This window comes from Natrix helvetica (genome assembly GCF_964273705.1).
Source record: "Natrix helvetica genome assembly, chromosome: 1".
Taxonomy (NCBI): domain Eukaryota; kingdom Metazoa; phylum Chordata; class Lepidosauria; order Squamata; family Natricidae; genus Natrix; species Natrix helvetica.
The window spans coordinates 241,140,962-241,429,319 of NC_138548.1; the positions used below are offsets into that span (position 1 = coordinate 241,140,962).

General features: G+C 41.3%; 7 protein-coding genes across 14 annotated transcripts; 3 read left to right on the plus strand and 4 right to left on the minus strand.

Annotated features, from left to right (window-relative positions):
* Nucleotides 1–323: 323 nt before the first annotated feature.
* SLC26A11 (solute carrier family 26 member 11) lies at nt 324–28,354 on the minus strand. Of its 4 annotated transcripts, none has more exons than XM_081935745.1 (17): nt 28,214–28,354; nt 27,482–27,825; nt 25,590–25,782; nt 24,473–24,558; nt 22,749–22,828; nt 20,195–20,337; nt 19,883–20,058; nt 18,065–18,137; nt 17,156–17,206; nt 16,736–16,796; nt 15,966–16,021; nt 14,725–14,865; nt 13,209–13,336; nt 12,056–12,155; nt 4,606–4,739; nt 1,716–1,788; nt 324–647 (listed from the first exon to the last, which is right to left on the minus strand). In XM_081935745.1, the coding sequence occupies exons 2-17, from the start codon at nt 27,671–27,673 to the stop codon at nt 559–561; spliced, it is 1,776 nt and encodes a 591-aa protein (XP_081791871.1). In that variant the 5' UTR covers nt 27,674–27,825; nt 28,214–28,354; the 3' UTR covers nt 324–558. The 4 variants fall into 4 exon arrangements, with proteins under 4 accessions (XP_081791871.1, XP_081791872.1, XP_081791873.1 ...); XM_081935746.1 differs by lacking the exon at nt 28,214–28,354 and adding an exon at nt 28,023–28,168; XM_081935747.1 differs by lacking the exon at nt 1,716–1,788.
* Nucleotides 28,355–28,549: 195 nt separating this feature from the next.
* Nucleotides 28,550–39,247, plus strand: SGSH (N-sulfoglucosamine sulfohydrolase). Its single transcript, XM_081935749.1, has 8 exons — nt 28,550–28,688; nt 30,241–30,401; nt 30,527–30,632; nt 32,809–32,959; nt 33,299–33,455; nt 33,602–33,683; nt 36,477–36,680; nt 37,989–39,247. Exons 1-8 carry the CDS (start codon nt 28,583–28,585, stop codon nt 38,546–38,548), a joined length of 1,527 nt encoding a protein of 508 aa, XP_081791875.1. The 5' UTR covers nt 28,550–28,582; the 3' UTR covers nt 38,549–39,247.
* Nucleotides 39,248–39,780: 533 nt separating this feature from the next.
* On the minus strand, nt 39,781–74,617 carry CARD14 (caspase recruitment domain family member 14). 2 transcript variants are annotated; one of them, XM_081935743.1, is made up of 22 exons: nt 74,583–74,617; nt 73,415–73,779; nt 71,233–71,467; nt 70,100–70,237; nt 68,826–69,151; nt 67,239–67,409; nt 66,400–66,519; nt 64,654–64,779; nt 63,687–63,830; nt 61,880–62,011; nt 61,548–61,657; nt 58,931–59,022; nt 57,836–57,881; nt 54,118–54,307; nt 46,129–46,255; nt 44,863–45,100; nt 44,683–44,746; nt 42,470–42,578; nt 41,859–42,014; nt 41,342–41,433; nt 41,080–41,195; nt 39,781–40,457 (listed from the first exon to the last, which is right to left on the minus strand). In XM_081935743.1, exons 2-22 carry the CDS (start codon nt 73,454–73,456, stop codon nt 40,232–40,234), a joined length of 3,000 nt encoding a protein of 999 aa, XP_081791869.1. In that variant the 5' UTR covers nt 73,457–73,779; nt 74,583–74,617; the 3' UTR covers nt 39,781–40,231. The 2 variants fall into 2 exon arrangements, with proteins under 2 accessions (XP_081791869.1, XP_081791870.1); XM_081935744.1 differs by lacking the exon at nt 74,583–74,617 and having other exon boundaries at nt 73,415–73,813.
* A 3,694-nt stretch (nt 74,618–78,311) lies between these two features.
* Nucleotides 78,312–108,901, minus strand: GAA (alpha glucosidase). The gene is made up of 21 exons (XM_081936343.1): nt 108,795–108,901; nt 106,779–107,352; nt 104,681–104,826; nt 103,361–103,526; nt 102,476–102,572; nt 101,398–101,517; nt 99,500–99,618; nt 98,437–98,568; nt 95,791–95,901; nt 94,059–94,172; nt 93,820–93,904; nt 92,145–92,262; nt 91,003–91,136; nt 90,619–90,770; nt 88,471–88,619; nt 87,931–88,072; nt 86,621–86,719; nt 86,236–86,400; nt 83,541–83,693; nt 78,470–81,752; nt 78,312–78,418 (listed from the first exon to the last, which is right to left on the minus strand). Exons 2-20 carry the CDS (start codon nt 107,241–107,243, stop codon nt 81,693–81,695), a joined length of 2,727 nt encoding a protein of 908 aa, XP_081792469.1. The 5' UTR covers nt 107,244–107,352; nt 108,795–108,901; the 3' UTR covers nt 78,312–78,418; nt 78,470–81,692.
* Nucleotides 108,902–111,219: 2,318 nt separating this feature from the next.
* Nucleotides 111,220–141,618, minus strand: CCDC40 (coiled-coil domain 40 molecular ruler complex subunit). 2 transcript variants are annotated; one of them, XM_081934249.1, is made up of 20 exons: nt 141,482–141,618; nt 138,964–139,039; nt 136,833–137,147; nt 135,175–135,304; nt 133,818–133,993; nt 132,878–132,961; nt 132,576–132,795; nt 131,878–132,035; nt 130,021–130,143; nt 129,304–129,425; nt 127,710–127,953; nt 126,551–126,733; nt 123,555–123,800; nt 120,468–120,681; nt 119,413–119,582; nt 117,349–117,440; nt 116,103–116,223; nt 114,042–114,230; nt 112,279–112,437; nt 111,220–111,677 (listed from the first exon to the last, which is right to left on the minus strand). In XM_081934249.1, exons 3-20 carry the CDS (start codon nt 137,031–137,033, stop codon nt 111,411–111,413), a joined length of 3,099 nt encoding a protein of 1,032 aa, XP_081790375.1. In that variant the 5' UTR covers nt 137,034–137,147; nt 138,964–139,039; nt 141,482–141,618; the 3' UTR covers nt 111,220–111,410. The 2 variants fall into 2 exon arrangements, with proteins under 2 accessions (XP_081790375.1, XP_081790374.1); XM_081934248.1 differs by lacking the exon at nt 141,482–141,618 and adding an exon at nt 140,864–141,331.
* Nucleotides 141,338–142,397, plus strand: RMI2 (RecQ mediated genome instability 2). The gene has a single exon (XM_081934250.1). It carries the CDS (start codon nt 141,460–141,462, stop codon nt 141,877–141,879), a length of 420 nt encoding a protein of 139 aa, XP_081790376.1. The 5' UTR covers nt 141,338–141,459; the 3' UTR covers nt 141,880–142,397.
* Nucleotides 142,398–146,090: 3,693 nt separating this feature from the next.
* Nucleotides 146,091–235,043, plus strand: TBC1D16 (TBC1 domain family member 16). Of its 3 annotated transcripts, none has more exons than XM_081940010.1 (12): nt 146,091–146,126; nt 165,885–166,128; nt 171,912–172,536; nt 205,455–205,652; nt 214,860–215,007; nt 219,416–219,583; nt 220,255–220,403; nt 222,710–222,844; nt 223,489–223,675; nt 224,130–224,309; nt 226,721–226,867; nt 232,086–235,043. In XM_081940010.1, the coding sequence occupies exons 2-12, from the start codon at nt 165,948–165,950 to the stop codon at nt 232,329–232,331; spliced, it is 2,364 nt and encodes a 787-aa protein (XP_081796136.1). In that variant the 5' UTR covers nt 146,091–146,126; nt 165,885–165,947; the 3' UTR covers nt 232,332–235,043. The 3 variants fall into 3 exon arrangements, with proteins under 3 accessions (XP_081796136.1, XP_081796138.1, XP_081796137.1); XM_081940012.1 differs by having other exon boundaries at nt 234,474–235,043; XM_081940011.1 differs by having other exon boundaries at nt 219,419–219,583.
* The last annotated feature ends 53,315 nt before the right edge of the window (nt 235,044–288,358 follow it).

Here is a 288,358-nt window from a genome sequence, read left to right on the forward strand (position 1 = left end):
ATGGGATGGCAAGTGGCAAAGTGGTTCAAATATATCAGACACCTAGATCTGTACATGGGCAAGTAACCTGGCTTAATAAAAACTTCATAAAAGAAAGGCATCTAACATTTCCGTTTTTACTGAAATGAATATTAGAGATTACAGCATATAGCTGGAAACCATGTGCCATAGACAGTGCAATTCTGAAGAATAGTGTTCCATTAATAATATCATTAATTTCAGAAATGTTAAAAGCACCCATGTGATAAGTTACAGTCATAGAAGTATTTAATCCACACTGATTTCACAAGTTTTTCCTAGATCCCTGAAATGATTTTCAACTCTTTATTTGAATCTTTATTTGTTCAGTTGAAGTTCCTCATTTTTCCTATTTAAAAAATTCCAAAGTGCCCATGAATTCTGAATCCTGACTTGAGATGTGTATTAATGCCCGTAAATCATAGAGTGGCTGCAGACTCTGCTAAGGGTCTATTAAACCATTCTATGGAACCAAAGCTTCATCCTCCAGTCTGAGGTTCTCCTACTGGACAGACACAGTCATAATTGAGCTCACTTCCTTCACTGGATGATCCCAGTTGTAGTTAGTACGCTGCTGTTGTCACTCAGCATGTCTTCAGTGGCAACGTACAACTCTCCAAGACTTCTTTCTACAACAGAAAATATACATTATGCTATGAATCTGATACACTGTAATTTCCATAACTTAACTCTTGCTTGTTTTAGACAATCTAAGGATTAAAAGCCAAAAGAACACGTAAATAATATATAAAAATAGAATTCATTTGTACCGTGTTTATAAGAGATCTGTTATGTCCAAGCCACATGCACAAAAATTAAAATCAGATGACTTAAAAACCATTAAATCAACCGATAATATAGGACATTTAATCAAGCTTCTTGTTGCTTTTGGATCTGAATTATCTTAAGTGTAAGTAAGAAATTCCTCAAAACGCGGAGTTCCCTGCTGGGATCATCACATTTATCTCTTAATTGCCTCTGTTAATTCAAACATTGTTATCCTTTCATTTAATGTAGATCTTATTTCTTCTCCTATAAGAAAATACTTCTATTCTGATCTTCCTTTATCTTAAGAACTGCAGGAGCAAGGAAAAAATAATGCTGGACTCTGGCATAGCAAGTTATTTAAGAGGCTCTAGGTAGCTGAATCACTCCTGCCCAGCAAGAAAGCAGTAAACTGGCCCCAACTAACAATCTGCTTATAATTTACTTCTGGTTGCATTCTGCTCCCCTCATGTTTCTTTTTGTTCTGTTCCATTGTTGAGGCTGAGGGTTAGACTACACCTCACAGTATGCATCTTCTTCCGAGAGTTTATATAGATAGTCTTCAATTTAACAACTACCCTGTTTAGCACTCATTCAAAATTAGGACCATACTGAAAAAGTAACTTTCAACCCATCCTAGTCATCACAAATGCTATTTGCATACTTTCCAGCCAGCTTCCGACAAGCTGAGTCAATGGAGAAGCTGCGGTAAAATTGTAAGTTGCCATCACCTGATGTCTTGCTCAACAACTACAAGGCTTAATCACAGAATTGTTGGTCCCAACTGTAGTTGTTAAACAAGGACTATCTATACTGCCTTTTCAATTGGTAAGAGTACAGTTTGGGAAATAATTTTTTTTTCTGAAAATGAGAATGTCAGATTATATGGCAAAGGACCACAATCCTGAATACTCAATATCTAAAGAAACTACCTGCATCATTTAGGGTGGAAAAATTACGGAAGCCCTTCAAGTCAGCAGCCTGGAAGATTTCAAGCACGTGAGCCTGTGGGCATGAAGGACAATGGGAGAATTATTATCAGCTGTTGTTTTTTCGTAAGAGCTTTTCGAAGTGGGAGGGAGGAAGGGTGGATGGGTTCAAGGGCAAAACAGATCCCTTGCTTATCTAAATTTTCAAGTTGCACCCTTTGTTTCTCTGGCTAAAAGAGAGGATTAGACAAATTTCTGGGTCAAAGGAAATAATACAGTGCTAGTTAACTCAGTGGGCTGAGTTACAAAACAGCTTATATAACTTGAACATGCAGACTATATTCTAGAGAGACACTGAGAATTTTGTTTCAGAAACTTCACTGTTGGTGTATGTTTATGAATATATGTGGCTATTCTATATCAGACTATATAGGAAACAACACTACAACTAAATCCGTCATTCCGCTGTGTAGATACATTACGGTTGCACATATCAATATTCCTAGCCAGCAGGATGTCACTTAGTAAAAGCTAGAGGGGATGCTAATTGAGAGCACAAGCAGTCCTCGATTTACAACAATTCATTTAGTGACTGTTGGAAGTTACAACAGCACTGGAAAAAGAGTTATGACCATTTTTCACACTTAAGAAAAAAGGCAGCATCCCCATGTTCACATGCTCAAAATTCAGATGCTTGGCAACTGACTCATATTTATTACAGATGCAGTGTCCTAGGGTCATATGATGCGACCATCTGACAAGCAAAATCAAGAGGGAAGCTAAATTCACTTAACATCTGTGTTAATAAGTTATTAACTGTAGTGATTCACTTAACTGTGGCAAGGAAGGTTGTAAAATATTTCATTTAGCAACAGAAATTTGGGGCTCAATTGTGGTTGTAAGTCAAGGACTATCTGTATTCATTCTCCTTATCCCCAAGGGTTAAAATCTTCTACATGAAAACTATATACTTTGTCCAGTGGTGGGTTTCTACCGGATCGCACCAGATTGCGCGATCCGGTTGAAGAATGAACCCGGAAGTAATTTCCTGCCCCGCCCCCTTGGCGTTTTTTGCATCGGGGCTGACTCCCCGCTGCCACTGCTGTTCCTTGTCTTCTGGCCGCGGCCCCACGCTGTGGAAAACATAGGCGCAATTACAGCCCGGAGCAGGAGCAAAGCCCCTTTCCCAACTGGCCTTTCTTCCCTCAGAACGCTTCGGAGGGAAGCATCTGCAAAAGCCCGGGTGAGTGACAACAAGTTCCCGCCGTTACGAAGTCTCGGAGGCTGTAATTTTCTGAGCTGTGCGCGCGCGCCTGTTTTCCACGGCGTGGAACAGCAGCGAGGCTCTGCGAGGCGAGCGATGATTGCGGAGGCCGTCAACGGTCCCCCCTCGCGTTCCTCGTCTTCCCGGATGGCATTTGGAGTGATTGCCGGCCACACAAACCTCGCTGCTGCTCCACGCCGTGGAAAACAGGCGCCCGCGCACAGCTCAGAAAATTACAGCCTCGGAGACTTCGTAACGGTGGGAACTTGTTGTCACTTGGCCGGGCTTATGCAGAAGCTTCCCTCCGAAGCCCTCCAAGCGAGGAAAGGCCAGTTGGAAAAGGGGCTTTGCTCCTGCTCCGGGCTGGAGGCTTCCCTCCGAAGTCTTGGGATGTTCTGAGGAGCCCCCCAAGGAAAAACGCCGCTGCCAGGTAGTTAAAAGTACCTCTCTGATTCTGTCAGACTCTGTCAGTCTCTCTCTGATTCCCTCTCTCACTCCCTCTCTCTGTTCCTCTCTCTCTCTGTCTGTCTGTCTCACTCACACACACACACACACTGTGGTCACTTTGTTGAGTGTTCCAATCACATTTGAAACACTCAACAACTGGCCTGCATTTATGGTATTTTGCAGCATTCTGCAGTCATAGGACCAAAATATATGGTTAAAAGCATATATTTTGGTCCTATGACTGCAGAATGCTGCAAAATACCATAAATGCAAGCCAGTTGTTGAGTGTTTCAAATGTGATTGGAACACTCAACAAGGTGACCACAGTGTGTGTGTGTGTGAGTGAGACAGACAGACAGACAGAGAGAGGAACAGAGAGAGGGAGTGAGGGAGGGAATCAGAGAGACTGACAGACACACACACACACACACACACACACACACAGAGACAGAGAGGGGGAGGGAGGGAGAGAAAGATAGAGAGACACACACAGAGTGAGTGATTAAGTGAATGAATGAGAGACAGACACACCCACATACACAGAGTGACAGAGAGAGAGGAAGGGAGGGGAGAGAGACAGAGGGAGAGACAGAGACAGACAGACACACACACACACACACAGAGTGAGTGAGAGACAGACACACACACACAGAGTGACAGAGATGGGGGAAGGAGGAGAGAGAGACAGAGATACAGAGAGAGAGACAGACAGATAGACACCCAGAGAAAATGACAGAGGGAGACAGAGAGGGAGAGAGGGAGAGAGAGACAAAGAGCCAGAGAGAGAGAGAAAAAGAAAAAAAGAAAGTGGGAGAGAGAGATGAAAGAAAGAAAGAAAAAGAACTTATGACCACAATTGAGCCCAAAATTTTGGTTGCTAAGCAAGAGCATCGTTAAGTGAGTTTCACCACATTTTCCAAGTTAGCCATGCCCACCTGGTCACATGACTGCCAAGCCACTCCCACCAGGTCACATGGCCAACAAGCCACTCCCACAAAGGAGGCCACACCCACAGAGTAGGTTCCCAAAAAATTTGAAACCCACCACTGACTTTGTCACTAAACAATATTGTCTTTTTACAAAATAAAAATTGTCTAAGCCTTTTTAAAGTTAAATTATCCAGCTGCAATTTACATTTGCTCCCACACCCCCACCCTCCCCAACTCCCAGACACACTCCCACCTGCAAGCCAATGAAGATCAAGCAAAGTTCCCGGAGCTGGAATTCCTGCAGAAGTTCCGACAGACCCAGTACTACAGTATAGTCAATGTGGCTGATGTGGCTGCAGTCCAGGATGACATTGCGTCGCTGTGGTTCTGAAGGAAGATAATATTATGTGTGCAAAAAGAATGAAAGCCTTATGCCAGGGGTGTCCAAACTTGGGAACTTTAAGACTTGTGGACTTCAACTCCCAGAATTCCCCAGCCGGCTGGCTGGGGAATTCTGGGAGTTGAAGTCCACAAGTCTTAAAGTTCCCAAGTTTGGACACCCCTGCCTTATGCAGACCGACTCTTAGCTGAATTAACAGATTGATATTTTGATCGTCCAGATTTGAAAAAATAAAACAATGGAAGAACATTTTATAAATCTTCTAGGTTCACAATTTTTGGAAGTTTTGCATCCATCTCCCCCAAATTACATAATTTTTAATGTAAATTAAAGAACCTTTCAAAATTCAAATCATCCAGTTTTTATTATTTAATATAAAATTAGCTATCTTTAGCAGAGTTTTTCCCAATATAAGCTTGATCTGACATAGATGGTAAAAGGTAAAGGATCCCCTCACACATATGTGCTAGTTGTTCCCAACTCTAGGGGGCGGTGCTCATTTCTGTTTCAAAGCCGAAGAGCCCGCGCCGTCCGAAGACATATCCATGGTCATGTGGCCGGCATGACTAAATGTCGAAGGCGCATGGAACGCTGTTACCTTCCCACCAAAGGTGGTCCCCATTTTTCTACTTGCATTTTTACGTGCTTTCGAACTGCTAGGTCAGTGGTCGGCAAGCCGCGGCTCGCGAGCCACATGCGGCTCTTTACACCCTTTAATGCGGCTCTTCTGTGTGCCGGGCGCCCGCTCCCCTCCCTCCTCTCGGGCTTCGGAGGGAAGCTTCTGCAAAAGCCCGGGCGAGTGACAACAAGTTCCCGCCGTTACGAAGTCTCCGAGGCTGTAATTTTCTGAGCTGTGCGCGCGCGCCTGTTTTCCACGGCATGGAGCAGCGGCGAGCGATGATTCCGGAGGCCATCAGTGGGGGGGCAGGGTCCCCCCTCGCGTTCCTCATCTTCCCGGATGGCCCCCGGAATCATCGCTCGCCGTGCAGAATCTCGCCGCTGCTCTACGCCGTGGAAAACAGGCGCGCGCGCACAGCTCAGAAAATTACAGCCTCGGAGACTTCGTAACGGCGGGAACTTGTTGTCACTCGCCCGGGCTTTTGCAGAAGCTTCCCTCCGAAGCGTTCCGAGGGACGAAGGGCCAGTTGGGAAAGGGGCTTTGCTCCTGCTCCGGGCTGTAAGCTTCCCTCCGAAGTCTTGGGATGTTCTGAGGAGCCCCCCAAGGCAAAACGCCGCTGCCAGGTAGTTAAAAGTACCTCTCTGATTCTGTCAGACTCTGTCAGTCTCTCTCTGATTCCCTCCCTCACTCCCTCTCTCTGTTCCTCTCTCTGTCTGTCTGTCTGTCTGTCTCACTCACACACACACACACACTGTGGTCACCTTGTTGAGTGTTCCAATCACATTTGAAACACTCAACAACTGGCCTGCATTTATGGTATTTTGCAGCATTCTGCAGTCATAGGACCAAAATTGGTCCTATGACTGCAGAATGCTGCAAAATACCATAAATGCAGGCCAGTTGTTGAGTGTTTCAAATATGATTGGAACACTCAACAAGGTGACCACAGTGTGTGTGTGTGTGTGAGTGAGACAGACAGACAGAGAGAGGAACAGAGAGAGGGAGTGAGGGAGGGAATCAGAGAGAGACTGACAGACACACACACACACAGACAGACAGAGAGAGACAGAGAGGGGGAGGGAGGGAGAGAAAGATAGACAGACAGACAGAGAGACACACACAGAGTGAGTGATTAAGTGAATGAGTGAGAGACAGACACACCCACATACACAGAGTGACAGAGAGAGAGGAAGGGAGGGGAGAGAGACAGAGGGAGAGACAGAGACAGACACACACACACACAGAGTGAGTGAGAGACAGACACACACACACACACACAGAGTGACAGAGATGGGGGAAGGAGGAGAGAGAGACAGAGATACAGAGAGAGAGACAGACAGATAGACACCCAGAGAAAATGACAGAGGGAGACAGAGAGGGAGGGAGGGAGAGAGAGACGAAGAGCCAGAGAGAGAGAGAGAAAGAAAAAGAAAAAAAGAAAGAAAGTGGGAGAGAGAGATGAAATTAAAAACAACAACATACAAACCTGACTTACTCAAACTATCCAAGGAAATGCAAGGCCAATGTTCACATTAGTGGTTGTGACTTTGTCAGTCATTGTCAGGATGTAATTTTCTCTACATTGTAAGGCAAATTTTACGGAATTTAACGTTATCGATAAATAATATCGTTCTAAAGTTTTTGTTTTATTAGTTGTGTTATTTGTATCCTCCCGACCTATGTGGATACTTGCATGCAGAATATTCTCAATAAAAACTTATTGAAACTAAAAACAGTGTACCATCCTATGTATTTTCGGTTTTAAAAATGTGGCTCTCAAAATAAATTTCAATCGTGGTTTTGGCGAGATTTGGCTCAGTTGAAAAAAAAGGTTGCCCACCACTGTGCTAGGCTGGCAGAAGCTGGGACAAGTAACGGAACTCACTCCGTTATGCAGCGCTAGGGATTCGAACCGCCTAACTGCCGACCTTTGTGATCAACAAGCTCAGCATCTTAGCCACTGAGCCACCGCATCCCTGATGCCATAGAAGGAAGTTATAACAATTAAAACTGGAAATGAAAAGAAAAAAATACATTCAAAGACTCAAGTAATATAATTTATTGAACTAATATCAATAAATGTATAGAAATGTAAGTTGACCAATATGGACTAAATTATAAAATCACATAGGCTCATCTTTGCCTCCACAATGCGCTAGATTCCAACTCTCAGGAGTCATACCACCAATTCAAGCTGCTTAGCAATCCAAAAAGTAGAAGTATGATTCTTTGAGGGCATGAAGCTGTGAAAACTTACAATTTGGATCTGTATAGAGACACAGATTCAATTCCCTCCACAGCCATCACTGGTATAGAGCAGGCCACACATCTTAGTCTAATCTACTCACATTGCAGTTCCAAGAAAAATTGGAAAGAGCAAAAGACTAAGAACCTTGTATATTATTATAGAAATATCAGTCTCCGTGCTTCGTGTTTGTTGGGTTGTGTTTTTGACAAGAACCTTGAGCGAACCAAGTGCCAAGGGACAAAAGCAATTAGCTACTGAAAACCAAGAGCTAAGCACAATAACATCCATACATAAACAGGACACTGTACACAGCTTACAAATCTTCTGTAAATCACCATGAGGTCCTGATTTATCGTTATCAGAATTTGGTGTGTTTCTGGAAAAAATGATAAAACAAAATTGCAAGAGAGAGTGTGCTGGTCTCTTCCTAAATAGAAAAGGAGGGAGGAGAAAACTCAAAATCATCCAGTTTTCTCTTTTGGTAATCAGGTTGATAGTTGGGGGAGCTACATAGGTTCCTGGATCAGGCTGCCACCACATGTATTATGGCTTTCCCCGCCTTTCCTGGTACTTTGGAACTATAATCCTCCTTAATGGCAGCATACTTGGTTGAACTGACTGTCTACGACCTGTGGGAGGTCCAAGACATTTCAGAGTGCACTTTGGGAGAAGACAGACTGTTTCATAAAAGGCCATGATGGGGAAGAGGACATCCTCCCACAGCATTCCTCGCAGGCCATATATCCTACTTTTTCTAGCACTTGGACATTTAGGAAGACCATTGAAAGAGGCAGGAATAAGTTGCTGCAACTTTCTTCCTCAGGCCACTTCCATCTCTTGGTAAATGTGGGGCAGATGAGCGTTCTCACATTGCCCAGCACCACCACCACCAACACATCATCCTGTCCTTCAAAGAAAAGAAATCAGAAAACAAGAACGCAAGAAAGAGATCAGTCAAGGAGCTAGCATACATACAAGGTCTTTGCAAGAGAATCTGGCCAGGCGATGTGCTTTTCTCACCAATGAAGGACGTGGTTCATTTTATTAGTTATGGGGGATTTTAACCTGCCATCGATGGGAGAAGCATCAGAGGGGGTTCGGGAGTTCATGGCTTCCACGACAGCCATGGACCTGACTCAATTGATTCAGGGCCCGACACACGAGGGAGGTCACACCCTGGACCTCGTTTTTGTCTCTGGCCAGTGGTTGAGTGATCTGGGAGGAGGGGATTTAACCATCACTCCCCTGTCATGGTCAGATCACTCACTCCTTCGTCTTGACTTCCCTGGTGCTACCTCCCGCTGCGGGGAGGCGGAACCGGAAAGCATTAGATGGTTCCGCCCCAGGCGCCTGATGGAACCGGATAGGTTCCAGATGGAGCTTGGGCCACCACCTGTAACCCTGACCCGCCCCCGGGTAGAGGACCTGGTGGTCGTGTGGAATACTGCGACTACCGGGGCCTTGAACTGGGTGGCGCCTTTGCGGCCTCTCCGGCGGCAACGATCCACCCTGGCCCCTTGGTTTACCGAGGAGCTAAGGGTGATGAAATGCCGCAAGAGACGCCTAGAGAGTCGTTGGAGATCCTCCCGTTCCGAATTTGATCGAACACAGGCACGAGCCCACTTAAGGACGTACCTTGTGGCATTGAGAGTGGCCAAACGCCAATACTGTGCCACTCTCATTGCATCCGCAGAGAACCGCCCTGCTGCCCTGTTTCGGGTGTCCCGCTCCCTCTTGTTTCAGAGGCCGCGGGAGGCCCCTCTACAGGGCAGAGCAGAGGAATTTGGGAAATATCTGCAGGATAAAATCTCTCAAATCCGGAGGGATTGGGTCCCTGTCAGTGGTTCTACGGAGACGTCCGTGGCGAGTCTTGAGGATTCGACCTGGGAGGAGTTTGACTTGGTTGCCATCGAGGATTTGGACAGAATGCGTGGACGACTGCGACCCACCACATGTTTATTGGACCCGTGCCCCTCCTGGCTTGTACTGGCATCCTGGGAGGTTACACGAGACTGGCTCCTGGGCCTAGTGAACGCTTCGTTGAGCGAGGGGTCTCTCCCGGCCGCCTTGAAAGAGGCGGTGGTGAGACCCTTGCTCAAGAAGCCTTCCCTGGACCCTTTGGAGCTGGCCAATTATCGTCCTGTCTCCAACCTTCCCTTTCTGGCGAAGGTTGTAGAGAGTGTGGTGGCTTACCAGTTTCCACGACATCTGGAGGAAAATGATTATCTAGACCCGCGCCAGTCCGGCTTCCGCCCCAGTCACAGCACGGAGACGGCCTTGGTCGCGTTGGTGGATGATCTCTGGAGGGCCAGAGATAGAGGTTGCTCCTCTATCCTGGTCCTATTAGACCTCTCGGCGGCTTTTGATACCATCGACCATGGTATCCTGCTGCGCCGGCTGGAGGGGTTAGGGGTCCGGGGCACCATTCTGCGGTGGTTCGGCTCCTACCTTTCTGGCCGGACACAGCGTGTGTTGGCAGGGGAGGAGAGGTCGACCCTACGCCCCCTTACTTGTGGGGTGCCACAGGGGTCGGTCCTCTCGCCACTCCTGTTCAACACATATATGAAGCCGCTGGGTGAGATCATCCGTAGTTTCGGGGTGGGATATCATCTGTACGCTGATGATACTCAGCTGTACTTTTCCACCCCGAACCACCCCAACGAGGCCGTCGAAGTGATGTCCCGGTGTGTGGAAGCCGTACGGGTCTGAATGGATGACAACCGACTCAAACTCAACCCCTCCAAGACTGAGTGGCTGTGGGTACCGGCTCCCCGGTTCAGCCAATTAATTCCATCATTGGCCATCGGGGGCATTCAACTCGCCCCCATGGAGCGGGCGCGCAATTTGGGCGTCCTCCTGGATGCCCGGCTGTCCATGGATGACCATGTGACAGCCGTGGCAAGGGGGGCGTTCCACCAGGTTCGCCTGGTGCGCCAATTGCGCCCCCTACTGGACCGGGACGCCTTATGCATGGTCACTCATGCGCTGGTGACGTCTCGCTTGGACTACTGTAACGCTCTCTACATGGGGCTTCCCTTGAAATGCACCCGGAGGCTACAGTTGGTCCAGAACGCAGCCGCGCGGGTAATTATGGGGAGTACTAGGTACTCCCATGTGACACCGTTCCTGCGCGAGCTGCACTGGCTTCCTGTGGTCTATCGGGTGCGTTTCAAGGTTTTGATAACGATCTTCAAAGCGCTCCATGGCTCAGGACCTAGTTACCTGCGGGATCGTATTCTGCCCCATACATCCCTGCGACCAATCCGCTCGCACAGAGAGGGTCTCCTCCAGGTGCCGTCCACCAGGCAGTGCCGGGGGGCGGCGCCTAGGAGTAGAGCCTTCTCTGTGGCGGGCCCAGCCCTGTGGAATGACCTCCCCCAGATATTAGGAATACCTCTGACCTCCGCTCCTTTCGTGTAAAGCTCAAGACCCACCTATTTCAAGTTGCTGGCCTGGCTCAACTCTGATCCAATCATATCGCTCCTGACGGGTTTTTTATTTATTAATTTACTTAGGGGTTTTTAAACATTGTGTTTTTACTTGTTTTTATTTACCAGTTCGCCTCCTCCTAGTATATGTTTTGTATATGTCTTGGTATATGTTTTTGGTATATGTATGTTTGTCTATATATTTATTTCCTATGTTTTGTTGTACGCCGCCCCGAGTCCTTCGGGAGAGGGTGCGGCTAAGAAATAAATATTTTTTTATTATTATTATTATTATTATTAAGATTAAAATCTTTATTCTACTATGTATGTTTGTTCAAATATCTATTCTGAAGTTCCATCTGTTCAGCTCAAGAACTGTTAACTGGAAACCCTTCTCATTTGGTCCTAATATCTATAACTAGCCTGTAGTTATGTTCTTTTTAGGATCTTTGGCCTGCCACACTTTCTTATAATTTTCTATGTGTTTCATTAGTGTAGTAGTTGGGAGGGGGGAATAGAAAGAAGTAGGATTTGTGGAATGTATTGTTGACATTCTTTTATAGAAGCCAAGGTCATCTTTTGTCTCTGCACCTCGACACCTGACTGGAAGCAGAGGGGTGTAGATGCCAGCATGGAAGATGATGATTGGAACATGTGTTGGATTATGGGGTGTGGGGATAGATCATGAACTTTCAACTGTGTGGAATTCCAGGAAGAACATTAGAGTTGGAATTCCATAAATGTACTAACTTGCCTGCATGAATAAATTGGACCTTTAAGGATAACTTTGCCTTGGACAATGATTTAATTCTGCATGGTATTTAGAACGCCTGACATACGTATTATGGTCATTTCCTCAAAAGGCATACTGATATACTGAAACATTCTTGAAATCTTATGTACTCTCTGTTGAAAGAAATGGAGGTAACCTCATAGAGCAATTATTTTTTCCAGAAGCACTCAAGAAGCACTCAACTTCATTTCAGGAAGTTTGCACACACAATTTACCTGATAGAGCTTGCTTGTGTACAGTATCCCGGAGGAAATCAATTGCAGGGAATTGAAGGCCATTCTCGGGCTTTACGATTATTGTCTTGTCCCTCACAACCTGGAGAAAAAGGTGGAAGAAGATATCATGACAAGGAATCCAAAGGGAGTTGAGTAAGTTCAGAGTCATCACAATGTTACTTGATGTACCAGTACTTATGAAATCATTTATTGTCTCAATGGTTAAATAGTATCTCTTAGAGAAAAAGTCTCAGTAGAATTGAAAATTGAACAGGAATAAAGAGATACAAATTTATACATATTCCTGTTATATATAAATGCTGACATTATTATCTAATAACATTGCCTAAGTCAGTGATGGCGAACCTTTTTTGGCTCGCGTGCCACAAGTGGGGGGAGTGCAGGGGGGTCGTGTGCAGGCGTGCCGCACCCATAATGCGATGCGCGATCCCCCCCAGTACGCATGCGCGCACAACGCGCGACACCCCCCCCATTTTTACAGGCTTTTTTCGCCCTCCCCAGGCTCCAGAGGCTTTATAGGAGCCTGGGGTGGGTGAAAAGAGCTTCCCCACCTCCCAGAGGCCCTCCAGAGGCTTCAGGGACCGTCCGGAGGCTTCCCTGAAGTCTTCGGAACGCTTAAAACCACCCTCCGAGCAAACCGGAAGTCACTTCCGGTTTGCTCGGAGGGTCGTTTTAAGTGCTCCGAAGGCGTCAGAGAAGTCACTTCCAGTTTGCTGGGAGGCTTGTTTTAAGCATTCCAAAGGCTTCAGGGAAGCCTCCAGACGGTCCCTGAAGCCTCCGGAGGGTGGGGGAGGCTCTTTTCACCCTCCCCAGGCTCCTATAAAGCCTCTGGAGCCTGGGGAGGGCGAAAAATGGCTTTTAAAAAGGTGAACTCAGCTGACAGGGCAGCACCTCGCGTGTCCTGACAAATGGCTCCGCGTGCCACTTGTGGCACGTGTGCCATAGGTTCGCCATCACTGGCCTAAGTGAATCATTACCTGTTTCCCCCTAAGTAGATCCCAATCAATCAGAGCAGATAGAAACAAAACAGAATTTTTTTACAATCAGTTATGTATGGCTACCAATATTGTTTTCTGGCCCAAGGAAATAGCCTTCTCCAGACTCTGTGTGACTCAGTGAATTAAAAATTAACCTTTATCCGAGGCCTGGCGAGGGGGTAGAGCAGGAGGATTCCGGAAACCATCACCCCTGCTATGATTCCATATTGCACTTCCCAGAAACAAACAAAGAACGTAACACAAAGAGGCACCAGATCTAGCCCTGTGAAAAAAGAACAGAGAATTAAATCAAGGACATGTCCACCCCATCAGCAAAAGTGGACAAAACAAGCATGCAATTCCAAAGAAAACTAGCTCTAGGCTTATGTACCGATGTTTAAAGAGTGTAGACATAAGTTGTGCAAGAAAGTGATTTTAACTAAAGCTCAAAAGACAACTTGTACATAACTCACTGGTTCCCACTTTATCTTTTCTAAGCTCAACATTAGACAAGGAAATGTAAATTAGCAGGAAGACTGCACAGCCCACAACTGCTGGCAGAGGTAGGAAATTAATGTTGACAAAGTGACCAAAAATGATCTGATGTTGTCTTTGCAATGGTCTGGGGACAGGATAAGGATATTTTTAAAAAAGAATATCATGCTTTCCTGTTTTTAAGAAACAGTGTGCTGTCCCTTGCATCAGGACAAACAAGAAGTTTACAATTCAAACCAGTTCTAGATCTAACTTAAATACTCTAGGTCACTGGCTATAACCCAAAGCTGCAAGGTCTTATGACCCATCAGATCCTTCACCCCCATCTAATATATGTGCTCTTAGAAAAGACTGGACTCCATGGCCTTCCACGATGCAGTTCCAAGAGCCTCAGTCTGCATCCTAAAATGTTTAAGTGTCTGTATTGCCAAAGCCCTAAGTCAACTCCTTCTTTCCTCTTTGGACTATACAACACACCTTTTTCCCACAAAAAAAGAGGGTGAAAATCTGGGTGCGTCTTATAAACTGAATACAGCATTTTTGGCCTCCCCAAACCCCGCCTCCTTTACAAAAATGGACGTGCAGAGGGTTTGGGAGGCCTGCAAAGTACTCCTGGGGGTTGGGGAGGGCAAACATGAGTGGAAAATGGGCTGTTTTTTGCTCGCTTTTGCTCCCCCACTTCAGCCACCAGGAGCACTCTACAAGCCTCCTAAAAGCTATGCATGCCCTGTGTTTTGGCAAAGAACGGGCCATTTTTTGCTCGTTCTTCCCCCCCCCCCCCCCCGCAACAGCACTCTACAAGCCTCCTAAAAGCTAGGCATGCCCTGTTTTTGACAAAAAATGATGTGTGTAGAGGGTTTGGGAGGCCAGCAGAGGCCAGCAAAAACTTTTTTAAAAAAGTACCTCTTCAAAATCTTGGTGCGTTTTATACTCTGGTGTGTCTTATACTCCGAAAAATACGGTAATCCAATTCAGAAAGTCAATACCAAGTCAGCACTAAGAAGAGCCACAGAGAAGGAGGAAGTTTCCATTCTGCTTCTCCCACTCCTTTTCCCAAATCACTTTGGGAATATCCTTCAGGTTTGAATTCTAACCATCTTCAGTGTCTATAGGGAAGTATTAAATATTTTCTAACTGACCATATTTGGGAAGAACAAAAGATATCCATGCTCATACTTTTAACCTGCCATAATGTGCAGAAGATCCTGGCATCGAACATTGGAGCCACAGCACAGATGATGACTGCTGCCAGTGCTGCCTTGGGAATGTAGTAAAAAAGAGACGTAAGGTACGCTAGGGATAAGAGTACTAAGGCCCCTATAAAAGAAAAGAGACATCCATATTATGAGATAAAATGCAAAGTTCACAATAAGCTCCAACTAAGTTGGGTGGCAGAGCAGGGTCGGACGCATTACTATGCCACAGGCTTTCCATGAAGTGAAGTGATAAGAACAACTAAGAGTCAGAAGTGAACTTGTGGCAGCCATCCAGAAACTGGTGAAAAACCATACTATTCCAAGTGACTTGGGAGATGAACATCACTGCCATATTAACAATCTTGGTTTATTTAATTTAGTTTGCCTGCTGTTACTGCTTTGGGTGGGTTACTTTGGGGCTTACCGCAGGTGTTTGAATTCTTACTGTGTGCTTTCTATACTCGTAAACTGCTGAGAAACTTGAAACATTTGGTGGCATATAAATTCAATCAGTGAATCCCAAATGCTTGCAACTTATTATGAGACTTGACATTATGTTCCATAAACTAAAATAGCTACATGTGTTCACGGGCTCACCAATGCAAGACTATATCTATTAAGTCCCAGCAACAGTGTGAACGTGTTAAGAACATCCAGCATAAATGAGTAACTATCACCGTAATTACTTGTACTTAGATTTCTTTTTCTGTTGAATTATTATCCATTCGCTTGAAAACCGTGTGTGTGTGTTTGCTTTTTCCTCCAGGCATCTAATGAAGCAGACCATGAACCAGGAAAATCTTGCCTTAATGAATATATTAGCCTTTAAGATGTTTCCCTGTTGTGTATCAAGGATCTATATTTGTACATAACATTTGATGTCCCAAAGGTGCTTTTTCAAGAGGCAACTAGACTTTCTGGGTTTTTCTTTGAAGAACTTTCATTTCTCATCCAAGAAAATTCAAAGAAAAACCAGAAAGTCCAGTTGCCTCTTGAAAAAGCACCTTTGGGACAACCATGACTTGGTGATGGAGACTCTCCATAGACATAACATTTGATGCATTTTAGCTGGAGTATTTACGTGTCTTCAGGGGCTCTTTGGACAGGCTTACTAAAAGAAGGAGAGCTACAGAAGTAACATTTCTCTTGGCACATTTGCCATTTATAATCTTCTGCTTCCAATTTATTCTCCTCCAACAAAGGCATTATTCTTTTTCCTACCTGTGATTAGTCCTCCAGCAGGAGTGCATACACCAGTCTGAGCATTCACTGCCGTCCTGCAAAGTGAACAATGCCATTATAAGCAAAAGGATTAACCTTGTTTTAAGCCTAGAAATATCAAAGGCATGAAACCTATTGCCCTTTCCACAAGGTTGGCTATGTTTCCCATATTTTTCTCCTCACATTCTTCAATGATCAGTTTGGATGTTATGATTAAGACTAAATTAAGTGGAAGAGGCTAAAGAAAAAAAAAGCAACTTTTTAAAAATCAAAAATGAAGAGGTTCTAATTAAAACGTGCCTTTCATTTTGCTGTGTCCACAACCACATTCCTCCACTGCTTCACGTATATATTTCTCCTTTATATTACACAAGGTTGTGATTTTTGGCCAAAAAACAAAAAATCCTCAGTGTCAATAATCAGCCAAACAGAGTAAGATCACACCCCCAGACTGTGAACAGGTATGGAAAAATGTTTTCAGTCCAAAGTGCAACTCCAAGACAAGACAATTTTTGCGTGGTAAATCATCCTTCCTCTTGTTCCTTAAAAAAAAAAAAGATATAGGAAGCTTCCCAAATTGGCCTCAAGCACCACCTTTTTCTCACCTTGTTAATTAACTCACAACCATTTTTTAACATTAAAATGTATACCCAGCTTCAGCTGGGTTCCTCGAATGGATATGCCTATCTGAATAATAAGGAAAAAATAACTTTATAATAAAATGCAGCAGATGGGGGGGGGGGGTGGAGAAAAGGAAGTGTTTTCCTCACCGGCCAAAACTTCCTGTGACTGGATAGGATGAGACAAAAGATCCCAGCAGGTTGGTAAACCCTAGAGTGTATCAGGAAAGAAAAGCAGGAACAGAATCAGGGAGATTGCAAGACGCTGTCTTCTCTCCTGGGCTCTTAGAGGGCTTAGGATCACTCTCCCCAATTCCCCCAGATTTCCTACATTGAGCATGGATTAGTCCACAACATGCCTTCTAACTCTGTGGACCCAAAATTCTAAAGCTGTGGTTTTACCAATGAAGTTCCAAAGATTCTTTCTGCTTACCCCCTAATTAGAATAACTGCAACTGAGAACTACATTTCCCAGAATCCCCCCCCCACTCCTTCCTGCTTCATTCCCACTTGGCTTAGCTTCTCCTCATCCAGTCAAATGCAACCAAGCCATTTGTGCAAAATCCTTACCCATGGCTAGCAGCTCCTGGTTGGAATCAATCTGGTAGTTATTTTGAGAGGCTAGTAAGAAAAAAAAAGAGGCAACGTTACATACAGATCTGACAGAGAATAATTTATTACAACATTTTCCACAGAAAAGAAGTTTGCAAGGTACTATAGGCAAGGATAAGTGAAGCTAATACAAATACCATAATGCGGAGTAGATGATCCTAGAAAACTTCCCTAAAGCAGTATAACTGATATAACTACCCATCATCCTAACTAAGCTAGTTAGGGACTTTGAAATTTACACTGCAGAGTAATATGGACTAAAAAAAATCACTCACAGTTCCAGGTATTCAGTTTCTTTACCTAATCCTTCCACTGACAGTTTCTATCCCTTCAAAGCAGGAAGAGACAAGAAAACAGCTACCTCTTACACTGAATTACTATTAGTCTAAGAAATTTTTCATGTTTTAGTCCAAGGGTATATTGTCAGTTTCCTTCTGATGTTGCTGACATGTCCAAGCTATGTCATCTCAGTCTATGCTAGCAGGGATTGGAAGCTATCATTCCCCAATATAAGGAGAGCCACAAATGCACCATTTCTGCTCTTAACTATAGTTTCAACACACACACACACATCCCTGTGATTTTGTTATATTGTGACATTACTTATTTATTTACATTATTTAAAACATTTATATAGCCATCCATCTTATAACCAAGTCTGAGTAGGGCCCGTCAACCATATTCCATTTCCAGCTAATGTGATTTATTCAATAATCCACTGTGAAACAGACTATGCCTTACTGTGATTTGTGATCTTCAAATAGCAGTAAAACTTCATTTCAGGTGTCAGGTGTGCATGGAAGTATAGTCCTGCCTTCCTTCCCTCCCTCCCTGCACCTCAAGGCGCAAACAAGATAATGATCTTACCAAATGCTTTGGCAATAGCAACTGTCTCCAGCAGTCCCATGAGAGGCACCACCGCCAAGCCAGGTCCAATGGCCTGCAGGGATGCAAGAGGGAAGCTGTATTTCACTGCAATTTTGATCAAGAAGAGGGAACTACGGCCACAAAAGGAATGTCCAATACCAATGGAGGAAATGTAACAGAGATAGAGTAAATCCTAGAGCTGTGCAGAGATATGGATTCAAAAGACATTATGTGATTGGGAAAGAATATCTTAAATCAAACATGTCTTTTTTCAAGATGGTGCATCAAATGTGGAGGGCAACCACCCTAGACCAGGAGAAAGCGTGGTTTTTAAGGTGCTCCTAAGAGGTCCTATCTGTGCACTCCCCATACAAGCTGGATACATTTTGGGCTTTGAACCCAGTTCTTTCCACAACCCTAAGAAGAAATCCATTTCAGTATCTTATCATTAATCAAATTACACAAATACAATGGAAGAGAATATATGAAGTTCAGGGTTGAATTGTGGAGTCCCTGCTGCTCTCTAATTGTTTCCTTGCAGACATTTCATAACCCAATGAGGTAACATCATCAATGCTATTAAGTATGGGGCTTGTTCTCTTTTTATACACAGTAGCTTACCCTGCTGGTGTTCTGGAAACGTTATCACTAAACCAAACTGGCTCTCAGATTAACCAATAATTTGTGCTTTAAGCAAACTAGCATAAGTAGCACATCACATACACATAAACTGCAGAAAATATGTACCTTATTGAAAATATTTCTATGCATCCTTCAAATAAATTCTTCCATATTATACCTTATATAAGTCTGGAGTTCTACTGAAGAGTAGAAACCTTACTTTTCCTGTAAAATTATGACATTCTCCATTCTAACAAGTTCCATCAGTACAAAAGTACTAAGATGCAAACCTTACCTGAAAAATAATTCTATGTGGATTACAGCTCACAGTGCTAACAACACTTTATTTCAGTATATATTAAAAAATGAGACCAATTTAATGAGAACTATTTTTTTTAAAAAAAGGAAAGACTTTTGTAACAGGTATTGATGAATATTGATGAATATGTTTAAACTCTACAGCTTCATTTTTGAGAGTGGCTAAAACCAAATCTGCTGTAAGTTTAACTGTATTTATTTGTGAAGTTGTGATCAAACTATATAATGCATAAGGAATGGCCTTGAAGGACAGGAGGCAGTGTTGCTTCCAAAGCAGTGGTCAGATAAAAGGGGTCTGAAGCCCAGGCTAAGAAAATAAACCGAGGAAACTTCTCAAACAAGACCTTCCTTAGTTTACACAGAGATAAAGAGGTAGGGAGAGTGCATTCAGATGTACAAGATTCTGTTACAATAAAAGTAGTCCTGAACTACATGGCACTGGTTTCTTAAGTCTGATCTATCTAGAAGGGCTGACATAAATAGAGAGGCAGACATTGAACCAATAAAAAAGAAATACGCTAACAGAGAGGAAACAGAGTACTACAAGACATGGGATAGGTGGTATAATTGGCTTGAAAAGAGATGTAAAATCAATGCATAATGAACACATAGAAAATATAATAAAAGGAGATGGTATATATTTAGAAAGTAATAGAGATGTAAATATTGTATATACACGTATATATTGTACAAATGAGAAATTATGAAACAAAGAGGAATACGTATAAGATAACATTGTAAAATGTTATCTTGTAAAATGGAAAACCCGAAATTAGAAAAAAGATATACCGATAACGGAAGGCTGTAAAAGTGTAATTGCGATTTTAATATTTGGAAAATGCAGAACAAAAACATAAAAAAAAGAAAAGAAATACGCACCTCCACCATTTCCTTAAAATCAACAGTCTGATTGGGTGTGATGATGGAGAATGGGGGTGGCTGGAACAGAGGGAGTCCCTGGGGAATCGTTCCTGTCAGGCTGAAAGGCTGGGAGCCAGTCACTTGGAAAGAATAGGCCACAAGACCAGCCGAGAGAACCACAAGAGCATTACGGGCTGTAAGGAAAAGAGTCTTAAATAAAGTTCTGCATAGTCAAACGATAGGCATGGATTCCATAATTGTGACACGACCTTACAAAAATACTTCCAAGAAGAAAATTAAACACTTGCTTAGAGGACAAGACAGACAAACCTGTAGCTGTTGTCCAAATTATATATCGACTGATTCTGACAGGCGAGGTTTCCATCAGATGGGCCCCGGGGATGCTTTTTTTCATTTGTTGCAGGACCAAAAGGACTATTAGGCAGCAGACCCCAAGGATGGCATCTCCAGCCCTGCAGAGAATCGTGACATTGGTCTACAACAACTCTATACAGATAAAATACCTCCATCCTATTTGCTTTTTAAAGCATGGACCCTTCTCCAATTTGTGCATCGCTCTATTCATCCAGCAAGATACCTGTATTTTTTTATATTGAAGTAACATACATGCTTTCCTGCTGGTGAATTAGATTTTTAATAAACTAAAGGAAATATGAAGTGTGAGATTTAAAAATCTGAAAAACCTAAGCCCAGATTTCATTCATTGTTCATTCAACGTATCCTGTAAGCATATATAGTTTAAGTTTTGTAAGAACAATAATGTTAACCTCAAAGTAAACATAATCCACTCAAAAATGGCCCAGTTAACCATAAAAGATCAGATGAGTGGAGGAGCGTTGCGACGGTACAGACGTGCGGTCTCAATGTTCCGAGACCACCGCCGATACTTTTGCCGCTGGGTGGTCCAATCGGACCTAGAACATCCCGAAGAGACGGTGAACAGGAAGACTGCGTCTTGCTGATCTCAGGGACTCCGCAAAGTCCCTGATTGATCCAAGAGAAGGTTTTCAAGCTGACGACAAAAGGCAGCTAGGCTGATGAAGTTGAGACGGCTCAGGAATGGAAAGAAATGGAAAGAGAAAGTGTGTCCATCTGGTAAGGAATCCTTTCTGTTTTGAAAAAGACTGCCCCAAAAAACCTTTTTTATGCTAAATTAAATCCTTAAGCAGAAGAAGTAAGTGGCGAAATTGACCTGCATTGGATTGTTTTGGATAGTATGCTTTTTTTCCTTTTGTAATTACACTTTGTGGATTGAAGTGCTTGCAACTTTTATCATGAAATGATAAGAGATATAGTTAATTTTATAGATAGATAGATAGATAGATAGATAGATAGATAGATATAGATATAGATATAGATAGATAGATTTAACATAAGGAATTTGGATATAAATTGCAAACAGTGACTTGGAAAAAAAGGCTTAGAAATTTTGTTAATTAATCCCTATTTTGAATATGTTATAAAGGTGTAATCTTATTGGATATATGAAAGTTGATAACAAAAAAATAACAAAATCTTATAATTAGTAAGTAATAATTTAGTAACTTTTAGATAAATAATCGATAATGACAATAAGGTACAAATATGTGTTGGCTTGATGAGAAGAAAGTGGATATAAACAGTAAAGGAATTTCGTAAATGATTTTGTTAACAAATATTAATGACAACAATAATAATGAAATGATAAGAGATATAGTTAATTATATATGTATGTATGTATGTATGTATGTATGTACAGGTTTAACATAAGGAATTTGGATATAAATTGCAAACAGTGACGGGAAAAAAGGCTTAGAAATTTTGTTAATTAATCCTTATTTTGAATATGTTATAAAGGTGTAATGTTATTGGATATATGAAAGTTGATAACAAAAAATTAACTAAGCTTTATAATTAGTAAGTAGTAATTTAGTAACTTTTAGATTGTTATGTTAAATAAATAATCAATAATGGCAATAAGGTACACATATGTCAGTTTGATGAGAAGAAAATGGATATAAACAGTAAAGGATCTTCTGTTAACCAATATTAACTATAACAACTAATAACGGAATGATAATGATAAGGGATACAGTTAATGATATATATATGTACTACCATAACAAAAGGAACCTGGACACAAATTGTAAATAGTGACTTGGGGGGAAAAAAGGCTTAGAAACTTTATCAACTAATCTCTATTTAGAATATGTTATAAAGGCTTAAGGTTATTGGATGATTTTTGTAATAACTAATGAAATGCCATCAGGTGGTTGTGTTTTTAACTATGGATTATTTTAGGCAAAAGGACACTACAACAACTTCAGTCAAATGAGAACTAAACTATGTTGATAGTAAGACTCATTAAGAATCTTTGACATCTGATATGAATATAAGTAATGACTGTGGAAGAGATGCACGAAAGCTAATTGTAACCAATTGACACACTTTCTACAAGATGTAATGTAAGATGATGATTTTTTGTGTGTGTTGTTTGCTTAATAAAAATAATTTTTTCTTGCAAAAAAAAAAGATCAGATGGGTGTTTGTCAGGCTATTTTCCGATTTCTACAGTTTTAAGTTCATGTATTCTTTGCCCTCATTGAAAAAAAATATTTGGCCCTGAGGTGTGATGAAAAAAACAGATATGCCCCAAACTCGTCAGCATTCCAGGTTTTAGCTCCATTCTAAGATTCCCTATGCAATATTTGAGCTCGCACAATTTCCGGGTTTACGAATGCTTAAAGATCTTGAAATGTAACACTCTAAAATGTTTATAATTTCCAGATTCCAATTCTACATACTATTTTTGCACTAATTTCCATTTTTTGTAAACAGGAAGAGGAGAAATAAAAAAAAAAGAGATAAACACTTTTTTTTTTACCTTGTCTCACTAATTCTGTAAAAGGTATAATACACTTGTAAGATGAATTGCTTTGGAATATGCTGCAGACCCAGAAGTGTCTATGGAAAATTAAACACAGACAAGAAATTAACTGATAAAACAAACACACAGACGCACAGACAGACACACACATACACACACACACACATTATGGAGGGTATACTACATGAATGAAATGAATCCAGAAGCCATTTGAAACAAGTTAGTCTTTGATACTGTATCAGAGAACAACTTAGGTAGCTTCTCAAGAAACATGGGTTTGTGATACACATTAGTAAATCTTTCAACTTAATTACAAACCATTTTTAGCATATATACTAAAGTTCGTGCAAGTACAAAGATGGTATTTTTATACATGTGAAATGTTTGACTTTTTTTGGCATAAAAATATAATATATAGTCATAACAGCCAATCTGTAAATTTTAAAACATTATGCTGTTCTAATTGGTTCTTTTATTCCCCACTTTTTGATTTTGATATTCTTAAAAATTGTGCTAGGGTCTAATAACCATGATGAATCTAAAGGGACGGCCTAGACAGCTTCCACCAATATTTTGGTAATGTAATAAGCCAGAAAATGTTTTTAGTGAACTGAAGCAAAACCTTCTATACAAAAAGGCTTCTTTTTGGATGCTCACAAGCAGAAGAACTGTATCTGTGATTGCTATCATCTCAGCCTCTTGCAAATAGTTGACTGTGGTCAACCACAGAGGAAATATTGATGTTATAAGAGACCTAGAATTCAATGGTGCACAATCTTCGGCAATGCTTAGAGAAAATGGGTGTGAGGGAAAGGAAGCTGTAGAGCTCTGCAATTATATAAATTTAAGAATGTTGGAAAGCTCAAGAGATCAAGCTCTTTGCTTTTCAAACGAAGAAGTAGGAAATGAAAACAGAACAAAGTTAAGGGCAGTTTTCAATAGTTTTAAAGAAGTAGTTGCAGAAATGTTGGAGTGTCACACACACACACACACACACACACACACACACACCTTCTCTCTCTTTCTCTCATGATTAAAATCTCCTATAAACTTTCCAACCATCAGAGGTCAGTGTGACTGTCAGGTCCCAAACTAAGAATGACATATGGCAATTCTTCCAAGCTGATTTCGTTATTGTTTCACGTCTATAGACAAAATCTTGCTAGACTGAGCAAGATTCTACTCTACCATATCCATCTACAATATACTCTGTGAACTATTAGGGAGGGGTTGTTTTCACCCTCTTTCTCTCACACATATGGTCAAATTGGTCTTACTCCTCTGGAACACACAAACACATGTATGCGCACACACACATCTACCTCCTCACTACATTCCCTCACAAGCACCTTTACTTAATATGCTGGTCTGGCCTCTATCCTATTCCTACAGAACAGTGGTGGGTTCCGGATCCCATCGTGACCGGTACGCTGCAACAGAGCCCACCCACTGCCCTGCAATGCTCCAGCTGCTCGGTGGAGGTCGCACAGGCGCCGTACGGTGCACATGTGCACAAATGGCCCGTTTGGCTTAAATACAGGTAAGGAACGTGAGCGGGCTGGCGGGTCCTCCAAAACACCATTCCGGTACAGTGACCGCTGCTCCCAGCAGCCACCAGTACACCCGTACCAGGGCGTACCGCCCGGAACCCACCACTGCTACAGAAGCTCCTTCACCTAAAATTGTAATGTAATGGCCAAGGGCAGACAGAGATAGCTTACCTTAACTTGGTTGAAGCCAATGGTGACTGCAGCAGCTGAAGTAAACCCTTTAATGACAGGATACGAAATAAAGTCCAAAATGAAACCTGCCAGGAATAAAGAAAAAAATTCCTTAGTCTTTTATTTCAACCTGGGAGTTAAACCAGCTGGATTTCTTATCCATTCCTCAGACACTTTCCTCTTCTCTTTTCTTTATAGGATCTCTAGCCTTTCTTTCTAAAGCAGAAAACCACCTGACAACTACCCTGTTTCCCTGAAAATAAGACCTCCCTGGATAATAAGCCCAATCGGGCTTTTGAGCACATGCACTAAGCCCTCCCCCAAAAATAAGACCTCCCCGAAAATATTGCAACACACCAGCAGCCATGAGGTGACCACACTCACCTCCTCCTGCACCTCAAAAATAATAAGACCTCCCCGAAAATAAGACCAAGTGCTTATTTCAGGGGTCAAAAGAAAGTAAGACCCTGTCTTATTTTTGGGGAAACACGGTAGCTAGATAAAGCTGGGGTCTAGAGAGAGAGAGATTATTTCCAGCTATTACTTAAAATAAGGATTCTTGTATGCATCAAGTCCTATTTTAGGAGGAAACCTGTCCATTTAGCTGTAAATGCAAAACTAAGTTAGGAAGAACAAGATGATTTGAATGCATAATCTATGGAGTTGTTCTTTTACTATGGAGTTCATCTCATTAAGCATTGCCATCCCAAAGTACTTTAAACAGAGTACACCTGGCATTTAATTGAAGCATCTGTGAATCTCTCTTCATAATTACACATGGACAGCCAGTTCAATATATATATATAAGCAGACAATATCAGAGTCTACCAGAAGGTGAAGAATAATTCATAAATCACCTTAATAAAAGAGAGTTTGAATGAGCCTGTAAATCCTGTACTAACTTATCTGGCAGATACCCCAATGAACTCAAGGATTCATATCTTTTGCACAGATATTTGGAAAAATGCCCTGCAATTTATAGAAAGTGAAGGATACAAAAGCAGGGGAACTCATTTCTACTTTTTGGTCACATTTGACTCCCAATTATCTTCTTTGGCCAATAATAGTAACAGGGCAGTGGACTAAGAAAACCAATATAAAAGCAACCAAGTCTTACCAAGATGGAGGAGTCCCATTGCTAACTGGATGCAACCTGAAAGAAAGGTGAGGAGAACGGCCAAGGCGGGATCATGGAATGCGTAGGAAGAAACCAAGAGGGACATGATGGCTGTTGGGCCAATTGTTATATCTTTGGAGGTCCCCAAAAAGCAGTAGATGAAACAACCCATGAAGGAAGAATAGAGACCATACTGCAAAGGAGAGGGGAAAGCAACATCAGAGACTAGTCATAGTACTTGAAGGACTGTAAGCCAATAAGACCACAAAGGTTATGAAAGGCCTACAAAATACAAATTGCGTTTAACGGAAAATTTGCTGAATTATTTTTAAAAGGAGTACAGGCAGTTGTCGGTTAGCAACTGTCTTATTTAGGGAACAGTCACAATGTAAAAGGCAATGAGAAAATAACACATCTACACATTTATTACCTTCACAGGTTTGCAAAGCAAAAGAAAGCTGAAGTCAAATTATAAACATAGTTGCAGTTTCACTTTAGAAAATGAACTCTGAAAACAAATATCTGCCAGAGGATAACTAGGGCAAGCAATCTTTTTCGGGCTGGTAGATGTATGTAGGGCTTTGTCTGTGAGAAAAAGTCATCATCTCAAAATAACTTCCCATGGAATGTGGGCATCCACAAAATGGCTGCCACAATGGACTTGGCCAGAGACAAAATACTCATTTACCGGAAGGGAAAACTATAGAAGTTGTTACTTTTATAGCTCTAGAAATCTACTAATATCGCTTAGGTTTATCTTTCTCTTTCTGAGTAAGCACTGCCTTTCCAGAGAAACAACTGTACATATACAAGGGCATAAAGGTATTGTAGAAAATAAAGGAGGAGTGTACCAGCTTCTCAATTAATATTTTTAAATACAGGTAGTCCTTGACTTACAACAGTTCATTTAGTGACCATTTGAAGTTACAAAAGCACTGAAAAAATGACTTATGACAATTTTTCATACGTATGACCATTGCAGCATCCCCGTGGTCATGTGATCAAAATTCAGATGCTTGGCAATGACTCATATTTATGACAGTTGCAGTGTCCTGGGGTCACGTGATCACCTTTTGCGACCTTCTGGCAAGCAACATCAATGAGGAAGCCCGATTCATTTAACAACCATGTTACTAACTTAACAACTGCAGTGATTCACTTAAAAACTCTGGCCAAAAAGGTCATAAAGTAGGGCAAAACTCACTTAATGAATGTTCCGCTTAGCAACCGAAATTTTGGGCTCAATTGTGGCCATGTCGAGAATTACCTGTAATCCTTTAAAAAAAAAAGGGATAACCAGGCAGATGGCAATGGGCAGCACATTGCCCACATCTGGAATAATATTTTGACTTTGATATTTTATACAGCAACTTCTCTATCACCTTTTGCCATGTCCCTGTTACAGCCCACTTGCAATTTCTCATTTGGCTAGGATAGGTGAGAAAATAAACACATCTGGATATAACACATGTGGATTTTCCCTCTGTAAGAGTACTAAATATGAAGCATCATACACTTGTATGAATAAATGAAGACGCTACCTAATTAATGATCAGCTCCCAGGCTAAAGCTTAAAACACAAAAGATAGCCATTCTTTCACAAACATCCATTCCTCCAGCCACCTGACCTTGCCCTCGGTGGCATCCAGTAAAACTAGTCTAATCTTTCCTGCAACCATCAAATGGTATTGTCAGACCAAGCATTCCTTTAAAAAAAGGAAGTGAGTTTGAACTCAGTTTCGATCCTTTTCCTCTTCACTTAGATGAGGCACCTTTTCTGCAATAAGGCCAGTCCCACTGCTAATGGGAATGCTGACTTAGGAGGTGTACTTTGGAGTTGTACAAATACAATGGTATGTTAAGTATAGCCACAGTTGCATGAATAACCTCACCTGCACGGGGAGACCAGCCACCACAGCATAAGCAAAAGCTTGTGGCACGACTGTCATCCCCACAGTCAGCCCGGCCATAAGATCCAGCTGTAGCCATTGCAGAGAATACTTGGGAAGCCAAGTTAGCACCGGCAATCTCTTTGCAGTTGCTCTGCAACATTGCTCCCAACGCTCCTGGTTTCTTTCTGACATGGCTGGATGCTTTGTGGTTCAGACTGATTCACTTGGGATCTACCATCTCAAAGTCCTCCTCCTCAAAGCACTATCAGGCAAAGTCACAGGCAAACCCAGCTGTCATAGCAAATGGTTTTGCTGGAGTAAGTAGCAAACTAGCAGTACACGTCCTGGAAAAGGAATAGGATAGCAATTAGGCGACACTACCAATTCTCCATTTTGTATAGGAACAAAGGATCCCGCCTTAACATAATATTGTCCCTCCCTTAACAGTAAACAATTGCAACATCTTCTTCTAATTTCCGTAGAGGACACGGACCTAAGCATATTTTGTATTTAAATATTTGCGACCCAGCTGTTGCTGTACCGTTGTTTGTTGTGCACTCCTGCACTTGGCAGAGCTGGAATGAAAAACAGGGCAAGGACCGCTCAAATCGGGCAATCGAGTTAAAATTAGGAGATCTTTAACAAAAAGTAATTTAGGAGAGTCCCAAGTGGAGGAGCAAGGCTAGGCGGGGAAGGAGGAGTTAGTAGTCATCAAGACCAGAGAAAACTTACATTAAGAGGTCCTGCTGGGTCGCGATGAAAGATGGTTGTGGAATATTATCAGGCACCATCTGATCAGCTCTCCAAAGATACCGAGCGGCCCCTTCCGGAGGGCGCCTGCATGTTGGCCGGTCGATGTCTAATTCCTCGAATTCCTCAATTCAAGCTGATCGAACGGCAAACAAAACCCAAATTAACCCCAGATTCCGAGCGGCCGAGTCCCGACTCTTCTCGGCTCACGTGATCCGGGCTTTCCGTGGAAGCGGAAGCGGAGCCGGGCAGTGATTAAGCTCCTTCCTAGTCTCCAGCTGCGGTGAATGCGAGAGTTGCTCGGTTCGGGGACCGTCTGCCCGGGGCAGGCCCGGGCGAGGCGAGTTTGCCATGCAGCCGCCCGTACAGAGGTGCGTGGTGGCTCTCCTCCTTCTGGGGCTCTGTAACGCTAGGAAGGGCGGCCCCACCAGGCCCCGCAACGTCCTGCTGATTGTAGGTGAGCAAACCAATCCGGGGGGGGGGCACTTCAGACCCTTCTGCGTTGGGATCCCTGGCGCGATGTGCTTGGCCCACTTTTGGCTTTCGTTGGGAGCTGCTTTAAGAAGGTGGGATCACCTAAGCCAGGGAGGTCCAAACTTGGGAACTTTTAAGACTTGTGGAGTTGAAGTCCACAAGTCTTAAAGTTCCCAAGTTTGGACACCCCTGGCCGAAGCAAACTTCGGGTGGTTCTGAAGCAAGGTAAAAGTCGGGCTTGAATATTTGGATGGAATATTTGGATGGAAGGCAATCGGGAAACCCCAGAGCTATAGGGAAATCGAAAAGGGAGAAGGGAAGAAGAAGCCATGGACAAAACGTTCTAGTATTGTTGTGTGACAGCTTCATGATTGTGTTGATGAGATAAACTCAACTGAATAGAGAACCTCTGCCTTTTCAGAAGATGGGACGGCCAGTGTTCGCCTCTGTGTTCTACAGGAGAGTAATATACACTCTTCTGTGTCACAGTCACACCCCTCTTGGTTTGGGTTGGCAGGAAGAGAGGTTCCAAATATGGACTCTTGTTTTCCACATATTATCCAGACTGAGCTCCTTGTGGTTAGTAAATTTCCATAGGACAGGCAAATATTCAACAGGTGCAGACTTTGAGCTATGGTGGGAAGTCTGCCACAAATTCTGCCAGAAATAAGAATAGCTTACATATGAACCCTAAATGACACAATAATGGGCATTTGAGCAATTTGGTTATGGTGCCAGGTCGCAGCTATTGCTTGTGAAAGAATGAAGAACCAAATATTGTTGAAATATAAGAAAATTTTGAAAACGTGTGACAGAATGAACAGGGCTGTGGGATGTATTTCCACATAATTTTGTAGCTTGTGCTGTGTGCATTTAGCTAAATTAGTGGGACCTATGTTTTTGCAGAACCATAACATGGCTCAGGAGCCAAAAGTTTCCCTTTTCAGCTGTGATTGATTGCAGGCTGTGATTGATTGCAGGCTTCCTGGGTTGAAATGCAATATAGGGCTCTTGTTCCTTTTTTGCTCACTGCTCGCTGAGTTTTGCACACGTTATATTCTATTTTCACAGAGTTACACTCTTTCCCGTCAATGGTTCAGGGTTGTGGTTTTCAATCAGTGGTTGCCGGTTACCCCTCAAATTTATGTATCCACACGGGAATCACAAAGATATTGCATCAATCATATCCATGGTGGGCAAAAGCTTTTTAAACATTAGATGTTAACATTAACGGGAGACAAAAATGCTCTGTGTTCAAAATAGCATTGGTTGGATAAATGACTTGAGTCTGTCCTGGAGCACAACACTTTTGAATTTCAGAGGCTGAAATCTCCTTAAGTCTGTGTTACAAAACTTCACTCTGCCCCAGCCAAGACAATGGTTTTACACGTTCCAGCAACCTCCAGATGTTTTCCACCCACAAATACAATAGCTTTGTGGATGACTATCCCAGAAGATTGTAGCAAATGTTCATAGGGAACAGGAATAGAATACAGATCTCACCCCTTGACTTGTGCTCTTCCTTCCCCTGGCAGCGGACGATGGTGGTTTTGAGAGTGGTGTGTATAACAATACAGTCATAAAGACCCCAAACCTAGATGCTTTGGCCCAGCGGAGCTTGATCTTCCAGAATGCCTTCACTTCTGTCAGCAGCTGCTCCCCCAGCAGGGCCAGCCTCTTGACGGGCCTGCCTCAGGTAACACACATCAGATGGGAGCAGAGGGCATGCCATGGCTTGATTCTGTCCTTTCCTTTGAAAGTTACAATTGCCACCAAACTGTGGATCCCACCTTATTGCAAATGATTTCTGTCCAACCACAGCACCAAAATGGGATGTACGGATTGCATCAAGATGTGCACCACTTCAACTCCTTTGATAGTGTCCGGAGCCTCCCCTTGTTGCTTAACCAGGCTGGGATACGGACAGGTAAGCAGAGGAGAGCACAGCTCCTTCTTTCACTTCCTCAGATCAGCTGGAACTCTTTCTGTTTGGGGTTTGGTTGAGACAGCCTGCAAGTTTAAGAAAGACTTAGTCTCTCCCTCTCCCACTCCCTCCCTCCCTCCCTCCCTCCCTCCCTCCCTCTCTCTCTCTCTCTCTCTCTCTCTCTCTCTCTCTCTCTCTCCTTTGCAGCCCAATAAGAAAATGCTAGCAATGATAAATGTTATTTTAAAAAGAGATGCTGCATATATTAATTCTGAGGCAGCTGGTTGTTGCTGTCGAAAGCAGAATAGACACTTGATTTAACTGCTCAATTAAAATCAACAGAACGTTACATTACTCTTATTTAATGCTTTATTTCCAATTTTTTTTTGTCAGTGCTGATAAGGCCATTAGAAAAAAGGTTGTCTTAATAAAGGGTGACAGGACTAAAGCTAGAATAAGTGATAGAAATAAGGGGGAATATTAGTGTATACATTTTTACATAATAAAATAAAAGTAAAAACAAGAGAAAACATGGAATAATTGAATAACGATAGATTGTAACCTAATATAAAGTATATTATTATTAGATAAACATAAGTTGATTGAATGTAATAATTATGATTAACTTTATCAGGTTTACTTGTATCAGAATGTATGACACCCACTACAGGTACCACATTGTTCACACATAGATTTGATATATTTGTAAAAAATAAAAAACTTGGTGGGGGGAAGGTTGTCTTTTGAATTGCCTCCCTCAATTATGCTTTTGCCTCATTTAGTCCAACTCCAACGGAGAAAAATATTTCTGAGAATCAGTTTGGTCTAGTAGTTAAGGCACCAGGCTAGAAACTAGGAGAGTTTGAGTTCAAATTTCATGGCCACCTTAGCCATGAAAATCAACTGAGTGACCTTGGGCCAATCACTCTGTCTCTGTCCAACCCCCCTCACAGGGTTATTGTAGTAGACAAAATAGGAGGAGGAAGGAGTATTACTGTATTTTTCGGAGTATAAGGTGCACCAGAGTATAAGACGCACCCAGGTTTTGAAGAGGCATTTTTTTTAAAAAGTAGGTAGGTAGATAGAGGGATAGAGAGGGAGAGAAAGAGAGACAAATACAGGAGGGAGGGAGAGAAAGTAGTTAGTAGGTAGGTAGATAAAAGGATATATATATATAGAGAGAGAGAGAAATAGAGAGAGAGAAATACAGTAGGGAGGGAGGGAGAGAAAGAGTGTAGATAGGTAGAGGGATAGAGAGAGAGAAATATATATAGAGAGAAATACAGTAGATAGGGAGGGGGAGAGAGAGAGTGAGTAGATTGGTTGGTAGGTAGAGGGATAGAGAGAGAAAAATAGAGAAATACAGTAGATAGGTAGGGAGAGAGAGAGGGGGTAGGTAGGTATATAGGTATATAGAGGGGGAGAGAGAGAAATACAGTAGGTAGGGAGAGAGAGAGAGAAAAATAGAGAGAGAAATACAGTAGATAGGGAGAGACAGAGAGAGTAGGTAGGTAGGTAGGTAGGTAGGTAGGTAGGTAGGTAGGTAGGTAGGTAGATGTTTCCAGGTGTATTTCTCCATGTGCTGGAGAAGGAAATAGCTGACAACCTGTAGCACCTAAAACTTTGTTTCTGCTGGGGCAGCACTTGATCAATGTAATTCTCATCAACCACTCTAACTAAACAGCTTTCCGAAAGGGGTAAAAAAAAGTTTTTGTACTCTGCAAACCTCCCCAAGACAGCCCGTTTTTCGCGAAAACGGGCCCATTTTTTTTAAAAAAAGGCATGAAAAACCTTGGGGGGGGGCTTGCAGGGTGCTCCTGGGGGGGGGGAGAGCAAAAACGATACATCTTATACTCCGAAAAATACAGTAGATATATTTGTTGCCTTGAGTTGTTTGTAAAAATAATAAAGGAGGGATACAAATAAATAAATTTCATAGCACATTATAAATTGCACCACTTTAGTTTCTGAAGCTAGATTGTCATTTTTTTTTACATGCCCATCATTCTGTTAAGCTTCATGAAAGAACGTAAGTAGCGTAGAATCCTTCCATCCCTCTTTGCCCCTGTAAATACCAAGGTTATGTCTATTTTGTACATGTAATGTGGGCACTATCCTAACTCACAGGTTAATATTACTATCCTTTTTTTGACTGACTCTGGCTCCTCGTCCCTTTCAGGAATCATTGGCAAGAAGCACGTTGGGCCAGAGGCTGTATATCCCTTTGACTTTGCCTACACTGAGGAAAACAGTTCTGTCCTGCAAGTGGGCAGAAATATCACCCGAATCAAATTGCTTGTTCGGAAATTCCTCCAGAGTGTGGATGAAAAGTAAGATCCAGTACTGGAATGATCCCTTCCTTAAGTCTCCATGGAATATCCAGATCCAGGACCAGGCCTTTCGGACCCGTCTTTCACTCATATTCGGCAGACCCAGCAGAGACCCCAAGAGAATGTTTTGGGAAATAAAATGGTTCTGTATATCAAGATAAAGGATTAAAATCAAGGAGAATCCAAACTTGGGTGGGGGGGTATGGAGAAGGTGAAAATGGAACTTAGCAAAGCTAGAAGCATCCAAAGTTTTGCTTTAAATAGTGCAGAGGAAGCACTGCTACGGCATTATCAAGAACCCTTAACTGTGTTTTTGCCCTTTTTTTTTTCAACCTGTAGGCCTTTTTTCCTTTACGTGGCTTTCCATGATCCCCATCGTTGTGGTCATTCCCAGCCGCAGTATGGAGTCTTCTGTGAGAAATTTGGCAATGGGGAGCCTGGAATGGGCTGGATCCCAGATTGGAAACCTGAGTTCTACCATCCAGATCAAGTGCAGGTGAGGTCTAGGATTTTCTTTTCCACCTGGGTTCCAGCAATACCTGCAAGTGGCAATACTTGTCATAATAATTCACCTTTGTTACCTAAAGGTCTTTCCTAGGGTAGCTTCTAGCTTCATCTCCTGTATCTCCTTTTGGCCTTCAGGTCCCTTATTTTGTACAAGACACCCCAGCTGCTCGTGAGGATTTGGCAGCTCAATACACAACTGTTGGGCGCATGGACCAAGGTACATGATTACTGAACCAGGTAGTTCTGCCTACAGGAGTGGGAGAAAGGGCTTGGTACTTCTGAAAGGGATCAAGACCTTTAATTAATGATTAATGATGGTTCATTTTTATATACTTAAGAATCAGTCTGATTTTGCTTTGTGCACATAAAGGCATACGTATTACTGTAGTTCTGAGAGAGCAGATGGTAAATCATCATCTGTTTATTAAAAAAAAAGAATACAACTCTAGTTTTTAGAAACCTGTGCATTTCACTGTGTGGACTCTTAAGAAGTCTTTCTAAGAAGTCTTTCTAGCTCTTACATGTAGTAGCCTTGCAACTACTATCTAGTAGCTTTTATTTGCATCTTTTATACAACTCAAGGTAGCATACCTAATGCTCCCATTTTCTATGTTCTCCACAACAACAACTCCATGAGGTAACTTGGGCTGAGAGAGAATGACTGGCCCAAAGTCACTCGGCCAGTTTTCATGCTGGAGATAGGCCTATGATTCAGTCTTCTAATTACTAGGCCCATGATGGCAAACCTATGGCTCGCATGCTGGAAGTGGCATGCATAGCCATCTGTCCGGGCATATGAGCCATCACCTGTTGCTCTTCTGGGATCTGGCATGCCGGCCAGCTGATCTTCATGTGCACGGAAACATCAGAAAATGGAAGGGCAGCCGCATGCGCGTGCCGGGAAGATTATTTTCCGGTTTATGGCAAGCGCACCGGCCAACTGGTCTTCCGGTTTCGGGCATCCATGCGCATGCAAAGACCAAATGGCCAGTGCACATGTGTGGGCTGGAAACTGGAAGATCATCTTCCCATCGCATGTGCACCGGGCGATTGATCCTCCAGGTTCTGGCACATGCATGTGCACTGGCCAGCTTGTCTTTGTGTGCATGCATGCATGCCAGAAACCAGAAGACCAGGTGGATGACATGCATGTGCGCACCAGAAACCAGAAGACCAGTTGGCCGGGCACGCATGCGCATCAGGCGACTGCTCTTCTCGTTTCCGGCATGCAGGTGCGCCTGCGCTTCCATTTGTGTTGCAATTGTGCTGATAAATAAATAAAGGGAGACTAGTATAGATATATATATGTATATGTATGCCCAAATATGGGAGGGAGCTCACTCCTCCCTCTTTCTGTCCTTTCGGCTCATCACAGAAAACCATCCAGGCAGAAACCCATATTTTTATTTTTAATGTTGCCTTTTTTATATTTGTGTTGTATTTGTGCTGATAAAATGTAACACAAACACATACTTATTTCCCTGGCTCAGCTGATAAAGGAGGAGAAGCCTGTGGCATAGTGGCTAAGACTCTTGCCTAGAGTATAATACAGCCCAGGTTCGAATCCCAGTAAGGGTATGGCTAGCTGATGAGACCTAATAGCTCGAAATGGATCTATACTAGTCTCCCTTTATTTTATCAGCACAAATACAACACAAATATAAAAAAGGCAACATTAAAAATAAAAATATGGGTTTCTGCCTGGATGGTTTTCTGTGATGAGCCGAAAGGACAGAAAGAGGGAGGAGTGAGCTCCCTCCCATATTTGGGCATACCAGGGGTTGTAACACAAACACACACACACACACACCACACACACACACACACACACACACACACACACACACACACACATATATATTTGTGTTACAACCCCTGGTATGCCCAAATAGAGAAGAGAACCCGTGGCTTAGTGGTTAAGACTCCTGCCTAAGATATATACAGCCTGGGTTCTAATCCCAGTATGGGTATGGCTAGCTGATGAGAGCTAATTAGCTCGAAATAGATCTATCCTAGTCTCCCTTTATTTATTTATCAGTACAAAGACAACACACACACACATTTTTATATATATATATATATATATATATATATATATATATATATATATATATATATATATATATATATATATATATATATATATATATATATATATATATATATATATATATATACATACATACATACATACATACATACATACATACATACATACATACATACATACATGCTGGTCTTGTTGTATTCAGGTCTTTTACCATGTAAGATTGAGATTGTCTTGGCAACGTTTCAGCGAGGTCTCACTCGCCATCTTCAGGCTGGTGTTTTTGGCTTAAAGCGTGATCGGAGCTGCCGTCCCTCTACAAACCTTGGTGGGGGGTGGGGAGTGCTGGCCCCGTTTCAGCAAGTGGATTGATTGGCTGTGTGGTTGTATCATGATTGGTAGATTGGTGCTGATTGGTGCAGGCTGTGTGTGCATTGTTGTTTTGTATTGTAACGGCTTGGGTGGTGGGTGATGTTCGTTTGTTGGCTAGGGCTGGTTTCCAGATGTCTGGCAGGCAGGAGGCATCGTCACGTTTATTCATGTTGTGGGGATGTTTCTTTATTTCGATAGCTTCCATAATTATTCTCTTGTTGAGGTGTTCAGTTTTGGAGATTTATTTGGTTCCTTCAAAATTAATTTCATGTCCTGTAGCTTTAAGGTGCTAGAAAAGGGAGGAAGTTTTTTCTTTTTTTCCTACTGCGTTTTTGGGTTCTGCGATGCATTTATTCTCCTGTTTATTTGTCCTATGTATGTTGCTAGGCAAATTTTGCATGGTATTTCGTAGACTCCTTGGTTTTCTAGCTGGATTTTGTCTTTAGAGTTTCTTAAGATGTTGACTATTTTTTGGTCAGTGTTGAAGGCTGTCTTGATATTGTGTTTTTGGAGAATTTTGCTGATTTTATCTATCTATCTATCTATAATATGTATGTATGTAAAAATATTTATTGTATATTATTTCTGCAGGCCTTGGCCTTATCCTAGAGGAGCTCCGCCATGCAGGCTTCCAAAACAGCACTCTTGTGATCTATACTTCAGACAACGGCATCCCCTTTCCCAGTGGCAGAACCAACCTGTACTGGCCAGGCATAGCTGAGCCCCTCCTGGTCTCATCTCCTGAGCATCCTTCGCGTTGGGGCCAAGTCAGCAGAGCCTACATCAGCCTCCTGGGTAAGAGCAGCTGAGAGATGAACTGGTGGGTTTGTCCCATGGAAGAGGCTGGGATGTGCTAAAGGAAACTATAACACACTTTCCACTTTGCATTAGCCTTTTCTGAAGATCTTCCTCTTTGGAGAGAGAAGGGGAAATTATGGTTGCAGCTGACATGTCTGGCAGTTTCGTCTATGTGGATGTCCTTCTCGGCTCTTTCCCAAGTATATTTTCAGGAATAGCTATGTTTTACAATCCCTTCCAAACAGTTCCTTATGCAGAACTTGTACTTATTTAATACTTATTTAAAGGATTGGAATAAATAAATCCCTTAAATGTCTTACATGCTGGCTTTACACATAGGGTTTATTCAACAAGCCGTGGTTAAGTAAGTCGTGGCAAATGTGGGAACCCACCTACTAGGTGATTAGATGCACATGTGGTTGGCAGAAGGCAGCCTCGGTCATATTTCCCTTTTCTTGTTCCCTCATTCAAACGGCAAAAAAGGGAAACAAAGTGGAAGAATGGGAAGCCAGTGTAGTGTAAGGGCTGAAGGAGGGAACCACAATGCTGAGACCAGATAGAACGGTTGTGTAAACCTTAGGCAAGCGCTTCTCAATCTCATGGATCAGCAAGAAGAACCAAAAGTTTCCTGACTTTAAAAGGGAGAAAAAAGTGGCTTAAGATTTAAACCCTGGGTTGAGAGAGAGAAATTTCTGTGGGATGCTTAGTTATGGCTTCTTTCTTGTCTGCATTAAAGCAACTCCTTTAGCCATTGTATCGGAGAAGCTTCTGCTGTTGGGTTGAATTTACCCCTGAGTAGAGATACACCCCTAAATATATATGATGTTTGACCCATTGGTCCCTACCTTACCATCTTTACTGAGCCTAAATTCTATTGAGTAGATGCCTGTAGAAAGTATAGAACTGGAGCTAACTGGTGTAACCTAGAAAATCTTAGGAAGAGACAGCTGTTTTTTATAGGACTTAGAAATATTGTTCCATACTAGGTAACACCTGCAGCCTAAAGTTCCTTCTGGTCTCTTCCCTCTGCATCAGATAGCAATAGCATTTAGACTTATATACCGCTTCACAGTGCTTTTACAGCGCTCTTTAAGCGGTTTTACAGAGTCAGCCTATTGCCCCCAACAATCTGGGTCCTCGCTTTACCCACCTTGGAAGGATGGAAGGCTGAGTCCACTTTTGAGCCAGGTGAGATTCAATCTGCCAAATTGCCGGCAGCCGGCAGTCAGCAGAAGTAGCCCGCAGTACTGCACTCTAACCATTGATGCATGTTTTCTGCTTCAGCTTTCCCTTCTCTCTCTGCAGATATCACTCCCACCATTCTGGACTGGTTTTCTGTGCCCTATCCCAGGTACAGTCTGTTTGGGAAGCAGATAGTGCAGCTCACTGGGAAGTCTCTGCTGCCGGCATTATCACTGGAGCCAAAATGGAGAACTGTGTTTGCCAGTCAGAGCCTGCATGAGGTGACCATGCACTATCCCATGCGAGCTGTGCAGCATGGCACCCTGCATTACATTCACAATCTACAGAACCGAACCGCCTTTCCCATTGATCAAGATTTCTACGTTTCACCCACGTTCCAGGACCTGCTGAACAGAACTCAGGCAGGGCAACCAACTCATTGGAATAAGACTTTGCGTAGCTACTATTATCGGGATCGCTGGGAACTCTACGATCACAGCACTGATCCTACCGAAAGCCACAATGTGGCTTCTGATCCACGCTATGCACATGCTCTTGAAGAGCTGCAGGGGCTGCTGTTGAAGTGGCAGTGGGAGACCAATGACCCCTGGGTATGTGCTCCTGATGGTGTCTTGGAGGATAAGCCTGTCCCCAGGTGTTGCCCACTCCATAATGAGCTGTGATTTTCTTGTTGCCTTCCTGTTTTTGTGGCAGTTACTCAGCCGTCTGCAACAGGAAAAGATTTGCAACTCAAGCTGGTGCTGATGCAACTTTGCAGAATTAAATAATATTGAAGTTGCACCTGAGAGAAGAATTGGAGTAAAAACGCAAGGAAGTGTTTGCCCTCCACACAAGAACGAAATGCCATATGTTTTGAACATTTGCTGCCATAAGAACGCCACAAGCATCTTCCAGATGGATGGCCACAATTGCCATCCTTCCCTGTAAGAATGGATAATGGCCAGACACTGTGAAAATGATGAAAAGTTGTAGTCCAGATTAAAATAACTGGAGAAACCCAGTTTAAGAGATGAGTTGATCACTACTATAAGTGTCCTCGGCCAAATTGTGGTATCACAAAAATACAGTTGGGCTGGTCCCATATCAGTTGTTACACATAGGGCAGGGATAGAAACTGGCCAAGTTTAAAAACAGTTGAAAGAGGAGAAATGAATATTTATCTAGATTCTGTAGCCTGCACATTTCATCATTATTCTACCACAGAATACTGAGATGACTAGAAACAGCTTTTGGTTTGCCTGCAGGGGTGGTATAGATCTGCAAAGCAATTGCTCCAATTTAAAACTAGTTCTCCAGAATATGCGTAATACGGCTGAAGCCTACTTTTATACAATAAAGAAATGAAATGTTGTTCTTAACTAGTTTTTTTGTTTGTGAGTGGTTTTATTCCTTCATTAAAACAAGGGTAGGCTTGTTTTAGACTACACCTGGCTTCTTCCCCATCTTCATGTTATACTTACAAAGCCCTGTTAGCCTAAGTGACAGTCACAAAGTCAGCTAGTGAACTATATGCCAAATGAGAATTTGACCCTGATCTAATACTAAACCTGCTAGCTAAATCTCTGTATTATATGTCAAGGAATAAGACAGACATAATTAAATTTGGAGTTTCAGTGTGACAGAAGTGTAGGCAAAGTTCTATTAGTCCAATTTCGGATTTTAATACACCAATACACGGGTGTCAAACTGGAAGGCCACAGACCGGAGGTGTTATGCGCAGGCCCTGCCCACCCCAGCTCCACAAAGGCAAGGAACATGGCAATATGTCGCGTCACGCAATCGAGTTTGACACCTGTGCACTAATACAATGCAGGGAATGTTAATTTGCTTAAAATATGCTCAGTTTGCTAAATAATGTGTGTGATAACTTTTTAAAAACAATGCAAGGGTAGTCTTCTGTGAGAAATTCTTTTATTTAAAAAAAATGAAATGCATCCATTATTTTCATGCTCAACGTTCCATATACTGTATGCTCATGTGGAACTGTGTGCCCCATATGGTTCAGTCTAGTCTCCGTGCATTTCTATTTGAGTACCAACTCCACCTCAAGAGTTTTAAAAATTCATTAGAGCAAACCTCTGCTTATACATCCCACCTAAAACAGCTTGTGTGGCACTCTCCACATTTAGCCAGCATAGGATGTGTTGCCAGGAATTCAAAGGGATGGTGAGGGAAGATAAAATCAGTTTGAAAGAGGTTGGATGAGGAAGGATGGAGACCATGAGAAAAGAAATAGTAACTCTCTAAATGGAGAGTATGCAGCTGATAGGCTTGGAATATGTTCTATTTCCTGCTAAAGCAAACAGTAGCACATTTTTCCCCTAGGCACAGGTGAAACAATTGCCTTAAGTCCCGTCTAAAGGTTGGTGAGGCACTTGTTCCACCCACACTACCTTCTTCTGCTCATCAGCGACAGCCACACGGACACAGCTGTTGAGAGCATCAAGGTCACTCCAGGCATCTGGAGCAATGGTGTGATAAAGGCAGGACACTGTCTCCAGCTGGGCCTCATCTTTCCGGACACTCTCCAAAAGTTGGTCCTCAGTTGCTCCAAGGCGCTGAAGAGCTTTCCTAAAATTCAAGCAATTTAGGTATTGGAACCAGAATTTGAAAGCTTACTCACAAAGTATGTTTGTGTGAGTGCAAAGGAAAGGCTGAAGAATGATGGCCACAGAAGAAAGAATTGCTAAGATCAAGATACAGTAGATAAACACAAAATTGTGTGCTGGATGAAATGATTTTAGAACAGAACAGAATAACAGAGTTGGAAGGGACCTTCGAGGTCTTTTAGTCCAACCCCCTGCCTAAGCAGGAAACACTACAGCACTTCAGACAAATGGTTATCCAACATCATCTTTAAAACGTCCAGTGTTGGAGCATTCACAACTTCTGGAGGCAAGTTGTTCCACTGATTAATTGTTCTGTCAGGAAATTTCTCCTTAGTTCTAAGTTGCTTCTCTTCTTGATTAGTTTCCACCCATTGCTTCTTGTCCTACCCTCAGGTGCTTTGGAGAATAGCTTGACTGCCTCTTCTTTGTGGCAACCCCTGAGATATTGGAAAACTGCTATCATGTCACCCCTAGTCCTTCTTTTCATTAAATCTTTTCATTTTAGGTGCATCTTTGGTGATTAAAATAATTAGGTAACAATTCTGCCAGAGAGAACTGTAAGTCATCAAAGTGACAGTACTCACTTGATTTTCTTGGCATTTTTCTCACTGATGGTGATGAGAATAATGATGGGATACATGTCCATTGCCAGAAGTTCTTGCACACTCTCCAGGCCCAGATCCAGCCAGGCATGCACATCCTAGAGACAGTGAGATGTATAAGTGCATGGATAGCACTGAACAATATTTGCAGTACTAGTCCTAAGGGAATACGCATCCTAACCCCTCACCCAATAGAACTGCATCTGTACCCAAGTACAACATCTGTTCTTCCAGCCTCTAATACCTTTTGCATTAACTGTTCCAGATCCCATCGAGGAATACAAGAGCTGCCATTCAACTCTTTGTTTTCATGGAAGGATTCTGTGTTCTGAGTATCTGCAGGAGCAGGAAGGAGGGGAAAAATGAGAGGGCACAGTTCTGAATCCAAACTAAATCTCTTTTTCTTATGTTTTGTTAGAAGTAATGTTTGGATACATGAGAGAAATGAGAAAATCCAGTACCAAGAAATATTCTATGTTCTAGGAACAAGGCAATCATTTGAACAGGAATTGTGAACTCAAAACATGCTCTTTCAAAAGGCAACTGGCCTATGTTAGTCCAATTGCCTTTTGAAAAATAACCTTTGAGACAAACATGGCCTGGACTGAGAATCTCCATAGACATGAATTTGTGAAGTTTACTGTGAGGCAATGCACTCTCTTCTAGTTCAGCTAGACATTTCCCTAACTTTGTCTCAAGTTCAGATGCTGAGGTTTCCAGGACTTAAAACAACATTTCCCTGCAAAAAGATTCTTGTATACCTGATGGACATTTTTCAAATTCCCTGGAAAGGCATAGCTTGTCAGCCATGATCTTCCTCAAAAGTGCTGGCACCACAAGTACTGGACGTGGCTGCCCGGGTCTGTAATGCCTGACAAAAGTGTATGGCATCAGACTGACACAATTCCTGGGACTCACTAGAAAGGAAAGAGTAAAGCAATCAGAGAAATAAATGCTTGTAGACTTCAGCCACTGTTTGTTTGTTTGTTTTATTCCTACCTATGTTTTAAGAAAGCATATTTGAAGACATTCATTAAATGGCCCCAATTAAAGAGTCTTAGTTTAGAGTTACTGTCAGAAATATAAAAAGCCAGAAATATAATAGCTACAGTGGGGCCTACGATAAGTAATTTGGTTACTACAGAAATATGTTTTTTCTAGAAAATAGCCAAACTTCTAAAAAGTCTCAGAGACGTTTTTAATTTGCAAATTAATTAGTTATCCTCAGTAGATGCTTTATGGAACAGTTCTGTATGCTTTTAAAAAAAGAAAGAAAAGCTCCGCCTAGGCTTAAATTTGCCTAGATAAATATTTGTAGGCTGTAATCATAACTTCCAGCAAAAATAAACAACATTCCAATAGTTGAACTTACCTTTTGGCTTGTTTGAATCTGAGAAACTATTTTGCATAGTGGACCAAAGTGGATTGATCCTGTTACTTGTACTCACAATACGGACCAACTTGCGTTGAAAACTGGAATTCTACGGGCAAAAGGGAAGGCGTTATATTAAAGCCAAAAGGTATAGAGCAGCGATGGCGAACCTTTTTTGGCTCACATGCCATAAGTGGGGGGAGCGCAGGGCGGATGTGTACAGGCGTGCCGCACCCATAATGCAATGCGCGACCTCCCCAGTGAGCATGCGCGCACTACAGGCGCGACCCCATTTTTGCATGCTTTTTTCACCCTCCCCAGGCTCCAGAGGCTTTATAGGAGCATGGGGAGGGCGAAAACAGCCTCCCCCGTCCCCCGGAAGCCCTCCGGAGGCTTCAGGGACCTTCAGGAGGCTTCCCTGAAGCCTTCGGAGCGCTCAAAATGACCCTCCGAGCAAACCGGAAGTCACTTCCGGTTTGCTCGGAGGGTCGTTTTAAGCTCTCCGAAGGCTTCAGGGATCTTCAAGAGGCTTCCCTGAAGCCTTCGGAGCGCTCAAAATGACCCTCTGAGCAAACCAGAAGTCCGTTCCTGAACTTCCGGTTTGCCCTTAGGGCCATTTTTTTGCGCTCCGGAGGATTCAGGGAAGCTCATGAAGCCTCTGGAGGGCCTGGGGGGGGGGGCAGGGGAGTCTCTTTTTGTCCTTCCCAGGCTCTTATAAAGCCTCTGAAGCCTGCGGAGGGCGAAAAATGGCTTTAAAAAAGGGTGAACTCAGCTAGCCAGCACACGGATGCGTGCTGGCCAGCTGACAGGGTAGCGCCTCGCGTGCCCTGACAAATGGCTCCGCGTGCCATCACTGGTATAGAGCTAACCCAGGAGTTATGGCAGTAGTTATCTGGGCAATTATAGGAGCTAAGCTTAGGATCACCACCTTGGGGAAGTTGCCTTAGAACAGGGGTGCGAACTCATGTTGTCATGGCGTCATCACGTGACGTATCACTTTTCCCCCCTTCACTAAGCCAGGTGTGGGCGTGGCCAGCAAGTGACGCATCCAGCCTGCGGGCCATGAGTTTGACACCCCTGCCTTAGAACAATGTCCCCAAAGGACTTTCATGCCAAGCCTTTGACTCAAGCAATTCTCACCCAGATGCCTCCCACATGTTAGTAGGAAAACAAGTCCTTTGATAGTGCAGTATGTCTGGTACCTGGGGTTGACCTATTGTTAAGAGTTCTCTGGGCTGCAATTTTCAATTACCACTGTGATATCATCAGTGCAGAAGATGTGGGGGATGTGAGGTTGTGCAGTATACAACTTTCCACTATGTCAGTTACTGTTTAGACATAATGCAATACTGCACAGGCTGCCAATTAATTTGTGTGTGACTGAAGTCTTTAACTGCATTTCTTTTATAAGGTTAAGTCTACATCTGTTGATTGCCCCTTGGTTGGAGTGCCTTGATTCAAAGAATTCTTTTGGACTTTTTGATAATTCTAAAATTGCTATTCCCATCTATTTCCTAGGTTGTTTGTGTGGAGGGAGATCAGTGATGTAAGCAGAACTATGCCACCTACAGCCTGACCTAAGTGTAGTACACAAAATTATCTGCTACAATATCCTATGTCAATTACTACTTCAGCTTCAACCACAATAATACACGAGGAAATAATAGATACAAACTCAAGGTAAACCACTTCAAATTTGATTGCAGAAAATACAACTTCAGCAACAGAGTGGTCAACGCCTGGAATGCTCTACCTGACTCTGTTGTTACATCCCCAAGCCCTCATAATTTTAATCTAAGACTGTCTACTGTCGACCTCACCCCATTCCTAAGAGGTCTGTAAGGGACATGCCTAAGCGCACCAGCATGCCTAACATCCCTGTCCTACTGTCCTCATTTATTCGTACCCATTTACTGTGTTCATATTTATGTTTATACTTATATGTTATCTTTTACATGTTTGACAAATTTAAATAAATAAATAAATAAATAAATAAATAAATAAATAAATAAATAAATAAATAAATAAATAAATAAATAAATAAATAAATAAATAAATAAATAAATAAATAAATGTAATGCAGCATGGAATTCCTCTTCCTTATGTCCATCTTGATCCAGCTTGGTGGAAATGCATTTTTGTAATGTAGTTTGCAGTCCAAATCAACTTGCAAATTTAGCTTCCTAAAGCAGAGTGAAAGGTTGTCTCATTACCTTCCGGGAAACCATATTCTTTTGGGACAATTCTTGAATGAGGGCAATGAGTTGCTGTTGTGCCCTACATCAAAGAAATGGGGACAGAAATGCGTAAGGCAGAAGAAAACAGCTATGCATCTCTGCATTAGATAGACAAGAACATACTCCCTTCAAACCTATTGGGATGATCATACTCACTGGAAGTAGTTGGGGATGGTACCAGCATCCATGTCTTTCATGGTATAAGGATTCACCTGGCAAGCACTCCACTGAGTTTGGCCTTGATAGACAGTGTCAGTGACATGAAGAATGTTATGGCATCCAACTGAGAGTTCCCCAGGATTTTGTTTCTCAAGGCATAGGTTGGATCGGATGTAGAAGGAGTCACCAGATGTTACCAGATTGGAGTTCAGGTCAGTCAATAGTTTCTTGTAACCTAGTAAGATAAAGTTTGTTGGAAACTGTGAATCAAAGTACAGCAATAGCGTGGGTCAAGTGGGACTGAAGATAAATATGTGAGAGCACAATTACGGTACTTCCCAAACAGATCCTTGGCATTCCATATTCATGTCCAGTGAGATACCTAAATCAGGGGAATACATTTTGATGCCCAATCACTGTATGTCCAACTTCCAATTCACATTTAGGGATGGGAAAATGGAAATCCCAGGAATGTTCAGGAATTTTCATAATATGTGACCAGAAGGCACTGTTCACTCTCAAAGCCATTCAATTGTTACCAAAGCTAAGGACCTCTTAAATTGGCTCTGGTTAACTCCCTGCATACACTGGATCTGTCAATGGCATCTGTTGTACCCACTTACGGTAGGTGCTGGAAGCCCCAAGCAAAAAGTTTCTCAGAACTTCATTTATTAAGACCTATCAGAAAGCCACACCACCTTCCAAAAGCCACAACCAGAATGGAAGAGGGCACCTTCTGGCTAGCATTGTCAGTGCTTACCCTGGGTAATACTTTTTCCCATTTTCTTGATTTCTCAACTGATTTTTCTTAGGATTTGGAAAAAAAACATAAATGCTGGGAAGGAATTCCTGCATGGAAACACCAAGTTGATTCTCCTTCATACTAATTACAATGGAACACAATCCACTCCCCCATCCCAATTATGATTAAATCTTAAATTGAGTGGTACAGTACAGGAAAGTTTCTTCATGTTTTCTAGTATGCCACTCTTAGGGGTACTCACAAATCTACTATTTGCCTTTCTTCATTGTAGGATCCCACTAAGAGGGAGAAATAGCTGATCACCAGCATTCTTGGATCCTACATTATGACTTTTGCACTTCGAAGCTATCATGTACACCAGGGATAGAAGATGTGAGTTGTCAACAAAGCCCAATTTCTATTAACTGTCTGGCTTATCATGAGGTCTAATGGAAGTCATAGCTCAGCAGCCTTTAGAGAGACAGACGTAGCCCATCTCCAAGGCAAACAAATATCCTTACCCTCCATGTTGTGCTTCACAGACAAGCAACAAAATCCATTCACTTTTTCCAGGACCCAAAGAGCCTCTTCAAGAGTTGCATCTTCTAGGAGAGCTTTGAAACCTGGTTCCATGACTCCATAATCCACCTGTACATTCAAAGAACTTGAAATGTTGATCAAAGAGACACTGTTTGAGGAGGTCAAACAATTGCAACCTAGCACAGCTCCACGACAGGAAAGACCTTTCCCATATTAATGATACTTTTACAGAAATAGTAGCAACTTGACATTGAAGGGGGTGTTATAATGAAACTGGCAGCTGAACTACATACTGTGTTTCCCGAAAATAAGACAGGGTCTTATTTTTCTTTTGACTCCTGAAATAAATGCTTGGCCTTATTTTTGGGAAGGTCTTATTATTTTTGAGGTGCAGGAGGCGGCGAGTATGGTCACCTCATGGCTGTTGCTGTGTTGCAATATTTTGAGGGAGGGCTTATTTTAGCACATGCACTCAAAAGCCCAATTGGGCGTATTATCCGGGGAGGTCTTGTTTTTGGGGAAACAGGGTAGCTTAGAGAGGAGTTTCAGTCATTTTATGGGACATAAAATGAGACGTGGGACACAAAATTATGGGACATGATTCACTGTTCAGTAAAATCTTATTCTGATAATTGCTTAACTACTGCCTTGAAATTAGACCAGTTTAGATGTGTGAATAAATCTAAATCCTTCATAATTTGTGAGCAATTATATTATTTATTAAATATAAATACACAATACACACTTACATGTATACATATGCTGTATGCGCACACACACACACACACACACACACACACACACACGAGAATTAACAAGGTTGATACTATATGGTACAAAGCTACTACAGCTAATCTTTCTGCCTTCTATTTTTCCCTAAACAACAACCTTGTGAGGTGAGTTGGGCTAAGAGAGAGTAACTGGGCCAAAGCCATCCAGCCAGCTTTCCTGCCTAAGGGAGGCCTAGAATTCAGTTGTAGCACCTTCACCACTGCACCAAACTGGCTCTCTTCTTCTAGCACACGTTAGTGCATCCTGCCCAGTCATTCCCATTTGATCATCATATAAGCAAAAATTGCAAAGCAAGACTATGGATTTTCGCCTTTAGTTTGCTTAGTATGATATCTGAACTGGGATTTGTGGCCTATGTGCTCCTGGATTTAATAGAAAAGCAACAGTCAACCATTACATTTCAGATATTAACCAATGGAACAGCTTGCTCTCAGAAGTTGTGGGTACTTCATCACTGGAGGTTTTTAAGAAGACTGGAAAGTCACTTGCCTGAAATAGTATAGGGCCGTGATGGCGAACCTATGGCACGCGTGCCACAAGTGGCACGCGGAGCCATTTGTCAGGGCACGCGAGGCGCTGCCCTGTCAACTAGCCAGCGCGCATGCGCGCGCTGGCCAGCTGACTTCACCTTTTTAAAAGCTATTTTTCGCCTTCCCCAGGCTCCAGAGGCTTTATTAGGAGCCTGGGGAGGGCGAAAAGAGCCTCCCCCACCCCCCCGGAGGCTTCAGGGACCGTCCCTGAAGCCTTCGGAACGCTTAAAACCACCCTCCGAGCAAACCGGAAGTGACTTCCGGGTTGCTCGGAGGGTGGTTTTAAGCGCTCCGAAGGCTTCAGGGACCGTCCGAGTCTTCCCTGATGCCTTCGGAGCACTTAAAACCACCCTCCGAGCAACCGGGAAGTCACTTCCGGTTTGCTCGGAGGGTGGTTTTAAGCACTCCGAAGGCTTCAGGGAAGTCTCTGGACAGTCCCTGAAGCCTCTGGAGGGCCTCTGGGGGGTCGGGGGAGGCTCTTTTCACCCTCCCCAGGCTCCTATAAAGCCCCTGGAGCATGGGGAGGGCAAAAAAAAACATGTAAAAATGGGGGGGTCGCGCGTTTTGCGCGCATGCGCACTGGGGGGGTCGCGCGTTGCATTATGGGTGCGGCACGCCTGCACTCGACCCCCCTGCACTCCCCCCACTTGTGGCACGCGAGCCAAAAAAGGTTCGCCATCACTGGTATAGGGTCTCTTGCTTGAGCAGGGGGCTGGACTAGAAGACCTCCAAGGTCCCTTCCAGTTCTATTCTGATTGAGTACATTGAGATATAAAAGCTAAACAAACTATGGGAGGTGATTTCCTGGGTTGTTTAACCACTCACATGGTAGAAAAAAAACTATGCAAAAGCAGTTAAGCAGTAAACTTCTGTTTAATAATAAACTGGCTTATTCTGGCTTACTTTATTTTCAAATTAATTAATTGGTTCCAAGCTAGTTGTAAAAAATTTACCCTGAAGTATTCCGGTGTTGTGCCATCCTGAACAATTCGCCATCACTGCTCTGACTGGCTGAGTAGATTCTGAGCTTTTCAGACGTTGTGATTGTAGTTCAATGAATGACAGCAAAATTATCTTTCCTTGCCTCAGAAATGGCCAGATTGGCAGGGGAATTCAGGGAACTAAAGTCTATGCAGCTGAAAGATATCCAGTCTGGAAAAGACCAACAAGACTTTCCAGTAGATAGATCACATTTTCCCAGCCCTAAAACGGCTAATGAATCGCTGGAGAACTATTATGGAATTTTTATAGCAGTCTCATGATCATTCTAGGTGCTCAGGCTGCAGACTTGCTGGAAGTACCTTCAGCACCACTTAGAATGCCTGATTTTCCCATTTTGTTTTCTTTCTCAGGGACTGATGCAGGGGTGGGATTGAAAAATGTTAGCAACCTCTGCCTGGTTGTTGGGTGGGCATGGCCTCCTACACCATGGGGGGGGACATTTTTGCCTTTCCCAGACTCCGGAGGCTTTCCTTGAGCCTCCGGGGGGGTGAAAACGACCTCCTCTGGGCTCCGGAGGCCGGAAACGGACCTGTTTTCAAACTTCTAGTACTTCTGGTAGGCCCATTATTTCCCCTCCCCAGGCTCTGGAGGCTTTCCCTGAGCCTCCAGGAGGGTGAAAACACTCTCCCCTGGGTTCCGGAGGCCCTCCGGAGGGTGGAAACAAGTCCATTTTCAGACTTCCAGGAGGCCTGTTTTCCTGGAGCCTCTGTGCAGGCCCTGTACTAATCTGGCATGATGAACAGGCTGTGTGGAGACTCCTGGGAGCAGGGGTGAAATTCAACAGGTTCTGACAGGTTCTGGAGAACCGGTAGCAGAAATTTTGAGTAGTTCAGAGAACCGGCAAATACCTCCTCTGGCTAGCCCCAGAGTGAGGTGGGAATGGGGATTTTGCAGTATCTTTCCCCTGCCATGCACATCAAGCCACACCCACCGAACCAGTAGTTAAAACAACTGAATTTCACCACTGCCTGGGAGGGTGGGGTGAGGTGGGCGGGGCCAACCAGTCCTTGCAATAACCGGATGCAAAATTAACATCCGGTTCACCCGAACCGGTGTGAACCAGCTGAATCCCACCCCTAGACTGATGGCATGTCAGTCAATATAAAATCTTGAGCATTTCCTTTTAAATAGGGAGAGGGACAGAGATGGCGTTAGAATGAGAAACTTATCCGGAGAGAAATATCTAATCTTTTACACAAATGTACACACTGTGGAGCATTTTTTTTCAGATGGGCAGCTTTTCTGTTTCCCTACTCTTCTTGATCTAGTTTAAAACACACTTGAGATTGTTCCTGGCTGTTAGGGTGATTCACACATCTTTTCAGCCAACCAAACAACTGTAAGCACTGTCCCCTTTCTGACTCAGGACAAAGCACAGAGAACTACCACAATCAGTGTTTGTTAGCTGCCCTTTCAAACTGCCCCATAATTGGATGCCTTGTCCCTGCCTCCTTCAATTCCATTAAGGCAACAGCTTACACAAATCCTTTCCCTTTTTTCTCAGCTGGAAAATAAAATAATTACCATGCAACCTCTTCTAATTCTATGTGTTTCTTGATGTATACTGAACTTTTTTTTTCTAATGAATGTTTATCCATTGTTTGGAGGAAATCCTAGGGGTAATTTGAAGGGAAGCAGCACAAACACAAGAAGATTACAAATATAACCAAATATAACCTTCAAAAACTTACTATCAGTGACTATAGTGGCCAACCTACATTATTGTCAATGCCTGTGACCTCTAATGTTATCCTATTAGCAATTCTGCATTTGAACCAGGGTGGATAAAAATCAATGACTTAAAAAAAATCAGATTTTTTAAAAAAATTGGATTTTTAAAAAAATCAAATTTATTTTAATAAAATGCTTTTGGAGTAAAAATCTATCTAAAGATAGTTTTCTGTTTAAGATACATTAATAATTTCGTTTATTCAGCATGAAATGGAGCTTAGTTATGTAGCATGAGGCTGTATATTCTGCAATATTGGGACTGTCAGTGAGTGAACAGAAGGTCAGAGAAGGAGCCGCTGCGGGACAGAGATGACAGTTGCTCTTTTATAATTATGATTTAAACCGAGTTGATTTAAACCAAGCCTTTTTTACTAGTGATATAAATCGTGATTTAAATCAGGATTTAAAATCGTGATTTAAATCGTGATTTAAATCATTATTTAAATCATTATTTAAATTGTCTTGATTTAAATCAAATCCACCCTGATTTGAACCCCCTTTCTGAACTTTGATAGAATCTATAAGGGAAGCCAACAACATGCGATGTGGGGTGAAAAAAATCCCCTCCAGACTATTCCTTAAAGCAGTGTTTTTCAACCTTTTTTGGGCAAAGGCACACTTGTTTCATGAAAAAAATCACGAGGCACACCACCATTAGAAAATGTTAAAAAATTTAACTCTGTGCCTATATTGACTATATATAAAGTAATTCTCTTGAATAGGAATCAAATAAACACAAAGAAAGTATTTTATAATTACTTTATTATGAAATAGTAAGTAAACAGAAATATGAAAAATTATAAAATACTATTCAGTGCGCACGCAAGTCTTAAAGCTGTCAAGTTACAAGATCCTTGCATCCCTAACCCTTTAGGAAAAAAACCCCAAGGGGTCTTCAAACCTGACAGCTTGAAGACTTGTGGACTTCAACTCCCAGAATTCTGAGAATTGAAGTCCACCAAGGGCATCAATCATATTAGCCCAGGCAGGGATCTGCAAAATTGGCTCTTAAGACTTGTGGACTTCAACTCCCAGAATTCTGAGAGTTGAAGTCCACCAAGGGCATCAATCATATTAGCCCAGGCAGGGATCTGCAAAATTGGCTCTTAAGACTGGTGGACTTATGGATTCAGAAGGTGGCGGGGTTCGCCGAAATGGCAAAAATTTCAGCTTTCTTAAAAGCTCAGAAACAGGAGGATTATACACAGGAATGGGTAAAATGGATTGATTATATACAGAATAAATACCAGACTAGGAGTTATTATGTAGCCTTTAGGTAAGAATGTTTAGACTGATAGATGATTCGAGTAAATAATACATGGGTTGCTTGGAAATGTTAGAGTGTATAGTGGAAGCCAGGGGGGGGGGCTTGAGTGGGAGGTGGGGGGGGGGTTGGGTGGAGGGTGGGTTAATATGCATAATTAAACTAGAAGATGGGATTAATGAAATATTGTTATTTTAAGAGAAATTTATATTATGATTTATATATGTTCAACTAACTTAGAAGATGGGATCAATGGGCTATTGTTACTTTAAGAGAAACTTATATTATGTTTGTTGGGAGGTGAGGGGGTATAATATGTGAATGAGTAATCTATTTTAAGATGGGGGAGGGGAGGGGGTAAAGTGTATAGTATAATATTTGAATGAGAAAATTTTTTGGGGGGGTTGGGGGGGCATAGCATCTGTATGAGATGTATATTGTATGGCGGGGGGGTGAAAAGGGGGGAATTTTGTTTCTATAAAACTCTTTTAATAAAATTAAAAAAAAATAAAGAAAAAAAAGACTGGTGGACTTCAACTCCCAGAATTCTGAGAGGTGAAGTCCACCAAGGGCATCAATCATATTAGCCCAGGCAGGGATCTGCAAAATTGGCTCGAAGACCTCCAAGGTCCCTTCCAACTCTGTTATTCTATAAGGTCGTTGCAAATTTGATGCAGGAGAAGTTTCTGACAAGTGGAGCCCCAAGAAGCGAGGAGGGAGAAAAAGAGACGGAGGCAAGGAGCTTCTCCCCCCCCCCCGCAAAAATCTTATCAGGGAGCCGGAGGGCAGTAGCAAATTAGCTGATCACGCGGCGTGATCGGCTAATTTGCTACTGCCCGCCCGGCTCCCCGGTTAGATTTTTGCTGGGAGGAGGCGGGGGGGAAGCTCCTTAGCCTCCGTTTCTTTTTCTGCCTCCTCGCTTCTCGTCCCCACCAGGCGGATCTGATCGGAACGCCCGTGTGCAAGAGGCGAGCCCTTACTTTTATTATTACTTTTATATTTACTCCGTCTCCTTCTGCTCCGGTCCTCCTGGTGACTCGAGTCGCGACGTCGCACACTGTGCTAGGGCGGGAAGGAAGTCGGAAGATGATGTCCTACTGTGATAGGTCCAGGCTGGAGTCTGGACCAATTACAGCCCGGACATCAGAAAAGTGGAATTTTTCAATTTTTCCCACGGCACACCAGGCAACATCTCGCGGCACACTAGTGTGCCGCGGAACAGTGGTTGAAAAACACTGCCTTAAAGCACAAGGTAGCAACATGTTGAAATTTAAACTGTTGAAACTGCACTAACGGCAAGATACTCCCAAACTGCAAAGCCCTGCTCAGGTGTGATCAGAAGCTGGCCATGTTGCTCTAGTGCAATGGTTCTCAATTATTTTCTGTCATGCCCCCCCTAGGAAGAAGAAAACATTTCCCCCCCCCCGCGCGACTGTAAATAGTATCATTTGTCTATAAAATTGTTATAAGTACACCTCTGCATAACACTGTATCCTTATTAAACACCTCTTATTTTATACAATAAACATTTATCCATAAGTAATTCATCGCAATTCTGTGAGAAAATGATGAGAAATGCAGTAAATATCTTATTTTAAAATTGGTAACAAGGGCCCTACAGAATGAAATTCAAGGTTTATCTAGAGCAGTGATTCTCAAAGTATGGTTTACCGTACTCTTTCAGGGGGATGGCGGAGTATTTTATAAATAAATATTTTTAACATTTCTCGGTTTTAATTTCTAACATACTACACATCAGTGATATAACCCACACACATCAAAGCTTTTTGGTGTCCTCAATCACTTTTTAAAAATCAAAGAGACCCCCAGGCTAAAACCTTTGAGAACCGATCCAGTCCTATAATATGTAGAGACCCCAGTGGAAAAGCTGCCTCGTATTTCTGTTTCCCAGAAGCAAAGCCTTCCTCTGGGAGAGAGGATGTGCCTTCGGCCAGAGGAAAAGCGAGGGTCGGGCCAGGCAGAAGCCAAACTGGGCACAGAGGCTGAGCAGGCAGGAGCCACGCTGCCTCTACCTCTTCTTGCAGGCTATCGAGATCTGTCTGGGTCCGGCTCAATTCGGCGGGGCTCGTCCCCGAAGCGCCAGGGTTGCTCCAGCAGCGCGGTCGTTTTAAGCGCTCCGAAGGCATCAGGGAAGCCTCGGACGGTCCCTGAAGCCTTCGGAACGCAGCTCCTCCCTCAGCCAGGAGCCAGCGGGGGCTGGTCGGACAGGCAACCTTGGCGGGAAACTCCAGTCCGCCGCCGTTGCACCCAGATGGAAAGGGAGCCTTCGCGCCCCCCTTTATGGAGCCTCGCGCCCCCCCTGGGGGGTGCGCCCCACTATTTGAGAACCACTGCTCTAGTGCCAGCACTGCATCATTTGGTAGAGTCTATTGTCCTTTAGAAAAGGGGGTCCCCAACCCCGATCTGTGGACCAGCATGGGCTGCGCCATGTCAGAAACCGGGCCATGCAAACAAGCAAAGCCCCATTCGCAGGATGCAGGCAGCACACAAAACTACGCCCCCTCTGGTCCGTGGAAAACCCTCTCTCCACAGAACCAGTCCCTGGTGCCCCAAAGGTTGGGGGCCGCTGCTTCAGAGAGTTTGCAGGAAGGTAGAACACACCATGCAACAAAGATGAAGGAATATCTTACCAGCACAATCTGCTGGCCTGGTGACAAAGACATCTCATCAGGAATGGATCCAGGAGTGACTCGATGAATGAAGATGCCAGTCTGGTTGCCCCCAATGATGCTGATCTGCTCCAACAAGGCATTGGCTTGGAAGGCAATAGTTGTAATACGGCTTGGGAAGCGCTGTGCAAGTCGGCGGCGCATGGGTACACTAAGAGGAGAACAAAGCAGACAGGATAAAGTGCATACAGGTTCTGGCTCCACCCGCTGATGCATCTCTCCAATTTTAGACTGGCTTCTATGCTGGCCTTAACTGAGCAGAAACACTTATCTGTGGCTACTCCAATTGAAGATTAAAACAAATTTAGATCAAGCAAAGCCATTATGGGCTTGAAATCAGTGGGAGGGAATATTTTAGGATTGATGTATATATTTGAATTTTTATAATATGTTATGGATATTTGCATGAAATGGCTATAATAGGGAGGGTTGCCTATAATAAAATAGTAAGTATGGCCGATTGCAAATATCCATTTACCGATGACAAAGGGGTAGATGGTTGCTCTCTGCTCTGTAGGCTCTATCACTCCAGTTTATTCTTGCTATTTTATTCTTGTCTTTTTTGCTGGCCCTCTTTGCAGCATTTGACTTTTTTATTTTTATTTTTTTAGACTGCTGAAAGAGCCAGAGACAACATTTAACCTAAAAGTAGTGCTCCACTCTATTCTGCAGGATGTCATCTTCCTATTAAAAATATTTGAATAGCTTTTAAAAATATGGGGCAGAGGGGAAAAAAAACTAAGCAAGGTGTTTGGCAATTGTAAATATAAAATTTTTAACATTTTCCTGCCATCTAGTGTCTACCAGATTTTACCAGCATTTTAGTTTTAAGTAATGTTACAGTGCAGTTGTTGGCAGCTGTTCTACATAAATCAAGCAAATAACACACCTCTAATTTCTACTTGGACATGAACAGGCAACAATCAAGAGAGCAGTGCAATGACCTGTAGGCAGGTTTTTATTTAAACCAGGCTTATTCATTTGCAGAAAGTAGCCACAAAGGGAAAGGGTATGTCGGAGACTTGGAATAAATTTGCCACACATTAATAGATATAAAAGCAGAGGTGGTATTCAGCCGATTCGGACCGGCTTGGGTGAACTGGTAGCAGAAATTTTGAGTAGTTTGGAGAACCGGCAAATACCGCCTCTGGTTGGGCCCTCCCTCCTGCCCCTGTCGTTCCCTGTCCTATATTCCCTTGATTTTTAGCTCAGCTGATTCGCGCAGCAAAGTGAATTGCCGCGCCTCAGCTGACCTAAAAAACAGCTCAGCTCACCAGCGCTGACACTGAGGGCGGTCTTTGAGTGCTGCACGTATGCGCAAAGTCTGTGTGTGCACACGCAAAGCGCTGTCTTGTAGAACCGGTAGGAAAAGATTTGGAATCCCACCACTGCAGAAAAGGACACCAATAATGCAATAGTGCCTCAAAAATCAGAGGAAATAACCAGAATATAAAATCATTTCCGAGGCCTCACACTTTACCCCTTAAAGAGATCTTCTGCGAGCATATATAGGTAATCTTACACTTACAACCAAAATTTCTGTTGCTAAGCAAGACAGTTGTTAAGTGAATTTTGTCCCATTTTACAATCTTTCTTGTTTCTTTTGTTAGGTCACAGCTGTTAATTGAATCACTGCAGTTATTAAGTTAGTAACATGGTCGTTAAGTGAATCTGTCTTCCCCATTGACTTTGCTTGTTGGAAGTAGCCTCCCACCGTCCAGTACGATCCCACAGAGTTGGCCTCCTCAGGGTGCCGTCGGCCAGACAGTGTCGGCTGGTGACCTCCAGGGGGAGAGGCTTCTCTGTGGGAGCGCCTTCCCTCTGGAATGAGCTGCCCCCAGAGCTTCGCATAATCCCTGACCTCCAGTCCTTCCGACGCACCCTAAAAAGTTGGCTTTTCCAGCAAGCCGGCCTGGCCTGTTAATTTTAACTCATTTTTTAAATGTTTTTTAAATTGTCCTATGAATTGGGTTTATTTTGGGGGGATATGTATTTAATTTCTTTTTAACTTTTGAGATGTGTTTTTTTTAATGTACGCCGCCCTGAGTCCTTTGGGAGAAGGGCGGCATATAAATCAATAAAATAAACAAACAAACAAGGTTACAAAAAGTGATCACATGACCCTGGGAAATTGTGACCATCATAAATACATACCAGTTGCCAAGTGTCTAAATTTTGATCACATGACCACAGGTATGCTGTAACCATTGTAGGTGTAAAAAATGGTCATAAGTCATTTTTTTCAGTGCATTGAAATGGTCACTAAATGAATGGTTGTAAGTTGAGGACTACCTGTACATATGTATACAGACCCATGATTCTGAATTACTCTTAAATACAAGTAATTATGTCCATAGAATCACATATTTTCTTTTTTGCCTGAATAAAAGTTTATTTTATACCTCTCTCTAATATTTGCTTTCTGTAGATTCCTTGGCTGACAATCACAGTTTGTCCTTGAGTTACTCCTCACACTGATGGATGTGATACAGAGGTGGTATTCAGCAGGTTCTGACCAGTTCTGGAGAACCAGTAGCAGAAATTTTAAGTACTTCGGAGAACCAGTAAGTACCACTTCTGATTGGCCCCGCCCCATCTATTCTCTGCCTCCCAAGGCCTAATTGATCGGGAGGAAATGGGGATTTTACAGTATCTTTCCCCTGCCACGCCATGCCATGCCCACAGAACTGGTAGTAAAAAAAATTTGAATCCCACCACTGATGTAATAGTTATCAAAACAGTAACAGATACAGATTGCCACCCTTCATTAAAAAGAAAAAAAGCAAGCTTCTGGCTTCCTATATGAAAAAAAAACTTGGGACACACGTTTTGCCTCTCTGAATTGGCTATACATTGATGTCTCATTTGAAAGTACTGTAAGATACTTCTTGGAATCTTTGTGTTGTGTCTTCCAGTCAGTTCTATTCATCAGAGCTCTTAGATTCTTGATTCTTTCCCAGCTAGATTGCCAAGTGGGAGGTTTGGCACGTAAACTCTTCTTTCCATTATTCATTTATTTATTTTTATTTATTAAATGTATTGGCCATCCATCTTACCACAAAGTAACTCTGGGCAGCTTACAATATCAAAAGGATAAAACTATATCCTTTTATTAACAATATTAATAATATCCCTTTATTTACAATATTAAATGGATAAAGCTATACAAAACCTATCCACAATACAAATAGGTAAAGATTCCCCTTGCACATATGTGCTAGTCGTTCCCGACTCTAGGGGGCGGTGCTCATCTCCATTTCAAAGCCGAAGAGCCAGTGCTGTCCAAAGACGTCTCCGTGGTCATGTGGCCGGCATGACTAAACACTGAAGGAGCACGGAACGCTGTTACCTTCCCACCAAAGGTGGCTCCTATTTTTCTACTTGCATTTCTACCTGCTTTCGAACTGCTAGGTTGGCAGAAGCTGGGACAAGTAACGGGAGCTCACTCTGTTACATGGCACTAGGTATCCGAACCGCCGACTGCCGACCTTTCTGACCGACAAGCTCAGCGTCTTAGCCGCTGAGCCACCACGTCCCGAATACAATATAAATGAATACAAATAAAATACTATAAAAATATAACTATAAATTATTTCACTTTATATTCCTTGTTTTTGGATTTGTCAATACCATAAAGCATTATAAAATAAAACCATTTTGCTGGGGACTGTGCATTTACCTCTCAGAGATGCAAGGGTCTACGTGGAGCCAGAGTGAAGAGCCATCTGTAAGAAAGATATATTCGAACACATGAGAGCAAAGCAATCAGTGGTTGGTTTCTAGTCTAGGCCTCCCTGAAATCGAGCAAAATTGCCTTTATGGCTAGTAAATAACCTTTAACACATTCTCATTGTATTTTCCCTGCCTTGCTAGATATGAGTTCCCTATTTTTTTGCTCCTTAAGGAGGAATAATAAGGGGAGGAAAATTCAAAATTGGTTTTCAAGAGCAAAATTGGAAATAACTTTTCCTTATTGTAGTGGATTATGATAGGAGAAAAAGGGAAGCAAACAGGTATAGGATATCCAGGCTATTTCCAGATTTCTAATTTTGGCTAAGTATCCAGACATCCAAAAGCTCTGGAAAGAACCAAGCTGATTTGTACCTTCCCTTTTTTTTCCTCTTTAATCCAGATTTAAAATTTAACAATATCTTTAAAATTAATTTAATGCCTTGCTGTTATTTATGTTATGGATTTGCCTTAACATTATATGGGCTTTAGCAAATAGATCTTTCCAAGTGGCACTGCTCGGATCATTCTTGAACTAAAAAAAAAGCAAGCAGGTTCACAAATACATTAATGAGGGAATATTTTCCTTCCTCTTCCACAGGCTAGAACTGTGATGGCAAACCTATGGCGCGTGTGCCCAAAGTGGCAGGTGGAGCCATGCCACCTGGAATGAGCGGCATCGCCCATTCCTTTTCCGGGTTTCTGGAGCTCATGCGCACACTCTGAGCAACTGGCCTTTGTGCATGCGGCAGTGTTAGAAACTGGAAGAGTTGGTCTTCTGTTTTCTGGCATCCACCAGCCAGCTGATTGGCACGTGTGCATACATGACAGTAACCGGAAGACTTGCTGGCTGGCGCACATGTGCATGCCGGAAACCGGAAGTACATTTTCTGGCGTGTGCATGCCCCCTGGGCAGCTCCTTTTCCTGGTCACGGCCCAGACAAGTGTGCGAAGTGCTCCCTTTTCGGCACTCACTGCCAAAAAGGTTCACCATCACTGGGCTAGAAAATATGAAGAAAATGTTTCCCCTGGGGGGAACTCTTACCATCTCTCCCCATGTCGTATTCAAAAGAGGGATCCCTCCCTTTCTCTTCAGTTGAGATGACAGAAAATTCCTCGTCCAGGAACTCCTGAGAACTGTTTCAAGAGGAGACATAAAAGAGAGGGAAACTACAATGTGTGAATGGGAAAAAAAATAAAAGCCACCTGTTCTTTTTGGAGGCTGCAAGGCCAGTCAAGAGCATTTTCTGAAGTTACTTCCAGAGTGAAGGCCTGGTGTGACTCGGAGCTGCCTTGGATGGGCATTTTATTCTGAGAGTTACCTGGGCCTGCGGCAAAACCTTTTATTTGACAATCTATTGTATAGGTAGTCCTCAACTTACAACCATTAGTTTAGTGACTGTTTGAAGTTATAATTACAATGGTACTGAAAAAATGTGATTTATCAATGTTTTTCACAGCATTGCAGCATTCCTATGGTCACATGATCAAACTTTGGATGCTAGGCAACTGGCATGTATTAGTGACAGTTGTAGTGTCCCAGGGTCATGTGATCACTTTTTGAGACCCTCTGACCAGCGAAGTCAATAGGGAAACCAGGTTCACTTAACAACCATGTTATTAACTTAAAACTGCAGTGATTCATTTAACAGCTGTGGCAAGAAAGGTCATAAAATGGGGCAAAAATCACTTAACAACTGTCTTGCTTAGCAACAGAATGTGGGAGTCATTTATGCTCGTAAGTTGGGGACTACCTGTATTGAATACTTCAGAAGGGTGGACCTTCAGAAGGACTTGCTCTCCTTTCCCCTTTTCCAAGCTCTTAGCAAACCATTGTCTTTCAAAATGTTGAATTGAAAGTGAAGTCCACCATAGCTAAATGACTGACACTCCTCTAAATCAGGTAGAATGATGGGAGAGGCATTCAGGCCCTTTCAGCTGGCCTTTCCTTCCAGCCATATCCTATCACAATTACTGTACTTCTAGAAAAATGATGAATCTGTCTTTTTCATTATTATTATTTTATAGATGTCTGAATTTCTTTTACTTGTATTTCAGTTTTGTAATTATTGAACATTTGTTTATGTAATATGTAACACCGTACATGACTGGACTGTATTTTTTTTAAAAAATGAATGAATATGTCAAGAATTGTTTCTCTTTTGTGCATGTGTGTATGTGTGTGGGTGACACTCCAGCAGAGTCAAGTTAGGCATTTTCTGAATTTTTAAAATACCAGGACTAAAAGGTTTTCCTCACTGATCTAGTTCAAAGGATAAAGCTTGTGGTTTGGCCTCTTGAGACATATTTTAAAGTTCAAAAGATCATCATAGCTGTTTCAGACATGAGCCAGGGGAATTCTTAGTCAAATCTCTGTATCATTTATTTGATTGAATATATATTATTTTATGTTACATATTATTTTGTATTATAGAAATAAAAGCTTTAGAAATGGAACAGACTGACAAAGAATTGTTACCATTTATATTGTTTGTAAGAAATAGCAATTCAATTTGCATGATTACTTTCAACGTTCTCTTATTTATGGGCATCCTAAATTTTAAGTGTTGCATGCAATATTTGGGACCCTCCACCTCTCATAAAGGGACGTGGTGGCTCAGTGACTAAGACATCCCTAGCACCGAGTAACGGAGTGAGCTCCTGTTACTTGTCCCAGCTTCTGCCAATCTAGCAGTTCTAAAGCATATAAAACTGCAAGTAAAAAAAATAGGGACCACCTTTGGTGGGAAGATAACAGCGTTTCGTGCGCCTTTGCCATTTAGTCATGCTGGCTATATGACCATGAAGACGTCTTCAGACAGTGCTGGCTCTTCGACTTTGAAACAGAGATGAGCACCACCCCCTAGAGTCGGGAACAACTAGCACATATATGCTAGGGGAACCTTTACTTTTACCTCTCATAAGCCTGTGATGTAAACCTTTGTTTACATTGCAGTGAAATGGACTGTTAAGAAACATAGCATCATTTTTTGAGCTTTAGGATATTTTTAACCTGTTAAACCCTTCCAAGATGAGGGGAAAATAGCAATGGTAATACCACTTAGACTTACAGTATATCCTGCTCTACAGTAATTTACAACACTCTGCGTGGTTTACAGAGTCAGCATATTGCCCACAACAAACTGGGTTCTCATTTTACTGATCTGAGAAGGATGGAAGGCTGAGTCAACCTTGAGCCAGTCAGGATTGAACTCCTAGCTGTGGGCAGAGCTAGCTTGCAATGCTGCATTCTAACCACTGTTCCACCACGGCTCCTCCAGAAACAAAACTGGAAATCGTACAAGTAGGATTCATCATGCACAAGTACAAGGTTTCCCACCGTGTTCTTAACCTGTCATTAATAACAGTTAACAGAATAACGGAGTTGGAAGGGATCTAGGAGGTCTTAGAACAGGTCCATTTAACTCTGGTAGAACTAAACATTTGCATGATTGGAGAGTAGATTTCATTTTACAGAATCCAATGGAACATAAAGACCTTAAAGGAGTCAGTTTTTACCTCTCAGCATTGTGTGAGACACTTCATGTGAAACACTTGATCCCAGCACTTGAAAAAAACCTAGAAGTGTTCTTTGTCACATCTGCCAATTCAATCTAGCACAGAATGTGAGATATCTCCCCACAAAACCCCAAAATAGTTACCTCCAAGAAAGCGAGCTGTCTTGCATGGCTCTTCTCTGTAGAGAAAGTTTACAAGGTGGGATTGGGCTGCATGATCGGAAACTGTCCATTTGATCATGACTTGACCAAGACTACAAAATAAAAGGACAGTCAGGCCATAAGTATCTTCCAGTGTGACTGAACTCAAATGCCCCCATTCAGAGCTATTCCCAACTTTTCTGGTGAAGCTTTGCATTAACAGAACTTTGGTCAACTTCACGAGCAGGACAGGCCTATTCCATATCTCACCATCCCTCCTTACCCAGGATCTTGAACTTAAAGAAGATACAAAGGTGGAGGATTGAAATTCACACCTCTGATGTGCTCATCAAACTGTCCTGGCTGTCCTCCCGAGGACAGATGGCATGCATTCGTACTAGAGGCTGCTTTTTCTTTGGACAATGGTCCTTGGGTTCAATGATGGGAGGCCCACTCCTTGGTACCTGCTAAGGAAATAGAAGAATATCTTGGTTTACAAGACAGTGAAGAGTCTGTGGAGCTTATGTGCCAAACCGCCGTCTTTCGTAATCCATGGTTGCCAACAGATGACCCATAGATACTGGTTTTCACTTCTCAAAATAGTTTCGATCAACTGAGGGTTTCAAGCAAAGCTTTTTAAAAATTTTAAATAAACTGCTGTAGATTAAGTCACTGGCCTTAGTTGGATCCTTGCCATATGAAGTATTTCCTGCTAATGATAAAGATAGTATCAGTTTTAACACATATTGGGCAGTATGTCACAGGTGCGTGCAAAGCCCAGTTTCATCCCAAGCATGTTCATGCTATTCTGTCCTAGTTAGAATATATAATCTAGTCCAAATGTTGCAAGTCAGTCAGTGGTGGGTTTCAAATTTTTTTAGAACTTCTTCTGTAGAAGTGGCCTGCTTTGTGGGAGTGGCTTGCCGGCCATGTGACCAGGTGGGAGTGGCTTACCAGCCATGTGACTGGGTGGGCGTGGCCAACTTGTAAAATGTGGTGAAACTCACTTAACAATGCTCTTGCTTAGCAACCAAAATGTTGGCTCAGAAACTCTGGCATTTGAAGCACGCAAGCCTTAAAGCTGTCAAGTTACAAGACCCTTGCACCCCTAACCCTTTAGGGAAAAAAACCCCAGGGGTGTTCAAACTTGACAGTTTTAAGACTGTGGACTTCAACTCCCAGAACTCCTCCTCTCGCTCTTCATCTTAATGATGTGCAGATGGGCGGGGGAAGGGAGCTGGAACCAGTTCTAAACGGCACTGTAGATTTGTGGAACCTCTTCTATAGAAGAGGTTAGAACTTGTAGGAACCCACCCCTGAAGTCAGTGTACCTTGCAAATCAACTAGGAGATACAAATAGTGCATTCATATCCCGCCTGATAAAAGTGTAATTCAGTGAGTCACACAAAGATAGAAAGAGAATAGTGTGGAGATGGGAATAACCTTAGGAGAGAGGAGGAAGAGCTGCAGGCAAGACAACCATCATACAAATGATATATTACTGCCTACAGAAGCAGAAAAGACTCTCCCTAGTTTCCTGGGAAGTAAAAGAGGGGAGAAATACATTCAGACTTGTAAGATTCTTTTACTGTTATCTAGCACTAAAGGCAGTGGTGAAATTCAATTTTTTTAATACTAGTTCTGTGGGTGTGGCTTAGTGGGCGTGGCGTGGCTTGATGGGCGTGGCTTGGCTTGATGGGCGTGGCTTGTTAGGCATGGCAGGGGAAGGATACTGCAAAATCTTCATTCCCACCCCATTCCAGAGGAAGGATAGTGCAAAATCCCCATTCCCTCCCTACTCTGGGGCCAGCCAGAGGTGGCATTTGCCGGTTCTCCGAACTACTCAAAATTTCCGCTATCGGTTCTCTAGAACCTCTCAGAACCTGCTGGATTTCACCCCTGACTAAAGGTAATGTTAATACGCATAGTTTGTGGTCTTCCTTGTCTTGAAGGAAATAGCTACTTAAAAAGGAATCAGATGGGGAAATTGAGAACACAAAATAAAATTCCATTTATTCTACAATAACTGCATTTTGGATTTTAGGAAGCAGGCTTTTAAATATTAGGATAGTGCTAGAGGCATTTTGGGAAAGCATAGATTTATCCCTTTCTCCCCTAAGCCCAACCACAATCATAACTTACAGTAAGCACCGAATCTCCCATGCTGGCTTTTTTCCTGACTTCACAAATTTCATTTGTGAGCTCAAAGACTTTACGGCGAAGAGAATCTTTCTCCAGGAGGCTTTGGGAAATCCCCAACTGAGCAGAGTCTCTGGCATTATAGGCCTACAAGAATTAGATAGAGACCACTACGTATGAAGGTTTTGAGATTTTAAAAAATGACAGAAATAAGGTATAGGCAACAATAAGCACATTTCATGTAGCAATTTAAATGGTTTTAGTGATCAACTTAGAAATGCTGAGAATCAATCCAAAGAAAGGGGCATACTATAGTAACCAATAATACTATAGTAATTTTAAAAACACAGGTAGTCCTCGACTTACAACAATTTGTTTAGTGATCATTTTAAAGTTACAATGGCACTGAAAAAAGTGTCTTTTTGGCAAGTAGTTCATGTTTATGACGGTTGCAATGTTCTGGGTGATCCCCTTTTGCGACCTTCTGACAAGCAAAGTCAATGGGAAAATCAGATTCACTTAACGACCGTGTTAATAACTTAACAACTACAATGATTCCCTTAACAACTGTGGCAAGAATGGTCATAAAATGGGACAAAATTCACTTAATAAATGTCTCACTTAGCAACAGAACTTTTGGGCTCAATTGTGGTCATTAAGCTGAGGACTACCTGTATTGACGGTAGCATTGGACATAGTGAACAACTGGAAAGCTGCATGAAGCCTAGATTGCAAAGTACAAAATCAAATAAAAAACTTTTTAGGGGTCCAAAGGTACTGCGTTCTACCAGTGGTGATCATTTTAAAGTTACATGACTTTACGTGAATCCAGGTATTTAACTTGGCAATCACTGCAAGGTTCAAATCATGTTAAGATGTCTGCCAGCAAGACAGTCTCTCATCTTTTGACAACCTTTTTGTCACTTTGAGTGAAAAGCCCTCATTCCATGCTAACCACATTGTCTCATACCTGATCTCTTTCTTTCTGTAGATCAGCTATTTGAGCCTGAAGGGCACTGATTTGCTCCTTGTAGATCTCACAGTCCACCTTCATCTTTTGACATTCAATTAAAGTATTTTCCTTTTCTTCCCAACACTGCACGAAGACACAAATACAGCAAGATGAAAGAATGTAGTCTTGGTATCATTTTTTTTTTCCTATTTAGGGCCCGTTGCTCGTAGGACATGTAATATTGGAAAGTCTTACAAAACCAGTAGTCTAATGTGGCCTAAATTCTCCTTAACCTCCTATTAGGAACTGATGTCTGAGAACCAAGATGAAAACTTTGTATAATTTGTAAGCCACCCAGAGTCATCTTATAGGGGAAATGGGTGACATTGAAATTTAATAAATAAATAAATAAAAACGGTTTGCCTATAACCACCTTGCAAGCACAAGGCAACAGTGCTGTTGAAGACTTTGGGATTAGTAGCTCAAGATTATTGGCTACTGTATTAGGGTCAGTGGTGGGATTCAGCCAGTTTGCACCACTTCGCGGGAATCGGTTGTTAACTTTCTGAGCAGTTTGGTGAACCGGTTGTTGGAAGAAATCATTAGGGCAGAGAACCAGTTGTTAAATTATTTGAATCCCACCACTGATTAGGTCTATAATGCATATAATTCTGTATGTAAAACCAACGTTACAAAATATCTACTCTTCTTTAATCCTGTTAGATCAGATCAAATTAAGTCATTGTTCTTAAACAGGGTTGTCCTTGAGCACTGAAGGGGGACTGGTCTTACTGCAATTAATATACCATATTTTTCGTAGTATCAGACACACCTTTTTTCCTCTAAAAAGAGGCTGAAAATCTGGGTGTGTTTTATACACTGAATACAGCAGAGATGTAGAACCCGGAGAACTCTGCAAGCCCCCCCCCCCCCAAGGCTATTCATGCCTTTTTTGGGGGGGGAATGGGCTGTTTTTGGGAGGTTTGCAGAGTGCAAAAACTTTTTTTTCCCTTTTGGAAAGCTCTTTAACTGATTGATGAGAATTACATTGATCAAGTACTGTCCCAGCAGAAACAAAGTCTTAGGTGCTGCAGATTGTCAGCGATTTCCTTCTCCAGCACATGGATAAATACACCTGGAAACATCTACCTACCTACCTACTCTCTCTCTCTCTCCCTACCTACCTACTGTATTTCTCTCTCTCTCTCTCTCTCCCTCTATCTACCTACCTACCTACTCTCTCTCTCTCTCCCTACCTATCTACTGTATCTCTCTCTCTCTCTCTCTCTTTCTCCCTCCATCCCTCCCTCCCTCTCTCTACCTACCAATCTACCTACCCTCTCTCTCTCCCTACCTATCTACTGTATTTCTCTCTCTCTCTTTCTATTTCTCTCTCTATCCCTCTACCTACCTACCTACACACACACTCTCTCTCCCTACTATATTTCTTTCTCTTTCTCTCCCTCTCTATCCTTCTATCTACCTACCTACTTTTTTAAAAATTTGCCTCTTCAAAACCTTGGTGTGTCTTATACTCTGGTGCGTCTTATACTCCGAAAAATACAGTACTTTTAATTTTCACATGGCTGCTGCCATATACATAAGAGACGAACTACTTCCTGATCCCCAGTGTGGTAGGATAGGCACATGGGAGAGTGGCAATTCCTGAAAGTATATAAAAGGTGCCTCTCCTAGGCACAGAAAGAGACTTTCTCCCTCCTCTTGCATAGAGGCAGGTAATTTCAGGTACCACGGCATTCTCACCTGTTTTCGCTGATTCTCAGCAAGTGCTGCTTGCTCTCTCAGTGAGTGAAGTCGATTCAGCAATTCCTGTTTGCCCTCCAGAGCATCATCCAAGTTTTGCTCTAGAATATCTTTCTGCACCTGGGCAGGTAAGGCAGGCTCATTAGAGAAGATTTTTCAACCCAACCCCTGTCCCACGCCACACCTAGAGACGGATAGGGGTACCCCTATGGAAGAGGCTCTCAAGCTGTGCTACCGCCACCTAACCAGTGGTGGGTTCCTATCAGTTCAGACTGGTTCGGCCAAACTGGTAGTGGTTTGGCGGCCAGGGTCACTGGAACCGGCAGTGACCCAGGCCTGCCACACCCCCAAACTGGTTTCCTGGGTGGTGCCGTAGGTGCTGCCATCTTGTTTTTTGCTTCTGCGCATGCACAGAACAATTATTATTGCACTGTGCATGCACGCACAGCGCACATCAAGCACGCGCACAAAACACCCACGAGCGAACCCGCAGTAGTGACTGCCGGAACCCGCCACTGCATCTAACTGCAGCCTGAAAAAGAACATTGTGCAGTTGTAGGAGACTTATACAAAGGCATGCTAAATCTTGATTAAGCCCCCATCGTGCAAACGTCTTTGGCTTCCCTTTGCAAGAAGCTGCCCTTGGACAAGCAAGCTTTGGATGTTCTACCTCCTGCAAACTTGTATGGTTTTCTTCACAAGGTATCTCCCCTCGTTTGCCCCAAAGAAGCCTGAAATTGAATTCTGGTGAAATTACTAATAATTATGTGTTATGGATCTCTTATCCTCGCTATTATCCCTAGGATCATTAGGAAAGCACAGCTGACAACTTCTTTTACCACACTGAAGGTTTCCAGCTCCAAGAGTGACTTGAGATGCTCGTTCTCTTCTGTCAGCTTTAAGAGCTCCTCTGTCTGCATCTGCGTATCCCCAGAAGTTCTTGAGGGACTTTCCCTTTGATGGCACAGTGACACTTGGGCTCTCTGCAGTTCTTGCTTCATCAGGTAGAGCTACCATGGACAGGTACACAGAAAGAAAGAAAGAAAGAAGCTGTGAACAAGGCAAGCAGAACTGGAAAAAAAAATTAACAGGTAATCCTCAACGTACGACTGCAATTGAGCTCAAAACTTCTGTTGCTAAGTGAGATATTTGTTAAATGACTTTTGTCCCATTTTACCACTTTTCTTGCCACTGTTGTTAAGTGAATCACTGTAGTTGTTAAGTTGGTAAGACAGTCGTTAAGTGAATCTCATTTTCCTATTGATTCTGCTTGTCAGAAGGTTGCAAAAAGTGATTATATGACCCCAAGACACTGTAACCGTCATAAACATGAACCAGTTGCCAGTATCCAAATTTTGATCACGTGACTGTGGGGGTGCTACAACAGTCATCATAAGTACAAAAAGTGGTCATAAGTCACTTCTTTCTGTGCCGTCGTAACTTTGAACAGTCACTAAATGAACTGCTGTAAATTGAGGACTACCTGTATTATTTGTGCAGTTCCCGCCACATCAGTCCTGAGCTTCTTTCTTTAAGAATGTATTTATTAGCTTTTATCCCGCTTTATTATTTTATAGGTAACTCAAAGCAGCAAACATACCTAATAATTCTACTTCCTCCTGTTTTCCACAGCCTCAATTTGTGGCAGATCCCATTACTAAGTGCTAAATGGAAGCTGTCTTACAGCCCAAGGATATGGATAGCCCCCCGAACACAGTTAAATTGCACTAAAGATCTGATTGATTGCAGCACAAGAGGAAAAGGGGGAGAAAAAGCAAATGCTAGAGAAATCATAACAGCTAATTATTCTTCTATTTTCTTGAACTTATCTCACCACCCCAATAATACCCCAAGACTCAGTTGCAAGGAACAGCCCTCCCCACTCCTGATTTTTAGGCATCAGATTGATTTTTTTAATAAAAAAAAACTCTGTATTATTTTTCAGTTTGGAAGGATTTCTACCTTAAATCTGCATAATTTGGGATCCTGCAATATCATCCCCAATTGGTATATAACTAAAAGTCCATCAATTCTACTATGGTCTGCTAGACATGCAAGATTAAGCTAGGTTATCTCTGTTGGTTTTCCATTTGTTGGTTGAGCTGCATCGTTCATCTTCAGCAGCAGCAGCAGGAGTATCCATGGAAACAGGATACTGAGATAGATGGCCCATGTGAGCGAACATCTCTCATATTCTATTGCACTTCCAAACAAAAGTGGACAGCTACAGATGACTGCAGGTTACAAGCAGAACCATTCTGGTGCTCTAGCAAGTATTTTGCCTACAGTTATCCTCCTCTTAACCAGCAAAATGCCAAGGTACGTTCGGCAGGTCAGACCATCTGCAATCACTCTACCATGGTACCCAGGACCTGCTAATATGATGTCACAAACCCTAAAAAGTTTCATGCACCCTCCTTTCACACCTCTTCCTGCATGCTTCGGCAGCGGGTAATAGCCAGGTCCTTCTCTTGAAGGGCACTGCTGTAGCGCAAAGAGAGCCCATAAAGTTCATCTTTAAGTTTGAGCGCCTCATGGAAGTGAGCACTGAGTTCCCTCTTCATCCGGTTACACTCAGTTTCAATGCCCCTCAGGCTTTCGGCCTCAGCTTCCAGTCGGGCATTGTTTTCCTTGAGTCTGCGGCAGTGTTGAAGCAGGGACACCTTCTGGCGTTTCTCCTGGTTTAGCTCCTCTTGCAGGCTGCTAACTGCTTTGGCCAAGCATTCTGTCAGCTGGGAACTTTCAATCAGATCTAGAGAAAAGAAGAAAAAGCTTAGGCGGGTCTCAAGTGCTTTTTCAAGAGGCAAATGGACTTTGTTTTTTTCCTCGAAGTTTCGCTTTCCATCCGAGAAGCTTCTTCCGTTCTGACATCAGAATTGAGGTCAGTTCTAAAGTCAGAACGGAAGAAGCTTCTTGGATGAGAAGCAAAACATATTCAAGGAAAAAGAAAAATCCAATTGCCTTTTGAAAAAGCACCTTTGGGACAAAAATGCTTAGAGTTCCCTCAACACCCAGACCTGAACACCATAAAGCTTCCACTTCAATCAGCAGAATGATAACACTAAGGTATCAAAGGCTCAGCTATGTATTATTATTATTATTTACTGCACACTAAGAATATATTGTGCATAGGTAAAGTTAAAGGTTCCCCACGCACTTATGTGCTAGTTGTTCCCAACTCTAGGGGGCGGTGCTCATCTCCGTTTCAAAGCTGAAGAGCCAGCGCTGTCCGAAGACGTCTCCGTGGTTATGTGGCCGGCATGACTAAACGCTAAAGCTGCACGGAACGCTGTTACCTTCCCACCTAAGGTGGTTTCTATTTTTCTACATGCTTTCGAACAGCTAGGTTGGCAGAAGCTGGGACAAGTAACAGGAGCTCACTCCGTTACGGAGCACTAGGGATTCGAAATGCTAAACTGCCAACCTTTCTGATCGACAAGCTCAGCGTCTTAGCCACTGAGCCACTGCGTCCCTAAATATTGTGCATATACAGAGGGAAAACTGATAGGTGAGGAAGAGATGTCATTCTGAATTATCTCCCCTGGAGAATCAAATACTGACACTCAAACCAGACCCAGCTTGGTGAATCAACTTTCAAATTGCCACAAAGTGATTAGGAGAGCTTACAGTTTCATCTGTTTTGCCTAGAAAAACAATCCAGGTAAGAATGGGTGAGGTAGGAAGGATGGAAAAAGCTCACCGCTAAAATTGTTGTGGTCTATGGAAGGCTCCAGGCCAGTAATGAGCACATAAATATCAGGATTGTGAAGTTTCAAGCTTTCCAGAAAAGCGAGAGCCCCGTTTTTCCCACGGGATTTCAAGAGATCCAGCATATGGCCTAAAAGAGATCAGGAAGATCAGTAATGTAAAATGATGGGAACTAAAAAGTCCAATAACCTATAGTTACCCAGGCAGAGTAAGATGAAGGACATGTGCCATATAGTTATTCCTTTCTCCAGGAATAACACTGTAATTTAATAGTATTTGAGCAAGCTTACTTGCAAATCTCCTTTGGTTTCACTAAAAGCAGTATCTTTTAAATGCAGTGTTGCCCTGTATGTCTTAACCTGTAAATCAGTGGTTCTCAACCTGTTGGTCGGGACCCCTTTGGGGGTCGAACGACCCTTTCACAGGGATCGCCTAAGACCATCGGAAAACACATATTTTTGGAAAAATACGGAAAACATAAAACAATTTTATGGTTGGGGATCACCACAACATGAGGAACTGTATTAAAGGGTTGCGGCATTGGGAAGGTTGAGATCCACTGCTGTAAATAAAGAACCAGCCTGCCACTTAAACTGGAACACTTCTTCATTTACCTGTGATAGAACTGTAACATTATACATTTTGTATGTTGTGTAATCTAGTTTATAGAATGGACTACAGATTCCATAGGGTTCTACTATACCTATCCAAGGAAATAATCTCTCCCTCTTTCTCCCTCTTTCTCCCTCTTTCTCTCTCTCTCCCTCCCTCCCAGATAGAACCAATGCTACTTTAGATAGAACGAGGTGGCTCTTTCAGTAACCAGATTTTGGATAGCAGCAAAACATTTAATTTGTGATATTTATATTGTGAAGAATAGGAAGGGCAAGGAATTTATTGCTCCATTTATGTCCCAAAGTAATTTGGCTAGCTTTGGCTACTATGCATCAGCTTCTTGGTGCCCTTTGACAGAGTAGTGCTGGAGCCAAGATATAATCCCACTGGACATCACAAGTTTTTATAACTGTTTCTCCATCATCTAAAGCTTTCCTGTGCTCTGCATATGCTACAGTACCATACACCACACTGCTATAAACTTTCCAATAGAGTATCTTGGGTGCTTACCGACTCTCATGGCTCTATTTGTGAACTGGGGGCTGTGCAGGATTTCTTCCTCATCCAATTGACCCAGCACCTTGGCCTGCCGTAAGTAGGGGGTAAGACGACTGGGGGAGACGCCCCTCACAATTCTGTAACGATGGCCCTCCACCATCTCCCATAAGCGATCTTCATCCATATCCCGAAGTTCTTGATCAACGAGGCTGGGATCATCTACTCCTGTCTCCCCCATAATGGAAACCTAAAAGGATAACAGATGTCGATAGTTTTTGGAAGCCAGTAATGAAAGAGTAACTGTACTTCATAAAATCTATCTCCGATTATACACAGATATGAAGCACGGCAGAAATTAAATCCTAGAGGAAATGGGCAAAACCCTTTGGCTTTGAAAATATTCTATAATCTTGCTGTTTTATCCAAATTACATTATTTCAGCTCCTTTTTACATCTGGTCTGACTGTCATTACTGATTTTTGCTACATTAGATTGAGTTGTATTACTATTGCTTTGGTTTTAAATTGTATTGTTCTATTTTTAAATAATCATACAATGCCTATAGAAACCTTTTAACCAGTAATTTAATTGATTGATCACTTTAAGGCTAAAAATGAACGGTTGAGATCTAGATTAGGTTCTCTCTGTTTGAAATGTTACTGTTACTTATTGCTCAAAATAGCATAGTCTATAGTCAGAGCTATAAATAAAATAAAATAACAAAGTGAATCTTGGTGCAAAAGTCTATATTCCAAAATTTATTTATTTATTGTCTTCAGCATCAAGAGTTCAGTTAACATAAATGGCCAGAATATGATAATTTGATGAGTTGCCTCCCAAGGCTATTGAAACCCTTTTATTCCAAACAGCATTTGGCTTGGCTGCCTTTCCCAGATTTTATTTTAAAAATATTAAATAAAAAAATGCTTTTATTTAAAAATCAATACATTTCAATTTCACAGTGATGTTCCAATGTATGCTACCGGTAGTTTGTTTTTAATGAGGGAGGGTTGGAAAGGCCAAACGCACCTCTTAGGGAAGAAAATGTTTAACCAGGATTAAAGACATCAACTGAACATCACATAGACCAGGGGTGTCAAACTCAAAGCCCGCAGGCTGGATCCAGCCCGCAAGGTGCTTAGTTCTGGCCCATGGGGCTGCCCTGAAAACAGTGACGGACCAGCCCGCAGTTCCTCTGCCAGTGAAAATGGAGCTTGGGAGGCAGCCCTCTCAAGCTCCGTTTTCACTGGCAGAGGGTTGCAGGAGGTCATTGCAGCTGAAAACAGTGCTCGGGAGCCCGTTTTCATTGGCAGAGTACTTGGTCCATCACAGGCGCCCCCGACACAAGTGAATTTGAGCTGGCCATGCCCACCCTGCCTCCCAAGATCAAACCCAACCCTGATGTGGCCCTCAATGAATTTGAGTTTAACACCCCCGACATAGACAAATGTCTCGCTACAGATCTACATGACTGAACATGTTTATAACATGAGAATTAGGCCTTCAGACAGTCAATCCCTCAACTTGGAATTCGAGCTCTAAATTACTGAATTTGTTCCGGGGTCATGTGATCACTTTTTGCAACCTTCTGGCAAGCAAAATCAACGGGGAAGCCAGGTTCACTTAGTAACCATATTACTAATTTAACAACTACAATGATTCACTTAACAACTGAGACAAGGAAGGTCATAAAAGAGGGCAAAACACACTGAATGTCTTTTAAACCTGTTAAAACACTGAATAAATGTCTTACTTCGCAACAGAAATATTAGGCTCAATTATGGTCATAAATTGAGGATTACCTGTAATCCTCAATTTATGTAAGCAACTCTGTGAAGTATGATAGCCAAAAAGACAAACTTTTGTATAAGTAGAGATTTAAACTAGGATTATTCAGTCCTAATTCAACATTGTACAAACGAAAAGCCAGGTTTTCTAGACACCCCTATTAAAGTCTAGTTTCTGGTCAGTTATCTGAATGGAATCAGAGGAGACCATTGTTCTAGCTCAGTACTTCGAAACCCTGAACAAGCTATTTCATCCTCACTTTGCCCTTGGGCTCAATTTCCAACAACTGAGTTACAAATCCTCTCACTTAAGATCTAGGAGCCCTTTCCTCCTCCTTCAGGCCAGTCTTCCCGCTGGCCGGTCAAGCTGAAAGCAAAAGAAGAGACCCCCCCCTCACTCGTCTTACCTGTTCCTGTTGATCAACAGAGTTAAACGTTGTTGTGGGCATGTTATCACAGCATGTCTTAGAGGGAAACTGATTTTTAAGCAGGAGCTGACAAACTGGTTTTTCGGGAGGGTAGTTCTGCGTGGCTGGGATATTTTCTTTATCCAATTCAAGTTCTTCCCTTTGGCTCAGGGCCAAGCCAAAAGTGCAGCAGACGTATACACCTTTATTGTAACATTCAAAGATCTCTTTAGCTTGGGAGATAACCAGTCCCCTCTCCGCTTGGTTTTAGCCGAAGAAAAAAATAATACCACAAAGTTCAAAGATTAACGCCATGGTGACTCAGTTCTCGTAGCAACACCTAAAGATAGACACTGCTTTCTTATCTGTGAATGGAATAGTAAGCACAGTGATTTCTAATTAACAATGATCACAATGGCCAAAATCTCTTGAGTAGGGATACTTCCGTGAAAACAACATGTTGAAATCCATGGTCACACATTCCTGTAAATTTATTTGCAATGTGCATTTTCTGCTTCTTAGCTCAGCATGGAGCTTAGTTTGATTAAATATTAAAATCAGAATGTCCTGATAGTTATCTTGAGGGTTGGGAAGGGGAGGGAGTAATTATAATCTCATTCTTATAGAAATACGGCAAGCACAACAGCAAATATTGTGGATAATAAGCCCCATATTTAAATCAATAGAAATAGAATGGCAAAGTCTTCTAATGTTAACAGATTAAATATACTGCTAAACAAGTGGTACAGAAATATGCATTTCAGGAACATCTCCAAATCAAAAATAAGTTATTTATTTAGACTTGGATGAAATTAAGAAATTGTTAGTTCTACTCAGACATCAAATTGTATATCTATAGCGTTCTGCTGTAGCTTACAGCAATACTTCCCAAACTGTGTCTTCCTCTTGAATTAAATTACAACTCCTATCATCTCCAGGTTTCAATACTCAGGAGTATTGTCATCTGAAGCACCTTGAGGACACCAGTTTGATAATTTTTATCTTAAGAGTGTGGAAATAATTGACTGTACATAGTAATATAAAAATCCCACTTATTTAAGGCATTCTTACTAGCCATTGAGTTCAGTGACTGGACATGAAAAGTATTGTGCTGTAAATCTTACTTAAACTTTTGAAGAAAAGAGTAATAGAAAACTAAATTTCCTACCTTGGTGTGAAAATGTACACCACAGAGGGTTGCTTTATGATATGAGGCTGTAGTCAAAAAGGAAGTATTTCTTCATATAGTTTTATGCAATGGTAATGATCATAGTTAATTATTTAAAATACTTATATAGCCACCCATCTTATAACCAACTGGGCGGCTCCCAATCAAAAGTTACTTCAGCCTAAAAATATGCTGATGTATAAACATATTAAAAATATTTAGAAGTTGGGAATCTATCTGGTTAGTTAGGCTTGCAAAGGTTTAGAGCTGTTCATGGATTACTGGCTGTTAAATAGTTCAAGAGTCAGTTTCAAAAACTGAAACTGAAGTTTCATACATCTCAGTGTCAGATGAAAAACAATTAAATAAATGAACCCACTACTTGTCTGTTTGTTAAAATGTCTCCCTCAAAGGAAATAATTATAAGTTCCCCTAGCATAGAGAATATAGAGAGATCAGTTTTCCTTAAATGTATTGGATTTTGCAGACGTTTAGGATATCTAGAGAAAGGCCTGCAATCACCCTAAATGTTGTTTAATCTTTCTAATCTGTTAGGAAGGCGGTGAATAATAATTATTTTTTGCTTATCAATGGAAAAATATGCTGGAAACCTTCTAATGGCAGTTTAAGGAAGAAAGATGGGATGGTTAATTCTTACTTCCTCTGAAATTTCATCCTCATCTACAGAGATGTTGAGTTTTCATTAATTAGTTTAATACTTCTGGCCAGCCAAATTTTGGAGAAAGTCTATGCCTAGTACCACCTCTGATTCTTATTCTTACTTTTGAAACTCTTCCTAGTAATGTCAGCTTAATTTCATAACCAACACCGACACTTGCAAAATAACCTTAACTGCAACTATTGCAGATAACTTACAGTAACTGCAACAGCACGTGGAACAGTGTTGAATTTCTAAGAGTTGACGTCCAGGTTGGGGAAGTTAGACTTGACTTCAGACTTGACCTTAGCAGCTCGTTGCTATGTGCAGGACAGCCAGAAGAGAGTATAAATGCAACACATCCTCTGGGTAAGCATTTAAAATCTTTGCATCTTAGCATACCTGGAAAATACAAGTCTCTGCAGCAGGAAGAACAGAAGAAAACTAAAGGAGATTTTAATATAAAGTATAATATTAAGTGACATCTTAAATTATAAGGATTGTGGATGTTTTTATACTTTTTAATAAGCAGAGAAATATCCACCATAAGCCTTAAGTTGATGCATTCATTCATATCCTGTGAAAGACATGTGGTACTTCATCCAACATCAAATGAATCAAAAAAAAAAATCTGAAGGAACTTACTGTCTACATTCTGATGACTTTCAAGGATGAATTTGAACTTTATGGGAGAGACCATAATGCTGAAAAATGCTCCCTTTGTGGGAGGACCAAGGGTATGGTTCAAATGAAAACACGGGTCCCTCGATCTGCTTTCACAAGCCTACCATAAAGCAACCCGTTCAAGCTCCTGAGTTGAACAGCAGGGTCCTCCAACAGCAAAGTTGCAGGATGCCTGTGTCAGAAATGCCTGAGATGTTAGAATTCTAATGGCAGTTTAGAATTAGGTCTTCTGATTTAGTACGGGCAGTCCTTGACTGATAACCTTTCATTTAGTGAGCATTCAAAGTTACGACGGTGCTGAAAAAAGTGATGGATGAGAATTTTTCATATGACCTGTTGCAGCATCCCCCTGGTCACGTGATCAGAATTTGGATGCTTGGCAACTGGCGTGTATCTAGGACAGTTGCAATCTCCCAGGGTCATGGGATTGGCTTTGGCGATCTTCTGACAAGCAAAGACGATGGGGAAGCCAGATTCACTTAACAATCATGTTACTAACTTAACAACTGCAGTGATTCACTTAACAACTGTGGCAAGGAAGGTTGTAAAATGGGGCAATGCTCACTTAACAACTGACTCACTTAGCAATAGAAATTTTGGGCCCCATTGTGGTTGTAAATCAAGGTACTTTTTTTGGTCTTTATGACCCATTATTTGACAGATAGAATTCATCACTGTGGCCCTCTGTCAGTAACAGACTCCAATTTTGTGTGACAAAATGTTACTTGCTTTGATGACAGCTACTCCAGTTATTCAAGCGAAAGAAGCTGCTCATGAGACTTGCAGAGCCAGTCAGAGAGGCCTCACCTGGGTTGGTCGGAAAAGGCGGATCAAGTTACATTACTGGAAAACCCATGATTGCAGACAGGCAAGGGGGAAAAAAAACTAAGAGGTGAGCAATTCCAAAGCTTGGCAGAGGAAATGACAGAACAGCTCTGGGCTTTTTTTTTTTTTTTACAATGCACTAAAAATAGTCTTAAAGAATCCAAGGTCCATGGTTAACGATGATCTTTCCCTGAACATTGAAGTACCATTGGTGTTCTATGATGCCTGGTTCTGAAATGCTTGTCTTCAATTCCAGATCAGAAAAAAGAATGTCTAGCAATCCAGATTTCATGAATCCTGGAATTAAAAAGAGGTTCTATGGCCAAGTCCTCTTAATTTATTCCATGCAAGGAGGTAGCATATAATGTAATAGGTAAATTGTACGATTCAGCAATAATGTAATAGGTAAATTGTATGATTTTTCTATTTGCTAGGGGACAGGATAACATATTTTATAATAACCACTTTGGAACAAAACTGGTGGTTGAAACATCGTCCATAGAACTCCTCTTGTCATTTTCAATCCTGAGATTTGCTGCATAAAATTAAACCTATGTTTCTTAAATTTGGCAACTTTTAAGATGTGTGAATTTCAACCTCTAGATGTCCCAAAAGTGCTTTTTCAAGAGGCAACTGGACTTTATCTTTTTTCTTTGAAGATGTTTTGCTTCTCATCCAAGCAGTTTCTTCACCTTTAAAGCTTCTTGGATGAGAAGTGAAATGTCTTCAAAGAAAAATCAGAAAGTCCAGTTGCCTCTTGAAAAAGTCCTTTTGGGACAACCATGACCTGGATGACTGAGAATCTCCATAGACATTCAACTCCTAGAATTCCCCAGCCAGCATGCTGAGTTAAGCAATTGGGAGGAGAAATTGTATGTTGACTCACTCCCTTTGCTATTCTGAATCATTCCCTTTCTTCAGGCTCAATTCTTAAGAGATTCTTCAATTCAGGTCCTTCAGAATGCCAGTCTTCTCCACCTCTAGCACACAACTTCATTCTGTATTTATAAACACAGACCTTTAAGTAGTGCTGCCTGTGCTTTGAATTAATTAAACTTAGTCCATCTCTTACAGTAGCCACAACTCTTTTCAGATTTCAGTAGAAGCCTGAAAAACAACAGGCTGTTTTGTTGAATGGCTAAGACATGCTAGGGCCTATGAAACATTTTCTCTAAATACTGTTTCCCTGAAAATAAGACCTCCACAGGCAATAAGCCCAATCAGGGTTTTGAGTCCACGTGCTAAAATAAGCCCTCCCCCGAAAATAAGCCCTCCCTGAAAATATTGCAACACAGCAGCAGCCATGAGGTGACCCCGCTCGCCGCCTCCTGCACCTCAAAAATAATAAGACCTCCCCAAAAATAAAGCCAAGTGTTTATTTCGGGTGTCAAAACAAAATAAGACCCTGTCTTATTTTCGGAGAAACAGTATTTTCAAAGTGCACCTAGTCTTGTCTTTGATGCTTTGACTTCTCCTGATGTTATAAGAAATGCAATAGGCAATTCATCAGGTTTTTTTTTACTGAACAGCTGATTTCTTGTCCGAGATGTCAATTTTTAGAGCAAGTCCCTGAATCTCTTTATAAATGTTTCCATCATCCTTTAATCCAGTTTGTAAAAATCTTTTTACTCAGTATTCTTTGTACCATTTAAGCTCTTTCATGATTACCCTTAAGAATTTCCACTTCAGTTGTAATATTTTTTATTTATTCATTTAAAACTTTTGCATAGCTTGCTATCTGGGCATCTTCCAGTCAAGAATAAAGCAACATATACTGGTACATAATAAAAACAAGAAACAATAAAACCAGTAACTCCAAAACACATAAACCTGGCACCCCCCCCCCCACCCACCCCAATGCCACCAACATAGTCTGTTCCATTGGGGAAGAGTCTGTTCCATTAGGGAAGAGCTACATCTTAAGTACTCTTTTTACATTTTCTTTTTATATTTATTCCTCTGTTGACATTCTTGAGAAAAATACCTTTAATTCTTTCTTGCTTGACTTTGGAAGCCTGTCTTCAGTCACTATTACATTATTCTAGCTGCCCAACTTTCACCCTTTGTTTTTTGCCTGGCTATAACAATTGATTGTTCTGAAAGCTACTTGAATTGTTTTTTTTTCCCCTTTGAAATGTTGGGAATTTTTTTTTTGGTTCAGTTATTCAATATCTATTCAGTTATTGACTTTTGACTCTTCTGATAGCAATTCATATTCTTTTTTGTACAAATTAAACACATGGAATCTTACAGTCAGACTATAAGACCAATGTATATTCTCCATAGCCTATTTTTGACATACCTTTCTCTTTACTGTTCTGCGTTTTACCTGAATATTTGAAACCAGCAATTCATGGTATGTTCTACAATACAAATCTGGAAACTCATAGCCACTTGGATTGTGCTTCTCCATCTTCTGTTTCCTGTTTTGTAATCTATTTGATTCCACTTGCTGCCCATCATTGATATTTACTTGATAGCCACTAATTTTGATATGATTTTGTCACTTATTTGATTGTAGCCGAGCAGGTACTTAAATGTCCTTTTTAGGTATCACAGTGGATCCATTTTGTGGACTGAGCCACAAACCACCTAATTGTCTGAATTAAATTGGCCCATTCTGGTTCATAAACATTCCCTTATTCTTAGGACATCCAAAATAGCATCTATCATATTTATTTCAACAATTTCAACTTTTCCTCGATTTTCCTATTCCATGTTCCAACTGAAAGAAGAAATTAGGAACTGTTCCTGAAGTATACAAACTCTTTTAATCAGTGCCAAAAAACATTGCTTGCTTTAAAACAAATATATAAATCATACCAAATTGTCAAACCAATGAACTCTTTTTCTTAATATAACCATCTGACAAAAATGCTGTACTGTAAATCTTTGTAACACTATATGGCATCCCATGTTATATCATTTCAACACAATTCTATAGAACATTTTGTCTAACTCCTGCATTAGATACAATACAATACAATATAATAGCAGAGTTGGAAGGGACCTTGGAGGTCTTCTAGTCCAACCCCCTGCCTAGGCAGGAGACCCTATACCAGTGATGGCGAACCTATGGCACGCGTGCCACAGGTGGCATGCGGAACCATTTGCCAGGGCACGCGAGTGACTTCCAGTTTGCTCGGAGGGTCGTTTTGAGCTCTCCAAAGGCTTCAGGGAACGTCTGGAGGCTTCTCTGACGTCTCCGGGGGGGCGGGGGAGGCTGTTTTTACCCTCCCCAGGCTCCTATAAAGCCTCTGGAGCCTGGGGAAGGCAAAAAAAGCATGTAAAAATGGGGGGGAGCACTTGTAGTGCGCGCATGCGCACTGGGGGGGTCGCGCATTGCATTATGGGTATGGCACGCTCGCACACGACCCCCCCGCGCTCCCCCTACTTATGACACATGAGCCAAAAAAGATTCGCCATCGCTGCCCTATACCGTTTCAGACAAATGTCTATCCAACACCTTCTTAAAGACTTCCAGATATCCTTGTATGATTTCAAACAGGAAGCAACTCTCAATTATGCAGATGAATATAGCATGGGGAGAACACCAACTTCATTTGGAATAAGCCTCATTTCCAGGAAATGAATATTTCTAGACTCAGTGCTTACAAATGTATAGAAAGTAAGAAGGAAGGCCTTTAGAAGTGAAGGAGAAGGATGGGCCATCAAGAAATCAAGCAAATACAAAAAGTGGAAGCTATTCTATTCCTGGATTTCTCTATTCAGGCAAGTCACAAATTCATCTAATTTGAATAGAGAAGAGGCTTCAAAGAGGCCTGGTCTTGGAACAACTCATTTTTCTGATGGGAGAACTAAGCTATTCCCTCAGTAAAAGATTGCAACTGGGAAGCAATCTATAGTCAAGAGAAAGAACTGCTTAAGCATTCTCCCCTGAGACTACCATGAGAACATCTGTCCGATACTGAGGAAAACTTTTGTCAAAAAGTCTGGATCAAGGAACTATTACAAATGGTTTTATATAAGCGTATAAAGCATTAGCATATAGACATGTTTGTCAAATTATTGTATTAATCCCGCAGCATGTGGTCAGTACATTGATTAGGACATTTGGTACTTTCATTTTTTCTACCCATCCCTAATTTCATTCACTTTCATTTTCCCCCCATCCCTAATTTTATAAAATTACAGAATATAATCAATGTCACTTGAAGATCAGCTACTCTACTCCAACTCCTTGTGCAATTCTGGGAAATATTACAACATTCTTAACAGAAATTATTTATTTTTCTCTAGGAGGGGGAGAAGGTGACATTTGAAAAACACAATCATTCAAACCATTAGGAATCTTGTCATGAAAGCTGGTAGCATCCAACCCGACCCAAATCTTGTTACATATCCAGCTTGGATGAAGAGCATAGCACCTGTGGCACATGGAGGGCAGGTGAGGTGTTGCTCTATGTCAGCTCCAGTGTGCACGCGCGCGCTGGCCAGCTGATTTTTGGCCTTCCATTTTGCCCTCCCCAGGCTTCAGGAGGCTTTCCTAAAGCATGAGGAGGGCAAAAAATGGCCCAATGGGCCTACCAGAAGTTCTTTTCCAAACTTCCAGTAGGCCCGTTGGCCCTATTTTTCACCATCCACAGGCTCTGGAGGCTTTCCTGAAACCTGGGGAGGGCGAAAAATAGGCACAATGGGCCTACCAAAAATCTGGAGATTTCAGTGAGGCCTGCGCGTATGCAACGGGGGGAGGGGGGAGGGGGGGCATTGCATTATGGGTGTGAGCACACATGCACTTGCACCCTTTTGGCATCCGAACAGAAAAACATTCACCATCACTGGCATGGGAGATCTCCTGCAGGCCTTAATGATCCTACTAGAACACCAGAGTAAAGGAAAAAAAGAAACTTTTTCCCCCCATTTACATTTCAGGCATGTTTTATCTTTCATTCAGATTGTTGTCTGACTGTCTTTTTTTCTTCTCAGGACCAAGTGATGACAAATTCTTCCCCCATCAGCAAAGAAAGTGGAATGGTAAGGACCTGAAAAAATGACAAAGGAAGTTAGATACAATTGCTCAGAACAAGTATCCTGTCATCAATGTGAGAAACATTATGCAGTAATGTAACTTATGTGGCTATGAATGGCCCTATGAAGCAGAGGAGAGAATGGAGCTTTAGAAGGTGCACTGGTGCTTCTTCAAAACACAAATGCACTTATCTGCTCTGAACTACAAAGTTAATTGGGGTATCACAAACCACACATAAGCTCCTCCCATGTGAATTCTGCAAAGCTTCTGCATTAAATGTGTCCTTAGCAATTAATGGAAGTTACTGCTTATCACTTGAGAAAAATCATCTATTATTACAGTAATTACCTTACAAAACTAAGCAAAAATACGTATCCAAATTGATGGGGGGGAAAAAAGGATGTGTGCAAAGTCTCTTCATCCACACTTTATATCATTTGAAACACAGGCAGTCCTCGACTAACAATCACAAATGAGACCAAAAGTTTATGTTATTAAGCAAGACAATTGTGAAGTGAGTTTTGATCCATCTTATGGCCTTCCTCGCCACAGTTGTTAAATGACTTTACTTAGAAAGTTGCAAACGGTGATCACATGACTCCGGGACCCTGCAACTGTCATAAAAACGAGTCCGTTGTCAAGGGTACGAATTATGATCATGTGACCATGGGGAAGCTGCAACTGTTGTGTGAAAAAGTCATAAGTCACTTTTTTCCGTGCCGTTGTATCTTTAAATGGTCACTAAATGAATGCTCGTAAATTGAGAACTATCTGTATTCACCTGTTGTCACCTGGGTGGGAGGTATAGAAAATGATGCTGCGTTAATGCCAGACAGGGCAGCCATTTCTGGGGCTGAGGGCCGTATTCGGCTTTAAGCAGCAAGAAAGAAAGGGGGGGGGAGCAATATTTAAAAAGTAATGGAAAATAAATATATGCATTCTGGCTGTAGCAATGTAGCAGTGTTTTCTAGGGAAGCGGTGCCCAATCTCTTGGGCACCAGGGACCACTTTTTCCGTGGATCAGAGGGGGTGTGGTTTTGCATGCTGCCTGCATCCCACAGATGGGTATGTTTGCGCGGCCCGGTTCCTGCTATGCTGCAGGCTTGGGACTGGTCCACAGACCCTGTGTTGGGGACTTCTGTTCTAGGGGACTTGGAAGGAGAATATTTTCCTTTATTTTCAATTGCTCCAAACCACTTTTCTCCTATGTATGCTTCAAGCACACTCCATCTAATTTATTACTGAGTAGAACGTTTTAATAGAAGAAAAAGCGTTGAAAAAAACCCAATTCAAGACATGTCAAGTTTAACTTCATATGAATTTTCCCAACAGGTTTTGAAAGATAACCAGAATATTTGCCAACCTTTGTTTCTTAACTTTGAAATACACTCAGTTTCCAAGCAGATGGTCACCGATAAATAGCCAAGTGGTTTGTTACTTCATTGTCACAGAAGAAAGAAGTTTTGGGAATTTCACTAAAGCTAGAGGAGGCTGAGCTTTCAGTGGGTGAGCTTCTTGTTTCAATAGTGGAACTAGTTTTGAGAATCCTTCATTCATAACTATCGTCTCAGAATCCATTTTTGTCTCTAAAATCTTTATCAAAACACCACTACAAGATGTTATTTATTTATTTATGTACTCAATTTCTACAGCTCAGTCAATGACTCTGGGTTACAATTCCAAAACCATAAAAACAATAAAGAACTTTTTGAAAACAATACATTATATTGATGAAAGAATCCATAATTGTTAGACTAGTTCCCCATGCAGAAACCTTCTGCAGTGCAAGAAACATACTTACCTTGGTGTCGGTGCGGTAAGAAAAATCCAAGACGGGGGTATCATTGGCCAGGACCCGCTGGGGAGGGCTGGGGACACCTAACACGAGCACCTGTATCAGAAGGAGTCCATCTATGTGGCCATTGAGTCGCACAATCTCATTCACTAGCACACCCTGCAACAGGAAGAAAAGGAGAAGTCAATGCAAATAGTACAGCAATAGGCAACCTTCAGAGGTCAGGGGTCAAACTTCTGGAGAGGGCAAGGGACACGGCGGGTGGAACCACGATGCAAATTTGATGGAGTCATGCTACTTAGATGCCTATTAAATAATATCTAGATTTTTCTGAACATTATCTGTTTTTGGAAGTATTGCTGCATGATTTTTCCCCCCTGCCTTGTCATAGTAAAGTATGTTGTCCTGCTGTAGTGTAGCCGAATCCAACTTCCAGATTTGATGTAACATGGCATGGTAGTGAGATCCCACAAGGTCTTTCTCTTGGTTTTTCTTTTTTTTTTTCTATATAATTGGCGGTGCAAGTAAAACCCTTATAAACAGCAAGCAGCTAGATCCATGATGGCGAACCACAGGTGGCACGTGGAGCCCTCTCTATGGGCACGCGAGCCGTTGCCCAACTGAGCTCCACCACGCATGTGTGCAGGCCTCCCGCTGACCAGCTGATTTTGGGGTCTCTGCTGCGCATGCGGGATAGGCAGCATCCCAGGAGGCTTCAGGGAGGCCTGTTAGGCCCAAAATGGATCAGAACAAGAGGAGAAGAATTTAAAAAAACTGACAGGTCTGAAATATAAGAATAAGAAAAGGTTTGATTATTAACACCCAGTAGTATGTACTTCAAGTGCTTTGGAGGGTGAAAAAGTGGGCAAGTAGCACTTGTCTACAACCTCATATACCTGTCCATTTTCCTAGAACTACACAGCAGCTGCAGAGACAGCTCTTACTAGACAGTCACTGGAGATACAGCACTGCATGTTTAGAGAGTGCCAGGTTAAGAGTGATCTTTAGAAAGGAACATCTAGCTAAGAAATTATGTGTGAGGATTTACACCACTCTCAACTTTATTTTCATGTTTTGGATAACATTGCTACAAGAACGTACATTTAGTAAAGTTAAAGTGCTGTCTATGTGCCAATCAGTCTATCCTTGAAGACAACTGATTCTGCCCACTGCCTTCCTATCCAATCTCACCGTAACTGATCAGTCTGCCCTTTGAAGTACAACCTGCAATCCCCCACCCCTGTGGAACATCATCCTTGCATCGTTAAGATTGCCCCCCCCCTTTGACACTCTTCCATAAGATCCTGAAGACAGGGCCCTGCCAGTGGGCCTGGGGATCTCAGAGTGATATGGACCTCCTCAAGTGGCTCATATGTTTGTTGTTGCCAGGGGATGTTATTAATTTTTTATTATTATCGGGGTTTGTCAGAGTTTGTTGCAGCAATCAAATCCAGAAAGCACACACAGGTAACTGATGCAGCAGGATTCTTTAACTTCTCTTTATATATAACACATGAGACCAAGAGTGATTCTTCCAATGTAGTAGTAGAGTACAAGCAAACACAGGCAGAGGAGAGAACAGTTAAGAGCAAACTAATTTTACTTTTAGCACAGACTCAAAGCTACAGAGCTAAGCCATGCCCAGGCTCCAAAGTGTTTCAGCTTCCATTGGCTGACCTTGTTACAAAGCCCTATTCCAGTTCATGAATATACTCTGACAGGGCTTACCTGTCTAAGGCATCTGGAGTCACCGAGAGTGAGCTGGGCGGCAATATAAATTTACTTAAACAAATAAATAAACCCATGAAAGTCCTAAGAGCCTTTTCTGAAGTGAACATCAGCTACTGGAAATCTTATCACTTGCACTTAATATACAGTATTTAATACCCAAAGCTCTGTCCTACTTTTTGCAGTGCAACCAAGAGTACACCTGCCAAAATTCAAGTGTGGACCTTGGCCACAAAAAAATGACAGACCCCTGCTAATATTGGGGTCATAACTCAGCTGTAGAAGGGGACAAATGTAAAGCAACTTGGCCAGTGGGAAAGCAACTCTTGCATTCAAATGGACTTAGAACATCTACGGGGGTTTCCAGCATACTGTGCCTGGCAATCTCATCTACTGCCCTGCTATGACACTATTACGCAGATATAATAGGAAGGGAAACAAGATACTTATGATCACAATTGAGACCAAAATTTCTATTGCTAAGCAAGACAGTTGTTAAGTGAGCTTCTCCCCCATTTTATGACTTTCCTTGTCACAGTTAAATGAATCACTGTAGCCATTATGTACATAAGTAACAGGGCTGTTAAGTGACATCTGGCTTCTCTGTTGACTTTGCTTGTCAGAAGATTGTAAAAGGTGATCACATCACCCAGGAACGCTACAACCGTCATAAATGCACACCAGTTGTCAGGTGTCCAAGATTTTGATCACATGGGGATGCTGCAACAATTGTGTGAAAAACAGTCATTAATCACTTTTTTCAGGGCCATTATAACTTTGATCACTAAACAAATGGTTGTAAGTTGAGAACTATCTGTACTTGAAGTAATCCAAAATAGGGAAAAACTGGTTAAAATTTAATATGCTCTGGCTAGCGTAATTTAGCTGTTAATAATAATAATACGTTATTGTCGGTGCACAACATATTTACAATGAGATTTGTTGAGAGCAAATGTGTTACTTCCAGACTCACACTTCTTGCCAGAAAGAAGATCTCTGTGTAATCACCCTTCTCAAAGGTCAGCAGCCCTTCACCATCGTCCCAGAACAAATCCCCTCTGGCCACCCCTTCCAGCGTCAAAGCCACAACGAGAGTCATTCCATTCGAGCGGGACTCTGTGGTTGTGAGAGCAGGTTCCTGGAGAGATTTGCAGTAGAGAAAGAAGCTCTATCAAAGCAGAAAGGCCTAACAGCCTTCTTTACTTTAATACATTCCCTCCCTTCCTCCTCCCATCCCAAGCAAATCTTTTTAAAACAACAACAACAAAATATTCTATCCACAGAATCTTGCAGCAATATTGGGCTGCCATTTTATTTTCTGAAAAGTGGCAGGAGAAGAACTGGCCTATTAGACTCACCTGCAAAGGAAGAATGTGACCTCCACGGATATGGACATTGATCGTGTCAAGTGGAGCTGGTAGGAGAATCCACTGTCCCTTGCTGTGGATGACAGATCCCTGAAGGCCCACAGATATAAAAGTCATATAAGACAAGGCTTGTGCTACCAAAGCGAGAATCAGACAAGGGGGGCTTGCGTTCATTCCAAAAAACTAACTTGACAGAAATCTCAGGCAGTGAGCACATTCAGATTTGCAAAATTTTGTTACTGTAGCGAAGTAGTTTTTATCAGGACAACCTGGTCTACCCAAATATGGGACGGAGCACACTACTTCCGCTTTCGCCTTTCAGCCCAGCTCTGTCCCATATTTGGGTAGACCAGCTTGCCCTGATAAAAAAATCACTTAATCTCTCCCTATAGCTGGCAAAGCAAGGAGAGTCCGTGGCTTAGAGGTTAATACATCTACATAACATGTAAGTAGCCCAGGTTCAAATCCCAGAATTTGGCTAGCTGACAAGAGCTAAATAGCTTGAAATAGATCTACATTTATTACTGTAGCTGTTCTAATTAAAGAAGTTTTAGACCTATATGGCATTTGTTTCTTAGTCTTGCCTAACCATAGGGCTGACACTATAGAAAAGTGTTGTGGCCCAGCAGGATCCATTTGAGCTGCTGATGGACTCAGATAGCGAGGGATCATTTCAGTCTGCCCTGGATGATGTGGAAGACCCTGTGCAGGTTGCAGATTCAGAGCAGGGATCAGAGGGGCTGGTTGGCCACCAGGAGACACCTGAGGCATGAAGCAGTGGGGAGGATCAAAGGCAGTCAGTCCCTGATGCTAGAGTGAGAAGGGCTGAGAAATGAAAGCAGCAGCTTTGTAGGCAGGCTCACAGACGATAATTAGCACAGGTGGTTGTAGATTGGCCCCTCCCAAGAGAACTTATAGGTGAGGCGTTGGGAGGGGACATTTGCAGGAAACAACCATTCGAAATTAGCAGTGAAGAAAGTCGATGTCTTAGAGCCTTGTTTTAATATCTGGTTTGTTGTTCTTGTATTTTGAGTTATCTGGGCCCTTGGCTAAAGGGTTTGTTATCTTGGCAAACAGCCAAGCCTGTGCTTTGGCATGTTCACATGCATGGAGAGAGGGGGGGTGGTCAGAACAGAAAAGTATCTAGAACAATTTCTCTTAGCAGAAGAGCAGGCAGAAGGCGATGGAACAGGAATAAATGGGCCAATTGCAGCCATGTATGTAAAGTTTAATGGCTGCTTGAGGCGAAGAGTCAGAGACATTCCATCTGAGCCGCTGTGAATGTGAAAAGCCGCACTCACCGTGATGACATCATACCATGTCCCCGAAGGAAAATAGCCAGCCATTTTTCTTATCCCTTCTTCTAACACAGGAGTAATGAGGAGCCCAGCTCCCCACATGAACTGTCTATCAATGGTCCATGTATACGTGTCTTGTGGGAACCTGTAAGAATGATAAAAGAACATGACCACAGGACTTCAAAGAACCTCTGGCAATCAAGGGGGTGGGTGGGAGGAAAGTCATTACAAAAGATCTTTCTCCCACGTGTAGATCTATTTCCACCAGCCAGAACTGAGCAAGAGTACCACCACCACATCCTTATTTGAGGACAGGTAAAAAGGTTTCGAAATTGTCTTTCGGCCTTGCATCCCACACATCCTCCAAGCCTTACCTGACACCGAATTCCCACCATGATGGCAGTTCATCATCGCTGGGAGATCATCGCTGAAGGCTATTTTATAATAATTCAGAAGCTTTGGCTCCAGAGCATTTCAAGCAACTGCTAGCTGAGATCCGCCAGGCCATATCCTCCCTCACAACACAGCCATCCCCTGACTTACTCAAAATAAAGAGGACGGGCTACTGTCTCGCCTGTAGAGTGGGCCTTGTGGAACAGGGTGTAAAGATAGGGCAACAGGGAGTAGCGCAGGGAGAAGGCTTTCTTCATGGCTTGTTGGGCTTCTGGGCTGAAGGCATATGGCTCTTGAGGCTGCAAAACAGGAAAGCGAAAAATGAGAGCAATCATGTCACCAGGCTCCTGAGGCATAAATGGCATTTCTTCTATTTGCTAAGATGGGATTCAGGAAGTTCTTTTCCATACTGAATCTTTTTGTCTTCCTGCTTCTAGCACAGTGATGGCTAACCTTTAGTCGCCACGTGCCGAAAGCGTCCATAATCAGGGTGCCATTGGCCAGACAGTGTCGGCTAGTGACCCCCAGGGGGAAAGCCTTCTCTGTGGGAGCGTCTTCCCTCTGGAATGAGCTGCCCCCGGAGCTTCACATTATCCCTGACCTCCGGTCCTTCCGACGCACCCTAAAAAGTTGGCTTTTCCAGCAAGCCGGCCTGGCCTGTTAATTTTAACTCATTTTTAAATTTATTGTCTTTTAAATTCGGTTTGTTTTTTGGATATGGATTTAATTTTTTTTTAACTTTTGGGATGTGTGTTTTTTAATGTTGTACGCTGCCCTGAGTCCTTTTGGAGAAGGGCGGCATATAAATCCAAACAAACAAACAAACAAACATAATGCAATGCCTGCGCAACACCCACCCCATATCATATCAACGGGAACAGGATCAATTTAGACACTATATACTAATTCAACCATTGATGGTGGGATTTTCATTATAAATAAATCCTAGGTTTTTTTGTGGTTAGTTAATGAAGGATTGACTAAAATAAAGCTATGATGCCCTGCAATTAAGAAAGTATGTGGAAGGAGAGATTATTTTTTTCACCCACAAGAAGTACAAAGGCTATCTTTATGGCTTCCTATGGCAATTTGTATTTCTTTGATTTTTCGATACTACCCTGTCTTAGAGCTTCTTAGCCAATGTCCTTGGACCACTAAATTAGCTTTTGGAGCCTCGATTGGATGCATGCACATTGCATACATTATTTTAAAAACTTTTCCTATGATAAAGCTAGATTTGATAGTATGCTCCAAATGCAAAGAAGATTGTGATTTATTTTTAGTTTTAAGAAAGAAGAGGGAAAAACCCAAACACATAAACATCATTTATTACATGCTTGTTTGCGGTGATTTCAATCTAAAAGCGACATAATCATTGATTTACAACGAAAGTAAGAATGCTAGCCTTGGCTACAAGCTTGACAGGAAAAATCCTAACAAAGTGAAGCCTGTTTCAATTTTGGACTTGTTGAAAAGTTCACGGATTTCCCTTAACAATCTGCCTTTGTACCTGATAGAGAAACTAATCAAATTCTAAGAAACGGTTCACTACCACCTGATTTCCCATATATCCTATTTAAACTTTCTAAATCAATTCCTTAAACCTGGTGCCTCTAAATGTAGTGAGATGATCCATCCCCAGAATTGCATACCAGCCTGCTGCTTTCTTTCATTTTATCCCAGCCTGTTGTGACCCGCTGGCAGCCAGCAGAGCTGGCAGCAGATTCAGACAGTGAGGAGGTTGGGGAGGAACATGGGCCAGTCCTGGGGGTTGAGGAAAGCTCGGACAAGGACTCTACGTCGGAGGCAGAGAGGGAGTTAGACAGTAGTAAAGCAGAAGAACAACTATAGCCTGTTCCCAGTGTGCTCATGCACAGAACTGCAAGAAGACAAGAATAACTAAGAAAGCAGGGTTGACTTGAAGGTGATTGGCCCCTCCCATAGGAAACAAAAGAGGAGCGAACGGGGAGGGGACTTTTGCAGTGAACAATAAGTTCATTCAGTTGTTTCAAGAGAGAAAAGTTCTGTTTGTAACTATAAGAGGCTCTGTGCCAAGTTTTTCCTTGCCCTGCATTGGGAAGTAGTTATTTGCCGAATTCGTATTTGATAAACATTCCTCTGAAAGACTGTTTGTTAAGGCTTGCTGACTGTGAATGAAAGGAATTCACAGTCGTGTAAATAAAAGGGGTTTTGCCAGGACCAAGAGTTTGCTTCTTGCTTGTTAAGGAAGCCTGGGTCAGAACACAGCCCTTTCCAATGGAATCAATGGCCAGGCAGACGCAGAGACATCATGCTTACTTTGCTTCCCCGGTCATTGTGGTTTCGCATGAAAGGGTAGAATGCGCCCAGTTGGGTCCAGCGCACACACAGCTCCTCCGTCGTGCTGTTCAGAAATCCACAGATGTCAGTCCCGACCAATGGCACTCCATAGAGATTGAAGAGCAGCATTGCTTTTAAAGAAGACAGATAGTGTGGATTAGGAAAGACCTTGAATGGTAAGCTCTGGAAAGCAGTAGGAGAAATGCTGAGAAAGCTGGAGGACCCACAGTAATGTATCTTTCCAGATATTATCTTCGTCTGGTATATTTTTCTTTCCAAAGGAGATATGAAAAAAAAAAATCCACGGTAGACAAAGTACCAACTTGGAGAAGTTCACAAAGTGGTTTCTAAAAATACTTGTACCTGGTATACTGTAGTATAGATGCTCCCAAACGCTTATGACATCCCCGGTCCAATGGCCAGCATAGCGTCCGTGGCTGGAAAAGGTGGAACGGGAGATCACAAACGGACGCTTCCCTCGCACTTTCACCAAAGCACTGAGGACAGAAAAGAAGCATTCAAATAACCTGCGGTGGCCTAAAAGTGGAGATGTTGCCTTACAATCAAGAGGTTGTGAGTTCGATCCTCGGTAGAGGCAGGTGTAGGATCTCCTGCTTGGGCAGGGGGCTGAACTAGATGACCTGCAAGGTCCCTTCCAACTCTGTTAATCTGTTACCTCAATGGATCTGGAACCTGGAACTTTCACACTCCTAACAGAGCCCTGGTGGCACAGTGGTTAGAATGCAGTATTGCAGGCTAATTCAACTCACGGCCAAGAGTTCGATCCTGACTGGCTCAAGGCTGACTCAGCTTTCCATCCTTCCGAAGTTGGTAAAATGAGGACAGAGATTGTTGGAAGCAATATGCCACACCAAAATGCATTAGAGGGAATCCTCGACACGATTACAAAGGAGACCAACATTTCTGTTGTTAAGTGAGGTGCTTGTTAAGTGAGTCACGTCCAATTTTAAAACCTTTTTTTGCCATGTAAAAGGTAAAGGTTCCCCTCGCACATATGTGCTAGTTGTTCCCGACTCTAGGGGGCGGTGCTCATCTCTGTTTCAAAGCCAAAGAGGCAGCACTGTCTCCATGGTCCTGTGGCCGGTATGACTAAATGCCGAAGGCGCATGGATGGCTGTCAAGCAAATCACTGTTAAGTGAATCATGCGGTCATTAAGTGAATCCAGCTTAAAAAAACCCATTGATTTTGCTTGCTGATAACCAGCTGGGAAGATTGCAAATGCCAATCACATGACTCCAGGGAACTACAACTGTTGTAAATGCATGTTGATTGCCAAGCACCCAAATTTTGATTGTGTCAATGATTGTGTTGGTTGTAAGTGTCAGGACCAGTACATCACTTTTTTCAATGTCACTGCAACTTTGAACCATCACTCAACAGGCTACCCGTATTATCCTTAATTTGTATTAAAAAAGACACTCTATTTTTTGGGCAGGATCAGAGGAACAATTATCTATCTGGCAGAATTCCCTTTCATACTCACTCATGTGTTGCAATGGTTTCAGTCAACCCGTAAAGGCTGTGCAAGTTATAATGGGAAGACAGGTACTGCTTACTGGAGGCACAGAGGGTTTTTGCCTTTAAGGTTCCACCCAGCATACCTGCAAGTGTAGGAGGAGAAATACTATATAACCAATGAAATTGTGGAGGCCGCAAGGCAAAGGATGCGCGAGATGTGAAAAACTGAGTTTTTTTACATATCACGGGGAGCTCTGGATTCCTGGTTCCCAACATAAAGACATCCCCATTTGATTGCTTGCATCTTGGATCTTATAGGGAGGAGGCTCTAGAACAGGGGTGTCAAACTCATGTCGTCACGGCAGTGTCATGTGACGTATAGTGACTTTTTCTCCCTTCGCTAAACCAGGTGTGGATGTGGCCAGCGCATAACACACCTGGCCCGTGGGCTGCGAGTTTGATAGCCCTACTCTAGGAGATTCATAGAGAGCTCACTAAGAAATTATTCACATCCAGTCTCAGAGTTTACGTTACATTAAAAAAAACATCCAGGTAGACTTGAGTCAGCTCTTGACTGGGTGCCCCCAAAACTAAAAACACTAAAAAATAGGCAACAGGTCTTCTTAAATATCCAGATTCAAATGTTTGCAAAGGTAGCCCAAAGAACTGTTGAATATTCAGAATCCATGTTTGCATTTTTCAAAACCCCTCACATGCATCCAGTGCTTATGTATCACTTGTAGCACAGTTGTATTTTAAGTTTATATGTCTGCAATGTATTTCAGTCAACAATATATTTATTTTCCGTACTGAACTAAAATCAGTAGGGATTATGCTATTAAGTATATTATTTCAATTTTATTTTAAATTGTACTCCAAATCTTCTTTACTATAGCTTATTTAGCAAATATTGATTGTTCAATGATCTGGCAGATATTTGCAAGAATTTTTGCCATGTTCGGTTTTATTGGAAGCAATTAGTTGTCTGTCTATTTACTTTGGTACTGTGCTCAAATAGAAAAAAAAATACTAAAAGCCCAACACACATTGGATCACAGTTCCATCAAATGACTTAAAAAGCCTCTAAAATCCGCAGTGGCTGGTTCATACAGTATCCTAAATCAAATAGGCAATCTGTTTCATTTGATCATGATAAGATGTGTTAATTGAGTCACTGCAGTTTGTAAAATATGGTTCAGGTTTAATATTATACATAGACCAGAACACTCTGATTTGTTCAATTATAATTAAAACAAACTATGGTTTAAGGCAATATAAAAAGCCAGACATAAATGCGCATGCACGCACACACCAAGAGCCACTCAGTGGGAAGACAGATTTCCATCTCATTTATCATTTATTTATCAAGATGACTGTTAAATAAACTGAAATAATGTTTTAACAAATTTAAATTTCAAAAAAATGGAATACAGGAAGTATTTTGTGTGTGGACTTTATCCCACTGTTTGTCTTTCTCTATTCCACAAATTTGATTTCACTTTTATTCTTAGTTGTCCAACTAGACCAGGAGTGTCAAACTGGCGACCTCATGCACAGGCCACGCCCACCCCAGCTCCGCGAAGGGGAAAAACATCAGGAAACATCACATGACGGCAACATGACGCTGTGAGTTTGACATCCGTGAACTAGACCATGTTTGCCAGAAGCATCCCCTCCAAACAAGCTGTTCCCCTTTTTACCTGGTACATATGGGGGGTTCTCAAGCTTGTTGTTTGGACAATCTTCCAAGGAACCATCCACAAAATTTGACGGCTCATTCATATCCTAGAAAAAGGAAGAGAAGGAGATTCATGTGTCCCATTTTTCTGAATTAGAGCTTCCAAGATAGGAAAGTCATTTGAAAGAACCAAAAGCATCATCAACCAAAATGAAAGTCTACCAACTGCTCAACATTCAAGCCCCAGGATTGGAAACTCACTATCCACATGCCATCAAAGGGAACTTTGTCATGGAAATCCTTGACCATGTCATACCACCACAGGTGAGTCTCTGGGTTGGTGAAATCTGGGAAGGCAGTGGGCCCTGGCCAAACCTGGAAGATAAAAACCAGAGCTATGCATTTAAATCCCTAAACTTTCTGCATAGGCTACAGTGATGCATTTTAGTGTATCTTTGGAGATGGAGCAATAAAAAGGTTAACAGGCTAATTGTCAGAATAAAAATACATTGCCCTTTCATCACGTGGCAAAATAGTGAAACTACAAATGCAGCTGCATTCAACATGTGTATCTTCATATCTGAATTTCAATGGTACAAGATCAAGATGGTTTAAGACATGAAATATGTGAGAAATGCTCATAAGGGAAGCAAACAATATATTCCCTGCCTCCCTTTGCTCTATTCTTCATATTGACATTTCACCATATGGCATCTCCCTCACCAAAACTTTATCAGCCACCCAGCAAACCCCCTTTCCAGGGCCAGCTGCCAGCAGAGTGTACAACCATAGAGCGTACACCCAGAGCAGCCACTGCCAGCAGACTTGGTTTGGAAGCCACAGAAAAAGCCATGCGGCGGGGGCGACGGAGGTGTCCTGGCTCTGCGGAGAGAGCTGGGCCAGGGCATCATGAGGCTGGCAGGCACGTGAGCGAGAGCGGAACAGCCGCTCGCACAATCCCCCCTCGAAGCCGCCAAGCCATGGGAGCCGCCAAGCCAGGGGAGCCGGGCTGCAGCGAACAGGCGCTCACGCGGCTTGCCGATGCCCCTAGGTCAGTGAATGGCACTCTGCACGGCTGGAAAGGGGGTTTGCCAGGTGGCTGCTCATGAGTGTGGTTGCTTCATGGCTGCTGTGCTGTGCTGCTGCGACAGTGCAACACAGCCATTCGCCCATGAGGCTGTGCCCGGCTCTTTGGGAGCCTGCTCGCAAGAGAGCAGCCGCCCGGTAACCCCCCTCTTCAGCTGGGCACAGAGCCGCTCACCAACCTAGTGGTATCCCAAAGGCGCTAAGGAACGTGATCACCTTTGCCTCCCCCTCCAGTTCCTGCGGCTTGGCACCTTTGGGATACCGCTAGGTTGGTGAGCGGCGCTCTGCCTGGCCGGAGGTGGTGGGTTGTCCAGGGGGCTTATTTGCAGGGGAGGGCTTATATTTTTGCCCACCAGAAAAATGTGGCATGGCCTTATTATCAGGACATGTCGCAATTTCGGGGAAACATGGTACTCACCTGAACCGGTAGTAAAAAAATGCTTTAAAAAGTAAAAAAAAAAAAGGTTCCCACGATCGCAGGGCACAGCTGAACATTCCCCCCCCCCCTTCATAAAGCATTTTTTACTTCTGGTTCGGGCAAATAGGTAGTAAAAAATGCTTTACAAATTAAAGTTTGGCCACGCCCACCCACTCACATGACCCCACCACCACCAAGCCATGCCCACCAAGCCATACCCAGAGACCCTTTGGCAAAAATTCTTTTACATTTTACCACTGAGCTTTATCCTTTCTCTACCAAGGCACAGGCAGGAGTGTCCATAGAACTGGTCACTAGCTTCAAGATGGCAGGGTGGACTGTGCAAATGAAGCCCCCTACTTTGAAGTGTGTTTCATTGCATACGTGTAAACAGGAACAGGGCTTTGACTGCCCAGTCGCTCCCGCCAATTTGAACCCAGCGACTGCTTCTGCACAGGGCCCTGTTCATGGGATAATCCCAAGTCTCACCCTTCCAATCAAAGGTTGTCCTGTTGCATTTACGATGAAGACTCCCCGTTTCAGGCCTTCATCATAGGGCCGATAACTGCCAGGGGCGCTGGCGCTGCTGATCCCTGGATCCTACAACGAAGCAGAGGGAGAGACATCTGTTTAGCCATAATGGATCTGAGGGGAGTATGAAAATGTGAAGGGCACAGGACACAGTTGTCTCAAGCAAGGGAACAAACCACACGCTCTTCCAAACCTTGGCAGTACTTCAGAGTTGGGAGACAGATTGTCAAAAAAGCACAAGGCATAGGAAATGAACATGCCTCCTTTGATACGTGGAGAGTCCAGATTATGACATTTTCACAGCGTGAAAAAACAGAAGCAAACTTGACATTTTGGGAGGAAGAAGAAGAACAGCCATGACTGAAGTTGGGCAACAGCACACAGATTGTGGATTATCACGTTCTAAATGCAAAACATAGATGGAACATTAAAAGGTCATAAAGAGAGCAACCCGTTACGGGAGTATGGAAAGTCATTCATGCCACTGTTGCTTTTCTAAAAGTCTAAATATATGAACATGTGAAGTCCTCTGGGCTTTCTAAGTCCGTATAATTTTCCTTTCTACTCTAAAAAAGCAGAGATGGGCAATCCGAGGCCTCAGGGCCGAATGCAGATTCCCAAGCCTTTATTCCATTATTGTTAAAAATCTACAATGTTGGTTACTGCCATTGGAAACAGAAACATTCACAATTTAACAAGAACTCCAAAATCCCTTGGGGGAGGAAAAAATATCATATCATCCCAATCTTACCGAAACATATAACAAAGCCACATTGATATTGTACTATCACCTGTCTGTCTCCCTTCCAAATTTTGACAAAGTTACTTTCTTCGTTGTCCCGAATAACAAATAATTCTTCCATTCACATGACCCCACCTATTAAAAGATTACAAATGTGACAGAACACAGGTCTTATTTTCTTTTGACCCCCGAAATGAGCGCTTGGCCTTATTTTCAGGGAGGTCTTATTATTTTTGAGGTGCAGGAAGCGGTGAGCGTGGTCACCTCATGGCTGCTGCAGTGTTGCAATATTTTGGGGGAGGGGTTATTTTAGTGCATGCGCTCAAAAGCCCGACTGGGCTTATTATCCAGGGAGGTCTTATTTTCAGGGAAACAGGGTAGTCCTTGACTTACAACCATAATTGAGCCCAAGATTTCTGTTGCTAAGCGAGACATTTGCTAAGAGAATTTTGTCCAATTTTACAACCTTTCTTGCCACAGTTGTTAAGTGAATCACTGCATTTGTTAAATTAGTAACACAATTGTTAAGTGAATCTGGTTTGCTCCCTGACTTTGCTTGTCAGAAGGTCATAGAAGAGGATCACATGACCCCGGGACACTGTAACAGTCATAAATAGCAGTCAGTTACCAAGCTTCTGAATTTGATCACATGACCATAGGGATGCTACAATGGTTGTAAGTGTGAAAAATGGTAGTATATAACTTTTTTCAGTCCTCTTGTAACTTTGAGCAGTCACTAAACGAACTGTTGTAAGTTGAGGATCACATGTATTAGTCTGACTCAGAGAAGGGGAAGAATACTGAGAAAATATATTTGAGTCCTGGAAACGTAGAAAGCTGGAAAAGCAGCTCAAAAGAACGTTGCCTTGATTGTGTTAGGTATAAGTTGAAATGCTGACAAGCTTTCAAGATTTTATCAAATTACCCTAAATGCATTAAATTACATTCCAATACTTCTAGCAACTGATCGGGCTTTCTCAAATATAGGCTGACATATGACAAGGAACTCTGCCTTAGAGCAGGGGTCTCCAACCTTGGCAACTTTAAGGCTTGTGGACTTCAACTCCCAGAGTTCCTCAGCCAGCTGGCAGAAGAACTCTGGGAGTTGAAGTCCACAAGCCTTAAAGTTGCCAAGTTGGAGACCCCTGCCTTAGAGAATCTCCAACCAAACTAGGAATCCTTCCTAAACTGGAAGACCCAAGATTGCATTTTCCTTCCAAAAGACTAGTTACTGCACTAGGGAGGGCTGGACATAGAACTGCATCAGGGGTGGGTCCTGCCAGTTCTAAGCTCTTCTATAGAAGAGGTTCCACCAATCTACAGTGCCATTTAGAACCGGTTCCAGCTCCCTCCCGTCCGTCCGTCCGCACATCATCAAGATGAAGAACGAGAGGAGGAATTCTGGGAGTTGAAGTCCATAAGTCTTAAAGCTGTCAAGTTTGAACACCCCTGGGTTTTTTTTTCTAAAGGGTTAGGGGTGCAAAGGTCTTGTAGCTTGACAGCTTTAAGACTTGCGTGCTTCAAATGCCAGAGTTCCTAAGCCAACATTTTGGTTGCTAAGCAAGAGAGTTGTTAAGTGAGTTCCACCACATTTTACAAGTTGGCCACGCCCACTCAGTCACATGACTGGTAAGCCACTCCCACCCAGTCACATGGCTGGCAAGCCACTCCCACCCAGTCACATGGCCGGCAAGCCACATCCATAAAGCAGGCCACATCTACAGAAGAGGTTCTAAAAAAAATTGAAATCCACCACTGAACTGCATCATCTACATCTGATCTAGGTCAACTTCAATACAGCAAATATTTTGAACCACTGCAGGGCAGCCCCTCAAAGGAGAATTCAGGATTCATTAACTTACCACAATCATGACATACCTCCGACCATCACGATGGAAATCATTCACCATGTCTGGCATGTCCCTGAAACCATCCTTGTTGAAGGTGAAGTCTCGCTTAGCATCCATATAATCCAGATCATTCCATTGTACGTCCTATGAGCCCAGGAATGAGATTCTGATGAGAGCAAGTTTGTGCCCCACCTCACTTTTCTCTATGAACAAATATTATCTTTGAGTGTTGCATTGAAATTGAAGCTGTACTATTTCACACAGGTTGGGTATCCATACCACATTAGCCCATGATCTGTTTTATAATGGCTTGTTAAGTGAATTACAATTAGCTGAGTTGATACAATTCATTAATCCTCATTCAACCTTGACACAATCCATTAACCCTCATTTACAAAAAATGATGTCTGAATTCACAAAAGACACCAAGCTAAAATCAACTCAGAAGTTTTGGTAGAATCCCTTTTTATTTTACTGTAATATGTAGGCTTTATTTTACCTACTTATTTATACTCTGCCTTTACTACTACTACTACTACTACTAGTAGTAGTAGTAGTACTACTATTATTATTATTATTATTATTATTATTATTATTATTATTATTATTATTATTATTATTATTATTATTATTACAAATAAGTCAAGGTGGCAAACATATCCAACACACCTTCCTTCTCCTATTTTCCCAATAACAACCATCCTGTGATGTGGGTTTCATGGCTAAGGCAGGACTAGAACTCACGGCCTCCCGCTTTCTAGCCTGATGCCTTAACCATTAGACCAAACTGGCTCTCTTTCGTATAGAAATATTTGCTGAACTGTATCGTTTAACTTCCCTTCTCCTTTATGTATTCATTAATTTGAACTTGGGCCTATCGCCATTCATTTATAATAATTTTGCTTGTTTCATCAATTACGTTTCTTAATCTCTGATTGCAGGAGATTGCCTGAGCATCGGAAAAGAACCTCTGAACTTAACAAAATAAACCACATTAGGGCTCAGGGAAATATATGAACCTGTCCAAGGGTCAGAGAGAAGCAATAGTCAGATAGAATTCAGAGCGGGCACCTACCAGGGGAAAAAGAGCTGCGGTCATGTTTTTCACCACTTCCCGAGTAACAGCAGTGGAAGTGTATCCCCAACGACACAGATGGAATCCGAGAGCCCAATAAGGAGGCATGAATGGGTAGCCTGGAGGAATTTTAAGAGAGAGAGAGGAATCAACATTCAAAGCCTCTCAAAACCATCAGGACTCCCAAATCTATCATAGAAAAAGAATTTCAATAAAATACTCACAATATGTCTGAACTTTTCAACACCAGACCCAACCAAGCATAGCTATTTTAAAGGTTATATCTAAGACCCCGTTTTGGATTGCAGCTTAGGTGTATAAAGGGCTGCTTCTAATACCTAAACTAAGTTGGCGTATGGAGTAGAAAGATGCAGGCCCTGTGACTTAGACTCTTCATAGATAAAGTTACTTTTTTTTTAAATGTACAAAGGACAGATAAAATAGACTTAGTACATCATTATCAAACTGTGGATTATCATTTCTTCAGAGAAGCCTTTCTTGAGCTGATGCCTTGCTTATGTTTCGTACAGGGTATCGGCTGGGAATTTCTGGGAACTAAAGATGCTAAGCATTTTAAAAAGCAAACTTCAAAAAGGCAGTTCAAAGGCTCTTCTCAATCTCGTCTGCCTGCCTTTGGGAGTTCAAAAAAAAAAAAAAAAAAAGACATCCTATCTACCCCAAACTATTCTACCATGGTAACTGTTGAGGGGGGAGGGGGAGTTCTTCATGAATGATAAATTTTCAACTATTCCAATGTTTCTTAACCTTGGCAGTTGAAGTCCATACATCTTAAAGGTGCCAAGGTTGAGAAACACTGATGTATTCTTTCCTGAGCACCATCCAGATATGTGGACTTCAAATCCCAGAATTCTGCAGCCACTGCTAAGAACCCTGGAACTTTAAGTCCTTATTACCGCCCAGATTGTTGGGGCCAATACGCAGATAAGGCTTCTACATTGTAAACCTCCCAGAGAGTGCTGTAAAGCGCTTGGGGAAGTATATAAGCCTAAATGCTTTTATGGGAGAACATCCAGATTGGGTAAGACTTCTAATTAGTGCAACAGAAACCTGATGCAGGATCTTGTTATTTCTCCCATCTCTCAAACTTATAAGAGCTGCAGCACCAACACACCACACCCTGATAAAAGTTCAGAAGATTAGAAGAGCCAGTTTAAACTATTTCTATTAGGGATTACAAAAGAAAAATATGGCAAAGGGATTATATCTAATGTTGCATATTTTAATGGCGGCAAGACTGGGTTTTGCACAAAAATGGAAAAATAAAGAGACTCCCCCTGAACAAGAAATAATATACTGACGTGCACAGAAATGGACAGACTGACTCTAGAGCTCAAAGACAAGGATGAGACAGAATATCATGAAATCTGGGACAAATGATATTGATGTTAGAAAGGAGGGACAAAAGTGGGGACAGAAAAACGCAGACAAGTTAAGAATTGGAAAATACGGTATTAAGATTGTGTGATATGTATCGGATATGTATTTGTAAGGAATTGGATATGTATTTGTATGGTTAGTAACCAGTTTAAAAAAGGGATTAATGGACAGGTAATCTGACTGACTACACATACCTATGTAATGGATATAAAATGTAATTGTTGTAGAATCCAAAAACTATATGGAAATGTTTATGCCAGAAATGTTGCACTATGTCCTATGTTTTTAATGTTTATCTAATAAAAAACTTTTTTTAAAAGAAGAGCCAGTTTAAGCAAGAAGGGATCAGCTGGCAGAGGACCTCAGTATCAATGACAAAAGTGGCCAGTGCCTTCAGAAGTGTTTAGTAATCACAAGGAACTACTAAAGAACTTTCTTGAAAGGAACCTAGTCCTCAAAACGCTGCCTAACTTCATGCATGGAAAGGTGCAAATGCTTACCAATAACATCCATGTACTGGCGCACCACGCTGCTTGGATCTGGGCCCAAGAAGACATAGAAATCCAAGATGCCCCCTGTAGTTCTCCATGTCAGAGCTGGACTGGGCTGTAGTAACACATCTACAAGACAAACAATGGCTTTGAAATACTACTAGAACAGTGGTTCTCAACCTTCCCAATGCCGCAACCCTTTAATACAGTTCCTCATGTTGTGGTGACCCCCAACCATAAAATTAGTGTCTCGGTTTCTAAGACCATTGAAAATATGTGTTTTCCGACAGTCTTAGGCGACCCCCGTGAAAGGGTCGTTCGACCCCCCCAAAGGGCTCCCGACCCACAGGTTGAGAACCGCTGTACTAGAAGGACACAGCATACCATCCATACATTGCAGAAATACTGGCAGGATTTTACTTCCACAGCCTCCATACAGCCATTGTATTCCATTGTCATAAACTCAGCCTTCGTTTGCTGCTTAATGGCTACTCCTGCCTCTATGCTGACAATGAGACTGCTGCCCACATTATAGCTAGTTCCCTTTAATAGACACACAAATATTGTCCTTTTACATTCAGCCCATGCTTAACTATTGAGGAAAGAAAAGGAAACTTAAATAGCATTTGTCAGATTAGAGTTTTAGTGCAATTAGCATCATGAACGGCCTTAATTCTCAACATAAATAGCCAAGGTTACGCTATTATACAGTGTAAGTAATCACAAAATAGCAGTTAATAGAACAAGCTAAATTGCTGAGGCTAAAAAGCAATTACATGATCCAAACGTTAATTAGTAGACCAGTCTGATTAGTAGACTAGTTTGATTTATTGGTTAAGGGACCAGACTAGAAGCCAGGAGGGTGTGAGTTCAAATCCTGCCTTAGCCATGAAGACCAGCTGGGCGACGTTGGGCCAGTCACACTCTCTCAGCCCAACTCACCTCATAAATAAAAATTAAAAAGTCTCCAAATCATAAAATGGTTCCTTCAGATACACAAGGCTTTGACACATGCAAATCATGGTTAGGTTATTTTGATCATATCTAAGCTTGGCCTATTAGGAATGTGATCCGATACAATACCTACCCATTGCATTGCTGTTCAGTAAGAAGACTCCGTGGGCCAAGCCTCCCTTTTCTAAAGCCACATAGAAGGGGTGTGAACCATACAAATTGGCAGAGGGCTAAAAACACAGAAATAATACTGCATAGGGTCAAGGCTGTATTGGACAAAAGGAACACTTCAGCAATGCCTTGAGCTTTAGCACCTCTTTGGTAGTCTCAAACAAGCAAATACTTTTTCCATGATGGCCCCTTTTCACTATTTTTTTTAAAAATTCAAGTGCCAATTAAATGACAACTTAAAAAGTCTATCAAGCAAGCTTTTGACTCTGTTTCCCAGACTTCCACAGTGACAGGGCCAAGCTCCAGTGCGGGATTATATCTGCCATGGTTCTTGCCGAGAATGTGGGTTTCACAGGCAAATGAGATGCTGAGAATTCTCTCCAGAGCTCCCAAAAGCTTTGCCAAGAACTATGGTTCTCATAAGAAGGAGAAATTGCAGACTAAAGCCGATTATAAACAGTAGAATGCCCAGGTGAGATCTGTCACCTAATCTTGCAATGTGACACTATTCAGAATTCCAGCCAAAATACACAACTTAATTCTATTTTTCATTATTTCTTCTTCAAAAGACCCCACTATCATATGGCCATTGAATATAACTCACATTTCACCAGGTAACTGTATGCTTGTGGGTTTTTTTTTTTACCCCTCATTATTTCTGTTTTTGCCAACTTTGCACAAAATACTGGAATTATTCCTATGAAATGTGTGCATCAATGCATGCTAAATCTGATCCTTAGCACTGAGTGCACGAGCTTAAGATGAAATGATGATTGCATAGCATCCTCATCAAATTCTTAAGAGATCCTGTCCTTTCAGGAAACCTTGCCACCCTCCTGTCATTTACCGCAGGTGATATGTCCCGATTCCACAAAGTAATTTTGGTCCAATTGACATTCAGAGTAAGAGGGGTCAGATGTTCACCCAGTCCAGAGATGAAACTTGATGGCAGAGCAGTGGAGATTTGAAGGAACTGGTCAGCATAGAATAGAGGAGCCACAGTAGTATTCAGCCTATTGGGAGAAAGTGGACACTTCCACCAGCAGTTTACAAATAAGGTCTCCTTTTTCTTTTACTTACCTCAATCTATCTTGGAGGCTGGTTCCAAAGTTGTAATCTAATCTAATCTAATCTAATCTGATCATCACTGGTTGCATGATGAACTAGGTAGATGACCCCATCCAAGAGGATGCTACTGCATGCTTGAATTCAATTTACAAAAATCAATTATGAAACACGAGGTTCCCAGAGAAGCTCCTATCTCCTGTTGTTCAGGATTGGCCAATAAAACTATTTTATTTCAACAAACCTTACGGATGATTGTGGACATTCATCTATTTATGATTATTTCTGGAACGGTTTCTAAATTGTTTGTGAAAGGTTTTATTTGCGGTTTTCTATTTTTGGTACACGGCCCAAAATTGGCCTGATTGAGGAATCTGAGGCAAAGACCGGAAGAAGGAAATCTGGAGTTATAGATACTTAATTAATTAATTAATAATTTAAATTTATTAGCCGCTCCCTTTCCGAATAGGACTCGGGGCGGCGTACAATGGAGTAAAAACATATAACATTTACATAAATCCATGACATACATAAGTACATAGACACACATGTTTGGAGGAGGTTAACAGATACAATACATAGACAATTAAAAACCATTAAAATACCCTAATTATAAAACCCCATGTACAATCCAAATTCAAAATGATACTGCATGTCAGAAAAGATAAAACTCAACTCAGTGCCTCAATAATGCTGGTTAGAGATGTAGTCATTAAAGGCTATGTCACATATTCTATATTAGATGCATTGCTTTATATGCAAAATATAAATTTACTAATGATACAAATACCTATTTGTCTTTTAGGTGTAGGCATACTCTGGAGTATAATATGAAAATAGTCCTTCAACATCTAGAACAGAAGCACTGGTTAGTGCTCTCTCTCCCCCCTCCCTTCTCGCACTCATTCACACACACACACACACACACACACACACACACACACACACACACACTCTCTCTCATTCACTCACTCATTAATTCATTCAAGTTTCCCTATATTATTGCCATACAGCTATTCAACCTTCATTAGGATGATTTTCTGCTAGTTAAATACACTGAACTAGAGGAACACTTGGAGGAGCAAAATCCAGAGCTACTTACAGAACTTGGCCATTGGACTGTCGAAAAACGATGAGGCCAAAGGGATCAGCAGAGAATTGCACAGAATAGAGAGTTGAGGATTCCCGACTGGTGGTCTCGGGGGTTTCTAAAGGAACTTCATAGCGTTTCCTAGCTGGATCTTTAAGCTGCAGTGGAAGAGACACAAAAACTGTGTGATGCCACTCCAAAACTTGGTGGTCAGAAAAATCCCACCAAGTTTCAAAGGGATTTGGCTTCTACTTCGAAATCATTTGTGAGATGAAAGGAAGGAGGTCGGTATGAAGTTTGAAGTTACAATGAAATCCAAGTTCAAGAGGGTTTTTTTATTGTCTGGTTAATCAATTTCTCACCCTTCAATTGATCTAATATGACATTAGATATTCCTGCAACCAGACTGTTATTTTTAAAACAGACGTCTATAAGCCAGAACCATTTATAAACTGTATAAAATAAACTCAAGGCTGCATTCTTATATGATTTTGCTTGGGAATAAGCATCAATCATTTCTGAATTTGTAAGAAAGCATTTCATTTACGATTTCTGTTTTTAGATATCGGAAAATATATACACAATGAATAATTTAGATACTTACATCATATATACCTACAATATTTACATAATGTATTTGAAGTATTAGCATATGCTGGATGTGTTTTGGTCACAGAGAAAAGCAAGGAATTAATTATGTATCTAAGAGTCACCAATCACACAAAGCCACGCTTTGCATTATTGTGATTTATTGAATAAACCATAATTAACTGGATTTACCCATATTGTCATTGGCTCAATATCAGCAAGGCAGTATCAAAAACTTCAGTTCTTTGCTGCCATCTAGCGACAGCCTGGGCTAGGTAGAGCAATAATTATGCTTCATACCATGTACTAACTGAGTTTATGCAATATTAAGCTCAAGCCAATAAACCACGTAATACATTCACCTGATGTGCGTACCCAGCCACTTATTCACTTCGTTAGCATTTGAAAATATTTTTTAAATTCTAAGATTCTTAAGAAAGTGAATTCTGCTCCTGGCACATAGCCTGGCAATTACCTTTGCTATTTAACTCGAAAGGGATTTATCCTAGGATTAGACCAGGAAAAAAAAAAAAAAAATTGAGGATCATGGGCTTCATGGGATCACGATGTCACTAAGAGATAGTTTAGGGACAAAGAACTTGAAAAAAAGTCTAGAACCTTGCTGTTATATATGTTGATAGCAGCAAGAATGCTTTATGCACAAAAGTGGAAAAATTCCCACAATGGGTGAATGGCTGGAAAAAGTGATAGACTGGTAGAGATGGCTAAATTCACTGCTCTAATCAAAGGAAAGAACACATCCAACTTTATTTCTCCTTGGAAACCATTTCTGGATTTTGTGCTTGAGATGGGAAAAAAATGAAAGTTTGACTTTGGGTTTTGTGGATTAGATACATTTTTCTTATAGAAATGGTTACTACATAGTAAGTATGCAAAAATAAAAAGTTGATGCTGTAATGTTATTATTTTATTCTACTGTGCTAAAAAGAGTTGGGAGTCAATGCTTCCCCCCCCTTTTCTCTTTTTAGCCTACACGTCTTGTTTCCCCTGTTCCCTTCCCTATAGTTTATTATGATATAATACAATTATAACAAAAAGCCTAAGATATGGGTTCAGTGAGAAATTAAGAGTGGAAATGGAAGTTAGAAACCCCAATGGAGAGGCGAAATTGCTCCATCTCTATTATTAAGTAGCCCAACTTTGAAAAAATGATGAGGGATGATGGCATTAAAAGGAGGCACAGGAACAGTTTGCCTCACAAAAGCTCCCCTCTTTCATTTTCATTCTCTAATTCCCCTTTCCCATAACATGGATTAAAAGCAATTTTTGGCTTTGGCAAGGTTCATCTTATCTCCTTTAGATCTTGTGTGCCCATTTTTGATTTTTGCGGCTTTCTGTTCTTAGCAAATAACAAAACAAAGTTCATTATATCACAATGTGGTCATTTTGCCACCAGGTTTTAATGTCACGATCTCTCAGGGAACCGGGGAGTTACAAAGATCTTCTTAATGTCAGAGTACCTTGGACTTCCTTTTTTAAAAAAAAGCAAAACCCTACTCACCGTGAAGTGAAGCCTCCCCTTGGTTTCAAACATCACATCCAGCTGCACATTCATGATGTCATCCGGCATGAAAGAAGGGACACTGCGGATCAAATGGGCAGTGTAGCCAGTCTGGGTGGCAGTTAGGTTTGTCATCTTGTAACTAGAGTAATTGGTAGGAAAGAAGCACCATGGCTCTTTGGAAAAGGCCGCGACGTAACAACATCCCCGAGCTTGACATTCATCTTGAGAGAGAAGTTTCTCTGGGGCACAGTCAAAGCGGTTGTCTGGAGGGATGCTGCATTGCTTAGACAGCAACAGGGGTTCCAACTGTTGTTCTACTTTCTGTTGTGGTACCTCTGAAATCCTGCCATGGTTCTTACCCCCGTGATCATTCTCTCTTTCAGAAGCAGCTACGGCTGCCTCTGAGGTCCTAGATAGTCCAAGTAGAGTGATCACAAATGCTAGAGTTGAAATCACCAGCATTGTTGTGCGCTTCTTCTTCCACCACAACTTCTGTGAAGCACGGATGGAGTCATGTGATTCAACAAGCAGGAGTTTGTTCCTCAGGAAGTATAACACCGGTCGTCTCCAGCTGCAGAGGACATGCAGTTCTGACACATTAATTCCTGGCTTTTGCTAAGATACATTGTCCAAATTGACTATTCTTCAAAACCTATCCCTTGTATTCAAGTTGGGAATTCCCAGATGGATAGATGTCAGGCTTAGAAAATCTAAAAGGTACTCTTCTATATTCAATATTGATTCCAATTAAAACAATGATACCCCACTGTTGTGGCTCAAAAGGCAACAGGCCTATTGCTCATTTTTCCTTCTATGCTGTATCAATCCTGTAAAACGACAGGTACTGATTTCCTACAGGAACAAATTTGACAACAGTCTTGAAAACATGGGCATTACTTGGAACAGAGAAACCAAGACGACAGTTAGAATTTCCCTATAGGCAAAACAGACCCCATGTAGCCTACAGAGATATTCTTATCATTATGTTGTGACTCAGGATACAATCTATCATTTCAAGAATGATCATACAATATTCGCTGGAGATTGTTGTTTTATTATTTAGAAAACATAGTGATGAGAATACAAAAATGTTCTAGCAATATTAATTACAATTGAGGATGCTGTTTTTCCAAGCATAAATTTCTGACTACCTTTTTGGTCTCTCAGTGTTGATTTGGTCTAGTGGCTGGCGGCACCAGGCTAGAAAGTGAGAGATCGTGACTTCAAGTCTCACCTTAGGCATGAAGGCCAACAGGGTAATCTTGGACCAGTCACGCTCTCTCAGCCCAATCCACCTCACAAGCGTGTTGTTGTGGGGAATAAAGGAGGAGGAAGGTGCGTTGGATATATTCACTGCCTTGAGCCATTTGTGAAAATAAAAAAGGCAGGATACAAACGAACAAATAAATTTGTGAAAATGTGATCAGTGTAAGAGAATCAGTGTCTACCCTGGACCTCACCTCATTCCTAAGAGATCTGTAAGGGGGCGTGCATAAGCGCACCAGAGTGCCTACCGACCCTGTCCTATTGTCCCCCTTTTATTTGTATTCATTTCTTATGTATAAACGTATACTTGCTTATACTTATATGTTATATTCATGCTTATACTTGTTTTCTCATACATGCTTGATAAACCAAGATTAAAAAATAAAATAAGAGGAGAGCCATATTCTTCTGCAGTAGCTAACGATCAGGAACCCGACAGCATCTTTTCAAAACTGACAAATGTTATTAAAAAAAGCCTTTGCGAGCTACAGCTGACTTCCTCAGCTGCATCTGACCAAAGCTTCTGCCATAACACTTGTTAGTCTGAAGACGTGCTACTACCAGTTTCCTTCGAATTAGTGTGAAAATGTACAGGGTTTTTCCCTCCTACACGTTGACCCTGGCCAAAGTAAATCCCACAGTAATCTTGTTGCCTGGCTCACCCCACCCCACGATTCACAATTATCTTTATCTGTGCCCCCCAAAAAAAACCCAGCAGGATTTCGGCCTTCTAAAATAGTCACTTACTCGAACAGGCAGAAAATTCCGCAATCAGCCCAACGCGAAAGAAGCAGGAAGATTCAAGAGTTTCCAACGGATCACGTGAGCGGCGGGTCACCTGACCCATTCTCCTCCTTCCAGGACGGTGTGGATTTCGTATCTTTTTACTCCCTAGGCGGGCTCGCCGCATGGGTTGGAGCTGCCGGAGCTGGGCTCCCTACAAACATCCGGCCATCCACCAGATGCCAGCAAAGGCTTTCGCTTTCTCTCGCTGCCATCCGAGTTTTTCTCGTTGTCGTCCGGGTTTTTTTTTATTATTATTATTATTATTATTATTATTATTATTATTATTATTATTATTATTATTATTATTATTATTATTATTATTATTATTATTATTATTATTATTATTATTATTATTATTATTATTATTATTATTATTATTATTTTGCAGTCCGGAGATTGCAGGGCCATAGAAAAGAGTTTCGGTTGGAAGGTCCGGTCTTAGGTTTCTCCAATAAGAATTCTTTAAACAAGGCGACGACACGCAATGGAAGAGCTTCTCCCGTGCAAACATTTTAGAGGGTAGGAGTATTTTTCTTAGAGAAAGGAGGAGAAATCTGCAAAACGTTTGGACGGGTTGCACTCCGTCTCTTTTCACGCGTTATCACTCCGTTAACAAAGAAACCCCCTCCCCGCAGCTATTTCCAAATCTTGTGTTTCTTTTAGAGTTTAGGGGAGTTTGGGTGATATTGATAATAAGGAAAACATCCATTCTGTTCCCATTTACTTGCAAACGGAAGGTCTGCTTTTTAAATTGCTTATTAAAGAAATATGAAGAACGGTTGCAGGAACTGAATATGTCTAGTTTAATGAAAAGAAGGACTAGGGGAGATATGATAGTAGTATTCCAATATCTCAGGGGTTGCCACAAAGAAGAGGGAGTCAAACTATTCTCCAAAGCACCTGAGGGTAGAACGAGAAGCAATGGGTGGAAACTAATCAAGGAGAGAAGCAACTTAGAACTGAGGAGAAATTTCCTGACAGTTAGAACAATTAATCCGTGGAACAGCTTGCCTCCAGAAGTTGTGAATGCTCCAACACTGGAAGTCTTTAAGAAGGTGTTGGACAACCATTTGTCTGAAATGGTGTAGGGTTTCCTGCCTAAGCAGGGGGTTGGACTAGAAGACCTCCAACGTCCCTTCCAACTCTTGTTATTCTAAATGCCAGGACAATTCTTGGGAATTCAGTTCAGGTAAAATTTGGAGGGGGGTAATTAAATGCTGTCAACTTTTTGCCTTTGCTGCTGTTTCTATGTACAATGTGCTCCAATCCCTGGCAAGGAATGATGAAGATGAAGTTGCAACAGCATCAGATTTATTTCTGGATATAATATAGCAGGTATAGCTCTGTCTGACAAGTTTTGGTAACTTGAGTAAAATGAAAAAAAAGTCACCTTACGACAGAATTCCCCGTCTTTCCAGCTTTGCAGACTGATATGGGGGGGGGGATGGTTCCGCACAAGCGGCAGTTAAGCACGTGCATAGCTACATTTGTGCACATTGTAGTAAAGTGTGTGTGCATGCAATTGCATTTGAGTGACAACAGGCAAGCGTGTGTGCAGCTCCATTTGTGTGACGGGGAAAAGCACCGCCATTGCATGTGCAAATGGAGCACATACACACATGTTCAGCTTCTGCCTATGAAAGTGCTTGCCCATCGCTTCCACGCAGTGGGATTCAAAAAATTTTGCTACCGGTTCTGTGGGCGTGACTTGGTGGCCATGGCATGGCTTGGTGGGCGTGGCTTGGTGGGTGTGGCAGGGGAAGGATTCTGTAAAATCTCCATTCCCTCTCCACTCCAGGGGAAGGTTACTGCAAAATCCCCATTTCCTACCGATACGTTGGGATTGCGGAGGCAGAGAATAGATGGGGGTGGAGTTCATCTGCAAACAGGCACATCATCATGCACATCTAATTTACAGCTATCTTCTTCCTAGCTGATCCCTGCTATTTAAACGAAATGGGAGAATTTTCATTCCATATTGAGGTTTAATATCCCCCCCCCAATCCTTCAATGTCATGGATGAACATCCTTGCCCAGAAAAATGAAATTTTAACCCCTGTGGACTGCTGATTGGATTTTTTTTCTTCACGTGGTGTTGAGAATGTGAACTTTCTTTAAATGAGCTTTTATCTTGTCAACTGAACAGAGGAGCTGTCTTAGCATTGTCTAGGAAGCAGGGGCTGAGGAAAGGAGGAAGACCTTAGGAGAAGAATTAAATGGAAAACTCTGCCGTTACATTTTGCCATAATTTTCTCTCATGGAATCTGAATGTTCTTCTGAAGGATTCTTTGTCCTGTAGAAAATTTCAACATTCCTTCCAACAATTAAGAATTGAAAGTTTGCTGAATCCCTAAATTAAACAGAACTAAGAAAATAAGGAAGCCAACTTGTCTTTTTATTTAGGACAAAAAAAAAAAAAAAACCACCACATTGCAATGGAAAAATTTTTTGAATATAAAACACAGGTACTCTGTCCTTCCCCCATCTTTCTTGTGTACCATCCACTGACAAACTGTCTCACATCTATATTTTGAAAATGTTAATATTCTCACATCTATATTTTGAAAATGTCCAGCTCTATTTTTTTTGAATTTCCTCCTGGCCACTCAGTTCTTCCAGTTTCTGAGTTATTACTTGGGTAATTCTGTGCAATGCCTTGTGATAATAAGGATATTCCTGGTCAATCTCATGGAGAACGGTATTAAGAGTATGCAGTCTCTCCTCCACCTTATGATGTTCAACACGGACCATTATCTCAGAACGACATAGTAGGCTGTACTTCCCTTCCTTCACGGCCTGCATGTGCTTTACGCGTGTCTGATTGGACACAATATCTGAAAGATTCTTAGAAAAGCAACATTGAATTTGTTAGAGACAAAAGGCTGCGGGAAAGGCAGGAAAGAATGAATCCCTTCTGCATCTCAAGACTGAATCAATAGATGAGCAAAAATCTAGATAACCTGGGCTTCATACAAGATAAAACCTTTATTTTAAATAGGGTCACAGAAAAAAAATTGCATTGTGGGAACTATCAATGAAACCCCAAAATAAAATTAAACACTAATATTCCTGCAAATTTGTATGGACAAGTAGATCACTATACAGTGTTTGGTTTTGATCCCTATCTGTTCAGACACATAGCTGACCTAGGTGAGCTCAGAGAACTTGTGGTTGATTAAGCAACCTATTTTGCAAATTGTTTCAATAATATAAATTAACACATTATATTATATTTTGCTAAATGGTCAAGAAATAAAAAGTTAAAAACTGGGTGGGTTGCTTCAGCCAGGGCCCAAATCAGTTATTGGGAATCCGTGTTAAGAATAGATACATTTTTCCTCAGCATGGAGCAACTACCTCAAGTTGAGAATACAAGGTTACCGCCCTGTAGATTAGTTCTAAAGAGGGTTGGAACATGCACTGCACAAGTGACAACTCTTGTTACCTGCCGTTTTTTTGCTTGCAACTGATCAATTTTTTCATCACATTCTTCTGATTCATAATTCATCCCAGAAAGTATTCTCTCCTTCTCCATAATAGCTAAGTTGAGGTTCTGCTGCGATTGTTCAAGCTGAATTATGGTTTTGTTGCATTCCTCAGCATTCTATGGGAATATAAAAAAAGGGGGGAAAAGCAACCCTCTTTCTCAGAACTAATGATTTGCCTGACGGTCCTGTGAGAGAACTGCATACTGTAAATTCTCAGAGCAACTTCATACATTATACTACCCTTAACAAGTTATGTCCCCCCTCCCCCAACCTCCATGATGTTCATAATGTAAGAAAATGCATCTACATGCTCAACAGAAACATCTATTTTCCACTTAATATATAACTGGTTAGCAGTTGTGAATCTATGTTCCCTCAGTAAAGCTCATGGTATACTTCTAAATAATGGCTCAATAGTTCCTGGATAGAAATATATCCTCAGTTAAATGACTGGAAAATATCATAGTTTTCAACATCGTGACATTAAAAACACCCTACAGAAATCTGAGTAATTCTTGCTTCCTTGTTTGTGTCTTGGGGCGGGGGTTCACACACACACACACACACACACACACACCATTTTAAGCAATGCCCTGCCTCTGTAGATATTTCAAAAACAGGTTCCACCAGTGCTTGGCAGAACAAAATACAGCAAGGAATAATACAGGTAGGAGAAAATAAAACTATGGCACAACTAAATCATTTTCCGTCAAATAGCATTCTAATCTGCATTTAGCTCCTTAATTTCCAGACTGCTATATTTTTCCTGAATCCCCAATCTCAATTGCTGGAAATGTTCTGTTCCCCTGGCCTGGAGTTAGCCTGTGAAGAGATGCATTGTATCTCCCATGAGAGAAAGAAATGCAGAACAAAGACAAAAATGAGTTTCTCCTCTTCTTGTTAAAAAAAATCATTTGAGAGGGGGAAACCTTCTCACTCCAGATTTATCACTCATAGTTTAACGTTTCTAAATATAGTGTTCCTGCTAGCAAAGCCTTCAGAGTACGTTGGTCAAAAACTGCAAGATGGTGGGTGCAATTCTCAAGGCCAGAAGAGCCTTTTCTCTATATGTGTCACACACATGTAGAATGGGCACTGCTTCGCTTGCGCTGCAATGCTGTGTCTGCCATCTTGCAAATCCTTTTTGCCTCCTGCAGATGCTGCTGGCCTTTGTTTTCTATCTACACTGATAAATTAAATCCAGTTGACTGATCAAGTTTAAAGATTCCTTTCATAGATGACACTATAGAGAAGGGCTCCCCCCACCCCCTTTCATCTCATCTGACTAGGATGAATCTATGTATCCAAGTTATTCAAGCCACTGCTGTGATCCTGAGAAAATGGACTTTTCCTGCTCACCAAATATTCTTTTGAATCTTTTAAAAGATTCCTTGTTACTGTTTTGACTTATAGCAGTATAAGCAGACATTTATAGTTTTACTGAATCTTGTATTTAAGCAGGAGCAAAAATGTTATGTCCAGGATGGCATAATCAGTCCCACCAGAGTTACAGTGGGCCATGATATTGTTGATGAATTAAGGAGCTCTGTTAATTTCCATATTAGAAAGCTGAAAGTAGAGCATTAATTTACAAGAGAGAGCAGCCGAGTTATAGTCTATAAATAATCAGTTGTTCAGTTTCTCTTTCTCCCTCTCCCTCCCTCTCTCTCTCTCTCTCTCATTTCCTAATAATCTGTAATATCATCTTTTACTTGCTGACCTTCTGGATCTCTTTGATCTTTTTTTTAAGCTCCAACTTCTTGTAGTAGAAGTCACCCTTTGTCAGCACTTGTTTATTCATTTTGCTCTGACCCTCAGCACGAACCACAATTGTTTCTCGGCGGGAAACTGCTGCCTCCATATTTCTCATTAACTTCTCCTGCTGCTTCATCAGCTGTTGGTACTTTACCTATATGGCAGAAAGGAAGCAAGCCAACTGAATATACATGGACATCACCTGAGTCAGATGTTATATTTCTACATCCTTGTAGACATGGATACATTATCATCTATAGCGCAAAGCTTTGCATAACATGGTTCAGAAAATATAAAACTAAAGTACCACCACACTGATCAGCAGAATCTACAAATCTTTGGGGCTGCCAGTGAACTCAACATACCTCGCAGAATACTTGAAGCACCTTGCTGATATCTATAAAACATCATGTAGATAGGGCCTAGTAAATGTTAATCCACATTTCTGATAGATACTGGTAGCTGATCTGCTGAGTTTCTTAACAGTTCTTACTGCCTTTCCTATCATATTATTAGCTATTGTCTGGATCCAATATGATATTTTTTCCTGAAATATTAAATCAAAATCAGGATTATAGTCACTTAGGTAAAATATCTAAATTTTAATTTACATTTGATATCCTAGTTTAGCTTCACAGCAGGTGGCAGCATCTAGCCAATCTTATAAAGGTAAGCAGGGAGCAGCTTGAAATTCAGCAAAAATAAATATTCACAAAGTAACAGATTCTCATCTAAAGATTTGCAAGCAGAATCTGGGTAGTTGTCCTTTAATGCAGTCTCGATTCCCCACATCTATCAGGATTTGGACTGCACAGTATGCCAGGGGTACTGGAATTTAGAAATTTCTACCATGTAACACTGTATTATAAATGTCTTGGTGAGTGGCAGAAACTAGTTATTTTATCTAGGCTTATAAACTAAGCAGGACTGATGAGGACAGGAGATCACCAAAAAATCAGACTAGAGGGGAACATTGAAAAATCATTCAGGAAAAAGATAATGGCAAACATTTCTGCACTACTGTCAATAAGTCTACATGAAGTGACTAAAAGTTGAGTCAAAAGGGATACTATCTTTTTATCATATCCAAAATACCTATTATATAACTATTACCGTATTTTTCAGACTATAAGATGCACCAGAGTATAAGACACACCAAGATTTTGAAGAGGTAAATTTTTAAAAAAAGTTTTTTCACTCTGCAGGCCTCCCAAATCCTGTGCATGTCCCATTTTTTTGCAAAAAACGGGGCAGGCATAGGCTTTGGGAGGCTTGTAGAATGTTCCTGGGGGCTGGAGAGGGAAAAACAAGCAAAAAACAGCCTGTTTTTCACATGTTTTTGCCCTCCCCAGCCCCCAGGAGCACTTTGCAAGCCTCCCAAAACCTCTGGCGCATCCATTTTTGCAAAAAACAGGATGCACGGGGGCAGGGTTTCGGGAGGCCAAAAATACTGTATTCAGTGTATAAGATGCACCCAGATTTTAACCCTCTTTTTGGGGGGGGGGGGGAAAGGTGCCTCTTATACTCCGAAAAATACGGTATGTAGCTCAAATACCCAGTATTTGAGAGAAATTTTCTGACAGTGAGAACAATCAACCAATGGAACAGCTTGCCTTCAGAAGTTGTGCGAGCTTCATCACTGGAGGCTTTCAAGAAGAGATTGGACTGCTATCTGTCAGAAATGGTGTAGGGTCTCCTGCTTGGTTGGGGGGTTGGACTAGATGACACACAAGGTCCCTTCCAACTCTGTTAATCTGTTAAATCTTTATGCTTATTACAAATCTTGGAATTAAATCTGCCAAAAATATTCCCCAGGCCTACTTGTTTATTCTATTCTAGCTTTTCTTCAATATATAGGTAACCAAAAAGGGGAAAAAAACAGCAGATTGGGTAACTACAGATCATATATCATTTGTGTTAAATGTATTTATGATACAAAACTTTAGACTAGTTTGATTGAAATCAGTGGTGCTTTTGCCAATCTGGGTAACCAGCAGATTTGCTTACCCAGCACTTCCTGTCTCACCTGCATCCTGTGAATCTCTGACTTCATGGCTCTGATCTCATTCTGCTCAGTTTCTGAGTCCACTGCAGCACGCATCTCTTTGGCTATTTGTATCTTCTTCTCCCACTGCATCATCTGACATCTGAAATGCCAGAGGAGAGTAAAGCAAGAAAAAAGCTAGCAGAACCCTAGCAGGCAATAGTATACATGGAAACAGGAGTTGTGCTATTTGTCATAATTAGTATCATTATCAAATTGCACCTCAAGGCACTCATGCAAATCTTATTCTATCAAAACAAAAGAACACAATCACGATTACTATTAGCTTTTATGTACAAAGAATGCCAGGAATCTAGTTGTTAGAAAGAATTGTATTTTCCCAACATGATGTCATGATTCACCTGTACATTCCACACAAAACCCTAGAAGACAATAAAAATAATTAAAATGTAATCTAGAGAGGAATTTCAGCTTGTGGAAAATTCAGAAGCAGTGAGCACAACAATGAGGAGAAGGAGCCATATTTATTGCAAGGACCTTGGATGGCTGCTTTACAAAAAAGAGGGACCCTGAACAATGGGAAAGCAAAGGTCTTTACAGAGCTTGAGGGCTGTATTACGGGGCAGGAAATCCCAGGGATCTGATTGGCTGGCAACCTCTGGAGAAGCAAAGCAGGTCCTTGACCATGCCCCTGGAGTTATTTCTATTGTTAGGCAAAGTGGCTCTTTCAGGAGGGCAGCAAAGCTGGGGAAGTCCATTATTAAGGAGGTGGGATGCTATGATGATCAAGGGGATCAAGGATAGAAGTTGGCCTTTCTTGCTTTGTTATCGTGTTGCAATTCCCAATTAGAGCTGCACTTAGGCTGTACTGTGAGTGGGTGAGCAAAGCTTGTACTCTTTCGATCGTGTCTCACGGGGCTTTGTCTGGAGGTAGGATTAGACAAAGAGAGGAACTGGATTGGACTCTGATCATGTCCAAAACACAGAGAGGAAAAAGGATGCCGCTCCATTTTATTTCCTATATTTATTTTCCCCACTAGACACCTGTGTTGTGATAATTTATGAATTACCTTCAATTATTCTAGGTGTAGAGGCTGCTTATCTCTCAAACTGCAACACAAGAAGGAAATCTGATTTACATGCCATGTGTCTATGCTCTGACATATTGAGGACCCAACCTAGAAAATGGACTCTCAAAAAATGTCATGAATATTTTCCACTTGTGCTATTTAAGCATTCAGACCCAATATGATAAATCAGAACTCACTCTGCCTCAACTAGACTGTTGATGAGCCTCTCTTTTTCCTCATGGAGTCGGTCCAGTTTCTCTTGCATCTCAATTGATTCTCTCTCTGATATCTAGAGCCAGGAATATGTGCATTGTATCTTTTATTTACTTCTAATAAACAAATGATCCAGAACAAGGATAATTATCAGACTGGGCTAGCAACAGAATATAAGAAAAGCTCGTCTGCCAAAGGCCCACCTAATTCAAGTCTCTGTGTTGCACAAGAGTCAATTAAATGCTTCCAATATGCTTACAAGCAAGGTGGGATTGCAATAACTTTCTTTCAAGTATTTCTCTTTGTTAATATGGTTGAAATTGTGCTGTTTTTGGTGTAGGGGGCAAGAGACAGCCAATTCAACTTATGGGAGCTCTGTCTCTAGATTTACCCAATTCTCTTTTAACAAACATTTAAATTGGTAGCCATTACTATACCTAATAGTGTAAAGAAGCGTTTTTTTATTGGTCTTAAATCTTGCATATAATTTTGTTGCATGGCAACAATGGTAACACAAGAAGACAGGAAGAACAATTTCCCCTTTCTCTTCATATTTCCATCATTTACACAGTTTATCTTCTAGTACTTTTTTAGCTTTTCCTTTAAAGTGAATCAGCTGAGTCCCATAACCATTCCGTTGCCTTTATTTTACTTTTTTCAATTTTGCAATATCTAGGTGCAGCGACAGTGTGCACAGAATTTAATACCGTGTTTCCCTGAAAATAAGACAGGGTCTTATTTTCTTTTGACCCCTGAAAATAAGCACTTGGCCTTATTTTCGGGGAGGTCTTATTATTTTTGAGGTGCAGGAGGTGGCGAGTGTGGTCACCTCATGGCTGCTGCTGAGTTGCAATATTTTGGGGGAGGGCTTATTTTTGTGGGAGGGCTTATTTTAGCGCTTGCACTCAAAAGCTCAATTGGGCTTATTATCCGGGGAGGTCTTATTTTCGGGGAAACAGGGAATATGATGCCATGTTGTAGAGTTATATGTGGGGATTATATGTTGGCAATCTTATTTTTAATCCCTTTTTAAATGATTCTCCAGTAGAGAATTGTCTTGTTATTTTTTCATAGTGGCTTCATTGCCTTCTTTACATACATTCACATATCAAAGCTTGTGTTCTTGGAAGTCTATTCCTGACATGTCTTATGTAGCCTGTGAAAACGAACCAGATAGTAGTTTTGTAAAGTTTGGCTGTCTTGCTTTAATATGCTTCCCCTTATAATTATTTCCGAAGAATTGATGATTTGATATCATTAGAAAACCAGTCAAGCTTATTGAGAAATAAGTTACCAACAGTTAGTCCTTGACTTACAACAGTTCATTTAGCAACCATTCAAAGTTATAACAGCATGGAAAAAAGTGACATATGACCATTTTTCACACGACCGTTGCAGCATCCCCATGGTCAGGTGATCAAAATTCAGATGCTCAGCAACTGACTCATATTTATGACAGTTGCAGTGTCCCAGGACCATGGGATCACCTTTTGTGATCTTCTGACAAGCAAAGTAGAATGGAGAAGGCAGATTCACTTAACAACCGTGCTACCAACTTAACAACTACACTGATTCACTTAACAACTGTGGAAAAAAGGGTGTAAAGTGGGGCAAGACTCACTTAACTACTGTCTCACTTAGCAACAGAAATGTTGGGCTGAATCATGGTTGTAGGTCAAGGACTATCCATATTTTTCCCCAGGGTCTCCTTCCTGCCTCCTTCTCTAGAAACTGAATGATCTAGATCAGGGGTGTCAAACTGGCGGCCTGAGGACCCGATGCATCACATGCAGGCTATGCCCGCCTCAGCTCCGCGAATGGGAAAAACATCGTGAAACATCCCGTGATGCAGCGAGTTTGACACCTGTGGTCTAGACCAAGTGTTTATATAATGCAGTCTTTTCCTGTGAAATATTGTCATTACTTCTCTGTTCACAAAGGGATTGCGGGCTAGTTATCAGAACCTTCTCTTTTTTGTAGTTTTAGTAGTACTGAATAACAGAATCAAACCCTGACTTTTTGAGAAATTCATCTAGGCCGAGGAATACCTTGAGGGAGCGCACAAATTCATTTTCCATGATGGTGTTTCCTTGCTGTAACTCATTAGAATTCTCACTATTCTTATTGATCAATAAATGCAGCTTCACCAGATCATTAGACATATTCTTCATGTGCCGCTCAATGTCCTTCAGTTCATTTTTCTCCTGCTGGATGTCATCTGAAAGGACAGGATAAAAAGGTAACAATTCTTTAAGATGTAAAATGGTGCAAATAACATGAGAGTTGGAATAAAATGTGCACTATATATGGGAAAATCCATTCTATCAGGAGAAATCGGGGGGGGGGGGGAATTAAGTCTGCACACTCAAAATCTGCATACTCTATCAAAATAAATGTGCTTTTTAAAATCCCAGATTAAGAATCAGACAACTGTTGGATTAAATATATGTAAAAACGAATTGGCCTTGAAATAAATTAATTTGACCATCCCTAAGTAACTGCATGGGAAAGATACCTCCTCTCTACATGAGTGAAGTATTTTAATATCCCTTCTACAAAATAGCTGTGAACAGCAAAACACTTTTCCAGGTGTTATTAAGCAAAGTTGTATAAACATTTGCAGTCAAGAATTTCGATTTCTTTCAGAATACAAATTCAGATTTGGTAAACAGAAAACTAAGTTTAGAAAGCTCAGATGCATTACTTTGCTGTGAAATGTGGCTTCAGGGATTCAGCAAATAGTGGGTGATTATATATATATATATACAATCTGATGCGGCAACATTTGTCTGAGAATTTTACAAAAAGATTGCTTAAAGAAATGTATGTGTATATTATACCCAATATTTCATTCATTTTATATGACTTTTATAAAGAGGTATTCAGTTTACATTGTTACAGTCTTCTGAAATTACTTCAAATGCATGCAAAGATCTTTGATAGATTTTTATCACTAAGATATGGAAGTTTGCTTTCCATAATAAAGTTCTTGTTCAGCAACCAATTATGCTTTTTGTTTAGCATAAGCAATTTCAAAGGGACTGCAAAATCATTGAAGCAATGTTCTAATCATCCAATAAGATTTCAAGACTGCTGCACTTACTCTCAATTCGTACTTTCTTTTGCTCCTTGATTGTGATTTCTTTCTTTAGCATATCTAAGGAAACCAGTTGCTCTTCTCGTTCTTGAGTAAGCTTCACTAATTCCCTCTGTTGCTTCATCCAGTGTCTTTGGAGCTTCACTACCTCCCATTCCATTTCATCTATTTGTTTGGTGAGTTTTTTTATTTCAATTTCCAAAGGCCCCAATTCTTGTCCCTTGAATCAGGAATATATAATGATTTAGATTTAGTTACTTGCAATTCAAAACAGTTTGAAAAGCATCTTCACTAGTCAGGTTGACAAAATGTCTGCAAGTAAACAACCAAGCTCAGAGCACCAAGGACTCCATCAGTTCAATCCTGAGTTACATACAGTAGTGGTCAAAATTCTGGAAATCTTTTGGGAGAAGTATATTTTTGAGATTTGATTGCTAATAATACTACTTTTCTTTTGGAGTAGTACTATAAAATTATATATCAATGGAAAGATAATGTAATCTGTATTCTATGAAAAGCTATAGCCAAATAACCAGAAAAAGGAGAAGAATTGGAAAAGATTTGCATCCTGATTGCATTACATGAAACACCCAGTCAGTGTTATGATCTGGGTTGTATGACATCAAAAGGTGTGGGCAGAATTTGTGTGATTAATGGGAATATAAATGGCCAAAAATACATTAATGAAATACTTGAGCTCAACCCGAAGCCTTCCACACATGATCTTTTCCAAGACAATGAAGCATTTCTATTTCAACAGGATTCAGCTCTATGTCATGTTGTTGTTGTGTGCAAAAAGTGGGTTCAAGATAATCATAGACCACTGCTGAAATGGCCTGAGAATAGCCCAGACCTTAACCCAATTGAAAATCTATGGATTCGACTAAAGAAATGTGTTAGGCAGAAGGGACCCAGCAATAAAACCCAGTTAATAGAAGCAATCATTCAATCTTGATTTCACATTATAACAGCTGCAGAAATAAAAGACTTGGTTCACTTCATGGGAAGACGCTGTAAGGCCTAATTCATGCTAAAGATTACTAAATTAAGTATTAACTGAAATAGTGATAATTTTTGTATATCGCATTTTTTCTATGGTGATAACTTTTGTATATCACATTTTTTCTACGTGTTTCACTTTTCTTATTTATAATTGCTATTCAAATAGCAAATCCTTCATAAAAGTTATTGCATTATATTCTTGATTAAATTATTTTTCCATTGACATTTCATGGTACTACTTCCAAAAAAGTGGTGTTATTAGCCATCAAACCTCAAAAATACTGTACACTTTTCCCAAAAGGTTCCCACAAATTTGGCCATTTATGTACATTCTTTTCCATTAATACCTAAAGTCCACCCATGAACATCTTTTTTTAAATTTATTATAAAATACTTTGTCTTTGTTAGGGAATTCTTCCTAAAAATAAAAAGGTACCCCATGTGCACTGGATATATTGTACACTTACCAAGGACCCTAGAAGAATGAAAAACAAACTATAGAAGGGAAACCCTGCAGAGTTGTTTGGCATCCAATATTTGTTCCAGTCCCTTAATCACAGCTGTGTTCTCAATGGGAAAAAGAGGGAAGTGGCTTAGAATGACACAATCAGGAGTATTCTAAGCAGCTGCCCACCTGTCTCTTCCATAGGGATTCACTGATGTTGCTCCCCACAGCCTTAAGCTGAATCCATTCCATTTCCAACTTCAGTCTTTTGCTGGCAACTATTGGTCCAATTCTTAGCTCTGTTTAGTTTTAGGAAAATTAACCTGATGATTGCTCCAAGGGTTTCAATTACAATTGGTATAACAGTGAGCTTAAATGGACTCCGGAGGATGGTAGAGGACAGGAAGGCCTGGAGGAATGTTGTCCATGGGGTCGCGATGGGTCGGACACGACTTTACAACTAACAATGTAACAGTGGATTTCGTTTTTCACAGGCATTCAACTTTGATCTGCAAGTCTCGTGTTTCATAATTTTCCAATTGTTTTTCCTCAATTTTAGTACCACCCAATACAGGAATATTGATGTTTCAGACTATGTTCTTTTTGATAACTATTATATCGGGCATATTAGGACCAAGAAGCTTGTTTGGATCTTAAAGTCCCATAAGATCTTAGGCCAGTTATTTGTGAAAACCTTCTCAACTTGATGGCCCCAGTGGGTCTTGCGACATTCATATCCAAACTTCTGACAGAGTTTCCAATGAATAATTTTGGCAATTTTATCATAATACTGTTTGTAATCAGTTTGTGTAATCGGTGGCAGTCACAGATCAGATGATCAATTGTTGCATCCTTTTTACTACAAAGATGGCATTTGCTGTTGTTTGTTACAGGCTGAATTTTCACTTTCATGCAATTAGTTAGCAAAGCTTGTTTTTGAGCTACTAAAATAAAGTTTTGAATTTCTTTAATACTCCTGATCTTAACCAATTCTATGTGGAGCTTTTATTGGACTTTCCTTCTACATTCTTCAAGTATTGACTATGTATTGGCATATTCTTCCAATTAACAAATTGGTTTGATTATTTCTTTTTTATAATCAGCCTTCACCCTTGCTGTTTTCAAATGCTTTCCTTGATGGACTTCTTTCAATAAGGGTTCTTCACTTTTCTTCATGTAATCACTTCAAACCATGCTTTGCTTCCTCCACAATTTTTTTTTTCATTTGTACATCCCTCTCCTTTAGCTCTTGGCAAATACAGGCAATCAGTATCACTTTTCAGATGGAGAGAAAGGTACAATGTCATTGGTTTTCTCATTTTCCAATCCAAGTTATCAAGTTCCACCTGGATTCATTTAATTATTCCTGCTGTATACTGAATAACAGGGACTGCTCAGGTATTAGTTGCTTTAATAAAATTTCCATCTTGATTTGCTTAGCAGTTGGGTAGAATAAATGCCAACAGAAAGAAAGGTTAATGTGTGATAGTTATAGTGTAGAACTGAATGGGGAATACCTTTAAATATCCTTACTAATTAATGAATATACTCGGTGTTTATGGGCTAGTGCAGAATTGGTATAAAAAATGAGAGAGCAAGCCATATATATTGCCCTGAGCAACCCAAGAAAAAAAAATGGAACATACCCCAAGTTGAGAAATCATCATTTCCAATTTCTTATTGTACAAGTTGATGGTACCCTGTTTGCGTCCAATCAGGAGGTTACGTTTAGCAATCTCAGTCTCGCTATGACTGATCTCGCTGTTTAACTCATCCAATTCCTTATCCAGTTCTGAAAGATTCTTCTGAAACATGTTCAGCCTATTATTTGTATTTGTTATATCCAGTGAGGTTTGAGCCGTTTCATTTTCAAGTTTGGTAAGCTGTGTATCCTAGGGATTACAAGAAAAGGGAGATCAGAAAAAGATGTCTCCATAGGGTAGCTAAGTAAGTATTTCAGTGCTGTTAACCAATATCTATTACCAATGGAAAGCCCGGCTGCAGTCACAGTATTACTTTAGACTGTAGCTGAACAAAAATTCCCCAAATCATAGCAAGAACAACACAAAAGGGCAGGGAAAAAAACACAAGGCTAGAATACTGGGAGATAAGCTATACCCACTTGCTCTTTCCAATATGTGCATACATTGATTTCACTGGGTGCATTTTAACACTTGTTATTTGAGAGCCAATAATAAATAATAAATCACAATAATGTAATAATATTACTGTAAATAAATCTCTATTACTAATTTAGGTTAGCCTTTCATCGTAAAAGCCAGGGGAGCTTGGAGTCCCACTTGGAAGTGGCTAGGTTCACATTATAGTGGATGCTATCCAGTTCCTTAAATCCCACAGACTCATCAGAATCCCAGATAATATTGCAAGACACTTTTATATACGTTGTGAATACAAACCAGAACAAATCTGATCAATTTCACTTTTAGTCTTGGTGGTCTTGGGGAATATCTTTTCAACCTACATTTCCACAAAAGGTCTGGGTTAGTTTAAATAAGGATGCTGGATGGCACTCTGCAGGTGCAATAAGGTTACAGAAGCAATTGTATTTCACTATCTTATTGCCCATATGTGATCCCAAATCTAGACTCATACCTCTGTCTAGTCATGTTCACATTTCTGATGTGTCTTCTGTCACTTTACCTTCCAGAGTTCCTCTATGAACCACAGGACAGTTCTGTACTTTAGTTCTGTACACTGGAGGGGATACTCAGGAATGATTTCATCCAATGTTCTTGCCAATTTTCTTTTTCAGAGTTTGGTAAGAGGAGTGGCAAACTGGCTGAACTGGTCATTCAAAAACTCTCCAAGCACCAGCCGGAAACTAATAGACTCCATAAAGTGCCAGTGGAGACCAAATTAATTCATCTTCCTTTCTTGCAATGGTTGGTTATGGAGGAAAGTTCAGGATGACCAAAAAGTGACAAAGGACTGTCCATGGCGAAGGATTAAAAAAAATGACCACATATGGAAATGATAAATCAACTGTCCCAAAATGAAAACTAGATCACACTTGTAACTACCTTTATGGATTGGACTAGATATTATTACCAAGGTCAAAACCATGGTTGTTATGGCTGCCATGTAAACCTGAGACAGTTCTCACTCAGGAGGTTTAAAATCCCCAAGATCATAAACATTGGGGACTCAAGCACTAACTCAGGTACTGGTTTAAGGATATTTCTTTTATTGTCTCCACTGTTGATGCTAGTGGTGAGGCTTATGCTGTTTCTAGACATTTTATCCACAGAAGATAGTATTCTGTTTATCACAGAACTGGTCAATTCAGAATCTTCATATTACTTGCAGAAATTGCAAACCTTTTTTATGTCAGTGGGCCCTGTGATCACAAAAGCTTGATCAGAGCGTAGTTCCAGCCCCAATCCATAAGGTGTCTCAAACTTCATTGTTGATCTTTTCTTTATCAATAAAACGTAATCATCAGTTATCAATCACTTGCTTAAAATTATGGTGGCACCGAAAAAGGAGACTTACTAGTCCTTTAAATTGGGGCCATCATGGTGTCCCTGCCGACACATGATCACGATTTGGATACCCCCAGCAACCAGTGAATATTTACAATAGTTTCATTGCCCTGCCCATCTGCAACCTTCACAGCCAGCAAAGTCAACAGGGAAGGAAGTTGCAAGCCATGGGCATGTGATGTCATACTTAATGACCCACAGTGATTCACTTAACAACTGCAGCTAGAACTAATGTAAGTTGGTGCGGTCTGTACTGTACTGTACAACTGTACTGCTTAGTGAGGGAGTTGCAACTCCCAATTTGGGAAAATAGGTGAGAACTAGCTATAATTCTTTGTTAGTGAGAGCTATTCTTTTGGAGCACCTGTTCTAGCATCTTCATCTGCAAGAAGACAATAATTCAAACTGGCAAATAATTCATATTTTGATAATATTTTCCTTGCGGTAATCACTTTAAAACAAGGGTGTCAAACTCGCGACGACACGTCAGATAACATATCGCAACTTTTTTTCCCTTTCGCTAAAATGGGGGTAGGTGTGACCAGCGCTTGACGCATCTGGCCCGCAGGACACGAGTTTGACACCCCTGCTTTAAAACAATCCAGTTTTAGTAAAATAGAAAGTAAAATAGAGAATTCCTGCTAAATATATCACTACTTATAGGTAAATGCAAATGGGAATACTTTTTCATTATATAATAAGTAAAACTATTGTATGTTCATGCACAATAGGAAAAATATGATCATACTCTAGCACCATTGTAATCATTGCAACTTCCACTAAAGATACTTCTCCATTTTGTACTTTTTTAGTGAAAAAAGGTGATTTCTTCAGGCTAATCAAGCTTTATTTTCATGTTTCAGCTGAAGCTGTCTGTTCTTGAAATTAAAAGCCATCAGAGATTAAATCTAAAGCTAGAAGGAACAAAATCATTTTTAAAAATTGATTTAACAGGGCTTCCAGTAGTAAAGCAGGAAGTATTGTTTTAAAAATGTATCTTTATCTTTATTTGGTGGTAAGTGGAACTATACTTCAATCTGAAAATATTATGAATTATGAGAGAGAGAGAGAGAGAGAGAGAGGGAGGGAGGGAGGGAGAGAGAGAGAGGGAGAGAGAGAGAGGGAGGTGTTCTACATACCATAGTCAACATCGTATTTTGAAGTTTAGCTCTTAGTTGTAAAAAATATTTTGCTGCTTTATTTGATATCAACTGATCTTGCAACTTAGTCATAATCTCATTTTCCTTATCCTGCTTGGTTTGTGATCCTTTCTCGAGTTCTCTACGAAGAACCACCAATTCATTCATGCGAGCTGCTCGATCCTGGAATGGGAAATAGCAAACTTTTAGAAAGCAGATGACTGTAAACAGACTAGAGGGCAGAATTATGATTTTGTCAGCGTTCCAAATATCATGCAGAATTAAATCAGAATCCAAGGCAGAGCTATACTTAAAGTTCCAATTTAATAAGACAGACATGTTAGTACGAACTGTGGAATCCCAAATCTAAAGCTTCCTGGGATTCCACCCAGTTGAAAGTTCACGATCTTATCCCCACACTCATAAATCCATCACATGGTCCAATCTTCTTTGGCCACGCTAGCATCTCCACCCAGCTGGTTCCGGTCAGGTGCAGAGGTGCGGAGACAAAAGATGACCTTGGGCTTCTAGAAAGGAATGACAACAACACATTCCATAATTCTACTCCTTTCTATTCCCCCTCTAAATTACTACACTAATGAAACAGCACAAAAAAAATAATAGAGTGTGGCAGGCCAAAGATCCTAAAAAGGAATATGACTGCAGGCCTCTCCTCAGAAGAAAAACGTTTCCTGAAAAAAACCCCATATAAACGTTAACATAACAAAATTAACCTCTCCCCACCCCCCCAGGGGGACCCTTTGGCTTATCATGGAATTATTTTACTAACCTATTGACAGAATTATGATGAGCCATATTTGATGGTAAGAAACCACACTTAATTATTACAATTTATATAATTGCCTCTCCTACTATAGCCTCTGGTAGGAGAGGCAATTATATAAAGTGACCAGAAACATGCTATACCAATGTTCAGGGTCAGAATTTCAGCTTTCTCTCTTTCTCTATTGTTGTTTTTTTATTAAAATATATTGCAACTATTAGGAAGCTTATATTAATATTTCAAATGGCAGAAAATGTGTGGCCTAATTTTCAGCAATGATGTTTTGAAAGATCTTTGGAAGACCCATTTCAGTCCTGGCTGTCCAGTCAAACACTACAAGAAAACCAATAGCAAGTTTTTGTCTGAAAATCTTACTGTAGATGTCCTATTGAGGGCCTGCTCTGTTTCCTGAAGGGTACGGGTGTAAGTGCCAAATTCCACTTTCATGGCATCTTGTTTAGACAAGTTCTGTGCTATCAGCTTTCTGCTTGTGTTGGCATCGTTCTCTGAACGGTTCAGGATCGAAGCCAACATTTCATTCCTCTCTTCCTCCTTGGTGATAGATTTCTTATAGACCTCAATTTCAGCCTCCAAAGATTTGAGTTTATGTCTGGAATCTCTGCAGGGCCAAAAAAAAAAAAGAGGAATAATTTGGAGCAAAATAATTACTACAAATGTCTCTGCTTTCAAATAATTTATTTTGTAAATAATTAGATGACTGGACAAGGATCTAATAGTTACATGCATTTCTAGATTCCAGTAATTCTTGTGATTACATAGAACACATTCTGCTTACTATATATGCAGGAAATGAAAAGTAGAATATAACATCCCTACATGGCAACCGTTCAAGCTCTGCCTCAAGATTTCCAGTAGGAGAGAATCCTTTCAATTGAAAACTACTTTTTAAATTTATAATCAACAATTTAAGCCCTTTGTATCTATCCATGTTCCTGGAATATATTTTTTTTAAAAGACTGTGCGTTCTTGAATCATACCTCTGCAGTCTCATCACCTTTGCTTTGTTCAGGTTAAGTCTAACCAATGTGACTTGTTTGCCACAATTTTGGTGAGTGTATTGGGCCCTTTCTGACACCACTCAGATTTTTAAAAAATATAATATCCAGAACTAGATTAAGTATTCCAAATAAGTCTGACTGGAGTTGAATAACACAGAATTACTCATTATAAGATCTTGGAAAAGCAGAAGGAAACTTGGAAATAAATTATCATCGCCATTCTCATAAAACAACATTTCTGCAACATTTCACTTATAAGGCAAGATCTACACACTATTACAAAAGGCAAGGCAAAGTGGGTCAAAAAGTCCTTATGAAGTATCATAATAAAAATATTTTATTCAATGTTTTATAAATAATATTTCAATTTAACTTTGTATGTATAAATGCAACTGTGTGTGCATGTGTGTTTGTATGTATGTCTGTGTCTAAATGTATGGATGTATGTATATAACTGCCTGAAATTAGCCTCATGCCAGCACAGATGACAAAGGAGCCTAACTCTAATTTTACTTTGTCACTACTGTACTGGCAGTAGAAATTTTCTTCCCTAAAGGTTATCCTGGCAAACAATCCCAATGTAAAATAAACTAAGACCTACTATTAAATTTGTTCTAAAGCTAATCTTTATGCCAAATTTAACCACCACCCAAATAACAGACATCCTTAAAGAAAAATGGTGCAGACTATTTACGTACTAAATTAAACCGTATGTTTGATGAATGAAGTTTGAAGGACTATCTTTTTTCTCATACTATATTTTTTCACAGCAATGCCCCTGACCTGTTAAAGTTCTGCTTATTTTCTTTCTCCACTTCCTTTTCTGCAATTGAGAAAAAGAGATGGCCAACAGCTATGTCGTTGTAGCTATCTTGAGAATATTCTAGGTTTTCTTTTGTCTTTCTGAAAGATAACTAACACCCCAAGAAACTGCTTATTCAGGTAATTACCTTAGTGCTTCTTGCATGGCAGCGTATGCCTCATCACGGCGCTTCATCCCAGTCAAACTGACAGTCCATTGGTGCAATAGTTGCTTTTTCTCCATGTTAATAGCTTGGATCTCTATACTTGCCTGCAAAGGCGAAGTAATGAAACACTATAGGACTATGTGGGAAAATTTAAATTATATTTCTGCTGACCTCTGCCTCATCTCTTTCTATGTAGCTAAATGTCAGATTTACAAATGTATATGTAAAAATTGAAATAATTAAAAATACCTACTATATCCTGCACAGTGCTGGCTGCTGCTACAAATAGGCAGCTGGTGGTAATCATACTATGAGAAGGGTTTAACATGTCTGTCCTGTTTCTCTACTAATCAATCCATAGATTCCCAAATAGACATTCATCAGGTCTCCTTGTATGCACAGCAAGATGTAGGTTGCCCCAGAGGATTATAAACTACTAGGGCAGTATGTGTACATATATTTTCAACTTTTAATTGAAAGATTCATTATGAAGGCAGTGTACATTTAAAATATACTAAATGTGGTTCGATAAATAGGTGTCACTTAAAGCTTCATGTGGACAGTTGCTATCTCTATCATCTCCATCAGTATCTATCTCACTGAGGGATTAACAAATTAATCCTATTAAATATTACTGTAATCTGTAATTCATCAAAAAAAAAATCTAGCTGTAAGGAAAAAAATGAGACAACTTCTTACCTCTCCCACTTCTTGCCGTGTGATCCTGGTATCTTCTGCCTGAGCCATGTACTGTGCGTCATAAAGAGCAATCTGCTCTTCTAGTTCATCAACTCTTCTTGTTAGGCGGTCGACATGAAGGTCCTAGGAAATTCAAATCATTTCATGATGCAAGCATGGGCTCTCTTCCTATGCACTTAGTTTAGATAATGAGCAAGATAAGAGAAGCAGCTGCATGCATGCTCTCTATATGCACCACAGGTAGTCTATGATTTATGACTCTTCACTTAACAATAGAACAAAATTCTGATGGCCTCAGAAAAAATAATTTATGACCTGTGCTCAAAGTTACAACTATTGTCCCAACTCCACAATCACATGATCACAATTTGAGCACTTGGCAGCCTGCTTGTATTTACGATGAAGATTCTTATAGTCATGTGATTATGATTTACAACCTTCCCAGAAAGTTTCTGACAAGAAAGTCAATTAGGGAAGCAAGCTTCCCATAATGACCATGTGATTCCCTTAATGACACGATTTTCTTAAAGATGGAAGTAAAAATAGTCATAAAATTGGGTCTGGTCACATGACTCACTTAATGACTGCATCTCTTAGTGACCAAAGTTTTGGTCCAATTATGGTCATAAGGTGAGGTCTACCTGTAGGTCTCAACACAGTGGCCAGCTGCCAATGGAAGGCTTGCTTAGAGAGACTCACAACTTTAGATCTTTAGCAGAAGCCATGTCAAAATAAGTAATATAGCCATAGAACTTTCTAATAATGTGTATAATATTTACATTTACAATATTTTGGCACTAGGAGAGTTTGTAATTCCATGTGAACTAAAAGATGGAGAAAAAAGATTAGGTTCAAAAGATTCAAAAATACAGTACACATACTCTCTTTGCAGTCAAACTCTCCCAACATTAACTATAAATAAGACTTTCCCCCCGTTTAATATGATTGTTTTAAAAATAGGTGAAATCAGGTAAATCAATTAGAAGAGATAGGTTGATAATTAAAATTATAAAATTTAAAAATTTCTGTTTAAAAGCATGGGAGGCATACAATACAGACAGACAGACAGACCTGCTAATACATGAAATGAAGTCACGCCTTATCACCATGCATTTTGTCACTTTAAAGGACAGTTTCATTAGAGAGTAACATATCAATGTCATGATTCTGAATGCAACTTACATTTAAAATGCCTCAAGTATAACATGCTGTACTTTTATTTTGCAGGGGATACACCTGTAACCTAAAACAGTAGTATTTATTCTACAAGATCTGAACTAATAATTTCTTTTGCACCGTATATAATTCAGATTAATTTTGACTGAAGAAATACTGTACGGCACTAGACCTTTTTCCTGTTCTTTATTTTATTGTAAAATAAAATTAATATAGATTATGATAACTCAGGAATCACACTATAAAGATGACAGTTAAAGTGCAGTGAAGTGCAGCTAAGACTTATGCAATGGTACAAGGGAGACAAATGCAGCCTGTCATTATCATATAAACATAATTGTGTGAGTCATAATGAAACTAATACAAATGATGCCATTACAGTGTTGTCATTTGTGCAATGACATCTTTTGTACAAAATAGTCTCATGGCTTGTAATAGATGCCAAATGAAGATGGCACAAAACGTGACTGAGTCAATAAAGCTCACCAAAGAAATAAGTCCTGAGGTTGATTTCTATGAAACAGTAACAACAAACAAAGCCATCTCTAACAACAGAGAGCATAAAAAACAAATGACACGAGAAGTGGCTAACAGAAAATAAACCCGAGCAGGTTTAAGAGAGGAAAAGGCAAGGTGCAGAGAAAGAAGAAAGAGTTCTAAAACTCTGCTATTGCTAAATACCTGCTTTTGTTTTTCCACCTCCGCACGCATCCTCTCCACTTCAGCCTTTTTTACAGTTCTCTTCATTACAGCTATATCATCACGGACATCTTGGTCCATGTTCTGCATGTAGAAAAGGCGCAGTGACAGATTTTCGATCTCCATTTGAACTGATGAAACTAAGGAAAAAAATTGAGAAATTACGCACATAGCGTATATACACAAACTTTTGGAGCTAATGATGAAAGAACTAAGGAAAGTAGCATGCCATGAAAACTTAATATACAGGTGAAGGCCATGACTCCTAGAAGTCAGCTTCAAAGTAAGAATTATATAAAATTGTAGTCTTATGTGTGTGTGTATAATATTTTATATATTATATAAAAGATTGAAATATAGATCCAAGTTTATATAATATATAAGACAAAAATGAACTATTATATAATCTCCATATAACGTATTTTCCTCTCAGATAAAGTAATGTGCTTTTGCAAGATAAGTATAGCTAACTTTTAATTATAAGTACTCTGCTATGTTATACCAAATAAATGCAATCATATTCTGGTTTGTTTTGAGACAAAAACGACTGATTAGGAATTCTATATGTTCAGAACATGTTTCCGTTTCACAACAGATCAATCCCTAAATTATTGAACTAAAGTTTATTAAGCAGTAGCTAATGTATCATAAGACAACTTTGCAACATTGGAATTGATCACCTCTTTTCCGTTCAGCCTGGGTGCCATGGAATGTCTTCTTATACGCATCTCTAAGGTCATGCAACTCCTCCTCTAGCTGCCGCCGTGCCATGGCAACCTGAGAATGGCAACTGTGGTTCTTCTCTAGTTCCATCTGCAGCCGGGCCAAATGCTGCTGAAAGCCATACAGGAGCACACCAAGTTCTTCCCTCTGCGTTTTTCCACTCTTTATGGCTACTGCCTGCAGACATGAGAAAGAGGAAATGAGGCAGCAAAAATGCCAAGATATGAGCCGAATTAAGTTCCAAGCAAAAAGATCATACCAACTCTTGCATTTCATCAGTAAGTTTTCCTTTTTGTTTGTTGAGATAGGTCTTCAAAGCAGACTGGAATCTTTTCATTAAAGGCTAAAGAAACAAGAAAGAATATATTAATATATTTCCCAAGCCAAAAATAAATAAATGACTTCAATGCAAGTAACTCTATTTTAACAAAGATTTTCCTTTGGACACTTTCTTGGTCCCAATCTCATGTATGGCAATAATTTGTTTGCATGACGAAGTAAAAACTAGACTGAACAGTTTAGGATCACACTGAAGAACCAGCCTTCCCATCTTTGAATTTTCACTTATACAAATTGATAATAGATACATTACAATAAAGAATCACCCAAGCTAAAAATGTTTCTTCCAAAATGTTGCAACCTATAGACATTGTCTTCACAGGTTTAGAAGCTATCATAATTTTATAATAAATTTCAAACATAAATGAAAACTCATTAAAGCAAAACAATATTTAAAACTATGGTAGCCTCTGTACCAGTGATGACTAGTCATTTAGTATGGGAAAGATGGCAAGAATATGTTGTGGCAGTAGAAGCTGTCAGCTAGCTTCCCTGTAGCCTATCTTGGCCTAGATCAGTGTTTTTCAACCTCAGCAACTTTAGGATGTGTGAACTTCAATTCCCAATTATTCCCCAGCCAGTATTTTAAAGTTGCTTAAATATGTCTTAAAGTTGATGAAGTTGAGAAACATTGGTCTACATGGAGGAAATTATGCAGTATGACACCAAGGCCATGTCACACCTCATTGATAGCTAGTGGTGTCACACCATGGGCGTGAAATCCTTTAATTCCACTGCCACCCTCTTGGAAGGGTAGTATAGCACTACTCTCTGTATTAAATTTAACTTAAATAAATTTTATGACATTTGACGTCCATTTTGTAGTTATTAGAACCATAGTCTTTATAGAGTTTTCTTACATGATCTGGATCTAACACAACCAGCTGGATTTCTTCGATGCCCAGTTCCTGCCCAGGGTGACCTGCCATCACTTCTCCATCGGGCTGTTCTGTGGGTTCATGCCTACTGATTCTAGAAGTCATCTGCTGAACAGCAGAATCAAAATGGGAAGGGAAAACGACTGATTGAGCAAACTCTGTATATGAAGAAAAGAGGGAGGATACCAGAGAAAAGCAAGTTTACACATGAAAATTCTCCAAGAATGTTTTGCTTCAAATAATACTCGCTTATGTAATGATTGTGATATTATAATGAATATAAAGTTTAATCAAAAAATGCCATTAACACAGGGGAATTGAAAATAGATACGATTTATATGTCACTTTGACAAAAGTGCATTTTGCCATGCTTAATTTTTTGAAAGAAAGAAATAGAGACCTGTTGTAATCCAAGCTCCCATCTCATGATCCTAAGCAGTGATTAGACTGAATTGTTGGAGCTTTTTGGAATTCAGGATGACAAAATAGGAATATTTTTAGTTTGTGTGGAGATATGATTTGTTGCTGGCTATTTGAAACTGATTTTGTATTAAATTATTAGGTAGGCATTAACTAAATGTCAACTGTTTAATATAATATATAATTTCATTGTAATGTATACATTAAATGATATTTAGGAGACTTGTTCTATTTTAGTTGCTGTGTTTTCAAATACTATACAGAATGCTTCTACTTATTTTATGTTTATCATAATTCACTTTAAGCAAATAGAATATAAATAAATAAATAAATTGAATTCAATAAACAAATCCTACATATATCAAACAATGTATCTTTTTCTAATGATTCTTCTGGATTATACATGACAAAATATGTTTCCCTTGTTCCATTTTTATTGCTTTTCCCCCCTGCTTGCCTACTTGTATTCCATTTGTATTCATCTATTTACTATATATATTTATTATATTATATTATATTGATTATTTTTATTTTTGAAATTTGATCTATACTTCATGTAGCTGTGAGTATAAATACTGTACATGCTAACTTAAAGTAATATCAATGCGTATACTAATTCATGTTCAGTTAACCAAAACTGTTAGTAGAATTTCTGACATATATTCAGTATATAGGTAGACAAGAATATAATTGCTATTAATCTCTTTCCAAATTATCAAGATTCTCAAAACACTTTCAAATACTAAACATCATATTTTAATAACAATCAAATAAAGCAGCCAATAATGGAGAATTTGATTAATGTTCTTATCAAGCAGGAATAAAGATTTTTGAACTCTGCCCCAATGGCAAAGATTCAGTTGGATCTAAGAAATGCATTAGTACCACATAACATCATTCTACTGAAATAGGGGCTAACCTGACATTGCAGAGGGGTCCACATGCATTGGAAATTCAGATTTTTCACTGCTGATTCCAGAAGATGGCAAAGAGATTGTTACTTCACTAGAAGGAGTACTCTCCATACTTTTCTCTCCAGAAACATCAGCCTTTTACAAAACAGAAAAAACTGTTACCAGAAGACAACTTCAAAAAGGAGTGTTCATGCTAAAATAATGAGTGATGCTATATAGTTTCTACTTGAATTTGTCATAGCAAATAAGAATGAAGGTTACCTACGATTTCCTGAAGGTATGGGAGAATGGTTTAAAATGTAATTAATATGGACAATAGGTGGCTTTTGATGCCCTTTTTATTTTATTTTACACTCTTGTATGCCATCTACTTCGAAATGCTTTTCGACAGCTCACAAAAATATTTATTTACAACTTCATAAACTGCTTCAATTAACCGATTCTAAGTGATTTATAAAAGCAATAGCTTATCTCAATTACATCCACTGAACTGAACAAAGCATTAAATTGCAGCCTTCTACTTTACAGGTAATGACCTAATCCTCAGTTATCAAAACAAAACAAAACAAAATCATGGTTTTCTCCAGGGACAATGTAGACACAAATATGGATCACAAATACTAACATCATTGAACAAATCAAGGCATTTAAGTACCTTGGAACTTTTTTCCAGGCTATCGGTTTGCAGAAGGCCCAAATTTAAACCTTAAAAGGAAAGCCAAACCAACTGTAGCTGCCATCCTAAGGCTTTTCCACCAGAAAGGAGGGTATAGGATAGAGTAGACGAAAGGTGTTTGAGGCCAAAGTATTGCAATGACTCAGTTATTCATTGATTTTCAAATAGAACTACAAGTAGAAGCAATACAATAAGGATTGTTTTAAAGAATGTATTTCTGGTGCCAGGATGATAAATCCAATATAATAATTTATTAAGTTTCCATTAACTACTTAAAAGTATGCCCAGCACTGAAGTTCAACAACACTTACAGTTTTACAAGTTTTCCAGAAGCCCTAAAAGTGGAAGCCCTCACACAATATACTTTACAGACAATAAGTAGCATCTTGTATTGCACTGGAAACACTAGTCACTAATGTACCGTAGCTGCCATGACAATGGGAGTTACACAGCGGTAATAATAACCATCCAGGAAGCAACTAAAGTTTCTATACCTTAGCACTATGACTGAAGGCTCCTGTGATTGGCCTACAGGACCTGATTTTTTGTTATATTCTGTATATGGCTCTGAAATCTCAAGCTGTGCACCTTTATCATCAACTCACTGAAGTTGGCTATTACGTCTGAATTATCAATATGCATTTTGACACAGTCTATATATTAGGGTCATCTAAATAGGTATAAGCATTATTTTTCTTAATGCTTATTTGCATTTTATTTGCTCCCTTGGTTCATCTGAGACCATGTTCCCTCTTTGCTGTTTTAGGCAGGTTTTCTGAGATACAATAAGGCTAAATTGTGAACCTATTGAAACTTTAGGCTTTCTTGTTACCTGCTCTAGCACATCTGCCTTAAGAAGACTGAATCAAACAGAGCCAATACACAGAGAGGGGGTAGGGGGGAGAGAGAAATATTAAATTTCTACATTCTACAAGAAGCATCAGTTACCTGGATGAGAGATGGTCCTATTTGCTCAGAAATGCTTACCAATGACATACTTGACATATCCGTCGGTCCTGCGGATTTCTCCTCAGAGGTTGTTCTAAGAGCACTCTTTGCCCTTTCTACAATGGACACCATGGAAACACCGCCTGTTATTTCTTCTGTGGGCACAATGGGAATATATTTTGTTGCTTCCTCTTTGGTTATCACAGCAGCACTTTCCTCTCCTTCCTCAGGGGCCTCCATGCCACTCACTGTTCCCTCTTCCACAGTCAATGTAGGAGGAACTCTTCCTGCTTCTTCTGTGGTTATCAAGGGAGTAGTAGCTGCTCCTTCCTCTGTTGCATTTTTGTCTTCTGGCTACAATAAGTGAAACAAACTAAAAGTTAAGTTTTGTATTTTGTTCTGCTGACTTCTAGCATGATCTTATTTTCCATTGTCTATAATTGGAATCCCACTGAAATCCTCTTATGCTGCCTCAATATGGCAAAGCAAAATTCTAAAGCAAAATTCCCGGGAGGGAAGAGCAAAGAATGCTGTGTTTGTGTGTGTGCGCGCGCGCGAGCGCACGCTCCCAGAAGAATAACCCAAAAGGTGAAGGACATTACAGCGGCCTAGCTAAAAGCAGGCACCTATATTAAGCAGCAACAAAATAGGAAGATGCTGGAGATTTATTAGCACTTTAGGAACAATGGAAAATGCATAGAGTAGTTTGATACCACATGGGAAAAGTCCTGTATTTTTCTAAAACAATTACATGGATGATTTTTTCCCCCCAAAGAAAACTGGCCATGTAATGCTGGATGAGGGACCCTTCAAGAGATTGAATGGCGCTTGGATGCTGCCAAGGAAAAGCTAAGGATCTTTCAGAATGCTAATGGTGATTATAACGGCTAGATTGTAACTTTCAGAATATATAGAGCTGCTGACATTGCTAACAGGAATATTCAAAGTTGCAAAGAAAAAATTATAGTGTGAACATAGAATGTAAGATGAACATGGGAAAACTCAACACAATGAAAAATGAATCAAGAATATATTGGGACCTTAGGCATGAGCAGACTGAAATGGACAAGGACTGGACACTTTCATTCAGAAGATTGTGTTGTCTTGTACATAGGACATAAAAAAACCAAGAAAGGACAGTGCTGCGTTCATAGTCAGGAAGGATTAGATAGTAACAGAATACAATGCAACCAATGACCAAATAGTATAAATAGGATAGACTATCAATACTACAGAATCCAGCAGTCAAATAACATGCTACAGATTAACACTTCATAAGGTAGCAACGAAAGGCTTAGAACGGGTATACTTACAAAGATCAGAATCATGCAGGGAATGACTTTTCTTATGACATATGTAGAAGCACTAGTTGGATTTTGAAGAAGTGAAATAGAATATAAAGCGTACTTATGCTTTTGAATGAAATTCTAAACTTCTTTGGCTCATTCACCCAAATCAGTACAGATTCAGCCCTGACATTGTCATAGATTCAAATCTTCTTTGGCTTATAATGCGGAGGGGGAAGGGGGGGGCTGGGAATTTGTTGTAAAAATGGGGAGGACAACCAGTAAGAGAAGTAATATAACAATAAATGTTATATGTTCCTTGCAATTTGTATACCTCTGGCACTGCCCAGCAGGTTTTTGTATAACACATTGCAGCACAGGACCACTCTATATTATAAGAAGGTTCTACTTGTAGCTTGAAGATGGAGGATTAAAAAATAGACTGCCTTATTTGAAGTCCTGCAGGCTCACAAAAGCCAAAATGAACAATCCAACTGAGTCTCTTTTTAACCCAGTTTTTTTTAAAAATCTTCCTATTTACCCCAACCTACGTTAGGGCCTTTGGAATGCAAATCTTTATTAACTACAAGCATTACTCCTGCTTCATGTTATGAGAAGAGCATTCCTAAATTCTGTGAAGAAGCTTCACTGAGACCTAAAGTCCTCAGTTAGTCCTCCTAGAAGGAGCACAAGAATATCTCTTCCACCCAAAACAAAGTGATTCTTAGTAGGTATGTGGTATGTATCCCACCTTGCTTTCCTAAAATATATAACCATATATTTTGCTTTCTTGTTCCCCAATTTAAACATGTACTGAGTGTATTGAAAACTTCTGATTTAATCTGCATTTCATTTTCTCAAAATTTTCACACTGATAACATTACCCCTTTATCTTCTGCATCTTCTTTCTTATCTTCTTTATTTTCTTCTTCTGGAATTTGTCCACTCTCCGATTCAGCACTTCATTTAAATGTAAAGAAAAAAATGTTTTAATACCAATTTAAGCAGACATTTAAATCACTCACATAGGAAAGAGAGATCATACTAATGTACCAAACATAAAAACAAGCATCATTTCAAACTAAGAAGTGTAAAGAACTGACCTATATGACAAATCTAACACAAGTGAAAGTTGGTTGATTAGAACAAGCTGAAGCAATAATAATCAAAGCAGCAGGCCAGAAAAAGGATATCGAAAATGGGAATAGTAATAAATGTATGGGATAAAACAATATAACTCCCTGAGATTTGAGAAGAGAGAAAGGAGAATGTATGAACATGTTTAGATTATAAGGAACAGGATAAAAGCTTTCTTTAAATAGTAGAATAGCCATAAATTAAAATAAGGTTAAAACTTTGGGAAGAAAACTGGGGTGCTAAAACCCCAAAGTAATATGGTACCAGGATAAATTATTAAAATAAACTGATTAAAATGAAAAGGAGGGCACCTATATTTCTGTAGAAGGCTGACATGCTTGTAATCCTTTCTTAATCAAGACATAAGAACAATTTGTCACACTGGAATTTTTATCATCTTGAATGAGAGCATGAAAATGCAAAGCAATCTTATGCATTATTTATATAAAACTCATTTTCTTCACTCTTTCTTTCCAAAAGAAAGAGCCAGTTTGGTCCAGGGGTTAAGGCACCAGGCTAGAAACAGTGATACTGTGAGTTCTGGAGCCACCTTAGCCATGAAAGCCAATTGGGTGACTTTGGGTTAGTCACTCTGTCTCAGCCCAAACCCCCTCAGAGGATTGTTATTGTGGGGATAATAGGAGATGCCCCACCTAAGCATCTCTAAAATCCCGAGGCCCCAGCCACCTGTGACATATAATTCTTACTTTACTCAAAAAGTGAACTCTATTCACATGAAGGAGGCCTAAAAGGCCATTAACTTGCAATACAATGCAATACAATACAATAGTAGAGTTGGAAGGGACCTTGGAGGTCTTCTAGTCCAACCCCCTGCCTAGGCAGGAAACCCTATACCGTTTCAGACAAATAGCTATCCAACATCTTCTTAAAGACTTCCAGTGTTGGGGCATTCACAACTTCTGGAGGCAAGCTGTTCCACTGATTAATTGTTCTAACTGTCAGGAAGTTTCTCCTCAGTTCTAAATTGCTTCTCTCCTTGATTAGTTTCCACCCATTGCTTCTTGTTCTACCCTCAGGTGCCTTGGAGAATAGTTTGACTCCCTCTTCTTTGTGGCAACCCCTGAGATATTGGAACAATGCTATCATGTTTCCCCTAGTCCTTCTTTCTTGGTTTAAACAAGGTTCAAATTGCCCCCATTAAAAATCAAATTGCCCCCCTGTGGGGCATGGAGAGATAGATACTAGTAAGGAAGAGACGAATAATAGTAATGCAGTCTTAGTAAATTATTTGACAGCATTATGGTATTAGTTGTTAAGGAGAGGGGGGGGGAGAATATAAATGTCCACTCCCCTACATTTCAGGTTTCCTAAATATAACAAGCATAATTTGCAGTAATATATCTATTTAGAAGTTGAAAAATGCATGCAAAAAAATTCTGCTCAGATGACTGGCATCTGTTCCCAGATTGTATTTAAAACTGTAATATTTGAAACCTTCGTTTAGAATGACAACTGCTTCCTACACATGCACATTTGAGTTAATGCCATTTCCCAATGAATAACTGTTATTTTTTAGCTTACTCCCGTTTTACAGCGGAACCCTCTACTCCCAATGTAAGTCCTTTTTTTCGCATCCTCTTTATTTAAAAAAAGGCTTTGGGTTCCCTTTTTTTTTCTTTTGCTCACCCCGCACTCGGCTCCATGCTGTCTTCCGTTGCTAAGCAACGCTATCAACAGTCCGCGGGCTTCCTTTTCCTCGCTGCCCCGCCCTGACTTCTTCTCGGATGATGCCAATTGAGAAAAAGGGGGTGGGTGCAAATCTGGACAGAACCATTTCTCAATATTGCTTTCAGTGACAAAGCCGCGGTGTTGTTTCTCAACCTTAGCTGTTCCCAGGCTAAGTGCGTGTACTTCAAGTCCCAGAATGCCACAGCCAGCACAGCTTAATGAATGAAGACTCTGGGAATTGAAGTCCACGTATATGGAAAACAATGCTGGGAAGCAACTACTAGACAAAGCGTAGAGGGTGAAGACCAAGGTTCCTTGAAGCAAACATAGAGTTAGGAAAGGTTAGACTCATTCATGGTTATAACAAGCAAAAGCTTTTTATTGGCTTGTTGAGGAACCAAATAACTTTACGTGATTCTAATTCGTTTCCCCCCCATGTTGAGAGAATAGAGGTTCAGCGTAACTCTCGCGATGTTACAATAGTCGTAAGCCTCTTCAGAACCATCATTCTCCGCGTTTTCTTGAAATTTGGCGGGAAAGAGGTATTTGGCGTAATGATGGAGAAGTCTCGCTTACAGTCGCCGCCGGTGAAGGTCCTGGCTGCGCAGCTGAAGCGGTGCCGCCAAGTCCCTGGTGGCTCGTGGTTGTTGGACCGGGAAGAGTACGGACGTCCGGCGTTACCCGTGTCTCTGGTCTGGATGCAGGGCAAAGTATTGACGGTAGAGCAGGATGGTTCGACTGTGAGGTTGCTGGACGAGAGCGGCTCTTTCGTGGTCTCCGGCGTGGAGAGAGTCCCTAAGGGAAAACCTTGCCTCAGCCCTGGAAATTATGTGATGGTGATGGGCGTGGTGCAGGGTTGCATCCCAGAGCCTGTCCTCCAAGCCGTGAAGATGACGGGTCTTTCGGACAATCCCCTGCACAGGACTATGTGGGAGTTGGAAGTGGAAGATTTGCAGCGAAGCTTCCTCTCGTGAATGAAGCTGGCATGCCAAAATGGAAATCATTTGCTGCACGCCTCGCAGTAACAAAACATGGGATGGAAATGCCTGCATTGTTTAGAAGGCGTGGATTATTTCCCCACTGGATTAGCTTGTGCAAAGAAATCTTTTATACTTGAGGCACATGGATTGTTTAAAAGATAAAACATCTATATTGAGTATATTCATTGCCCCATTGTGTAGACTGCTCTTCTTTCTTCAGAATGGACTTTCATTAAAGGAGTACTGTGCTAAAAACATCTGACTTCAGACATTACCATTTAACATATGCAAAGACTTTTAAAATAATGATCGTATGTATCATTTACAATTCTAGGATAAAGCAGTTTTGATAACAATGGATAATGTTAATTTGAAGGCTTATTTTTAATGCATAATGTAAATGTTTCAAGTCAGACTGAGAGATGGACAACATCCCCTCAATATAGCAATAGTTCAGAGAAACAATTGGATGAAAAGATTATACTATATCACAATAAAATATGCATATATTACTGGAGTGTCTGGTTTAATGTTCTTGAATAGTGAATAACTAGACTCTTGATGACACATTTAATGGAAATGAAATATATTTCATGCATTATTTTTAAAAAGTTTGCTTTGAAATCTTCAATGGTGGAACTGTCCTGAAGTTTGAAAATAGCTACAGTGCCTCAGATATTTTAGATTTTTGCCTTCCAGCAGGTTATTTTGATAATCTGAAAAGTGCAAAAAGCACCTGGCACTCCCAGTATAGTATAAAAATGTATTCTGCTTTGGCCAGCTATTTATCTAGTATTCCCTTTTGCTAGTTAGAGTTATATTTAGTCTTTTAATTCAAGATAATATAGATTTTGTGGAATTTCTTGATTTCACTTGTTCAGAGTAATAGTGAATATAAACTTAAAAACTTATAAATTCTTGGACATTTGGCATATGCAATTCTTGAAGGATACTTCTAGAATGTGGTCCTGTTCTAATCATTTAGATATAAATTTGCAAATCAAGATTACCGATAAATAATGGAATAGTGTTCATTCTCATATCTCAATAAGTATGGCATGAAAATTGCCAACCTATACATGAAAGATGTGGAGAAGAAAGCACTTAGCTCCTAGGGGTTGGTACCAACCCACTGGTTCAAGTATATGGATGACACCTGGCCAAAACAAATCAAGGTTCAGGAAGTACAGGCCTTCAAAGACCATATAAACACTGTCCAAATATCAAGTTCACGGAAGACACCAAGGACAACAAGCTCGCATCCCTAGACTGAAGTTCTGACTAGAATCTGTGCTAACCTAGAAATAGAGATCTGCAGGAAACCCACACCCAGAGACCAATACCTGCTGTTTTACTCCCACCATCCACTTCAACACAAGCTAAGAGTCATCAGGATACTATCTGGGCAGAAAACATCCCCATATCCAGGAATGTCCAAGAGAAGAAAAACATATCTAAGGACAGCTCTTAATGCCTTGATATCAAATTGGGTCTTTATTAAATCAGTATCTGGATTCAAAAAAAGAATGGCAGATGGAGCTGAGACTAAGAGTCAACAGATCATTCCTTATGGCTAGTGTATCAGAGAAGCTAAAACATATTCGGAAAAAAACACATACTTGTGTTCTTCAAACCCACAACACACTGAGACAGAGGCTTGTTTACCGTAAAGATTAGACATCAAAACGTACAAAGAGTAATGTGTATGCAGTCCAGTGCAATGAGTGTTCAGAGTTCTATATTGGAGAAACCAAGCAGCTTTTACATAAGAGGATGGCCCAGCATAGGAGAATCAACACCATAAAACCAGAATCATCAGTACATCATCAGTCTTGAGGACAATAACGTTCACATTTTGGACAGGAAGATAGATGGCTTGAGAAAGCAGTGAAGGAATCCATTTATGTCAAAGTGGAAAATTCTTCCCTTAATAAAGGTGGAGGCCTCAGACACTTGTCTCCCATTTTTTAATGCTGTTCTTGCATCAGTCCCCAGGGAGATTAAAATGACAGGTTCAACAGGAAGGCCACACTTAATGACCCACATAGGTAAAGTATTTAGGAGTTGGAACATTTACATTCCAACAAATCTGCCTATTCACCTAAGGAGCTTATTCAAATTGTGAGAAATGAAATCTCTCTGGAGGACATATATGGGATCCCCCTAAACAACTTGATCGGACTGAAGAAGCTATTTGAATAAACAGCGAAACATTTCGAACTAAAAAGAAAGAGACAGTTGCCATGACTCATCTTCCAGGCATCTTCATGTTTCATGAAGTTACCTCCAAGGTGCCCACCATAGAAAAACATTTGATTCATTTTACGAAGTTCTATTTTCAAAATATTTATAGTGGTTTTTGTCTCCCCAAACAAGTCTTGCCAAATAATCTACAATTTCTGGTTGATGAGGTTTCACTGGCCCTGTGAAACAGATGTGTGCATACCCACTTTGCTCTGATCACTAGATATTTCCTTCCATAATCATTTTGGCCTAGATTGCAAGAGAAACTCTATGTATCTAAAAGCACCCTGGATGCAGGATGTTTCAAAACGCATCCTTCAGGCATTATGCAAGTTCCTTATATTCTTGAATTAGCATTCTTTTGAAAAAAGTTCTAGACCTGTGTACAGGGTTTTAGTTTTTTGACAGCACTGCCAATCCTGTCATTCAGAAAAGCAATTTAAATGGGAAAAAGCCGGGTTCTGTCAGATGTTTGCTTTAGATGTTATTCAGTCTTCTGCCAACAACATGGCTGGACTCTCTATACTTTGGGGGGGGGGGGTTGATGCCATTTTGCAACTTGAAATTCATCCATGCTTGTCACTTGAGCCATTTGAAATGTGGCCAAAGCTTTTATCTCAAGTGTCCACCCACAGCTGCCAAGACCACCCCGCCATGTGTTAAAAACAGCAGTTGGTGTTTAGGTGGCAGGCAATGATGGGAAGGAGGTGGGAGGGAATAAAATTAATAAAAACTGTTAAGATGCCTTCATCTGTCAGCCTCACTCATGAGTACGGTTAGCATTTAGTTAGACATCAGCATTTTGCTGCCAATTCAAGGACTGGAAGAATGCACATTGATATGGACTAAGTGAATATTGCTGTTATACAGTTTACTGCCAACATAATATGTGAAGAATTGCAGTCTAATATCTTTTGACAGACCACTCTTATTACTTTTGAGAGACTTCTTAAATAGTTATATTGAAGCTAGCAGACTGAGCTTGATGGATGGACATCTAGATCTGATTCAATGCCGTATTCACACATTTAACTGATTACTAAAGTCTTGTTTTGGGTTCATACAATATATCATCGCAGACTAACTCAACAGGGTGATTCACACAAATTACAAAAAAAACCTGCAAAGTTACAGTATTATTAGCCAAGCTTAGCATGTTGCATGAATGTATCTGTTGAAGACAGCTAGGACAATATTAAACAAAGCCTTATCTTCCCATATCAAAGTAGGGATAAGATTCAAGAAAGAGTAGCAACATGTTAATAATTTATGAGCAATGCAGCTACAATACTTCCAAATGTACAAATGTTATTTCTTTTAGCAAAAGCTTGGAATGTGAATTGACACTGGACAATATTTGAAGTATTGTATGCTGTTGGTAGAAAGAGAATATTTATTTCAATTCATGAAGCAGGCTTGCAGACATTTTGGGTAAGGTCTGAAACTGAAATCTCACAATCTGAATATCCGTAGTTATATAATTAATAATACAATATAATTCATATCTCTAACGTAGAGAAATGAATTGAAATCAATAATGTAATGTGATATAATTAAGGCCTTTTGTTGGCACTTCTGAACCCGCTTTTCAGATCACCTTTTAATGTAGTAGTTTGAGATGCATATTGGGGTCAGTGCTGGGAGTGAAGGGGGGAAAAAAGACTCCAATGTAAGGGAACCATATTGGCAATTTTGGTAAGCGCCTGTTCTCTCCGCAAAAGGCTGGGGAACCGCTGACCAGAGAAAAGGTGGCGTTGCGCAGCAAAAGCACATTGTGAGCGAGGATAGTAAGAACAGCTCACGCCCGATTCACGTTCCCGCTTGCTCCACCTCCAGATCCTGAGCGGATCCGGCAAGAGTATAATAAAGGCAGGGTTAAGCCGATCGAGTTGGGTGTGACCACGTTTGGCCGCGCCTACTTTCCCTGCAAATCCTCTCGCGCGGCGCTGATCTAAGGAGGAGGCAGCGGCGGCGGCGGTGGCGGCGGTGGCCTCTGGGTGAGAACTTGCCCCGCTGGGCATCGGGCTGAGTGGGCGAGGCTGGTCCCAGGGTAGGGGCTGGGGTGAAGGCATCTCAGCCTTTGATGGGAAAGCTCAGGAGGGAAGTTCTGGCGTTGGGAGAGCGGGGTGGATCTTGGGGTGGGGTCTTCGCTGAGGCCCTGCGAGGGTTTCTTCGCGTGGATTGCGTGGAAGGTGCTGCTTGCGCGGGAGGAAGCGAGGCCCTATGGGCTGCGTTGGAGAAGGGGTTACGGGGCAGGGCATCCTGGTGGAGTTCACCCGCTCAGGTCATACGAGGCAGTGCTGTGAAAGGGTCTTGCACTCCAGATGACTGTATAGCGATAGGATGTGGGACACTATTTAGGATTATGCGTGCGCAGTGGGGGGAATTACTGCACCAGGGTACGAGGCAAGGGTAGTGCAGAAGAGACTAAAGATTCACTCCAGGAAATCTGTTGTGTCCAGGCTTCTCAAGTCTTTCAAACATGCGGTCCTTTACTCATCCTGAGTAACAAAATACCATCCTATTGTATCTATCTGGATGATGATAGCTGCATGGGACATGCTTTCCATTCAGTACTTCCCTTCACTTAAACATATGTTCTTTGCTTCTTGGCCCTCTTTTGAAGGGCATTATGAAGATGCTTCCTAACTATTGTAATCAGCAAAAGGAAGGAGTGAGTCAGTGGCCCATGCTACGTTTTCCCAGGTTAGCATCCTGGGCTGCATTCTTACTGGAAAGTTTCCTCAGTTGATGAATAAAACCATCCCAATTTGTCAGGAATAACACAATGTCAAACCGTTTGATTACGGGAAAACTCTTAATTAGAAAGGATTTTTTTGCCTGTAATCTTCCCTTACCTCTCTCCCCCAATATAATGGTGGACATAGAACTGTTCCTAATTATTTGGTAGAATATAGCAGATATGACTTTTTTTTAACGGCAGATGATCTCTGTGTTTCATGCTCTACTTTAAAACCTTTCATTATTGAGTCAATAAAGGAAGTGGAAAACCCTGATGAAAATAATGAATCTGGAAGTACAGCTAGGAGCCTATTAATCTTGTGAGGTGTTGGGCGTGTCAATGCCACCCATGCTTAACTCTGCATAGGATCAAGTTGTTAAGAAGCAGTGTGCTCTGTTCACTTCTTAATTTACAGTGATGCTGCCAGCTATGAAAGAGATTACATCTTTCTCTTCCTCTACCTCCCCCACTCAAAACCAATGAATAATTCATATTGGCTCAGTGGTGGCCATAAAGTATGGATCACATATCATATGTGGTCTATGCTTTGAATTCCTGCCAAAATGCAGATCATCTTTAGTCTGAGAACATAATGAAATGCAAGCACAATAAATAGGCAATCTACTGTTTTTGTCTCGTTTTCCCCCCTTTCAATTATTCCACATAGTTAAACTACTCTGTTTAAATGAAAAAATAACCGAAGCATTTCATTGCATTGTTTCAGATTGCGCTCTTGTTCCAGTGATGTGTGTCTGATGAAGGAAAATGGTATTTTCACCACGTGCATTTTCTCTTCAAAGGCAATTCCTTTAGAAAAAGGAATCTCCCAAGGGAATAGCTTTAGTACGCATCAGGAGGAACATGGCACTTGGAATCAGCCTTTCTGCATAAAATAACAGCTCTTGAAGAAGCTATTACTTTAGCAAATTGCAAAGCATATTAATGTAGAGGGTCAGAGAGATTTTCAGTGGTGGGACTAGAGTAGAACATATTGACTAGCTTTTATATGGGGCAATGTTTTTACTGTTTTTAACAATATCTCAGATAGCAGTATCTGGCTAGTCTTGCCTGGATTTGGAAGTTGAGCAGTTTTAGGGCTGAAGCTATTACAGATGGTCCTTCACTTCTGATCACAATTGACCCCAACATTTATGTTGCTAAATGAGACGTTTGTTAAGTGGGTTTTGCCCCATTTGATGACGTTTCTTGCCATACTTGTTAAGTGAATCACTGCAGTTGTTAAATTAGTAACACAGTTGTTAAGCGAATCTGGCTTCCCCGTTGACTTTGCTTGTCAGAAGGTCACAGAAGAGGATCACATGATCCTAAGACACTGGAACCATTATAAATCTGAACTAATTGCCAAGCATCCGAATTTTGATCATGTGACCATGGCGATACTGCAACAGTCATAAGTATGAAAAACAGTCGTAAGTCACTTTTTTCAGTGCCACTGTAACCTTGAGTGGTCACTAAACAAACTATTGTAAGTCGAGGACTACCTGGAATTGGATGGTGACCATCGTGGAATTCAAGAGCAGAGGCTTTATTTATTTTAACATTTGGTGAATTATAATGAAAGCATATAATACAGTGCAATTTAATATACTGAATTTACACATGGCACAAACCAAGGAAGCAGTGCTGTGGCTTAGTGCCGTATGTGAACTAGATGGTGTGCCATAGAAACCATAATGATCTAACATGCACCTTGATGTCACAGCACAAATGACATAAATCATATAATTTGTGTCAGTCATTTGATGTTGTGGTACAAATTACATCACTTCTGTCATTTGCATAATGACATCCCACCCCCCCTCTCCAGATTCCTATGAAGCTACTGACCGATCAGGAAATGAAGTTGTTAATCAAGTGCTTTTACACAATTTTATGAAAATAGGTGGTACACTATCTAAAGTTACAGAAAAAGGAGGAAGACTTGGATCAGATTTTCAAAACAAGTGTGACAAGTTAGACTTGAAGGGAATGTTTGAAATTGCTGGATCAAATCACTGTGGTTTGTGTGTCAGGGGAAAAAAGGCAAACAGCAGCATAGTTTTGGTTTAGACAATAATTTATAAAATGCCTTCCAGTAAGGAAATGTGCAAAATCAGGGGAAGTAAATTGTGGTTGCATGTTGATGAGGGCATTTGCAGAGAAAGCAAGTTTGGAGCATGGGACAATATGCCTCTCTTGAAACTTGGCTCCAGGACAATACCTACACAGGAATTGACACTCAGTTAAGGCTTGTAGTGCTGATTATTGCATGAGCTCCAGATTAAAATAGCCTGTCTCAGTTTGCACCCCAGCCAGAGAGCAAAGTGAGATACCGCCTTAATGGGTAAGGGGATAATAACATGGACAAGGTTGTGTGGAAAAACACCATCTGAATTAGAATTGCTGCTTAACTTTGTCCATATATATGGACAATCTATTGCAATGGTGTTTGTACTGGATAAATGTGCCACCCTTACCATCAGTAGTGGGAAAATAGTGAAAACTGAAGAAATCTAGATGGCCTTTGAAAATAACATTAAGAGTCTGGACAAAGATGACTGCTACTAATACCTGGGCATATTTCAATCTGGCAACATCAAGCACACCAACGACAAGAAGAAGATTAGAAGATAATACATCATGAGAGTGAAGAAGATCTTAAAGTCCCAAGTCAATTAACACTTGGGAAATTCCCGTCCTTAAATACACAGCTAAAGTAGTGAACTGGTTTCAAGAAGAACTAAAAGCCTTGAATAGGAAGACTAGAAAAATGACAACCAATTATGACCTTCCATGCAGAGATATTGATAGACTCTAATTATCAAGGAAAATAAGTGGAAGTGGGATGTTGGAAGTACACCAGCCAGCTGAAGGGGCGGGGGGGGGGGGGGGAAGGCATTGGAAGAATATCTAAAGGACCATGAAGAAGAGGCTCTAAAGCAGGGATGTTGAACTGGATTTCTTCGAGGGCCAGATCATCATTGTAGTTCTCCATGAGGCAGGAGAGCAGGAGGGATGCCTCCTGCAGCACTCTGCTGGCCAAAATGGGACACAGGGGTCCACGTGTGGCCTCCCTGTGCCTCATTTTCGCCCTCCATGGCCTCTCGTAGCACTCTGCTAGCCATTTTTGGCTTTGTTTTGGGTCCGTTTTTCAGCCTGTTTTCAGGGCTATTTTCTGGGCCATTTTTCAGCCTGTTTTTGGCCCCGCTTTTGGCCTGTTTGTGGCTCATTCTTTGACCCATTTTCAGCCAGCAGAGTGCAGGAGACAATGGAGTATGAAAACGAGGTGCAAGGGGCTGCACACAGCCCGTTTTAGCCACCAGAGGCATCGTGGGCTGGTCCTTTGATATTTCCAGGTTGGTCCCGCAGGCCGGATTTAAGCTCCTTGCTGGCCTTATCTGGCCTGCAGGACTTGAGTTTGAGTTTGACACTGCTGCTCTAAAGCTAGTACACCACAAAGGCTTATTGAACATCAGAGAGTCTAAACTGGCTTACAAGAATGACTGTTACAGAAAAGGTAATAACAGTTGGAAGGTACCTTGGAGCTCTTTTAGTCAAACTTGCTGCTCAAGTAGGAGACTTTAAAACACTCCAGACAAGTGGCTGTCCAGACTCTTCTTAAAAACCTCCAGTGATGGAGCACCAAGAACATCTGAAGGCAAGCCATTCCTCTGGTTCACTGTTCTCACAGTTAGGAAATGCTTCCTTAGTTCTAGGTTTCTTCTTTCCTTGATTAGTTTCCATCCATTGTTTCTTGTCTTCTGGTGCTTTGGAAAATAGATTGACCCACCTCTTCTTTGTGGCAGCCCCTCAAATATTTGAACACTGCTATCATGTCACTCTTAGTCCTTCTTTCACTAGACTAGCCATACCCAATTCTTGCAACTACTCCTCATATGTTTTAATGTCCAGGCCCCTAATCACACTCTTTCCTTAGTGCAGAAAATGCTTCCAGAATCCTGATAGATGATATTGTTTAATTGAAGGAACTTGAAGTGCACCAACCCTGCAGGATCAGATCAGCCAGGGTGATGTTATGGGAGATTGGTGGTCCCTCAAATAACAAGGCCTTGTGCCATTTAGAGCTTTACAGGTAACAACCAGCATCTTGAGTCATATCCCGAAACAAAATGGCCACCGCATAGTTTGTGAGGTGTGTTACTGCTACTGCTGCTATGTTCTGGACTAGTTGAAGAGTCTGGGTAACCTTTTCATTGAAAAGCACGATCAAGGCTGTGCCACTATTAACTTCTGGCCTGAAACTTTTTCTGCAGTGGGTCTAGATAATCTGTTTGCTGCAGATTCTCTCCAGCTATAGATTATCTTCTCAATAACCTTCCCCATAAAGGGAAGTTGGAGACTATTGGTAGTTGTCAACAACTGTTAGGTCCAAGGGTGGTTTGCATAGCCACCTACACCATCTGTTTTAAGGAGGCATGAGATCAGTATCAATTAGAACTTTAAAAAAGGCACAAACCACACTGTCAATCCACAGTCCGTTTGTAGGTAGAGGTTAGGTGTCATTTTGCGGTCAAGGATTAGGAGAGAAATTCAGATATTGAGAAACTGCGCTAAGGTTAGCTGCAAGTCCAGGAAGGGACCCAATAGATATTTGTTAATTTATTTGACTTTTATCCCATCTTTGTTTTTGGCCTACTCAATGCAGCATACATATCTAGTGCTCCCTCCTCCTATTTCTATGATAACAACAACCCTGTAAGGTAGCTTAGGTTGAGAATGAGTAACTGGCCCAGATGACTTTCATGCCTAAGTCTCTAGCCCAGCACCTTAGCCACTATACCATACTGGCTGTTTGTTTCAGAGTTTCAATGTCATGGGCATTTCAGGAGCGGGTGGGGAACAAGTAATATTAAATATGTCAGAATGTCACTTGCAGATATCCAGATTATGTAAATCACAATATTTGTGTAATGATACGATGCACTTGACATCATTGTGGCTTGTACTGAACACCGCAAAGAACCGCCATGGCACAGTGGTTAGTGCAGTACTGCAGGCTACTTCTGCTGATCACCGGCTACCAGCAGTTTGGCAGATCAAATCTCACCAGGCTCAAGGTTGACTCAGCCTTCCATCTTTCCGAGGTGGGTAAAATGAGGACCCAGATTGTTGGGGTCAATAGGCTGACTCTGTAAACCACTTAGAGAGGACTGTAAAAGCACTATGAAGCGGTATATAAATCTAAGTGCAATTGCTATTATGTTCAAATGCCGACATTCATACACTGTGCTAAATATAATATACAGATAGTCCTTGCATGATGACGGTAATTTGGACCAGAATTTCCATTGCTAAAGGATCTGGTTGTTAAGTGAGGACTTCACATGTTTGCAACTTGTGACTTCCTGCCACCTTTCAACAAAACAAAGTCAATGGGGATTCTGGCAGGAAATCGTAAGTCTGGCAGCTTGCAAGAAGGCCAGCAGATGGGTGAGTGCTAGGGAGTGTGGCTGGGCAAGGGTGTGTGTGGAGGCAGCAGGTGAGCTCATGAGTGCATGCATGCACTACAAAGTGAGAGGCGGAGTACGTAGCACCTCTTCAGCTAACTAATTTTATGAAAATACAATGGAATCTTGGTACTCATTGTTAATTGGTTCCAAGAGGTGCAATGAGTGATGATTATCAAACAATTTTTCCCCATAAGGAATAATATAGTGAGTCACAAGGCAGCCAAGTCACAAGTTCTAGCTTGTGTGTTGTGTACCAAACAAACGAGTAGTGGGACAAAATTTTCTTGTCAAAGTGAGTTGAGTATCAAATTTGATGAGTTTCAAAGCAATTGAGGACCAAGGTACCACTATGTAATTTTTTTGTGAGCTATTGCTCCTTTCTCATTTTCATGCAGTGGCTAAACTCGTAAGGTTCAAGTTGGGCTTTGGGGGAAAGAGAGTGATTGTGCAGATGCAGGTTATTTGTGATACAGATTTTAAGCACCTTATCAATTAACAACTGTAATGTGTTGAAAACCTATTGAGACCTCGTGAGATAGGTGTATGTGATGTGTTTTGTTATATATGAGTTGAACATCTTGTACTACTGTGCAAGTGAAGTTTCTTTCTTCTATGACGACTACTAAAATCTAATGGAGTGCCCTGGGAGGTTCAAATGCTCTGAAATTACTTTGTCCTTGTTTGGAATCCTGTTCTCAACTTGTGTCTGTTTATTATTTCCATGAAAATTGGTGTGACCCTGTTTGCCTTACATGACATTCGAAAGAGCATACCTGGCAGATAAGGGCAGAGACTACACAAGAGGCAGAGCAGATGAAGGAACCTCTCATCTCATTTGGGAGTTTGTCGGGCTTGTGACTGTGCTGTTAATGTAAATGTGAGGAACTTTAAGACCTGAATCAGAGCCAACAACAAACCTAGATGTCTGCTTTGCAGCACAATGGCTGCTTAACACATTGCTAATTGAGAAGTTATTTGTGATCTGTCTCACACATAACCAGCATCTGCACACCTGTCCTAATGTATTAGTTTGAAAAGGTGCTACCACAGTGATGGTGAACCTTTTTAGCACCGAGTGCCGAAAAGGGAGCACTTCCTGCGCATACTCATCTGGGTCGCAATCAGGAAGAGGAGTTGCCCAGGGGGAGTGCGCATGCCAGAAAATGAATTTCTGGTTTGGGGCGCGTGCATGCGCACTGGCCAGCAAGTCTTCTGGTTACTGCCACGCATGCACATGCGCCGATCAGCTGGCTGGCATGCATGCTCAAGCCAGAAAACTGAAGACTAGCTCTTCCAGTTTCCGGCACTGCAACATGCACAAAGGACACCTGATCGTCGCGTGCACAGGCATGCCAGAAACCTGGAAGAGGAATGGGCGACGCTGTGTGTACCAGGCGACATGGCTCCGCGTGCCACTTTGGGCACGCGTGTCATAGGTTCGCAATCATGGTGCTATCACATTCTTCCTGATTTTCAGCTAACCAAGTGAACCATAATATGGTTTAGCATTATGTGTGAACTAGGCTATTCTGTCACTTGGGAAACTTCCAAGAAAGTTGTGTATAGTAATGGAGAATAAGTCCTGTAGGACAGTGGTCCCCAACCTTACCAGTTTTGCGAACTGGTGGCGACAGCACAGGGGATGGGGTGAGAGGGGATGTTTCTGAGCTGCACAGGTGGCAGGTGTGTAGCTCTACTTGCACTAGCAGTGAGCTTGTGCACCTGCCACTCACACAAATAGAAGTTCACATGCTCGCGCAAGCACCCGCCACTTCTGCGGCCCAGTTCAGAATGGGCCACAGCCAGATGGTAGGGGACCCTTACAGCAGGAGACACTTTGTAGTCTGTGATAGTAACTGACTGCCAGAAATTTGGGCTATGTTGTTCTCTCCAAAATAGGTGCTTCAGAATATACCCCCAAACCTTTACAATTGCACATAATAGTGGTGGCTTCTCACCTTCTCCTGACACAGTTTGAAAACTACTGTGTTAAGGAATGCAGTAGTTTTCTCAAGAAGTGCCAGCATTGTATCCTGGATCAAATCACAATGGCTGAGTTAGAGAGAAGTGCAATATCTGTATAAGACAGAACTGCCCATAGCAGGAAGTTTGCTTTGTAGAACAAATATTGATAAAGTCTCTTCTGAAGTAGAGTTGTATAGACTTAAGTGAAATCGTTCCAAAGAATTTACATTTCTTCCTTGAATGTTTCATTATTATTATGTTAATTGGAGTAAAGCTAGCCTTAAATGCAATAAATACATGCCAGTTGCCAAATGTCCGAATTTTGATCATGTGACCGTGGGGAGGCTGCAACAATCGTAAGTGTGAAAAATGGTCATAAGTCACTTTTTCCTGGGCTGTTACAGTGGTGGGATTCATTTTTTTTAAACTACTGGTTCTGTGGGTGTGGCTTGGTGGGCATGGCAGGGGAAGGATACTGCAAAATCTCCATTCCCTCCCCATCCAGGGGAAGGTTACTGTAAAATCCCCATTTCCTCCCCACTTCAGAGGAAGGAATACTGGAAAATCCCCATTTCCTCCCCACTCCAAGGGAAGGTTACAGCAAAATCTCCATTCCCTCCCCACTCCAGGGGAAGGATAATGTAAAATCCCCATTTCCTCCCCACTTCAGAGGAAGGAATACTGCAAAATCTCCATTCCCTCCCCACTCCAGGGGAAGGATACTGTAAAATCCCCTTCTCAGTTATGAAACACTCAGGCTTTTCCAGAATAATCATCATTCTTTGTATGCATGGTTGATAATATACCGGTATATCTTCTGCAGGTCTCTCTCCACAATCCTTTTATGAAAGTACTTTTAAAGTTACGGTGTATTTGTCACATAACAGCTGCTAAATCTGGAGTGCAGTTATGTGGCTTTGGAAAAACCTCAGCAGACTATCAAGTGTCTTCCAAGTTTTCACGGATATCTGCTATAATGAAAATATCTACAGATGATATGCTCAAGTGTTTGTTTTTGTTAGAATTGTGACAGGTGTGATTTGATTTTCCTTCTATAATTTTACTTGTTGCCTACTCCATTATGTCTCATTTTCTATAACCTTTGTAAAAAATTACATTGACTTCCATGTGGTCACTTCAAGAGAACCTTTATTTTTATAGTTGCTGTTTTATATTACAGGTAGTCCTCAACTTATGACCACAACTGAGCCCAAAATGTTGCTAAGCGAAACATTTGTCAAGTGCGTTTCCCCCATCTTATGATCTTTCTTGCCATAGTTGTTAAGTGAATCACTGTAGTTGTTAAGTTAGTAAGATGGTTGTTAAGTGGATCTGGCTTCCCCGTTGACTTTGCTTGTCAGAAGGTTGCAAAAGGTGATAACATGCCATATTTTTCGGAGTATAAGACGCACCTTTTTCCCTCAAAAAAGAGGGTGAAAATCTGGGTGCGTCTTATACACTGAATACAGCATTTTTGGCGTCCCGAAACCCCACCCCCTTTGCAAAAATGGCCACCCCCTAGAGTCGAGAACAACTAGCGCATATGAGCAAGGAGAACCTTTACCTTTATATATCTAAAAAACAGAGTTGCTCAAGAAATCTGAAAAATCAGTTTATGCATTAAAATTTGATAAGAGTTGCGTCCAATAGTTTATCCCTTTTACCCTTCTGCTATCCCATTTTTTTTATTCCCGCTGTTTCTTTACTTGAGATTATGGTTCTAGGAAAGAGTTTTGTGTATTTTCTCCACAGTGCATATAGTTCTTCCCCTTTTCCAGCCCTGCATCTTTTATGCCTTTCACCAAATTATGCAAATCTTCAGGGTTTTTTTTTTTTTTTTTGGTAAAGAACTAGTTTCTGCCTGTCCTGGTTGGGTCCTTGCAATGGTGCCAAGCCATCAATCAGAAATCATGCTTTCAGCCAAGTTGTTATCAAAAGGCTTTCCTCCATTGTTCCCACAGATAAGGAGAAACGACACAATTGGAGCAAGTGGAAATTGTGGCAGAAAACCTGCCAATGGGATGTTGCCCTGTGGCCTTTTGTTCTGGAGGGAAGGGTTTGGGCTGTTGGTGGGGAGAGAGAGTGTGTGCTGACTGAATACTTGATGAGAATGTGATTAAATCAGCTGGTGACTTAACTTATCTTGGCTCGGGTGCTGAGCAGTCTTGGGCTTGGTCCATGAAACAGCTGATGTATGGATTAAAAACCCCAGTGTTGACCTGTTCGGGGACAAGAGTTGTTCATGCAGAAAAAGTCTGAATAAAGGCTGCATAATAGCAGCTGTAACATTTTGAATCAGATATCTTCTATATACAGTATATAAAAGCGAAATACCACTCACGCATCGTCACGAAATCTCCAGGACCGTAAAGCCTACAAACTTGAAATTTGGCACATATGTTCCTCTTGGCTTCTAGGTGCTCGCTAAGAAAGGATTTTTCAAAATGACAATGAGATCATTAGTATTTCTTATATTATTATTAACACACTATGATGCTAAGGAGTTAGACATTCTACTCCCTCTCCCCACCTGAAAGGGAGAGAAGGTGGGGAGAGGGAGAGACTTCTGTGGGGCCAGCCTGAAGGAGAGAAGGGGATAGGAGAGGATCAGTGTGGCCAGCCTGAAGGAGAGAAGGGAGTAAGATAGGAGAGGCCTCTGTGGAGCAAGCCTGAGGGAGAGAAGGGGAGAGGAGAGGCTGATTGTAACTACTCATTAATGTTCAAGCTTTAACTGTCACTTTATCAAGCCTGATCACATAGTTCCATAGCGAAGCACAGGTATCCAACCAACTAGTCCATAGTTTTCCTCAGTGTTCCTTAAATTTTGTCTACCTTGTAACCATGTTTACCTCCCATGGATTCCGATAAGGGTGCACACAATCACACTTATTGTCTGGACGCTATAATATTGAGACTGCTTTACTCATACCTCAAGTAAGGTATTCTTCTATGAGATTCAGGTACAGAATATCTTGCCATTGCTGTCAAGTTATATACACAGATGATACACAGCTGTACATCTCCACCCCGAACCACCCCAACGAGGCCGTTGAAATGATGTCCCGGTGTTTGGAAGCCGTACGGGTCTGGATGGGTGACAACCGACTCAAACTCAACCCCTCCAAGACGGAGTGGCTGTGGCTTCCGGCCCCCCGGTTCAACCAGCTAATTCCAACACTGGCCATTGGGGGCGAACAACTGGCCCCCATGGAACGGGCGTGCAATTTGGGCGTCCTCCTGGATGCCCGGCTGTCCATGGATGACCATGTGGCAGCCGTGGCAAGGGGGGCGTTCCACCAGGTTCACCTGGTGCGCCAATTGCGCCCCCTATTGGACCGGGATGCCCTTCGCACAGTCACTCACGCACTGGTGACGTCCCGCCTAGACTACTGTAATGCTCTCTACATGGGGCTTCCCTTGAGATGCACTCGAAGACTGCAGCTGGTCCAGAACGCGGCCGCGCGGGTGATTATGGGGAGTACGAGATACTCCCATATAACACCTCTCCTGCGCGAGCTGCACTGGCTCCCTGTGGTCTATCGGGTGCGTTTCAAGGTGTTGATTACCATCTTCAAAGCGCTCCATGGCACAGGACCTAGCTACCTGCGGGATCGCATCCTGCCCCATACATCCCTACGACCAATTCGCTCTTACAGAGAGGGACTTCTCCGGGTGCCGTCCACTAAGCAGTGCCAAAGGGCGGCGCCCAGGAGTAGGGCCTTCTCTGTGATGGGCCCAGCCCTCTGGAATGACCTCCCCCCGGATATTAGGATTACCACCGACCTCCGCTCCTTCCGTTCAAAACTCAAGACCCACCTTTTTCAACTAGCAGGCCTGGCTCAACCATAGTTCCATTTTACTCCTCCTGGCAATTTTTAAACTTGTAATCTCCATTGGGGTATTTAATTTTAACTTATTTTAATATTTCTATGTTATTATAATGATTGTATTGTGTTTTTATACCTCCTCCGTACAATGTGTAATTTTATAATATGTGTTTTTATTTATTGTACGCCGCCCCGAGTCCCTTTGTGGAGAGGGAGCGGCTAACAAATTTAATAAATAATAATAATAATAATAATAATAATAATAATAATAATAATAATAATAATAATAATAATAATATACCCCACTTCCCCACCCCCACCCCCAATGTAGGAATGCTGCTGTTCTGCTGTGTAAATAAGCAGCACATCTGAGCCTTGTGGCTTGAAGGTTCATACATTATTGTCATGAGTTTCCCATAAGCCATAAGAAGACGTGTGCCATGTAAATATGTTGAGGAGACTGCCTAATTGGGAGTCAGAGCCCAGGTAGAGGTATTGCTAGGTATTGCTTCGCTACTCTATACTGAAGTAACCTTCCAAAGTCCCAGGTATCAGAAAACAATTACCTGTTTATTAAAGCTAAAATCTGTTATATTAGATCCGTGATGGCGAACCTATGGCATGTGTGTCACAGGTGGCACATGGAGCCCTTTCTGCGGGCATGCGAGCCGTCGTCCAGCATAGCTCCACTGCACATGGGCACCTCCTGCCGGCCGGCTGACTTTCAGGTCTTCTGTGGACAAAGGAGATGCGCGGGGGCGAGGCAGCGGGGCCCCCAGCTCCGTTTTTGGCACCAAGAGGCTTCAGGGAGAGCTTCCAGAGCCCAGGGGGAAGCCATTTTCCTCCTCCCAGGAACCTAGGGAGGGCGAAAAACGGGACTTCTGGAAGTTCGGAAACTGGCATGTTTCTGGCCCCTAGAGGGCCTCCGGAGCCCAGGGGAAGCCATTTTCTTTTCCGAAGGCTTTCCTCGAGCCTCTGGGATGGTGAAAATGGCCTCCCCCGGGCTCCGGAGCCCTCCCTGAAGCCTCCTGGTGCCAAAAATGGAGCATGCTTCTGGCCTCCGGAGGGGCTCTGGACTCCGGGGAAAGCCGTTTTCGCTCTCCCAGAGCCTTGAGGAAAGCTTCCGGAGCCTGGGGAGGGTGAAAACTCATCCCCCTGCGTGTGTGGGGGTTTGTTCGTGGGGTTCTTCTTGCATGCGCTGGGGTTATGCGCACAAGCAAGGCGTTGGTTATGCAGGTGGGCGAGGCACATTGCATTGTGGGTGTGGGGCACGCATGCAATTTCAGCACACAGTTAGAAAAAGGTTCACCATCACTGAATTGGATAGTTGAACACGAGGATATTGTCTTGCCAATGACACATTTTTACATTGTCTATGCATCGTTATTGCAAAGTAATCTTTACTTTTATTTTACAATACATATTTTTATTATTTTTTAAATTATACATTTATATTGTGTGTGAAGAGAATTGGTTCTAGGTAACATTCATATTAATCCAATTCACAATAACAATATTAGTAATCTCTATCATATTTCTCAAATTTAAGTAATCATCATTATATTGTTCAAACATACATAAATGCCTCTCCTCATCTTTATCTCTACCTTCATCTATATCTTTCTTGTTCTATCTAAACATTTCTCTATTATATATGAACAAATTTAACTTTCATTTATATTGATCCAATTCATGCTTACATTGTTGATAATCTCTATCACATTTATCAAATTTATATAATCCTCATTATATTTAGACATCTCCTCTTTAGTACTTCAATTCTTATACATTTTTTCATATTAATCAAATTCACAATAACAGTATGAACAAATTAGTTACATTTGTTCATACTGTTATTGTGAATTTGATTAATATGATATATATCATTCATGTTGATTCAATTCACATTAACATTATAATCTCTATCACATTAATCAGATTTCTATAATCCTTGTTACATTGTTTAAATATACATTAAAAAAACTCTAACACCTGTAAACTTCTATTATTTTTATTCATTCTATAAACAATTTATGCTTTGATATTTCCCCTATCTAATTTTATTTCTGCCTCTCTAGCTTATAAAAGGCTACTTTAATATTTAAGGGGCAATTTTTTTATCCAAATTAGTCTTTACTTAATGACCATTAGGACAGACTCAAAAAAAGATAGGAGTCATCCTCAAAATTACAACCGCGCCCCTCTTCTCTCTCTCTCTCTCTCTCTCTCTCTCTCACACACACACACACACACACACACACACACACACACACACGTACACACACAAACACACTGTGGTCACATAATTGCATTTGGGGTGCTTGGCAGCAGACTCATTTATGATCAGTTGCAGCATCTTACAGTCACCTGACTATGATTTGCAACTTTTTTGTCATTTTTCAGCAGAAAATGGCAAAAACCGCCCACTGGATATGTTGGATTTGCTTGATGACCGCAGGTTCAGTTAATAGCCATGCGATGGACTTAATGACCATAGTATTTGCTTTATGACCACGGTAAAAACAGTCATAAAATCAAGTTAGGTCAACTGCAATTCTGGGCCCAATTGAGATTATAAAGAGTGGTTATAAAGGACTACCTAGACACAATAGCAATGGCAATAGCAATAGCAATAGCACTTAGACTTATAAACTGCCCCATAGTGTTTTACAGCACTCTCTAAGCAGTTTACAGAGTCAGCATATTGCCCCCCCCCCCCCAAACAATCTGTTTCCTCATTTTACCAACCATGGAAGGATGGTGACTAAATCGTGAGCTAGTCAGAATTGAACAGTCAGCAGAATTAGCCTGCAATTCTGCATTCTAACCACTGCGCCAGCAGGTGAAGAGGAGAACAGAAGTTTCCTTCTGCAGTTGGAGAATTGCAATGACATGATAGTCTATTCTAGGGTTGGGTTGTCAAATTTGTGGCCCGCAGGCTGGATGCGTCACACACTGGCCACGCCCACAACCGGCTTAGCAAAGAGGAAAAAATGTTCTGATACATCACATTACACCATGATGACGCGAGTTTGACAGCCCTGCTCTATTCTATCTTTATTAAAAAAATAATTTTTTTACTTGCTAATTCCTCTCTCATGTTTGACCAAAATTGAAGAACAGATTAATCTAAGATAATACCATTTTTGCACATACAATATTCTTTTGTCAAGCATCTTTATCAATTCTGAGACGAGCTATACCAGTGATGGTTAACCTTTCCGGCACCGAGTGCTGAAACTGGAGTGTGCGTGTGCACCGGAGTGCCAGAACCAGGAAAAGAGCAGCTGCTCTCTTCTGGGTTCCGGCATGCATGCGTCTGCCAGAATCCAGAAGGGAGCATCTGGCCAGTGCACATGCACACTGGACCAGCTGTCCGGCACACATGTGTACGATGGAACCTGGGAGAGCAGCTGGCGACGTCGCTCGTGCCCACAGAGCGGGCTGTGCGTGCCACCTCTGGCATGTGTGCCATAGGTTTGCCTTCACAGAGCTATACAGATAACATGATGCCTCTGCTGGAATATCCCTCCGTGGCCTTTTACAAGGGACTCTCATTTTCCTTCAAGGTCAGCATAGCGAAAGAATGCATAAAGTACCTACGTAGAGGGTTTAACATCCTATATTTTATTAGCCTTTCCTGTTTTTACTGATCAAGATTTCAGGCAAAAAAAATGTGAGGAATGTAGACTGCTTCCTGCCAAGCTGGCTTGGTAATCTTTTATATATATATATATATATATATACCCTCAAAATACTTTTTTGGCTATGCTTTGACCCGTGTAAAGCAAATACGTTTTGTCTGCACCCAACCTAAATTTTAATAGCTCTCCATACCTTCCTTTGTTCTATTATAAAACACCCAACTACAATTAAGTCTTGTTGTAAGAGACCTATTGAGCAATATCTCTTGTAGGTACAGTACTGCTTTTGTTGTAAGAGACCCATTGAGCAATATCTCGATGTGTACTCCAGGTACAGTATGGTCATATTGGGATTCAATTTTTTTTACTACTGGTTCTGTGGGCATGGCTTGGTGGGTGTGGCAGGGGAAAGATACTGCAAAATCCCCATTCCCTCCCCACTCCAGGGGAAGGTTACTGAAATCCCTATTCCCTCCCCACCCCACTAACCTGCTTTCCAGCTCTGTTCTTCTGTGCAGGGCAACAAAAGAAGACCCAGCCAATCACGTGGGACTCGGGAAGCAGCGAATAGATTGGAGGTGGGGCCAGTCAGAGGTGGTATTTGCCGGTTCTCTGAACTACTCAAAATTTCCGCTACTGGTTCTCCAGAACCGGTCAGAACCGGCTGAATACCACCTGCCATTTATAACGTATTGCAAGTCCTTTCAGTTTTATTCTATTCCTAATAATTTGTAGCATTCGCCTTACAAGAATCACACACCAGAACAGTGTTTCTCAACCATAGCAACTTTGACATCTGTGAACGTCAACTGCCACAGTTCTGAGAGCTGAAGTTCATAGATCTTCCAAGTTGACAAAGGTTGAGAAACACTGCACTAAAGGAACATTTAACCTCCAATTTTATCCAATATCCTTTCCTGATTGATCACAGCCAGCCCAGAGGCCATTTATTAAAATTTATATGAGAAATGTGAGTTTTATCGTTGATACTCTCCGGTTTCCCTTTGCCATTTTGAGGTTCATTTATCTAGTTTGGAGAGGATTTTTGTATTTTTGTTTTATTACTTTGAAATGACTTTCAGACAGTCTGTAAAGACTTGTTGGTTCTGTTGATCCCTGGGAACAAGGTTGATCTTTTTTTTGGGGTCCACTATTAAGCAAGGTGCAAGGTCACTGTCCTTGAGCTGGCAAAAAAATGTATTAGTATGAAAACTGTTCTGACCCCCCTCCATCCGGCAATGAACGCCGACACAGGCTTGGCTGTTTGCCATTTTTTAATCACAAAGAGTACAACTCTGTTGGCTGCAAGCCCAGGCAAGAATCACATACAAGAATAGTTGGCAGCAACCAAAATCAAACAGAACAGAACAGACAGAAGTTCCTCAATACTATTACGAGCGGATGAAAACCTTCCTCCCCAAAGTCCCGTCTTATGTACGCTCTTGGGAGGGGACATGCCCCAACCACTTGAGCTTCATTATCTTTTATGAGCTTGTTTCCGGAGCAGCTATTGCCTTCATTTCTCTGCCCTCCTCAATCTTGCGTCAGGGACAAACTCCCTCGGATCTTCCCCACTGCTCCATGCCTCAGGCGCCTCCTGGTGGCCAACCAGCCTCTCTGGTCCCTGCTCTGTGTCTGAACCCTGCCCAGGGTCCTCCACCTCCTCCATAGCCGACTCATAGGGTTCGTCGCTATCTGAGTCGCTCAGCAGCTGCAAAGGATCCTGCTGGGTCACAACAGAGAACTATAGTTGATTCATATTCTGCCTCTGTTGTTTCTGTTCATGGTCCTCTTTACATCAATCAGCCTACAATATGCCATTGCTTCCATTCAGTTTCTCTTCTCCTATATTTGATGGAGAATTTTGAAAGCTCATTACAAAATGGGTGAAATCTAGCAGGTTCTGACAGTTTCTGGAGAACCGGTAGCAGAAATTTTGAGTACTTCAGAGAATGCCACCTCTGGCTGGCCCCAGAGTGGGGTGGGAATAGATATTTTACAGTATCCTTCCCCTGCCCCGCCCACCAAGCCATGCCCACCAAGCCACACTATGCCCACCAAGCCACGCCCACAGAACTGGTAGTAAAAATATTTGAATTTCACCACTGTCACAAAGCCCTAAGTTTTGAGAACCAGAATACATCTAAGAATTTACACTCATACCTGTGCAGCTTTCTGTCTTCACTTTAGTAGCGATGATTGAGATGCTGTGGTCAGTGCATTCCCACCATGCATTTAAAGACCTGAGGGCTGCATTTGGACAGTAAGCTAATTTTAACCTTGGTTTGCTCTTTTACAACTTGGCGTTTTATGCAAACCTGTCTTATTTGACGGTTCATTGTAATCCATAAATCCAGAAGAAAAAGGGTGAATGCACTAACCAAGTTAAGCAAGTTGGCAAACACAACCTCTGAAGAATAGATACATCCTGCTGCTTCACCTCTGGTTTTGCATAAATTAAATGCTGGGTATAAGGTTGGCAAGATTTAAGAGGGAAAGTGCCCGTAACAAGAAGAAAACAAGATTGGGCAGGAAATATTTATTTATTACCACACCTTCAACATAGGTAGACCTCACTTAAAGATGATAATTAAGGACGGAAAGTCCATAGTTAAGTGACATCATCATAAGTCAAAGCATGTGACTGCTCCACTTAGTGATGACAGTTGCCATCATTAAGCGAGGACTGCATGGGTTTTCAAGTATAGGCCTCATGAGAAAATAAGCCTGAGTACCCAGTTGTAGCTACCACTCATTCAGCGCAGAACAGGTGTCATTAAACAAGGACCATCTCCTCTATTGCTTTGTTGATTTGAAGGGGAGTATTGCTGGGAATGCCTCTCTCTTTGTACCCATATACCTCTCTTTTTGCCCCTACATGCCTCCTCCTTTCACTCCAGTGCAAAGTACAGTATAGTAAGTTATTGATTATAACTGCCCATCTCACAGGCAAGACCCTATAGTCTTTCTGTCTGTTACTTATAGCTCCATTCTCTTTAGCTTGCTTTCTTCTGAATTATTTAATAGACAGTATGGTTTAATTAAAGCCAGTATTTTTCTCTGACTTTTCTTGTGCCTTTTGGTTGCCATTCTTAAACCAAAAAGCTTTTGCTGCTCTGCAGTGCCTTCTTTGGTATCTCCAAATGTTGCTTTAAAGGCCATGGAAATTAGAAGAGGCTAGCACAAGAGGAAGGTTGTGTGTAAGAGGCAACCTTTCCTTCCACTTGCCAGTTCATATATTGTGCAGGTGATGGCAGGCATGAGCTATTTCAGGCCTATATTCAAGAGGACTCAAAGGTAATGCTCACAAAGCTTTGTGGCTATGCTAGAGCATTGACAGTAAGGATCAGGCTGCATCCTTCTGCTGATCCGCTTAAGGTATTCTGTCTAAAGGCACTTCCCCAAATTCGTCCAATAAAGAACCAAAGCAAATAAATAACAGATGCAAATGTGTTCACTGTCTTTCTGAGGTAAAATTAACTTTTCATTAGGGATATTTGTTTCGGAGACTATTGCAGCATCCAAAGGAGTTCCTTTTGCATAATACTTGCTTTTTATTTATTCCTTATGTGACTTATGAGAGAGTTTCATACATTTACCTAAATTAATTTGCGTCTTTGCATCTCAGCTCAGCTGCAGGTAAAGTAAGTCTAGTGTCAAACATAGCACTAGAAATCTGAGGTTGAAGTCATACATCTAGAAGTGAAGCAGTATTTTGTTTAGCGGTGCTTGAATGAGAAAAATAGGGGTTAATATTGTACAATCCAAATCAATGGCAAGTGTAGTGCCTTAAAGGAAAATCAGTAAAACATGCAGCAAATTCAGAAAGGCTCATGTTATAAGCCTTGGGGAGCCCTTGTTAGGTACCTAAAGTTATAAATAAGAATTGTGTTATGAAGACTTGATTTTAATGTTGAGTTTTCTTTACCAAGTTTTAGTAGGGTGAGTGACACCATAAAAGTCAGAAGCTTCTTGGACCATCCCGACCAAAGTACTTCATTTGAATGAAGAGAGGGGAGTGATGTGTCTTTCTGTTGTTACCTATTCATTGCATCTATTCTAATGTGTGTATGTGTGTGGTTTTGCTTTTTGTTTTCCTGGGCAGATCTTACTCTTTGAATTAGGTGCTTGACTGAAGCTGATAGAGAATGGAAACATTTCCTTGGCAATGTCTCTGGGAAGACTCCTCCGTCGTGCCTCTTCCAAAGCATCTGATCTCCTGACCTTAAATGCCAGCAGCAGCTGTGGTGGTTCGTCTTCCATCTTGGATGGAGAGATTATCTATTCCAAGAACAATGTTTGTGTCCACCCCCCTGAGATGCTGCAAGGCGTTGTGGAACATCATCCAGGTGAGGATGACTAGCAAACATCAAGAAGCCTCTTTAGGACTATATGTGTAGCAGAAACGCTGAAGCCCTCTTCAGGCATCTAACGCTTGTAAGTGTAGAGGGAATGGAGGCATGCACTTCAATCCTGCTCTGCTCCTCTCTGACCTCTCTTTGTTATCGGCAGCATTCAAGACTGGTGTTAATGCATAACGCTAAATACAGTTGCCGTTCTCTTGGGGATTGGAGTACTGTACCTAGGTCAGTAGGGTTGTGGCTCCTTTTCAAGCCTTCCCTGTCAACATGGACTGTTAGGAATGAAGTGTAACGTCCCTTCCCTCCATACTTAAAATACTTGAGAGCTTCAGCTATTTCCTTAAGTTTCCCTTACTGCCTATTTCACTTCTAACCCTCTATACCAGCGATGGCAAACCTTTTTTGGCTCACGTGCCATACGTGGGGGGAGCGCAGGGGGGTTGTATGCGGGCGTGCCGCACCCATAATGCAATGCGCGACCCCCCAGTGCACATGCGCACACTACAGGCATGACCCCCCATTTTTGTATGCTTTTTTGGCCCTCCCCAGGCTCCAGAGGCTTTAGAGGAGCCTGGGGAGGGCAAAAACAGCCTCCCCCGCCCCCCGGAAGCCCTCTGGAGGCTTCAGGGACCTTCAGGAGGCTTCCCTGGAGCCTCCGGAGCAGTCAAAACGACCCTCCGAGCAAACCGGAAGTCACTTCACCATCACTGCTGTATACCTTCAGCTGGTATCTCCTTTGTTTATGGCTCCAGAGGGAGTGGCTAAACCTTGCCAGCAAGATCGTGTATCTCAGCTATATCTTGTCTGAGTTTCCTAGTTCAGTGTAAAATATTTCCTTCCCTTGGTGTTTTTGTAGCTTGAGTATGAGGTGGCATGTTCTATATTAGAACTTCTTTAAGGGGAACCTCGTTTTAGGATTAAAGTATATTAAGAAGATCCAGGAATAGATTTTGAAATGTTTGTTTTGCTTTCATAAGCTTTAACACAAAGAAGAACCTTTTCAGCGAGCAAGCACCATTACATGATTTTGCAAATATCAGAAAAATACAAATGAAATTTTAATTTATTTTTATTCATGTATATGTCATATCTAAGAACCGACCATGTCCTTTACAGAGGGACTCTAGGTGTACAATAAAATTTATACCTGTATAAAACCAATTCCACTGTTCACTTTGCAGTATCATACAAACCGAAGGGGGCGAAATGCATTATTTTTTTATAATTAACAAACATAATTTTAAATTAATTAAATGTTTTTTAATTAAATAAGTAAAAAATCAATGTGGGACTTGAACTCACAGTCTCTTGCATTTTAACCCAGTGCATTTGTGGCATTTAGTATTCACCCCATTGTTTCCATGTCAGTGGCTGCCTTTTATAGCAGGCATATAAATTCAAAGCATGATTATTATTCCTATTGCATACAGTTAATGGCACTGTATGGTACAGATCAGCAACAACAGAAACATCTACTAACTATAAGTTCTCGTTTTATTTATCAAAAAGTCTTGTGCTAGTAAAATGTAAGTTAGTGTTTTACATTGGTTCGCCAATCACTTGTGCATAGTTTTGTGTACAACTTAGGTAGAATTTGAAACGAATTCGTATTTTTCATATAGTCCTTTGAACATGACATACAAGTAGTTCACGAGTTAATTGAGTTTAGAAATTATGATGGCACTGACTGAAGGGACTTACAAATGGTCCTCAAGGTATTTATTTATTTATTTGATTGATTGACTGACGGATTGATTTCCATAGCCACCCATCTCAACAGAGCTCTGTCGTAAAATGAGACACTAAAAATAGAAAATACATGCATACAACCACAATTCTACTTTGAATCAAGAGTTCATTTTATGAGTAATTTTGAAAATGAAAAAGCCAGCATTTTGCATCAATACTTCAGTAAGAAAATACTTACATCTTATTGCAATAAGGGACAGAGAAAGCAGCTAGGTCCAGCGAGGAGCAGCTACCATCAATGGCCCCGATATGAAGTCAAACCTCCACTTTTATATCTTTTTCATATATCTTCTGTTCCCCTGGAATATTACCAGGGTAGCTTCCTCTTTTCACAGTGCCATCCTGCATTGACTGCATTTCAATATGCCCGTCTGAGATCTCCTACCCTCTGCAATTTTTGGTTCCTTATTTCTTAATGTCCCAGACGCTTTGTGTTCAAAAATATCTCAAAACTGATTCTATTGCATTTGATAAGTTTTACACAATATGGGTACAAATATTTCATTAGTCTGCAAGTTTAAAGTAAGCGCTATAATATACTGCCTTATAAGATATCTCTAACAGGAGCATAAGACAGGTATGGGATCAAAGAGTATAGGTGTAGGAAGAGAGGTGGGTTTATTTTCTCACAGTTCCATCTGCTGCAATGCTCCTTGCAGTCATGTCAACAAATTCAGGCACTTGGCAACCAGCTCACACTTACGGCCGGTTGCAGCATCCTGCAGTCACATGATCGCCCTTACTGACAGCTTCCGACAGCTCCATGCAAACAACATTAATGGAAAAGCTAGCAGAGAAGGTTGCAAATCAGTTGGATGAGTCTTCCCCCAGCTCGATTGCACTGACCAGGCACATTACACACTACACGTCTTCCGCTGTTGCACACGTGAATCCCTGCCGTCTTTCCCTAGCTTCCCTGCATCCACAGACACATGCAGTTCACACCCTCTTTCCTCAGCTTCCCTGTGATTGCACAGACACACATTGGGACCTTTTCCCCTGTTCTCCCTGCACTTGGATATATGTAAGTACCCCATGTTCTTTTTCCCCAGGCCTCCCTGTGCTCACACACATGCATGTATACACCTGGTGCTTTCTTTCCCTGCCTTCCTGAGTTCATGGTGCACTGCATCATCACACAGCTTGTGCATGATGTGTTCCAGACCTCCCAGGGACTCCTTCTCCCATGGCAGCCCTGTGCTCCTGACTGGTGACACCCTCCATTTCCTGCTTAATGATCTCTATCTCTTGGGACAACTTGGACTGCCTGGATTCTCTTTGCTAAGCGATACGGTCACTCGATGTTGCCTATTATGAGCGTATCACTTAGCAACGGTAATGGTGGCAATGGTCCCAATTGCCATTGTAATTTGAGGACTATCTGTATTTCTTTTGTTTAGATTCTGATTACCTTTATAGCGCTTGGCTTGGCTTCAGAGCAAATGCAAGCAGCTTTTTGTGTACAGAGGCCATTCTTTTTATTATAATTATTATTATTATTAATTAGTTTCTGAGTATTGGAGGACAAGACAACCTCATCCACAGAACCCAAATTTAATTTATCTGGCATAGGCAGCTACAAAGCGAGCAAGTGACGAAACTTTCATTGCAATTCAGACTGCCTTTGACAGCCCAAAAAGGAAGACCAGACCAAGAAACCAATAGTTACATAAGTCAGGAGTACTTTTATTGTAACAGCTCTAGTAAATAGAAGTTTGCAAGTCAGGTTGTGCTTCCCCTCCCTTCCTTTCTGTGAACGAAGGAGGGGCTTGTTTTCTTAGGTTATTTCTTTGGCCTGGGCTCAAGCCCTGCTTATTTGACCATTGCCTTGGTAGCAGGTCTCTCTACTGGCCCTTCTCTGCACTCTCTATAGACTTTTATATCCTTGCAAGTGAAATGATGTTATAAATATGAAGGGGCAGGAGTTGGATCATAACATCAGAGTGTACATTTCACTTTGAAGTCGTTGTGATTAAGTGCCTATACTGTTGGGATAGACTGAATTTTAAGGAAAAAAAACATTAGGGTGTATGGCAGCTTAATAGATTTATTTTAATTCTTACTTTTAAAAAAATCCCCAAAAGAATATTACAGCTAGTCCTAGACTTGTAACCACAATTGAGTCTGGAATTCCTGTTGCTAAGCAAGACATTTGTTAAGTGAGTTTTGCCCCATTTTACAACTTTTCTTGCCGCAGTTGGTAAGTGGATCACCGCAGTTGTTAAGTTAGTAACATGGTTGTTAAGCAAATCTGGCTTCCCCATTGTTTTTGAGTGTCAGACAGCCCCAAAAGGTGATCATATAACCGTTGCCATACTTCTAAATTTTGATCATATGACCATGGGGATGCTGCAGTGGTCGTAAGTGTGAAAAACACATATGTCATAGTTCACTTTTTTCAGTGCTGCTGTAACGTCGTAACTTTGAACAGTCCCAAAACAAATGGCTGTAAGTCGAGGACTACCTGCATTTATCAGAAAGAAAGCTTAAATATATTATTTTATTTATTTTTCAAAATTTATAGACCGCCCCCTCTCCCCGAAGGGACTCGGGGCAGTGTACAGGCTTTACATTAAAAACAGATACAAAAAATAAATACCCTTACATACCCTTAAAAGCGAATTAAACCTAAATTCAGCTGTACAGAATAATAAAAGTTAAAATCAGCTAAAAAGCGTACCCCTAAAAATTTAAAAATGCAGACTTGAGGGACTAAAATTTGGGATTAGGCCAGGCCGGCTAAATTGAACAGGTGGGTTTTAAGTTTCTTACGGAAGGAGCGGAGGTCGGTGGTAGTTCTAATGTCCGGGGGGAGGTCATTCCAGAGGGTCGGGCCCATCACAGAGAAGGCTGGCATTGCCTAGTGGACGGCACCCGGAGGAGTCCCTCCCTGTGAGAGCGAATCGGCCGAAGGGATGTATGGGGCAGGATACGATTATGTATATTTCGGTAAGAAAAATTGGAAGCAAGAAATTGTTTTGTATTGCTCAGAGACCCTGTGTGCAGGGGATTCCAAGGAAAAGACTTCTCTACCTTTATGGATAGAGGTGAGTTCCTACTGGTTCGAACAGGATCGGCTGAACCGGTAGTAACTTGGCAGCCTGGGTCGCTGGAACTGGCAGTGACCCAGGCTTGCCACGCCCCCGAACTGGTTATCCCGGCGGCACTATAGGCAGCGCCATCATTTTTTTTAGTATTGCGCATGTGTGTGAAGCGCGCATGCGCTGCGCAACCACAAGCAAACCGGTAGTAGTGGCTGCCGGAACCCACCCCTGTCTATGGAGCAAGAAAGATATGAGTTTTTAGAAGTGGAACAGCTATGAAAGAGCTCCACTGCAGCCATTGTACCAATTAGAACAGTTTGGGAAAAGCACACAGTGTCATCCTTATCTCCAACAATATTAGTTATTTCATCGATTTTAACAAAAATCACTGTGATTTTTCCTCTTATAGAAGAAACACGTTGCTTGTTTTTGACAGGGCTAATTTGCAGCTAGCTAACGGAAGAGGAAAAAAATTCAATAAAAGTTCTAGTGATACACACACCCATCACACACACACACACACACACACACACACACGTTGTGAATCAATACATGGCATTTGCATCCTAAATACCTAGGTTGCACTTGATCACAAAGGAGTTGCTCAAAGTAGCCAACAGTATAAAAAAAAGCATTAAGATCAGTAGAATCATGAAAAGATGTGTACAACAATTTAAAGCAGCAGCAGAAACGAGTAGAAAAAAATTAAGACTAATATGTAATCTCATACCAGGCTCCAACTGGCTTGTTCCGTGTGTTTATTTGGATAATAGGAAACATATCATGAAGAATCTGTCAGTCAAAATATTGATGTAGGACGTCTTCAGGGATACTCTTAAATGAGGAGGGAAAACCTGTAGCATTAAGAAGAGGCCAGTCACTTGCCAGAAATTAAAGGAGTAGCTGTGTTTCCACATCATGTGAAGTTCAGAAAGCTGAAGGTTGACTGTAAGTCTAAGTCCCTGTCTTCTTTTGCAGGCTACTTGTGCTTGTACATGGAGAAGGATGAGCTGCTTGGAACCACCCTTATCCTGGCCTGGGTCCCCAACTCCCGTATTCAGAGGCAGGATGAAGAAGCTCTCCGTTACATCACGCCCGAGAGCTCCCCTGTCCGCAAGGCTCCCCGCAAGCGCAACCGACACACTCAGGGTTTTGGCATCCCTATGCAGGCTTCTTCTGTTGAGCAGAAGCAAGCTGAGACCCCAAAGGATGAGGAGGATATTTTGACTGTGTCACAGCTGGTGAGGGATGTGGCTCATGTCAGCCCACCTTCAGAAGAAGGGGACAAATTGTCCCATAGCTGCCCGGCCACATGCAACATCCACAGCTCCGCTCAGCCTGCTCACAGTGACTCAGGAATTTTATCGACAATCAGTTCTCAGGATGAACAGAACCGATTAGAGGAGTCCGTAGAGGAAGGGCTGGAAGGCCATTTGGAGACAGGAGAAGATGAAGGCTCTTTGGAGTTGTCCGCCGATGATGTTAGCAAAGATAGCACGTTTGACTCGGATTCAGATGCCTTCTCTTCTCCGTTCTGCCTCTCGCCCATAAACGAAGCACTTGTGGAAAATGTTAGCTCTATGTTCCTGGTTAATGAAAACCGGTGAGTTGACGTTCCAGTGCTACTCAAACAGAGCCCAGTTAAAAACAAAATGGGTAAGGCCCACAAATGTAAGTCACCCAATTCTAGAATCATTTCCTCTGATGAGTTATATGCAGAGAGGTATTGTGGCTTTCATTAGAGCAAGTGCAGCATGCTTACCCAGATGTAAATTCTGTTGAGCTCATTGAGATTTACTTCATGAAAGGATTATAAGATTGCCATGGAAATCTGTCTTAAGAATTCTACAGAGAAATCAAACGACTGAATCAACTTGTCATTCAACTTAGTGATTCCTTTAACGCAGTAGACAGAAGATCAAATACTGCCAGGGGTGCTGTCAACTTACTTGTTTTGAGATGTCCGTTTCAAAGAAAACACAATTCCAGACATTGTCTGGCGGTGCTCTGCTTACCACAACAATTATTATTTAAATATGCATTTCATACATTTTCATAGCAAATAGACCTAATTGCTTTAAAAAATAGGTTATTTAGAAGAGCTATGAAGACCTCGCTCTTCGTCCAAACCTTTTGCAAGGGAAAGTGAGACCTTCTTGTCTCATCATGTTTGCCATCTTTTATGTTTTGTTGATTTTATTGGAATTTCTGTGATTATCGTGAGTCACCCAGTTCGGTGGCATACAAATTTAATATTATTGTGTACATAGAAATATGAATTTGCTGTTGCCCTTTTGCTAATTTTGGCCTTCATGTGTATCGAGTCGTTCCCAAGAACCTAGGATGTTGTAATATATCAGTGTGGTATACGTGGATCTTTGCGGTGTGGTCTTTTGTAATTGACAGGTAGAATTTTCATCTACTCACATCTATTTCATTTAAGTGCTGTCCAAGATCTTGTTATGTGCTGATAACAACTGGGACCATCAGTCTGGTTGTTGCCATAATCTTTCATTTCAATTTTCAGGTCTTGATATTTTCTGATCTTCTGCAAATCTTTATCTTCTGTTCTATGTCCTGGCATTGCCACATCAATTATCCATACCTCCTTCTTTTCAATCATGGTTAAATCTGGTGTGTTATGAACCAAGACCTTATGTTTGGAAATTTAACCTATTCATTTTCAGGCTTTTTTTCAACTCTATGTTCCCACCAATTTTTCATTATTGGCACATAATTGTATAGACGTTCTGGTAAAATATTGTTATGTCATTGTTTATACATAGTTTATGTGATAGCATATGATCAAAGCATATGATCTACTGTTTCTTCTGCCTGTTTGCACAATCTGCATTTTGAATCATTTGATGATTTTTCAGTTCTGGCCTTGATTGTATTAAATTGAATAATTTGAGTATCCAAAGTCAAACCTTCAGTTTCTTTTTCAATATTCCATTATTGCCAGGTTTTATTTTCATCCACCTTCTTCTTGATCTTTTGCAAAAATTCACCATGAACAGATAGTCCTCAATTTATGACTGATTTTTGTAATTACTATTCAGAAGTACAATGGCCCTTGGAAAGGATGCTTTATGATCCGTAAAGCATTTTAGGTCTTCGTAAAACGTCAAGCTGCCCCCCAACCACATGATTGCGATCTGGTTGCTTGGCAACCTATATGCACTTGCAAACAGTTGCCAAGCACCCCTACAATATTGCGATCTTCCGCATAAAGTCATGGAGAAACCAGTAGAGAAAGTTGCAAGCCGCTGCCCCCTGCCATAGAGCTGAGATTCCCTCCTGGCAAGCAATTCTTTGAGAGTGAAATGGTCCCTGTCAAGAGGGATCTCAGTTATGTGTGGAGTTGTGATTCGCTGCTCCTCCATCCCACAAGCAATCATTTGAGGGCAAAAAGAGATGCCTCTGGGGCAGTGATGGGTTTCTAACCGGTTTCTTACCAGTTTGCTGAGAGGGTGTTTTGCTTTGCTTCGCATGTGTGCACCCCTGCTGTGCATTGCTGCACATGCGCAGTTGACTGAAAACTGTTCTGCACATGTGCATAAACATGCTGGCGAGGCAGAAGAGACCAGGGAACTGGTTCGGGGGCGTTGGCAGGCCTAGGTCCCAGACCCAAGCCGCTATACCACTACCGGTTCAGCCGAACCAGTAGGAACTACTGGTTCAGCTGAACCACCACTGCTCTAGGGGAAAGGGGGACTTCTCCAGCTAGCTGCAGAAAGGAAACACATGCAGAGGACAGGAACTCTGAAGGGTTTCAGATCCTGAAGATGCCACCTCTGTTCCTGCAGCCTGCCAGAATAGTTCTCTTCCCCACCCTGAGGGGAGAAAAACTCCTCCTCTGACGGTTGCAGAAATGAAGCTCGAATCTTTAGAATCCCAAGCTTCATTTCACTAGTCCACTGCAGAATTTTCCTTCTGTGCATGGAGCTGAGAGGAAATCCTAAGGTGGGCTGCAGAAATGAAGCTTGGATCCTTAAGATTGGAGCTTTGTTTCATCCATAGAAGGTCCCTTGTGGAGAAGTTACTTATGTGGATACATTTCTTACTAATCACATTTTAAACTTGTCTATGCTTGATATTATCCAACTGTAAAATGCTCAAATACCGGTAGGCTTTATCCTAAAAGTTTGGCCATTTGGCATTTCAATTCTATTATTGTTCACAATTTTACCCAATTTATTGCTAGTGTACCACATTTCTCTAGGCCAAATTCCATTGCTATACCTGTAGTAAAAATCCTTGTAATTGTCAATGACTGGATTTCTGATTTTCCATGAAGCTTCAGTTCATCCATATATAGCCAATGTGGGATTCTGTTCGCATTTTTGCTGTTTGGTAGCCAAGATTTGTTTTCTTTAAAATCACTAAAAACAGGAACATAGTAATGACAAATAATAAGGGTGATAATGAGTAACCCTGGAAGATGCTTCTAATTCTAACTTCTAAAGAAAAACAACTTAGAACGGAGGAGAAATTTCTTGACAGTTAATACAATTAATCAGTGGAAAAACTTGCCTCCAGAAGTTGTGAATGCTCCAACACTGGAAGTTTTTAAGTAGATCTTGGATAACCATTTGTCTGAAGTGGTGTAGGGTTTCCTGCCTGAGCAGGGGGTTGGACTAGAAGGCCTTCAAGGTCCCTTCCAACTCTGTTATTCTATTCTATTCTAATGTTGAGATGCCGACATTTTGCATTTCCCACTCCGCCTCTGCCCCAATTCATCTTCCACTGCTTCATTATTTTTTTCTATAAACATTCTAATAGTTTTTACTGTACTAGTTGTTTCCAGATATTTGATGGTCCAGCTACGTAGTAATGAATCAAATGCCTTTTTATAAGCAAATCAGACCATGTGCATATTGGAGTTTTTGCCTTTTGCAATTCTCCAAAACCATTTGATCAGTCCGAAAGTGATCTTAACACTGCTTTTTCTTTTGTTTCATTCTGTTCCACTAGAAGGGTATTAATTTTTTCTAAATAATCTTGATTGTTATTTGCTGTAAATAGCAACAATACTGCAAGTCATATTACTTACTGCTATGCCTTTGAGTAAAGTAAACATGGTAGGCTAGCATGTTATTGCCCTAGAGTTTCCTGGTGTTGTCCCTTTCATTGGGTCTTAAGTTATTAGGGTTCATTCCATAGTCAGCCAGGTATTGGATTTGGCATTTTCATCCATCTACTGAGTCTTTCCCAAGGACTGGGATAAGTAGAAGTTGCTGTTTGATGGTGATAAGGGTATGGTTGCAGAATCTAAACTGCCTTTTGCGATTGACTAATGATAATTTTGTCAGTGGTGATAATATTCAAGTGATGCTCCAGTTGTTTAGGGATTGCAGCCAAAGTACCTATTGGCACTATCTTTGCTTTCCTTTGCTACAGTTGTTCTACTTCTATTTGCAGATCTTTGTATTTTGTGACACATTCTCCCCCCCCCCCCCCCCGGTGCTTTCTCTATCTATTCTTCTGTCTTCAGGTATTGCTATGCCCACTATCCAGACTTTTTTTGTCTTTGTTATCCACAATTGTTAACTCTGGAGTGTATGGGACAGGTGCTTGTCTGTTGAATTCGAAAGTCCCAGAGCATTTTAGCTTCTTCATTTTCTATTACTTTCTATATTTTATGGTCCTGCCATATGGCCGTCTGGATTCTTTTGTGATTATTGTTTCAGGTTGGAGAAATTTCTGTTCTATGGTACAACGTAACTTTTATTTTTATGAAAAAAATATAACCATTGTAGTTCATATGTTTTTTATGATTTATGTTCATTATGCTGCTACCTGCGTAACTTTAAAAAGAATTGTATGACTTTGCCTCATGGAGCATTTCACCTATTCTTATGGGCCTTCTTGTTTCTTCTCTTTGTGTTGCGTTTTGTAACTTCTTGTCTAATCAAGAATTTTGAAGGTCGCTGTTATTTACACACCCTTCTGAACTATTTTGGTTATATAAATACTACTCAACTATTATGTAGTCTAGACAGCCAGGTTTATAAAAATGACTTAGCTGATTTCTCTCTGCTTTCCTCCAGAGCTACAATGCCGTGGTTTGGCATATTATTGTTTCAATGCTGTGATCTCCTTCTAATACAATTTGCCTGGGGTGAACTGAGCATCTGCTGTTCTAGGGTGAAGATGTATATTTTATCTGTAGAATGTGACTGAAGTCACAAGGCTCCAATTTAGTGCCCGGTCATACAATTTGCCTGCTTGTGAGTTTATTCACGTTCGGTGTAAGAGGCGAGTGCCCTCATGTGGCCTACCAGTTATATTGCAAAATGGCTAATTGGAAATGGGTTTTTTGATGCAGGTTATAATCGTGTCCCCCCTCCCCCCTCCAAAGCAGTTGCTTTAAGATCTTCCTGATATTTATTTGGCACCAGACTGCCTTGGTTTATATGATAATAGCCTTTGAAAGGCCAAGGTAGAATACAAAACCTGCTGATTTGAAAAGAATGCAAATCCATGTTAAATCAAGAATGTAGCTGATTAACAGCCCATATTATAGAAGATTCCCACAATTTTAAGACTATAATCTAGACTAGATGAGACTTGGATGCTCCATCCTATCATCCATTTTCTCCAAGCTTTTTGTTTTTTTAACCAAACAAGTACTTTTATAATAGAACAGATTAACGGAGTTGGGAAGGACCTTGGAAGTCAAAATCTCCCCGCCCAATCAGGAGACCCTACACCATTTTTGACAGGTGACAGTCCAGTCTCTTCTTGAAAGCTTCCAGTACTAAAGCTCCCACAACTCTTGATTGCCAACGGCACTGAAAAATGTGACTTAAGACCATTTTTCACAATTATGACTTTTGCAGCATCCCCATGATTCTGTCATCAAAATTCAGGTGCTTGGCAGCTGGTTCGTATGTATAACCGTTCCTGTGTCCCAAGGTCATATGATCAGCTTTTCTCGCAAGCATGGTCAGTGGGGAAGTCCGATTCACTTAACAACCATGTTACCAGCTTGTCAACTGCAGTGATTCACTTAACAACTGTGGCAAGGAAGGGCATAAAATGGGGCAAAACGCACTTAACAAATGTTCCACTTCACAGAAATTTTGGGGTTAATTGTGGTCCTAAGTTGAGGACTACCTATACACTATTTTTAAACTTCAGTTGGGTGAATAAAGAAAGATATTGTTGGAGTGATGAAGGTTGTTGGACTGGGACTAGGGATACCCAGATTCTAATCCACATTCAAAGCTGGAAGCTCTCTTGGTGACTAGGGGATGGGCCAATCACTCTCTCACCTCATCCTATCCCCCTGGATTAAATTGTTGGGGGTGGGAGGGGAAACAGAAGAAAGTGCTTTAGAGAGTGCCTTGAGCTTTTGAATGAAAGATGGACTATGAAAGATGGAAGGTATTAAATAATGTGTGGTATTTTTCTTATGGCCAACGTAACACTGTTGGCTCTTTTGAAAAGAATCAAAAACAATTACCATGCTCCCTAATAGGCGAGTTTTAAGGGGGAGGGGGAACGTGGAAGTAGCATTGAGTAGATGAAGTCTTGTTAATTAAGGGATGATTTTTCCTGTGCTTCTCCTAAGCATTCAAACTGACTGTAAAAAGATTTGTGTTGGAACAGACCAAAGACCTAGTCTTTGCAGTATAAGGACTTTTAAAAAAACCCTATAAAGATGAATGAACTAGATCTATTAAATGCACTGCATATATTCAATGATTACATTCAAGGTTAGATTAAAAATGATTGCACTGGCCATCGCATGTAACCATGAGCAGTTTAAGAGGCACACCCACTGCAATGGTGCCCTGAGACTGCCACATGCTTCTCTGGCTTTGCCCAGGAGATGTCAGGCTTCCAAACCAGGCTTGTACATTGGCACTGGTTTAAGTAGGTCATCCAAATGCAAAATCTAAAATGCTGTTCTCTTTCACACAAAACTGCAGGAATGTCGTAAATGTGAAAACAATTGTAAGTCACTTTTTTCAGCACCACTGTAAGCTCCAATGGTCACTAAACAAATTGTGTAAGACAAGGGTAACTGGTATATGCGCAAGGTAGTCCTTGACTTATGACCACAATTGAGCCCAAAATTTGTGCTCTTAAAGTGAGAAATTTGTAAAGTGAGTTTTGCCCCATTTTGCAAACTTTCTTGCTTCAGTTGTTAAGAGAATCACTGCAGTTGGTAAGTTAGTAAGATGGCTGTTAAGTGAATCTGGTTTCCCCATTGATTTTGCTGATCAGAATCTTGGGACATAGAAACGATCATAAATATGGGCCAGTTGCCAAGCATCTGAATTTTGAGCATATGATCATGAGGATGCTGCAAAGGTCGTAACTTGAAAAAATGGTAGCAAGTCACTTTTTTTCAGTGCTGTTGTAACTTTGAACAGTCACCTAATGAACTGTTGTAAGTCGAGGACCACCTGTACTTCTGTCAGATTGCTACTTTTTACCTTAAGGGTTTTCCTTAGACCAAGAATTTACTAATTTGGGGAGCTTGAGATCATATGAAAAGCTCCCCTGTTGTAGGAATAAGCTATACCTACCAAATAATGCAGCTGCTGAGACGAGTCATTGATTACACATAGATTTCTTTCATTTTAAAATCAAGAACTTAGCTTTTGTTTTGATAAACAGCAGCAGTGTTTACTTTTCTCTCTCTTTAGAAGTTTGCTTTAATTGTAATTTGTCCAGTTTCATGGGTTATTTATTCTTGAGGTGTTTACCCAGTATGGCATTTGCATCATTCAAGATCCAGATATATTTTGTTCATCTTGTCACTCCCACCATCCCAAACCTAGGTGGTCTCTTTCCATGACACTTTATATATCTCCCTCATCAATGTAAAATCAAAATACAGGGATGTGGTGGCTCAGTGGCTCAGATGCTGAGCTTGTCAATCAGAAAGGTCTGCAGTTCAGCAATTCAAATCCCTAGCTCCACATAATGGAGTGAGCTCCCGTTACTTGTCCCAGCTTCTGCCAACCTATCAGTTCGAAAGCATGTAAAAAATGCAAGTAGAAAAATAGGGACCACCTTTGATGGGAAGGTAACAGCGTTCCGTGCGCCTTCGGCTTTTAGTCATGCCGGCCATATAACCACGGAGACGTGTTCGGACAACGGTGGCTCTTTGGCTTTGAAGCGGATATGAGCACTGCCCCCTAGAGTCGGGAATGACTAGCACATTATGTGCGAGGGGAACCTTTACCTTTTACATCAATGTTGATTTATCTTGGCTGAAAGGGGAGTGAGAGCTATTGTTTCCCCCTGTTCCCCCCCACATCTGTGCTTTTCTTTAGCATCCTTAGAGTAGCCAGTGCTCTACAAATAAACCTTCATTCTAGCTTGTTAGCTCCTTTCCGCCTTTTGTTTTTCAGCAAAACAACCCCTCTTGTGGTTGACCATGTTACAGTAAGATCTCAAAGGGATTTCGTGTCTAAAATGGTCAGCATCCCTTTGCTCTCACCGTAATTGCACAGATATAAATAACAAAATAATAATCTCATTCTGATTATAATCTTTTAATTTTATAATCAAGATGTTTTTTTCCTATGCATGTACTCTTTTTTTTCCACATTAGCCACAATTAATTCAGAAAAAGTCCTTAACCAGGACTTCTGTGTTACAGAACTTAGGAGCTGTACCAAATTATGTTTTAGGATAAATTGTTCCAAAGCTAATAGTAATAACAGACAACCAAATGCATGGAGAAAATGCTGCTATTTCCATTTGAGTAGATTCATAAAGTATTGAAATGTTACATTGACCCCATTGTTTCCTAGTACAGTCATACGACTGTTTATGAGAATCTAGTATAAGGAAAAAATATCACAAAAGGACCGACAATGTGGGGCTATGGCCAGAAGCAGGTGAGTTTCTTGGGGTGCTAAGCCTCCCCCAATTTGGATTTCTAGTTTGAGACTGCTCTCCTCTGGGTTCTTGACTTTAGCCACAGATCTCAGAATTGGGAAAGACAGACTTAATTGGCCCTGTGCTTAGAAGGGTAGCTGATTAGTTAACTTTTAGTTATGCTGATGTCCCACAAGGCAGCCGTATGGCTCTCTTGAAAGGATCCGGTTCTACACCTCTGAGGAACTTGCCTGTGAGACAGGACCAGTGGTGGGTTTCAAATTTTTTTAGAACCTCTTCTGTAGGTGTGGCCTGCTTTGTGGGAGTGGCTTGCCGGCTATGTGACTGGGTGGGAGTGGCTTGGCAGTCATGTGATTGGGTGGGCGTGACCAACTTGTAAAATGTGGTGAAACTCACTTAGCAATGCTCTTGCTTAGCAACCAAAATGTTGGCTAAGAAACTCTGGTATTTGAAGCACGCAAGTCTTAAAGCTGTCAAGTTACAAGACCTTTGCACCCCTAACCCTTTAGAAAAAAACCCCAGGGGTGTTCAAACTTGACAGCTTTAAGCTGGGACTTCAACTCCCAGAATTCCTCCTCTCACTCTTCATCTTGATGATGTGCAGATGAACGGGGAAAGGGAGCTGGAACCGGTTCTAAACGCCACTGTAGATTTGTGGAACCTCTTCTATAGAAGAGGTTAGAACTGGCAGGAACCCACACCTGGACAGGCTTTTACTCATAATATTTTTGTCAGGCCTGGAAACCATCTTTTGCATTGGGCCTTCCGGCCTGCCACATTCAATGCAGTGGGAAAATGGGAGGGGGGGTTATATGGACTATGGGAGATTTATAGTCATAATAACATTCCTTTCTCACAGAGTTAAGGGCTTATTGCCCTGCAGCTGGCGGGGCAAGACTGGAAGGCATTTCCAGTTGGGATGGTGCCTGATTTGGCCATGTGACGGACATGTGCAGGAGCTTACACTTTCACTTGGGTGAGGAAAACCTGGAAGCTTTCAGATTCAGGTTTTCCCAGATGTGCCAAAGTGACACCTCTAATAAAATGGAACTTTGAGGAATTTTGAGGAAAGAAATCTCTGAGTCGACTGTCATTGGGGGTGTTACTTGGAATGCTGACAGTTTTGTTTATGCTTCTCAGCAATGGCCCAGATGGGGCAAGTAAAGCAAATCCAGGGAAAATGAAAAATATTAGCTGTAAGAGATATGTAGTATTCACTCTGAATTGGAGAGGATTGTATTTCATTATGGATTAGGTTCATAAACTGCTGGTGCTCTTGGATTCATTGCTGTCTCTTGAAATACAGATACTTTCAGTAGTGCTAACTGTCATAGCTTAGCCTACAATACAATTTCCGAGTCAGGTTGCATATATAATCTTGCAATTGATATTCTGGTTCTAGCAACCCCCTGTTTGGAATATTGCAGTTTATTATTCTGGTAATCTTCAATTTATGACCATTCATTTTACAACCGTTTGAAGTTTTGACAGCTCCAAAAACAGTTATTTAGAACAAGTCCTCACCCTTATGACTGTTGCAACATCCTCTTGATCAAAATTCAGGCTCTAGGTAACTGGCATAGATTTAGAACGATTGCCGTGCCACAGTGATCACCATTTGTGACCTCCTGACAAGCAAAGCTGGATTTACTTAATGACTGTGATTTACTTAATGACCGTGTGATTCACCTAATAACAACTGTGGCAAAAGCAATAAAATAGGGTGCAACTCACTCAACAATTGCACCACTTAGCAACAGAAGTTCTAGGTTCAATTACAGTAATAAATCAAGGCTTACCTATAATTGGAGCCGCTTTTGAAAATTAGCCTCTAGGACAGTGGGTCTCAACCTTCCTAATGCCGTGACCCTTTAATACAGTTCCTTATGTTGTGGTGACCCCCAACCCTAAAATTGTTTTATGTTTTCTGTATTTTTTTGAAAATATGTGTTGTCCGATGGTCTTAGGAGACCCCTGTGAAAGGGTCGTTCGACCCCCAAAGGGGTCCCGACCCACAGGTTGAGAACCACTGCTCTAGGAGCAACTCTGGGTCTGGTTTCACCTATAAAGTCCTATATGACTTGACATGGCTATCTACAAGAAAGTCTGTTCCAAATGGAATCTGACTTTCTGGCAAGTATCTATCTGAAAGGGTACGTTATGGGCGCTTCCTCCTTGTTAATGGGTTTTGATGGGAGGGGCTCAAGGGATGAGTATTTTTTTTATAACTCCTCCCCTCCCTCTACAACAGCTTGCCACCAAAGCCTTTGTTTGTATATCTGAAGGTAGTTAAGTCTTAGTTGTTCTCAGGGCTTTTGTCAATGGAACATGAGACATTAGTGGAAGCTGCCCCCATGTTAAGGTTGGAATACACTAGATGGATAGTAGAGAGCTATAGCGTTTCTTTTTGGTAAATTTTTAATCTAATTATTTTATAGAGCTTTTAGTTGCATAGAATCTATGGATTGAAGTGGCATGTAAACCCAATTACCGTAATTAAGAAGTCGGAAACTTTAAAAAACCAAACTTAATTGGAAGTGATGTGTACCATTATGCTTGTCCTTGGCAATCTACTTCACACGGGTCCACGTTCAGTGTAAAGTGTTGCATTTAGCCTTTTAAATTAGGAGTGGGTCCCCCAACACCCCTATTGATTCCTGATCCTCGAAGCCCTCAAACTTATGCTGATAAAACTGGGCAGCAAGCTGCCAATGTTCAGTTGCGTGTTTTTCTTCTAAAAAAAATTATAATAGGTATATTAGTGTAGGAAGTTATCACCCAGCCCTCTCCCAGAAAAATGAAATGGATGTGAAAAAGGGAGAAACACATTTTAAACACAAAGAAAATTCCTGCAGCTTCCGGCCCATCCCCACTTTGTCAATGGGCCATTAAGAAGGCCAAGATGTCCACTTTACATAATAAAGAGTTCTCCTCTTCAGGTCCAGAGTGATGGGATTAAGGCAGGATAATATAAGCCTTTTACTCAATTGACCACATGGCATCTGAGAACTCAACCAAACCTGGATTCAAAACTCAGCCTAGAGGGTTGCCCTTGCACGGGCCCATGGGAGTCGGGCAACCAATCAGAATACATTTCTTACACAGGAACAGGAAACAGATAGGTGGGACAGAACAGATTATAAAAAGCCCTGCAAGCCCTTCTTCACGCTCTTCTCTTCCCTTCTCTTCTTCTCCACCAACATTGAAGCATGTGATCACCTTTTCTGTTTAGGACTCAGGTCATGTGGTCCTGTCCACCATTAAAACCATCTTTCCAAGCAGCCTCCATGTCTCCAGTGTCTTTTTCCCCACTTGGAGCCGAACCCAGAAGGACATTTCTTTCAACATTAGGCTTCCATAGGTTTTAACATCTCAATGGAAGGAAAACAGGCTTTAAAAAAACAGGTAAAAATTTCACTGACTTCGATATTGTTTCTTCTGTATTTGTCAGAGGCCCTTCCTTAGCAGTCTCCCCTGCCAAAAAACGGTTTAAAGTTTAAAAAATGCTGCCTGACTCTGCTTTAAAGCCACCCACAACTTGGGGTCAAACTGAAGGACTATCAGCTGCTATTCCTACCTACTCAGTCCTGAGTCCATGAGATGGTCCATTCCTACTGAAAACTTTTCATGCTAGCTGTGCTTTGTTTTTCTGAAATTCATTTTGTCAAGCATTTTTTAAAAGATCTTTCGTGGTTTCTTGTGCTGAAGTTACCTGTAAGCCTTCCAAAGAATCCAGATTTAGGGGCGCCTAAAACCATGACAAACCAATCAAAATAATCATGGGAATTCTGAGGGGAAAAAGCAGCTCATGATCACCATGCAGTGGTGGGATTCTACAGGTTCGGGCCGAAGATCAGTTGGAAGCGAACCCACGATCAAGTGGGCCTGCCCTTCTGCCCCTGCGCTTTACCTACGTACCTTTATCTTCTCAGCTGAGTCACACGGCCAAGTGGATGGCCGCGCCTCAGCTGTTTTCCTTCCCAAGCGGCAATCCGGAAGCAATCCGCAAAGCATGCTGTCTGCGAACTGCTTGTTAAATCAGTAGGATCCCAGCCCTGTCACCATGTCCTTTTTACTTGTACAGGAAGTCCTCGACTTACAACAGTTCATTTAGTGACTGTTCCAAGTTACAACGGCACTGAAAAGAGTGACTTATGACTATTTTTCATACATGATACTTTCAGGATCCCCGTTGTCACATGATCAAAATTCAGTCCCTTGGCAACTGACTCATATTTATGACGGTTACAGTGTCCTGGGGTCATGTAATCCCCTTTTGCCACTTTCTGACAATCAAAGTCAATGGGGAAGCCAGAGTTACTTAGCAACAGTGTTACCAATTTTAACATTAGCAGTGATTCAACTGTGGCAAGAAAAGTCATAAAATGGAGAAAACTCATTTAACAAAGGTCTCACTTAGCAACAGAAATTTTGGGGTCAGTTGTCATAAGTCGAGGACTACCTGCACTTGCAGATGGCTCATACGAAAGTGGGCGGAGACCCATTCTTTGCACTAAACCTGATTAGTAAGGGGATATGAATATAGAGTATTTTTCATATGTGATGTTGTGAGCACATCCTCTAATTTTAATTTTGTGTGTGGTTGTGGAACACAAAATTAGACAAAAACAAATAGCAAGCTAAGTAGCTAAAGGTGCTTCTTTAGCAAGCAGGGCTGCTGCGCGCAAGCAGCTTAGAGAAAAACGAGGCAATATTCAGCAAAAAAGAAGAGGTTTTTTTTTCAGGGGGTAATTCTATAGCTTGCGCCAAAATCTCTTTTGAATGGAAATCAAGGTGGCAGGTGGTATTTTAGAGTCTACCACAATCTGTGCATATGTCACCTAGAAGAAAGGTAGGCTGCTTTTGTAAAAAAGCATGCTAATGAGTTATTGTGTTTAGAGTCACAGGTATTCAGTTGATTGGACTGATCAGCCAATTGCAGTCCTGCGGTAGTGTTACATTGGTGGTTTCTAGCAGAACCCATTGGCATCAATCCAGAGAGCAGGAATTGATGTAAGCCTAGAAAAAGCTATCCTGCAGAGGCAGCCCCTCTTCAGTTTGGCTTGACGCAATCCTTGCATGATCCTTGCTGCTTCTTCTTCTTCTTTTTTTTTGCCGCCTTTCTCATTATTAAATTGCTTTCTTATTCAGAGCCAGTATTGGGAAGGGAGTAGGCAAGCGTCTGAGGGGGTTCCCTCTGGTTGCTTCTTTTGCAGCAAGAGCACTTGTGGCCTTGCGTCATGTTGTGTTGTGCCAATCCACTTGAGAGTTTGGCCTGGCTCTGCTGCTCCCTGTAGAATAAGCAGGAGACCGAATTACTGGCACAGCAATTGGGGGGAAAGTGACGCGGACGTGCGAATAATATGGTATTTACTTCATTCAATTTTGTTTCAGATGGAGGCCTTGCTTTTGCTTTATGAATTCCAACTGGCTTGTAGATGAGCCAGTTTTAGACTGTTTTACATTCTTATCTGTGGAATGTTTGGGTCCTTAACTTGCCCATAAACTAAAGACATATGGATTTTGTAATCCGCTGATGGCACCTTTCAGCCAGAAATCAGTATAACGACTCCTTGCAGAAATATGGTGGTATAAAATAAATAAATAATGTTACGGTACTTGCAGGACAAAGAATAGATTCAGTAAGGGGAGCATTTTGTTGCTGTTGAAAAGGATTTTGTGCTGGTCTCAGTAGTTCAATCAGCAAATACATCTTTTCCAATCTTTCTGTTTTTTGTATTATACTTTGTACAAATGTAATCCATCTCCAGCCGTTTATCCTCTATTCCACCTCTCATATGAGTGATTCTGTGAACTCTTGAATCTTTGAGAAATGTAACCTTGATTTTAAGTGTCTATCCATTTTGATTCATGTTTTAAATATTGCCTCTTTTATATGTTGAGCAGCTGTTTGTGGCTTTGCCAGGAATGGTATTTGTCTATCAGGGAAAGAGAGTCACTGATGCCCTTAGCAACCACTTCAAAGATCTGGGATCAAAACCAGGAAATGTCAGAGGAATGTGATGGATAGAATAAACATTTCAATGACAAGAGGATTATTTTAGCCGGACTCTTTTTCATGTGACTTCTCTTTATATATACCTGAGTTTCTATAACAAGGAAGCAGTGACAGTTTTCAGTGGATTGTTAACATTAACTGCAGCACAGATGATAATTGTGGTTGATTTCTCATTTTATTAATAGCAAACTAGTATAAAAATTGAGGGACACAGTGGCTCAGTGGCTAAGACGCTGAGCTTGTCGATCAGAAAGGTCGGCAGTTTGGCAGTTCGAATCCCTAGCGCAGCATAATGGAGTGAGCTACCGTTACTTGTCCCAGCTTCTGCCAACTTAGCAGTTCAAAAGCATGAAAAAATGCCAGTAGAAAAATAGGAATCACCTTTGGTGGGACGGTAACAGCGCTTTTAGTCATGCCGGCCACATGACCATGGAGACGTCTTCGGATAGCACTGCCTTTTTGGCTTTGAAACGGATATGAGCACTGCCCCTAGAGTTGGGAACAACTAGCATATACGTGCAAGGGGAACTTTTACTTTTACCTATAAAAATTGATCTTTAATTAAGTCATGGGAGGTCACCAACGTGTCCAGGATTTCTGGACCTTAAAAGGAGAGTCAACAACCTCTCTATTTCCTTCCATCTTTTCCATCCCTCTCTGTTACCTTGGTCTTTTGACTTGGTTTAGTCTTTTCCCACATGGTCTCTTACCCAGCTGACTGTAGTCAGAGATAGTTGCCCTCCAGATGTATTTATTTATTATTTTAGGTCACCCAAAAAAGCCAAAGCTCACTAGGCAGTTTACAATAAAACACAATAAAATGCAATTTGAATATGGATCACAAAACCATAGTGGAAGTTGTTCTTCCTCCTCTTGTTTTTAAGCCCTTCCCACTCCCTGCCTATTTTCCTGAATAAGCCAGTATAATTTATAGCCTTTCCTTAATAGACATGCTTACTAAAGAAAGGAAATGGGGACAAAAAGGAATAAACATCCATATAGAGGGTACATTAAGCCTAGCCTTGCTTTATAAATCCATTATAGTAATATGTGAATACTTCAATCTATCATAAAATGAGGAGTGCTTATGTCAACTCTCTTCGGTTGCTGTTACTTTTGCTATATGGGAGAGGAAAATAATGTGGGACTTTCTGCAGAAATAACCCAAGGGGCCTTCTGACAGCATTCTTCCATCAGAATTTATAGATATGTATGAGAGGATTCAGTGTCCTAATCTGATATGCAGGTGGCACATGGATTCCAACTCTCTTTAAGGGCCTTGTGTGCGGCCCTCCAATGTCCCTTCAAAAATTGCTTCTGAATTGTCATTTTCAAACATGACAAAAGGGGAGGGTATTTGTTCAAATTGTTCTTAAACTTGGCTTTTTTTTCTGGCTATCCCCTCTTTTTGCAATGTAATATTGTGTAAACCTTTCATTGTTGTCATCTGAGGGTTGGAATGTATATTGTAGCACAAATGCAATTTGTGCTTAAGGCACAGATTGGCAAGCTGTGGCTGGTGACAAGATGTAGTACTCCATTTGTGATCCCAGAGTCTTTCTGAATGGGCAAGGTCAATGGTTTGGGGCCTGGTTTTGTGCAATAATTTATTAGTTTATAAATATAACCTGATGCAGTGGTTGCTTTAACCTTTTGGGCACCAGGAACCAATTCAGTGGAGAGGGTTTTTTCCACAGTCCAGAGGGGGCATTATTTCGTGTGCTGCCTGCATCTCGCAGATGGGACTTCACTTGTTTTGCCGGACCCAGTTTCTGGCATATTTCAGGCCGGTACTTGTCTATGGACCAGGGGTTGGGAACCCCTGTTCTAGAAAATGGTTTTCCAACCTTTTGGCTTGCTTGGGACAGATTAGATGAAGAGGAATTGTTTTGGGCTGCATATAAAATATATAATACAGTTAATATATATAAATAACAAACTTCCTTTATTGTTTAATATTTTTATTATCTTGTGGGGCCAAGTACTAGCTATCCAGGACTGCCTGCAGTGGTTAATGTATATAAATAACAAACTTCCTTTATTGTTTAATATTTTTATAATCTTGTGGGACCACAGTACTAACTATCCAGGACTGCCTGCAGTGGTGAGTTCCTAACTGGTTTACTACCAGTTCACTAGGACGGTGTTTTGCGCACGTGCTGCTCGCGTGCGCCCACCACACATTGCTGCGCATGTACAGTTGACTGAAAATAGTTCTGCGTGTGCGCAGAAACATGCCGGCAACATCAGAAGAGACCAGGGAACTGGTTCAGGGGCGTGGCAGGCCTAGGTCGCTGCCGGTTCCAGCAACCCAAGCCACCATACCACTACCGGTTCGGCCAAACCGGTCTAAACCAGTAGGAACCCACCACTGCCTGTGGCCTGTGTGCTAGGGGTTGGACACGCTTGTTCTAGAATAAAAAGAAGAAGCCAAGTAGGTTTCTCCTCAAAATTCTTGTTTGCCTCAGTATCTTGTTTGTCTCAGTGGCTGTGTCTCTTAGCACCAAAATGGGACTTAAAAACCAAACATAGGTGCCAGGCAGAAAAAGTTACTGTCTTAATTTAGGAAGTTGAGAAGACAAAGAAAGATAGAGACTAACATGTTCATTCTTCATAGCAGTACAAATTGCATATCTTTTGTCATCTGAGGTTTTCTTTACCATAGGATAGGGAAATTTATCTAGCCTAATTACCAATATCTCAAGAGGAAGCAAGATAATTTTCATAAAAAGGTCAAAAATAATATGATCAAGGCAAGTTTATTTATATATTCTCTTCATTTCAGTTACTGATTTTGAATTGGATTTACAACGGATTTTTTCAGTGTTCTGTATTAAGGCCTAAGCCATGGAGCGCTTTAAAGGTCATAATTAATACCTTGAATTGCACCCGGAAAACAACCGGCAACCAGTGCAGGCCGCCTAAAAGGGGTGTGACATGGGAGCTCTTCAAGGGCAGCCCCATATAGAGAGCATTGCAGTAGTCCAGGCGAGAAAGGATGAGGGCATGAGTGACTGTGCACAGAGCATCCCGATCCAGGAAGGGGCGCGTACCAGGCGAACCTGGTATTTTAAATTATTTTAAAAGTGTGGAAATTTATTGAATCAGTTATTTTGGCCCCCGTGGGTTTGCTTTGTTTTTTCTTAAATTGCTAGCCTCAATTTTTCTATGCTCATGACTTAGATCCATTGTGAATTTGCATGAGGTATATAATTTATTTAAACAACTGGTCTCAGGCTTTATTTAACCTCAGAATATCCCCTTTCCAGGCATGAAATCTTCTTACCTTCCTATCAGTTCGGAACCGGGAGCGTGCATGCCTTCTGCGCATGCGCAGAGCGTCCTTGATGATGTCTGGGCCAGTGGGTGGAGCCTCCCGCCACCACCACTACCGGTTTGCCTGAACTGGTGTGAACTGGTAGAATACCACCTCTGCCCCTTTCCTCAAAATTTTTTCCTCTGGATATCTTTGTGTAGATCTGGTAATATCCCGTTTTCTCGAAGTGCAAATAAAAGATGTAATATATTATTATTGTCATTTCATGACATTTTTAGACGGCTGATGAACTTAAGTTGTTCTCCATGATTTCCCTTGACCTCTTTATTAAAAGGGTGATGTTTTTTCCTACCTTCTCACACGTCATGTATTAAATTATTTTGCCAGGCTGTTGAAAGAGGTAACTTGTTCATCAGCCCAGTAGATGGCACACTTTTCTTAGCACAACTATGATTGGTGAAAGACGCTGGTATCTACATTAAAATGACAAATATCTGGGGATTGTCCACACCTTCTGCTTTGCTGCAGAAGAATCTAGAATCTAGATGATAGATAGATAGATAGATAGATAGATAGATAGATAGATAGATAGATGATAGATAGATAGATAGATAGATAGATAGATAGATAGATAAATAGATAGATAGATGATAGATAGATAGATGATAGATGATAGATAGATAGATGATAGATAGATAGATAGATAGATAGATAGATAGATAGATAGATAGATAGATAGATGATAGATAGATATAGAGAGAGAATCCTTCAGACCTCAGTCTTGATCTCGCCTAATGATATCCATGATGCTTTTTCCAGTTTGCTTAAGGCCCATCCTTGCCCTCTCTCTGCACATTATCGTGCCTCTCCTCGTAAGTAGCCAGTCTCAATATCTGTGCCTCCTATTTTCTGCAGGAAGACTGCAAGATAAAACTGGCTTCTGATGCTTAAACAAATTTGCTGATCCAAGAGCCTTCTGCAGTGCTGTGGTTGGCTAACATATTCTTCTCTTGGGACATGGCCTCTGATCTCCTGTCCTAGGAGAAAGGATGATTGAGAGAGCCAGAGTGTGTCTGTGCCTTCAAACAGAGGACAATGCAAAATCCCCTGGTTTCCTTTTCTCCCATAGGATACCATAGAAGCTTGGATAATAGATGGTCTAAACATGAAAGCTTTCAAAGCATGATGTATGTGCATTTTAATGGAGACTCATTGCAGGGGGTCTAGAAATTTGCATGTCATCAATTTGCACAGCACAAAATTGGACGGCTGCATCAGATTCCTTTGCTGCTTTCACTGTTTGTGCGTCTAAAAGACACAAGTTTCTAGCCCTTAGGGTTGAGGCAACTGTTTTATTTTAAAGTAAGTAGGAAGCATTTATAATTTCAGTGAAAGGATATGGGATCTTGTTGGGAGGGCATGGCAGATTGTATGGGACTCCATTATTCTTGAGCTACGCTATTTTAGCCTGGCTGGGTGCTGACCTTTTTAGAATTGTGCAGAGGGGTGTTGATAGCATGATGTCATACAACTGAGTGGGGTTGATTTCTCCCCCCAAAAAAGTGTTCTAGACGAATTTTGCATATGTGAAAGTTAAATTTCCTTGGTTTCCTGAAGGAAATTGGTGGAAACTACACGCCCCTCCCATTTGCTGCCAAATCGAAAGAATGTGATCCTGAGGGTTTGCAGGTTGTATGTGGCCTACAGGTTGACAATTCTTGATATGGTTGAGTGAGAGAGAGGGCAATGTTTGTAAGAGGACCTAGAATGCCTCCTTTGGCAGGAATATCTGTGTGTAGAAAACTGACATGCAAGAATTTAGAGGATAAATAACGCAGTTCATCTAATTACTGATATCATTGGAAGGAACCTAATTTAGCATTTGTGGGGTGAGGGACAGGGTGATTAAAGATCCTTGCCCTGTGTTTGTTCCTGTCAGTATTACCAATTTGTCTCATAATCTGCCACAGGCTGTAATGTAAAATCTTGTAAGAAAGTTATGGGTCTATGCCTGAAGAAAAAGAGAATGGTGTTAGCTATTACTTATTTAATAGAAGTATTCGATGGTGCCAGGGCAACTGTTCTTTTTTTGTCATTCAGTTATTCAGTTTATTACATTTGGCTTTGTAACAAAATCTAAATAAGCTATCTTTCCTCTCTATTTGGCAGTTCTGACTCTCATTATTTTCTCTTTCAGAAGAACAGCCAATTCTTTCTTTGTCTATATTAGTTTTGATGTAGTTTCTGTTAAACGGGCGCATATATTTTAAAGACTATTCAAGGCATTTCTGCATAGAGATTTTGCGACGATGGAATTAAATAAGGTCATTCTGCTTTTACCCCAAGTTATTGCCCTAGGATAAAGTACAAATACAAACAAAAATTAAGAAGATTAGAAAGAGAGAGAAAAAAGAAACGAAGTGACTTCTGACAATTTCCAGGGCAATGGGATACGAAAAGTGTTATAGCCTCAATCTTTTGATTTACATTTCTAAATGTTTCAAGCCATTTCTAAAACATCAAAACCATTCTAATCATCAAAGCGTAAAATGAAAATTTCTTTTCTTTTTTTTCAGCTTTTGAGTGCAACACCCAGAAGTGGTTTCCAAGTAGAAACACAACTAGATAAATTCACAAGTCAAGTTGGCTTTGACATATAACTGGAGTCCAATCACACACCCTTTAATTTAATTCACAAGTGTTATATGTAAGCAATTAGGCAGATTCTTCCAGATTCTGGTCTGCCATCTGGGATTTTTTCCCCTTGTTCCCTTTGAACTTCTAGCACTGGGTATCTTTCTCAAAAGAGGCCGTGTACTCCTTTGCTAAGCCTAACATTTTTTAAAAAAACACCCAGAAAGTATAAGCCACAGTAATAGAGAGAGCTGTTTTGAGTGACTTGCTCTGGAACAGCAGCAAAGACTTGAGTGATCTGCTAATTCCGCTGCTGATGGAGATCCCATATCCTCTCTCTGTATCTTATCCAAAATTTCAGGAAGTCTCTTGAGTGGTCCCAGTTTCTGCTGTGCAGGCCTCTGCAGGCCCAGTGAGGTTGATTAATGAAGACAGCTGGCTTAGTTAGTGGTTACTTACAAATGCTGTGGCAAGGAATCACTTAGGAAACAGTTACCTGGGTATTTTACTGATCAGTCCAGGAAGCTCGCTGAAGATTAAATAACCACATGAGAACTAAGTACACTTTAAAGAGAAGACATGGGGAGGGGGGGCATGAAAATGTGATTGTTGGTGTAATATAACCATGTGCTAAGTATTTGTCCCTCCTTGTTATCTGACACAATTTATGAAGGACTATCGTTGCATCCACAGAAAGAATGAAGCTGCATGGTGGTTCTTTTGATGCTTTGAGGGGAAGTGATTGGTGCTACTAGCTGTAGGATATCAGCCTGATTTTTTCATACAGTTGTCCTGATGGATGCACAACCATTTAGAGACTTGGCATTTGAGGGGATCCTGGCCAAAACAAAAAATAAATTATTATATTTAACAGCATCTTTAAGAATTAGTGCCTATCAGTAGGGTTTGGAAGCGGTTAGAGGACAGGAATTTTATTTATTTACCTATTAAGTTTCATTTCTGCTTTTCCTTTGCTCCTACTTCTTCCCGGCAGGATATTTGACCTTGGTTGAACAACAGGGAAGCTGAAGGTATTTTCTATTCCTTTCCCTGCTGGGCTGCAATTAACAGAGGAAATCAGTAAGAAGCCTGGATAAACCCGCAGAGGATTCCACCTTAAGGGTGGAGGAAAAGACAAGTATAAAGAGAAGTTTGGATTATGTACACATCAAGAAAATCGGCTCCAGGCCTGGAATGGCAACAGCTTTAGACCAGCCTAGTACTGAAAGAACTGCATCACGGTGGGAAATATAAATTTGCTGTAAAGCTGCCATTTGTAAATTGGAATAACAATTCAAATTGGGTCAAACTATCATCTGGGCTATTGGCAGGAATCTGTGGGGTGAAGAAATTGTCTCTATTATGGCTTTAAGCCTCTAGTGGGGGTGGAAGCACCTCTTCCTTGTCTCAGCTGCATGGCTTCTCAAATCCATTCAATCAGTCTGTTCCCTTTGAATGATATGATCCCCTCATAATCTTGGAATTTCCGTTGTGTCCTTTCCATGGCATTTCTTCTTCCTCTTTACCCTTGCCTCTGCTCGTGAGTTCTTTGGAAGGGCAGATACTGAAGCTGAAAGACTTTGGCCACCTAATGATAAGCGAGGACTCATTGGAAAAGGCGCTGATGTTGGGAGTGATTGAAGGCAAAAGGAGAAGGCAATATCAGAGCGTGAGATGGTTAGTCAAACTCCAGAAGACATTGGAGGACAGGGGAGCCTGGCGTGCTATGAGGTCATGAAGAATCAGACATGACTTAACAGCTGAAAAACAGCTGCTCGTGAAATTCATTGCCTCAACTTTGTAATGGCTAAACTACCAATAGATTGTTTACCTCTTTTAGTTTATCTGATCTTCCTATTAACATGACTTTATGGACCAAAAAAAGCTAGTCCTTGTTTAACAACAATTCATTGAATGACTGTTCAAAGTTACAACATCACTGAAAAAGTTAGTTACAAATGGCCCTCACACTTACAACTGTCACAACATGTCCATAGTCACATGATTGCGATCCAGGTACTTGGCAACTGACTTGCACTTATGACTGTTGCAGCATTCTGCAGGCACACAATCACCATTTGTGACATTCCCATTTGGCTTCTGACAAGCAAGGTCATTGAGGAAGTTGGCAGAAGTTTGCAACTCATGGTCACATACCTCACTTAACAACCATGGCAAAAAAAAATCAGGTGCAGTCACATGATATCTCACTTAACAACCACATAACAATGAATTTTCTGATCCTACTGTGGTTGTAAATTGAGGACTTACTTGTACTGACCAATAGCAATATTTATCAGTGCCCTTGCCTTATGTATCCTTATGCATATTTTGGCCCTTTTTACATTTTCTTAATTAATAAATAATCAGACTTACAAAAATATCCTGGCCGATCCTTTAGACTCAATTCCTATTTTCAGGATGAATGGCTGTCTTCTAAGCCTTCAATTGTAACATAATTTTCTGTGCTACTTCAGTTCATTTAAAAAAAAAAAAAAAACCTCCTTTCACAATGCAGAATCTACTTACTTATCTCCTTCAATTTCTCTGCTGCCTTATTCCCAAAGGGATATTTGACTCAAAATCTCCACTCTTGCCCTATCGCCACAATATCTTTAGACAGAATAAGCCATCCTCCAGATGCAATTAAGGATGATGGGAAATGTAAGCAATACATATTGGGGGGTGGGGAGGGGTGGAGAACATTGCTTTGGGCAAGGCTGACCTAACCTGGGGTGTTTGGAATTACTGGCATTGTAGGAAGTGCATTCTACATTAAGAGATTAAGAAGAGAACCTCAGTCTTGTAGTGCTTGTAACTGTAAGCAAAAACTGGCTTGTTCCCTGAATCCAGCTTTTGAAATCCCAACAGCATCCTGCATTCCTCATTTTTATTCCTCTTTCTGCTTGGGAAACACTGAGTGTCTTATTCTAGTAGGCTTGAACAGGAATGCCAATCTCTTTGGATGGCATTGGCTGAGTAAGTGATGGGAGTCTCTGCAGAATTGGCCTTAGTGCCGTTGCTTTAATTTGCCAGGCAAAAGACCTTTTGAGAGATTCGCTGCTAAATGCCAAGCATCTCCAAACAAAATGGATCTTCAGGGATTTCCAGTGACTTGGGTTTCTGATGGCTTGATTGTAATTAGCATAATGAGCGTTGACTTTCACTTTTGCATGGAGGAATGGGGAGAAGGGCAGCGGAGGGGGGGGGGGGGAAAGCCTAGCAAAATGACCCATTGATTCTTTTTTAAAAAAAATAAAAATAAACACTACTAAAAAGCTCTCCTTTTCCAGACTTGTCCAGCTGGAAGGTAAACATTTGTCTTCATGCTGCACTAAGAAATCACATTTTCCATCTGTAGGATTGGGGAGGGTGGGAGTTTATACACATCCCCTGATTGATTAACAAATGTAAAAACCGCCTTTCTCTCCTGAACATAAAGATATATCATTGGGCTTTTGCAATACTTGCCTTGTTTTAAAAGAAAAGCCAGGTTCATGCCCAGGCTTTCCCCTCAATGGTTAGCTGTGTTAAGCTGCTTAGGGCAGTGTGAGCGTGTTTATTCATAAGTATGAAATGACCAAACCTGTCGCCATGAAACAACTGTACCACAGAAATGTTCAGAAAATCCTTTCTATGGATTTACCAAAATATACCTTACCTGTTTAGGTAATATTTTCATTCTCAATCTCCCCCCCCCCTCTTTCCTCTGACACAAAGCAGCATCTATATTCGTGTACAGTGAGTTATACAGAGTTTATACGTCAGCATATATTCTCCCCTTACTAGAGAGATTGCCAGGGAGGGCAAATAATTTTTATGTAGGCTTTCTCCTCCAGGACTCAAACCTGTCTACCACGCATGCAGTGGCAAAATTCTGTGTTGCTGCAATGTCCACAAGAAAAAAAATTGGTTACAGAATTATAACTGTCAACTTGTACCAATTTTTGGGAGATATCTCTAATAATTTTTGGAACATATTAAATTTACTCACATAGTTATCGGCTTTTCACCCACGTAAACAAGGGAGTGATCCTAACAGTTTGAGAACATGTATTTTCTTAACAGGGATGTTATTCACTATTAATGTCAGTACTATTTTTTTTAATATATTGTAAAAAGTGATGTTTACTGTGATCGTAATAAAGATATATTGTATTATATTCTATTACCTCTATCTATCTATCTATCTATCTATCTATCTATCTATCTATCTATCTATCTATCTATCTATCTATCTATATGACTGAATAAAACAGATTAAATGATCATTTCTCAACAGATCAATACTTTCAGTCTTAGCTTCTTTTTTGTAGCAAGCTGTTGCTTTTCACTGAGTACATTATGGAACTTGTGGTTTAGGGTGGTGATGTTTCAATTTAGAGGACCCTTAAGCTGTTAATAATTGCTAAAAATATGTAGTGTGTAGCATGGATTAAGCAAAGTGACTGCTTTGCTTCCGTCTGGGTGTATGTTCCTGCTGGACCACAAGAAGGTATCTTTAGAAGATAGGGAAGAAAGATGTGCAATGTCATTTCAGGATTCTGTTATATTAGTAGAAGTTGTCCATATTTTTTTGAAAAATCCAATAATAAGGATGTCTCGCTTTGTTTAGAAGTAACTTGATATATATCCTCATAGAAGTAAATGCTACATTCCATTTCTTCCATATGGAAGAGTGTCCTTAAGTCGGTGACATCCAAATGTGTTGGACTACAGAACCTCTCATATCAAACCAGCATCAGAGGTTTTTTTGACTGCAAGTAATAGGCGATGTAGTCCAAAATTTTGGGAAGGGGGTGGTCAGGACAGAGAAGGTGCTGAAGGTTTCTGTGTAGTGTGACCATTGAAATAACCCAATAGATGGGGGGGGGACCCCCTTCCCCCTGGTTAAGTGGTTCCCTGTAAAATTTCTCTTTCGTGTTGTTTCCCTGCCTCCTCTCATTTTTTTAATCTAGAGAGAAATTAGGATGCCACAACAGCTGCTTCTGTTCCTCCCCCTCCTTCCCCTTCCTTATTTTGAACAACTGTGTCATTATGCTTGGCCAGAGTTGCAGTAGGCGCCCTCTTTTCATAAAATAAGACAGAGATTCTAGACTCTCTAGTCTTCTTGTTATAGTCTGCCATGAAAGACCTGTGCCACCCAAAATGGAGAGCTGCAGTTATTGTGGGTGTAGGTGTGCTTGAAGCAAGAACCTTGAAAAGCTTAAACCAGGGTCAGAATACCAAGGATCATGACACTTGTGTCATCCCCAAAAGGAGAACCTTCTGGTTCCTGGTCTATGCCTGCGTGTGTACATATGCAATTTTTGATCAAGCGATTAAGGTTAGATGCAAAGTGCTTAATATAGCACCTTGGAACCAAAAATGACTCTCGTGGCTTGAAATTTCAAAGTACTTATATTTTCTATGCCCATCCCCCCCCCCTTAGTTTGATGAGGAGCAGATGCCAATGCAAACAAAACATAAACAGTCTTAAGCAGATGACAGAAGATCTCTGCCATCTACTTTATAAAAGAAAAAGGAGTCAACGATTGAGAAATCTTTTGCTCTGATGGGGGCTGTTGAAGCCACGTTCTAATGTAAGGTAGAAATTACTTGTAAGCATATTTTCTTTTTGCACCGTCTTTGTGCATAGCTAGGCGGATTTGTCCATCACAAGTGTCTTCCCAATTTAGTCCCCAGCGATCTCTGCGGCCCGTGATTGGCAGGCTGCTGTCAAGGTAGAAGTTGTGCCTGAGTGGTAGGAAGGAGCAGAACAAATGCCAGAGGACAGCTCTGGCTCCCTTGAGGGAGGGGAGCTATAAAGGTGAAAGAAACGCAATTACAGAAGCTTTTCTAGCCCAGAAAGTTAATTAGCTACTTAAATAGTGTTTAGTGCCACTGGCTAGGGGGAAATGGTCACGGTGTGTGTGTGTGTGTGTGTTTGTGCAGGAGGGAGGGGGGGCTAATCTCTGCTGGCCTTCTTGAGCTTCAATGCTTCTTCAGAAGAAAGGCATGCATTTGGTTAGTGTTAGGAGAAGAGACAGGAATAGAAATCAATGCATCACTGTTTGCCCCTCTTCTTCTTTCTAGGGATCCCAGATGCTGAAAATGTTACAGGAAAAGAAAAGCTTTTGCATGCAAAAAGGTTGTCCAACCATCTCTAAAGTGGAATCGGTATGCTCCATCCCATAATTGGCCGTGTGCTGCCCTCCCAAGCTCTGTTTTCGCTAGCAGAGGGTTGCAGGAGACCGTCACAGCCAAAAACAGAGCTCGGGAACCTGTTTTCGCTGGCAGAAGCACTGTGGGCCAGTCCTTCATTGTTTCCAGGGCGGCCCTGTGGACCTTGGGCCTTGAGTTTGAAACCCCTGCTCTAAAAGATCAGCTGGAAAAGTAGTCTAAAGCAGCGGTCCCCAATCTTTCTGGCACCAGGGACGGGTTTCATGGAAGACAGTTTTTTCATTTCTGTGTGTGTGTGTGTGTGTCTGTTGCGTACAACTTAGATCCCATGTATGTGCAGATGAAGGTTGCTTGCTCGCCAGTTGCTCGCGCAGCCTGGTTCCTAACAGGCCACAGACCAGTAGCGGTCTGCAGACCAGGAGTAGGGGATCCCTTGTCTAAAGGTTAATAAGTCATGAAAAGGATGAATTAGCTTAGTTTACCTTATTTTGTTGATTGGAGTGATTGGAAATGTTTGAAATCATTAACATTCCGATTGCATTTGTAGGTATGCTTGGTTCCTTTTAGTTTTGTTCCTTAACTGTTTTGCTTAAAAACAAACAAACACTGAAACATCTCTGTGTTATCTGGGTATTATAGTTATAGAATTTTCCTCGTCTTCCTTTCCTCCTTTCTTTGTTTGTGGCACTTTCAAAATCCCAGAAAGGGCAGCAGATCTGCATAGGATCTGCAGCCAATCATAATGTTTATTTTGGCTGAACAAATAGGCAGAGTACATGAAAGTTGTGTACTCTTGTTCTAATGAGTTAGCAGCAGTAAGAGCATCATGACCTGGATTACCATAGCAAATCCTTTTCATTGTCAAAAAGGGTGAGGTGTAGGAATGTCCAACATGGTGCCAGGCAGAATTTAAATACAGTACTTTATTCCGAGTGTACATAGAACTATATTGTGCAGTCTTTTTCTGAATGTGTGTCATAATAGGAACAAGTTCTCGATTATGTGGATATAAGTAGTGCATATCAACAAATGGGTCATGATGAGCTTTGCTGGTGAGTGATGACATGGGAGGGCATTGTTATATGTGGTAGGTTTCTCTGTTTTAATTTTATAAGCCAGTGATGGCGAACCTTTTTGGCATTGAGTGCTGAAAAGGGAGTGCGCGCATGTGCGCTCGTCAGGGATGTTTCCCGGAAGAGAAGCTGCCAAGTGGGTATGCGCGTGCTGGGAAATGAACTTCCAGATTCCGGCACGTGCATTTGCACCAGCCAGTTTGTCTTCTGGTTACCGGCATGCATGCCCATGTGGCAATCAGCTGGCCAGCGCGCATAATGGAAACCGGAAGACCAGCTCTTCTGCTTTCTGGCACTGCCACAAAAACAGCTGATCATTGTGTGCACATGCATGTCAGAAACCTGGATGGGGAACCGGCGACGCTGTGCATGTCAGCCGACATGGCTCCGCGTGCCACTTCGGGCATGCGTGCCTTAGGTTCACCATCATGGTTATAAGCCATCCAGTCACTTGTGTAAGGTTATTTATTTATTTTTATTTAAATATATTGGTTACCCAACTCCAGTGGACTTATGAGTGGTTATAGCAATCAATCAATCAAACAAACAAACAGATAATCTCTAGAGCAGAGGTTCGATGACCCCTTTATGACTTGTGGACTTCAACTCCCAGGATTCCTGAGCCAGCCATTTCTAGCTCATGAATTCTGGGAGTTGAAGTCTGCAAGTCATAAAAGGGCTGTCGTTCCTGACCCCTGCTCTAAGAGGGTCCTCAGCTAGTAAGCAGCTTCTGAATGATTCAAGAGTCATTTTGAATTCTTCATAAAATACAACTGACTTAATTGGATTAGCAAGGTGAATGGCAGGTATTGCATGTACTGTTCTTTTTTTTAAACATTTTTACATTTTCTATGTATCATAGGTCAGCAGGTTTTTCAGATAGCAGGAACCTCATTTAATATTGTTGCCATTATTCTGGCATTCAAATACTGTCAGCTCCTTATGGCAGCATGATCATTAGTTTGCCAAGGCTGTCTGCTAGAAATTGCTCTTATTATTATTTTATTACTATATTTTAAATTTTATATTTTATTTATTTATTTTATTTATTTTATTTATTTTATTTATTTTATTTATTTTATTTATTATTTTATTTATTTTATTTATTTTATTTATTTTATTTATTTTATATTTTTTCCCCAGAAGAAACAGTAATGCAATGCAAGTGAGCCTGTAAATTAACCAAGATTAACACATTTTCAAATAGAGTCAAGAAATCTTTCATTGATCTGCTTGACAATAATAGAATTTCAGTATTTCCATTGCTAAGCAAGGTGGCTGTTAATTGAATCACGTCTGATTTTTTTTTGCCATGGTTGTTTAGTGAATCCCCTAATAAAGGACCGGTCATAAGTCACTTTTTTCAGTGCTGTTGTAACTTTTGAACAGTCACTAAACGAATCCTTGTTAAGTTGAGAACTACCTGTATTCTGGCCCGCTTTTATGTAATACTGTTATTGTAAAGATGACATTGTATGCCAGCTCTAGGAAAGAAGTATTATACCTTTTCAAACTCCATAGTGCCATAATTCTTGGCCATTTATTCCAGCCTGAGGAATATAAGGAAGGAATTTTATGCCATGCAATAATGTTTCTCACAAAACTTCAGCAGAGAGTGATTTCATTTATCTGCAGCTCGAGAGGCCTATCCCAGGTCTTTGCAGGGAGAAAAATGCTGTTTGTAGACTAAATATAAATAGTAGTATTTAGATATAGTGTAGTCACGACGCAGCATCACCATATGTACTTGAATTACTGTATAATGCTAGATTTATCTGTCACTAGACAACCTGTGACAGGTCATCATTTCAAGAGAGATTTCCTTACCTAATCAGAGTATCAGAATGATCACAGATGGGCAAAAAAGCAGTGGGAACAGGAGCAACTTCCATTTTCCTGCCAGCTTCCCCACTGAGTTGAGGGAAACTGGCAGAGAGCATCAGAAATTTCCCTCGCTCCCTGTCAGTTGCTCATTATGTTCCTCAGTCCCTTCCTTTCCTTTCCCTTTCCAGCTAAGTGGCGGCAGCTGGGTGGGGAAGTGAGCAAAGCACTGCAAGACTGGCTGGTAAATTGTCACAGAATTTTTGAAAATGAAAATCACATGACTTCAGCAGCCAGTACCACTGAAGAATCCACAGCTTCCCCATATTTCATTCCCTCGGGAATCATGGGTCATGGATTTTGATCACCTTCTGAAAGTTAGCCCACTGAGATACAAGCTGTCCTCAACTTATGGCCACAATTGAGCCCCAAATTTACGTTGTTAAGTGAGATATTTGTTACGCGAGTACGACCTTTCTAGCCACACTTGTTATAGTGAATCATTGTAATTGTTAAATTAGTAACATAATTATTAAGTGAATCTGGCTTCCCTATTGACTTTGCTTGTCAGACAGTCGCAAAAATTGTGCACATGACCCCGGGACTCTGCTATGGCCATAAATAGGAATCAACTGCCACGCATACAAATTTTAATCACATGACCATGGGGATGCTGTGGCGGTCGCAAGTGTGGGGAAATGGTCACAAGTCACTTTTTTCAGACCCATTGTAAAACTTTGAAAACAGTCACTAAATGAACTGTTGTAAGTCTAGGGTTACCTGTACTTCCTTCAAAAATTGTAGCCCTATGATGTACCATTTCACCCACTTAAACCTTATGGCAACGAGAGTTTTGGTAGTAGAGCATGTAGATAGATTTCTGCTTTTGTCCACCTGATCGTAGTGCTGTGAGGTTCAGGTAAGTTTAGGAGTAGAGGAAGCTCCTTCTATAGAACAGAAGGTCATGAGTTCTGTCCTGGTTATGGGGTAAGGGAAGTGTCAGTGGTGGGATTCAGCCAGTGGTGAAATTCAAATATTTTTACTACCGGTTCTGTGGGCATGGCAGGGGAAGGATACTGCAAAATTTCCATACCTACCCCACTCTGGGACCAGCCAGAGGTAGCATTTGCCAAGTCTCCGAACTACTCAAAATTTCCACTACCGGTTCTCCAGAACCTGCTGGATTTTGCCCCTGGATTCAGCCAGTTCGCACCACTCCTGGACAACCGGTTGTTAACTTTCTGAGCAGTTAGGTGAACTGGTTAAATTGTTTGATTCCCACCACTGGGCAACATCATCAGTGGCCCCTAAAATCAAGAGCCCAAAGTCTGCCAGAAATAAGAGCGTGTCACTTAAAGTCCAAGTTAGCTTAATTTTAATGAGAAGAGCTCGCATTTGGGGACATTGGGCATCAATTGCTGTGTCTAATATCGCGGCTGTACTGTGGAGCTGTGTATGCAGAGTCTGGTTTCAGGCTGCAGTGGTGAACTTGGTCGTCTCCCAAGGGCTCTGGGAACAATGCGGTCTTCCAGCTGACTATGGAGAATGCCTAAAGGACCCCAAGTGCTGGGGAATGCTAAAAATAAGGCTCTTCCAATGGCCTCATGTGGCCCCTGCTCAGGGAGCATTGTTGTCAGGTTAGGAAGGTTCACACTGGCATGCTGAGTGTGTGATTTCTTCAGCATTCAGCACCTGCATTGTTCAATAAGCGGATTAGAAAACATTGCATAAACTGACCTTTCAGGGAGCTGCTTTTATATTTTCTCCTTCCCTTGTTTTGCAAACCATCATTTTGCAAGAGAGCCCTTTCAGATTGCTCAAATAGATTGGCCTTTTCCAGATCCTGGAGGTCACAGTTTCAGATTCACTGATTTCCCAGAGCACTACTGGTTTTCTTGGGGGTTTTTTCAGGAAAAGGACTGGCATTTCACAGGGGAGGGGAATGGACAGATTTCTGAAACTTAACTTTCTGCTTTGTTTTGTAGCTACAGCTGCAGAACTTCGTTCTTAAATCATTTTTGTACCCTTCTCCTTGTTCATTCCAGTCTCTTCTGTTTTGTTAACTGTAGCAGCATTTCTTGTGCCCCAAATACGATATGGTAGCCCCAAGAGAAATTGGCCTTCTGGTATTTTAAATTGCTACCACAAGGAGTAGCCAAAAGTATTTCCTGAATTGCATCTTTCAGGGACAGACAAAAGCTAGAAGCTTTTCCGATTCTTAAAATGGCTTCTCAAAAGGTCGACATGTCCCAGATTTTCATAGAGTTAAACTAGAAAGACGTTGAGAAGTAGATTGTTTTCCTCTTCCTTTCTAAAAGGCATAGAGACAGTGGGACATTTGTGAGTTGCAGTAGTTGTTGCTGTTCTTTCAGAAACCCGATGAAAATCAATGCAGGCCACACATAAACAGGGTTGCTGCTATATTCCTTGGTAAAAGTGAATGCAAATTCTCTGGCAGCTTAGCATCTGCTGACATAATTAAGACAATTGAACAATAATGGCTGTTCAGGAATTCTTTGTGTGCTTCACAAAGCTTTTGATAGGAAGAGAATGTGGTAAGAAATGCTTAAATAAGCAAGTGTGCAGGTATATTTTCCAGATATCTTGCCTGATGCAAAAATAGGAATAAACACAATGTGACAACTTGGTGTGTATGTGTGTGTTGTTGTCTGGGAAAGTAGCTTAAGAACTGTTGAGCATAATTCATTGATTTACTAAATTTATATAGCTACCTGTCACACAACATGTGACTCTGGGTGATGTACAATAAGGGCACAAAAAAAGGAAATATTAAACAATTCTGGTTGTCACACAGAGACAGTTGTTTACATTGGAATTGGCATTTTTATTTGCCTATCAAGGTCTTCCCAAAGACCTGGGATAGGTAGATATTGTTGTTTGATGCACTTTAAAGTACGGTTGCGATTCCAAATAAAGCTGCTTTTTACGATTGACAAATGGTGATTTTGTCAAGGCCAGTAGTACTCAAGTGATGTTCCAGTGATTTGGGGATTGCACCCAAGGCACATTCAACTATTGGTACTATGTTCGCTTTCTTTTGTCATAGTCGTTCTACTTCTATTTGCAGGTCTTTGTATTTTGTAATTTTTTTCAGTTCTTTCACTTCTATACTGCTGTGTCTAGATACTACAATATCCACTGTCCAGACTTTTTTTATCTTATCAAAAGTTGTTAAGTCTGGGGAATTATGCAGCACATGCTTGTTTAGTTGAATTCTAAAATCCCAGAGCTCTTTGGCATCTTAATTTTATATTACTTTGTCTATTTTGTGGTCCCACTAATAGTACCTCCTTATAGGCAATAGTATTTCTTGCAGATATATCCCATACATTGTTACTATTTTGTCATATTATTGTTTGAAGTCAGTCTGGGCTATCTTCTTTATGGTTCAGGTAGGATAATTTTGTTTCCAAATTTCTAGGGGCATTTTTTCATGTGAGTAGATATATATATGTGTGTGTGTGTGTGTGTGTAACTGCATGCATGCATGTTCCTGGGTGAATTTAGGTTGAAGTTACTAGCCAGGATAATAGAACAGGTGTTGTAGCACCTGGATTTCCCCCATTCACCTTTCAACTGTACCACTGCTTCTTGCAAATCTGCCTCATACCACCTCCTTTTTTTGTCCATTTCTACATTTGGTGCAGAGACCCATGTGAAAGCCACATGACTCGCTCAACCAGTTCCAGTTCAAGCCTTGATCCCAGTTCCCAGTTCCAGGAGAATAATGGGCAGGTCCAGGCCTCCAGATGGGATGAGCAACAGAAGGTCTTTGCCTTGGAACAGATCTGTGGGGTCTTCAGAGTTGACTTGGGACAGATGAGATCTCTTCGCCTTTTTTTCAGGTAAGATTTGACTATGTCCAGACATGACAGGCATTGTCTTGTTACCTAGTGACATGTGATATCACAACAAAACCAGAATGAGTTTTCATTCTTGGCTTTTCTTTTTGAGAACGTTGCTTAAAAAGATTTCATGCTGCCACATGGGTCAAAACCAATGTCGTGGTTCCTTGGAGTGATGATATTATCTATACTCAGCTGCTGACTTTCCGACCACGTTTACACTATGTTCTTGTGTATTTTGAATAAGACTGGTCTGGGTTGCAAAATTGTGTGCAAATATTGTTTATTTGTATGTCTCTACTGATGGCTGATTTGTCTGAATGCACAAGAAAATAACTTTCTGATCATTTTTCTAAATAATATATAATCTGTGCCTTTTTAAATTTTAGAGGGATGTGGTGGCTCAGTGGCTAAGACACTGAGAATCCCTAGCACCACATAACGGAGTGAACTCCCGTTACTTGTCCCAGCTTCTGCCGACCTAGCAGTCCAAAAGCACGTAAAAAATGCAAGTAGAAAAATAGGGACCACCTTTGGTGGGAAGGTAACAGCGTTCCGTGCGCCTTCGGTGTTTAGTCATGCTGGCCACATGACCACAGATATGTCTTCAGACAGCGCTGGCTCTTCGGCTTTGAAACAGAGATGAGCACCGCCCCCTAGAGTCGGGAACGACTAGCACAGAGGTGGGTTGCTGCTCCCATCTACCTGCCTGGATGCTTATGCGCAGAAGCGTTAAAAGCACACGCAGGAACGTGCCCAAACTGGTAGTAAAAAAATTGGCAACCCACTTCTGGACTAGCACCTATGTGCGAGGGGAACCTTTACCTTTATCTTATTTTAAATTTAGGATGGTTTTTGCCATGCTTCTCTTAACATGTCCTCCCAGTTATGCTGAACAAAAGCCCCCCAAATTCTTCAGGTTCAAAGAGATAATTTTTGAAATTGTAGTTCAATGCATCAGAGGGTGCCAAATGGGCACGATTATTTTGTATGGGCTGTCCGGTAAGTGATAGGCCATATACGTAGCTGTTGCTTAATGAGCATGGCTGAGAATTGGGAACAATACAATCCATTCTGTTTCCAAGCTATGGGATTAGTTTCTTGCCTGTCTACAGGTTTTGGTGGTGTCTTTGCCCTAAATATTTCATATAGATTCATAGCACTGTCCCCTCATCCTTTCTCTGTCATCCTTTTCCCATTTTACTTTGATCTCTAGTGACGATGCGTTTGAGTAGATAAGGTTGACATGGTCCAGGCAAGCCATGTAAACCATCCCCTGCCCTTCTCTGAAGCAAATGGGCAGTTAAAAAGTGTGAAATGCAAACAAACCAACAAAGAAGACAGGTCCATAACAACCAGAACCAATGCAATCTATAAGAGAGAAAGTGAAGTCTTTTCATTTAAAAGTGGGGTGAACTGAAAACTTTACCTGTTTATTATTTCCAGGTAATTAACAGTATTGGTGTGCAAGTTTCATGAAACAAATATGAAGACGTTTTTCATACTGCAGGATTCTTCTGCTGTTCTTTACCGCATATCCACATAAAGTTCAGATTTGAATATATATATATATATATATGTAAATAATAATATACATAATATATATATATAATTATGTAAACTTGAAAATTACAGTTTGGAACTATCAAGCAAGCTAATTTTTCCAGTAGAGTGGAGGGAGGGGTCACTGAAGGGTTATTACAGCCTGATTGGTCAATTTGACTGAGAGAAAACTTCTTAGCCTTCGGCTTCTCCCGTTGGCTCCCAGTTTCCTCTCAGTCAAGAAGGTCCAAAAGACGTATTTTTGGTTCCCAGTGCGACTGTGAGTAATTGAGGTGATCAAATTGGCAATTCTAAATTGAGAAAATTATTGATAGAGAAGAACATCAGAGCTGTGCCCAACAGACAACCCTTCGCTGTCTCAGATAGGCAGGGAGAGCAACGAGGAGCGTCCTCCTTTCTCTAAATTCCCTCCCTGCTGGGCTTTCTCCTTCCCCGGCTGATTCCTGGGGCCTCGGGCGTGCCGGGTGGATCGCAGCTCGCAGACTCTCCCCCCGCCGACCCTTCTATCAAGCCGCAGCGCCGGCGGCCTATTTGCCGTGCGTGAAGACCGGCGATTCCCTAAATTCGGCTGCGCCGCCTCTCCCGGGTCAGCGGAGCTCTCGGCGGCGGCGCGAGCGAAGACCGGAGCGCCAGCGGCTCTTGCCGGGCGTGAAGACCGGCACGAATCTCGCCCCTGACAAAGAGCTTTGAATTCGGGTCGGCTGGCTTTCAAATTGCGAGGGGAGACAAGCGGCGGCACGCGCGCCATTTTAGCGGCCGCCTGAAGAGACATTAAATTGAGCGGCGGCCATTTTGAACACGTGGCGGCACTTACGGGCCTCACTCAAAACCACAGACACTCGCAGGCCCAATCTGAACGTTCTCACCAGTGTGGGGCCTAGCAACTGCAAGGAGCTCAATCTACATCTGAAGCCTCTGACACGTGAGTGGGGCGATGGCAGCGCGTTCTGAGGGAGCTCAAACGGCAACAGCCCAGACCCAAGAGGACAAGTCAGGCCCCACTGCCCCAGCCGGGCCTCGAGTTCCCAGGCCTACTGCGGAGAATCGCCCCTCCAGAGCCCTACAAAGGGATGAGCTTAGGCGTTCCAGGGCAATCGAGAAAGCGATTGAGAGGGCAGAAAGGAAGAAGGTCAGGGATCCCAATCCTAGATCCAGATCCCCCAGACCTGAGGCTCCTAGTCATTCCCCTCCTGTCAACAGGGGATTCAGCCCTTCTTCTCCCTCTTCCTCTTCTTCCAGATCTGTTAGGAGTGAGGGACGGGGGCCCTCTCCCCCACCCCCAACTTCCCCTGGGACAGGGGGCTTGGATAGGAATGATCCTTTAGAGGGCCCCTCTGCAGGCCCCTCCCGGGGTAGGAGGTCCCACAGGGATTCGATTCCCCATGACTACGATTCTGATTATGACGAGGAGGATCTAGAACACCTCCCTGAAAATCTAAAAAGGTTAATTTCTGCAGCCATTTCCAGGGGAATAGCTCAAAGAGACAGACCTTCCCGGCATAATAGGATTACTCCATTCAGCAGGGCCAGGTCTAGGAATTCTTCCCCCTCCCTCATGAGCGAGGTCTCCTCTAGGGGGGAGGCCAGTCGTCAAGACGACTGGGGTTTCTCTGAGGAAGAGGATGCGGCCTCTGATCAGCCCACTTCTTCTAATTTATTCATCCAGGCCATGTTTAAGCCCCTACTGAAGAAGGCTAGGAGAACCACCAAGGTGGGCACAGGGGACCCCACAGTTCCCCCGCCCAGGGATCCAGACATGGTGATGTTCTCAAACACGGCCACTAACAAAGAGGAGATCCCTGCTCCTCCTCTGTTCTTGGAGGTGGCCACCAGTCAGTGGGCCCGACCTTCAAATTTTTCCCCTCCTGGCAGCAATGATAGGCGGGCTTATAATATGGAGAAGGCTTTCTTACAGGCAATCCAACTTCCGGCTATAGATCAACCCATAGCTGCCCTGGTCTCATCCTCCCCGGTGGTCTCCGGGGATGCTGCGGACAAACTCAAGCCGGAGGATAAGAGGGCGGAGCTTACCCTGCGGAAAAATTATAAGGCTTCCGCTTGGGCAATGCGGGCGGCGGCTGCCGCCTCGTATTTTAATCGCACAACAGTGATGTGGCTCCGCCAACTCCAGGATCGTATCCCGATCCAGGATGATCGCATCCATCAGGATTTGACCAAAATTATGGCGGCCTGCCAGTATTCGGCCGACGCGACCTTGGATGCCATGCGTTTTGGCTCCAGCGCCTTGGCCACCTCTGTGGCCTCACGCCGGCTCCTTTGGCTTAGAAATTGGCAGATCGATAATAAAGCCAAATGGGATTTGATAGCTGCCCCCTTCACGGGTCCCAATTTGTTTGGGTCTGCCCTAGACCCAATTCTAGTGGAGAATAAGGACAAGAAAAAGGTAATGCCTACCTCCACTAAGAAGTCCGAGACGCGCAGTCACCCATATCGCAGGCCTTCTTTCAGAAGCTATGACAGGGACCAGGAGCCCCGTTTCCAGCAGTACAGGCAGGATAGGCCATACAATAGACAAGGCTTCCAAGACCGCTCCAGATACCAGTCTCAGTCCAAGCGGCCCTTTCGCGGGGGGGCGGCCGCCCCTTCCGCAGAGGGAAATGACTCAAATCCGAGTCATCCCATAGGCGGCCGCCTGGCGTTATACGCGGACAAGTGGGACCAGATTACATCAGACGGTTGGGTCCGGGCAACCATTCGCCACGGCCTAAGGTTAGAGTTCCTCTCCTATCCCCCGAGGCGCTTCAAAGTTTTCTCCCCATCCCGGGATCCGGAACGCCGTCGTCTCATGGACCTCGCCGTTTCACACCTTCTGGAAATCAGAGCGGTGGAGGTTGTTCCGGAACCGGAGAGGGGGCGGGGCTACTATTCAAATCTATTTGTAGTTCCGAAGGCCTCGGGGGGTTGGAGGGCGATTCTCGACCTGAAGCGCCTGAATCAGTATCTAGTTTACAGGCGCTTCAAGATGGCCTCCCTAAAGTCCATCTTGCAGGGCATTCAAAAGGGGGATTACATGGCCTCGATAGACCTGACGGAGGCCTACCTACACATCCCCATCCTTCGGTCTCACCGTCAATTTCTGAGATTTTCCCACAAAGGCAGACACTATCAGTACCGGGCCCTGCCATTCGGCCTGGCCTCGGCCCCTCGGACGTTCACCAAGGTCCTGGCGGCACTGGCCGCTTACCTGAGATCCATCCCAGTCAGGCTCCAGTGTTACCTGGACGACGTCCTAGTGCAAGCAGGGTCTCTTCCCAGGGCCAAGGCAGACCTCCAGCTGACCATCCAATGGCTCCAGACACTAGGTTTCTCAGTGAATTTCCCCAAGAGCCATCTATCCCCATCCAGACAGATTCTGCATCTAGGGACAGTGATAGATTCCCAGTCGGGGTGGGTCCGCCTGTCCCCAGACCGCTTAGCCAGTCTGACGCAGTTGATCATGTCAATCAGGACAAAAAGGTCCGTTTCCACCCTGACCTTATCACGACTCCTGGGGAAGATGGTATCCTGCATAGGGATAGTCCCCTGGGCCCGCCTGCATCTGCGCCCCCTTCAGTGGGCCTTAATACCAGCCCAAAGGAGAATGTTGAGCAACTCTCTACGACCGCTTCGCTTAACGTCGGAAGTGAGACGCTCGCTCAAGTGGTGGATGTCCCCAGCATTGCGACAGGGGGCCTCTATTTGGGAGCCGGAGAGAGTACAAGTCACGACGGACGCGAGCCTTTACGGCTGGGGGGCCGTGATGGGGTCCGACATGGCCCAGGGACGTTGGACTGCCTCGGACCTCAGACACAATATAAATTGGCTCGAACTCAAGGCCGCGAGACTGGCCCTCCGGACTTTCCACCGCCAGCTGCAGGGGCGACATGTCCTACTGCTTACGGACAATGTAGCGACGAAAGCTTATGTAAACCGGCAAGGGGGGACTCACTCCCGAGCCCTGTGGCGGGAGGCACAGACATTAGGCCTATGGGCGGAGAGACACTTGGCCTCCATTGCGGCGGAACATATTGCGGGGGAGTCCAACCACCAGGCAGACTGGTTGAGCCGGGCAACTCTGGACAATGGCGAGTGGCAGCTGGATCCAGAGTTGTTTCGAAAGATCTGCCTCAGATTCGGCAACCCCCTTGTGGACCTGTTTGCCTCCCCCGGCAACACGCAGCTGCCGAGATTTTTCACCAGATCCAAGAACCCAGCTGCAGAAGGAGCGGATGCTCTCAGGACCCGGTGGCCTCCGGGTCTCCTCTACGCCTTTCCTCCCCTTCCCCTCATTCCCAGAACCATTCGGAAGGTAGTCATAGAGAGGGCTTCCGTCATTCTGTTAGCCCCATATTGGCCGAGGAGACCATGGTTTGCGGACCTGGTCCAGCTCTCGGTAGTAGATCCCTGGAGGATTCCACCGGAAGAGGTAGTCTTGTATCAGGGGGTCTTAGTTCACCCAGAGCCGCAGTGGCTGCATCTGACCGCGTGGCTCTTGAAAGGGGATTGCTGAAACGGAGGAAGCTGTCATCGGGGGTCATAGCCACCTTAGAGGCAGCTAGGAAACCGTCCACAGTGAGGATCTATAACGCCACCTGGTCGGCCTTCGCGAAGTGGTGTAACCCCAGGGGGGTGGATCCAGCCAGGGCCACGGTTCCAGACGTTCTAGAGTTTCTTCAAAAAGGATTAGAGGATGGGTTGTCCCATAATACCCTCAGGCGACAGGTAGCGGCCCTATCCACTATATTGGGAGGAGAGGGTCCCTCTACCCTCTCTCGCTCTCCATTGGTGAAGAGGTTCCTTAAAGGGGCGGCCAACATCCGCCCGCCTCCCGTCCATAGGTTCCCTACATGGGACCTTACCATCGTCCTGAAGGCGCTGACGGGTTCTCCCTTTGAACCTCTCAGGTCGGTCCACATGCGCCTCCTATCACTGAAGGTAGTATTTTTAGTGGCCATTACATCGGCCAGGCGTATTTCTGAGTTGGGGGCCCTTTCTGTTAGAAGCGACCTTTGCATGATTCACCAGGATAGGGTGGTATTGCGTTTGGATCCTTCGTTCATCCCGAAGGTTAATACTCTGTTTCATAGGGCCCAGGAAATTGTCCTACCAAATTTTTGCCCCAATCCAACAAGGGAGAGAGAACAGGCGTGGCATCGGTTGGATGTACGCAGGGCCCTCCGTATTTATCTGAAACGGACGGAGGGCATTCGTAGGACTGAGGCGCTGTTTGTCTCGTTCATCCAGGTTCCCTAGGTAAAAAGGTCTCGTCTTCAACTATTGGGAGGTGGATCAGGTTGGCCATCGTTGTGGCCTACGGAGCCTCAGGAAAATCCCCCCCATCGGGGATTACGGCTCATTCTACTCGTAGTGCGGCCTCCTCAGCGGCCTGGGCCACAAGGGCGCCCTTCAAGGACATCTGTCGCGCGGCCACCTGGGCCTCCCCTACTCCTTTCATAAGACACTACCGTCTGGACACTTATGCCTCGGCTGAGGCATCTTTTGGGCGGAGGGTTCTCCAGCGGGTGGTGGCCGATCCTCCCCCTGAGACCCAGTCTTCCCTCCCTGGGACGTAGCGTGGGTATGTCCCTTCAGTGACCCCTCCCTCCACTCTACTGGAAAAAGAACGTTTTTTTCGGGAGAGTGGAGGGAGGGGTCACTCTCCCTCCCTAGGTAGATAGGACAGGGTCTGGGAGGGGTAGGATCGGGTGGCCCGGGGCGGCTTTCCCTTGTCTTCTTACATCATGCAGACGCTGACCTGACATCGCGGAAACTGGGAGCCAACGGGAGAAGCCGAAGGCTAAGAAGTTTTCTCTCAGTCAAATGGACCAATCAGGCTGTAATAACCCTTCAGTGACCCCTCCCTCCACTCTCCCGAAAAAAACGTTCAGGTAAGACCAACGTTCTTTTTCTTCATTTTTTTCACTTCCTTGATCTCTTTTGACTACTGTTATTTGGTTGTATCGTTACCAGTGCCAGTGGGGACATGTTAAAACATGAGGGCTAGAAACATGTTGCCTCCCTTCCCAACAAAGCTGGGTATTCGGAGAGTCACAGGATCCAGTGATTCCACTGTCACAAGATTCTTTCTTATCCACCATTAGCCTAAAAAAGCTTAAGGTTAAAAGGAGTAATTTTCTATCCAATCATCCTTCAGATCCACCTGTTATCTCGCTTGTAGGTCTGTCTAGCATGATAATTATTTATGCCTTGCCAGGAGGAGTTTAAGAGAGAAGCAAACTGACCTTGGCAGCCAGTCCCTCAGTTCTTTTGCCCAGATCCATGTTGGTAGGATTTGCTGTGCATACCAAGGCTCAGGTTAATTGCCATAAACAATCTGATAAGTACTACCAGATGGAGGCCAGCCAGGGCTTTCGTTGGGTACCAAGAAGTGTGTGGCATGCCCTGATTCTTCAAGACCTCACATGCTACAATTTGGCTATGCTGGTTCATAATCAGAGCCGTGTGTGCTCTGCAGGGGAGAAAATGAAAAGCAACGTCTAACCCCACCGGAGGGGGGGGGGGGAATCAAAGTGTGTGCTCAGAATATATTATGCAAAGTAAGGTCAGATTATTTCCATAATTCATTTTGATTGTGGTTTGGAGTTCTCAAGGAAATTTGCTGTTTCAGTCCTTGCTGGCACATTCCACAGGGAAATGATGATAAAACAAGCGAGTGAATGAGGAGAGGCCTTGGAATAGATTTTTTTTGGGGGGGGGGGGGAATAATGGGAAGGAACCATGTTGGACCCAAGCTTCTGACTATGCTGGACAGGTAGTAGTATCTGCTTTCTTTCTCAAGCATTCACTTGTGGTGGCAGTTTTAAAGGCCAGATTAAATGTGTTGTCTGTAATGGTTTTTGGAACATATTTTAGTGTATTGTGAATTTTGTAAAAGTTTTCAGCAGGAATGTCTGTCAAAATTCTCAGTCATCCAGGCCATAGTTGTCTCAAAGGTGTTTTTTTCTTCTTGTTCAAAAGGCAACTTTGAGGAAGAAGAAGAAAAAGTTTCACTTCTCATTCAAGAAGCTTCACCAGTTCTGATGGCCGGGGGCGGGGGGCGGGGAGGAATGGAAAGGTGAAAGTTATTGGGCCTATTTTAAAATCTAAACCAGGAAGAAAAATACCTCTGACCATGTAAAAATTCTACTTGCTGATGAAAATCCTAAGATTACAGTGGCAGCAGCCTGATTTTTAATTATGGCTATAAAAAAAACTTTGAATAACAAATCAATGAACTTTAATTTAAAGACGGTTATGTAGTATTTATTAAATATTGTACTTGTTAATTTTTAAAAATTCTTTGTCCGGTATAGATTATGCTTGTCACTTGCTTTTGGCCCATTTGGGATAAATAATATTGATTGATTAATGTTACTCTTCTATTAGCAAACTCTTCTTTCTTATCGTGGCCTTTTCACTTGGTCCTTTTACCTATCTATTACCGTCACTGTTTACATTTTTTAGTCTTTTTAAGCCTACAAAAACTGCACACAGTTAACATAGTAAAATCCTCTCTTAATATTGTTGGTGCACTGTAGAAATGGGAACTTGCACCGAATACGATCTGTCTCAAAGCACAAATCACCTAGCTAATATTTTGCTGACTCTCTCCTGTTGTATCTCTCTCTGCACCTTTTCCTTCAGTGATGAGGCCTGCACCAGTGGGCAGCTGGTGGTTGCTAGCCGGGAGAGTCAGTATAAGATTTTTCACTTTCACCATGGTGGCCTGGATAAACTCTCCGAAGTGTTTCAGCAATGGAAGTATTGCACGGAGACGCATCTCAAAGACCAAGTAAGTTAGACTAGAGCAGGCAGGCCGAGGGGTGCAGGAAAACCACCAATTCACCTGATGACAGTAGATTCCCTCCTTATTCCTGACAGCCTCTGGATAATTGGCTGGGTTTTTTAAAAATAATTTTTAAATTTTATTTTAGTGCAAACAATCCATCTTCCATTAAACAGTGTGTCATCTGGATACAAGTATCTTGTGCAATGACAATTAAAAATTGCAATCATACTCATTATTTATCTGCTCATGATCTAATACTGATATACATCACATATTTGATACTATAACAATCCTCTTCTTAAGTTATTTAAATCTATTAATATATTTTCTAAATTTCATTAATCTACTTTCATTTCTAACTTTCATATTGGTTCTCTAGCCATCGGTAGAATAGTTCCCATATACTATAATATTCAGTTTGTTCCTTCTCTTTAATTGCAAGTGTTAACCTATTCATTTCTGTACTTTCTAATATTTTCCTGATCACATTCTCATACGTAGGACTCTCTTCACTTTTCCAGTGTTGTGCAGATACAATCCCGGCTGCTGTTATTACATGAATAACCAAATATACATTTTCTTTACTATAAGTTTCTGGTAAAATGCCCAGCAAAAATATTTTGTCTTTCAAATCAATATGTTCTCGTATCATCTTCTCCAACCACATATGTATTTTTATCCAATATTTTTTGGCTTCTACACATGTCCGCCATATATCATAATAAGACCCGGGTATCTAATGGCATTTCCAACATTTAGCTGGTTTATCTTTAAATACCTTTGCCAATCTTGCCGGTGGAAAATGCCACCTATAAAACATCTTATATAAGTTTTCTTTATATGCAGTAGACATTGTTAATTTATAATTTCTAACCCATAGTTGTTGCCGATAGTTGGCTGGGTTTGTAAACTCAGAAAGCTCATCTAGTTCTTTCTTATAGTGTAGAAGTAAGAACAGCAGTACTTCCTGGCTTCATTTTAGATATAATGGAGGCATCCAAAATGCTCATTTCTTCTAAAATTGGGCTAGAAAGAGAACACCTTACATAACAGGAATAAGCTGGCAGGATTATAAACATGCTTACAGTCGTGCCAAAGAAGGCTAGGGAGGGGGTGGGTGGGTGGGGGGGAGTTAGAATGCTTTATTGGATGTTGAAGGTTTGAGCCTAGTTTCGTTTGCTCTCAGTGATTGGGCATGACAGGTTGGCTATATATAAACATGGGCACAGCAGCACAAGCAATCATTTGTCTTTTCCATTTTGCTTGATGTGAGGAGAGATGAAAAACATGCATCCTTGGGAGGGGGAGGGATTTGAATTCCTGTCTAGGATGTATCAGCATGTTTACTATGCACACGGTCTTATACCGGTAGTAGTAGTAATTTATAGTAGTATAATAAACAGTAATTTATTTTAAAGTTTACAACTGACAACTAGCTAATGCAAACTAAAAAAAAACCCCAAAAATTAAAAAAAAAGATTCAGAAAAGATAAAAAGAGAATAAATAAAAAGAAAAATAGAAGAGAAAGGAAAAAAAATGCAGAAATAAAGAAAAAAGCATATGAAGAAGATACAATTAAAATTTTAATAACTTATCACTTTTTCTTAAATACAACACATATATTCTTCCGGGATCTCCTTATCTATAACCAAATCCTTAAAGCCTTGTCATTTTCATACCAATGACAGCAAAAGGCCATTAAGGCTTATCAGAGAAAACAACATAATCTATTTTTAACCTAGGTCATATAAATCAACTTTATACTCCTTTCTTTTATTTTGAACCATTTTGATCTTTAGGCCCTTCAAAATGTCCTAGAACTGTGATTTCATTTTTCTTTATTCCATCATATAACATTCTTCACAGCTTTAATATGCCTTTTTAATAAATCCAATGTAGAAAAATTATCCTGGTCACTCTCTTGGCTTGTTTATTGGTTTTTTCTTTTGCATGTCGTGTAACATATTTTGCCGTATCATTCTTTTAGTTTGTCATTTTCAAGTCAGTCTCAATCTTGTGAGGGAGAATTTATTCCCATTTCATCTTTTAGACACAATCTGCCTATAGAGGCCGACACTATTAAGATTAATTTCTGAGTCCATTGTTCAAAACTATTTTTCAGTAAGCCCAATATTAAAACATTTTGCCTCATTCTGTATTTGTTCAGGTAGTCCTTAAGTAACAATCACAATTGTGATTGGCACTTCTGTTGCTAAGCAATGCAGTCATTGAATGAGTCGTGACCACCCTGATTTTACTGTCTTCTTTTCCATGGGTTATTAAGCGAATCACAAGGTCATTAAGCGAATCTGGCTTCCTGTATTAACTTTGCCTGCTGGATGCACATGCCAGCTGGGAAGGTTGGAAATAGCAATCACAGCAACTCTGCAACCATCATAAATACATGCAGGTTGCTAAGTGCCTAAATCATGATCATTGTGATCATGGGAACATCATGACACTTGTAAGTGCAAGGACCAGTAGCTAGTCACTTTTTTCAGCACCACTGTAAATACCGAATGGTCACTAAACAAATGATGATAGGTTGAGGACTATCTGTAAGTCAAATTTGAGTATTCTCCTTGAATTGTTTAGCTTGTTCTAGTTCTCTACAGTTTTTAAAGCCTTATCTTACAGTTTTAACAAAAGAATTCAAAACAAAAGTGTTTTCCCACAGGAAGGATGCTCTCATAATATTGTTTGAAATTTATCTGGATCTTTAGTCCATTTGTAACTTTCTAAAATCTAAATCTAAAATTTTATAAAATCAAAGATTTAATCACCCTTTTGTATTTATGCCCCCACCAATTTTTTTTCCAGTCCTTAAAAGTTGTATTTAGAGCTTCTTTTGCTACGTTTTGGAGGAAACTCACGCAGTGCTGTAAAACATGTCAATCCAAAAGTTCCTAAAGCTGAAAAACAATTAACCATCAATTTCAGAAAGTGATTAGAAAAGGAAGTACGTGGACCCAGAGTTCTTTCAAAGCTTACCCTGCTTTTATCAAGATGGCTATTCCCTTGTTTCCGAGAGCTATAAACCCACTGAAGATTGCTGTCTTGCAATTGCCTTGCGAGGTGTAACAATCTAGAGCAGGGGTGAAATGCTACCGGTTCCCCCGCAACCGGTAGTAAAAAAATGCTACCAGTTCAGGCGAACCGGTATTTCCAATGATCAGCTGTGACGCGGGATTTATATTAACTAGAATCGTCAGATTTCCTGCTTTCTAGCTAATATAAATCACGTGCCACAGCGGATCTCCCCCCCCCCCATGTTCTACTTACCTTTACAGGCGCGCTCAGTAGCAGGCTCCACCTACCTGCCTGGACGTCATCACGTCCCGTGTTTGACACTCTGTGCATGGACAGAAGGTCCTGCACATGCGCAGAGATGGCAAGTGCGAGCGAAGTAAACCCATGCACGTGCCTGTTCGCATTTGCGAACCAGTACCGAAGGGAAGTTGATTTCACCCCTGATCTAGAGCATTTGTGGGAAATCTCAAGTCATCTTCTTGTCCAGAGAGGAATAACGAAGAGTTGATCTCCTCACCAGTTTTTCATTCACTGCAGCGTCAACTCCACAAACTTCATTTTGCCATTTTGTCCCCAGGAGTCCCTCAACTCCCACTGCCGACACGGTCTTGAACATTAGGTGTATGCTGATGCCAGCGTATGTACTTCATGAAAGCGTATACTATAATAAATTAGTCATTAATATGCTACAAAACTCATTGTTGAAGCAAAATGGCACAGCTGCCCCTTCTGGAAATTGTTCATTCTGTGGCTCTTTACAGTCCATTCCAATCCTGTTTTGACAAGACCCGCTGCCATATCTTCCTTTAATTGGCACAAAGACTTTGCAAAGGTCTTAATTATGTGTTTAAAGGTACCGGAGATGCTTGTTAGAAACAGGGCTTCTAAATTCCCTACCTCCTCCCCCCCAACACACATTTCTCCTGCTGCTTTCCTCTCATTATAGTGCCACAGGGGCTTGCATTTGTGTGGAGCAACCTTTTGATTTTTAAATTAAATGTCAGCTGCAGTTTTTGCCCTGGAATGGCAAGCGTCCTCAGAGAGCCTGGCACCGCTGCTTCCCTCTTCCCTAACAGCAGGGCTTTTGTATGTGGCCAATCAGATGTAATTTATTACATGCATTCCTGGGCAGGCTCAAGATATGGCTGCAAGCTGGGTGAACTCTGATCTTGGACAAGGAGGGGTGAGAAAGGAAGCCAACCACAAAGCTGTTTTAAAGGGACTCAGAACCTTGATTCCTTCAGGCCAGCAGCTTTCCCCCAGTTTCCAGAGGTTGGCTGGTGGGTTGTTTTTCCAGGAATGGTATCAAGATGAGCTGGAGACCTAAGGCCGAGGCAACCATGACACGAGCCTTCTCTTTTCTCTTTTGTTTCCAATTAGCAGCTCACCGACATGAAGACCTGCATGCAGTTCTCCATTCGCCGGCCCAAGCTCCCCTCCTCCGAGACCCACCCGGAGGAAAACGCGTACAAGCGCTTAGATGTCTCTGGGTGGCTCCGTCATTTAAACAAGGCTGGACAAGTCGAAGAAGAGTACAAGCTGAGGAAGGTGAGAAGAGACTCAACGGTGCCATGTTTTGCTCTGCAGGTTTCAACAGAGAGCCTCCCTCTGCCAGACTCAGCCGTTTAAGGAATTCTGCCCATTGTCCCTGTTTTGGACCTAATCCTGGCAAAAGGGGAGGAGCTGTACTAGCTAAGTGCAGCAGAACACACACACACACAAACAAACAAACACTCACACACACACACACACACACACACACAGAGCCTCCTTCCTAAGTCAGATTGCTGCGAAGCCCTTGTTGGTCACTGCTCTATGAGCTAGGAGGATCTGCGCCTATTGCCACTGGTGCTTGTGCCTCTCTCCTCAGGCCCCAAGAAAGCGCTCAGAAAGCTGCCTGGCTTGGAATAAATAGGAGGTGGTGGAATATCTGTGCAAGGCTGGGTCCAAGTATACCGTTTCCAAGATTGGGGATTAAGCTGTGACGTGAGAATGATGCGTTAATTGTACGGGCCCTCCAGGGAACTTATTGACATTGAAATGAGCTTGATTTGTATCTCCCCTGGGAAATGGGAGGGCTCTGCTTTCCCTCCCAGCATATGCAGATTGTGGGCTCCTGAATCAAGGGAGCTCTTGTCAGGCAGAGTAAAAAGAGCTCCCGTTTCAGAAACGCTGACATTTTTCTCTGAACGAGGTTCTCATTCTTCTTCCCTCCCTAGGCTATTTTCTTTGGCGGGATCGATGTCTCAATCCGTGGTGAAGTTTGGCCCTTCTTGTTGCGCTACTATAGCTATGAATCCACTTCGGAAGAGAGGGAGGCTTTCCGTGTTGCAAAGAGGGAGGAATATTTTCAGATCCAACAGAAAAGGTGGCTGGGAAGAGATGGCTAATGGCTCAAGAGACTGTTGTAAAATTACCTTGCCCTGCTCTCCTCCCATCCTCTTAGCCTCATGCTCGTCCTCATCATCTTTCTATACCACCTTTCATTTATGTATTTATATTTATAGACACACATATAGTTCTTGACTTTCCGAAATTATGATAGGCCAGTAATGGATGTTTTATAGTAAAACACTTCTGGACTGTCATAAAATGTTGTTGTCCTCCGTCCTCCCCACACACACACACACACAGTGTCATGGCCACATTTCAAGCAACCGTCTCATCTTTACATCCAGTTGCAGAGTCTTGCAAACAAATAACCATAATTTGCAAAGGTTTTAGCCAGGTTTTTTTGGGGGGGAACACCAATTTGAAAGAATAGAATTGTACTTAGAACCCAATTAGCAATCACACACTGTAGCAACAACCGGGAATCTAATTTTGTTGTAAATTGAGGGATACCAACACATATGTACAATGCATAGATATATACAAAATTCCTCAAGGTGATAGGTCTGTTTTCTCCGCAACTCTGTATGGTGCGTTGGACTGAGATGAAGGACTGGTCCAAGGTCACCCTTGTTGCCTATTATGCCTAAGGCAGGCCTAGAACTCCCAGTCTCCTGGTTTCTAGGCCAGCACCTTGACCATTATACCAAACTGATTCTCTCATAACTAAGGACCAAAGCATCTATGTTATTAGAAACAGGAGTAGGAAATACCCAGTACCATTATGGTGGAGAGAAGGAGATTTGTCTGGGACAGAATTCCAAGTGAAGTACTTCACAGACCTGATTCATCGGTCACATTGAGCCATTATTTCTTTAAATATGGTTTGTTGAATAAACCACAGCTGGTTTCACACATGCCAAATCATAAATATCCAGACAGAACAGTTAAATCTATGGGGCTGACTATATTTACACATACCAACAACTGCTGGCAAAGGTCATCCAAAGTTTTAGGGCTTGATGGTATCCATCATCTCTGGTGACAGACACCACATCTCTGGTGTGTCTCTACTTTCTATCAAGTTCCAAGGTATCTGAACATATTTCTCAGAAGGGGCTGAAAAGAAGATCCTGAACTTTATGGTCAATTGGAAGGAAGACCAGGGAATCAGATTCAGACTGTTATTTGGGTGACACACACTTTGAAAATTCAAGCTTTTTTATTTGCATATGGTGAATTCACCACTGAACCTGACCAGGAATGTATTTACACAATGAAAAGTAGCACTTCGACTTGCACCTCTGTCATACTTGGGTTTTAGTAGCAGACTGTTTATGGGTCTGCCTTTGAAAAGTGTTTGGAAATTTCAGCAAATATAGAATCCTGCAAATATAGAATAGGCTATTGATGAGGGTGAGTTGTAGGACACATGTCCTGCCCTTATTACATGGTCCATTTTTCAGGTTATTGTATTGTATCTTGGGACTTGGTTAGTTGAAGGGCTGCATTCTTCCCTTTAGAACTGCATAGGTTCAACATCTTCAGGCAAAGCTTTTCCCTTGGTCCAGAGGTGGTTATTCAGCAGGTTCTGACCAGTTCTGGAAAACCGGTAGCGGAAAGTTTGAGTAATTCGGAGAACCGGTAAATACCACCTCTGACTGGCCCCGTCCCCATCTCTACTCTGCCTCCCGAGTCCCAGCTGATTGGGAGGGAATGGGGATTTTGCAGTAGCCTTCCCCTGCCACGCCCACCAAGCCACGCCCACAGAACCGGTAGTAAAAAAGATTGAATCCCACCACTGCCTTGGTCCCATCATCATCAGAAGCACATTTAGGTGCAATTGAAAAGAAGGCTGTTTTGACTGTTTTTGATTTTTGTAGCCTCCTGCAAAAGGAGCCAGGGTTGTGATAATTCCACCGCCAACAATCAGATGAGTTTAAATTTGAGGATGGTGTTTGCCAATTTTAAGCTGATGCAAAACTCTGTATAACTGCTTTTTTTAAAAAAAAAACCCAGACTACTTATCATTTTGTATGCTGCGTTTGGTTTGCTCCTGTGTGCCCTGAAAGGACACATTTGGGCTGTGCAGTTCTTCGTATCGGGAAGAGAGTGCTTTCGAATTCTAACATTATCCCCATCTGCAGCTCATTCAAGAAGTTTCTAGGATGGCATAGCTGCATTGGAAACCCTTTGCAGCGGCTTAAAAGAAACACACAGTGTAATGAGTAGCAGTAGGTGATGGATACGCACTCCCAAGCATTCCAAAGCATCTCTTTCCAATCGAATCTCACCCACAGCAAAGCTCTAGCATAGGTGTGCAATAACTCCTGTGTTCCTCAGGCTCTCCCTGGCACCAGATGAGCAAAAGGCCTTCTGGAGGAATGTGCAGTTCACTGTTGACAAAGACGTGGTGAGGACTGACCGCAGTAACCAGTTTTTCCGAGGAGAGAACAACCCCAATGTGGAGACTATGAGGTGATCATTTTTCCCAATGAGTACCAAACAGTACGCCGAGTGCACTTTATTGGTCAATCCAAATTCATTCTTGCTTAGACAAAATCCTTCAAAGGATTTCCAGGCCAATGGAGACAGTTACAGGCCTTTTCTCTTAACGTGGCTAATCTTACTCAGTGTAAAGCAGCTTCAAATGTTTCGCATGCTTTGTCTCTTTAAACAGTCTTTCACATTCTGGGGCCTTCCAAATATGGCTTGCCTGCCTCTGGATTCGTAGCTAGTAGGTTCCAAATATGTTCTGGCCGGGAATTAAGGGGGCTTAATTAACAGAAGGGCACTAAGTTGGGAAAGGCTGCTGGACAGCAACCCAGGAAGATGTGAGTTTTATGCCCAGTACAAATAAATAAAATACTGCAGGTGGGGGATTAAAACACAGAGAGAATGCTTTGTCTCAGGCCTCTAGGTAGCTCAGGGGTTCCTGTTCTGGAAATTATGTACTTTCTGTGTCATGGTTGTCCTTTTCTCCCCATTTTCCTTTGCTTTAAAAGAAACTTATGGCCAATGGTTCTTTGGGAAGAGAAGAACGGAACTCTCTGACTTCCATTATCCCTAATCTCCCTTTCTGTTTTTTTTTCTTTTTTTAAAAAAAAATGTCCTCTTCTTAGGCGGATCTTGCTGAACTATGCAGTGTACAACCCGGCCATTGGCTATTCCCAGGGCATGTCTGACCTCGTGGCCCCCATCCTTGCTGAGGTTCTGGATGAATCGGATACTTTCTGGTGCTTTGTTGGTTTGATGCAGAACACGATCTTTATCAGCTCCCCTCGGGATGAGGATATGGAGAAGCAGCTGGTGAGGCTTGGAGCTGGGGGCCTTCTCTGTTTCCTCTCCCTTCCCTTCCCTGTCATTCCCCAAGAAATCCAAAGCATGGGATCTATACCTGGGGCTGCCAAAGACCCTGAGTATCCCACAAGAAAAACGGAAGGGTGTGAGGAGTTCTGTCAGAAAAGCAGAAGCGGGGAGGTTATGCTCGCAAGAGGCCTCGGCAATGCAGAAAGAGCCACTTCCTGGCAGCTTCCACGGCTTCTTGCCCAGATCTAGCACTCTTGTTGTCAGCAAGTTATTTCTTTTTGAATTGGTGGGTCCAACAACCAATGCAGCCAGCTCTTGGTAGGCCTGTGAGCTTCTGTTGATCCAGGAGGGTATAAAGAGGGAATGTAGGGGAACCAGAAGGCGCAGCTGTGGCTGCCGCTCTTTCTCTTCTTCCCTGGCTGTGACTGAGCTGAGCACCATCGTCTCTTTGCAGATGTACCTGCGAGAACTGCTGCGGTTGATGCACGTACGCTTTTACCAGCACCTGGCTTTCCTTGGGGAGGACGGCCTTCAAGTGCTTTTCTGTCACCGCTGGATCCTCCTCTGCTTTAAGCGAGAGTTTCCGGATGCTGAAGCCCTGCGTATGTGGGAAGCCTGCTGGGCTCATTATCAGGTGAGGCCTTGGAGCAGCTTGCTCTGGGCCCTGCATTCTGCTGCCCGTGGCGGTCCCTGCTTTCCAGCTCCCTGTCCTAGTCTTGATGGGGAAAAGCCCGAACATGCTTCCCGGACTCCTCTGAGTGATCTTCGAGCCTTCCTTTCCGTGTCCCCTGCCCCCTTTGTCTCCTGTGACATTACACAAACAGATGTAAATTTCCCTCTTGATGATTCATTTTGAAGCTCCTGGGCCTCTCTTGTTGCTGTGGCCACCCATCAACCTGACAGGCCTTCTGCCTGCTGTGCAGTTGCCTCTGCAGTGTGGCTGCCCTGCCCCTCCCAAGTGTAAACGCTGATGCCTGCTCTGTGCAAGCTTTCTCCAGAGAGAGAGAGAGAGAGAGATGGACAGCGCCAGGCCTACCCTACCTCCACAGCGTCTCTTGTGAGGTTAGCCCCAGGTCCCAACAGCAGGAAAACAAGCGTATGGTTTGTGTCGGACCTGGTCTTGTCCTGTAAACGGAGGCTGCCACCAAACCACGTTCACCATATGCTGCTAACTCTCATTTCTCTCTGCCAAATAGTTGCTCTCTGGTGGTGGTCCAAGGAGGGGGGGGTGAAGGGGGGAGAAAATGCCTGGAGCAAGCTTGCCTCAAATTAGCACAGAGCGGCAGCCAGGAACGTTGCTCTTCTTGGCTCCAGCTCTGGCTTCGCTTCCTCTTAGCTGCCTGATCTAGACGTCTGTGGGAATAACGTGTTACCGAAGACAAACTGAATCCTGCAGCCAAACCTAATTCAGAAGGGAAAGATCAGGGCTTTGATCATACATTAATAAAGTGTATCATGTTAAATGCCAAAGTTCTTAAGTATGGGGCCAGCCCTAAAGACTGCTAGGATTAAAAAAATAAATCTGACTCTTAAATCCTGCATCGATTTCATAGGAGGCAGTGAGTTCTAGTTCCGCCTTAGCCATGAAAGCTGTTTGGGGCCAGTCATTCTCTCTCAGCCCAACCCACCTCACAGGGTGGCTGTTTTGGGGAAAATAAGAAGAGAAAGGAATATTATGTATGTTCACCACCTTAAATTATTTATAAAGTAATAAAGGCAGGATAAAAGAAATCTAATAAAGCTGTGGTCACATTTGCATTCTATTCAAGTGCATCATTTTTATTGTTTTACTTATCTTGGGCACCAGGCTTTATAGCTTGATTTATCAGTTTTAGCCTTTCCCCCCCTAAACTCTCATTCAAGTAAGATTTCCCATACTTTTGATAGCACTCTCTAAAAATCCCCGTGGAAGCTCATTCCAGTTAACTATTAGGAAATGGGTGTTTGTTGCCTCTGAGTAGGGTGGGCAACTACGGCCCCTTTGTGACCTGTGGTTTTCCAATTCCCAGCTGGCTCAGGAATTCTGGGAATTGAAGTCCACGGCTTGTAAAGGAGCTGTAGTTGCCTACTCCCGCTCTGGAGGCATCTGGTATTGACTCCTTCAGCTGACAGCAGGGGGCAGCATTGCAACCTTCATGTGTCCTACTAATTGTGGCTGTGAGATATTTCAGAGAAGCTGCAATCAAAGCAGGGTGGACATGTATAACATCCCACTCGTTGTTAGCAGTGTCACAGAATGGCAGTCTTCGGTTTCCCTTAGTCATTGGTGACTGTCGTTCAGGTCTGATCTTTCCTAATGCAATCTCCAGCACAATTGGGTACCTGCAATCTCAGCTGAAGATTCAGCTTGAATTCAGCGGGGCTCAGGTTAGTGTGTGAGCAGTTAATTTTCTCTAATGATGTCCTTCACCTGGATGGGACATCATCTCCCTTGATCCCCAGTAAGACAGAAGGCAGCAGCTCAAGGAAAGCCAGTGTATAACCTTCCTTCATATGGTCCCAGGATTTGAGCTAATGTTTTACTCATCCTTTGCTCTGGGCATCCTTGAGGTTAAAAATTATTGGACTCTATAGCATCCACTCACTGATACATATCCCTGTTGGAAACAGTGCCAATCTGCCAATGGCGCCTGTGCTGGAGATTACAGACTCCAAAACCAGTTTTCCAAAACATTTGTTTTCCTCTGGGGCATCCTCCCCCCCTGCCCCCCCTATTTCCTTAAAGAAAATAGTCTGCTGTCTAGGAGGGAAAAAAACCTGAAATGCAAATAAAAGCTCTGGATTAATCTACTGTATTCATAGTCTGAAATTCAAGCCATAACACCCCACAAGTTCTGCATTACATGAAGTGCTTTCTTTTGTCTTAAAGTTTCTGCTATATTAGAATAGCTATAATGTTTCTCTTCCCATCTTGTCATATAATTCATGATCACCATTAATTGCCTTTTATTCTGTTGCCATTTTGGGGGGTGCTTCCTCTTAGCCCAAGAAACCTCCTCAAAGCATTGCTGGTACTAACTGTCTTCTTGGTTACTTTTGCTGCAGACAGACTATTTCCATCTCTTCATCTGTGTGGCTATTGTGGTGATCTATGGGGATGATGTCATTGAACAGCAACTGGCTACGGACCAGATGCTGCTACACTTTGGGAACCTCGCCATGCATATGAATGGGGAGCTCATACTCAGGAAGGTAAATCAATGCCCAGGGTTCAAGCGAAAACTTCTGGGAAGAGTTTTATGGACTTTAAAGGAGCACATGCAACATTGTGTCCAATGTGAGAGGGTTTTTGGGGTGTCTATCGGGGGTGAAATGCTACCGGTTGGGACTGGTTTGCCTGGACCGGTAGTAAAAAATGCTACTGGTTTGCCCGAACCGGTAGTTTAAAAAATGCTACCAGTTCAGACAAACCGGTTGTTCCCATTATCAGCTGTGCAACATTCAGCTGTGCCGCGCGGTTTGTTGTAAGGGTCACTGGTGGGCCTTCCATGAAACCAGCCGAATGATGAGTACACACACAGTGTTCTCGGGATGGAAGCGCGTAAATCTAAACTTACACGTCCCTTTTATTGGTTACAAAAGTGGGTGGTTACAGAAGGCAAACAAAGGAATAGAAAAAGGAAAAATTATGATTTCATACATAGCAACACTCTACACGTGATATGTCTCCACAAGGCACCAGGCTGATTAATAATTGCAACATCTCCTCTGTTTTTATTTTTTTAAAATACATTGTGTTCCTCCTCCGATGGCATGTAAATTATGGCGTCCAGAATTTTTTCCTCTTCGCCGCTGAGCGCAAATTCCGGTTTTTGCAGCAGCTGGGGTTGTTCTGTAAGAAATTCCTAGCCATGATAATTAAGGACAAGATACATTGAATAAAACAACAAGAACAAATAAGTGTTTTTGGTTTAGCTAAAAAATAACAGGCTACTCGAGACCATAGTTGTAATGCATATGTCTATACGTAACCATTCCGTTATTCCCACATCTGGTTCTGCGAATTAGGTGAGCTTGTAGGTGTCCAAGATAACCAATTACTGAGATCATGGTAGCTTTCTACACATGTCTTTACGTAGGGTTACCTCTAGCACGAATGATGAGTAAATAATTTAAAACATTTCCCAACAGACCTGTGAGTAACCAAAAGCTTTCCCACCAAGATCCTAGGGTATCAATTTTCAAATCAGAGGCCAAATTGTGTAAAATATTGAATTGGTACTGGATAGTTCTGGATTCATCTGAAAAATTAAAACAACACATTAATTACTAAAATAGCTAAAAAGTAGCATTAATTATTTTTACCAAATTACATACAACCACATTAATCTCAGAGTCACAAGTGATGTCTGAAGTTGCTGTTTGGAAAGCAACACAGGAATAACTAGCTAAAGCAAGATTGTGCTTCACTAATATTAGCAGGAATGTAATTAAAAGTTTCGTGACCATATGTAAAAAACCATTCTTGCAGGAATCAAACATAAACAAAGTAAAAGGAAATTTCCTCAAAGCTATACAATTTAAAGTAGGTGAACTAATATGAAGACAGTAAGGCTTTTTACTTGAAGATGTACAGTTAACTACTTTAGCACATGTTACATTTTCAGGAACTGCTACTATGGGAGTATACAAAGCAATTGCATCAGGGGGAGGATCATAAGCAATTAATCCTCAATGAAAGATAGTCTTATAATTCAAACCAATGAAGTGTTGAATTACTGCAGGCAAGATTCAAACAGGATCCAAGCATGTAGAAAGTAAATGTTTCATGTACAATTCAAGTCAGTGTGTGTAATGTTAGTTGCACCCATAGATTTTTATTGCAGTCACTGTTCAAATGAGTTTTTTGGTGAGATGACAAAACAAATAAACATAAACAAATGATGACTAATGATGATTAAGGACTTGGCAAAAATGGCAGCGCTTAAGTTCTCGTGTCGTTGTTTCAGCACTGCTTTGGTGGTTTTTGGTTTTTCATATCACTGGACAGCTGTTTTGGCAAGATCGTATTGGCCACTGTGCTGTCTGTAAAGTCATCTTGGTCATCTCTGGAACTGGATTTGGGAACTGGTACCACAATATTCTTGGCTAGACAAACACCACGTACTAGAATCCATAAAAATCTGTAAAAACAAGCACAGCATATCCTCGTCCCCCTTGCGGGGGAGGCAAACAAACTTTTTAAATCTATTATGTTACCTATGCCAAATTAGCCAAATTGGGGTACACCAAATTTTTAGATACCCAAAATCCCTCCTTTTTTATTTGTTTGAAAAAACAGTCCTTAAAGGACCAATTACCACGTTCCACAATAGCTTAACCTGTGGAATTGTAAGGAAAAAAAACCCAAAAATTTAAAACAATGTTCCAATTAATACAAAATTACAAAAAGGCCAATAAAAAAATAGGCCAGGCTATTGTCAGTCTTTAAAAGGAAAAGTTTGCCCAAGGCAGTAAAGGCTGAAAAAAATGAGAAAATGTGGCCAAAAATTTAAAATAAATAATAGAATAATAATAGAATAATAAAGTTGGAGGGGACCTTGGAGGTCTTCTAGTCCAACCCCCTACCTAGATAAATGAATTTACTTCTAAGGAGCCAAAAAAAAAACCATAGGTGACATCCATTCGCTATAGTGGTTAGAGGCCAAATCATGAAAATTAATTTCCTTGTCCCCAGAAGGGGATGCCCCAGAACACTGGGGACAAGATGAAATAATTTGCTTGGCCTGGTTGAGTGGCATATGGCAAAATTGTGCCAGTCCCCAGGCATCTTGATAAAAAAATAATAATCAAAAAATAAATCTGAAAAAAAAAAACGTAGTTAAAAAAAAATACCTAGAAAATTAAAAATAAATTGACACACATAATGAAGGTCAAAAATATAGTTTAAAAGCTTGTTAAAAAAGATGTGAAAAGTTAAAATAGCAACAAACAATTTTTAGTGTTGCAAAAAAAACAATATTGCAAGGTAGGAAACTTTCATAAGAATCCTTATAAGCAATTTGACCTTCCATCCCCCCCCCCAAAAAAAAAACAGTCTTATGAAAGCAGAGAATCAAAAACAATAGACAAGCAAGAAAGTCATTAAAACGGAGCCTTTTTATCTTTAAAAAAAAAACATCAAAAGAATTAGCTAACAAGTTACGCAAACCACGAATGGAATGCTCAAAATCTCATTAATCTTTTCAACTGTGGCAAGGGCACGAAAAAGAAAAAAAATCAAATAAAAAACTTTAAATAGCGGCAGACACAGACGGACGAACCCAAATAAAGGTTCCCCAATAGCTGCCATAAATTAATTAGCAAAATAATTCCGTGTTCATTTAAACAAAAAAAATTTGGAGCAAAAAAAATTATAACATTTCATGCAGTTATGCTTTACTGGAACAATCTGCAATTCATACAATACAATACAATATAACACAATAACAGAGTTGGAAGGGACCCTAGAGGTCCACCAGTCCAACCCCCCTGCCCAGGCAGGAAACCCTATACCATTTCAGACAAATAACCATCCAACCTCCTCTCAAAGACCTTCAGTGTTGGGGCATTCACAACCCCTGGAAACAAGCCGTTCCACTGACCAACTGCTCTAACTGTTAGGAAATTTTTCCCTAGCTCCAAGCCATCTCTCTCCTTCACCAATAAACTAAACATACCCAGTTCCTGCAACCGTTTTTCACATGCTCTAGTCTCCATCAATCACCTTCGTTACCCTTCTCTGCACTCCTTCCAGTAAAAAATCATGTTTTATTTTTAAAAGCCAATTGGGTTATAATCATATCTATCATATCAAAATCATTCTCAAAACCAATAATTGCTCTCTAGCATTCAAACATAACATTTCCCTTTGCTAATTTCACCAACAATTTCATCTGACCCTCAAAATTATCTCTCTGTTGTTATTCTAAAACATCCTACAATCTATTAAGCCAACACAAGTTCTTCCAAAAAAAAGGAGAAGGTGGGGGAAGGGACAAACTCCTTCTAAAGAAAAGAAAGTGGGGGGGGGGGGAAGCAACAGGCATAGAAAAACTTCCCGAAGAGGGGGAGGTGGGGGGAGGTAAGAGGCAGACACACAGAGTCAAACTTTTCTTGCAAAGCAGGGCAAGGAAGAATAGAAAAAAGCAATCTTTTAAACTAATTATTTCATGATCTTGTGGAATAAATTTAGGTGGAGAGGCAAAAAACATGTTTATTCCCCTCCTCTTTTGCTAATCGTTTCTCTAACCATGGAGGAGCTGAAAAATTAACATCTCCATGAGGAGTTAAAAGGCCAATTGAAGATAATTTTGGAGAAAGAATTTTTACTTCATAGATAACACTTTTGCAGGGACTCTTTGTGTCTTGTGGAAATAAATTCTCCAATCTTCCACATAGACATTTTTATAGAGTCTTTTCCAGATAAGCCGGACATTGTAAAAAAGCCAAATCAGATTTACTTGGTTTTTGTCTTTTTAAAATAATAATTTAAACCTTGATTAGCTCACCAAGTTCCTTCAGATATAATCTGTTGCATGGTTAGCTTTTCTTCCAATACTCACGAGGGGATCTCGTCTTCTTAATCTGCTGCATGATTGCTTCAGACGGGATGGTGTGTACACGGCCTTCCAGGCAGTGAGTAAAGGAAGTTCAAGGGACGTATGACCTAAGTCATCACGTCGGGGTCACCAGTTGTAAGGGTCACTGGTGGGCCTTCCATGAAACCAGCCGAATGATGAGTACACACACAGTGTTTTCGGGATGGAAGCGCGTAAATCTAAACTTACACGTCCCTTTTATTGGTTACAAAAGTGGGTGGTTACAGAAGGCAAACAAAGGAATAGAAAAAGGAAAAATTATGATTTCATACATAGCAACACTCTACACGTGATTATAAAAATTAGTTACACAGCCAGAGATAGAGATGAACGCCTCCCCTTCAGTACGGCCAGGAAAAGAATGTTATCTGTCCGTCCTTGGACAGCCAGAGAGAAATGTATTTCTTTGAAGTCTATGTGTCAGTCTTTTGTATATGAAAACCGAAGTATGTCTCCACAAGGCACCAGGCTGATTAATAATTGCAACAGTTTATATTCTCTAGAAAGCAGGAAATCCTTCCTAGCGAATCTAAATCGTGCGGCATAGCTGTTCCCTCCCCCTCGCTGTTCTACTTACCTTTGCAGACTCAGAAAAGGCTTCTTAATCATTTTTCAGCACTGCACGGTAGCACCTGCAATGCGCATAGGCGCAAAGCGCACCTGTGCACACGAAGCAAACCAGTAGCAGACTTCAGAGCAATTCACCCCTGGTGTCTATGTGTGATCAGCCTTCATTATAACTTACGATGGGCGTGGTTTAGACAAGCTCCGCCATTCCAGATAGCTGTCTTCAGTGGACCTAAACATCTCCTACTGTCTCTCTCTTCCAGGCTAGGAGTTTGCTCTATCAGTTCCGCCTGCTACCCCGGATCCCCTGCAGTCTGCATGACCTGTGCAAACTCTGCGGAACAGGCATGTGGGACAGTGGCTACATTCCCGCCGTGGAATGTACTGGAAATCACCCTGACTCAGATAGCTGCCCGTATGGAGGCATGGTGGATGAGCCATCTCCCAAGTCAGGAAATGATTGCAGAAGGGGACTTAAAACACGAGAGGTCTTTGCTTTCCGGAAATGACTCTGTTCAGGATCATATATCAGCTACGTGAGGACTGCAAAGCGGTGGGCACAGAAAACTCGGCACAATCGGGGCCTGGCAAGAAAAAAAAAAAAAAAAAGTGAACGAAGCAAGAGGTTTCTCTTCTGACCCAAAAATAATGCTGGTCATGGGAGGAGAGCAGGAATGATACAGAATGGAAGAGCTTCCTGCTTTGTGACCAGAGCTGGATTTTGATGTGCATCATAGTAGGAAGCGGCTTGAACAGACAATGGAGGTGCTTTGTAGTTTGGAACAAATGGAGAGAGAGGCTGAGCTGGCAAATCAGGGTCAAAAAGTGACCCGGGGTTCCTTGCCCCCCTCGTCAAGAAGGGAATGGGGACTGCTTTAGAAAATGAATCCACAACCAGCAACCCTGATGGTAGGTGAAGGGGCAGGGTCAACCTTGCCCCTTTGCCCAGGTGCACCCACACACCTATGCATGCAGATACTGCTTTAGCCAAAATGCACCACTCACTGGCTTTATGTGAAGCCACGATGACCACCTGGAGTATAGTCTGCCAAAAAACAATCAAAATACAAACTTTGGGATTCCCAAAGGAAACATTTCAGTGTGTGTGTAAACCTTGGTCACTGTATTTTTAAAAGCCTTTAGTTTTTCTCCATAGACACACCGAACATTCTCTATTAGGAAAATGAGAACCAACAGCTTCACTGTGAATGTAAATTATGCAAAAAATAACACCTCATACAAGACGGTCTGTTTGATTGAAACTTCTCAACTAAAACAAACTGGAAAAAGTGCTTCTCGGTATCCCAGCGAGAAGAATCCCTTTGAGGCATTTAGCTTCATTAAGAACTTCTTTGGGGGGTCAGAGAAAGAAGGCTACAAATTTCAGACCTATTGCCTTCTCCTTTCAAACCAGTAGCCTACATTTAGCTAGCCTCCTCCAGTTTTACTGCTGTTGATTTAACTGTTTCCTAGTTAAAATAACAATAAAAAAACCACTTTACTGCAAGTGGTAGGATCATCCTGAAATACCGAGGTGGTGAAATTAACGCCTTCCTGAATAACGTGAGGATTATTTCAGTCGCTTAGTTCTGTTCAAAAGTTATTTAGGTCAAAGACCAGTATAGAAGAAAACAATTAACAAACTGTTTAAAAATAAAAGAGGAAGGAAGGCCAAGCTAAAAAGATAATACCCGCTATTATTGCCAATATACATTTTTCAGCCATTAGAATTTGGCTCTTCATCAAATAGCAAGGCAGTGAAGCTCTGTCCCAAAGAGGACACTTGGATCTAGGCCTAGGGGAAATCCACAAGTTAGAGGGGTGAGCAAAGGCAGCTACTTGGGTTATTGTTTTAAAATTGTTTATTTTTAAAGTTATTAAAACTTGTGAGAGAGAAGCTCCACCCAGCTCTCGGGACCTGTTGCTTTGAAATGTAGGCCTTGCACTAAATGAGCTACCAGGCTCTTCACACAGGTTGCAAAGTGTGAGGTGTTTTCAGAGATATTAAGTTAAAAGCCACAGCTGTCCCCTTCATAACCCTAGCAAAACCAGCAAAATTTACAACACCTCCCTGCCTCAGCCAAAGGCAGCCTGTTACTTTATATGGAAATGGGAATTGCCAAGTGCTGATAATTTCACCCGTTAAAAAAAACAACAGATGACCAAAAAAAGAAGTCATTTTTAGCTTTCAGATAGGTTGGGTTATCTATCCTTTGAAAGGAGAGAAATATTTCCAAATCTAGTTGAAAGGAATCTGATGGCTGGGCTATAAAATGTTATTCAGTGTTTTGTCCAGAAATTGTATTTAAAAAACAAACAAACAGCATGGACATTTTATAACGAACGCAATTTATTGACATCAAATTGCAGCAGAAACTGGGCTGTATTACAAGAGTAGTTTCTAACAGTTTGCTAAGCCACCCAGAATTGCTATTCTGAGTGAGATGGGCAGCATATAAATTAAATAAATTAAAAATAAAGATACATTAAAAAAGCTTTGCAATACAATATAACTGGACATGAATGCTGCAAGTCAGAATTTGAGTGTTTTGCCTGACTTCTGTATATTTTTTAAAGATTGAAATCCCAGTGGCAGACTGATAGGGCTGTACTTACCGGCTGAATTTGACAAATCCATCCCTGTATTGCAGGGAAGAGAATAGCCCACAGCAGACCAAGGAGTTACTTTCACTGGGAAACAAAACCCAGGATTTTCCTCCCCCTCCAGCCTCCTGGACCAGAGTAGAACCTGGAACGTTATTGAAATTTCCTAACCAGACTTGGACCAGAAGAATTCCCGGTTGCCACTTTAGAAGGAAATAAAAGACTTGCATGTGTATACTTAACCGTCTCTACAGGAATTAGAAGGAGCCTGTAAAATAAATTGTACATCTGGGAAGCTCAGTTATTTGGGATTTGTACAGCACAACTTTTCCTCTTTAATGAGTTCAGTTTCAGTCTGGGATGTACAGTATTTGGTTGGCGTCAAACTGAAGGCCAGCTTATGCTTTGTGATGAGTTCTATTCTGGTCAATATATAAATAGCAACTTTTAAATTTGTTGAAAGCTGCTAACTTTTATTCCTCTAGTTTTATTTAAATCAATTAAAGTTAATCAATGTAATTCTTTATTAAGCCTTTTTCCTCTTTAACATTGGTTTAGTGGCATCTTCATTTGCACATGTTTCCAATTGTATAAATAAATTTGAATAAAATCTTGTATTTATTAAGAACACAGAGATTACTTTTTGTATTGCTTCCTATATAGGCCATGAAGCGGAAATTGGCTGCAATGGGTTTAGGGATCCTTGGCTTTCTTTGCTCCATTTTGCAAACGAATTCCTATCCTAATTCTCTTACGTGAAAGACTGTGTTTTGCATCCCAGATCAATCGCTGCACATTTATTGAACTGAAGCAGAACCAAACACAGGAGCTTAAATTGCATCCTGGACAACTCTGCAGTGAATTTCAGCATCTTTTACCTAATTGAAGGTAGAAAATTGGAATGCAGGTTTTGGCGGTCTGGGCCTTCCCTGTTGCTCCTGCATGCAGAAGGAGTTGCATCATTCTAGACTCTGTCCTAGGCTAAATACTGTGTGAAAACCTGAATTAGTCGCATTTTGCACTTGTAACAGGAACAAAGTTGGAGCTGAGGTAGCCTGTCCTGGATGCTAGGGCTGTTTTCAACTTTTTCAGTTGCTGCTTACGTCTTGAAGACGCTTTCCCATCAATGGGGATTAGCAGATCTAATCTTGAAGAACAGATAACCATTGGTGCTTTAATGTCCTGCCCTCTTGTCCACATCCAAGTTTTTTGTCAATGCTTTTAAAAATCTCAACACCTGCTTTAAAAGAAAGCTGGCCAGGTGGGGTGGTCTCCCTCCGAGAAATAATACACGCTATGAGAAACCATAGCAGGTGGCAGCATACATTGGCTGACCTTGAAAAGGCTAAGCAGGCTAAGACCTGATTAGCACCTGGAGGGGAGACCACCAGGAAATCCCACCTTTGCAAGCTAGGAGAATGAAGTTGAAAAAGGAACGATGAACCACTTCCGTGTCATGGTCAAGAAACAACATGAAGGTGCTCTTGGTGCAAGCAATAAAGTTGAGTTTTCTAAAGCAACGGTCTCCAACCTTTCTGGTTCATGTGTGCTCACCTACTACTTCCACAGCCCAGTTCCAAAGAGGCTGAGAAGCCTGGCACAAGGCCATTGACCGGAGGTTGGGAACCCCTGTTCTAAAGTGTTTCTTGGGGATTTGGGAGTCCTGTGAGAGGAGATGGGGCCCAGAAGCTCCACCAGAGTGAGATTTAATTTTATTTTTTGGCATGGAAGCATCTTTACTGTATCACTGTATGTTTCAGGATCTGTTTCTCAGTTCCTGAATTTTCAACTGAAGCCATTCTTTGTCACCAGGGACAAGCGAGAGAAGGCCTGGATCCCAATCATTCCTGGTATATCTGAAAGCAGTTTGCCTGTAGCTTCTCCTTCCTTCACAGAAATTCAAGCCTGCCTTTGTCATTGGGGAAAGGGGTTGTGTTTGCATATATAAACACGTGGGGAGGGAGGCCGAGGGGGAGAGGAGAGGGAAGCTCTTCAGATTTCAAGGTCAGGAGGGAAAGAGCTGTTTTAATTTCAGTTCAGCCCTGCCATGCTGGAGATGGTTGTGAGAGAGACAGTTCTGAAGGAGCAGCTTCCCTTGCTTTGGGTAGGGAATATATTATGGGTTGGCCTCCTTCACATCTCCTGGAGGTCACAGGAACGCAGCACCACCTACTGTCTGGAAGCTCTACTGCTCAGGGGTGATTAAGCTATGGCGGAGTAGGCAACTATGGCAAGTTTACGACCTGTGGACTTCAACTTCCAGAATTCCTGAGCCTGCCATGCTGGCTCAGGAATTCTGGGAGCTGAAGTCCACAGGATGTAAAGTTATGATTGTTGCCCCTCTCCCCCCGCACTATGGTGTAATTCCAGCATAAACATCCTTCTGGCTACTGGCCACAGTTGACCTGACCCCATATCATAGTATTATTTATTTATTTATTTATTTATTTATTTATTTATTTATTTATTTATTTATTTATTTATTTATTTATTTATTTATTTATTTATTTATTTATTTATTTTTTACTTACTTACTTACTTACTTACTTACTTACTTACTTACTTACTTACTTATTATACTTCATTCATTAAACATGAAACTCAGTCAACTGAGCATTCAAAAATGCATCACAAATACCATTGACTGGTGCTAATGGTTGATACACGTTGCTGCAAGCAGTCTAAGTATCAACCAAGTACCTTCTTAAAATATAAGATGTTCCGAGTAGCGCAGCTTTTTGCAGTTCCACTGGTATTATTGCAGGAAGCTGCAATTTGTTGGTGTATCTTAGAAAATTCTTGGACATGGTACCAAGTGCCCTGATGACAATGGGTATCTCTGTTACATGTTTCATCCATATTTCAGGTAGTTTCGATGGCCAGGTCACAGTATTTTGTGATTTTTTCCAGTTCTTTTTCTTCGACTCTGGCATCTCCTGGTACCGCGATGTCAATAACAACAACAACAACAACAACAACAACAACAACAATAATGTGGTTAATCTTTGGTGAGATTCACAGCCTTTGGGGCTGGTTGGTAGTTCAACAGCTCGAGTCCTAACCAAGGACCTAGGAACTGTTAAGGTAACGTTGGAGGATATAGGTTGTTCAAAGTAGGTGTTTTTTTGTAGAGTCATTATTATTAGTATTATTAGTATTATTGTTGTTGCATTTTTAAACAGATAGCTAGACAGATAGCTGCCATTGCCAATGTTTAAACAACATAAGAGACTATGTTAGGATTGTTCTATAAATGTGCACTATTACTCTTAAAAAGGGAATATTGCTAATGGGCTCATGCAAATGTATTTCACCGGGCAACTTTTTCCACAGAATATGTTACCAACGATGGAACAGGTTTTTGAGACAAATTATATTCTAGGAATACTAAGACAAGATAAGAGGCCTCTCAATTTTTGTGCTTAAAATACTGTGCAGGAGATTATTCTGGAGTTGAAAGGAGCTCCCCCCCCCCCTAGTTTCTTTGTTAGGTAGATGTTTGTATATGGTTTGTGCTTAACCATAGTGCTTAACAATTACTCCACAAATTTAAGCACCAGTTCTGTCAGTAAGAGTACATTCCTAAACATACCTTATCGTTTAGATAGAATAGATTGTGTTCAACCATCCCTCAGTACACTTAGTGACAGATTGTCTCAAACCTACACCAATTGAGAAAATATATCCTCTCCCTGGCATTGCCCCACCTAAGATCAGGAGAGAAGTAGCAGCAGATGCCAAAAGAACTAAGAAAGAGAAGGCTCCTTGACGTCCTCTGAATGGACATATGCCCAAAACCTGCCAACTCTAGGAACATCTTCATGAGAAGCACAAATATTAGTGAGGGTATACAAGAACAAAATTGAATTAAAAGATGGAGGAAGGAGACCATTGAGCAAGGAATAACATTAGAGGAGGATATGGTTGAAGCATCTGACCTCCCTTATACTACTTGGAGGACCCTGAATAAATTGAGAGTTAGAAGGTCTAACTATAAAACCAATATGCTCAAGTGGGCTCTTAGCACATGACAACACACTGTATGAATGTGGAGAGACACAAGTCTGGCCCATCAGCTGGTATGTCAGCTACCAGAAATGTACCAATAGTGACTTAATTTTGGCCAATGACAAAGCCAAGAAGATTGTTTCATTCTGGCAGTTTAAAGTTTGATCTAGACCCAAAAGAAAAGGAAACATCCCTCACAATTCTTGTATCTGTATAAAATGCCAGAGGAATGGGAACACTGTATAAACAATTAGTGTGTCAACCGAAAAAAGTAAGAGATCCTGCCATGCACATCACAGGCCACGTTATTATGCGAACAATTGCCTTAATTGTCCCTTAGTATGTGATTATACGCATACCAGAGCAGAGTGCTTCCCAAAGATATATCAATGCTATGGAACTTGTAATGAGACTTTCTGAAGAGCTGAACTCGTTCAGTTTGTGCATCTGTATACACAGAAATCCTGTTAGCTAAATGGGGTGTACTTTCTAACAATAAGGTATGTTTAGGAATGTATTTGTACTTACCAAATTGTTGCTTAAAACTGCAGCAAATGTGAATAGGTTGAGCTCTGAGATGATACCTATCTACTGCTCTTGCCTTGGTTAATGTTTCTGGAAGTGGAAACTATCCTGCTTATCAGTTTACAATGAATGTATTTTCCCTTCTGTTTGCAAACAGGTACCCATTTAGGTTTGGTTGGTTATTTATATTAAAACACAGCTGACCATCGTTGTTATGATGACACTATTAAGGGGTAGGATCCCTCCCTATCATGCTTAAATTCTACTACTTTATTGCATTTCCTACAGTAATGTCAACTATGAATAATGAATATTCCTGACTTCTCTATGGGAATCCTTCCTTCTGCAGGATATTGATAGCCATCATGGGTAATGAGGTCCCTGGTTCTCCAAGGGTCCTCTTTGCATCCATCATCTCTTCTTCCAGCCTCAGGAAGAATGGCCAGGAGAGCTTCCTCTAATGCTGAACTGTGTGCAGGAGGAGTCTCCCCTCCCCGTGAGGCTATTAATTGTCAACATAATGTCCTTGTATATTCTGGAATGCATCTTTATGAACGAGCATCAAAGAGCTGAAAGCCATAAAAATGTATGGTTCAGTTATTCAAATAGTATGAGAAGTATGGCCTCAATCATAAAGCCCAACTGCTATAAAGGATAAACTTTGTCCCAATTAAGTACAGTTGTAATTGCCATTGTTACAGATGTGTCCGAATCCATTTTGGCATTTTGTTGAGATGGGGTTGTTATGGATGGGTCATCTGGGGAGTGGCCAAGCTGCTGAGACAAGGCATTGTTTTAGTCCCAGATTGCTGCTTGTCTGCCTATAGGGATGGGGTGAATCGTTCTCACCCCCCGCCCCCGCATTTCCTAGAAATAGGCTCATCTGTATGTATGAACACAGCCACAAACCCAAACTCACTTCTCTTTTGGTCGTGAGCAGTAATCTATGGCAGCTTTTAAATTCTTGCCCCCTGAAAATGCTCCGTGATTTATTTACCCTGTTGCCAATCTTACCTCTCTTTCGGCATGCAGAAATTTTATTATCTGCTTTAAAATTAAGAACCGGCATTTGTTCTTATTGCAGAAAGCAGCACATATAAGGGAAGAATAGCTGAAACTTTGGCTTTGTACCAATCCATCCTTTAACCTCTGGTTAGGAAGGACGCAGGTGGGCGTTTACCCCACAGAATCTGAAACCATTTACCAATAGCCTCCCAGGAGCAGCTGAGAATATGATTTCCTTGTGGTGGAAAGGTAAAACAGTGGAACAGAATGTTGCTGGCAGATGGTAACCCAATGCTCCCCAAATGAACCTGCTGCCTTCGCATGTGCCCAGTGCGCTGTTAAATGCCTGCTTTCATTATGGAAACCTCTTCGACAAGGAAAAGACAAATCCTCTGAAAAAAGGACTTTGCAATCACCACAATTTGAAGGGTCGCCGCAACGTCACTCCTCATTTTTAGGCGGGTTATATTTTCTTTAATAACAGCAGGGTCATGCGTAAGAACAGGGGCATATACCAAATGGCCCCAAACTGTCCAGCTTGTGCTTTTTACATGAGCTTTATAAGGGCTCTTTACTAACTAAGCAAACTAACCAAGTCCCTAAGACTCCATCTACTTACAAGGCTGTTCTGGGGAAGTCAAGGGTAGTACCTCCACAAAGCAACATTCAGAGACATGAATGACCCTTAAAGTCAAAGCAGTGGTGAAATTCAGATTTTTTTACTACTGGTTCTGTGGGAATGGCTTGGTGGGCGTGGCAGGATTACTGCAAAATCCCCATTTCCTCCCGATCAGTAGGGACTAGGGAGGCAGGGAATAGATTTGGGCGGGGCCAGCCAGAGGTGGTATTTGCTAGTTCTCTGAACTACTCAAAATTTCCGCTACCGGTTCTCCAGAACCTGTCAGAACCTGCTGGATTTCATCCCTGAGTCAAAGAGGTGGCCATTTAGTTTCTCTTGCATTTCTTGGAAGAACTGCCCTGACATTCCCATCTAGCATATGTAATGTGCACTACCTGTATTTCAAATATCTGTATTTCAGCTATTGAAATATAAGGCTTTAACCTCAATACTGGTGTGTTTCACCCACTCATCCACTCCTCATCAAAAAGTCTAAAAGACAACCAGCCTCTATTTTAGGCCAACAGCTGGAGACAGCTAATTTGGAGGTACCACATGCCAAGTGTCTTCCTCCTTAAAGAAACTATCTCAAATGGCCTCTAATGGTTTTACAAGGGGAAAAAATGCTTTTGGCATTGCTGCTGGCTACAAACAGGAGTTCATGCAAAGTGTACTATTGCTATATTTTATGTGCATTTTTTTCTTGAGGTCACATGATAGTTTAACGTCATGGTAAAGTGATGCAATGGATGGGGTAGGAGAAAGATTTAGAGTGAGAAGTGTAACACTTTTCAATCACACTCATCTTTTAAAATGTGGAAAAATACATGTGCCAGAACACTGTCACTGAAAATGGTCTTTATAATCTATATCTATTTCTATTTCTATGTCTATGTCTATGTCTATATCTATATCTATATCTATATCTACCTACCTACCTACCTACTTATCATCTATCTATCTATCTATCTATCTATCTATCTATCTATCTATCTATCTATCTATCCATCCATCTCTCTCTCTCTCTCTCTCTCTTTATCTATCTATATATCTATCTATGTATGTATGTATCTATCTATCTATCTATCTATCTATCTATCTATCCATCTCTCTCTCTCTTTATCTATCTATCTACCTACCTATCATCTATCTATCTCTATCTATCTATCTATCCATCTCTATCTCTCTCTATCTACCTACCTACCTACCTATCATCTATCTATCTATCTATCTATCTATCCATCTCTCTCTCTTTATCTATCTATCTATCTATCTATCTATCTATCTACCTACCTACCTACCTACCTTCCTTCCTTCCTTCCATCCATCCATCCATCCATCCATCCATCCATCCATCCATCCATCCATCCATCTATCTATCTATCTATCTATCTATCTATCTCTGTCTCTTTATCTACCTACCTACCTACCTACCTATCATCTATCTATCTATCTATCTATCTATCTATCTATCTATCTATCTATCTATCTATCTATCTATCCCTCTCTCTCTTTATCTACCTACCTATCATCCATCCATCCATCCATCCATCCATCCATCTATCTATCTATCTATCTATCTATCTATCTATCCATCTCTCTCTGTCTCTTTACCTACCTACCTACCTACCTACCTACCTATCATCTATCTATCTATCTATCTATCTATCTATCTATCTATCTATCTATCTATCTATCTATCTATCTATCTATCATCTATCTATCTATCTATCTATCTATCCATCTCTATCTATCTATCTATCATCTATCTATCTATCTATCTATCTATCTATCTATCTATCTATCTATCTATCTATCTATCTATCTATCTATTTATCCATCTCTCTCTCTCTCTCTCTCTTTATCTACCTATCTACCTACCTACCTACCTACCTATCATCTATCTATCTATCTATCTATCTATCTATCTATCTATCTATCTATCATCTATCTATCTATCTATCTATTTATAATATCTATTTATAATATCTATTGTCAAAGTCTTTCACACAACTGGATTGTACATAGTTTCAATTACCCAGGGGGGAAATGTGCCATTTTTAAAATATAAATGTTGCCCTTTAGCAGTGGGAAATTATGAATGGTCCCTGAAATAGAAATATATCTGGCCAGAAAAGGAGGACCATATTTAACAAATAGGCAATAAAGATGCTTTCACTGCACACAAAGACATGAACATCATTTTTTCTGATTTCCCGGACCAGAGTCTAGAATTTTTCATCAGTTTCTCAAATATCACGTTCAGCAGCAGAGGATTTTGCAGCCCAAATTAAGCCTTTGATATATTTTTTTTAAGTCCATTGCTTTAACCAGTAATAATCCCAAAATAGAAATCTTCTACTTTCAGAGTTCAACATGTTGCTCAATGTCAGCGCTACCAATTTTTGCAGGTTTCTAGGATGACTAGGTTCAAAGGAACGCAATATAATTCCTACCATGTAAAGGGGAGGAGGAGGGGGGAGTGGGAGGAGGAGGAGGAGGAATTTTCAGCAAATGTAACTTGCTGAGAAAATCTTGGAATTTTAGAATCATACGATGAGCAAGCAAGTCATAGGTCATTATACTACATTCTTTGTCAGTAAAGAATTACTTTTTGGAAATCAATGCCACCGCACAGGTTAGTCTAGATCAGTGATGGCTAACTTTTGTGTTGTCGCATGCAGAAAGCATGCACACCCATAATGCAATGCATGTGTGACCCCCCTCCTGCTCCCTCCGCCCCCACATGCATGCATGACCCCCCGCATGTGCATGCAACCCACACACACGTGTGTGTGATGCTCACACATGTGCCCCAGCCCCCATGCATGCAATCGCATCTCCCACATGCGCCCCACCCTCTGCACATGTACGGCAGAGACCAAAAACCAGCTGGCCGGCAGGAGGTGCATGTACATACACGGTGTATCTGAGCTGGGGCAATAGCTCGCGTGCCCTCAGAGAGGGCTCTGTGTGCCACCAGTGGCACGCATGCCATAGGTTCGCAATCACGGGCCTAGATGATCTTGGTTGATCTTGAAAAAGTTGAGCACCAGGAAATCTTAGGATTATTGACTGGATAGGAAAAGTAGAAAAAACTGATGCAGGAAGAAAGCAAACTATTTCCATGCTGATATCAAGAAGCGACATGGATATGTCCAAGTACTGTATGCCTCAAGAGTCAAGCTGGAGATACAGGAGATTTACTTTATTTCCACTTAGATGTAGCCATTCTCTAGTTGTTTTTCAGCTAACTGATAGCAAAAAAAAAAAAAAAAGGAGCAGCATGTGGGCAGCTCACTTAATTCGTTGTGACACTGATAGATACAGCCACCTGAAGGTCAGATCAAAACCTACTTATTTCTGACCTACCTGGTAAAGACCAATGGCCTAGAGCAGTGGTTGGTGAGCTGCATTTAATTTCATACGTGCTTTGAAAAAGGTCTCTTCAAGGAGAGTTCTTTGTCTCTGCATCGCAGTTAGCATTTTGGGAAAGAAAGAAAAGTTGTCCCCCCCCCCAAAAAAAAAACCCAATGAAAGGAATAAAGGGCTGTTCCAACCTTTTACCCCCACCAATCAAGGATTGCAGCATCAACAGGGAAAGAAACAACAACCCCACACGCTCTTGATCAGGAAAACTCTACAAAATGTATCTAACAGTCTTCATAAATATATCCCTGAACTTTTTAGAAACTGGTGAAAAACAGCCGTTATTGACACATATATACAGTATATTTTCCATAAGCAAAACAACAATAAACTTTCAATGCTAAATTTGTAGATTTTCTTTTTTGTAGAGTAATTTTATTAAAATCATTATTCCAACAACAAAAAACTAATACAAGCTAAAAGCAATAAAAGTAAAAGATTCAGAAAATAAGAATAGGAAAAGAAATAGAAAAGAAAGGGAAAAAAATAAGAATATACAATAGTAAGGGGGGAATACATTAAAAAGTGACTTTTCCTTTCATCACAAGTAGAAGCAATTTTAGTAACTTATCACCTTCACTTAAAATAACAGAAATTGTCTTTCTTTATTCCATATCCCACCTGTTACTGAGCAAAAAATCCCTAAAGCCTTGTTATTTCAGTCCTGAAAGCAGCAAAAGTCTATTAAGGGCTACCAGAGATAACATATCTCTTGTAACCTTGGTCAAATAAATGAACTTTCCTTCCATTTACTGAAGGAAACTCACCTGGTGGCATTAAACCTGTTGACCCCAAAGTTCGTAACAGCTGAAAAGCTGTTAACAAGAAATTACTGTAAGTGATTAGAAAAGGAAGTATGTGAACCTAGTATTTTTTTCAAAGGCACTGTCAGCCCTTCTAGTAAACTAGACAGGAAATATGACTAAATCCATATTACTTAAAGGATATATTAACAGAATCTTGAAAGTCTGACAGTACAAAAGTACTAAACTTCCTACATCTTGATTCATTAGGATAAGGCCTTTCTAAGTTTTTTTTCTCTCTTACTGTGTAGCTACAGGAGGGTCCTCTCTGTCTGGTCTGATAGTTTTCTAGGCATTATCTTTTTCCTTAATTCCTCAAGGTCATTCCCACATGCCATACACCATTCAAACTTTGAGCAAATGGTTATTCCCTCATCTCCCATAATTCTGAACCTTCAGGAGAGTGCTGTCTTGCGGCCTCTTCGTGAGGAGTACTTGTGGGCAATCTCAAGTCCTTGTTGGCTCTTATCCAGAGAGGAATTATTGAACAGTTGGTCTACTAAACAGATTTTCATTCTACTCCAATAGTCATTTCCACTTTTTACAGAACTGTCCTCAGTCTATCATGTCTTTTCCATAAGTCTTTAAAGTTCTACGTTAACCACAACAATAAGGTAATTACACAACAGCATAATATAAAAGTAGTTCCAGTGTTTTATAACAAATTTGCTCTCATTTTTGTTTAAAAAAGAACTAAACATAAAGAGAGAGAAATAGGAAGAGATCCCATCTGGTATAATAATTAAGGCATCAGGCTAGAAATTGGAAGACTATGAATTCTAGTCCTGCTTTAGGTACAAAGCCAGCTGAGGGAGTGGGGGGTAACTTTGGGGCAGTTACTTTTTCTCAGTCCTAAGAAGGAAACAATCACACATCACTTCTGAAAACCTTGCCAAGAAAACTGCAGGAAATTGTCTGGGCAGTCTCTGAGGATCAGAGATGATTGAATCGAAAAAGTAAATCTTAAAAATATTTGCAAGAAAAAAAAATCTTAAGTTGCTACCTAAACAACAAAGTGAAATTTTTAAAATAGAATTCAAATACCTGTGTCTTGGGGTTCAAAATATAATTTATCTTGTGGTAACCCATTTGTTGTGACACTGCTTGATTTCACACAACACACTGAACTGATTTGACCCTTTTTCTGGCTTCACACTATACACCAGTGATGGCGAACCTATGGCACACGTGCCAGAGGTGGCACGCGGAGCCATTTGTCAGGGCACACAAGGCGCTGCCCTGTCAGCTGGCCAGCGTGCATGTGCACGCTGGCCAGCTGAGTTCACCCTTTTTTAAAGCCATTTTTCACCCTCCCCAGGCTTCAGAGGCTTTGTAGGAGCCTGGGGAGGGTGAAAACAGCGTCCCCCGGACACCCTCCAGAGGCGTCTGGACGGTCCCGGAAGCCTTCGGAGTGCTCAAAACGATCCTCTGAGAGCGCTTCAAAGGCTTCAGGAACCATCTGGAGGCTTCCCTGACGCCTCCGGAGGGCATACGGGGGGCGGGGGAGGCTGTTTTCACCCTCCCCAGGCTCCTATAATGCCTCTGGAGCCAGGGGAGGGTGCAAAAAGCATGTAAAAATGGGGGGTCACGCCTGTAGTGTGCACATGCGCACTGGGGGTCACGCATTGCATTATGGGTGCGGCACGCCCGCACATGACCCCCCTGCGCTCCCCCCACTTATGGCACAGGAGCCAAAAAAGGTTCCCCATCGCTGCTATACACCAAATAAAAAAGGCGGAGTTTTGCGGTGTGGTGCAAATGTAATTTGTAGATTGTTTTACATCATGTAGAAACCCTTGTCTCCATGAACAATTTTAGCAAAAACGTTTAATTTAAAAAGTAGATTGTTACTGGGGGGGGGGGGGGAGTTGCTGCAGTATTGGATTTCCACATTATGACACTTTGAATTGTAGTAGCAAATTAGTAACAAATTAGTGCAGCTTTATCAAATGTGGCAACATACATTTGTATTACACTATTCCCACTAGTACTAGATTTTGCACTGATTTTAGGTCGATGGTAGAATCCTCAAGCTGGATGGGGATAGACAAATTGGCAGGTCATACAAAGTGGGAAGGAAATTCTACCAAACTGAAGAGTGACTTACAACTCTTTGCAAGGGGATTCAAGTATTTGGTTTCTGAGTTCTCCTGGACACAATGCTGACTGCAAAACATCAAGTGACTAAGATAGCTAGGAGTTATTAACCTAGAATAGGTTAATACACTAATTGCAACTTTATCTGAAGAGGGCAGGTATAGATATAGTTGTCCAAGCTCTAAAGACACCAAGCTAGATTATATAATATACTTGAATGTATTAGTTTTAAAGAGGCTAGGTATTTTTTTAAAAAAGGCTGCTCATATGACATCTCTGTTGTACTAGCTATTCTGGCTTCTAGTATGTTTCTAAGCCCAACACATCATGGACAGGCAATGTGGCCCTTTGGGGCAGTGTTGATCTCCAGCTGCTGTCACCCTTAGTTAGCAAAACAAATGTTTAGAGATCATGGGAGCTGCTGTCCAACATCTGGAAGGTCAGATTTTTCTCACCTCTGACCCAACTGACCTAAATTGTTTGAGTCCAGCTTGTTTGAAAGATAGTCTTGATCAATGCCAGCTTGACAGCCCTTTAAGATCAGCGTCAGGGGGCTGGAGGAGCAATTAGGAAGGCAGGCACACAAAATAAAGCCGCCTTAGCCACTTGTGGATTGTGCTTCTAACTGATGCCCACCAACCCCGTCCTTATAGGCCTTCAAGCTCCCCCGTGACTCCACTGTTCAGCTTCCTACGTAACTGCATCTCTGCTACTATTTGTTTTTAATTATTGATTATTTTTCATTGCTTTATCTTGTCCTGTGCTTTTGAAGCTTGTTAGAATTTAGTCTTGAAGGCGGCTTATAAATATTTTAAATAAATGTGCATCATGTAACCAAGATGAAAGGAAACATGCTAAAGCAGTTTCAGTCTGTAACCGATCTGATAAGAGAGCCCGCAGCCCCCTAAGTCTTGATTCTGGGGCTCTGAGAAATGTTTACTTCTTACTAACTGAAGACCAGTTGAGGAGTCTGAGCTTGCAGCTCATTTGCTGTCCACTAGTGAGGGAGGATGCATGCTTCTGTGGTAGAGGGATAGAGTTCAGTCATGTCAAAGTACAGAAGCAAAAGAGAGCATGGATAAATAGCAATAGCATTTAAACTTATATACCACTTCACAGTGCTTTACAGCCTACTCTAAGCACTTTACAGAGTCATCATATTGTCCCCAACAATCTGAGTCCTCATTTTACCCATTTCAGAAGGATGGAAGGCTGAGTCAATCTTGAGCCTGGTGAGATTTGAACTGCCAAATTGCAGGCAGCCGGCAGGCAACAGAAGCAACCCGCAGTACTGCATTCTAACCACTGCAAGGTACAGGTACAACCACAATTGAGCCAAAATTTATGTTGTAAGCAAGGCAGCTGTTAAGCAAATTTTGCCCCATTTTATGATCTTTCTTGCCACACTTCTTAAGTGAATCACTGCGGTTGTTAAGTTAGCAACACATCTGTTAAGTGAATCTGACTTCCCCATTGACTTTGCTTGTCGCAAAAGATGACTACATGACCCAGGGTCATTGCGATCGTCATAAATATCAGTCAGTTGCCAAGTGTCCAAATTTTGATCATGTGACCATGGGGAGGCTGCAACAGCGTGAAAAACGGTCGTAGGTCATTTTTTTCAATGCTGTTATAACTTACAACAGTCATGAAACAAATTGTTGTAAGTTGTCTACTACTGGTATCTGACTTGCATTTCTATGGTGCAACCTGCTAACTTTTTAAGGCCCTTCTAAGCACAGCTTTCATACACAACTACAGATCTCTGAGAAATTGTGCTCCAGCAACAGGTACCCCTCTAATAATGAGTAGAGGAAATCTGCCAAATTGTAATGACCAGAAAATATCCACTGAACTGAACAGTCTTAAGGCAATGAATCAACAGACCCTGAAACATCAGACTATTAGTATGTACATACATTATGATACCACTATGAGTGTAAAGTGATACATCTTGGGGTTCCACCCCACAAAGAAAATATGTTTCTTTGACCTTTTCTGTATGAAATAAAAATTTAATTGGGGCTGCAGGAAAGAAATATAATTCAAGACTTACCTCCAGAAATGGAGAAGAGGGATTCAGTAATTTGCACTGGGATAAGAACTGCTCACTGCTTCTCTCTAACTCTTGGCTATTGCAATACTTAATCTTCCTAAGCCCTCTTGCTTCATTCATCTCTCTATTCAGAGGGGATTTGATAATATTCTTGCATAAGTTCCTCTGAAACTTCCAGAGAAGCACTTAGTAGAAAGATGGCTATCACCACAATTAGTTGAAGTGGGTTATGGGTACTAGAATGGTATCTACTTTCCCTGTTGTCAGCTTTCAGTAACTATGTCATTAGCAGATGGCCAAATACCAACTAGATGTTGGGACTGGTGTCATCAGATGTTGTACAACTTTGAAGCAATTAATCAACGTTATCTAGTCTCTACCAGATGCTTTGACATGTTTGTCATCTGAGTGTAGCCATATGGGCACACATAAGAAGATCTTTATTGAATCAAAACAGTACCTGAACATTATGTGTAATAGCTTGCTGTTGTAATCAGTATAAAATCAGTACAGAAGATCTGTCATTCCTACATTTGACTTCATTATGTGCCATCAAGTTGTCAACTTGTAGCAACCACAAGTATAGATCTGCAATCTATTGTTGCTGTAATTGAGTCCATCTACATTACCATGTCATCTTCTGTTTATCATCTTCTCTTTTATTCTATCCTTTCCCACATTCTTCTCTTCCTCATAATTTTCATCAACTTTTGACATTCAGTTTGGTTTCCTCTATTTCTTAGTCTTTGCAATCTCTTTTTCATTCATCCCTAACAAAAAGAAATTATTTTATTTCAGTGTTCCTCTAATGTTCTATTGATGAGGATTTTCAGAGATTCCTGATAATTTAAAAAAAAATAGAGCTTAACTCAACATCATATGGAATGACAATGTTTGGATTGATTGGTTTTGTTCTTCTGCTTTAGCTTGACTTTCCACCACCATGATTAGTTAATGATTTGTTCCGTAATTAGCTCCTGACCATATCTTTGATGTTAAAAGTGAGCTCTCCAACTCTTTGGACCAAGAACATAGTCCATTTGATTTCTACTTGCTCTCTCTGATGATGTCCATATAGAGTGATGCTGTTTGAAGAACACACTGATGAAGAAATATTATTCATTGTAATTCTCTCTTCACAACTTCAGATTTTCTTTTCCTACATGGTTTTCTCCAGAACTAAATGTCTGGAAGGATTTAGTCCAGCCACATATAAATATTATCATGGTTGATGATTGAAACACATAAGGAAATATCGCTCCCACCACCTTGAGTCCCGAAACAGTTCCATAGGTGGAAGGCGTAGACATTTTGGTGAGGTACCGACGTTTAGTACTGTAAGGAGCCCCAGACTGCTCCTGAGTGAAGGAGTGGAATATCTGCCAGTTTAAACTCAGGTAACAACTGGCAGTTAGAACAGAGTTCTTTTCAGGTGGGGAAGGGGAGTGGAATGTCTAACTCCTTAGCATCAGAGGGTGTTACTATAAGGCAAATGGCAGTTGGAAAATAGTTCTTTTCAGGTGGGGAGGGGGAGTAGAACTCCTTAGCATCAGAGTGTGTTAATTACTGTATAAGAAATACTAATGATCTTATGGTTATTTTAAAAAAATCCTTTCTTAGCGAGCACCTAGAAGCCAAGAGGAACATACATGCCAAATTTCAAGTTTATAGGCTTTACAGTTCTGGAGATTTCATGATGAGTGAGTGGTACTTGGCTTTTATGTATATAGATTTATGTCTAGATTTCTACCCTAATGTTTTTATGCTGGCAGATCCCTCCAAGTAGTTATTACTAGTGGTGATGTGTGGGCTTATGTGATGAAAGTTCATTTTGGTGCATTACATTTAATTACTTATTAGTAAGAGCTTTTCTAATCCTTGGTTACCCAAATGGTTCATCCTATCACATATACTACCTTAACTGTGGTGAAGAAATGGCCTTGTGTTTGATAACCTACAGAAGGTAGGTTAGATGTACTAATAAGATACAGTCTGTGACAGTGGATTTACAAAATACTGAATTATAAATAGCCAATCACCTGTTAGCCTACTGTCTTATAAAAATTAAGGATATGAAGATGGTTTATAGAGATAAGCAATATGGCCACATTTTACCTTGATGAGGGATACCAGGGGCCCACATTCCTAGCTTCAGTTGGGAGATGTGATTCTGCTAATTGAAATGTTTCATGTTACCCAGAAAGAAAGAAAAACTTCATTAGCAGTTTCAATAGCTGGAGGAGGCTTTTGTCTCAGGTAGGTATTTCTCTGCTATTAGAAATTTTAAAAGACCAGGAATTGCTTCACAAAACTGCTTCAGAAGGGACCATCGGATATTTTTTTGTAAAAAATGGAAAAGCTCCTTGGGGTTTCACATAGATTTATTAATTTATGGTGCAGTGTGTGCTATCAGAAACCTAAAGATTCAAGGAGTAATCCATAGTCAAATGATTCCCAGTGATGTTAGGTGAATACAATATATGGATCAAAAGCTGCACATTCTTTTAAGGTAGGATCCTTGGCTTTTACAGCTGACTCTTGAGGCAGCTGAATGCTTTCTAGTATGTTTTTAAAAGAGTTTCTGTTTCAGGAGGAACCTGTCCCAAATACTGCAATCCTACTTCCCCTACTATTCTACTACTGTAACATGCTTTCTGACCTATGCATGGCAGCTGTTCTCACTTGGCTGCTTATTACTTTGAATAGAGAAATATTTTACAAGGGTTGTCATGAAACAAGTTTTACCGCTTCAGCCTGCAGGCAGCTTTGTATTTTGTTTTGATATGAAATCCCTTGATGTACCAGGAATTTACCTTGGTTAACTTTTAAAAAGTAGTTTGAGAAGCAGAGCCTGTCCTGCCAGAGCAAAGGCAAAAGGTGATGAACTGCTATCCCATCCATGTTTACTAGGAATTCAGGAAGGCTTACCTTATTTTCTATTATGGGCGTTTTTATGAATGCATAGATTGACCGGCTTCTCAATGCTCATTCATGAAGCCACTGGCTCATTTATGGAGATGTTGTAAGCTTTAAGGAGATATAACCAGAATTCTTACAAAATTAGAACTAAAATGGAGGCACAGGAAAACCCAAATCAGAACTATCACTAAAAATAAAGAAACCTTTGCAATCCATATCAAAAAGCTTCGAAAGGAAAAACCTATATAAAAAGGAAACAGATATCTGTACAATTTGTCTGCAGACCCAGGAACGTTTGAGCTGCGTCTCTGCCATCCTGTGTGTTTTTTTTTTTCCAATTAAAGATCCTTACTTTCAGGCAGCTGGCTCCTGCGTAATTTTTCTTCTAGCATTGGTGACGGCTCCCAACTGGGAAACAAACCAAGAAATTCCTTCCATCAGAGCGAAGCCTGTTTTTCCCTAATCTGACTTTATCACCTCACCCTATAGTACAGGGGCAGAGGGGGGAGTCACATAATGTAACAACCAGTTTGCACATCACAGGAAATGTGAGCGCATACCTGTGCATGGCTCCAAAACCATGGTGATATAGAACAAAATAGCGCCGGGGTGGGTGGGTGGCCACCCACCGGTCAGAACTACCGGTTTGCCTGAACTGGTCCAAACCAGCAGGAGCCCACCACTGTACAGGGGTGTCAAACTCACATTGTCATGGCGGCGTCATGTGATGTATCGGGACTTTTCTCCCCTTCACTAAACCGGGTGTGGGTGTGGCCAATGCGTGACACATCCAGCCCATGGGCCGCAGGTTTGACAGCCCTGCTATAGTACTTGTGATTTATGAAAAGGTTGCTTACCAATGTAAGATGGTGGATAGATGGTTATAATTAAACACGCTCATCTGATTTTTGTGTGAAACTTTACATATTCATATACAAAAAATATATGTATCTATATCTCTTTATTTCTTATATGAATATATGTTGAAAAAGGATAAAAGAACAAATCAACAGAAATTATGCAAATTATATGAATCCAATATGTCACATTTCTGTAACTACTGCTTCAGTTACTATTCTTCTTTAACTTTATATATTGTATAACTTTAACTTATACAATATATATTGTATTTGTACTGATAAATAAATAAAGGGAGACTAGTATAGATCTATTTCGAGCTAATTAGCTCTCATCAGCTAGCCATACCCTTACTGGGATTCGAACCTGGGCTGTATTATATCTTAGGCAGGAGTCTTAGCCACTAAGCCACAGGCTCGCCTCCTTATCAGTTGTAACACAAATACATACCTATTTCCCTTTATTTATTTATCAGTACAAATACAACACAAATATAAAAAGGCAACATTAAAAATAAAAATATGGTTTTCTGCCTGCATGGTCTTCTGTGATGAGCCGAAGGACAGAAAGAGGAGTAGTGACCTTCCTCCCATATTTAGGCATACCAGGGGTTGTAACACAAATACATACATACATACATACATACATACACACACACACACACACACACACACACACACACACACACACACACACACACACATATATATATATATATATATATATATATATATATATATATATATATATATATATGCTGGTTTTGTTGTATTCGGGTCTTTTCCCGTGTAAGGTTGAGATTGTCTTTGCAACGTTTCAGCAAGATCTCACCTGCCATCTTCGGGCTTGGGCTTAAAATGGGAACAGAGCTGCCGTCTTTCTGTAAATCTTGGTGGGAGGGGATGGGGTGCTGGCTTTGTTTCAGTAAGTGGAATGATTGGTTGTGTGGTTGTATCATGATTGGTAGATTGGTGCTGATTGGTGCTGGCTGTGTGTGCATTGTTGTTTTGTATTGTAATGACTTGGGTGGTGGGTGGTGTTCGTTTATTGGCTAGGGCTGGTTTCCAGATGTTTGGTAGGCGGGAGGTATCATCACGTTTATTCATGTTGTGGGGGTGTTTCTCTATTTCGATGGCTTCCATAATTATTCTCTTGTTGAGGTGTTCTGTTTTGGAGATTAACCTGGCGCCTTCAAAGTTGATTTCATGTCCTGTAGCTTTAAGGTGCTGGAAAAGGGAGGAAGTTTTTTCTTTTTTTCTTACTGCGTTCTTGTGTTCTGTGATGCGTGCATTTATCCTCTTGTTTATTTGTCCTATATATATTGCCGGGCAACAATGCACACACAGCCAGCACCAACCACACACACATTTTGGATCCATGGAGAATTCAGATGTAGAGGATCCTTACTATGAGTACATATAAAATCTGTTGTGAGATTCAGCCTTTAGTTGCCTCCCAACCATATGAAATTTTCTATGTAATGGCTTTTCTTAACTGTATTTATTCAAAATTGGTCCCGTTCAAATCAGTAAGAATTCAGCATAGGGTTGCAAAATCGTATGCCAACAAAAAAGCCAAATGGAATCTAATATGTCTTGTTTAGATTGTGTTCCTTAAAGATGAATGATAAAATATTAAAAACTGGAAAATGACCGAAATAGGTAAAACAAATGTGATACACACCTGCCCCCATTCTTAGGCTTAAATGTTGCAATTGAAGAGCTATTTTAGAAATGCTTTGCATTTCCTCTGTATACTCAGAATGTGAGTGTAACCCATGGACTTCTTAATGCCAGGATCTGCAATTTTAAAAGTAAGACTGCAGACATACTGTATACAGGCTATCTTCTCTTTCCCTCTGACAAAATTATAGCTCTCTGCCATATGTTTGGGCCTAAGAGACTGTCCTTCAGGTCAAAGAAACTTGAGTTCCAGGCATGTTTGAACCTCAGGACCTCTCTTTTAGAAATAAATCCTTCTTTGAAGCAGAAGATGAATAGGATTAAGCAAAGACAAATTCCTCTCTATTTTTTTTCTTTTTACAATCTGCTGTATTTTGTTTCTCCCCAGATGCCTCTGTGGGGTGCATCCCTACTAATAAGTTTTATTAAAATAATTATCTCCTTACTGAAGTGATTACCACTGTCTTGGTTGTAACATGCAAGCAGCAAACACACACACATACACACCATCAAATTGCATTCTTGTTGCTGAATTGGGTGGTTGCTATGTCCACTTGCTTGACAATTGTATTAAACTAAAAAGGATGCCGTTGTCCTTTCTAAAATTGTTGTCAGTCATTCCTTTGAAATTTATTGCTCTGAGCACAATCCTACACGTTTACCCAGAAGTGAATCCTATTGTGTCATTTTTGCTCCCAACCTAGATAAGTGACTAGAGAAGCCTTGTAACTGCTTGCAAAATATGACCTCATTCAGAAAATAGATTAAAATTACCACTGGCCATAAAGCTGAGAAGAGAATGTGAGAGCAAATCCTTAAAAGTGTGCTTTGGGTGACCCTGAAATAAAGAACAGCATCTTGATGATTTGTTTATTACATAAAGTTAACTTATACCTTGCCATTTTAGCCTTATTACTGCTAATATTAGATCTCCTTTAAGTATTAATAATCTCAGGAGGGGAAAAAATTCAATTTAATGTAAATGATGCAGGTCACCTCAGAAGCATTCATGAGCAATTTATCTTTAACATCTGAACATTCAGCCAGCAGGGGTTTTCTTTGCATAATGTGGGGGTGGGGGAAAAGCCTGGGGTCCTTTTAGATTTGCTACACTGGCCACTTGCAATGTCAGCTCACACAGCCAACGATGAGACATGCTGGACACCTTTGGAGATCATAGATTCTGACCCTCCCTTTTGGCGAGATGCTGTTCATCATAAACAGACTGAGAACCTGGCACAGAACAATGTATTTTATGATTCGTATCTAGTCATCATGAGTATTATTAAGGGTATTACAGATAGTCCTCGACGTACGATCACAATTGATCCCCAAATTTCTGCTGCTAAGCAAGACAGTTGTTAAATGAATAACAACAGCAATTTATTATTACAGTTTTAGACCAGTGACCAGAACAAATAAAAGCATTCAGTATATATAAACTTAAAACGTCTAGTATAAAATAATAAAAAGCAACTAAAATCTATAATAAAATCCAGTGTCAATTATCCACTCTACCTATAAGATAGTTGCAATCCCTAAACTGTGGCCAGTTGTAGGTTCAAAGCTAAAAGAGAAGTGACTAAATAGTGCAAAGAGTTTGCCACAATTGTTACATAACATCGCTATGGTGGAGAAGACACGTGTTTGCAATGAATCCCCAGTGCTGCTGCACGGAATCTGGCCACCTACGTTGTAGTTATAGACTGTTCATCCTTAAGCAGTCACTTTTGTCCCGTTTTTAACAATCTTTCTTGCCAGAGTTGTTAAGTTAATTGCTGCGGCTGTTAGGTTAATAACACAACTGTAAAGTGAATCTGACTTCGCCATTGACTTTGTTTGCCAGAAGATCGCAAAAGGTGATCACATGACCCTGGGACACTGCAACTATCATAAATACTTGCCAGTAGCCAAACGCTTGAATTTTGATCATGTGGTTTTGGGGAGGCTGCAGCAGTCGTTCGAAAGCCAGATATAGGGCACTCTTTTCAGTGCTGTTGTAAATTTAAACAGTCACTAAACAAATGATTGTAGGTCAAGAAGGGCTGGCATTACCAATTGTAAATGGCTCTCTCATTTTAAAAACATTCCAAATGTTTATAAATGCCTGCTCCAAAGTAACTGTAAGGATTTAGAAATGAAAGTAAACTCAATTGAAAAAGACATAATACATTTCTTATTATTATTATTTTTCCAAGCCTGCCTTGAACTTGGGAGAACTTTTCTGAAAGTAACGAACCTTGAGAACTTCTCTACCCATTGATAATCACTCTTGCATGACTTCCAAGAGAGCGCCATGACTAAGTTGTGGACATCTTTCTAAAGGAATGTAAATTACTCCCACAACGATTTTGATTTATTAAAAGCTATTAATAACTCACTTAAGCAATTTACAGACATGAGCCAACAGCTCAGAATTCAGGTGCAACCTGTTTCTATGTCCTGGGTGGAGACCAGGGAAAGAAAATGGGGTTGGGGGCACTTTTCAGCTACCCCATCCCTCAACACAACATTTGGGGTTGTTGTTAAAGCATGGTACTACAGCTTTTTCATGTATTCATTTCATTTATTGCTAACAATATGCTTTCATTATTTGAATTCTTGTTGGTGCTGTAAGGGAAGTGTTGCGCTTAAACAATTGTGAGCAACTCAATTTTTTTTTTACACAAAATCACCTTGATAAAGGGAGTTTTGATACATTGCTTCCCAAATAAGTCTCTCTGTGGTGGTATTCTCTCTGTGCTGCCAGGGACAATTTTAATAAAATGGGTTTAGATTTCCTTGTGTGTTGCCTTTACAGCTTAGCAGCTGGAGGCATTCCTAATATTTGGTGTAGATAATACTTTCATGTGTTGCCCAGAGGCCAGTCTTTTAACAGCAAACCAGAAATACTTACAGAAGGAAGGTTTTTAAGACCACGGAACAAAACGTGCGGTGATCTATTCTGTATTTTATTTTGCAGAGATGGTGGGTAAAATATAAGCTGCTCATCAATGGTAGATGGCAGTGTTTGCCCTCCCCCATAAAATCACATGAGTGAATGAAAGACTCTCTGAGAATTTGTTTTTCTTTTTGCACTGAATTCTCTCGTGTTTCATCTACCTGCCCCTCCAAAAAAAAAAAAGACACAGCAGTTAACTACACCTTTTTTCTGTCACCAAAATGAAGAAACTGCCTGATGAACTTACGCCTGTCACACCCTTCAGTAAAAGCATTTCTGCAAGGAAACAAAAGAGCCCATTTTAGCTGACTGTAATTTATCTGCAGGATGATGAAAAGCCAGGATATAAAAGAGGGGCTGGATGAGATGCAGTATGCTTCTGTTTCTGAGTGCACATGCATGCCCTGTTTTGAATGAGAGAGAATTAGCCTACATGGGAAGAAAGACTCAGACAGGAGAGATTCTTGTCTTGCGGTATGCTCAGACTATCCAAAGTAGTTCAGAAGCTAGCAACCACAGGCCAAATCTATGCACACTTGATCTGGGAGCAAACATTGACTATATGGGGTTTGCTTGTGGATAACTATGCATAGGATTACATGGGCAGGTGTTTACTCTTCTACTTCGGTGACCAAAGTCTTATTCCGGAGGCTCCTTCCTAGATACGAGAATGATATGAGCAGATATAGCAGGGCATACAGGTAGCCCTTGAATTATAATCACAATTGAGCCCAAAATTCCTGCTGCTAAGTGAGATATTTGTTAAGTGAATGTTGCCCCATTTTTTTTAAAAAAAAAGTCTCATCACATTTGTTAAATGAATCACTGCAATTGTTAAGTTAGTAACACAGGTTGTTAAGTGAATAGGTGAGTTCCTACAGGTTTGGACCTGTTCGGGCAAACTGGTAGTGGTTTGGCGCCCTGGGTCGCTAGAACCGGCAGTGACCCAGACCTGCCACAACCCCGAACCGGTTCTCCTATGGTGGCACCATCTTGATTTTCGGTTCTGTGCATGCGCAGGACAATTTTCATTTCCCCCCCATTTTTGAATGTTTTGCACATGCGCAGACCTATTGATGTGCAAATGCTCGTGCATGCAGTGCAAAATTTTGGCGTGCACCGAACCAGCAGTAATGCCAGAAGCAACCCACCCCTGGGTGCCCCACTGACTTTGCTTGTCAGTAGGTTGCCATGAGTCCAGGACACCGCAACCGCCAAGCGTCAGTTGCCAAGCGTCTGAAGTTTGATCACATGACCATGGGGGTGTGTGTGCTGCAACGATCGTATGAAAAACGGTTGTCAGTCACTTTTTTCAGTGCCATTGTAATGTTGAACAGTCACTAAAGAAACTGTTGTTAAGTCGAGGAATACCTGTGCAGACCAAGCTGGTATGTAAAGAGCATTTTAGAAGAGGGTTTTGCTTGAAGCCACATGGAAGCAGATGAGGTGCACAACAATGTGCTAGAAAGGAGGAGAATCACAATAAAGTGCACTCAGCTTTCTTTCAGCGATCACTAGGAACTGTGCCTGTTACAAGGGCAAAGTTGGAGGTTTTTTTGTTTTTTGTTTTTTTTGCTAATCAGACAGTTACTGCTTGGCAACTTCTCCTTTTTCCAAATAAGGTAGACAGGAAAGGATGCGGATGATGTACGCAACCAACTTTATAAAAAGTGCCTGTTTGCCCTTTTGTCATCTTCCGAGAAAGGACACTGTGTGGCCACAAATCAATAAAACTTCAAAGCACTCTTCCGTTTATGGTTTCATTGCAGTTAATTGGGATTAAGGGGAAATTCCCTTATGTGTGCCTGTGAGGGGGAAGGAACTGGGATTCCGTTCCTTAGTCTCCTGGACTCCATGAGAGCTATGTAGACCTTTTAAAATAAGCCATCTACTCTTACCCAAGTGGGTACCCACATATTCTCTCTCTCTCTCTCTCTCTCTCTCTCTCTCTCTCTCTCTCTCTCTCTCTCTCTCTCTCTCTCTCCCCTCCCCCCCCTCTCTCTCTCTCTCCCCCCCTCTCTCTCTCTCTCTCCCCCTCTCTCCCTCTCTCTCTCTCTTTTGGTATTCTGTAAACCCCTCAGGGAGGGGCAGAGGTCTAGGCTGAACAATGCAATTGTGCACATTGCTTCCCATGTTCAGGCTATGACTGGGCCACCTGAATATTAAAAATACCTGTCTTTCTCTAAATTACTTCCAGGTTTCCCAGGCACCATGAAAATGCGGGGAGCTACTAAAGGGGAGCTGCTAAAACCTTAGCTTTAATTTGATAATGAGTAAAATGGGAGTAAAGGAAATGCTTCTTTAAAATAAAACATGAGTTGTCAGCAATGTAATAATCAATTCTACTTATCCATTTTATTCCTGGCAACAAACTTTATGGTATTCAGATGTGGCATTATAGCTTGACATATATACTAAGTAGCATAAGGCATTCCTGGCTGATGATATAGAGAACTAGGCTAAACCATTATGGAAAGCAATAGTTTGTTTAGCAATGCTTTATTTCACAATCTCCAATCAAATAACTTTGTATGTCGTATGAAGCAATACAATAGGGATATTTTATGGATTGGTTTGGGGGGGAGGGTTAAGAAATGGAACAGAATAATGGAACTGGAAGGGACCTTGGAGGTCTTCTAGTCCAACTGCCTGCTCAAACAGGAAAACTTATGTCATTTCAGACAAATGGTTGTCTAATCTCTTCTTAAAAACCACCAGTGTTGTATCCCATCACCTTCCCACCCAGGGAATGCTTTGAGAGCAGCAAAAATATTCTTGCAAGGAAAACCAAATATGCAATTGCAGTGTGTAATTTAGTCCACGCACTCACATGAAGCAACAGATCACAATGGCAGAATCAGAGGCATCTATGATAGAAGGAGAAAAGGTGATTTAAAAAATTGGAAGATCTCCAAGGTCCCTTCTAACTCTATTATTCTGTTAAATTATGTTAAGATGGCAATTGTGTTCATGCAATTGAAACCACACTCCCTTTTACATGTATCAAAAGGGACAGATGGTCACACCTGCCCTTCTGATTTTTTTTAATTCTTCCTCATAGATTCACCTGGATAGGATTATAGAATCACTGAGCTGAAAGAGGACTTGGGTGTTACAGAACATTTCTTTACTTACTTCCTCCATATCACTCTTGATGAGTGATGTTAGAACCCACTATGTATTCCTTTTGGTATAACAAAAAATAACCTGGTATTATTCAATGTTCACAAAAATGATGCACAAGATTTAGTGGCAATGGGTTAATGACCAAGTCTGGAGTTTAGACATGAAAAAGGTCAGATTTATCACACTGGTAGCTAAGAGCAGCCATGTGACTGGTAGAATTAAAGGGACACCCACCAAAGGAAGACACTGGATCAGTGATGTGTTGCCAATTTTTTTATTACCGGTTCGGGTGGGCGCACATGTGCATGCGCAGAAGCGTCTGGGTGATTAGGCAGAGCTTCTTGCCACCGCTACTACCAGTTTGCTTGATCTGGACTGAACTGGGAGTAGCCCACTTCTGTACTGGATCTAGGTTTTAGCACAAGTGCATGTAATTTCCACGCAAATCAAGGAAGGAGCCTTTGTAATATTGCAAATGATGGTGGAGGGAATTAGATTTCATTTCATTTTTAGGCTTGTCTTAGTTGTGGAATGTGCATGGCCCAGACACTGTGGTTGCCTCTATTGATTATGGTGCAAATAAGCAAAGCACAAGTAGATGATGATTAGAGAAGGGCTAAAAATAGATACTTATTTTTGTGCCATTGGAAACTCTGATCAATAGATTACAAAGAAGCAAGAACTCAAGCCATATAGCAGAAATGGTTTCAAACTATAATTTATAGCTTGGTCTAGTGCAGTGATGGCGAACCTTTTTTGGCTCGCGTGCCACAAGTGGGGGGGAGCGCAGGGGGGTCGAGTGCGGGCGTGCCGCACCCATAATGCAACCCGTGACCCCGCCAATGCGCATGCGCGTTCACTGCCTTGGGTTATTTGTAAAAATCATAAAGGTGCAATACAAATAAATAAATATTCCACAAGGCTATTTATCATAAGTGCTTCTGTATGTTCCAGTAATAAAAAGAGCTTCTGCTTTTGTCCATGACCAGTATTATTGCACATATTGTACACACATTTAACATTTTTATATTAGGTTTCCTCCAGAATTTTACAGTGTGGATTTCCTGTCTCCATACTTCCTTCTCTCTGTCCCCCCTTTGTAACATCTAAACACAGAAGTTAATGTTACTGGGGGGGGGGGAGGTGAGTGGGTTGATTGTGTTTTGAAATCCTCTTTTAAGAAAAAAGTAGACTCATTCCATTTTATCTTGATGGTATTCTTTCCTCCTATAATTTAGCCAAATGTGTTCATTCCTTAGGGAAGCATACAGTATTGCATCAGTAAGTGATTTCATGGCTAATAATAGTTCCTCTAGTGTTTTGTCTCAAAGAACAAAGCTGGGTGAAGTAACTTATGAAATTGTTCATTGTCCCTCATTTTTTATGCATCTTTCATTAAGCTTGCTTTGTAAGGTGGATCACAGAAATGTAAAGTCCTTCTGGCTATTTTCTCCAACCTTTTTTTTAAAAAAAACACCCCATACAATATTCATGCCACTGCACTGAAAGGTGGTTTCTCATTTTTCTATTTTCAGATATTTATTTTGCATTTGGAGGCTCTTTTCGCAGTGCTTTTCACACTGAATCTCTTGAATCCAATCTCAGTGGAAAATACCTTGCAGATGTATTCAGGCAATCTAAATATCTGTAAGAAAGTGCTGGTGGTATAGTTTAAGTGTAAATATGACTGGACACAAAATGATGTTAATGGATATACAACTGTTCATTCATAAATAGTGTAGTCTCACACCTGGAAGCCCCTCAGAAATGAACATTTATTCCAGACATCTACTCAGGGTAGAGATGAGTGGGCATTCTTACTCCCTCCCTTTTAAAAAACATCTGCTCACCAATATCGCACAAATATTTCAGCTGTATATGTATATGTTTATTTTATGAGTATATACAAGCACCTTTTTTTGAGTTTCTACCCATCAGTGCAACTCACATATAGAGAATAATGAGGCTTGCATCTGAATGTTCCCCTAGATACATAAGAGCCCTGAACAGGGGATTTATACAATCCTTGGACACTATTCCAAAATCCCAACTGACCCCCTCATCAAAAGAAGCGTTTCATTCTCAGTTGAATATGATTCTTTGGCTTTCTGGACAGGTTTAGGCCAAGACATTTTACCTTTTTAAAATGCACAGCTTCACAGCAAATCCTGATGACCACAAACCTTTCAGTGCATATTTCCATTGCTATGATGAAGTGGTAGCCACCCATCCTCCAATCAGCAGAAAACTATTTTGACATGAAAATTGCTGTTCCTGATGCCCATCCCTATCCTGCCACTGTTGTAAAGTCACTGCAATTATCTGATTTCCCTCCAAGCTAATCAGTGGGGGGGGGGGGGGGGAAACCTAATAGATTTTCTACATGAGGCTGCCCTTTGGACAGCACTGAATATAGGAGGAAATACTGTGCTGCTTTAATAACAGAACAGCTAAGAATGTACTTAAACCAGTTTCTCTCATGGGCTGGGGACCAGATAAAAACAGTGTCATGGGAACATGTCTGAAAAATAGATATGGTAGACCATATTTGAACAGGGTTAGGTCCAGAGTCCAGACCGATCTAATTACAACACTGTCAAATCAATAACGTTCTGTTCTGCATGCAGAATGGACACGACTGTCTTCCCTGTTGTTCCTCTTTAAGCGATGATATACATCAAATGCACGTGCAACCTTCCATTTTCTATTATGTTGATTAAGGCTAGCACCAGGACCGACATAATTGGACAATTATCAGTGCTTAGTAGGACCAATTGCTAAGACTCGTCCTAGCAGGTCTTAATTCTTGGCTTCCTGTTTGGAATTCTGAGCATCAAGAAGTGGCTTTTAAATTCCCAGGCACTGTTATGGGATATTCCCAAGACAGCAGATCTAGATCCACCAACTCCTACTACTTGGAGAGCAATGAGTATAGGCGGCTATGGCTACCAGAGTCCAATGATGGAAAATGGATTTCATTAAAAACGCTCCACCCAGAATTCCATCAAACTATTTCAGTCGGGTTAAAATAGTAGGAGTTTCAAAAACAGATGCCAGACTGGCCTACTGACATGTCCTACCCTCTCTAAGCAAGCATTCCATCCTGTTTATGATAGTCCCTCAAATATGTGGAGGCTGTCATCACATCCCTACCCTTAATTGTCTTGGCTCGGAGCCGAGCATAACCAGTTCTTCGATCTTTTCTGGTTTGTCAGAGGGTCACGGTTTGTGACCTCTTTATCCCAATTTGAAGCAAAAGCGTTCCGTTTTGTGGAAGAGGACTTTGAGGCGGCCTCCTGAACTGCCACTGGCAATGGCTCGATGGCTGCAGGGTTCCTTGGGAATGTTGATTTAATTCCCTTTCCAATTGCTGTTGCAATATCTTTCAGGTCTTTCCAGTGACATGGGGAGTAGAGGAGCCATGTTTTGACGTTAATAGAGAAACATCTCTGTTCTTGTGGAGAGGTAACTAATGGCTCCCACTGGGACTTCATGATCATTGCATACTAATCACAGTAAGCGAGGGCAGCCTTGGAGAGTCTGGGCTGTCAGCAGGTGACACAAACACTCACAATACATCCCAGACTTTGAGTCTGAATGCTGATAGCATTAGCACTTCTGTGGCAGTACACAGAGCTATTTTAGCTGATGCAAGATCTACAATTCATTGCAGAGACTGTGTCCTTGCCGTGATTCTCTTTGATAAGGTTTCTGTGTTCCATGAAGTGGTGATTCTATCGTGAGAGTAGAAAGACTGAATTAGGAGATGGAGATAAATATGAGAATCTCATTTTTAAAATCATTTCTGTTGTGAGCTTTGTTTTATCCTGTTTTTGGCCATAGGAACAACCCAAATGCTTGGGAAGTGGCTTGTGATTCAGGCTTGAAACGGAGAGAAAATATTTTAATACCTCTCAATATTAATAACTAGCTTTTCATGAATCATAATTTATACAAAGCAATGTCCCAATTTCAGCTTTTCTTGTTAACACTGACAAGACATGGTTTTGCTTTTGGAAGTTATAGAATATAAACAAACCTGCGTTTAATTGTGCACTGAATGTTTCTGATAAATCCAGCTCTCATGAAAGCACATTTTCCAAGTATTAAAATGAAAGCTCCAACTTAATATTTGACCTAGAAAATGTGGGATTTAGATCTGATTGAGTTCGCATACTATTCTAAGCCAGGGTTGTTTTCACCATGGTGTCTTATTGAGTAAGCCATAATTGATTTGAGTTCATGCCATACAAACTATGGATTATAAACCACAATGACTTGTTTGCCTTGTGAGAAGCAAGCCCTATTATTTATTTATTCTGGAACTAATATGGATTTTAAAGATTATTTTCTCCCACCAAGGCTATATATTTTTTGCAAGAAATATTTTGTATATTTTTATAAATATTTGAGCACCAGCCAGTATGGATTCAAATACAATATTTGTCCCTTCTCATTCTGAACACACCTATTGGTAGGTTTTTTTTTGTTTTTGTTTTTCAACAGTTGCTTTATTTATAATCAACTACTCTGGGGAACCAAAAATACATAAAAAAGCAAAGATGTACTGTACTGAACAGCATTCATAAGGTGACATGGATTATACTTAACAGTACAATTTGGGATACTTTATACATCCTTCTGAAAAGACCATCGTTCCTCTTGCTTACATTTGTCTTCTATTTATTATCAAAACAAATGCATATATTGGAGGGGGGGATGAAGGATGATAGGTGGTAAAGACTTTTATCATAGGTTCCTTATACTGCTTTAAAATCTCAGACTGCATTCTACCCAGCAGCTATCATTTCATATAGCACACCTTAATCATTTCACCTACAGACAGAAGACCAAGTCACATTTCCTTATCGTTTTTGATGTCCTTTTAATATCAATCTAAAAGCCGGTAGGGAGATAGGAGCTACTAAAAGTAGGGTTTTCACTTGAAATTAATGCTTAAGAGATGCCACTGTTGCCCTGCCCTGCCCTAATTTGAGCCCTGCCGCCCAAAATCCTTAATCGCTTCACTATTGAGGATCCTTCCCGCCTCTTTTTTTCTTTCGCTAGAAAGGCGCGGGACCTTCACGTCTTATACATCCCCTATTAGTAAAAGCGAACCAGCCACGCATTTATGGTTAGAGACGTATATATATGATTTCGGACGAAGGGGGCTCAGAAGAAGCGGCTGCTGGCTGACGGGCGCCTGTCTTTCCCACCGAGGGCTCAGGCCTCGTCCAGCGCGCTCTGCCGTGCCGGGCGGATGAGGCAATGCAACCCTCCGCGGACTTCCTAAAAGAGGGGGAGGAGGGCGCCGAAAGCTTTTCCTCCGCCGCCCCCCACCCCACCCCCGAACGTGTTGTGCCAAAATGAGCTGCGCTCCGAGAAGCGTCCGGGAGCCCCGGGAGACATTTGGTTGCTAGGGGAGTTCCGAGGCAGCACTTAGCCTGGCTGTGGCAAGAAGGGAGCTGCGTGTTCCGAGCAAGCTCTCCAACCTGCTTCTCCCACTAATTGCCAGGCTTGGGAATGGAGAATGAGGAAGGGAGAGCTTGGCAGCAAGCCAGCCGTGGGCGGGGAAGGCTTTGAGGGGCTCCCAGGACTCTGGCCCGATGACGCAACAGGCGGAGCGGCCTTACAGGTGCTCCGGGAGGCGGTCGGGTCCACGCCAGGAGCTCCTGAAGCGCGGGGATGAAGGGAAGCGGGGGCCGAATTTATGCTACTCTACCGAAATTCATCTCCACCCTGATGGAGCTGGAGCCGAAGAAGAGGGGGGAGGGATTTGGAACAAGGCATCTATAAGGAAAGATGGCCACCCCGTTTTGAGCGGGTTTCCTTTGATCCGCTGAGTTGCGAGTCAGAGTCAGATGATAGAAGAAGACAAGAGCGTGACATTAAGCATGTCAGGCGCTCTTCCTTATCCCTCCGTCTCATCATCATGCAGAAACTAAGGACAGTGCCAGGGAGGAGAGTCGGAGACAAAAATCCATAGCCTTTGTGACTGCAATTACTTCCATTTCTTCCAGTTATCCCACTTTCTTCTCTAGGTTGCCTTATGTCTCCTAGGACAAGGGTCTCCAACCTTGGCAACTTTAAGCCTGGAGGACTTCAACTCCCAGAATCTCCAGACAGCTTGGGAATTCTGGGAGGTGAAGTCCACCAAGCTTAAAGTTCCCAAGGTTGGAGACCCTTGTCCTAGGAGGCCTGTGCCTCAGTATGGCTGCGGTATTTTGCTATTGCTTTTCTCCTTCAATACGGATTTTTCCCCTTCTTCCTTGCAAGGAATATGAGAGGCTGGTGATGTCACAAAGTGATTGCCAACATGGTCCTTGTGCAGGGACTCAGGAGATAACATAGACTATGTAGTCCCAGATTCTTGACTTTGTTAGTGTGATCCTGATGTCCCAGAACAATTGATAAAGCCACTAAGTGGCCAGTTTTGTTAGATGTGTGGATGGAAAATTATGTGGCAAGCCAGCCGGGGGCGGGGGAGGCTTTGGGGGCTCCTGGGACTTGATGATGCAAGAGGCAGAGCAGGCTTACAGGTGCTACAGGAGTCAGTCGTGTCCATACCAGGAGCTCCTGAAGTGCAGGGGTGAAGGAGAGGGACACTGGGTTTATGCTACTCTAGCAAAATTCGTCTCCACCCTGATGGAGCTAGAGCTGAGGAAGACGGGTTTTGGAGCAAGGCATCCATAAGGAAAGTAGGCGACCCTTCTGAGAAGGTTTGTTCCATTTAGTTGACAGGCAGAATCAAAGAGGGCATGGCAGAAGAAGACAAGAGCATGACATTAAGCATGTCTGGCGCTCTTCCTTATCCCTCAGTCTCATCACATAGAAACTCAGGGAAGCGGCGTGGCTGCCAGGGGAGGAGAGTTGGGGACAAAGGTCCATAGCCTTGTTCAGCAGAAGTAGGAGTATCTTACAGGGATACTCCTGCCACAATTGAGCCCAAAATTTCCGTTCTTAAGCAAGACAGTTGTTGAGGGAAGTTTTGCCCCTTTTTGCAATTTCTCTTGCCACAGTTGTTAAGTGAACCACTGTAGTATTAAGTTAGTTAGCACAGTTGTTAAATGAATATGGCTTCCCCGTTGACTTTGCTTGTTCGAAGGTTGCAAAAGGTGATCAAGGGACCCCGGATATTGCAACTGTCATAAATACATGCCAGTTGTGAAGCATCCTAATTCCGATCACATGACCACAGGGATGCTACAAGTGGGGTCGGGATCTTAAGTGTGAAAAGATGTCATAAAGTCACTTCTTTTCAGTGCCATTTTTACTTGAGACACTATACAAATGGTTGTAGGTCAAGGGCTGCCCATACTTCATTTTGTAAGGCAGGGCTGATAAGCTTTTCCACCTAAAGAGGAGATTATTGTTAGAAGGTTCAGTCTAGAATATAAAGTTCGGTTGGTTGCTCTGCTGACCCCTGGGTTAACCAACTTTTAAAAGTTCAGGCTAAGGAAGAATTAAATATTTATTTGCATAACCCAGAGTTTAAACTGGGATTTGCTATATCCAGCTCTGTCCGTCAGCGTGGCTAGAAAAAAAAAGAGTTAAATGAAACTAAAGAGAATAAGAATATTGGTGAGCCTGAGCTATGATGCCTCTGTTGAGGCAGCAGAATGTGTCAGATAGCAGTTGCCGAGCAACAGCAGAGGAAGGATGAGGTGATTCCCCTCCTATGCAGCTTGCAGGCTTCCTATGCGTAGAAAGAAAGAGGCACTCTGGCATAAACCTTCAGGATGTTCCAGCTGGAATCTGTCCTTGTGTTTTAATCAGTCAATACACGGCACACCTCCCATCCCCTCCCAAAAGGTATTTCCCACCTTTAAAAAAAAAATCTTGTGTTAATATACATATTGGACATCGTGTGTCCTAGCTGCCAGATGACACATGAATGAGTTGCAATTACTATTCTCGCCCTTCCTTTGAACAGCTACTAAAGATAGCCCACTATCTGGACAGCACCAGGCAGGGAGGAGACAATCTTTTTTCTTCCATTATAAAAGCGCGCTCTCTCCCTCTCCCCTTTCCCCTCTCCCTTTCTCTCTCTCTCTCCCTCGCCCCCCCCCTCTCTCTTCATGCATATAGTCTTTAACAGTGAGATGAATCTTGCTGTGATAATTGCCAACAATATTGCTGGGTCCACACAACATATTTAACTGGGTCATGAAGGGAGTTAGGTTGCAAGACAAACAGCAAAGCCAAATTCTTTGTGAGGTTAGGGAGGTGCAATTTAAAATAACATAGCCCTAGGATTTTTTTTAAAGGATAAAAAGCCCTTTGTGAATATTATAATCCAATCTAAACAAGGCATTTGCTCAGCCCCATCCATTCAGTTCTCCAAGGAATAGATCCAGCATTTTAGAGGCGCTGAAAATTCATACCATCCCTTACAGAACTTATGCCAGGTCCAAGAGCCAGGGAACATCCCTCCCTAAGGCTTGCTGCAAGTTACATCTGACAATCAACTCACTCAGGTCAAGTTGCTTGCAGACATTCCTCCAATAAGCACATAGGATTAACAATTGATTCAAATGGGGTGGGGGGTGGGGGGTAGAAGGCAATTGCAAAGCAAACTCATTTTGAGTGTCAAAATCTGAGTGCCCAGCAGATGGCAGCCTGGTGATATAGGAAACCAACTTTTTGCCTCCATCTAGTGTCCATACAATTATTTGCAGTCCAGATGTGGTAGTCCTTCCATGCTCTAAACAAGCATCATTTGAGATTTCTGTTTGCATCTTTACATAAATTATGTGGGAGAGTTATGGTGCCTGTTGCCACATTTCTCAGGACATGCTATGCCAGCTTTGTGTCCTGGATTCCAGAGGCGTGCCTACAATTACTTTAATATCTTCCTGTCATGCCACTTTCTTCTCGAGGTTACCTTATGTCTCCTATGGGGCTTGTGCTTCAGGATGGCTGTTTCTTTTGCTATTGTTTTTCTCCTTCAATACAGAATTTTTTTTCTTCCTTGCAAGAAATATGAGGGACTAGTGATGTCATGAAGCACTTGCCAATATTGTCCTTGTGCGTGGATCCAGGGGATAACATGGACTATGTAGTCCCAAACAAAGACTCTTGACTTTGTTAGTGTGATCCTAATCTTCCAGAACAATTGATAAAACCACTAAGTGGCTGGTTGGGTTAGGTGTGTGGAGGGAAAATTATGTAGCACAATTGATTTTCTTCCTGATATACTATAGTTGTTGTACACCTTTCACGTAGTGGGAACTTACTCTATTTCTGCTTGAGCAATGCAGTACTGAATTAACAAATATCAAATATAAGTTTACACTTTTAATGTTGCCTTTCAATTCAACTTTACTGCATAACATTTTTATCACAGTAGGGTTTAAATTGTTGTTCTCATTCAGGTGATGCCCAGGTGAACTCCTAAGAAAGGCAAACTCTGCAATGCTCCAGGTGTACAATTCTACTATTACCCCTTCTCCTTTTGCAACAATCCAAATCCCTTGCTCACTCAAACAAACAATATATCCAAATAAAGATAAAGTTCCTGTTAACCACCTGTGTGCTGTTTCATACAAAAATAAAAGAATCGCCTTTTTGCCCACTTTCCCCAGTTCTCTCTTCCCTCTTTTTTTTTTTTAGCAGATAGGAAGTGAATATTCACAAGTGATGTGGGTACAAGCAGTCTTCCACTGTTTGCCTCAATCACAAGTATGATACAAACTTATTTCCATTGCATTTTTAAAACAAATTTAAAGAAAAAGATGTTCCACAGAGTTCAATCCTGTCTCACTGGGCAGTAAGATTGGTAGCTCCTTTTCTGAAAACAACAACAACTACCAGCAGTTTGTAGAAAATAAAATGGATTTGAGAAAACCCAAGTCATCAGTATTAAAATAGAAAAGACAGCACCAATCACTGGCTTCATTACTATGTTTCAATATAGCTTCACAATCCAGGCAGCTGATTTTATGCTGGCCTATTTTCCTGCCAATCTGGCTGACATTACAACATGGCTGTAAGGCCATGCCTTTCCATCCCTCTTACACCAAAGCGACTATATTTCTGTTGACACAATCCAGGCAATCACCAGATGGAAGCAAAGAAATTGCAGTTTCCTATTCCTCTTTGCCATCACCTAGTCATCAATTTAGATTTATGCAGTGTAGATATAGTAGCCTTATTTTACATCAATAGCCCATCTCAGGGTGTCAAGCTCTAGACAAGATGATACCAACATTTTCCTTTAGTTGAATAGTCAGAAATAATAATGTCTAATATTCATTTGTCACTTTTTAAAGAATGAAAAGAATATAATTCCTTGTTTCTGTTGTTAAGAAGTAATAGAACTTTTCTCTGTATAGTTTTGATGGCCATAAATAGCCTAGGCTTCTCGAGTCAGAATTCCCATGGATCTGACTTTCTATTTCTGTCTCTCTCCCTCTCCCTCCCTCCCTCCCTCCCTCTCCCTCCCTCTCTTTCTCCCAGTAGTGTTTGGAAACCTTGGCAACCACCTAAGACTTCCTTGGACTCTGGGACTCAGGCCAAATCTGCCTCATTTCTACTCTCCTTGTGCTATTGAAGCCTACCGCCCTATTCTGTGAAGCATACCCTGATTCATAGGTTCAGGCTGCCATGGCTTTCTTACAAATAATCTCGAACATAAATTTGAAAATTGGGTGAGACGTATTTCAGCACTATTAGCCCATTGTTTTATCTTCATGGCTCTTTTTTAGTTTACTTGATATCCTGAACATCTGCAGGCTTCCCAAGATTGCACAATGTAACCTTGAAAAAAAGCAACTGATTACAAAATCTTTTTTTTTTTTTGTATTTGTAACTTTCAAATAGCTCTGACATGTAACAAATGGGCAATTCAATGCCAACAGGATTTCAAATACTGTATCAAAATTACTGTGATAATTTTGACTTTTATCTCTATTACAAGATGGGAATTTAGGAATTTAGAGTACAACCAATCACATGTTTGGCTGGTGCCACGCCCTCCACCCATTTCTTAACTCTATTCACTTTCTATTATACTGCATCAGCTTAGAAAACAAATAGTGTAACTTACCATCCAAATAAAGCAGACTATAAAGGAAATAAGTGCCAAGGCATATTTGTTTTAATGTAGGCATATTCAATTTCCTGCATGGGAATACTATTCATTTTGAAAATGAAACCAGTCAGCAGAATGATTCTATTAAGTTACCATTTTTCAAGGGGAAAAAAAAGATACAATGAGTCAAAGCCATTACTGTGTGATAAATTAAGCATGTTAATATTAAAAATCTACATACATTATGGGATTGTCTGACTCATTTGTAAAAAAAAAAAAGGTTTTAAATGTGACGATAAATAAAGACAATTCAGTACATTACACTGTGGGTGGACAATATTGGTTCTGAGGGCCAGGGTTGTCAAGTTAATAGCAATAAGACTTATATTTTGCTGCACAATGCTTTGCAGCCCACTCTAGGCACTTTACAGAGTCAGCATATTGCCCCCCAAAAATCTGGGTCTTTATTTTATGAACCTCAGAAGAATGGAAGGCTGAGTCAATCTTGAGCCAGTGAGAATCGAACTGCCAAACTGCTGACAGTCGGCAGTCAGCAGAAGTAGCCTGCAGTACTGCACTCTAACCACTGCGCCACCACGGTTCTTACTAACTTTTAATAACTCAAAAGATATGCAAGAGATGAGATAATTTTCCAACATTGGAACATCATTATTTTTAAAAATAGGTTAGCCCCATGTTAGCCCCAATTGTACAATCGAGCCAATTCTCTTATCTGTTTAACATCTTCAGAAGCTTTAGAAGTTCACTGCCAGGGGGTCAACGATGTGGCAAGTGCGAATAACCATTTCATAAGTGGGCTTCCTTAGATGGCGTTGGAATGATTGTAAAATAAAATAAAATTCGATTAAAAACTAAATTACTGAAACCCCATAAGAAAACCTGTGAAGTTTCAAGTGAAAATGTCAATAACTTCTGCTCCTTGAGCTGTTTTATAGTAATTTCTTTTTGTATCTATACCAGGAATGATCTGCAATACCACAAACGTCTCCAGAGCACATGCTGACAAACATTTTACTATAACGTTTGTATTTTCTCATATTTCACAAGAACAGAAAATTGCACCTCTGTTTTTTTACAGTAACCTTATGAAATGTTGTTATCATGAAGTTCCACAGAAGAAAGGGTGCAGAATCCATATTAACACTTGGACTTTACATAAGGCACCCCAGTTGAGGATGTTATATTTAATTTGGTCATAGCATAAAAAAAATCTATGCAGAATTGTCATAAAATTTAGAAATTGTATTAGTATAGCTAAACCATGTCTGTCCTCTAAAAGAACTGTTATTATATTAAAAGGGGCAAATAACAAACTGGGAAAATTTTCTTAGTAAAACATACCAGAAAATGTTAATAAACACTGCATAACTTTGTGCTTTATCTTTCTATTCAAGACAAAGCATTTCATTTGAGCAAGTCTGATTATTTTTTTAAAACCCATTTATTTCTCTCCTTTCCTGTAATCACTTTACACAATACTTCTACAAACTAGTCTAACAGACGTAGGCAAGTTTACTTTAGATAGCCAGCAATGAAAGGACAAAACTATATATACTCAAAAGTCTTGGAACTCCCTGTTTATAGCATTCACAATAGAATCTGTGTCTGACCTTCAGCTCAATTAAACATAGTCCTTTTATAGAGCAACTTGTAAGTGGCTGCATTTTCTGTATTGTTATTCGACTTTCCAACAGAGTATATGTCTATATAGGCATATATAAAATTGTAAATGAAAGTCAGAGTATTGCAAGCCTAGAAACTTGAAATGGAGAAAATTAATGCTTTTCATAATTTATTCAAGTTAAGTTTTGCATTTACAAAGTTTGGAATTTTATTACATACAGAATTCAGATCATAGTTGGTTGATTGATTGGTGGTTGGTTGGTTGGCTGGCTGGCTGGCTGGCTGACTAGTTGGTTGGTTGGTTGGTTGGTTGAATGAGCTTCATATGCCTTGATAATGGTAGCAAGTGAAATTCATTCTGTGAAATTCAGCACTGACTGGGTGGTGAGCTCTATCACCTCTCTTCAATATGGAGCCAAGACAGCATTGTACTGTATAATTCTTGAGTTAGGTAAGACATAATATCTACAATATCCAGGAAGGAGTTGTTAGGTATGATGCGCTCAGCAATCAAGTGCATGAGGCCTAATAGAATAAAGTGTATCTAGGGAAGACAGGATGCCTTTGATTGTTGATAGAATGCTTAGGTTTCAACCTGTCTTGAACAATGCTGCATTCTCCTCTGTAGCTAAAGAATGTTGTTTGATTTTCAGATGGCAGGTGTCATCAGGCCTACTTCTTGCCCAGTGATGTGCCAAGTGATGTGTCAAATATTGAGCTTCTAAGGAAGGACTACTACGGTAGCTCTGGGCCATGAAAATACAGATGAACAGTAGATGGCAGGAAAGAGTGAAAATTTTCTGTTTCTCTTTACTGCCTCTAGTGCTTGCCTGGACTTCCGCAGCTGAGATCTGAAAATTCTGATAGAATCATGCTTGCGGTTGCCTCCAGTAGAGCTTTGAAATGATTAATTTACTGTATCTTGAGTTTCAAAATTCAGAGCAATTTTGCTCCATGATGGCAATCCTATGGCACACATGCCACAGTGGTGCACAGAGCCCTCTCTGCGGGCATGCCAACTGTCACCCCACACCAGCTCCACCGCTCATGTGGGTGCGCATCCTGCTGGCCAGTTGGTCTTTGGAGTACATGCGGGGGATGTACGTGCATGTACAGGGGCACTCACACTGCATTTTGGGGCCTCATGCAGTGCCCCGGTGCCCTGTTTTGGGCCTGGAAAGCCTCCTGCAGCAACCTTGAAGCCCAAAATAGGCAGGGGGGGTCACAAAGGCATGTGTGGGGCGCACAGAGGGCAGGGCATGTGGGGGATCACACATGTATTACATTATGGGTGTGGGCGCGGGCGCTTTTGGCACACAATGACAAGTCACTAAGTGAACTGTTATAAGTCAAGGACTAGCTGTATATTGAAAGTAGATTGTGGGATTTTCCATGTGAGTCTGTCTTTTGAAAATTGTCTGGAAACTACAGAATGCTCTCGCTTGACCAGAGATACCTAACCTTTATGTGCGTTCAACCACTGAGAACCTGGTGAAACATATAGACACCTTCTCATAAAAATGTATTTAAATGAGTAAAATAAAATACATAGTTATATAGACCACATTACAAAGGAAGTCAATTAGGCCCGATATATCGTTACCAAAATACTACAGCCTAACCAATATGTAATAAAGAAATATAAGTGTCTTTCTATTAATCCATCAAGCCATTAACAAGATAATACCCTTTCTTGGGATCTGGTTATGGAATCTAGAAGTAAAAAAATTGCTTTGTTGCCCACATACATTATTGAACAAAAAGCTAAATTTCGGCTAAAGATGAATGAAAATAGGTCTATTTTTCCCCCTCATCCATATTCATAAGACTCCTTGAAATCTATCCTTTGACCCACAAGGGATCCCAGATTAAAATTGTCACCTGTTCCAGTTTTCTGAAAGACTTAACTGCTGTCTTGACTTCTGTTGTAATGGATGCGGCACTGTTTCTGTAACGGTTGCTACAGTTCCTGTTAGTGGCTTCAGTTTTGAAAGCTAATTGCCATCTGGTTGTTTCGAGGTCTGAACAATCACATCTGCTTGCTGGTGCATTTTCTGATTCTGTTTCAAATGTTGCCAGTTAGCCGTACACTTTAAATGGCTTGGGACCAAGTTATTTGAAGGACTCTCTCTGCCTCTGCAGGAAACCATCTGAATCCTCCAATCAGCCTTAGAAGCTCTGTCCCTGGGCCTGTTGATAAGGATAGAGCTTATCAAAGCTGGATTCAGAACAAGCAACCACCCTTTCTCTGCAGGGCAGCCCTTATTAGGTGGAATGCAGTCCTCCTGGAAATACACTCCCTCCTTATTACTTTCAGATCTTAAACTCCTGGATATTTCAGTCCACTTTTAATTTATGCCACTCCTGTTGTATATCATGGATTAACTGGTGTTTGTGCATCTGAGGATTTCCTGTTTTCTAAACTGTCTTCACATAGTTACGGTGGAATACTTTACTTTAAAGCCAGTAGAAAAAAATATCTTAAATAAACAATATAATACACTTAGGGAGATCAGGTCTAAGTACATGAAGACCTGGGGGAGTTAGCCTTAGCTACTATTCTGTTCCCAATATGATTGATTTTATGCCATCAACTCCTAGTGGCCATAGATTTTCTCCATGATGATCTATCCCTAGCCTGATCTTTAAATTCTCCCTGTAGTGTACTCATCGCTACTACAAGTAGTCCATTCATCGTGTTGCTGGTCATCCTTTTCCTCTACTTTTCTCAGCATTAGAGCCTTTCCCCAAAAGCTGAGCCTTCCCATAATGAGTTCAAATTCCCAATATGCATGAGTGTAATCCATATATTAAGGCTTCCTGGGGCCAATTAGAAATGACATTTATGTATTAGATTTTTATCCTGCCCTTATTATTTTTTTAGAAAAATAATGCAAGGCGGTGAACATATGGCAAAACTCCCTTTTCCCCTTATTTTCCATGTGAGAATATCCCTGAGAGATTAGTTCTGCTGGGAGAGAATGACCGACCCAAAGTCATCCAGTGTCAGATGCAAACAATCAGATCCACGCATGTATGCAATAGATACAAACAATAGATACAAACTAAAGGTAAACCGCTCAAATTCTATTGCAGAAAATACAATTTCACAACAGAGTGGTCAATGCCTGGAATGCACTACCCGACTGTTGATACATCCTCAACCCCCCCTTAACCTTAAACAGTCTACCGTGGACCTCACTCCATTCCTAAGAGGTCCACAAAGGGGGGGTGCATAAGTGCACCAGTGTGCCTACCACCCTTGTCCTATTGTCCCCATTTATTTGTACCTATTTCCTGTGTTCATGTCCATGTTTATACTTATACCTGTTATCTCGTACATGTTTGACTAACTAAAAAAAAAAAAGTAGAATCCAAGCTATTTTATTGTATTGCGCCTATAATACAGGAATCTCTCCAGATTGCTTGTCTTCTATTGGGAACAGATAGATAAGGTTCTATGGAGTTTGGGAGGGTCAGTCCTGAATCTCTTCTGGCTGCATAACAATTCAAGGCTAATCCCTGCTTGAGGTCTCCTCCCTGCCTGCTTATGCTTTTCCCAACACCCAGTCTGTTTTTCTGTCAAGCGCCAGGGGAAATCAGGAGATTCAGCCAGTTCAAATAAATAAAAAGATTTATTGCAAGCTTTAAGTTCTCTACAAGAATCCAAACTACCAATGGTCAAGGGAATTTAGCAAGAGTTTAGTAGAGAAAGGAATTCAAGGTGGACTGGACATAGATCTCTTGTGGGTGTGCTGGGACTCATGACTGATGACATGTTTGACCCCTCCATCGGGCTCAGCCTGTCACCTACATTTTTATGCCTAAAGTGGGACTAGAATTCACAGTCTCCTGGTTTCTAGGCCAGCCCCTTAACCACTACACCAACCTGGCTCAAAATAACCAACATGTGTGTCTGGATTTACTGTAGAACAAAGAATATATGTTTGAATAAAATTGGAGGTGTTAACTGCTTCCAGGAGAGCTATGGTTGTTAGGAATTACCAGTCCCAGAATTCCTTCTGTGTGGGAGAGAGAATTGCCAGAAAAGAGAGAGAGCAAAGCCTCCCAGGATCCTCAAAACAAAACAAAAAAAAGCTGGCACAATTGATTTATTGGCCCAAAGCATTTCTGAATTAATGTGTATTTGTTTCTATTCTATGCCTGTGCATATCATATTGCCAGGTCTAATTATATGTATAATCAAGCAGCCAAAAATATATGGAGACTAAGCAGTTTTGAAAACAGCAGAAAGGCACCCAGAATTCATGCAGCTTTTAAAAAACAGGCAATGATTTCCTTCTGTTTCACTTCGGTGCCTTTCACCAAGAGGCTTTCTCGCTTGCATCCAACTGCAAAACAAATATGCCCCAGAGCTCTCTTTTATCTGCTGTGCTTCCACACAGAGCCACATAGCCCATACTTGAGACAGCTTTAAGTGGTCCTTAAGAGTACCAGCATTGAAGTAGAATTTTCTCCCATATCCGGTCACAGGTTTTGCTTGGATAGAACTGCAATGGTTCACTAATCATTTCAGTTTGACCATTTTGAAGGAGAGCCCACCAATCTTGGTCTTTAATGTGCCTTTTGCACGTGACTCCGTAGCATCATTTGCTTCAATTATGTCTGTAGCAAAATACGTAGGGATCATCAGTGGGGGCTTCAAATTTTATGTTCCTGGCTCAAAGCACTGGTGAATAGCACTTGAATTCATCTGCTTTGTAAGAGTGTTCCAGAACAAGCTTTGCAAGGCTCGTAGAGCAATCCCATGAAGCAGATAGGAAGCTCAGAGTGGGCCCATTCAGAAGAGATTTTCAGTATGAAAATAGTTTTTTGTGTGGATGGGAAATCAGGATATCTAGGAAATGCAATTTTTGGTGATGAAGCTTGTGCAAAGCCGTGAAGAAATCATGCATGGTCTTCAACAGGGTACCTTTTTCAGTGTGACCTTGACCAATTTGCAGACTAAAAGTCCATTTTGGGGGGTCCAGCAAGTCCATGTGAGGCATGGTTGGTTGAAATGCCTGAAGGGGAAGGTGTTTCAATTAAAACATTAACTCCACAGGAAGAGCTCTGTTTGGCTCTCACTCTGAAGACAATTGGACAGTAACTGAAATCTGTTTGTTTTGGTTGTCTTTGTTGGCTGAATTTGATGGTTCTTTAAAAAAAAATATTGGCTTCTACTCAATTGGTTTTTACTCTTTAGTATGTCTTTGTGATCTTGTTTTTAATTTTAATAGGATAACAGCCTTGGCAAGAAAAATGATAATATGGTTCTACATTTCAGTAAGAACTAGGTGATGGTGTTAGATAATATAAAACTCTGGATTTTTAATTGTTTTACATTTATCTTCCTTATAGGACAGTGTATATCACTTTGGTTTTTTTTTCCCAAATGCAGTAGGCCCCGTTTTTCTGTATTTAGGTAAAAAACAATCATATAGCTGGTTTAATTTCTTTTGTAATGGAATGAAGCAGCCCTACTGCTTTTGAGATCCTATTAAATAATGATGTAGAAATGATGTTTCTACTGAAAGTCTAACAGCATTTCTAGAAATTCTCTTGATTTTATAAAAGCATGAACTCCTCTAGGTAGTACTTTCTTTCTATGAAAATTTCATATTAGTGTTACGTTGCAGGAAACCATATATGGAAGCTGAATTTGATATTCATGGAAGCAATATGGAGCTTTGATTCATCTAAGGATAAGTGATAACAAAATGTATAGATGTATGTTCTTCTCACAAAAGAAAAGAGATAAGTTATGAGGTATGGTATGTTGATAATCTTCTTGCCAATCCTCATATTCATACAGCAACAATGCTAATGCTGTTGGGTTGTGTACCTGGTGGTTGAAGGATGAATGTTACCTTACAGGTCAAAGATTACATCATCCCACCAAGAGAACATGTTCACTGTGCAATCCAGAAATATTCTATTCTGCAGATATTCATCTCACTTAATTCATGGAAGGTATGCTAATAGATTCACGTGTGTACAGACAATTTCATCACTCAGGAGACTATTAATCAGAATATCAATCAGGAAAACTTAATTCTATCAATTCCATTTTTTAGATAGTGGTATTTTCACACCTTCACTTCCAGGTAAAGCTTTTAGAAACTGAATGATTGCTATATGTTGATACAGATATAGGGTTTCTGATGTCAATCACAACCCCATCCTGTTTTATCCTAATTCTCCTGCTCCCCATTTATACATTTAACCTCCCCAGGAGGCATTCACAATCTTGATTATTTCTGCCATTTAATTGGCTATTTCCTCAGCTGGAGCTCTGTTATTGTAATCAACCCTGTCCTTAGTAGCTGTCAATCTCTTTAGATCAGCCCTCCTGCTACACATCCACCTATGCTTTCTGTCATGAGACACTCTGAGGTAGACCATATCTGCTCCTAATGACAGGTACCATTTAATTAATAAAAGTGTAGTGAGAGGTATGTGTCATCCCAACCTCCTGCCATGGGGAAAGAAAATTAATCCGACCTGGATATGTTTGCCAAACTTTTTGTATTTGAATAATTGTTCTTGGGTGATTTGGGCAATAAAAATAAATTGATTTGGAACAAAACAGGAAGGACATTTGTGTCTCACTAAGCAAGAAAGAGGAACAGGAGCGATTCTGTGAAGTATAAAACTGTTGTTGCTGTAAGTCTTAGCATCTGTGCTGTTACCAGATCTATTCGTCCATATGTTTTCCATCAACCTAATAGTCATAATTTGTTGAGGATTCTGGAGGGCACCACATTGAGGAAGACTGCTTCAGGTAAAGTAATTCATGTGAAGGCTATTGGAGACAGAAAATGAATATTCCTAAAGCACAAAGTGCAAGTAATTTACCATAATTCACTGCACTGAATCTTCAGAAAGGAGTCACAATCATAACATGAGTGAATGAATATTCCTGAGGATTATTTCCTCCACATAGATAGTATAGTATAGTGCCTTTCATTTGGGATTTGGGCTTCTCATGGAATTATAAAACATGCTAATTCTGGAGCCCTTTTGCTTCTGGGTCTTGTTATAATGCTCTATAGAAGATGCACCAGGAATGGCATTCAACACTGCTTCACATGTGTTGGCTATCCTGGTTTGGTCCAAACTGTGGCAGTTTAGATAGTCCTCAATTTACGACTGTAATGGAGCCTGCCCATTACAGTCATAATTCATGATGGTCATAAAGCAGGTCATCACATGACTGCCTGATTTTACCTTTTTTTTAATGATCATTAAGCAAAACATCCATTGTAAGTTTAAATGAAACTGCAGTCATTAAACAAGGTGACTAAGGGGTGAGTGATTGTGGCCAGGGCCCCCAATCCAGGAACATGTTAAATTGGCACATAAGACAAAGTTACACAAAGTGGCCCCCAGCCCAAATTGTCACTTGCTTTTCCAGCAAGACCTGTGAGTCCAGGAGGATGCCCAAATTGATCATTGAATTGGAATGAGGCACTGCAACCTGCTGAAAATCAAGGATGAGATCTCGCCGGTATTCACAAGCACGACCCAAATTTTCAGTACTGTATTCCCACCTGAAACCTGACTGGAAGGGTTCCAGATAATTTGTTTCCTCTGGGATCCATGGGAGATATAGGCCAACAGATTTATCAACAATCCTTCCTAAGAAGGGAAGGTTGGAGGCTGGACAGAAATTATCCCAATCTGTAGAATCCAGCAATGGTTCCTCAAGGAGAGAGCAGATTGCTGCCTCTTTCAGAGCTAACAGGAATCTCAAGTAAGCAATTACTATCTATGGATTTACCCACATATCCCCTCCCTAGACACCTTGACCAATGAGGAGGGACAAGGATTTAAAACACAAGTGGCTGAATCCACGGTGCCAAGAATTCTGTCTTCATTCCTCAGGTTTAACTAAACCTTTTTTAATATTACAAACATTTCAAAGAAAAAACTATAAAATGTACTAGGGCTTGACTATGGTTGGTCAGTCTGGCGAAAATATAGTTTTCCTTCTTCCTTCTTCTACTCTTATTTTATTTTTCTGAATCACACACACACAAACACACATACACAATACACAAAAACAGTGTGATGGCAGAAGCTTCATGCAGATCTGTACCTGACCTTATTAAGCGTAACATGCAACTTGCCCCCAAATGGGCCAGGACAAGTTGAGCCTCCTAACTTACTTCTAAGAGGATGCATCCTTCTTCATTATTGCTAATATTCTTAATATGTAACTTTTTTTCTGGAATTGCCCTGGGAGAGTTGTTGAGAACCTTTACAATCCTTTAGTACAGGTAGTCATCAACCACATTTGAGACCAAATTTTTGTTGCTAAGTGAGACATCTGTTAAGCCGTCCCGAGTCCCTTCGAGGAGAGGGAGCGGCTTATAAGTCTAATAAAATAAATAATAAATAATAAGTGAATTTTGCCCCATTTTGCTACCTGACTTGCCAGAGTTGTTAAGTGAATCACTGCAGTTGTTAAGTAAGTAACACAGTTGCTAAGTGAATCTGGCTTCCCCATTGATTTTGCTTGTTCAGAAGGTGTCAAAAAGTGGTCACATGATCCTGGGACCCTAAATACGAGGCAGTTACCAAGTGTCTGAATTTTGATTACATGACCATGGGGATGCCACAATGGTCGTAAGTGTGAAAAATGTTCATAAGTCACTTTTTTCAGTGCCTTTGTAACTTCAAATGGTGACTGAATAAACTATTGTAAATCCATGCTCACAGGACACATTTAAACTGGGTTTAAAACTATTATTCACTGAACTAAAACCTTCACTCCACCAGACATTCCCAATCCCAATTTCAACTCAAATTGTAGCTTCCCACTTGATTGAACTTTCAGAAGAATCAAGAAGACCTTCCTCTCTGTAACTTGTCCTTATTCTATGTCCGTGATAGTGAACCTATGGCGCGCGGGCCAGAGGTGGCACGCAGAGCCCTCTCGGTAGGCATGCGCTGTAGGCAGCTGCTCTTCGGCATGTGCGAAAACCAGCTAGCCGGTGCCCGCATGTGCACTAGCCAGCTTGTCTTTGTGTTTCCAGCTCTCCGGCATGCACGAAGACCAGCTGGCTGGCATGCACATGCGCACCGCCCAGCTGGTCTTCGGTTTCCGGTGCTCCGGCACGCGCGCATGCATGCATGTTCCGTTTTGAGCACACTCGGTGCCAAAAAGATTCACCATTACTGTTCTATGTGATAGTTCAAAGTACTATGTAAAGTACTTTGTTCAAAGGAACAAAGCTGTTCCCATCCACTTTTTAAATTCCAGCAAGGTTTGGCCAGTTCCAGCATGATAATCCCCTGATGTCTCTTGATACGTCATTCAGTTCACGTGGGAACCATCTCTTGTTTGTCTTTTGTTATGAAAACCGTATCTTGTTTTGAGAACTATCTTTTGTTGTGTCTTCTTACAAATCTTCACTCCAGTATTGTTCCTGAGGCTGCAGAAGCTGCCATTGGCCCAAACAATCCCTAGTGAGTCTACGACGTCCTGCTTTGAGAGGACCATCACAGGAATGCATAGCAGGAAGGGACACATTGCCATTGTGTTAATACAACTAAAATGTGGATTCATATCCCAGTAACAATATTTTAAGCCCTGGCATTACATGCGGTGACATCTTGGGATCACAATATATGGTAGCAGTTAGCTGAGCCGAATATTAGAGCAGAACAATTGGAATATTTTTTTTTCATCTTTCCTCCAGCCAATTAGGAAAAAAAAGGAGGAAAGCAATAAAGAGAAGAAAAAAGATCAAGAAACTACAAAACAAATACAAAACCAGAGAATGAACAAGAGGTGGAAATACAAGATGGACTGTAGATAAAAATAGTATGAAATAAGAGACATAAGAGGATTAAATGTATATAAAGGATGTTATATGTGGAACTAATAGAAAAGATATATGAAACAAAATGTGTGTATGCATGTGTGTGTATGTATATATATAAAAATAAGATTTATATGTACAGACAAAGGAAACACAATGGATATGTAAAAGATGTAAAATGTGTTGCAAAGATGATTGTATAAACAATTTTTTTAAAAAAAAGGAATATTTTTTTCTTTTTTTATTATTTTTTATTTTTACATTTTATTTAGAAACGTGTAAAATACACATACACAAAACTTAGACGTACACCACATTTACACAATACAATACGAACAGGAGCTTCCTGTTCTTTCTAATAGCAATTGCCAATCGATATCACTCACCTTATATTGTTTCCCCTTCTATTATATTTCATTTGCATTTCACCATTCTTAATCCTCTTATCTTACTCCTCTGTCTGCTATATTGGCTAATTACCTCTAGTAAAATTAAACCAGTTGGATATGTGTGTGTGTGTGTGTGTGTCTCTGTGTTAATTCTTCTTAACTACTATTTTTGGGCTTTGTTGTCTTCCTTCATTGATCCTTGTTTCTTTCCACCATCCACCTAAATCATTTATCCCATATCTGGTAGTATTCTGTTTCTTCTTTTCCCTAGATTTCTTTTGTTAATTTGTCCATTTCAGCACAGTCCATAACCTTTCTTATTATTTCATCTTCGCTTGGAATTAATTTGTTTTTTCCATTTCTGGGCAAAGGCAAATCCTTGCCACCGTAATTATATGTAATATTAAATACTGAATTTCTTTTTTATATTTCACAGTCATTATTCCTATATGGTTAAATAAGATTTATATGTAGAGACAAAGGATATGTAAAAGATGTAAAATGTGTTGCAAAGATGATTGTATAAACAAAATATTTTTTTTTAAAAAAGGAATATTTTTTTCCCCAAAAGGTATGTGTTATATGGCCCTTGAGCCTCATTTTGTAGCACTCGATCACTGCGGAATATGAATGGCCTCCAAAGCTCAACCAGAAGATCCTCTCAAGCTCTACCTGGCAGAGGGACTTCTACTTAGCCATGGGCCTGGTGAACACCTGATCATAACAACATTGGATATCACTGTCTCTGGATTCAGAAAGAAGAAATTAGCTGTCACTTTTTGTATGGAGCTACCTTCACCAAAGACAACTAAGGCCTCAGCTACCCCATTCCTGCCCTTTCCACCTTTTACGCGAGCACAAACCCCATGAAGACCACAGCAGTACATCATGGTTCTACGTGTCTTCTGTAGGTGACTCAGGACTTGCTCAGAGAATAGCTAAGGCACTCTTCTTTGCTGAATCACCATGGACAGCAATTGTTCTTGCCCTTTAAAGCAATCCTTTTGTCAAGTCAAAGCCTATGGAAATGTAATGTGAGAATCAACAAGCCATTGTAGAAGGGCTTAATTTAGCAGGCAGGCTATTCAGACACGGCAGTAAACAATGCCCCATGGTGCGTAAGCAAAAGCCCAGGAACAAGATGAATCAGCCATAGTAATCCTCAGCAGAATCTATAGAGGCTGAGCTGGCAGAGGAGATAGGTATGCCAACCTGTAATTTGTTCCTACATGAGCAAATGGGTTGGAAAATGACAGCTCTTTATTAGATGCCAGAAGACAGCAATTAGCCAGGAACTAACTTACTCGAACCACCATTTGTATTTGGGTTACATTGGAGCTATCGGCTTTTATTTTTAAAGAAATCCTCTTTTGCTTCTTAAGTATTCAAATATAGCCTTCCCCCCCCCCCCAAAAAAAAGGCAAAATAAAGTGAAGCAATTCTTATTCCACTTCTCTATTTAAAGAAGCTTTTTAAAATCATATTCAGCATCCTTGGTACAAGTTTGGGAATACTTATTTAGACTTCATAGGCTCACAGGTTAACTCCATTGATGACCATGAGCATTGTATCCAAGTAGACTTTGGTACGGTTGGGCTGTAAGTCATGCAAAACTTAGTGGAACTTATTTCTAAACAAGCTTAACTAAAATTGAATAGAAGATTTTATTTTGGTGCCAGTTAATCACCAAGGCATCCAGTTGGCACTTAGGTTTTCATTTATTCAATAGGATAGGGAAGTCGTTCCATCGGTGATTGGAAAACACACTTCTTTCTTCTGATTTTTGGCTCATAAGGTTGGCAGCAATTTTAATAAAGGACTCCAACCTCCTTTAAATTCTGTAGATGTCTAACAAGACATATTTATTTTCCTACACATTCCTCTTTTAATTCCATTTGTTTTTCTTAGATTTCAGGAAGCCAGCTAGGCTGAATAAAGTTAGGATGGCTTTTAATATGTATTTCTTTCAGTATTTAAATTATGTCTTAATGTTTTCTTTTGCTTTGTATCTTTTTACGCAATTGTCACCCTTCTTGATTGTGCTGGTTGGACGGAAAGATGGAAATGAATAAATGTACATTTCCTGTGTTATCCTTATAAGAGCTCTGTTCACAGAGTAAACATCATGGCTAAGAGGGAATATAAGTTTAAGATTAATTCTCTGGTTGTATTCACCTAACATTTTATCTTCAGGTCATTTATAGAGCTAGTGATTGTATTTGCATATGCTAAACTCGATCAGTGTCAACCTTCATTAAGTTTTTTTGGCTTCCTCGGTATGTTGGATGAACCCAGCCAGTGTGGTTAATTTAAAATTTAGTATATTGTCTGAACTCTGACAATGGGTTCATTCATTCAGTAACCAATTAAGTGTGCTATTATAGACTGGCAGCCACATGACCATTCTTCCATGAAACATCCATTTCCAAGCTTTGGGAATTGTTTGATACATTTCCTTGTTTCTTTTATTAATGAAACAACATGTGGTGTTTTTTTTTTTTTGCAACCTCCATGCAGCATATAAGGGAAGATTGCTTCTTGCACTCTTCTCTTGGAATAAATTAGTAACAGGGAAAAGAAGGAAGGGAGGAACGAAAGAAAGAATGAACGAGGAAAAGAGGAAAAGAAAGAAAGACCAGTGGCATCAAAGCTCCTCCTTGGCTCACGGACACTGTTGTAGGTTTCTTTAGCACAGTTTATGTTTGAAAAAGTTTCTCTTTAAAGAATCCTCAGCCGAGCACAGCCATTGCAGTGTCTCCTGTTGAGAAAAGCTGCTATTGAGTTTACTGGCCGTGGATAAGGACTACCACATGTTGGTTGCAGGAACTCCAGGTGCCAAAAAAAAATTATTCAGTGTTCTGTTGTGCCGCTGTGCAAAATACAGCACTGTACCGATGAACTCTTCATTACACTACTTTCAAAAACACAATGAGAACCAGACATGCTTCTAAACCTCATTCATGGGTGGTCATGTTGAGCTCGCATTAAAAAAGTTAGCAGAGGCAATGTCTGCCTTCATGAGAAAGACATGCCTGGTATTAGGCGTTTCTTCCATCTAGGAACCCTTATAGATTCCAGCTCTTTTCAACTGATTCCACCCTCAAGGTAACAGCATCAATCCAGCCCGGCTGTCACACAGGTGTAGTTACTTCTGAACGACACTAGATGTCCTCAGTCTGTGCTTGGTCATAGAAACACAAGATTATTCAATAAGCATAATTGTCCCTGTAATCCTCCTGAAACATGTGTCACAATTCAGCCTTAGCATCATAAAACATAGCTCTGGAAGGGCAGATTTAAAACCCTGAGTCCAAACCTCTGCTCCTTACTGGAATCCTGTTTAAGGCATCTGTGACAGATCCAGCCCCTGCTTGACTACATCCAATGACAGATGCAGCTTCCCCCCTCCTCATGTCATTGGGCCAGGAGAATTAATCCCCCAATCCTAATCAATCTTAGTACTAAGATATTTCTTTTTATCGATATTTGTTAATTGCTATTCGTGATGTTTGCCCATCCCCTGCAGTTAATGGAAGAAGCCCTACTGAAGGCTGACGGTTGCATAGTACTGAAAAGCCCCAGATAGAAATAGGTTGGAGCATAGACTTTCAGTCATTTAAAGTCATTTCAGTCATTTAAACCCCATGGGGGGGTTGGGGGTGGGCAGAATGAAGATACAGGTAGTCCTCAAGTTATGGCCACAATTGAGCCAAAAAGTTATGTTGCTAAATGAAACATTTGTTAAGTGACTTTGGCCCATTTTACTGCTTTTCTTGCCACAGCAGTTAAGTGGATCATTGCATTTGTTAAGTTAGCAACATGGTTCTTAAGTGAATGTGGATTCCCCATTGACTTTGCTTGTCAGAAGGTCAGATAAGGTGGTCCCAGGACCCCAGGACACTGCAACCGCCGTAAATAAGAATCACTTGCCAAGCATCTGATTATATTTTTTTGCGATTATTATTTTTTCGTTACAAATTTTACATTCGTTTTACAAACAAAGTGTTGTCCGGGTCCCCCCGCCCCTTTTACATTCTCTCTTGTATATAATTTGTTTTGCATCAATTCCCATTCCAATGTCAGCTCCATTATTTTCTACCCATATTTCCATCTTAAATTTAAATTGTACTGGACAGGTCGACAATACCATTTTTCGCCCTTTCAGAAAGATATACCAAATGTATCATTTCATTTTCCATTTGTTATTCTAATTTCTATATGTAGCATATACCATCAAATGCAATTTTAATATAATGAGCATTTTACTTAATTGGTTACCCCCAATTAACAATGTTATTTTATTTAGCTATATATCATTAGCAGTAGTAACGTATTTCATTTTCTACTAATACATCTCTTCTTTCCCTTCCTCCTTTCCTAGCCATTTTCTCTTAACTCATCTCTTGTCCAAGCATCTGAATTTTGATCATGTGACCATGGGGATGTTGCAACAGTCATAAGTGTAAAAATTGGTCGTGGGTCCCTCCCCCCTCCCCCAGTGCCATTGTAACTTTGACTGGCCAGTACACCAACCCTTCTGTAAATGCTCTAAATGTCCTCTAAATGAGAGGTTTCCAACCAGAATGGCATAGGAGCCCTGGGATATTCCAAAGGACTCACAGATGAAAAATATGTAGCAAGAAACCAGGGCATGTATCAAAGGGGCCATAGAAAGACTGCAAATACTGTCTGGTTGATGCCAGGAAATGTACCAGTTTCTGTCCCGTGCAGAAAGAATGGGAGGGTTGGAAGGGAGCCAAGAGCAAAAAGAAAAAAAGTTTGGGAAACACTGTCCTTCAGGACTGCTTCATCTCCGTGATTTACGCTAGATGAGCTGAAGCTTTTTTCTCTCTTTTCTATTCTTTTGCACAAGATTTTCAAACTTAGAAAGGAATTTTGAGACCAGCTTTGGAAAGTGGGATGATATTGGCTTATTTGGCTTTTTATTACAGATGCTATTTTTTGTATC

Coding starts and splice junctions, on each gene's coding strand:
- CARD14 (XM_081935743.1), bottom strand. CDS start 73,456: ATGCCCACAACAACGTTTAACTCTGTTGATCAACAGGAACAG. Junction 66,520..67,238: donor AGCTGGAAACCTTCAGTGTG/GTAAAAGAAGTT, acceptor TTACCTGCCCAG/GTGCAGAAAGATATTCTAGA. Junction 42,015..42,469: donor AGATTCAAACAAGCCAAAAG/GTAAGTTCAACT, acceptor TTTCCTTTCTAG/TGAGTCCCAGGAATTGTGTC.
- RMI2 (XM_081934250.1), top strand. CDS start 141,460: ATGATGGAGAAGTCTCGCTTACAGTCGCCGCCGGTGAAGGTCCTGGCT.
- SLC26A11 (XM_081935745.1), bottom strand. CDS start 27,673: ATGTCAGAAAGAAACCAGGAGCGTTGGGAGCAATGTTGCAGAGCAACT. Junction 25,783..27,481: donor TGGCTGGTCTCCCCGTGCAG/GTGAGGTTATTC, acceptor TCTCCTTTGCAG/TATGGTCTCTATTCTTCCTT. Junction 16,797..17,155: donor CCAGGAGCTGCTAGCCATGG/GTAAGGATTTTG, acceptor GATACACTCTAG/GGTTTACCAACCTGCTGGGA.
- CCDC40 (XM_081934248.1), bottom strand. Junction 120,682..123,554: donor TGATGATTTCTCAACTTGGG/GTATGTTCCATT, acceptor TCCTGATTCAAG/GGACAAGAATTGGGGCCTTT. Junction 117,441..119,412: donor AATTTGTGCGCTCCCTCAAG/GTATTCCTCGGC, acceptor TCCTGGCTCTAG/ATATCAGAGAGAGAATCAAT.
- SGSH (XM_081935749.1), top strand. CDS start 28,583: ATGCAGCCGCCCGTACAGAGGTGCGTGGTGGCTCTCCTCCTTCTGGGG. Junction 32,960..33,298: donor CTCCAGAGTGTGGATGAAAA/GTAAGATCCAGT, acceptor TTCAACCTGTAG/GCCTTTTTTCCTTTACGTGG. Junction 33,456..33,601: donor ACCATCCAGATCAAGTGCAG/GTGAGGTCTAGG, acceptor TTTGGCCTTCAG/GTCCCTTATTTTGTACAAGA.
- TBC1D16 (XM_081940010.1), top strand. CDS start 165,948: ATGTCTCTGGGAAGACTCCTCCGTCGTGCCTCTTCCAAAGCATCTGAT. Junction 172,537..205,454: donor TTCCTGGTTAATGAAAACCG/GTGAGTTGACGT, acceptor CATTTGGTGCAG/AGACCCATGTGAAAGCCACA. Junction 224,310..226,720: donor CCTGCTGGGCTCATTATCAG/GTGAGGCCTTGG, acceptor CTTTTGCTGCAG/ACAGACTATTTCCATCTCTT.
- GAA (XM_081936343.1), bottom strand. CDS start 107,243: ATGCTGGTGATTTCAACTCTAGCATTTGTGATCACTCTACTTGGACTA. Junction 101,518..102,475: donor ACTGAACAGCAATGCAATGG/GTAGGTATTGTA, acceptor TTTGTCTTGTAG/ATGTGTTACTACAGCCCAGT. Junction 94,173..95,790: donor GACAACCTTTGATTGGAAGG/GTGAGACTTGGG, acceptor TTTATCTTCCAG/GTTTGGCCAGGGCCCACTGC.